The sequence below is a fragment of the Rhinolophus sinicus genome, chromosome 16 (assembly GCF_057876585.1).
Source record: "Rhinolophus sinicus isolate RSI-liver-muscle chromosome 16, RSI-T2T, whole genome shotgun sequence".
In the NCBI taxonomy this organism is placed as follows: domain Eukaryota; kingdom Metazoa; phylum Chordata; class Mammalia; order Chiroptera; family Rhinolophidae; genus Rhinolophus; species Rhinolophus sinicus.
The window spans coordinates 3,378,065-3,659,282 of NC_142516.1; the positions used below are offsets into that span (position 1 = coordinate 3,378,065).

The window sequence follows — 281,218 nt, forward strand, 5'->3', positions numbered from 1 at the left end:
TGTTCCTCTTTGGCCTCAGCATATCCTGTGTTCTTATGTGGGGAGCGGGAGCTGAGACCCTGCATGACAGCCTGCATGACAGAAGGAGACTCAGGACAGGGACCCTGGCCTCCTAACTCTCTTTGAAAGCCCTTCATGGTGGCGGCCATTGTTTTATTGCCTCAATCTGGGTATCTCCTCTGTTTTATAAAACATAAATGCCCAATGGCGATTCACAGAGCAGGGAATGTCTAGTTCTCCAGGGTGGCCTGGTGGAATGGAAGACTCTCTCTGACACTCAGGCCTGGGACAACGCACAGGCTTGACACACCAGTTGCATAATCGGGGCCAGGTCTCCCCTGAGACCCTAACTTCGCATCTGTCAAACAGGGCTAAGGACGTGCTTCCCTTGGGGTCATTGTAGGTAGCCAACGAGGTAACACGTACAAAAACATTTCATAAATGTGAAAACACTTCAATTCATGAGTTACTCTTTCTCAGCAGAAATATTCCATAGCCGAGTAATGAACTCTGCTCTCTCTTTCTTCAGAAGGTCAAGAGCAGCCTTAGTTGCTGAGGAGAAAACAGCTCCCAAACCCAGGGCGGGGTCAGCCTGCTTCTCCTCAGGGGGCTGTGCTCATTTCCATGGCAGGTTGATTATTAATGAAACACCTACATTTGGTTCCTGCTCCATGAACTGCCAGGGACTTCCTCCTTCGTGTTCTCTCTGGACGCTCACAGGAAGCCCACTCGGAGGCTGCACAGACGGAGGAGGAAGGGACGGAAGTTCTGTGAACATGTACCTCGGGCCAGATGGGGGGGTGCTTCCCAGGCCTCTTCTCTTAGTCCGAGGGAGCATTTTGTCACTTGGAATTCCTGACCATGTGATGGGAAACCAAGCACCAACTTCCAGAGGCGGCTGGCAGTGGGCCCAAGTCCCATCCACTAGGCATGGACCCCCCACTTCGCTCCCCAGTCTTTCCCCAGCCCCAGGCCTAGCACATCACAGGACCAGTAAGTGTGCGATGCACGAAGGCAAGTCTGTGTTTTCCCAACAAGCTGTGTACGTGTGCACCGTGTGTGCGTGTGTGTGTACATTAGCCAGCCTTAGGAGTGTAAACATCTCCCAATGGGTCCTCACCTCCCCAGTCAGGCCTCATGGAGTAGCACCCCCAGAGGGGGATGGCCTTGGTACCTGGGTAGTTTCAGCAGACAGGAGTTTGCTGCGGCTGCTGAGCTGGCAGCGGCCCTCCCTTCCCCCACACCTACTTGGGTCAGGGGGCTTCAGGACTAGGGCTTGGCTTCAGACCCCAGGCCCAGGAAGCAGAGCCCGAAATGAATGCATAAACAATGAAGACATTCGGGAGGACGCACACCCCTTCTCGGAGGACTAGAAAGACAAAGCCATCTGGGAAAGAGCCCTCTTTTGGCACCGGGGGCTCTGTCTCGCTGCTGGTGGGCACCAGGAGTGTCCTGCCTGCAGGAGGGCTGGATGGAATCAACACTCCCACCCACCAGGCTCTGCACCCAATTTACATGCGCTTTGCATGTTCCCACGGTCTTCAGAGGTTTTCAGGTCTCCATTTCATCAGAGTCCCCTGAAGAACCAGCATGTTTCTCCTCTGTTGCTTCTTATTAACCCATGAGCCAGCAGGGAGGTCCCCTCTGCCGAACATTAGAAGAAGGCAACCGTGGTGGTGCTGGGGACAGAGGGAGAACCAATGAAAAGTGATCTGTCTGCACTTTTCTGCAGGATGAGTGGTTTGTAGTTTTGAAAAGACACCTGTAATAAGCTCATTTGGAAAGCAGGAAAGGCACCTTTACAAAGCATCCAGCCCAGACCCAGCTATTCCACTTCTGTGGCTGTCCCAGAAAGCATCAGAAAAGGGGACTCAAAGAGGTATCTGTATGTCCGTCTTCACAGCGGCTGTGTTTACCACAGCCACGTGGCGGGAGCCACCCAAATGTCTATAGACAGAAGAATAGGTAAACAAAATATAGTATGGGATATTATTCAGCCTTAGAAGAGGGAAACCCTGACACCTGCTACACCATGGATGAAACCTGAAGGTATTTTTAAGTGAAATAAGCCAGCCACAGAGGGACAAATACTCTGATTCCACTCACCTGAGGGACCTGGAGAGGTCACAATCACAGAGCCAAAGCAGAATGACAGGTGCCAAGGGACTGGGAGGGGAGGGGAAATGAATTATTTGTAGGGACAGAGTTTCAGTTTGGGAAGGTGAAAAAGTTCTGTGAGTGGATGGTGGTGATGGTCGTACAACCGTGTAAATGTCCTTAAAGCCACAGAACTGCACACTTTTTAAGGGTCAGGATGGCCTGTGTATTTGACCACAGTCTCAAACAAGCCATCTCGCCCAGTGTTTCATTTCCACAGGTGGGGAAAGCGGACGTGCAGGAAGGTAAGGCAGCCCTGGAAGCTGAGGGACTCACCACCTCGTGACCAGGATTTAAGCGTTTCCTTCACTGCGGATTCCAGTTATTTTTTGATCTTCAAATACTTTTCCAAGTTTTTATTATAAAAAATGTTTAAACAGGAAAACGAAGGAAACGTCTAATGAACACCCATTTAGCCACTAACCTGTATTCAACAATAGTTACTATTTGCCAAACGTGCTTTAGCTCCCTATGTGCACATACTTGTACATACATGTATACATGTTTTGACAAAACGTTTTGAAAGTATATAGCAGACTTCATGTTACTTCACCCATAAATGCTTGAGCCTATGTCTCCTAAAAATAAGGATATTTCTTACATAATCACCTAACTATGGTGTCATTATCAGACCTAAGAAAATTGTAATTCCCAAATATTCTGGAATATCCAGTTTCTAGTCACATTTTTGCAATTTCGCCAGTTTTCTTCCAGAGGTGCTCTTTTAGAATCAGAACCCTGCCAAGTTCGAGCATTGCATTTGCTTGTTTCTTTAGTCTCCTACGTGACAGAACAGTGCCCTCTACTCTTCATTTGACATTGATTTTCTCACCCCCCACCAAGCGTCCAGACCAGTCTGGTAGAAAGTCCTGCGTTCTGGATTTGTCTAGCTGATGACCTACAAGGTCAGACAATTAAGTTCGCGAACTCATCCTAGAAAAAGTGCTCTATACCTCATTACTGAATATCACTACGGTCACCTTCCAGTGACTCCCCTTGGGAAGCTATGCACCGACGCCAGCGCCTAGTCCACCCTTCAAAGCAATTTTGGAGCTCTTTTTCTGGAATGGCCATCAGAGCTATCGTTGTATTATCCTTAATATCCTGAATTTCTTCAAAATGTCTTCCTTTCAATATTTCCTCTACCATCTCTGTGTCTTTTCCATCTTTTGGCCGGACTTCTTATAGAGCTTGATGTAGCAGGGCAGAGGGCAAGCGTCAGGGCCTTCTCATCCCAGTTTAGTGACCCCAGAGGAAAGACAAACGTCTCTTTTTAGCATTCATATTATACAGACCCAGGGAAGGGCACTAGTTGGCCCAGCTCAAGCCACATATCCAAATGTGGGCAATCAGTGTGGCTGGATGCTGGGGATCTCCGATGGGCCTGTGGCCTGAGGTGGTGGCACTGTGCTTGTCCCCAGGAAGGGGAACAGGAGACGCTAAACGCACCAATGAAATGGATGTACATCCCGTACATCGAGTCAGTACCACCTGCCTACAAGGTGGGGAAGCCCCTGTCACACAGAGGGTCCAGGGTGGTGCGGGGAAGGTACTGGTTTGATTAACATCTATTTAGCAAGTGACAAAAATCAACCCCAGAGAAGCGGAAAATGTCTAAGCAGTCCAGAATGGGCAGTGGCCAGAGATGGTGGCAGGGCTGCCTCTGCCTGTTGTTTCCAGCCGCTTCTCATGAGCCCCTGGTGGTCCATACTGAGAGAACAATTACCATTCTTCTTCCAGACACTGTATAAACAGTAGCAATGTGTGTATAGCCCCCTGAGGGCCAGGAGCTGATGAGCTCCGTGTATCACTGCTCCCTTCCAGGGAGAACAGAATTCCAGCAGGATGAGGTCAGCCAAGGAAAGTTAGGGGTTGAAAGGGGGGTTCCTGTGTCAGAGCTCTGGAGCAGTGCCTGTTCCCCGACTCTACCCCTTAACCTGAGCTCTCCCCGTCCCTGGTGGTCTTAGAAATCCCTGAATGCACTTGAGTTCCTGCCCTGGTGTGAATACAAAGGTGGGGGCTGGTTCTGGACATGGTTTGTGGACTGGAGGAAGTGGGAGAACCCAGACACTCCCCTGTCTCCCCCAACCTTTCCATCTCTGGACCCCAAGCCGACTCTGCTTGGGTGGCTACACAGAAGTTATCTGGTGAACTGGAATTTGGTGAACTGATTCCTGGGAGCGACGGATCCTGCTGTGCGCGTACTTAGCACAGTAACAAAACTAACACTTATTGAACTAAGCTCTACACTAGTTATAGCTTAATAGCTCACTGAATCCACCCCAAATCCCCATTAGGTAAGCATTATTATTACCCCTACGTTGTAGATAAGGCAACTGAGGCTCACCCAGTTAGTAGGATAGCAGAACCCGACATTCTAACTCGGGTCTGTTTGAATCAAGAACTCCTGGCTTCTCCCAACTGCCTCCATGACTCAATGCCCACCACCCCCACAAGCCAGCGTGGGCGTAAAGGTGGCGTGCACTGCTCAAGGGCCCCAGGAGAGTTGCAGGTGAGTAGGGAGTAAAATACGCTTGGGCTCTGTTCACATGGGCTATGGGCCGAGCGAGTGCCTTTTTCTAACTCACTAATACGCCACACCTGCTGGCAGCAGCCCTCTCCCAGACCACGCTGCGCCTCTTGGGATCCTGACAAAACCCACCACGCTGGCCTGGCCGCTCCTATACACCAGGCCCCTTAAATCATGCTCTGTCTCGCATCATGATCCAATTGGTTCCCAAACTTGTTTTTCCCATAACTCACCCAGCCTTTTCCTGCTTCCAGGCTCTTGCCTTGGTTCTCTAGGCCTGGAACGCCTTTCTCTTCCCAACCACCTTTCCCATTTCTATTTCATAAAACCTACCTTTCCTTGAAAACCCAGGCGGATGCCCAGTCCTAAAAGCCTTTCAGACACCAGTTAGACTTCATGCCGCCCTCTGCTGTTTGTCGTAACACTTCTATCCTGCCTCTGATAAGGACCATCGTCTATTAACGTACTCGGTGTGGAACACCGCGCTAAACACTCTCTCCATACTTGATCTTCCTGCATCTTTGTGAATATTATTATGCCCACTTCACAGAGGAAGACACTGAGGCTCAGAGGCCTTCCAGACTTGTCCAGGTTTGCACAGCTAGGAAGTAGCACTGAATTAAGGAACTGAATTAAGAGGTTCTGATTTCAAAGCCCCCTGCTCTGATTAGAGCGGTTTCCAGAGTTGTCGTGACCTGGCCTGAAGCGTTGGCAACCTGAGGGCAGAAGCCAGTGGTTCTTCGCAGTTCCAGATGTGGGCTTTTCACAAATATTCTGCAAAGGAAAGAAGGTCGCCCTGGGCCGCGTTTCTCTCCTTTCCTAGGTGAGCTGCCACTCCTCTAAAGCTGCGAAGGAGCCCCTTCACCCACGCGAGTGCCAGGGGCGCTGTGGGAAACAGGATCGCACCTCTATGGCCAGGTCTGCTAAGCAGAAGCCGAGGGAAAGTAGGAGGCACCCCAACCACACCCAGCCGGTCGAACTTGTTTACGCCTCTTGCACAGCCCCTCCCGCCCGGCCCGGACACGTGACCGCCGCCCCGCCCCTCCCTCTCTCGCGTGGCTCCTCCCTCCACGCCGGCCCTTCTTTTTGCCTCCTTCGGAGTCACAAGATCTCTCAGCAGCCTCCTTTCGGGATCCTTCCGCCCGTCCCCGCCCCCCCCACCTTATAAACTCTCCTTGTTTTGTTTTTTTTCCTCGACCAGTTCGCCTTATCAGTAATGAACGAAATGGCCTCTTCCGTCCAACGGGACTGCCTACCGCTGTCATCTATCATTGGGTTCGAGAGGGAGGCGAGACCCCTCTGGGGACTCTTTTTCGTGGCGGAGGCTGCAGCCGGTCGTGGACGTTTCACGACGGGGGAGGTGCTGTACGTCCAAGATGGCGGCGCCCTGTAGGCTGGAGGAACTGTGAGGTAAACAGCTGAGGGGGAGGAGACGGTGGGTGAGTATGGGGGTGTCGCCCCCTCCTTTTCACGGGGGCTTCTCGGCGCAGCCCTGGCACCATGACCCCAGTCGGGGAGGTCCTGGGGGGCTGGGGCAAGGGGCTCACTTGCTGGGGAGGGGACCCCGGGAAGGGGGGGTTCGGCAAGCTTTCCCCTCCCTCTTATTATGCGCTATCTCCGGCGGGGCCCGGCAGAGCTGGTGCGTCCCTGGGTTGGAGAGGCGGACCGGGCTGTCACTTCGCCCCTTCTCGGCGGCCGAGGGGCGGACGGATGCACGCTCGGGCCGCGGTGTGGAGGGCAGGGGTGAGGTGAGCCCCTCCGCCAGCCCCCCTCTGGGTGGGGTGACAGGTTCCCGTGGGGTGCGGAGGGCAGCGGGGAGACCCTCGGCCGGAGGGCAAGGGTCGGGGGTGGGGCGGGCTAGTCCCAGGGCTCGGGGAGCGGGCTCGGGTGGGGGGAGAATGAATGGAGGCAGCCTGTGGGCATCCAGGTGTCGCCCGGACTCCGTGTCTCGGCTGAAATTTGCATGACGGGAGCGCCTGGCCCCGGCTGTGCTTGTGGGTGTTTAATTGACGGTGAAAGACAGTTACCTGAAGTCAGCAGAGGTGATTCTGAAGAGACAGCTACGCGCAGAGCCACTCCTAGACTCATTCATTCATTTGAGGAACTGGAGTCCGAGGCACCTTTGAGAATTAGAGCCCGTGGTGCTTCCCGGCAGCGTCTGCCTTGGTGTGTTTTGTGTTTTTTGGGGGGGAGGGTTGAGACGGGGTTCAGCCCTCCTAAATACCAACAGCTCATGTCCATGGAGTAGTCAGTGTGGAAGAGCTTTGCCGCCATCCTCTCCTTTAGGTCTCGGGACAGGGAATAAGCAGCTGCCTCCATTTCTCAGATGAAGCAGTTGAGGCCTGGACAGAGAGGGTGATGTGCCCAAGGTGACACCTCCAGCAGTATTTGAGCCAGGACTAGAACTGGGGTCTGGCTCATTCCAAGACTGTGGACCTGTCGTTATTTATACTCACATGACTCTCTTATTTATCTGTTACTTGGTCAAAGTTGGCCTGTCATTCTAATTAAGTGAGTAGGATGGATCCGTGGGCCAAGGTCTGTGCACAGGGCCCTGCGCACGCGCTGGATTTTGAAAAGATGGTAAACTTGCTTATGTGTCTTAGCTTTTGTTTGGATGGTACTGTTGTGCATACAAACATGTTAGTCTACGTTAGGCTGGAAAGTATTTGATGCTTTAGAAAATGACGAGTTTACTGCAAAAAGAAGTTCTGCTGAAACCCTCGCTGGATTTTTTATCGAAATAGCACTCCACTTTACATGGAGTAAGCTGTGAAAGTACTGAAATAGAAGAATACTCTTCTGAGATACTTTGATTTATAATTTTGGGATCAACTTGGAGTCATCTGAATTCAAGAACAGGCCGGCAAAGGGGAGCTGTAAATTTCAAGACGCATTATAGAAGCGGATCTTCTGGGAGCCCTTGATTTACGGGGCAACCACCTGTGATTTTTAAGTTCAACATTCCTGAGTAAACCTGGAGTATGCAAATGTGAAAACTGATTTAGTGCAGGCAAATGAATCGTTCACAGTCATGTATCAGGCAAATGAGGCTCCTCAAAAACACTGAAATAGTCCTTTCTGCTGCCCTTGGGAGCTGCAGAGTCTTCTTTTAAGCACCTGGTATAAACTTAAGAGGTATCTGTAGAAGATGTAAATGGAAAATATTCTCTTACTAAAGTTAATATCCTATCCCAAACACTCTTACCTCACGTGCCTGGAAGGGCGGATGATGAAAGCTTTCTTTGCTTCATGCATTTCCTGGTGTTATACAAACTTGGTATGTTCCTAAATTCCTTGTTAGACAGATTCCGAGGTGGCTACAGGCCTTCTTACTTGTTTTCCTTAAAATTGGAGTATCTCCAATCCTGTGACTCAGTTGTACTCTTCCTCACTGTTCAGCCAAAGACCTCTGAAACTGCTCCTGTTGTGGTGTAATATGATCCCTTCTTCTGTGCATGCCTGGTTTCATTTGTGAGATGAAACTGAACAGTCTTAGTAGGACAAATCAAATACATACCTGTCTATGTGGTGTTTACAGGATAATGAAATTACCGAAAGAAGCGATCTCGGAACCTCCGTCAGACCCCATAGTAGGTAGATGTGCATTTTTGGTCTTTGCAGACACCCTGAGTATATATTTTGGGAGAAGTCAGAGGTGATTTGGATATGCACCAGAGGTTGTGAACCAGTGGCTTAAAGTTTCAATTTGGCTTTTTTCTTCTAATTTATAATTTATTGCAGAAGCATTTCTTAAAATAGCTTCTAACCTCTGATGTGTATAGTGGTGGGTGAATTTTGGACTCTGAAGTACAGCTGACTTGCTCTTATAGCTCTGTCTTCTTTCAGAGTTTGTTAGGATACAGGTATGTTCTTTTCTGGGTTCCAGGACCAGTAGTGGACTAAAATTAGCTTCTCCTGGAATTGATTGGATGTTCTCAGGTGCAGATGAACCAAATACAGCAATATTATCAACCATTGCGAGCTTTTCTAAAAGTCAGATAGCTTTCAACTTTGAAGAAGTCATTTAAGTTCTCTGAGCCTCAGGTTCTTCATGTGGTTGTAAATTAGAGTATTGCTAAGTCTAAATTTCTGTGATTCAAAGTCCTCCTGGGGCTTCAGTTAAATATTCTGGTTAAATTGATGGAATCAAAGTGTTAATGGCTTTATAATAACTTAGCAAATTGGTGACTTTCAGCCTGAAGTGTTGATCTTTTGCTTTATATCACATTATTTTTTAAAAGTAATTTCCTATGAGTTCCTCATTATAAATCTCTTTGAAAGGTTAGTTTTATTTGTATTGGTTTTGTCCGTTATTTAAGGAGCTACAATCATGAAAGAAAGAAAAGTATACTCAGTAGCATTCAAATCTGTAGTGTTTTGCTTAAATATGTGTGTGTGTGTTTGTATGTGTGTATACATACACATACACGTTTTATATATATGCAAACACTGAGTTTTTCCATCGTGTTTAATATAATTTAGTTTGCATGAAATACCCATTTTCTTCTATTTAAATTGGTCTGAAAGAGGTCTACCATCAGTAATTTGAGATTATTCTTTTTCTGATTTACTTTTTAAGCCCATAATTACTAGAAATTAGTAATTTAATGTCTAATGTCTTTTTAGGGGGAGAATAAAAAGTATTGCTGTATTTTATCAATATTGTGTATATCCATTCATTCTCAGGACCGTACTAATTTTTCTTGTCCCTTCTCTTGTGCAGTGCTAACTTTTGTTCTATACAGGGAAGTAGCAAAAGGTAACAGAATACTTTTTCAGGTTGAATGAATTCAGATAGTCATCTAATGAGTAAAGTGCCTTAAAAACCAAGCTTTGATACACAACAAGGCATGATAGTGACTGGCCTAGAACTCACAGGTCGCTTTGTAAGGATAACGGCAGCAGAGGCCACAAAGTATTTGAGTCACGAGGGACAAGTCTGCCCCTCTATTGGTGATGGCAGCCACAGTGAGGAGTGTGATGAACAAGAACACGTGTATCGAGTGACCTTCCTGCCTGCGGTCAAGACCTGTGCTGCTTCAGTAGTTCACACAGCACAGGAACAAACACAAAGTGTATCCATTCTAAGTTATAGAATGTTTTGTCAATGTTTCAAATGCAAGTTGCGGAATGGATAGACTGCTGAGCCGAGGTACCCATTCATATATTTTGTTGAGTAGTAATATTGTTATAATAAAGTTTATATTTATTGAGAACTTAGGAGCCAAATGTGCTAAATATTTTACCCGTGAGCCTATTAACTCTTCCCACAACCTTAAGAGGCAGGGTAAGGAGGTCAGGAAACAACCCCGTTGGTTGACTCCAGAGCCCCCAAATTTAGTATTTCATTGTGTTAAGCTGCCTTGAGTTGCTATCTCATAAACTAACTCATAGATCCATGGTTCTTAACTTTTTTTTTTTGGGGGGGGGCTCGTTTCCCTTCTGAAAATCCATGGGAAACTGGACCAAATATCCCTTCCCATCCCATCACCACCAAAAAAATTCATACAGATACGAAATTTTGGGTATGACTTCAGGAATGTCATGGACCGCTTGAGCCCCACTGATCATTCTAGATAGGTTAATGCTCTTAAAAATGGACTCGGGCTTTATGAAAAACGCTCGTTTTCTTTTTTTAACCAGTAGGTAGGAAAGGCCCAGGTTTTTAAAAGATGAGCCTATGTTTGTATTATAAATCACTTTGTTCAACTTTTACATTGAAAGATTCTTTCCACTTCACTGGGAATTCAACTTTGGGTGCCACGATTTAAAGAAAAAAAAAAAAATCAGAAGTGGAGAACTCAGTATAGAACTTGCTAAATGCTTGTCAGGTTTGGCATTCAGTCTGTGCTGGTACCTTCAGCCCCTGGCAGAATTTCATGGGATTTTCCCCAAGGTTTATGCACTATTTTTTTCCCCTTGGAACCTCAAAGTCTTTATATAATACATGTATTTATTTAATGTTTCTTGGCTTCATCCTTCTTCCTTGACCAGTGGTCTTAACCTTTAGTGGGCATCAGAATTAGCTAGAGGACCCCACTCCCAAAGTTTCTGATTCAGAGGTCCGGGGCAAGGCCCAAAAATTTACATTTCTTTCTTTTTTTTCTTTTATTTATTTATTTATTTATTTATTTTTTAGAATTTACATTTCTAACGAATCCCCGGTAATGCTGAAGTTGCTGGTGTGAGCCCCACATCTGAGAATCCCGGTCCTAGACCATCAAACCCTGTGCCTTCATTCCATGGATATTTCTGTTTTAGTTCTATGAACTTGAAACCTAAAGAAATCTTCCAGTTTGCTCAGATTCCTTTTGAGGGAAGCTTTGTATAGTGACTTTTTGAAACATACGTGGTATCTGTCTCGCCTGTATTTTCTTGGTGCATAATTTTGGTTATGCTAATAGGAAGTCAGAACGTCGGAAACATTATTTATAGAAGTGGTGTACCTTACCAAAATGAAGCTCTCTCTCCTCAGGCAAGTGACTAAAGGATTCACCTTTGAAATGGGATATAAGCTTCAGCAAATTGTCCATCGGGGTCACTAACGGCGGAATTCTGAATGGAGAATCGGGAGCTCTCCTGTCCCGGCTTATGTGACCTTGAGAGGGACCACAACTGCTGAGCCCGTTTCAGTCCCACATGACTACACATTTGGGCAGGTTTTGCCATCAGCTGTTTTACTCACATGCTAAATTGTATTTCCTACCCCTTTCTCTTTCCTTCTACGCATTGGTAGGAAGAATGAATTGGAGCGAGGACGATCTTACCCTTTTTGGATGCATTTGTGCTGAAGGCACCTTTGTTCACTTGATAGACTATTACTCTAGGAAATCACCTCAGAGGCGAACATAATAGTGTAACAGTGTCTTATTAACATAACATTATTACCTGTATTACTAACATATGTTATCTGTTTTATTAACTAGCAGTGTAATAGTTGTGCTTTACAGAATGATATAGTCCATCTATGCCTGAACCTGTGTCTGAATTGTCTTTGAATTGTTTTAGATAAAAACCTGAATATAGAAATCAAGTTATAGTGAAGCGATATCTGCCTTCATTTTACACCCGCCGTTGTGGTTTTCACCGTAGACCAGTGTGTGCACAGTGACCTTAGGCGATATGATTTGCAGTGATGTGTTCTGTGATTTGAAGTTTTGGGGCTCCTAGGACGTGCACAGCCACACACAACACTGGCTTTCCAAAAGTCTGAATAGTCAACTGATATTTTCAGATAAAAGACTTTCTAAAGGCATTTTAGGTACCTGCCCCTCGTGTTCAAAAAGGTGTGCGTAGTTTTTAGCCCTCCCACAGCTCGCAATGCATCTTGCCGAGGGCAGAGAAAGGTGAAAAAATGTGTGCGGGCCCTGCTGATGTCAGCTCTACGTGGCTGTTATGCTGGGGTTCGTGTGTAATCCCAGGTGTATGAGCCTCCGGTCTGTCAACACCTACAGAATGAAATTAAGTAAGGTGAACTGTGACAACAAATTGACCCATGTTCCTTCTGTTTGATCTAAAAATACTAAAGCACAGAGCCCTCATCTTCTCCCTCAAACCTACCTTTTATTTTTATTCAAAAGCACTGCTTGTGGAAGTGCAATTACAATGTTGCATTTAGGTGAGAGCGCAACTTCAAACTCTCACAGAGGAAAAATCTAGATTTGGGAGCATTTGTTTTTTATTTGGCTTTTGAATCTGAGAACATGGATCGACCCTGTTATGCTCTGACCAGCGTTCCCATCCATACCCTTAGGGAGGCACACACATCTTTGAGAAGGGTCTTCTCCATTCGTCACTGCTGCACAGGAAGTCGCAGGTCACGTTTCACTTTGCTGACCAGAATGGTTCCACCCAGTGGTACTTCCATCGGGCAGGATTTAAATATAAATTAATAAGTGAATAAACACTTACAAATCATAAGTGATGGCAGGTAGCCTTTGACATGGCCACATGACAGTGATGCGGGTTTATTAGCATTACCATTTTTCAGTGTCGTGCTAAAGACGCTCACAAGCCTTACTGCGGAGCATTGGACAAAAGCCATTCTGATTTCCCGTGCCAGGGCCTTTATCTAGGACAGTGATCTTGGCTGGGCGGGATGAGATCTCATCTTGGATCTATTCTAATTTTACCCTTGCCTTAGATATTCCTGTTCAGGTAAAAGATCCAACTGGGATTAATTGCCAGAGGAAGTCTACATGACTCATTGGACTAACAGCTGATTGTAAGATTCGGAAGATGAGAGGTTCCCGTGTGTTTTGGTTTTTTTTTTTAATTTTTTAAAGAAATTCTTATTGGGGATTATTGGGGAACAGTGTGTTTCTCCAAGGCCCATCAGCTCCAAGTTGTCCTTCAACCTAGTTGTGGAGGGCGCAGCTCAGCTCCAAGTCCAGTCGCTGTTTTCAATCTTCAGTTGCAGGGGGCACAGCCCACCTTCCCATGCGGGAATTGAACCGGCAACCTTGTTGAGAGCTCACACTCTAACCAACTGAGCCATCCGGCCGCCCCGAAGCTCCCATGTTTTAATTCCAGCTCTGCTTGGCTGAGTGACCGTGGCCCTGTCTGAATGGTTTGGTGGGCCTTCCGAAAGGCCAGCCCGCCTAACGGCACTGCACACACGTTTGCATGTGCCACCGAGGACCGTTGTGGGGGATGCCCTGAGTGTCACCCATGAGGAGAATAATCACCTTGACATCTGGAGCAGGAGGTCGCAATTGTCAGGGAGTGGCTTAACCCACCAGTTGACCTTGACCAGGATGTTCAAGGGCTTGTTTCCAAGCTTTTCTGTGCTCAGTGGGATTTGATGTATGGCTCGTGTTTCCCCGAAAAGAAGGCCTCACTGGACCATCAGCTCTGAGGCGTCTTTGGGAGCAAAAGTTAATGTAAGACTGGGTATTATATTACATTATATTATACCCGGTCTTATATAAGACCCAGTCTATTTTACTATAAGACCGGGTCTTAATATTAATCTTTGCTCCAAAAGACTCATTAGATAGAGCTGATAGTCCGGCTCGGTCTTATTTTCGGGGAAACACGGTATATGAGGCTCAGCTTTCATACTCCGTACTCAACCCTGGAATGGCTACCAGGGAAGCTGATGAAACATTTGCCCATCTAAACAGGGTGTATTTGCCTCTTGGGTGCCAGAGTTGAAATCGGCCCTGGGTGCCCATTGGTGGGCCTGGGCTCTCTGGCCTCGTGGAGCTTACAGTCTCGTGATCAGCCTGTACCCAAATAGATTTTGAAGGGCTCACATTGTAAAAGCAACCCAGAATGTATGTATTTATACATACTCATATTTAACGTAGATATTTCATATGAGAGCATTTGGACAGAAGGAGGAGGAAAGTAGAGAGAGGATAGCTGTTTATGCTTGTCACGTAGAAGTAGAAGAAGGTTGTGCTGTTTGGAAGGCAGAATTTGGCGTTGTACATTTATTTAAGAAATACGGTAACTCCTAGTCATTCAGTCAACAAGTGCAGTAAATCCTCCCTTAACATTGTCAATATCTTCTGTGCCTCCGGCGTCTCATCAACGTTACAATGAAAGGGTGTTGAACTAAACGATATTTTTCGAGGACCTGCTGTACCCGACACTGGTAGCTGCTAGAGACTGAATACGCTCCCTTCCCTCCCTGGCTGTAACTTCTGTTCTGGTGAGGGAGACACGTTCAGTAACTAATTCCACTTGTTTGACTGGGTTGTGGTAAGAGACACAGAAGTGGAGGCTGCTAAGAGGGCGTAACTGAGAGCGTCTGGGACTTGGGGTGGAAGAAGTGAAGGCTTGCTTCTCTGATGAGGGGACGTTTAAGCGGAGAGGTGAAGGTGAAGACTAATCGCGGGAGAGTCGCGGGCACAGGGACAGCAGGGACGTGATCCTGCAGTGGGGCGAGGTGGCTTGGCTGAGAGGCCGGTGGGGGAAGGGGTTGGGGCGGCCATGAGGCCATGCAGGCCACTAGGTGCGTGGGGCTGGCCCTGGTCCTGCTCGTGGGCCCGCCTCACGGGCTCCCGGGTAAGGACTCTGCCACACGCTGTGCCCCAGGCTATGGCACACAGCCTCTCCTGTCACCCCCACACAGCCTTCTGAGGAAGAGGCATGGCTCTCCTCGCTTCACACATGAGGGAACTTACGGGTGGACATTAGGGACTTAAGATCAATAGCCAAAAGTTACCCAGCTAATAAGTGGCAGAGCTTGGATTTCAACTCGGGACCCTCTGGCTCTAGGGCCCGTCCTGACCATTTACTGCCCGTTTGTTTATAGCTCTAATAAACAGGCAGTTAACAAAAGGCAGAGATTCCAAGTTCAGCCCAATGTGAAGAATTTTCCAGCACCCGGCTGTTCAGACACGTAGACAGGGAGAGGCACGTGCGCCCAATGATTGGAAGTGTTCATTCCAGTGGGGCGTAGGTGGCCACCTGTAAGGGACAGAGTAGGAAGGAGGTGGAACCAGACGAACCCTGAGCTCCCTCTCCTGCGTCTGCGTTCACTTCGCTGTAAGACGAATCCATGTTTACACGTGTGTTTTCTTCCCTTCAGTGACCATGAAAGACACCAGGTTGACAGCACTGGAAACTGAATTACCAAGTGTCCCCAGGACAGGTAAGGCATCAGCTCAGTCCACTGGTTGGGGGACGACGGAAGGGAATTGGCCGTCTTGTCCATGGTTGTGCATCCATGTTTCTCTGCATTCAGATTTAACATCGATGATTTTAGCTGCTGGCCAGGAGCTGGACCTTCTGTGGCGTGAAGTAACTGGTCAAACTCCTGATGGTTTACTAATTGCTTATTCAGTGCCAGGCACTGTCAGATGCATTGTATGTGTTATTTTCTTCTTCACAAGCATGCGTTTCGTGTATCCCCATTTTACAGATGCAGACTCGGGCTCTGAGCTGTGTCATACTTTTCCTAAGGTCATGAGGCTGGTACTTGGTGGACCCATGACTCACATAGTTCTGTCTAGCAGCAACGTTTGGTTTTCATCACTAACTTAAGTTGAAGCCTGTGTGTTGGAGCAAGTCATTTAACTAGTGCAGACATTCTCAGCCCAGCCTGTCTTAGAAATGCACTTGGGTCTGTAAACGTAACTTTAGTGTAAAGCAAGTGCACTCTGTGGACCCTGCCCCGTCCCCTGCTCTGCATTGGGGCCTGGGTGTTGGGATTCTGTAAACTGTCCAGGTGACTGAGAACCCCCGAGCTAGTGACTTAGTATTTACATCTTCACATGGCTTTGTCCGTTGATTGTCTTAATTAGTTTTCTGGGCTGAATTATATGCTGTAATCGTTTCTAGGAATTGGAGGATTCTGAGTCCCTGAATTTATCCTTCATAAACGCTGAGGCCCTGGCATTTCCATGGAGATGGGTTTAGTCCTGGTGCTCCGACTGAGCGCTGAGCTGTAATTTTGAGTTTATAGCAGGAATGCCCAGTGCAGCCACGTGGTGTGTCTACGGGAAGGCGGGAGGGAAGGGCTTGGCTCTGCTCTTTATACACAGACAGCTAATGGGCTTTATTTAATGGCTCACTGGTTGCCATTTACTGTATTCTGTCACTGCCTCACCTTACCGCGTAGGAACTGTGAAATGAGGGATTTTTGCCTTAAAGACCAGTGTCTGTTCACAAACAAGGGCTTAATATAGATGGTAGACCGTCTAATAAGGAGGTGGAAACATGGTTCTATCACAAGTAGGGGAGGCTTTCTAAGTTTGACTTTTCATTTTTGAGTTTTTTGTGTGTACTTAACACTGTCCCTTTTGTAGATAGCCACTGAATATGAATTTGAACCCAGTGTCAAATGGTCAGCTGTTCATGTCCTTCAGGCCCAAACTGAGTATCACACAAACCAAAATCTCAAATTTTATGAAACATTTTTTATTACTACAATTGTATCACATTTTAGTAGCCAGATTTTTAAAGTTTGAAACTTTAATGCGGGGCCAATACTTTGCCAGCACTGCCAGCTGATGGGTTGCTCCTGTGGCCACTGTGGTCGTGTGTGTGTCACCGAATAAACAGCCATCTTTAGTTGCCACATGTGGTCCCATCACTGATCTTTCTGGACAAAGCAGGTCCAAAATTCAGGAGAGTTTCTCGTAGGTTGTTTTCTGGAAGGAACTGTACCTGGGATTCATAGCTCGGGCAAGCCTCAAAGATCCTTCATCTTCAGCTACTAGAAATCATTGGCGGTCATTTTGACAAGCTTTTCGTTGAAATTTTTAGCCTTCATAGGTGCAAAACTCCAAGAAATTGTCTCTGTAAAGCGTTTTTATAAAGTGTGAAATTTGATGAGTGAGTACAAAATGTGTTTTTGAGTATTTTATTTTTTTCTTAACATTGTTTTCTTCATAGTCTATTTTTTTTATGTTTGGCTTGAAGACTGGATATTGTTGAGAGTGATTTTGAATTTTTTGTGTGTCTTAAAATTGAGATGGCAGGTAGAATTTTGTTTTTAATTTATCATTACAAGATGTGAATTATTCCCAAATGTGACTTTTCCTTGAAAGACTACAAATTAAATGCAGTTCTTAAGGTTATTTTGTAATAAATGCTACAGAACAATCCTATGGAAGTTAAAATGAAAATATAATTTGATTTATGTCATCTAGCCAGGTATTAAAATTTGGTAAATATTTGGCTCAGAGTAATTACTATTATTTATAAAAGTATCTAGCTAAGCTGCCCTCTTAATATTTATATTATTAGTTAACATATTTAACTATTTGGAAGTTCGTAATTTTTTTTCCCCCTTCTTCCGCCTCCCTCTCTTCCCCGCCCACTCTGGTTCAAGCCGTTGTTTCTCAGTCTGGTTGTGTAGGACACAGCTCCCTGGCCCATGCTGGTGTTATGAGCCTTGAGCTCCCCCGGCTGAGGCAGTCGGTTGTGACTGCTCACAGCAGCCTGCTGCCGCCCTCAGCAGCCCACGGCAGCTTGTGGCAGCTCACGCCAACCTCCGGTTGCTTACCTCCGGTTGCAGCCCAGCTCCAGGGACAGCTGTTGTTCACAGTCTTAGCTGTAGAGGGTGCAGCTCACTGGCCCATGTGGGAATCGAACCGGCAACCTTGGTGTTAGGAGCACGGTGCTCCATCCACCTGAGCCACACGGCCGACCCTGGAAGTTCATAATTGTTTTTAAGTATAAAAATCACATCATGAGCTGAAGCTTCTATTTTTATGAGTAAACATTTATACTTAAACTGACAGAATTTCCACTTATAAAACACAAAACTTGGCTGTTACTTCTAGAATGTTTTGCCCGTATTTGAAAGTGATTATTCAGAGCATTCCAGGGATGGAGGGAACAGTAAGTACAAAGCCATCGAGCAAGAACCTGCTGTCCCGGGTTTGAGAAGGCTGAGACTAGAGCAGGGAGATGAAGAGTGGAGAAGAGACGGAGCGTGGGAGTTCGTAAATGGCCGAGTCAACGTGGAGCCTTAGGGGCCACTTGTGAGTTTAGTTCTTATTAGCTCCCTGTGAAGCCACTGAAGGATTTTACACGGCAGTGATGGATTCTGATTTCCCTATTTCAGCGTCTCTTGTGGTTGTTTGGTGGCACATGAATGGTAGGGAATCAGGAATGCAAGTGAAGGAGGCTGCCGCTGCCTTGTCTCCAAGGGGACACCATGGGGGTTGGACGCGGCCGACAACAGAAGGGGTAGCGAAGTCTGTGTTGCTGACGGATGAGATGTGAGGGGAGGAGTGATTGAAGAGTCAAAGGTGTCGCCTAGATGTTTGCTCTAGACTGGCGGTCGTGCCTTTTGCTGAGACCCAGGAGACTGGCAGAGTGACAGGGTTTGGTGGGTGTTGAAAGTCACGGCTCCTTAGTATAAATAGCATCATCTATAGCACTGTGCTGTGGCATGCGGCCGCTGAAGATAATATTAAAGTAGGTGGAATGTTGCTTTGGCATGTAGATACAGAACTGCATTAACCCAGATACTGACTTTTGGCTGCTTCTGTCTCTTCTGTTTTCTATACTTGGTTGTTTCCAAAATGGAAGAGAGACGTTCACGGCTCTAAGCAGATGTTTCACGTGCCTGTGGTGCTAACCTTTAAGTGACTTCTTCTAGCCAATCTTCTATAGGCTGTAAAGTGTGTCTAACGTGTGCGTCTCACCCACCAAGTCCAGTGTGAGCTGCTTCCTTCCCTCCTTTGTGCGCGCACTGAACCATGGCCATTTCCTACTCGTGCACATATAATCCTTCATTGCACTCGCTAAGTCCGTCTTCTCTGCGTAGCACCCTGCAGTTGGGCCCTCAAGAAACATTTGAATGAGTATAAAAACAGATATTCCAGTCACTGATTCCAAAAGCTTATGATTTAACTCTTGTGAGGGCTTTTCGAATATCAGAAATCTTTGAATTTGGGTCACTTAAACGAAGAATATTACCCAAAGCCCAAGATTTATATGTTTTTCTGGGGATTAGAAAATGTGGTTAAAGGCAGAATTTTAGAATCACAGAGAAGAGCTTGTTGCCAAAAATGTTCTAATGTGTTTTAGATAAAACCTTATTTTTTCTTCTGTAAGGCGTTTGGAAAGAGTAGGCTTCAGAAACCAGACTTTTACACCTAAATTATATGTATAAACTGAAAACAACCTACATAGTCCAAGCTGGTCAGCCCTGACGGTCGCCAAGTTGACTGGATGGGCGCCATCTTTGTTTAGAAATGAGCTCATGTCACTCTGAGCTCTGGGCTGCCTGCATTTGGAGGAACAGTTCTGACACGCTTGTCTTCTGAATACACGAAAGAGAAACGCAGAGTCTCACCAGGCTGATGCTAGGTAAGTAGCAGTGTTTTGGGAACAAAGCCAAACTTGGGGACAAAATGCTTTTACATTTGGGAATCATTTTGAGATTTATCTGGGGTAGAAATGAACATGGGGCTAGGAAAGTAAATGTGCTATTAAAATGTCATCTTGAAAGTGGTATCCCAAAGTTTTTTATTAGAATTCTTTCTGATAGTATACAGGTGCTGCTCAGTGAGTATTTATTTGTGCCAGGTATTGTGCTAAGTGTGTGACATATATTATCTCATTTAATCCTCTCAAAGAAGACTAAACCCTGGCAGATTAGTGTTATCTTCACTTATAAATTTAATTTAATCCAACTCACAACAAGGTGAAATTTGTTTCTCTTTTCAGTTTTGAACTCTTTTCTGATAAAATCTTACCAGTTGAAGCCTCACATTTCTGAGCCCTTTGCCCGTAAGGTTTGTATTTATAGGGGTGACCCAGCAACTTCCTACATCATGGTTTGCTATGAAAAATGCCTTTAGACATTTTAATTGATTTTTCTGGCTAATGAACTTTTGATTCACCAAGAGCCAAAGCAGTGAATATCACCAGGTTATAATTAAGTAAGAGCAGAGATAGTAGTAAGTTAATACTTGCCAGTTTTTGGGGTCATTGCTACGTTAAATTTGGCATCCTTGCAGGAGGAGCTTGACTCTAGCGTAGTGTTTCTCAAACAGGGCTTATATATCACCCGTGTAAGAATTACCGGGGGTGTTCATTAAAAGACCAATTCCTGAGCCCCAAATTCAGTGCTGGAATGGGCCCAGGAAATTGCATTTCTGATGAGCGTCCCACCGGGTTTTGGTAGACACTGTTGCTTGAGAACTGCTAATTTAGCTTACTCAAAGAAAAGCAAATAGAAAGTAAGAATATATTTTAATACGGTTGCAAATGACATGTGCGTTCATTGGCCTGGGAGCTGGGCCGCCTATGTTCTGCTTTATTATGTGACCTTGGCAAAATTATTTATCGTTTTGGAGCATCCATGTTCTCACTTGTAAAACAAGGATAGTATCTACTTACCTCACAGAGTTGTTATGAGGGTCAAAAACCACAAGCTAGCTTAATGTCACATTTAAGGGCTTGGGGCTTTGGACTGAAGCAAATCTGGGCTCAGATTTCAGTTCTCTCCTGGCTTTGCCTCTTGCTAGCTTTGTTTCTATCCCTATAAAATCGGGACCAAAAAACCAGTCCCACGGTACTAATATAAGAAGTATATTTGATGGTTTCGTGAAAGGTGTGCAGTGCCTGTCTAATAAACGGTAGTTGTTACTACTTGTTTTTGAAAATAGAGCTCTCCAGCCCAAAGTGGGGAGAAATGCCTAAGTGTAGGCTTGCGTAGCCACACTGGGAGGAGAAATGCGTAAGTGTAGGTATGCATAGCCACACTGGGGGGTGAGGTGTGCTTTGTATGTGAAGATGAGGCCGCTACTCCACTGCCATAAAGAACTGAGTTTGGAAGGTGAAGGCACTCCCTGGCGCTCCTGCTGCTTTCAGCAACCCACGGCCTAGGATGAGGAGTATACGCTAAAAAAGGAGAAATGCCCCCTGGTTCAAACTGGGTATCAACCTTAGGGACTTGTGATCCCCGCAGCTGTACTAACTTGCAGACACCGACGCGATTGTCAAGAAGAAAATAGGATGCTTTTAGTCCTTTTTCTGAAAATAGTTCATCTACTTTTTAGATCGGTGATTTGAAACATACACATAATCTTAGCCAAAGCCCAAGGTAGAATCAGAAGTAGGAATGAAACTTGGCTTTGGTCCTTGTGTTAAGTTGCTGTGATGATCGGCTCTGACTGGTGGCAGTTTTGCAGGTTTCTCTCTGATGGTTGCATTCCATAGAACGCCTCTTCAGAAATTTGTCAAAGATAGAATTACTCACACACCCTAGCTGCCTTTATCAGCAGAGTTCTAGACAAACTTTTCACGGCACTGAACACATGATCTGGTTTGTCCTGCAGGTAGTTTTTTGTAGGGGAAAATGGGACCGTTTTGTTACACTGTCCTGTTCCTTTTTCTCAGTCTGGTAGTGGCACCAATGAAGAGCCTTCAGAATCTGTAACGAACGTCCTGGACCCGGCACAGCACATCCGTGTAAGATAATGGCCCAACAAGCAAACATCGGGGAGCTGCTCTCCATGCTGGACTCCTCCGTGCTGAGTGTGCGTGATGACGTCACGGCTGTCTTTAAAGAGAATCTCACTTCCGGTGAGCAAGACCATATTGTCTCCAGCTTATCTGCTAATCAGAGGAGATTGGTCTGGAGGGGACTAGGATGCTGCCGATGAATTCTGGTTTTCATCTTCTAAGGCGGGTGTCCACACTTTTTTCAATGTTTTTCACCGAGGGCCATGTGCGGTAAAATACACAAACAGCCGGGCCACTCACTCGAGGTGAAGTACGTATTGCCTCACCTGGTTTATTTAAGTAAACTAAATATATTTTTGGAATTTGCTGCAGCCCAATTAACAATGGATTGTGGACCGCAGTTGGCCCCGCGGGCAGCGGTTTTGACACCCCTGTTCTAAGGAGTCTTTAAAACCACCAGTAAAGACCACACACTGCTGGATTCACTCTATATGTGGTTTCAGCTTTTAATTGTGGAAATATTCAAATACCCAAATATAGACATAAGAATACTAACTCCACAAACCCAGCGCCAACGTTTCTGCCATTCTTTTTTCTTACCTCCCGGACGCTCTCCCACCCAATGTCTTAAAGCAAATCCCAGATATGTCCTTTTACTGTAAATCAAATATGTGATTTTTAATATGAAAAATGCTTAACCTTTCTTTAATTGGAGGAATACAAATTTAAATAGTACCCTTTTTTGCTTACCAGGTTGGTAAAAAAAAATCAGATGTTGATCATAGAAATGGATGGTGTTAGCAGGAGAATGTATTGCTTAACCTTTTGGGAGTATCTATCCTCAGTTCAAAAGCATGTACCATCTGGCTCACTCGTAAGAATCTATTTCATTGTAGCCTTAAATGAAGTACAGTGAAAAATTGGAAAAAGCCAACTGCCCTTCAGTAGATGGATGGTTAAATTATGTGAAAAGAGGTCAAGAAGGTCATAGGTGCTGCCATGGGAAGGTGTCTGCAGCACCTTGTTAAGGGGAAAACACACACACAGGCTATGGGCGTATGGACGTGGGACTGTGTGTGCGCGCATGTGCGTGCGAGATTATGCAGCAGGAAAAGATTTGAAAGGACACGTACCAAACTCAAGGGTGTTTTCTGCAGAGGGGCTTGGGAGGCAGATGGTAAGGGGAGTCTCACTTTTCTTTTATGTGTTTTCTTATAGTCCGAATTGTTAACAATAGGCACAAATTATTTTTGTAAATAAAAAAGGTAGTGTTTCATGTGCTTTTATGGATATTTAGGCAAATCAACTTGGTATTATCCTATTGTTAAACCTAAATTAATGTAAGGAGGCAGAAATATAATGCTTCATAAAACTTTGGGTAGCATCTAAAGAAACACATTCTGGATTTTGTGACAGGCAGCTATTTGCGGGAAGTTTAGAATGTTAAAGGAAATAACTGTTATCGACTGCCCTTTTCTTTATTCAGACCGTGGTCCGATGCTTGTAAACACCTTGGTGGATTATTACCTGGAAACCAATTCTCAACCGGTATTGCAGATCCTGACTACCTTGCAAGAGCCACACGACAAGGTAACTGTTGGCACGTACTAGTCAGGCATTCAACACCGTTTCCACAAGTAGTGCGGCAGCGTCCATGCAAACCCACTGTGCAGTCCGCCCAGGGCTTACTCCTGCCACCTGTGTGTGCCGTAGAGGATGTTGTTATAACCACATGTAAAAACAATTTGCAGGACCTGTGTTTCCTGAAAAGTTTACAAAATAAAACATTTCAGAGGCTTTTGAAGCTCTTGCTGTTTAAAGCAATCCTGTAATCCCAATACTATGACTGCAATGACAATTGGGTCCATAAGGCACCTCTCTTTGAAGCCATAAACTTTTAATCAATATGGGAAAGTGTATAAGTGCAGGTAACTAATGGGGCTCCTTGACAAGCTCCGTTGCCCGGCACAAGGCCCTTGGACGGTTCCTTCTGTTTTGTTTTTGCTCTTATTTCTGTTGGTGGTAAATAGCCAACAAGGCACTGTAGTGGCAGACTGGGGAGGTCTAGAGTTCACGTGCCAGTGACGTGACTCCGATTTGAAGGCCTTGCCATTGGCTGCCTCTTACGGGACATCCTGTTTGATTTTTACTCTGGGCTGAGTTTTAACTTCTGCTCCTACCTGATTTATATTTGGGGCCAATCATGTGGGCAATCAGTCGCTGCTTTCAGCGGGATCCCCTCACAGCTTCCACCCACCACACAGGCTGGAGCCCAGTGGTTATGGTTACCAGTGGCCTGCTGGGACTTCAGAGCGGGTGTCCTTCCACAGGCAGGCCTGTGTAAGGAGATCCTTTCTCAGGAATTGCAAACTGGCTGCCCTCTCAGGCCAAATGCAACACTGCTGTTTTCCCACGTGGTTTATAAAACCTTGACTTTGACCTCTTTACCTGCATGACCTTTAACTTCACATCAGAGGGAAGACTTGTGGGACTGGAGTACCTCACTGCTGGTTATTTGTGTGAACCTCAGACGTTCATAGGAGGATTTCCCTGGGTTCCCTTGACCCCCACCCCCAGCTTTATTGAGACATATTTCCTTGTTCTTTCACATTTTTAGCACCTCTTGGACAAAATGAATGAGTACGTGGGCAAAGCCGCCTCTCGGTTATCCACCCTCTCCCTGCTGGGGCACGTCATAAGGCTGCAGCCATCTTGGAAGCATAAGCTCTCTCAAGCACCTCTTTTGCCTTCTTTACTAAAATGTCTCAAGGTACGGTGTTATAAGGATTTCAACGAAATGACTGTGAATATCGTTTCTGAAATGTCGAGTAGTTTAAAGCAAGCAAGCTAGGTTTTAACTTTACGAGTTGGAAAACTCCTAGGCATTTGGCTTTTCTCACTCAACACCAGAGTTGGGATTTAGCGGGCACATTCTCAGTGCGTCACTGTGACTGTCGGCTATCTTTTGTCCAAGCACAAACGATACCATTGCAGTCAGATCGGTTCAACATTTCATTGTCCCAGCCCTCTCCGATTTCATCATCGTCTAGCTTTCCCTCAGTTAAAAATATGCTGGTTTGTCTTGGGGGAAGCCCCATTTCTAAGTTCCCTCTTAGCTAACAGAAACAGGGCTAACAGGCTCTTAACCATTTAGGAGCATGTCTGGTTGCAGCTCTAATGAAGGTGCCTACTGAGTTGCATTCTACTTTCCTGCACTAACCTTAGCACGTTTTTCTACATCGGGAGGCAAAGCCTAAATAGAACTTTAAAGTTTTCGTTTTGACAGTGGCTTCCTGAAATACTCAGGGCTATTTGCTTAATCTGTTTTAGTTCCTGGACTTGTTTTCTATCTATAAAATGAGAAAATGTGGTTAATATTAACTGCCTGCACCTCACCGAGACATGAAAATGTCCAGTAGTATTTGTTCCCGGATGGCAGTACCTTTGGGTTCATCTGATACAGCACCGTGCAAATTGATTTTTGTCTCTGCCAAAAGCATAACTGTTTTAGTATCCCTAGGAGGTGGGTTCCAAGGAGTCACAGCGGTGGGGGGTCACATAACGTGCACGTAATGTTAAAAAACAGGAACAATTTTAAGAACCTAATTTTTTAAGCGAATGGCTTGATGAGAATGTAATTCAATTTGGAGTCACACCACTTAGTTCAGATTGCAAAACTACTTATCTTTTCCCAAAGGACAAGCCTTGAAAAGCACTTGTGGACTATTACCCAAGCCTTCGGCTAGAATGCTATAAAATTCGGGTTAGTCCTTTTTACTGGAACTTGTGTATTCTTGATTCTCCTACCAATATTTTATGTTCTTACTAGATATCTGCCATAACAAAAGATACGGTGCTTGATGTAAAAACTAAACATATTTAAAACTTGATTTCCAGACGCATAGATTCCTTTTTCAATAGGAATAATGAATGCCTTAGCGTCTGTGGAAGTCTTTTGATTACTATCTTGTTTCTTAAATCTGAATTCCGGTTACTTGGCAAACATTCATGATTTAATTATGCGTCAGGTGAGCTGCTGTAGCTCGTCTAGTTGATTCATTATCCATTGGGTATTAAGTGTCTTTAATTAGCATAAAGTTATAGGACTTGATATTTCAACTGTAGCCATGGTCAGAGGTCACCATACCTTCTTTTACTTGCTGATTTCTAAATACTGCCACAAAGGTGAGCCATGAAGTAGACTTGTTAGTGCTGTACTAATTTCTTCTTAAGTTGCAATCCTTTAAAGAGTAGTGGCATTACTTGTCAGTGTGTAGTGTTTTTTTAAATTGACTTTTAAAAGGTAACTATTTTAGGATTTAGTTGAATGAACAAAAGCAGCAGCATTCCTTTGTTCTGTTAAAAAGTGCCTTCTCGTCCTTCCTCCACGTGCGGTCAATGCGACATCCTCAGGCTTTGGGACTTAGGCGTCACCAAGCCAAGTTTAAGTTCCTCTCCCAGACGACGTTCTCCAGGGGCACGGAGCGGTCCTCGCAGACTCACTGCGGGGCTTGTCCTCAGTAGTTTTTCTGCTGAGCCTGTTTCAGTGTTGTCCCTTCAAATCCCTGAGGGATTTATGGGCAGGGAAGGGCGTCTGGACAGACCTCTCACTGGTGACCCCCTTGGTGTCTAGACCCTCCGTGTGGTGTCACGCTGACCCCAGTGCCGCACCTGACGCGTGTTTCTTCTGCAGACGGACACTGATGTCGTCGTGCTCACTACGGGCGTCTTAGTGCTGATAACTATGCTGCCAATGATCCCACAGTCAGGGAAGCAGCACCTTCACGACTTCTTTGACATTTTTGGCCGTCTTTCGTCATGGTGCCTCAAGAAACCAGGTAAAGCTCTGCTGTGTGCCTGTCGCACTCCACCAGGTGAATGCTTCCATTATTGACGAACAGGTCGTGAGCTGGAAGGGAAGGATGGGTTGGACTTGACAGCTGAGATGGGTGGTTGTCACTAGCCAGGTGAGGAAATGCCTGGGATGCATCCTTCGGAGTCACAAATGGGCAGCATGACTATTGAGATACCTTCGGGTCCTGTGGGCTTAAAGGATTCATTCTCAGGCAGGATGTAGAATTTCCTGATTTTCAGTAAAGCGAAAAACAGCTTCAGTCTATGCTGTAGCAGTCTAAGCGTGAGCTTGCGGACGTTTTTGCCCCCCGCCGGTCTGTTGGGGCAGAACATACACTTCTGGTTCTCAGAAGCCATTCAGTGCACATGGACGAGGAGGAGAAGGGAAAACGCAGGACGTGCTAATTAGCGTTCTCGTTTCCAGGGCAGTGGGATGTTTCTCCGTCTCGGCAGGTAGCACAGGTCTATTGGAACGATTCAGAAGCTAGACGCATGTGACATTCGGGATCTTGTGGTGATCCCAGCATGAAAGGATGACGTGTGTGAGCCCTGTGGCTTCCAATGCAGGATGAAGTACAGCACAGGCTCATGTGACTTATTCAGTGGGCTCTTGTTGCGGCGAAGGGATGGTCTACCCATTGTACGAGGAGCTTTCTGTATACTGTGCACTTGGGGGTCTAGGGAAGGCGAGATTAACTCAGTTTTCTTTCTCCCACTTTTAGCTCTTTAAGCTAATTTCAGGAGAAGAGTTTTTTTCACTCTAATTACAAATCTGCATAGCTAAAACTACATAGTGATTTTCAAAGGTTCTCATGCATTCATTCGTTCCCAAAATATTTGAATGCCTGTTGTGCACCAAGCTCAGTGCCAGGCACGAGGAGTACAGAGGTGGGTGCGACAGTGCCATTTGCAGGAACCAGATGCCCAGAGGGCAATGGGGAAGTGTAATCACCGATGTCAGGGAAAGCGAGCGACCCTCATGATACAGGCAGTGCAGTATTGTGAGACTGTCTGGGGTTCATTTTAAGGGCTGACTGGACAGCAGGGCAGAGGTTTGCTCAGTCAGAGCCTCATGGGTCATTCGGATTAGATTGGAGTTCGTCTGAAGGTAGGAGGGAGCCACTGGTGGGTTTTAGTAGGGGACTGGTGTGTCCGCACCTGCGCTTTAGAAAACCATTCTTGCTATCTTTGGAGCAAGGTGGGAATGTATGTAAGCCCAAAGTCAGGCTGGCTGCCTTGGGTTCATGTCTCTTCTGCACACACCCATCTCGTGTCCAGCCAAGAGTCTCCTCTCAATGGTTTTCTATTTTAGGCCACGTGACAGAAATCTACCTTGTCCATCTCCACGCCAGTGTGTATGCGCTCTTTCATCGCCTCTATGGAATGTACCCTTGCAACTTTGTCTCCTTTCTGCGATCTCACTACAGTATGAAGGAGAACTTGGAGACTTTTGAGGAAGTGGTCAAGGTAAGCGAGAACCACTCATTTATTTGATACTGTGTAGACAGGCTGCATTGATGACTTTTGTATTAAATGGTAGGAATTTTGAAAAGAAGTTCCGCTGCCCCCTTCCCAGGCACCCCCGCCCCCCAGCCCTAGGCAACCACTGATCCACTTTCTGCCTTTGTAGACTTGCCTATTGTGAAGATTTCACATAAATGGAACCGTAATGTATGCTCTTTGTGACTGGCTTCTTTCATTTAACAGTGTTTCAGGGTCCATCCATGTGATAGCTCGTATGAGTACTTCATTCCTTTTTATTGTCAGAGAGTAATTCCGTTGTAGGGAGATACCACAGAAATTCAGCCTTTTATAATTTGTCAACCCAAACTCTTCTAGCCAATGATGGAGCATGTGCGAATTCATCCGGAATTAGTGACTGGATCCAAGGACCATGAACTGGACCCTCGGAGGTATGGAAACTGTAGTGACACAGCATTTTAGAGAATCTCATGGGAGATTGAAAGTGTGGTCCAGCAATTGCCCCTCTGGGGCCTTATTTGGGAATACAGGTTCTTCTGCTCACAGAATCATTCCATTTTGAAGGACTTGTGCAGTGAAAATGTTCCTTTTTTCCATTGTCTCTGGCTTTTTTCTAGAACTCCTAGTTTTCAAATTAGGAGATCTTGGAGTGGTTCTCTGTTTTTCTTTGTTCTCCTGTTTTTTTCTCTCTGGCCTTTTCTATTTCCTGAAGATGTTCTTATCTTTAGTTTTTAATCTTTCATTATAGTTTCATTTCTATCACCATGTTTTCAACACCTAAGAGCTCTTTAGTTCTCTGAATGTTCCTTTTTTTTTATAGTAGCCAGTTTCTGTTTCATGGATACAAGCTCTCATATCTTTAAGAATGTTGTAGTTGGGTTTTTTTAGTGGTTTTGGGAGGTTGTACAATTGGATGTGTATGTTCAGTCTACTCGATTAACTTAGAAGCCTCCTGGGACAACCTCCAGAACTTCCCTCACTTTGATTGGCAGAGGTTATCTGGCTTTTGAAGAAAGCTCTAACACAAAAGATAAGAGACCAATGTAAAGAAGAGAAAAGGGAGCTAGAAACTGATAATACAGAGAGCAGAGGAAAACGTCTGCAGTAGCTACAGAGATGAAGTATTTGTACATATATACGAAGGTCAGGATACCATAGAAGGGGACAGTCAGACTAAAGAAAGAACAATTGAAAAATGAAAAAATCATATACATAAAAAACATTTCAGTAAAAGAATTGGAAGATAAAACCTAGAATGTCTCAGAAAGCATAATCAAAGGCTCAAAATAAGTAATATGGGAAGAAGGATGAGAAATTTCAAATAATCAGTGCAGGAAGCCCAACACGCAATAACAAAGAGTTTTAAAAAGAGAGGAGAAAGCTTTGGTGGGGGAAGAAATTGTGAGAGAAATAATAGAAGAAAATTTCTAATACAAGTACAAATAATACAAGAAAACACATAATGCAATCATTGGAAGATATAACTTTCCAGATTGAAGGGGCTTACTTAGTGAATGAGAAAGAATGCTGCTAAGTCTCAATCCTGTGAAATTTGAGACTTAGGGATAAACCTTTTAGAGAGAGAAAAGACCGAAACAGTAAGGATCAGAAATCAGAATGGTGTTAGTTTCTGAAACACCTTCAAAACTGAGAGAGGGGGATTTTCAACTTACAATTCTATACCCAGCCAAATTGCCTATCAAGTATGAGACATTTTTAGATACGGGACTCAAATTTATCTCATAGACGCTCTCTCAGCTAAGCACTGGAACGTGCGTTTCACTGAAACGAGAGTAAAATCAAGGAAGACTCAGAGTCCAGGAAACAGTGCACCTGACTTAGGATTGTGGTCCAGGGGAGTCTGGGGTAACACTGTGTGGCATTGCTGAGAACAAGTAGTCCAGACTGAAGTGGGGGTGAGAGGGCCCCAGCAGGAGGCTCTTTAGGGAGGGGGTGATTAATCCGGGAGGCTATTTGCGTTTCATTATGTAAAGATTGCATTACGCATTATTTCAGAGCTGTTAGAGTAAGTTTAAGAAGAATTAGAAATGGAGATACAGAAGACTGAGGAAAAGGAGCAGAAAAATTCATACTCCAGGACAAACTAAATCAAGAAAAAAAGGGAATATTGTGGTAGTATGACTTTGGCTCAGTCCTGAATAGTACTTATGTAGTCATAGTAATGGTTGAAAATCAATTTTGAAAAAGAGTAAAACAATGATATGTTTGAGAGCATTGGGAAGGAGGAGGGGAAAGGATATATGAGAGTGACCTACGTCCTCACTTACCAAAATATCGTCTAAGAGAAAGTAAGTTGATAGTGGAGCAGGTAAATGTTATGTTAATTGATAGGACTTTGTAGAACATTTGGCAAATACTGAAGCGTCAGGGAAAAGAAACCATCACCCAAAACTTCAGGTCTTTTCATTTGAATTCTTAGTGTGGTTGTATCTCTATTTATGGACATATCTCTGAGTAGTTTTGTATCCTTTATTCATGTAGGATCATATCCTGAGCATTTTATGTCATTTGATCTTTGAAACCGTGATTTTTAAAACCAACTTCAGTAAGAGGTACTTTAGATACAATAAAATTCATCAATTTTATTAAGTTTTGACCAAAGTCACCATCACGGTAAAAGAATGTTTCATTGCCCAGAAAGTCCTCCTTGCCCTCTGTCGGGCCCCCTCACTATGGCAGCCATTGGTCTGCTGAAAGCATGCTTTTTCATGGTGTGTAATCATTTTTCTTCCGTAGAATATAGCTGTTTGGTTGGACTTTGGGTTTTGTGCTGCTTCTTTTTCTGTTACAAGCTGTGCTGGTCATTGTACATCTTAATGTACATCTGTTTCCATAGGCTAAGTTCTTCGAAGTGGAGCTGTGGATCCCATACCAGGAATTTTTAGACAATTCCTTACATGTCATCGTGGGCTTTCTCACTATATTTGTGGTCTAGGGATGGGTTAGAATCCCAAGGCTTTGGTAGGAAACCTTAAATCAGCCTCAGCTACCTGGCAGTTTCTGGGTCTCCCTGTTCTCTGATTACCTTCATTCCAAAGGGGATTTTCTTCTGGTGATTCACTGTTCTGCATAGTTCGTTTCTGTTTTGAGGCTAGACCTAGTCTCTCGTTGATGAAGTTATCGGATTAGTTTCTGATAACTTGCTATAACCATTTGAAATAGGGATGTTACAGGTTTGTGACATGAATAGCTAATTTCTTTCTTTGGTAGTACTAATTAGTACTAATTAATATATGGGCTGGCGTGGTTCTGCCTTGATCTGTGCTAACCTTAGGTCAGCGCTGGCATCGAATTAGCACTCTTATGTATTTGACTATTTGATTAAATGGATTACAACGTGCATTTCTTGACTTTCATTGCCTTTTCCAGGTGGAAGAAATTAGAAACACATGATGTTGTGATAGAGTGTGCCAAAATCTCTCTGGACCCTACAGAAGCCTCCTATGAAGATGGCTATTCTGTGTCTCACCAAAACTCAGCCCGCTTTCCTCATCGTTCAGCCGATGTCACCACAAGCCCTTATGTTGACACACAGAATAGCTATGGTAAAAACTGACTTTGGTACTTATCTGCTTTATCACTTTGTCTCTGGAAAGCATTGTTTATTTTTGTTGATTTTATTTTCTTTTCCTAGAATAAGACTTAGTTCAGCTCCTAGGAGCTGTTTCCCAAATATTTAAAATTTAAATTTACCTCCATTTGCTTCTGATGAATTCCTCCTTTGAGTTGAATTTAGTCCCATGCCCTTGGTCTCCTCCCTGATCCTATGCCAACACACGTGGATATGCCTTCAGTGCTTAAAAAAGAAAATGGATTAAAAGATTTGACTTGTGGGCTCCCCCAACTGAGGGAACCTTTCTGCTTTTCAGACACGTCCAGTGAGGCCGTGTGGGCTGTAGAACTCACACAGTGTGAGCCAGCGTGGACAGTTTAGAGCTGCATTCAGAGAAATGTCCAGGCTTCCCTGCAGGCAGCACCCACTGAAGTTGTCGTCCAGTGTGTGCCTATTCAAGTGGTCCTGAATCTTAACTGGACAGCAAACCTGACTGAGCTTTGTCTAGAGAACCTTGTGAATGTGACTTTGTCTTCAGGGGTGGCAGGAGTCCCCTTGGGTTTTTTCAGTACAGAGAACTGAATCGAACTGAATCTAACTGACGGGTCTAGAGGCCCATACTGGTGGTGGGAGTCAGCAGACCCCTCACTCAGCCCGTGCGCTCTTTCCCTTTCATTTTAGGGAGTGCTGCCTCCACCCCTTACTGCACGTCCCGGTTGACGTCGTTCAGCTCACCAGGGCAGCTGCCTCCGACTCTGAGCGCCCCGTCGACACGGCCGTTAACTGAACCTCCACAAGTATGGTGTCAAATAGTGCCTGCTTTCTCCTCTGCCTGCTGCTGAAGCTGACCATTGGGTCAGAATTGAGCGTATGGTCTGGGAAAATCTCACACTGCTCATTTCCAAAGGAGTCATTCTTAAGGATATGTGATATTAACAAAGGCCACTTGGGTTTCTCTCGGCATCTAGACTTACCAAAGGGGATTTGTCTCTTTGTAAAGCTTTAGTAAGATACCTTTTTCCAGTTAACAGTGACCACTGGTCATGGTATAAACCGTGGGATGATACGGGATTCACTCCTCATTGCTGATACGCCTTATTGACTTCGCAGGCTACCTTTTGGAGCCCATCTGTGGTTTGTGGTATGACCACTCCTCCAACTTCCCCCGGAAATGTCCCACCTGATTTGTCACACCCTTACAGTAAAGTCTTCGGTACAACTGGTACGTGTGTCTTAGGTTGGGGTTGGTTGGTTAGTTGGGGCCTGCCTTTTGTGACTAGGAACTGTCTCTCAGAGCTAACAGTGAGTTTGGGGGTCACTTGCAGCAGTGAACCCGTTTTTGACACTTCAAACCCTCGGGGGCTTTCAGAACATGTAAAGTGAACCTTAAAAAAAAGGCTGATTTCGATGCCCAGAAAGCAGCATTCCTTGCAGTAGCAGTTAGGCTGAAGATAATTTGGCCATTGTTCTACTAGTTAGGCTCAGTGCCTGTGTGTTCTGTTCTTATCTCTGAGCAGGTGGGAAAGGGACTCCTCTGGGAACCCCGGCGACCTCGCCCCCTCCAGCCCCGCTCTGCCACTCGGATGACTCCGTGCACATTTCACCCCCGCAGGCCACAGCCGCACCCCCCAGGAAGGTATGCTCGGCCCGTCTGTGCCCCTCTGCCAAGCACTGACCCGCTGGCAGACTCACCTGGGGAAGCCTGTTATGCCAGAGAGAATTCTGCCCTAAAATGGGACGGTTGGAAGCAGAACTATTGAAAATAGACTAATCAGTGGCAATCAAAGTGTGATCTGCCGACCCCAGGGGTCCCGAGACCCTTGCAGGGAACCCACTAGGTTGGGACTGCTTTCGTGGTAATGCTAAGCTGTTCTTTGTCCTTGGACTGTGTTGGCATTTGCACTCGTGCTACAGAAACAATGGTGGGTAAATGGCTGGCCCCTTAGCACGAATCGAGGCGTACACCCAACTCCGGTGGTGGGCACTGCATCCTTCTTCCTTGATGTGCTCTTTCAGTTTGAAAGAAGAAAACAAAACCAAAAACCTAACTTAAGAGTGTTCTGTAGAAAAAAGCAGTAAAAGTTACTAATTTTACGAAGTCTTGGCTCTTGAGAACGTGTATGTGTAACATTCTCTGTGATAAAAAAGGAAATATACACAAAGCACTTTATTGCATTCCAAAGTGTGGTGGAAATCTCAAGCACTTGTGCGATTGTCTGAGCTGAGAGGCGACCTGGCTGCTTTCTTTCATGGAGCACCGCACACACTACGGTTCTTCAGGCCGGAGTCAGTAGCAGGCAGTTTCTCAGGACTGTAACCTTTAAGGAATTACCCCTTCTCCAGTTTGAGTATAATATCAAAGACGGTTCTCCACAGTTAGCTGAAAAGTCTGTTAATATACGTTTACTTCTTACAACTACGTATCTGTGGGGCCCAGAATTTTCTTCATATACTTTATCCAAAACAACATACTGCAACAGATGGAATACAGAGGCAGACGTGAGAATCCAGCTTTCTTCCATTAAGCCAGATGTTAAAGAGATTGCAAAAATAGAAAACAGCTCCACTCTTCTCACTAAGTTATTTTTATTTTGGGAAATACAAATATTTTTCAGAAAAATATGTTATTTATATTTACATGTAATGGGTATGTTATTTTTAAGTGAATCAATGAGTATTTTAAAATGTGTTTTAATTCCTAATACAGTAACTACCAAGAGATATAGCTGCATAAATAAAAGCTCTTGGGAGCCTCAATAATTTTTAAGAATATGAAGACATCCTAAGAGCAAACAGCTTGAGAACCACTGGGCTAACCTTTCAACTCCTTTATAACATGCTGAAAATTGAGATATTTAGGATTTTTCTCTGGCATCGAGACCATGTACATGCTTTTTGCCTTGTGAGGGAAACGGTCTCTGTCTTTTCAGGAGGAGAGAACAGACTCTGCGAGGCCGTGTCTGCAGAGACAACACCATCTTCCAAATGACCGGGGACCAGGTAAAGTCTCGGGGTGACCATAGACCTTGTTTGTCTCCTCCTGCTGGGTTATCTGGAAACGGAAATTCTGTAAAACACTGAAGCCTAGAAATAGTGAAACATGTATGTACTTCATTCTAAAAGCAACTTAATAATAACAGCAAACATGGCTTTTAAGCGATTGCAGTGAAGGACCTGTGTTTTGAGCCATTCAAGCTGTGGTTTTATCTGTTCTCTGAGACGTGAAGAACGGAGAATTTTCTTTTCTGTGGGATTATTTCTTGGCACCTTTAATTAGATTATTTATAAGATTTTAGTGTTCTGTAGTAGCCCCAGGAGAAGCACTTTAGCCTTCTCTGCCCGGCAGGAAGCATCATGACAGATGTGTTCTGTTACAGCGGAAGCAGTGTGCAGTGTCTTCCTTTGACTTGAGCGGTTTTTGTCTCTCCTCAGAAGAACTGTCTGGCAGCAAAGGTTCTGTCACACTAAGTGACCTTCAAGTGTTTCTCGGTAACCTGGCCTTTGAAGAAGACAGCATAGAAAAAGACAAAGAAGAAGGTAACAGACGTGGGACCCTGGGCTTATTTATACAACGTGCTGTGAGATGATAGAACCCCCGTCCTGCCCTAAAATTGGGATTTAGTGTCAATGCTCCCAGGCTGACCTGGTTTTTCTTCTCTTGGGAGGAAATGATGGGAGTTTTATTCCGGATCCTATGCCAGGCAAAGAGGTGGTCTTTTGTGTCTGTCCAGGCGGCACACAGCACACGGCAGCACGCAAGCCCACATTGCCTGGCCTTCCCCAGGTGGCCTGTTTACTGTGCTGTGTCTTGTCCCTCCCCCACAGCGGCAATATCTAAAGAACTTTCTGAGATCACGACGGCTGATGCTGAGCCCCTGGTTCCTCGAGGAGGCTTTGACTCTCCCTTCTACCGAGATGGCCTCCCAGGCTGTCCGAGGAAGACCCATTCCGCCGCCTGCGGTGCTCAGGGTGCCAGTGTGAATGCTGAGCCTTTGAACTCCTCCCTGGACAAGCTTGGGCCTGACACACCAAAGCAAGCGTTTACTCCCATCGACCTGCCCTGCGGGGGCGCCGAGGGCGGCCCTGCTGGGAACAGGGAGCCCCAGACTTCTCTGCAGACCAGTATCCTCACTCCCAGCCCTTGTAAACTCCCACCTCAGAAGGGCGCCGGCTTTGGAAGTGGGCATCCTCCCCCGTACGATCATCTGTTTGAGGTGGCATTGCCAAAGACTGCCCATCATTTTGTCAGCAAGAAGACCGAGGAGCTACTACAGAAAGCAAAAGGACACACCGCGGAAGACTACAGGCCCTGCAGCTCCCCGGTGGAGGTGCTGGACAGGCTGATCCAACAGGGGGCAGACGCACACAGCAGGGAGCTGAACAAGTAAGGCTCCCAGCCAGAGGCCAGTTCCCCTTCGTGTGGTCAGGCGGCCCTCCGGGCTGTTGCCTTTTCATAAGTGTGCATGTGTGTGTCCTCTGTATGTGCACATTAAGTTGGCATCATTCCTTAAAAGAGTTCCATTTGAAAAGGAGTCTTCATATGTAGGCTGTTTGTGCTACTATTCTGTGAGGAAGTTCAAATGCTTCCACATTTGCTTTCAGAATTGGAGGATGACGTTATGGTATTTCAAATATAGGAATATCTGTCATGGTATCTCTCTAGCTGCAGATTCCCCCCCCCCTATTTTGGTAACGTAGTTCATAAGGTGCTGCTGGCCACTCACGGTGGCACACGGTAGCCCACGGCCGCCCACGGCAGCTCACACCAACCTCCGGCTGCTCACACAGCCCAGCTCCAGGGAGAGCTGTTGTTCACAAGCTTAGCTGTAGAGGGCGCAGCTCACTGGCCCATGTGGGAATCGAACCGGTGACCTTAGCATTAGGAGCACGGCGCTCCAACCACCTGAGCCACTGGGCCGGCCCCTTGTTGCAATTAAAAGTCCAGAGACTGTGTGTGTGTGTGTGTGTGTGTGTGTGTGTGTGTGTGTGTGTGTGTGTGTAAGATTGATAACTTTATTATTCAAAATCTTTCTTCCTAGGTTGTCTTTACCGAGCAAGTCTGTGGACTGGACCCACTTTGGAGGTAAAGTTGTTAACTTCAGCTCCAAATACAGCCGTTATGGATCCTGCTTGCTTGTCGCCTTTTCTGTCCTTGAGGGAGGCGCCCTACAGGAAACCTCTCCCCTTTACTGCTGCTCCAGCCAGATTCTCCACTAAAGAGTATCTCAAGTGTTGCAAAGTCAGCATTTCCTATTTTCAAAAAGTGGCAAGGACCATGCACTTCCCAGTAGAATTGCAAAAAGTGTGGACCTGACTCATGCCCAGCTTCCCTAGCAAATTTCCGAGTGCAGTAGATGGTACTGGGAGGGGAGTAAGGGGAGAACACAGCAGTGAAGGGAGAAGAGGAGTCTTAAAAATATACACGTGTGGCTCAGGTTTGTGGGGCAACATCAACAAAGCTCTCAAAGAATCATCCCACCACGTGCCCCTTTGCGGCCCTTTCAAAGGGAGGTAGCTGTAGGCAGCCCCTCTCCTCATGAAAGACGATCGCTGGAAACCAAGTGGTCGTTGGCCGCGTGGCGGTGGTTTGGTCCTTAAAGAATTGTGTTTCTTAAGCTAACAAACCATGGGCGGGGGCTCAAGTGAATGATACATAAAAGGCATCTTTGCTACCCTCCCTCTGCTTTAAAATCAGGCTCTCCTCCCTCAGATGAGATCCGCAGCCTCCGTAACCAGCTGCTTTTACTGCACAACCAGTTGCTCTATGAGCGGTTTAAGAGGCAGCAGCATGCTGTCCGGAACAGGCGGCTCCTCAGGAAGGTGATCCGAGCCGCGGCCCTGGAGGAGCACAACGCAGCCATGGTGAGCGGGGCGGGGGCGGCGGGGCGCTGTCAGGTTTCGAGTCAGCATGAGAGCGTGTGACAAGCAGCCCGCGTCGAGGGCAGAGCGCCCCATCCTCAGTCTGCTCACTGGGTGGCCGGAGACAGGCCCCCTGGGCAGTCTGCGAGCTTAGGCGTGAGCCTCAGGCCTCTGAGCTCCCTTGCAGACCGTCGGGACCAGTGAGTCTTTCTGTTGTGATTGGCTGTGATGCTGACAGGGTGAGAAGGTTCCTTTGTTTCTCCAGCAGTGAAACCAGCTCTCCTGAAGCTATTCTGTGGCCCAGAACTTGTGGCTCAGTCGTGAAGGCAGTTAGACCTGGAGATTAGACCTTGGCTCTGCCATGTAGGAAAGGAATTAGCCCCCAGAAGCCTGTCACCTGTCCTGTGAACAGGAAGAATAATAGCAGCGCCTGTTCCTAACTGTGCTGCTTAGAAGAAGTCAGGTCGTAAGCGCTTGCTCAGTGTCTGGCGCAGGGGAGGCGTTCAGGAAATGTTCATCGCTTTTGCGACCGTAAGATTGTCCATAGCAGAGGTCTCATTCCAGTGCTGGCGGTGAGGACTCGTGAAGGTGTCAGGACAGGTTGATCCCTGAGAAACACTCTTTAAGCAGTTCTGATCATTTGCTCATGTGAAGTTGGATAACCCTGAGGTAGACCTTAGCGAGCCATCAGGCTGTGGGCCTGTAGCGACAGTTCCAGGGCAGCGTGTGAGTCCCATGAAATGGTCGCAGCCTGTGTGCTGCTTGCGTGTCACTGCCCATGGCGGGGAGCAACTAAAATGATGGCATGTTTGGTCTCTGCTAGAAAGACCAGTTGAAGTTACAAGAGAAAGACATCCAGATATGGAAGGTCAGCCTGCAGAGAGAACAAGCCAGGTACAGTCAGCTGCAGGAGCAGCGGGACACAGTGGTCACCCAGCTCCACAGTCAGGTCCGACAGCTGCAGCACGACCGAGAAGAATTCTACAACCAGAGCCAGGAGTTACAGGTATGGACCGCAAGCGGGAGAGGGCGTGAAGCGCCTCCTGCCTCTTAGCTACGACGAGCAGACCGCTTTGGCCGAAGCCGCGGCCGGTCCACCTCCTGACACACGCGTTTTATTTAGGGCAGAGGGTCCCCAGCTCTCTCGGTGCCTAGTTCCCTGAGCGTTTCCGTAATCTTTTCCTGGCATTCCGCAGCCAAAACAAACACCTGACAGTTCTGCTTATTAAGTAGATCTAAACAGCTTAGTGGTTGTGTGTCCTGACAACTTAGTAGCTGTTTGAAAATGTACTTATAAGTTTCACACACAAAAAATTCCTTTTTTTAAACAACGGCAATTACTTAACCAACGCTGTGTGTGGCCTCCTGGGCACTGCACAGAGTCTCAGACCCTGGAATCAGATTGGACACGGACACCCTCATTTCCTGTTCCACACTGGCTTTCAAAACGCGTGGTGATTTTTATCACAACCACCCGAAGCCCAGCTTTGCAAAGACACCACGTCACGCACAGGCAGGGAGCGCATCTCAGACAGAAACTGCACGGCCTCCGGTTAGCAGTGCACACGATGACCAACAGATGTCGCTGTGCGCCCCTCAGAAACCAGATACCCCGCAGCGTCCTTGAGTTGGCTGCTTTCTGCTCCATAGCCCCAGGGCTCTTTGGGGCACAGTTTGGGAACTGTGGGCCTAAGGCCTTTTTTCCTTTTGTTGAACAAATCAGGAATTCAGAAATCAACCCTAAACTTACTTTTTCAAACTAAGAAGTTAAATCCTGGGTCCAAGAGTAGCAGAGCAGCTGAGGCCCCGGCCCGGTCGTTCTGTGGCCGGCCTGGCGTGCCCTCACCCCCTGCGCCCGTCTCTGTCGCAGACGAAGCTGGAGGACTGCCGGAACATGGTGGCCGAGCTGCGCCTGCAGCTGAAGAAGGCGAACAGCAAGGTGTGTCACACGGAGCTGCTGCTCAGCCAGGTCTCTCAGAAGGTGAGACACGGGCGGGCGGCGGGCGGGCAGCGGGCTGGGTTGTGTGCACAGCGCAGGCCCACACTCCCTTCAGACGGGCAGAGCTGCTACTCGCGTGTCTGTGCCAGGGGTTCCCAGCATGGAGTGAGTCTGCCCTCTCCCTCCCAGGGGACATTTGGGACACTTTGGGTTGATATTTTTGGTGCTTCTGACATGAAGTGGGCAGGGGCCAGTGTGCTGCTAAGCAGCCTGCATGCACAGGGCGGTGTCCACGACAGGGACCCACCTCCCAGCCTGAGCCCTGCCTTGTGTAGCTGGGAGCTCGCACTTCATGCCTCGTGTAGGTAAGTGTGCAGTTGGCTCGGGCCTTTGAGCCGTGATGCCTCTCTCTGGGATGCATGGTACTTTCTAGAAGTCACTTACTCAGGAATGGTGAGTTTCCCTGGGGCTGAATGCCCCTGGCCCTGCCGTTCCTGGTGTGGTAGGCCTGTGCATCACCACCTTCTCCAGGTGTCCCGGGCGGAGCCAGCTCCGTGGAGCACGTTGGCACTTCCGCCCCTCCGCCTAGCACTGTTTGGAAGTGCATTTCTGTCCATTTTCATTGCTCTTGGACAACTCCCTCCCCAGCAGCCATTGTGGTAGGGAAGTTGAACCCCGGAGCTATTGCTTCTGCCCTCGCACTGACTGGTATACCCAGTTGGTTCCCTGTCTGGGTCCATGTGCCAGATTTGTACTGTCGGCTCTTTTACTTCACTGTGTGTCTTTGGTCAGCTCTCAAACAGCGAGTCGGTCCAGCAGCACATGGAGTTCCTGAACAGGCAGCTGCTGGTTCTCGGGGAGGTCAACGAGCTGTATCTGGAGCAACTGCAGAACAAGCATTCAGACACCACAAAGGTATGCCGCGCACCGGCAGCCACGCCCCAGCTGGGCAGCGCTCAGGACCCAGCAGTGTCTTGCAGGATGGCTCTCCGAGTCATTTCCTGAAAGATGGTGCCCGGTCCTGGGAGCCATCCCCACCTCTCCCCGGCCTGGCCATCCAGGTACTCAGCCATCATGCCACTTCACATGAGCTTGTTTCCCTCGCCGGCTGGCTGGCTTTGACGTGAAGTCAGGTCTCAGTGAAAGTACCTCATGGCAATTGGTACAGAGTAGGTGATAAAAGTATTTCCCATCTCTTACCCACACCAGGTGTGGGTGGGTGGGGGAGGAATGGGGGGGTAACGGGGACGGGTGAGGGGGAAGGAGGGAGAGGGGGATGGGCAGCCACTTTTATTAAACATAACTCAGGACTGGGTACATACTGAGATGCGTATTTTTTCTCCCTTTCATGTTGAGTTTAATTTCAGCAGACGGAGGTTCACTGCTGGCAGCAAGGCCAGTAACAGGACGATCTGACGTTAGTTAGCGCCTCCCCAGGGGTGTGGAAGCGGAAGTTCTGTGTCACTGTATAAACAGCCTCGGGCAACGGTAGTGAAAGAGTCGGGGATGGAACTTGAACAGTAAACGCTCAGATGTTTCCTGTCACTCACTTCTCCATCACACCTGGGCTTTCTTTGTAAAGCATCTTTTTTGGCCAAATGGAGAGAGTAGTCTTAGAACCACAGATGTGATTTTTATAATGGAGTTACTCCTTATTTCTCAGCTCCTCTCAGCTCTCAGATGCAGACGCCCTTTAGAAGGACGTTAAATTTGGAGCTTTCTCTAGAAACCAGGTGTCACTGATTTTGGAAGTATAATAGCTTTGGAGAAAGAAAGGGGAAAAGAGACCTACGGGCCAAGAGGATCTCTGGGACAGTCGCTTAGATGCATCCTGACATCCCCTGAGAGGGGTGGAGACGACCTTGCTTCTGGTGCATCTCGTGGTTGGAACTCGGACACTTGGGGCCTCGGGCAAGCCAGCTGACCTCTGTTTATAAAGCTGGTCACAGGAGGCCTTTCTCGTAAGCAGCAGCAAAACCCACACTAAGCAGGCTTACCAAGAAGTCACTTCATGACTGTACTTAAGAAGAAGCCCCGAGGCAGGCAGTTCAGACTGATCAAGTGAGCAATCTAGGAACAGCCTCAGGAGCCTGCACCGCCTGACCTGTTCTGTCGGCCCTGTCCTGGGGCCGGCGAGCTGTGCTCATGGTGCAGGCCGTGTGCTGAAGGGAGCGCTGTCCCAGGTAGACGCCATGATGTCCTGTGCAAGAGGAGAGCATCGCTCCCTGCAGGCCCGTCAGCTAAGAACCCTTTCCCAGGAACCCTTCACCAGATTCCCACGCTTGTCATTGACCAGGAGTGTCGTGTGCCCATCGGGAGCCAGGCGTTGCCCTGCCCCTGTCAGGATTTGCCCCTGGACTGAGCTGGCTTCCTCTTGTTCAGTCAAGTGTGTGTGTGGGGGGGAGTGGGTATCTAAAAACCAGGTAGGGAATGGCCGGTAGGTGCTGGCGGCAGCGCCGCATGCGGTGGTTGTGAGGGTTGGTGAAAGCACATAGACGTTCCTAGCTCCGTACCTTGTTTGGTTCTCCCTAAGTAGCTGCTGTCATTTATGACAGAGGTCCGAAGTGCTTACCTGTTCTGTGCGGATGTGTGGCGCCATTGGCACAACTGGAATGGCGGCGTTCCCGGGTGCCCAGTGCTGAGTTTCAGTCTGTTGCGTTCTACACTGAGAAAGCACCGGGTTCACTGGTCAGCCTCTGTGGAAGCTCATCTGCTCGCTCCTTACGGCTTCTTATGTTTTTAAAACACAAACGTGTGGTCAGTTTCGTTACGTGTATTTCACCCCAATAAAAACAGACAACACAAATGGAATGAACATGTGCTTGTTATGGACGTCTGCTTTGACTGCTTTTCTGAGCGTTACCGTGTCTTTGCTGTGGGTTTTAAGCTGTTTCGATCCATTAGCAGGCAGGCAGGCCGTTTGCCTGGCGTGGTGGACGAAGCTTGTCAGGCCACCCAGTCTGAGGTGCTGCTTTGCCTGAGCAAAGCCGCTTGTTCTGTTGCGTTCTCGAGCTTTACCTCAGCCGGCATCAGGAGAGGGAGTAGGATAGAAAAGAAAACAAATGGCCCACAATAAATGCACTGTGCCCAAGGTACAGTGGGACATTGGCGTACTGTCACGTGAACGGGTATGTTTACATAGTTGATCATCTAGTCACAGGGTGTTGTAGTCTGCTTTTTTCTCTTTTTACTGATATGTATCATTTTTTAAAAAACTTACAAGGTGTACTTTAGTTTACTTGTTTCCTTGACGTCAGGTCGAACAGTATTTGTAGCTTTTTATTGCTCTTCTAAATACTCTTCTAAATACGCTATGATAAGTTTTTGTGCCAAAGTATCTTTTCAGGTTTCAAATCATTTCCTCAGGGATAGACCTCAGGAAGCATTACTAGGTTAATACTTACCGCCAGCTCACTTTCCAGAAAGTTGTACTGGTTTATATTTCCACTAGCAGTATTCTAAAGTACCTTCTTAGTGCTTATTATCTGGGTTTTTCAGAATGGATATGGCATGTTCATTTTCTGAAAGTACTAACTTCAGTCCCTTTTTTAGGAAGTGGAAATGATGAAAGCTGCGTATCGGAAAGAACTAGAAAAAAACAGAAGCCATGTTCTCCAGCAGAATCAGAGGCTCGACACCTCTCAAAAAAGGATTTTGGAACTGGAATCTCATCTGGCCAAGAAAGACCACCTTCTTTTGGAACAGAAGAAGTATTTAGAGGATGTGAAACTCCAGGCAAGGTAACTGCCATCGGGGAAGCTCTCTGCAGTGAGGTGTTCTTTGTGAGGTGGAATTGCCCACACTCTGGGTGTCTGTATCTTTCAGAGGACAGCTGCAGGCTGCAGAGAGCAGGTATGAGGCTCAGAAAAGGATTACCCAAGTGTTTGAATTGGAGGTCTTAGACTTATACGGCAGGTTGGAGAAAGATGGCCTCCTGAGAAAACTTGAAGAAGAAAAAACAGAAGCAGCTGAAGCGGCAGAAGAAAGGTAGGAACAAAGAGTTGGCATCAAGGGCCTTCTTTCTCATTGAGCTGCCACTCACAGAGCAGGGCCTGCTCAGGAGCTGGGACATGGGAGCAGTGACAGCCGCTCAGACAGGGCCGCAGCTCGCAGCTCCCACCGTTTCAGAGCCACCCCAAGCTCCTCAGAATGCCCCGTGATCGGCCCATGTTCCTTCTTCCTTGGCCCCGAATCACTCGATGTGGTTACAGGGCGCATCCGTATTTCAGATTGCCATGTGCTGTCCCTAGTCGTAGGCTCTCCTGGTGGGAGCTCATGCTCGAGTCTTCTGTGATAACACACAGAGCAGGCTGGCAGAGTCCAGTGTCAGTGTGAGCGAGCGTCCGTGCAACCCCACGCCTCCCAGACCCGGGCGCTGCAATCACCACCTGCTTTTCTCCTCCCTGGATTTCTTACAGGCTCGACTGTTGTAATGACGGCTGCTCGGATTCCGTAACAGGGCACAGTGAAGAGGCATCTGGCCACAACGGGGAGGCCAAGCCCCCCAGGCCTGGCATCACCCGGGGCAGCAGTGGGAGTAGAGGCGGTGGCGGCAGCAGCAGTAGCAGCAGTGAGCTTTCCACCCCCGAGAAGCCCCCCAGTCAGAGGGCGGGCCCGTTCAGCAGTCGGTGGGAGTCGGCCATGGGCGAGCCGTCTTCCAGCATCCCTGCGACTGTCGGCTCACTTCCCAGTTCCAAAAGCTTCCTGGGCATGAAGGCACGAGAGTTATTTCGGAATAAGAGTGAGAGCCAGTGCGATGAGGACGGCGTGACCATCAGTAGCCTTCCTGAGGCCCTTAAGACAGAACTGGGCAAAGACGTGGGCGTGGAAGCCAAGCCTGCCTTGACCGTGGACGGCCCACACCCGTCCCCCCCCACCCCGGACAGTGTTGGACAGCTCCGTATCATGGACTACAACGAGACCCATCATGAACACAGCTAAGGCTGCTGGCCCTTCAGTGTTAACTTGCGTATTGCTGACATAGAACAGGAGGTGTGGACGCACGTTTCAAAGCTTTCCTGTTTCCAGGGTTTGAGTGGCGAGCTCACGCAGTGGAAATGGGATGGAGGTCCTTTTGACAGTTGACTGAATGCGGAACGGTTTTTGGATCTGGCATTGAAATGCCTCTTAACCTTCCCCTCAACCCACCCCCAAACCTCTCTCTCATTTACCTAGCAGTGTGTACTAATCCGAGGGCCAGTTTGCATTCCTCAGTAGTTTTATTTTCTTCCTTTCCCCCCCAAATGGTCGCGTCCTTTGAACCAGTGCAATATGAGGCCAAATTTAATCTCTGAGTCTAACACACCACTCTCTCCTGAAGCTCAGATAACTGGGTTGGCTCCCCGTGAGCCCAGATGATTGGGGGTACTGCAGGTAAGTCTGCTTTTCTCCTTTTCCAGGAGGACGTAGCATGCAAAGCTGCCCCCCTTCACGTGGAAGCTTTTCCATGAGATTTCTTTGCTGCTTTTGGTTCTGAAGTTTAGCATGTAAAGCAGCAGGTCTGGAAAAACAATGGTTTGGTCACCCTTACGTTCTTTTGGCGGTTCTCGTAAGCTTCCTAGAAAGTTCTATGTGAACAGGCGTCCGTTGTTTGGAAAGTCTGGAGCTGGCACTGTGGAGACCACCCTCCCCTTTGGGAATGCTTATCCCCTCCCCACTACCTCTTATTTATTTGGTGTTTGCTCGAACGCTGGTACTGTTCCGACCTCAGGCTGGTGTGTGGGTGGGAAGCCTGCTCCCTGCAGGGTGGAAGGCAGGGTGGATGGCAGGGTGGTGATGGGAGCCATTGGCCGAGGGGCACTGCACTCATGGGTGAGGACCTGGTCCTCCAGGCAGGGGTGCTGGCTAAGTCTGTTCTGTGCCTCGGCGCTCCCACACGCCTCCCGTTGGTGTCAGCTTCTTTGTGACGCTGCAGCAGGATGGCTTGGAAGGTCCAAAGAGTCTCTTCTCAGTTTCTATGACCATTGTTCTCAGGCTGTTAAGAGTCGCCTCACTCTAGTAGGTTCTAGGCCACCAAAAGGTGTCAGCTTTGTCACAACAGTTCTGATTTTCAGGGGCCGACTCCAGGGAGCCTGATTGCTGCTACCCTCCCGCACGTTAGTGATGGCAGAGCATTTTAAGGCAGAGTCCTGGAGAGTGTTGTTGCCACAGGCTGGCTGATGGGGACCCACTGGGCTCAGAGGTGACACCAGTCAGAACATTGGTGGTGGCAGAGAATCGGGACTCAGCACGTGCTCCTTAAATAAGTGCTAGAAGCCGAAGAATTCTTGCCTGGTGTTCCAGCTGAGGCAAGGAGAGACTGGTAGGAAAGAGCCAATGAACTTGGTTGTTCTCTTTCTCTTCTTTCGTTAAAAGTATAGAAGGGTTCAGCCATGAAGAGGGAAAAGAAACTAATGGTACGAAATCTTACTGCATATGGAAGCTTCCAGCAGGTCAGGGTCGAAGTCTCTTTTTTAAAGTGTGGCAATAAATAGTCTGGCATCTTAACCCAAAGGAGCCAGATCACGAGAGACAGTGTCACCGTGGCGTGGGACAGAGGTCCTCCTTGGGACAGGATTGCAGGCCTGGCTGACCTATTCCCAGCCTGAGGGGGTGTGTGCCCACCTGCTCGCAGCCTCGCACTGTGCCGGCAGTGACCGCTGGATGTCCCAGGGAGGGTGTTAGTAACACCACACGTTTAACTCAGCTTTGTCCAAAGGAAAGCTTCAAGTCGGATGTGTTCCAGTTTCCTAGTTCAGGTTTAGAAAACGAAAACAGACAAATTCAGAAAGGAAAGAAAAATGTTACAGGATGACCATTGAAAGCGGTTCTAGAAGCTGAACCCTCCCCACGCCCAGGAGCTCTGCCACAGAACGTGACACCAGGCGATTTAATCGGAGCCTTTTCTCTAACTGACAAGGGCAAGGAGGCCAATGTAAAGAAAGCAAACATTTTTAAAAACAGGCAGATGGTGCAGGTATAGGTCAGAAGGGCGGCGGGGTGAGTGGACTGCGGCCCGGCTGAGCTCGCGGGCCCCCGGCAGGGCTTGGGGCCTGCAGCCGGGGCACCTCCGGCCTGGGCTGTCCACTCGCTCAGCTTTGCCTCCACAGCTGCCCAGAGGCACTGCACTCAGATTCCTTTGGGTTGTAAGAGGCCATGGGCTGCATTCAGCCCAGGCTGGGGGGTCGAGACCTGGAGCCATGTTGAAGTTACCCAGCCTGAAAATGGCGGCTTTTCTGTTGCAAAGGACTCGAATCAATAGTCAGGTTTGTTTGGTTTTGAAATTGATAAACCTGCCAAGAGTCCACGGGTCACCTGATTGTGCTGCAGCAAGCGTTTTTAAGGATGGAGAAGTGACAGTAGAGGAAGGTCCTGAGAGAATTCCGGCCTGGGAACAGGCAGGCCAAAGGCATCAGACAGTTGGGGTCCCGGGCGGTGCGGCGCTGATGTGTTAGGGCTGGGGGACCTCTATCAGTCACTCTGGGCACCCGCCTGCCTCAGTGGGGGGGCAAATCCTGATCCCCACCTGACACTAACAGGGCGGCACAGACCCTGAGAAGACGAGTCTGCTTCTTGGGCAGCATGGAATTTGTTTCTAAGAGGAGCACTACAGTATCATGTGGGGGTGGGGGGAGGGGGGGAGGGAAGGAAGATGGCAGCGTGGTCTCCACAGCAGGTGAGTTCCTGAACCTGCTACAGCTCAGTTAGCACATGGATCTGTAGCAGACAGAACTTTCATGGATTTACAAAAAAGCTTTGACAAGGTTCTGCCCTAACGTCTATCAAAACTGTTACTATGAGATGGAAGAAATACCTGGTCAGAAATCAGAAAACTGGCTGAAATCCAAAGGTAGGAGATAAAGGCCATTTCTTGGGTCAAGAGGTTTTTAAGAGTTCTCCTTGGAGATGAGATGACCAGCCTCAGAAGGCGGCTGGGCAGACGTGACCTCCCTGGGTTTGTCAGCAGTTTTCCAGGAGGGAAAACTGCCTAACCTTGGGGAATAAGCTGCTGAAGGCTCTTATTAGGCTCTGTGAGTGGAGAGAGAAATGCTAGATAAGCTACTTTGTGAGCCAGAATATATGTACTGTCTTTAGGGGGAAATAGTTCAAACTCTTCTTAAAAGGTAAACTGTTAGAATCCAGGACAAGGTCCTGGAAAGCCACTGACAATTGGAAAAAGTAGCCCAGCAGGCCACCGCGGCCAGAGAGGCCAGCACCCTACTGGGCAGATAGGACAACAGGAAACAAAGCTGCAGGCTCTGGGCCGTCCCCACTTGTAGCAGCTCGTGGAGTTTCCGGTGTTTTTGTCGAGTAAGAGCAAACTAGCAGTTGTCTAGAAGAGAATGAATAAAACAGTCGTGGCGATGAGAGGATCTGTGAGCTGGGCCACAGAGCAGTGGGTGTTTCTGTGTAGAGAATGTAACAGTGTGCTGTGATTAGCCAATGTGAATTTCACCAAATACTAGAACATACCACTTGAAGCCAGAAAGAAGTCACTGAAGAACGAATGAAAGAAAGTACCGCGTAGTTTTCCTAAGCGAGAGCACTAAGGTGGTAGGAAGTGTGAACAGGTGTTAAGGATGGTGTGGGCAGAGTGAAGGCTCCGCCCGGAGCTGCACTCAGGGGCTGTGCCCCTGCCTCGTGCAGAGACTCAGAGAAGCCCGGTCGCACCCAGGAGCATGTCTCCCATGGGGGAGAGGGCTGACTTTTGTGGAATGACCCATCAGCACATCTTACTCTGCTGTATTTTCACTCTTTGAGGTACATGCTTTAAAACTGACCAGCAGTGGGTATTGGAAAAGGTTTCGGTCTGAAGATGTTTGTGTATCTGTTTACATCCAGAGTTCTGTGACACACGCCTCTGCCCTCTCTGCCCCGCCCCCTCCCCATGCAAAGGAACTGATTGCACTTGATTAAGCTTTTCTCTAGGATGACAGAACCAGTTGAGGTTGGGGCCTGGCCCTTAGGCTGCTGCTGTGACCCTTGTCCCTGGTGGCTCATTTCCCTGTCCATGACTCTGACACGCCCAGGGAGAGCGGTGTTCCCGTCTTTTCTGCAGTCTGTACATGCCCGTCTGAGAAGGGTGGCTGTGGCTGCATGGGCACCTGAGCCCACGACTGCTTTTGGCCTTGAAACGAGTTAATGAAGGCAGAGGACCTTTCTCCCCCACTTACCTTCCCGGTGCCACAAAATTGTCCTTCCTCTGGGCTCAGTAGGCTATTGGACCATTTTAGAGGAGACCCCTGAGAGTTTGAGACCCTCCCAGACCAACCTCCTCCCCCCCATACAGTGTTTGGACAGAGGGTACGACGCTGCTCGGCACAGCAGACACTCGGGCTTATCAAGGAGGCAGCCAGCGTTTTGCACTAGGAAGAATCAGTGATCACTTCGGAAGACGTCTGTGGACCATGAGGACATTATTATGGAGGAACAGATTTCGCTGACAAATTGAGTTCTTAATCATGGATCAAGTGTAGCTGGCTAACTTGCAGTTTAAAGGGGTCCCATCAGTGAAAAACAGAATTTTTAAACTGACTGCTTTTAGTTCAATTTTAAAAAGTCATCTCTTGTCAGAAAGTTGAAACCTTCCTGCCTCAATCTTGAAAGCATGTCACATGATCCACGTAAGATGCCATAAACATGAACTGCAAGAGAAAATGGTACAATCTTAGTGAGTGGGGATTGGAATCACGAGGGTTTGCTGTCCTTAGAATGTTCTCAAATGTCAAGGCAGTTGCTTGTGTTTAACTGTGAACAAATAAAAATTTATCGTTTTGCACTACTCTGCTGTGTTGCCATGAAGTGACTCCTGTTAGCCTCTGAGGGGCTTTTGGGCAGAGTTGGGACTGGTCCAAGATGGAAAAACCTCAGGGTCTGGGTGGGTTGGTGTGGAACCTGGCTTTAGTCTCTAAGATCCTTTTTGTTCTGCCAAAACATCTGGCAAACAGCCAGATTGATCTGCCGCAAATTCATGCCCTTTCCCCAAAGAGTGTCCTGGTGGTGTGGGAAAGGTGACTTGGCTCCTGCCTTCCAAAAAGCTCTCAAAAGCAGGCGGCTGCCGGGTCTGCACTGCCATCCAGCCTTACTATTCGTGCGCGCTTGTGTTCCTAGGGGTTGGCCAGCGCGATGGGTTTAATACAGCCCAAGTGACACTGAACTTGTTGAGAGCTGACTGACTGTGAGCCTTGCCAGAGGTTTTGTGAGAAGGAACAGGTGCAGCCAGCAGCCAGCACCTCCCAGGTGCTGTCAGGTGTTTGGAAGAAGGCAGGACCCTATCTCTACGTGATTGCTGGACCACCCTAGCCTCCCATCTCTTGCTGGGGATGCACTGGGAAAGAACTCGACACAAAGAGTGCCATTTGCAATGTGGTTTTCAGTTATTCCCCGGAAATTGGTAAACTCAGCTCCTTTGAAGGATGGGAAAAGCTTTGATTCAAAGACTCAGACAGAGGTGGCAGTTAGGAATTGTCTGGAAAATCCAGGCACTCATCTGAGTAGGTCTCACACACGAGGGGTTACTGCGCCCCTTCCTGTGGGTCTTGGCCAGGACTTTCGAAGCGAACTTTCTGGAGCCCGGCATACTCCTGCCCGAAGTGGCTGCTCTGTGCTAGTGGTTTCGCGGTGAGGCGGCTGCCCAGTGGCCTCTGATGTCTTAGGATACATGTGCTTTTCTCTAAGGGATACATCCCAGGAAACCAAGCCAGGCAATGGTGGTAGAATACTTTTATTCTTGACTGTCGCCCCGGAAGAAGCAAGAGTACAGAAGCTAAGGCGCCCCCTGTGGAGGGAAAAACCAAAGGTCAGACAGTACTGGCAAGCTCAGAAGCCAGTGGCACATCTTACAATCCTGGGCCTCACTTAGGCTGTGAAAACCAGGGAATCGTCCTTGTACAGGAGCCACACGACCGGAGTTGTTCTCAGTGTCCCGGTCGCAAGTACAGGACAGGAGAGGCGCCTGGTCCTCTTGGGATGGGGTGCGGAGACCTGCTCGCACTGAGGATCGTGCCGTGCGGAGCCGCAGCGGCCCACGCAGTGGGAGCAGCCGTCTCCTACACACGTGCGCCTTGCCCACCGCTGCCGCTGCGGCCGCCTCCGGCTGGATGGCTCCGCCTGGAAAGCTGGGCCTGCACCGGGCGAGCCTGGCAGAGTGGTGGTGGGAGCTCGAAGGGGACCTGGGCCAGGCAGGCAGTGCCGTAGCTCGTTCCCAGCCTCCCCAACACCCTCTTCATGGGCACAGAGCCTGCTGCTTAGAGGCGAGAAAAGTTATAAGTTGAAGCAGGAGAAGGAGAGAGGTTCTCAGTAATACGCTGGGTGGCCCCTTTGGGGTTGACGAGTGGCAGGGGCTGTGGTGCCAATGAAAATGGATGGACCCGTGGAGACCAAGTTTAGTAAAGGCGCCCCACGGGGTGGCACCGGCCGTGAGCACGTCACTGGTCTTGAGTTACAGTTTCCCACCAGGTGGTCTCCAGGGAGGTTTTGGACAGCCTCTGTCTCTCCCCCCAGGTTGGAGCTTGTCTTTTCTAAGCTGCCTACACTGGTGTTTTCGTGACCTAGGCCGGGTGTCTGCGGTCTGGGAGGGGCCAGCGGTCTGGGAGGGGCCAGCGGTTCCCGCGGTGGCTTCCCGGCGTGCCTCGGGCTCACTCACGTGCAGCACTTTACGGGGCAGCTTCTCCGAGTGGGCCACCCATTCTTTCATTAAGTCCAGGATGAGGGGGATGAGGCTGACCACGCCTCCGTAGTGGTTCCTGGCCTCGTCACAGCTGAGGTGGTTCACCACGTCGTGAGGGTATCTGCAGGGCAGCGAGAGGGGGCCGGGTGAGTCCCCACTGCGGGGACTCGCCACGCTTTGGCATGCGACTTCCAGACGTTGGGCAGGGAGCCCTCCTCCTGACCACACATTGAATCCCGTGGGGAGGTTTCACAACTGTGGCTGCACGTGCCAGCCTCCCTGTTCCGGACACTGTGGGTGGGCAGGTTTAGGGGTCAAGGGCCCCAGGTAACCCTGGTGCAAAAGGTGTGTGGAAACCTGGACGAGGGGCTGTGGAAACCTGCTGTCATTGCTCAAAAACATGCTGTTAGTCCCCTCAACGTTTCTTGCCAGAATAGTAAACAGCTTCCTTGAGAACGTGGCACTTTGTGCTGTGAATTCCCTGGGGCTCCGAAGTAGGGAACCCCACTGGCGCCAGACACCCCGCTGCTTTGTGGGCTTCTGGGAACCACTGCTCTATGAGCCCCTCCCCGCTCCAGGGCCAGGGTCTGTGCCCTCAGGAGCCCTGGTTTTCACTAACGCGTTTTGTGGGGTCAGTCATTCCAACAGACCAGCGGGCCTAGGACCGTCCAGCGGCTTCCCCAGTCCAGTCGCAGAGGAGCCTCCGCCCCCTCCCCGCTGCGCAAATGCCGCAGGTGCCGAGGCCTCACGGGGCAGGGCCAGAGGGACTCACTTGGCTCGCAGGCTGCTCAGGTCGTTGCTCTGGCTCACGAGCGTTTTGCATTTCTCGAGGAGGTTATTAGTGACCGGCGTGCCCGAGTGCAGGGCCTCGAAGCACTGGCAGAGCTTGTTCAGCTCGGCGCACGTGTCCAGAAACATGAGCAGGATGCGCCGGTCTGTGGCGTTGTTGCAGTGGTGATCCGCGTAGCTCTGTACCTGCAGAAACCGTGTGACGTCAGTGTGACGTCAGCTGGGCGGTGCCAGCCGCGGCCTGTCTGCTCCCTGGGGCAAACAAACATTCAGAGCACCCCCCACCCTGCCTGTTCCAGCCTCTCAGAGTCAAGATGCCAGTAACGTTGGTGCATTTCAATGTACAGACCGCTACGTAGACCTAACGCCATCAAGTGTCCCGGGTGCCACGCGAAATGCTTTGCAGGCCTATCTCACTTCATGCTCACCTACACCCCATACGCTGGGTAGCTTTCAAATCCTCCTTTCACAGGTGAATGCGGAGGCTCAGAGAGGTGACGTCACCGCCTTGGGCACCACCGGAAGTGATGCAGCTGGATTGCACACCCAGCAAAGCGGCTCTGAGCCGGTACCTGTCACCAGTCCCCATACACCTAAGTCGATGCCTAAAGCAAGGAGGGCTGGTCCCCGACTTTTCAGGCACCTGTCCTGCTTAGAGGACTGCTCGGTGAGGCCACCCGGGCTGAGGAGCAAGCAGAAGGAACTAGCACTATTGTCCTGTGTGTCCAAGGCAGACAAAGGGGGGCCACGTCAGTCAGTGGAGCGGGGGGAAATGATTATCCATAGGAGGAAGAAAAAGTCTCTACCTCATTCCACAGACAAACATCTCCTCTGGGAGGACGAAGCGCTTAAATGCCAAAACCACAGTAAAGCTCCGACGTGTGCTGTGGCCGGGGAACTAGGGAAACTTGCTTAACGTGCTGATCTACTTCCAACTCCTTTCCCCGGGAAGCAGTGGGGGTCCTTCCCGGGTCAGTGCCGCCCAATGCCTCTGGGTCTGAGGTCGGCCAAGAGCGGGGGTTGACCTTGTGCTGTGGAGGATGTGGCTCGGGTCCAGGCAGGATTCCCGACGCCTCTCCCAGTCACATGGTTCTCTTACCCTCCACCGTCCGCCGGAAGGGGCGTCACTACCCCCCCCCCCCCATCACCCATAAAGTTCTAAGTCTGGACCAGGGTTTCCCTGCTGCCACCGGTTGCCTTTTTGTTGCCAGGGAATGTCTTCCCAAGCAATCCAAAGTGGTTCCTTCCAAAGTACAGTAGCTTTGCAAGGGGGGTGGGAAGGAGAGGGAGCGGCTTCGCACCCACTGCGCATGCCCGCCCTCCATGCACGCGGCCCAGGGGCCTGCACTGTGGTGTAACTACAACAGGGCAGCGTCGCCGGGCTACCCGGTGTGTGTGCGGGTAACGTTGGATGCATCTGGTCCAGGGAGGGCAGGGTGAGGCTTGAGAGTCAACACTTCAGATGGGGAGGCAGAATGTGGGGCCGCTGGCCCGAGAGACTTCGCGGAACCTCAGGGAAGAGGGCCACACCCTTATGCTTGGAGGATCTGGGCTCACTCCGCAGCCAAGTACCAGTATTGTGAGCAGAGGTGGCGGTGCTCCTTCCTGATAGTGAAAGCCTGTCCAGTGCCTTTGGACGTCTGAGCCTTTGGAGGAGGGGCTGAAAAGGCCACAGCCAATTTACTTTCAAATAGTTCAGGGGAAAGAGGGTGTGTGTCTGGAGAGAGCGTGGAGACCTGGCCACTTATTACAAATTGGTGTATCTAGGTGAAGTTTACATGGGTGTTCGTTTTCCATAGGTTTAGAAGTTTTCAAGTTAAAAAACTGGGAAAAATTTTTATAAAAATTAGAAAAACAAATTTTGAAAGGGTGCTGCCAGGAAGGGTTGCTGTTCTCCACGGGTGGGGTGGGGTGGGGCCTGCGTGTGTGCCCGTGACTTCCTGGAAGGCCGGCTGGGTGCTGAGTCCTCTGACTCCTGCAGAACAAACTGACACAGCAGCTAATCCACGAGGAGACACAGGTTACAAGGAAACGTCAGTGTGGTTGGCATGCTGAGTTTCTCGAACCCCAGTGGAATCCACGGCTGGGCCCTATGCGTCTGTCCCTCAATATATCCCCAGTACTCAGCCTGGGGCCTGCCTATACGGCTGGTGGGACACGGGCTGTGCGTGTTCCTCCGTTGACCTCATTTAATCCGCACTCAGCCCCAGGGAGGTGTGTGCTGCCCTTCTCACTTGACAGATGAGGAAACTGAGGTGTAGAGAGGCAAATCACTGGCCCAAGGGCAGAGGTGGCCTGGGGTAGAGCTGGGACTTAAGCCCTGGCGGCTGAGTCTTGAGTCCATGTTTTTCACCACTTTGTTATTCACTCCCACGTGCCTGGCTCTTTCCACCAGGTAAGATCCGAGTCCTGATTCTGGCAGAATCGTGCTTCCCCTCTCTGGGCCTGTTTTGTTTTTTTAATCTTGCAGGCAAGGGACAGGGCCTGGTGCTGCCCAGGCATCTCTGGGTCTGGCAGGTCCGGGAGATCCCGGCCCGCCCCCAACCCCCGCCCCGCCCCCCGCCCCGTCCCCCCGCGCCCCTCCCACCTGCCCGGAGGCTCGACCTGTTCAATGCTGGTGATTGGCCGGATCTTGTCGTGGGCGGTCTCCCTGCAATGCTCCAGTGCCGCGATGAAAGTGAACTGTTGCTGCTGGAAGAGCTTGTACTTCTGTTCGAGGTTTCGAAGAGACTCTTTCACCTCGTTCATTGTCTTGCTCAGTGGTCACTTACAGGAGAAGAGGGGTCTGTGGGGAGGAAGAGCAGAGCGCTGAGGCCCCAGGGCCCGGACCACAGACCCGGCTCTGGAGTCAACAGGACGCCCCCCACGGCCCCTTTTGGTGGAGCGTTGCACTAAGTGGCTCCCTGCAATCCTGGGGTGGGGGGGGGGGTAGAAGGGGTCAGGGACTGTTGTCATCTCTTTTGCAGAGGAGGGAAAGAAGCCCTAGAAGGCCACACACTTGCTCAAGCTCCCCCAGGCTATCCATGACAGAGCTGAGCCTGACCCAAGCCATTTATCCTCCAAGGACACATTCTCTGCCATAAAATAGGACTTACTTCCCTCCACGGTGGCCAATATATTCTCTGTATTTAACACACACACACACACACACACCCTCTCGAGGGCCTCCCTGTGGTGTCAGCAAAAGCTGGGATCAAGAAATGTGCCACGACATGTAAAATTTGATTTTATCAGCTTGGACCAAATTGTTTTAAAACACCTGCCACTCTGCAGTTGGTGGGATTCTTTCTGGTGGGCCAAGCAGGGGATGAGTCTGTTCTGGACCATCCAGTCTGAGAAGACATAGCTGCATTTGGGGAAGGGGCTCTGATTTCAGGTTTGCCCCTTCCTGGGGGGGCTTCGTCGCTGGCCACTCCTCCCTGCCTTCCCCTGTTAATTGCAGGATGACCCTGATTGGAAACAGGGACACCATTGGGAGTACTCTTCTTTGGTGCCTCACAGATTGTCTCAGTATGAGTCCGGCGGTCCACAACTGGTCTAGAATCTCCTCTGGGAGCAGAGAAGCTATGGGTTCTGCCCTCCGTGACACCATAAGTTTGCCAAGCACACGCAAAATACTCCCGGTCACAGATTTATGGAATGTTAGAGCTGGTGGGATCCCAGCAGGTCAATTCCCCTTAACTTCCCGGGGGCTGGGTGTCACAGCAAGCTTGTGCCGGAGCCCCCTAGGTGCAGTCTAAACAGTGTCCTGGAGCTGCCCCAGCTGGCTGCCCCCACACCTCAGGCACCAGCATGCATGGAGTGCAGGCTTGGACACCCCCCCCCCCATAAGGGGGAAGGGCGGTCAGAGGAGGCTGTGCTGAGGGGGGCGAGGTCCAAGCCAGAGGCTGCGAGGGGAAGGGGCCAGAATACTTGGCAAGGACGGGTGGGGAAGGCCACATCCAGGCTTCCTGGCAGGTCCCAGGCGGAGAATGAGAACAGGATGGAACTGGGAGGCATTTCTTTCTGTTGTGTGTCCCTCAGCTCCCTGAGCCCAGAGCAGGGCTGGGGCCAGGGAGGGTGTCTCCGTGACAAGAAGAACTGGCATCAGGGGGATGAAAGGAAACGCAAGGGGAACAGACCAGACGGTGGCCTCCAGGACTTGATGGGAGTGGCAAATCAGAGAACTTGGGGAGGGCTGGGGAGACGGAATACAAGTCCTGGGCTGAGACACAGCCAGGTTGCCATAAAAGAGCTGGGCCAGAAGGGACCCTGACAATTGCGCCCCATAAACCTGAGTGGGTTGACTGTAAATATAATGGAGCTCACTTACTTCAGTGGCAGAGTCCTAAGGCTGCTCCTGGGAGCCATAGCGCCTGTTTGCCAACAGAGCAGGGCAGCTTCCCTGGGGACTGGCCCGGTCCAGGGCCAGGCAGGTGGGCGGCCTCCTTCCAGCTCAACCTCCTCCCTACTCAGCCTCCCTACCCCACCACCCCCATCTGAAGTGGGCAAGCCGGGAAGGGAGCTGGGGTTGTGGGGAGGTGGTAGGAGCCCACTGTTTGTTGAACACCTGCTGTATCCAGCTGAGGTTTCCCCCACCGCCCTCCTGGAAGCAGAAATGGCCCATGGGACACTTAGGGCACCGCGTTTTCTGTTGCACGTACCCTGGTGTCAGGCTCACCCGGGCCTAGACTAGGGTGAGGCAAGTGAGGCACTCACCTCGGTGCAAAATTTAAGACGCGCCAGAAAACTCAGCAATTGAGATAGGTAAGAATATTTAATGCACTACTTAAAAAAAAATAAAAGTTAACCCAAAAAGTCCACAAAGAACAATGTGGCAGAATTTTAAAGAAAGACGGATGGACTGCGTCTTGCCATATTGGAGCCTGAGGCGGAAGGGAAAGTCAGTAATACCCTGTCTTTTTAAAACTTGTGGTATTTTATTCTAAATGGACTTTAGGCATTAATTCTGATTTTTGAAAATACAGCATTAACACATTACATATCTTGATGACTGAGGTTTGGGGCACCCCCTTTGCACTGAGGCAAACTGCCTCATCCCAGTGGGGATCAGGGCTTACAAATGACTCAGGAATTGAAACCTAGAGTGCAGCACATAGGTGGGTGCCTGGGGTCGTGCTCAGAGCTGTGGTTGGTGGTTAAGAACCTGAACTCTGGAGTCACATAGTCCTAGGTTCAGAGCCTTCTCCAACCACTTCTTGCTGGCCTTGGCGAGCTGCTCATCCTCCGAGCCCCAGAGTCCTAACGTGCATTGCGTGAGACAGCAGGTGGAAGGTGTGGAGCTCAGAGCCCAGAACGCGGCAGTGCCTGGTTCTCAGAGCAATCAAAGCCACTGCGATTATTAAACAGTGCACATGTGATGCTGGTGGAATGCCACACGGGTATGGTGTGCACCCCAAAAGAAGCAGAGGCTGCTGAGGGCTTAACCTCCTGGAGGAGGGAAGGTTTGAAAGCAGGCTTTGGAGAGGTAGAGAAGGGGGGGTTGGGGGGGCTGGAGGAACGCTGGGCTACAGATTGGGAGGTGGAGATGTGGGAATATTGTGAGCAAGTGCAGAAAGCAACAGACGGGTGAGACTGAGTGACACCAGGTGTCAGGCAAAGCTCTGAGAGGAAGCCCTGAAGGCGTCTAAGCCAAGGAGGTGAAAGCACTTCATGCATTCATTCACTCGTTCATTCATTCACACTGCAGTGCCTACCACGTGCCAGACCTATTCAGGGTGCTGGGCTACATGACACTGAACAAAACAGACAAGGTTCCATACCCTGGAGGAACTGTCTTTTGAGTGGAAGGCGGACAAGAGGCATAAGTGAATGAAACGCGGTTTAGATAGGGCACAGCGCAAGAGGAAATGCAGCAGGGATGTGGGATGGGACCTCAGGGACAAGGGGCTACAGTCTGCAAGAGGGCCACTGGCAGGAGGTGGGTGGGTGTGGAGCGGAGCGAGCCGTGCTCCTGCCTCAACGAGAACCTGATTAGCTCACCCAATCCTGCCTACAGCAGGTTACTTGATGGGGCTCTGGGAAAACCGTGGACACGCATTACCACCAGCCCTATGAACCCACAATTATCCCCACATGACAGAGGATGAAGCTGAGATCACCCAGCCAGGAAGTGGGCAAGCCAGGGTTTCTCTTTCACCTCTGCCTGACTTTATAAAGTCTGGGCTCTTAAGTTATCTCCTTCCTTCCCTCTGTGATGGTCCGGAGACAAACACGCCAGATAGCTTGACTGCTGGGGGGTTGGGTGACCCAAGGGCCTGCAAAGCTGTGCTCCTCGGGGTCATACTAGCAGGACCCCTGGACCTTGCTTCCACTCCCATGAGACTTTTCTGTCCCCCATCCCAAAACAATGAGGACTAGGATTCAGAGGCTGCCCCGTATGCCTGGCTCCCTGCTACCCTCCTGGGGCTGCCAAGTTCTCCAGGGATACAGCCCTACCTATGCTGGTGGCCCCAAGAGCCCCCGAGAGAAAAACTGACTCGGGCCTTGATCCTAGTGACATGGAATGTCGTGAGAAGAGCTGTAATAAGCTATCCAAAGTGATCGTCCCTTGAACCAGAGTCACTGCAGCCAAATTAGTTGGGATGAAAGGCATAGGGTGGAGCACTCCTCGGTCTGGGGGAGGAGGACAGAAAAAATGATTACCCAATGGGTTTTCGGCTGTAATTGATTTGTAGTTTTCCAGGCTGCTAAAGAACATTCAATCGCGGTATGAAAAGCGCCTGGGGCTTAAAATAAACGAGGAGGAGGCAAGTCATTTCAGAACCGTCCAGGAAGCAAACTGAGCCTCTCCAGTGCAAACTGCAGGCTTGGTGGTTGTGTTCTTTGTTCCGGGGGAGGCAGCTTGCTTTTCTTTCCCCAGCTGTCTTTGCAGTTGGGTTTGACAAGCCTACCAAGGTTTGCGGCTTTGAGGAAGCAGTTCTGAGGGGGAGGCAGAACTCCGCCTTTTACTGTTGGGGGGCGTGTCTCTGGGCTGGTGTCTGGGGGAAAGGCTTTTCCCAGGAGTCAGAACACCTAGTTCCAGTCCTGGCTCTGCCTTGGATGAACAAGTGATCTTGGCCAAGAATTTCCTCCTTTCTGGGCCTCAGTTTATCCATCTATAAAATGAGGGAGTCTGGATTAGAGGCTCTCCAAGGGGCTTTTGGATTCTAACGCTTTGTGATCAACAACTAATGAGGAAAGGGGCCCAGAAAGGGGAAATGACTTGCCCAAAGTCACTCATCCAACTATTTTTCACCATTCTGATCCTCCAAATTTTCATCTGTAAAATGGGAATGAAGGTACGTATTTCTGAGTTGGTGCAAAGATTAAATATGATAATAATAGTAGCCCCTATGTACTGTGCCCTTACTAGATGCCAGTTACTGTCTGATACTTCAGCTATGTTAACTCATGACATCCTTCCATAACCCCACTTCACAGGGGAGGAAAGGAAGGCACACGGCAGGCTCACACAGCTAGTCAGAGTGCAGCCAGGATTCGAACTCTGGGCAATCTGTACTGACGACGCCACATTCCCGCTCCGTAATGGACACAAACACCACAGTTGAATGCACGAGAGCTCAAAAACGGTAGCTCCTGCTAAGAATGGCAGCGAGACCTACGGCTCCCAATTCAGTTGCGTCCGACACCTGGCTGCTCTCGTCCCACTGGGGATGAAAACGACACCCGCCACGTCCCACCCCAATCCCCTCGTCCTCCCGGGGCAGCAGCGGCGGTCCCTTGCACTCTCTGTTCCACCCCCCCACCCCCACCCGGTTTCCGAACGCGGGGCTTTAACCTTGCGTGTCCTAGAGCGGCCTTCACTCACAGAACTCCCTGAAGCTGGTGCGCCTCCGTGGGTGTCTGGGGCCCAAGAGGGGCGGGGAGGCCCTTCGCAGGGCTCGGTGTGGGGAAGTTGGCGTGAGAAGGGGCGGGGTCTGATTGTTACCGCAGGTGCCATAGTAACCGGGTCACGTGGCAGCCCCGCCCCACCCCGGGAGCCAGCAGAGGGGTGTCCAAAGGCCAGAAGCTGCGAATTAGGCCGTGGGTTTCCAGGTGTCGTCGGCCCTCCGGTCGGCCCCATGGACGCCCACTCCCTCATCAAATATATTCTCCTACCTCTATTCTTCATTTAAAGATGGGGAAACTGAGGCCCAGAGAGAGGAGCCGGGGCTGGCCCACGGAACTCCTAACGCCCGGGCCAGGGCGTGTTGGCGGAACCAGAAGCAGGATCCGCCTCCCGCCCTCTCCGGGGGCCGACGTGCCCTCGGGGTGTTGTCGGGTGTCTCAGCACAGAGGGGGGCCCCTACCGGGGCACGTCTGTTCCTAGTAGGCAACAGCTGGAAGTGACCTGTGGCGCCCCGCTGAGAGGCGCAGGAGGGACAGCGAGGGAGGGGTGGGAGACCACTTGTCCCAGGCGGCGCGCCGGCCGAGGAGCCGGGCCCAGGCGGGGAGCCAGCCGCCCCGGAGGGCGGTTGGGCTCGGCACGCGCTGATGACGTAAGGAGTGGCGCCCCTAGCGACCGCGGTCACTAGGGGCGGCGCGCGCTGATGACGTAAAGGAGCGGCGCCCCTAGCGACGGCGGTCACCAGGGAACGGCCGCCCTGCGCAGTGGTAGCATGGACGCCACCACAGCCCCGCACCGCATCCCCTCGGAAATGCCCCAGTACGGGGAGGCGAACCACATCTTCGAGATGATGCAGGTGACCCGGGCAGCCCCGCCCTGTCGCGACACTGGGCGGCGGCCGGGGAACCTCTGTCGCGGTGCCAGGGTGCGCGCCGGTGATCTTGCAGCTGGGGGCCACGTTTGTTAACCCACGAGATTGCCTAACTTGGGGAGTCTGACTCCTCTAGCCCCGTGACCCCGAAACATCCCTCACTCCGAGGGGCAGGCTGTCCTGACCAGGATTTGGTCCTGGCTCCGCACCAGCCGGCTGGATGGCCTGGAGCAAGTTCCTCCCTTTTCTCAGTTCCCCCGTCTGTGAAATGCCGGATGCAATTGGTGCTCTCCAGGGGTCTCAGGCGGCGCGGACAATTCCCCGGAGGTCTGTAGTGTTGGTTTCAGAGCTGGGGAGTGTCCGTGTTCAAGGTGGCGTCCCCATCCTCTGAGATGGCCTCCTCCTGAGACAGCAGCCCTGTGGTCTGGACAGCAGCATTTCTCCCCTGGCTCTTCCTCCTTGGAGCCAGGAGCTCCCAAGCTCTCCTCCTGGGTTCCTGACCTGACTGGCCCCCATTCCCTGTGTGACCTTAGGCAGAGCCCCACCCCAGGTGTTCTGCTGGTGTCCCTTCTGCACCTAGAGGTAAAGGCTTTCAGGAGCTGTCTATCCTCTCAGAGGTTCTGAGGGCCAGGGGGACCCAGGAGCCCAGCTTCCAGAGCATTTGTCTGCTCCTCGGGCTCTGCCCCACTCCCACAGGCATCATCTCTCTAGCAAACATGTTTCTTTTGGAAAGTGTTAACTGATAGAGGAAAAGAGAGAAAAATTTATAAAACTGAGTGGCCAATCAAAGTAGAGAAAATGGGTGGTGAGTGGGATGGGGGAGCTCCTAGGGGCACTGTGGTCTGCTCTAGAGAACCAGGCGGTTCTCATAGTGCTTGCTGGAAGGAGCAGGCCCAGAAAACGTTTAGTCCAGTATTTCCCGTCTGCAGTCATTTGTGTGTTCCCTTCATGGTTTTTGTTTGTTTGGTTGGTTGGTTTACCATTTCTGCTTTTTACACTTTTCATTTTAAAATAATTTCAGACCCACAGAATGCTACAAAAATAGTCTGATGTTCTGGTGTGTCTTTCCCCCAAGTCCCCCCAGTAATAACATCTAACATAATTAGTACATTGTGAAAACCGGGACCCTGACGTTGGTACAAGACTTAACTAAGACTATAGGCTTTCATTGGATTTCAGCCATTTTTACCTGCACTCATTTTTTTGTGTGTGTATATGTTTCTATGAAATTTTATCACCGGTATAGATTCATGTAACTACCACCACGTTGCCATTTTAACCTCATTATTTCTTTAAATCAACTCACTTTTTAAAAATTGAGTAACTTATTCTGCTTCGTCCTAAACGGTATCCTTGAAATCATAGATTTGATGTATTTTTCTAATACACACATTCAATATACAACTATTTAAAAGTGAAATTAAGAATATTCATCTGTGAACCATCTAAAATCATCTCACACCATCTCACCAGTGATATATGACCAACGACCTCATCCAACCGTGCCATTTAACAGGTGGGGAAGCTGAGGCCCAGAGAAGGGAAGGGGCTTGCTGGTGAGATTCACAGAGCGGGGCTAGGACTTCGTACAGTTCAGTGCTCTTTTTACTGCCCCACACTCCCTCTGCCCTCCCAGGGCTAAAGCCCCTCCCTGCTTGTCCCTAGGGTGAAAGGGTGCCCTTTTGTACCAGCCCAGCTCCTCTCAGCTACCTGGTTCACTTCTGTGCCTTTTGTTCTGGAACCATGGAAGCTCTTTCTCTTGGAATGAAATGGCCGGGCTATCCCAGGACTAGTTAGATATTTGGCTGGTAAATATTCTGTCCCACTCTGGAGGGACACTGGTAGCAGTGAGGGCCATGTCCCCCAGCAGACATCTGCACTGGACACCTACTGTGATTGTGCCAGGCACTGGGACAGGGGCAAGGCAGTAGCAGGTACTCACGGGCTGCAGGCGCAAGTGGCAGGATTTACCTAGTGAGTGTGATCAGGAAGGCTTTTTTCCATTGAGACCTGAGGACTGAGGAAACCCAGTCCAAGATGAGGGAGCAGCGTTTGCTAAGGCTCCGGGGTACACGAGAAGGAACCCAGAGAGAGAAGGCTGGTCTGGGAAGCACAAAGGGACGGAGGGGAGCAGGCCCTGGACTGACTGAGTCAGGGGCATGGTCCCTCCAGCGGCCTCCCCAGCAGTTCTACACGGCCCCTCCCTCATGCCTGTGCTCATGGGACGCAAGCAGCTGCCAGCCGGGGCAGGTGCTAGGTCCCAAGTTGAAGGTATATTAGTGAGGTGCAGTGATGAGGCCCCATAGTGACCGGGTCCTGGGCCACCTGAGCTCGGGGTCATGGGTGCCCCTGCAGGTGTTAACCACCTGGGTGTCTGCCCTGTGCCCACAGAACATGCTGGAGCAACTACTGATCCACCGGCCCGAGGAGCCCATCCCGTTCATGATTGATTACTTACAGCGAAACAACGATAATGGTGAGCGCGGGGGGGGGGGGGGGGGGGGGGGGGGGGGGGGCGCCCCCTTCTCCTGGGAACAGCTGTGACCCACTCTGCCCTCCTGTGTCTGAAAGGGTGTAGAACAGGGTGGGCAGGGGTTTTGACAACTTGGGGTGGTGGTTAATTGAAAAATGCCTTAATTTCTTATTAGCACAGCTAATAAAAATTCTCTTGCCAAGTTATGAAAATGGAAACCTCAGAATGGCCCAGGAATCAATTATTAATGCTTTCGCACGTCCCATCTGATGTTGCCTGTTGGGTTTGAGCTCTGTGATCACTCCACTTGTCAGGTGTAAATTTGGTTTCTGGTCTACCTAGACAGGCAGCGTTTGGATTTTCCTGATGGTCTCATTATCAGTGCCCGTTAATGAGTTCCAGAGCTCCCCACATCTTGGCCCGAGTGCAGGTCAGCCGGACCCAAAGCCAGAGCCCAAAACCAGGGAGTGGGGAGAAGTGGCTCCCTTCCACGGGATTTGCCACGTGGCGGAGGGTCATCGCATCCCAGGAGCTGCCAGGAGAACTGGGCTCTCGGAGCTTTGATGTTTCTTTCATTGGAGCACTAACCACTTTGAAGGAGCTACCAGGCACCAGTGAAATGAGCGCTTGGTGCAGCTGAGAGGGATGGAGAGCTGACATGCCAGTGGTGGGGCTCAGAAGCCCGAGATGAGAAAGGACACTAAGTAGTTTAAAAAATCAGTGAGAGAGAGGAGAGCTCCCTCCCCCCCAGGGGAGCCCTGCTGCACCTGGCCTTTTCTGGGAGCTCTGCCTGCAGCCCCCATGCAGGGTCAGGCTTGGTGCAGAGCGTGGAGGAGCCATTTCACAGTTTCACAGACCTCCGCAAGGTGGTCCAAAGAGAGCCCCAGCAGTGCCTTTTTCTGAGCCTCTAGTTGGCCAGAATTGAGAATGGACATTGATTGTGAGCCCGTAAGCCCCAGTGGGCACAGAGCCGTGACCCCAGGGGTCCCAGGAGGACACCTTCTCAAGCCATCACCCTGCCTTTCTGCTTCTTGCTGTGATTCACTTTGCCCCACAAAGGCCCTTTTAAGAGGCCTGCAGTCTCTGGTTCATGCGGGTAGGAGGGTCTCCTGTTCTGCAGGGTGGGTGTTAAGTCACCTTCCTTTCTTCCTGGCGGGCCTGCTGCACACGGCACTACTTACTCCCTACCTCCCACCCCACCCCCCCAGCCTCCCAAACCCCCTGCCCTGGGGCTCTGCTGTGTGAGGGCTGCTGGGAGCATTTCCGCCCATGTTCAACTTGTGAACATGGAAAGAAATGGTGAGAGGGCTCTGCATTCTTGGCCTCGGTTTCCTCATTCATAAAATGGGCATGTTTGGTTACCAGACAGACTGAGATGGAGGTGACGAAGCTCTGGCATGGTCCCTGGTGACTGGTCGGCGACAGCCACGGGAAGGATGCCTCAGACACGAGTGGGCTGTGGAAATGGCAGGGCCCCGACACTCACTCAGAGCTTCAGGTGGGGCGATGTCAGAGCTTCCACCTGGGAAAAGCTTAATGCGATCTTTTGAAATTAAAATTGCACTTGACAAAAATATAACTTTGAACCCCAAGTAGCGTTGTGATGGCACCTCACTGCTGGTTTGAAACATCTTGATTAGGGGTGTATGTGCTTTGTGTTCACCTTGAACCTCGGAGCTTAGCCAGTCTGCCTGGCTGGAAATTCAAGAGCCTAGTATCTGAGACCAGTTCCAGCTTTATGTTTTGATCTTGCTCCTCTGTGTGCAGATATCATTTTCAGTGTCAAACTATCCACTTCACCAGAGTGTTTCAATTCAAACCTCATTTTTCTGCTTTGGACGCAGTGCGGCCGCCTCCACGCGCCCTTCACTACCTCCCGCCACCCTCCTCAGCGCCCCATTCACTCACGGGTCTCATGGCTTTCCAAAGCTGCCCTCCATGGAGCCTTGGCCCCTTTCTCCACGTTACCCCACTCTGCTGCTCTCAAGTTGGCTGAAGCATCTGGACCTGATTGGGTCAGCTCCAGCTGGGGCCGGCCTCCTACTCGTCCTCTTGGATAGAGGAGGCGAGGTGTGGGCCACATGCTCTGTCACGGAGCAGAGTCATTGGGGTGCTGATCTGTCCCCACACTCTCAGGCCTTTGGCTGAGAGCTTTTATGGACGTTGGAGCATCTTGGCCCTTTGGCTCAAGCCCCACTTAAGTGAAAAGAACAGAGGGATATCTGTGGGTTTCTTCCCCGTGCCCCACCCTCCACCTACAAGTGAAGCAAAAACGAGAAGGTGGAGGGGAGGCAGCGGAGAGGACCACACTTTTGTGATTTTTCTAGGAGTGGGGGCAAGCTGGAAACGGTTTAGCCCAACCCCCATGTGTTCTAGAAGTCGGACAGCAAGCACGGAGAGGTCCCCTGTCACTCAGCGAGCATTTCCCCTGCCCTGGGTTAGATTGTCACACCTCTGTCGAGTCACGCAGTGGCCTTTGTTACCTGAAGCCAGCTCTCGACCCTCTGCTTCCTGGGCATGGGTGTTGGGTGGTCCGGGCTTCACAGCGACAGGCCCAGTGGCTGGTGCAGAGGGAGAGGGGTTCCAGACTCCTCCCGGTGAGCGAGCAAGCACACAGGGAACCAGGGGAGCCACCCGCACTTAGGCTGGCAGCCCCTTCACCGCGAGAAAAGCAGATTTAGTACAAAGTGAGCATTTACAGTAGCCCTGGGCAATATTAGAGCAGGCGACGCTGTGTATAATGGTATGTTTCGTTTTTTATCAAACGTTTGTCCAAGAAAGCTGTGTATTAGAACTCCAATACCTAAGGGTTTTCTTGTGAATTTTAAATCATGCTCCTAGTTAAACCTCAAAAGAATCTGTGGATGGAAAGGTTTTTTGATTTCCTTTGAAGTGGTTTGAAGAAGTTGATTACTCTTGGCAGTCAAGCAGCCTTTATGACACTGTTTATAAATAATTACTCATGAGCAGGGCTGGAGTTTCAAGGTGTTAGATTTTAAGAAACTGAAATTAAACACATAAATGTGTGCGAGAAATTGTGGGGGGAGGCCGTGGACGTTCCCCTTTTAAAGCATTTCCACAGCTGTGTACAATTTGGGTGCCACTTACAGGAGCCCGGAAGCGGGAGGGGTTCCCCAGTAGCCTTTGAACCCTGTCACTTGGTCAGGACGAATGTGTGACTTGGGTGTCATTCCCTGACCGCACTCGCAGAGGTGCGTCTCCCTTCTCCTTGGGTTCTGCAGGCCCTCAGCCCTGTTGGGTCCAGCCCAGGTTCTGAGGAACTTCGGTGGAGGCCTGTGTTTAGAGAGGTGGCCGGGAGATGGGCACACGAGCCAGACCCTGTCCCCCATTGCGCCCTCACTCTGGCTTTGGCAAACAGGCCTTCTTCTCATGTCTGAGTAAGCTGTTTGCTTCAGTGCACGAGGCCCTTCCGCCCTCGACCACCCTCCCTGCTGCTCGAACGCTACCCCTCCCCCAAACCTTCCAAGGCACCCCAGCTCCAAGCTTCCCTTATCATCTTAGCCAAACAAGTGTCCCCAAAGCCACCTCATTTCCAGACTCACCCTGTAAGCAGTATTTTCCACCTGCTGTGGCTTCTCTCATCCAGGTTGGGAGCCCGGAAGGCGCTGCCCCAGGTTCAAGGTCCTGCAGAGCATGGCCGGGAGTCGCTGCCCTGGCTCCCGGCCCAGCAGCTGAAATGCCTTCCCTGGACTTGTGTCCTGAGCTTCCCCGGCCAGGTGAGCCCAGACCCTGGACGTGGTCTGGGAGACGCTATCCCTGGCCACCCTGCAGAGCCTGGCTCCTAGTGACAGTGTTGGCATGACTGATGGCAGCCCCTAGCCCACATACGTGAGTGTCATTACAGCACCGGCTGCAGTGTCTGGTACCCAGTGCATCGGTGCTACGCCCCCTGCACCACTCGGTGGCCTTACTTGGGGCATTGTTCCCGGTGCGGTGGCCCCGGGCCTGGTTCCTGCCTGTGCAGGATTCTGTGAGCCACGCTGGCCTTTGAATAAACACCCCCCCCTCCACTCCACTCGGCTGCATCTGGTTCCTGCAAGATGTACCCAAGAATGCCAAGTGGCAGAGGGCATCTTTGTCTGGAGGTAGTAATGGTGGTGACAAAGGTGACAAAACCTCAGTGACCACAGAAAGGGAGGGGACAGCCGAGGAGGCCACTGCAGGTCCTGCTCTGTGCAGGGCTCCTTGCTGTACTGGCGGCTGGAAAGGAGGAGACTTGGTCACTGCCTCCAGGGAGCCTGCCGTCCATTCGGTCGGGCATAGTGCTCCCCCCGCCGCCCAGCTGCGGCACAAACCTTCCCAAGGCGGCCCGTAGGCAGCAGCCAGCCTCTGGGTCACGAGCTGGGAAGGAAGCCAGTGGGGCCGGGTGGGTGAGGCTGGTTTGGGGTGAGGAGGGCATTCTTGACGCGGAGATGACAGGTGCCAAGGTAGGAACATGGAAAACATCCTCAGGAGGGAAGAGGAAGCTCCAGGTCAGGGAGAGGATTGCTCAGGGCTTCCGGGTTGTGTTCGGGGTCCCCAGCGAGGCGAGGCTGTTCGCATGAGCAGGACACATCCCAGCCTGCTATGGAGGTCGTGCCCCTCCGGGTCCAAGAGGACAGAAAGGGACACGGAGCCCTTTGGCCAGAAGAAAACTGGAAGCTGAGGCCGCCACACTGAGGAGGGCAGGATGCAGCGCAGCCGAGCCTTGAGAGGAGAGGAGTGTGTGCAGACGTGTGCCGCGCTGGGGTGTCGCGCGTGTCCCGGCCGTTGGCCAGGTGGCAGGAGGTGCCCCTGGCCCACCCCGTCCTCGGCCTTCCGGCCCCCACGCTCCTGCCCGATTCACATCACCCTCCACAGGCGAGACGCAAGTTACCCACATTTCACACCTTGATGGGGCTGTGAAGCAGACTCACACGTGTTTAGAGATGTAGCAAACGACAGTGTCCTAAAGCAGTTAGTTGGGGACACGTCAAAATCAAGTAAAGCAGAAAGCCATGACCTGTGTCCCACGTCATTCGTGTTCCGGGGAGAGCAGTTCCGTCGTCGGAGGTGGGCACAGGACCACTGCTCCCTGTCGGGGCTCATCTAATGCATCACCTCGCGACGCGACTGTCACCAGGGCCTGTGGCCACCTTACTTTCCTCGGCAGCACGCAGCTCCATGCTGAGCACGGAAGAGGCGCTCAGTGAGTTGTGTGGAGTGAATCACTGAATTATCTTGAACTTTTCCTCCATGTGTTCCCTGAAAACCAGACGGAGCTGTGAATTTAAACGCAAGCAGTCTGGCTGGTCGTTACGTCGTGGCCCAAATGGACACTCTAGTTCCTTCTCAGAGTTCACTGCCAGGTCAGGTCTCTGCATGGATGGGTTCTTTCCCGGTGGCCTGGCAGGAATGGGCTCTGCTTGCAGACATTAGGGGCTCAGGGGGCTGGGCTCAGGGCCCTACATGGCCGTGGCTGTTCTGCACCCCTCCCCACCCCCGTAGTTAGGGGGAAGGGCGACACAATCAAGCTGGCCGTCAGCGCATCCCCTGTGCAGCTGCCACGTTCTGTTTCCTTTATTTTGACCCAAGTGCACACACCTCCCACGCTCTTCTTGAGATGCTGGTCTTTTCCAGCAGCCAGCACCCACTCAGTGGTCCGGTAGCCACTTCAAGAATTCTGCATGGCCAAAAGCCTGCCGGAGCCACGAGTCTCAGGGTGAAGCAAGCAGCCAGTGTTTCTATTTGCATCAAAATGCCCATATTTGAAAACAAAGACTTTCCTAGCTGGGGTTTTATAAATCTGGCCCATACACTGCCGGCTTTCCTCCATTATTTGCCTCCGTAAAATGATGGGGAAATACAATTTGCTAAATAAAAAGGCATAAATATATTTTAAAAAACCAAGCCTCGAAGGTCGATTTACATAAAATACAGCTTTATTTGAGAGCGTGTCCCTGAGACGAAGTCCCTGTTTAAAATGCTTTATGGTGTTTGAAATCTCAATTGTTCTTGATATTTATTAGTTTGGCAAACAAGTTACCATGTCCGTGTCCCCTCAGAGACAGAAAAATAAAGCAGCTCCGTGATCACTTACCTCTCTAAACACAGAGAATATGTTGTATGGCGAGAGCGTCTCTGAAGCACTGGGTTACAAACGACCGTGTCACTTGCAGAAAATGAAATCTGGGGAGGAAAGAAATGATGCACCCAGAGCAGCACAGACGTGGGAGGTTGCTTTGTCACATGGTGCAGTGACATTCAAATCTTTTCATTCCACAGTGCCGAAGATTGTGGTGTTAGGTCCACCTGCCGCGGGGAAAACAACTATCGTAAGTGCGTTGTATGCAGTGTTGTGATGCTGTCATCTGTCACAGGCTGCAGAGCTGGGATGAGACTGCACGTCCCTGAGTTCAGCACTGCTGAGCTTTGCTGATTCTCCTCTGGCTTCTTATTTTCTTATTGCAAGAGGCAGTAGGGTTCACGGTAGAAAACCTAGAAAATACTAAAAAAATAAAACCAAAACCACAAAACCCAGAAACGATAACTCTTCAACCCTCCAGAGATAAGCCTTATTTGAACATTTTGGGATCTACCTTGCGGGGGTTGCTCATGGCGACAGGGCTGTGTCTTTGAACAGCCTTGGTATTAACCTGAGGAGACAGCCCTGGAAGTCGGGGTGCTGGGTCAGACAGCGTACACGTGTCAAAGACCTTTGGTGTGGAATCTCCAGATATTGCTCTTCAAGTTTTAATTATGAACTAGTTCAGCCAATCAGAAAAGCATAGAAACGCCCAGATGTTACAGGAATCTATCATTTCGCCGTACTCGTTTTGGTGATCCGTTTTCCATTTGAAAGCCAACTTTAAAGACACCGTGAGCACGGCATCCCACCTCACCCCTTTTTTGTCTCTCCCTCCTTGGGGGAGACCCCTGTCCCTGAAGCCGGTGTGCTTCATCCCGGGGCGGTTTTAATCTTTAAGCTCCTTTTTCTGAAGTGCCCAAACCTTGTTAACACTTCAGTCATCTGAGATGGGACTCTTTGTGTCTTTTAAGAGCCGGGTACCCCTCCCTGGGTGACTGTCATTGCTGAGCCCTCGTCCCAGGCCTGGAGAATGGAGCAGGCTGTTTCCCTGATTAGCTGGCATTTTGCTTTATTCTGCAAAGGAATTAAGATGGCCGATCCTTGCACAAAATAACCTGCCTCTGCTGTGCGTCAGAGTTAGTGTCCCTCCCTGTTCTGTGCACCTGTCTGTCTGTCTTTCTATCCATCTGTCAGTCTCTCTCTGTAGTTTTTCTACTTTGATCTGCACGACCAGGCTGTCAGCTTTCACTCCTGTCTGCAGTCCTCCTGCCTGAACCACTGTTTTGCTATTAGAGTTGCTCTTTTACTGGGGCTCCCAGACCTGGCCAGCACGAGCGAGCGTTACCAGGGTGCTTTGGAAAACGCAGGTTCCTGACTCCCCACCAGGTTCACCTCATCAGTGTCCCCTGGGGAGGCTCAGGAAGCTGGTTGAACAGCTTCCGAGGGGATTCTGATGAGGGGATTCTGACGCTGGGAAGTAGGGTGGTAGCCTCTGCACCCCGACAGACAGGCTCAGGGAGCTGTGTAAAAGCAGAGTCGGGTTGCTCAGCGTGAGAGCTATCATTTGGTGAAGGACACTCTTGGACCACCTGTCTTCCTTCCTGGCTCTGGCTCTTCTCTGATCACAGGGTTGAATTCATGAAGCACTTGTGAGTCAGAGCAGAGACCGTCTTCTGTCAAGTCCCAACTCGGCCAAGGTCAGGGCCCGACAGCGCTTATCTGGTGTTGCAGCTTGTAGCTTGTCGCCTTTTGGTGAATTCGCTGTCCCTGCCCCTGACTGCTCTATGTGGACACGCAGAACCTAATGTCACAATAAAATGATACATAGTAGAGTCCCAACAAGGACCCTATAGGGCTCTTTCCTGATGGCGTCATCGACATGTCCCAGCTTGAGGAACAGAGAGAAGTAAGGTTTGTACCTGCCCGGGGACCTTCAGGGCCCTCGGAATCATCCTGACACCAAAATGGTCATCAACATAATCTTGGTATTAAGAACATTTTATGCATTGTTATTCCTTCAAGTTCATTATTCCCTTGTGTAAATAATAGTCATGAATTAACTAAATGCACAGTTGGCCAGAATAGGTCACCTCCCAACATTTAAGAGTGTGGTTGTGACCCATATGTAGGTCCTGGCCCTGCATTTCCTGTTAGAAGGCTTTCTTGCGTTAAAAACTCATTGTCCACAGAGCTTGGAACGGTATGCCCAGGACAGCTAAAGCAGCGCCCCTTTGTGGGTTTTCCAGCTCTGTTAGGAGCCAGTGGCTGGTTGAAGGGGAGAGAGCATGCAAGCAGAATTCCTAGGCTGAGGGTTACTTTATGGGTTTGTCTCCCTGGGTGGTCTTCCTCCTGCCAGAAATAATGATGCTTCCCTGTGGCCCGTCTGTTCTAGTAGAATATGGAAAGACCTAAGCATTATAATGGAGTTCGCTTAATTATAGCTTTCACTGAAATTTTCTTTTCCTCTTTTCTTTCTTCAGGCAATGTGGCTTTGCAAACATCTGAAAAGCAATCTTCTCACCATGGAGAACTTGATAGCAAAAAACTTTTCCTCTCTGGCTGCAGATGCCAGGAGGCATTATCAGAAAATGAAGGTAGGACTGGCCCTGGGGAGTGACAAGAGTTCCCAAGGCTCCCCCATCACCTGCCCCTCCCCCCGTTAATTTCCATTTCGTGTTGGATTAAATGAGAGCAAGTGCTGGGGTAACATGAGTTACAGGCAGGATGTGATGGAAGGAAGGAGAGAATTCTTAAGTAGGACGCATATATGCTGGTGGGTAGCGAGGTGTGGAGTTTTTGGTGGGAAAGGATCAGCAGTGGAGTGAGGAGGCCATTTTTGTACTGACCGAGGGGCCCAGGCTTGTTCCTTCTCTTCTTCTGGTCAAATCAGGTGGGCGTGGATGTGTGTGGGGGGTAAGGATGGGGGCGGGCAGGGGCTCCGTCCTACAGCTGATGCACCTGCTGGCCTGTGCCAGGACGTGAGAGCTGGGCTGGCCGGCAGCTGAAAGCGCGGGCATCCAGCGCTCTCCTGGGTGGAAAGATCCCACGCACACATGGCACCTCAGGGCTAGCACGTCAGGGCTGCCTGAGCACAGGGGCCACCTCCTGGGTCAGGCAGCCCCGCCCACGCTGTCCCTCTCACACACATCCCATAAGGACTGTTTCTAAAATCCCACCAACCCTGTATTTGAAAGACATTCTTTTATCAAAAGGGAAATATAGGGCTTCATCATGTTGCTTCTCTTTAATGCAAATAGAAACTTTAAAATGTTTCTTTAAAATCCCCATTGGAGCATAAGCAGGTGTCTTAGTTTTTTCAGGCTGCGTTCACAAAATACCACAGGCTGGGTGTCTTGCAAAGGACAAGTCCTATCTCTCAGTTCTGGAGGCTGGAGTCCCAGATCAGGGCGCCAGCAGATTCAACGTCTGCTGACGGTCGTCTTCTCCTGTGTGCTCACAGGGCAGAAAGCCGAGGGAGCTGTCTGGGGCCTCTTGTACGAGGGCACTGACCCCGTTCGGGGCTCCACCCTCTGACCTCATCACCTCCCGAAGACCCCACCTCCCAATACTGTCACCGTGAGGGTTAAGATTTCAACACATGGTTGGGCTGCAGGGGCCACAGACATTCAGGGCACAGCCACAGGGCTGGACCCTTAGGACATTCTTCACGTGACCCAGGCTGTGTCCTGTTTGTGAGGGGAGACAGGGGAGACAGCTGAGAGCAGTGAGGACCTTGTGTCTGCTGAGCCCTGAGTGTGTGCTGGGCGTTTTCTGGGCCTCCCTGCTCCCCTCCTCATCTCCCTACAAAGCCTGTGGAGGTGAAGGAATTGCCCAGGGCCAGGGCGGGGTTCGGGCCTGGGGACCCCCTAACTCGGCCCCAGCAGCCTCTGCAGGGCTGCGGGCTGCGCTGAGAGCCAGTGGCCCAGCTTCATCTGCGTTTCAATAGGCGAGGTCTTTACCACGTGGCTGTGTGGTCGCTCTTCCCCGTCACTGAACTTGGAAGGCGTTTCCAGGCCCCATGGGCCTCCGGTGAATGGTGGCTGGTGGGACAACTGTTGTGGCCAGCGCTTGGTTGCTCAGGGCAGAAGGGAGGATCAGAAGGGAGATACACTGGCTCCTGGGACCCGGACAGAGGAAGCACCACCTCGTGGGCTGTGGGCCAGGAATCGGGCAGCCGCCCTGGGCCTCTCTCCACCTCTCTGAGGCCACTGCGTCTTTCATCTCCATCCTCTCCATGGTTCCCTCTTCTGTCTTTCTAGGCCACTCATGACCACCATCCTGCTCCTGGGTTCAGACCACCCACAGAGGTAGCTCCAAGGCCCAATTCTCAGGAAAGGGGATCGGCTTTGGCCAGCTGGTCAGGTGTCCCCAGGCCCCGGACAGTTCTGGGAGGGCTGTGGACAGAGGGCTCGGCGAGGCCATGCAGCGCGGACATGGCTGGGAGGGCCCTGTGAGGTGAGCGGTTCTCGTGTTGCGGGTGTGACTGAGGCAGACCCCCAACCCGAGTTTACTGATTGCAGCAACTGGATAGAAGGGAAGGAGACCCCCACTCAGCAATGTCATCCAACCCCACAGGGAACCAATTCTAAAACTGTTTAATCCAGAGCACTTCCTGCCCCCATGTGGCCTGGCGGGGAACCATGGGGTGGGGGGCATGTGATGCCCCCTGCCCTACCCCTCCCAGTCCACAGTCCTGCAGGAGTCGGGGTGTGCGGTTATAGTTTGGGGGGACACCAGCTTTTGGTGGTGGGAATATGGTGTTAGAAAGAAGTGGATTATCTCATTTTGTGCAGAAGAAAAGCTTCTCAGGGTGCAGGAGGGAGGCAGGCTTATTTCTAGGATACAGATGCTTTTATTAGGTTTATGACATTCAACGGAGAGGTGGGAGTTTCAGGACATTCCTCCTGGGTTTCATTATGCTAATTATCAGCGTATTTCAGACCACATCGAAGTGTTTTCAAGGGTGTCTTGTTGGGGTTCTTTGCTGGGAAGCACGGGGGGGGGGGGGGGGGGGGTTGGGAGGGAAGATGAAAGGCCGGATGTCAGGACTGATGAAGGAGTGAAAGGGTCAGAGAACACAAATGGGTGCGAGTGGGGCCGCTGCGCGTGGCCTTGCCGCAGACGGCCGCCCGCCAGGCAGTCTCCTCATTAAGCGTCGTCTTTAAATCATCCACTGATTTGGGCCCCTTACAGTTCTCTGCAAGTAGCAGTAGCACCTTCAGATGCCTGATTTTCTCCTGTTAATCCTGGCTCCGTCCACCTATGCAGAAGCCTCTTAGGTTGCTGCTGTTAACCAACACGCCTCTGCTTCAGGCATTTCCAAACGGTTTCTGAAGTGCTTCCTAGTCACCTGCTGTTCGCCAAGTGCTCTCCAGCAGTGCCAGGGGAGAGCCAAAGACGAGCGCCTTCTCCTTGCCCCTGGGAACTTCTGGCCAGTGGGGAGACTGAGGGCGCCATAAAACTGAGCACAACCCAGGGTATGGGGCCAGGAAGCCTCAGGCCGCCGTGGCTTGACTGGTGATTCGTTTCTCAGGTGTTCCCTAAGCAGCTCCTGGGTCCCAGGCTGGCTCTGGGCTGGGAAGAGTGTACAGGTGACAGGATTTCGGGGCTCCGTGGAGCCATAACCACGGTCACACTAAGGAGAGTAGAAGGTTCCAGAATCAGGCAGAGGGCCACCAAACCCATGTGGGCAGGGACATGCCTGAGCATGCTGGGGGTCCAGGTGACCAGGGATTGGAAAGAGCTTTTTTTTTGTTTTTGACTGTTTACCCTAAACTATTGTAAAGCTATACATGCTCGGTGTTCCCCGTCAGCCACTCAAGGCAGTGGTGTGGGACAGGCCTTTTTGGAAGGTTTGGGGTAGTGGAGGTAATTACAGCCCAGGATGGTGACAGAGAAACCCGAGGATCAGACTCAAGCTCCTTGTAAAGTGGCCGTTCCCACCTTAGGGCCTCCCTTCCAGACCACTGCCCTCTGTGGGCCTGTCAGGGGCCTGGGGTGGGTGGGGGTGGGGGTAGGGGGGTCTGTGCGCTCCCTTCAAAGTCTTGTCTCCTCTCCCTCCTCTGATCTCCTGCCACCCCACCCGCTGCTGCCTCTCGGAACCTGGGAAGTTCCTCCCATGTATACCCTCCCTGACAACCCTGAGAAGCAGCAGAAACTTTGAAGTGAGAGCTGTCTTGAAAGCATTCTCTGATCACTTCTGACCTGAGCTCAAGTCCAAGCGCTGGGCTTCCTTCCCCACCAGGAGCCCCTTTGGGGGAAAGGGGTGGGAGTCGGAGACCAGGAGTCGCAGCGGTTCCCCTCAGACTCTGCTCTGGGTGGAAGCTCATACTGCAGATCACAATGCCTATGGCTCCTGAGCGAATGTCACCCAAAGGTGACCCAGGGAGCTTAGGGGCCCTGACAGTGGGGCCTGGGGATGGGACCACGCTGGCTCGTGTCATCCCGGTGAGGAAGCCAGTCTTGGAGAAGTTAAGTGAGGCGCCCCAGGTGGCAGAGCCAGGGTCTGAACCCGCAGCCCTGGATGCCTCTGCACTGCAGCAGACACCTCCGAGGCTCTGCCCCGGCCCAGACACTGGGGGCTGGCAGGACAAGAAAGGCCCATATTGGAGCCAACACAGCTGATTCTGCCCTTGACAGCAAGGAAGCAGGCTGGGTGTTCCATTGTCACCGAGCCCCTCACCGGGAGATGAGGGGCCAGGGGCCTGGGCTGGGCCTTCTCTGTAACCAGCAGGGGCTTCACTCGGCTCCATCAGTTTGTCCCTGGTTCTCCCCAAGAAACTAGGCTTTGGGGCTGGTGCGGGAGAGCATGGCAGAGCTCGGGAAGGAGGAAGCCAGATTCCTGCAAAGACAGTTTGGCAGGGCTCCGAGAAGCCTGCCCCCCCCTTCCCCCCTCCCAGACATGACACATCAAAGCTGGCATCAGGACAGCACCGTGGCAGGGGGCACCCAGAAGGGGTAGAGCTCAAAGTCACCGACCGGTCCCCCACTGTGCAGACTGCAGGGGGCGCTGTGCCCTATCTACCCAAACCCTTGTTCTCTGACTGGCTTGCACCCCCTACCCGTCTCCCCCCCAACCTGTTTGAATGCTGTCTCTTGAATAGGTCTTGTTAGGGAAGGGAAACAAATCTGGAGAAACTGGCCTCAGGGTGGAAACTGCCTCTGCCTGAAGTCGAGAGGGTCACGAGGGGTCAGGAAAGGCTAGGAGGGGGCGAGGAGGGTGGGGGCAAGGCTGCCCAACCCCTTCCCTTGGCAGCCTGGGAAAGTTTCCTGGGATCACTGGGAGGATATGGGCATGGGCAGAGAGACACCCTCCCTCCAGCAACCTCCCTCCGTGAGGTAGGGCCCTTGAGTGTTTTGAGTTTGCTAAGACAGTGATTCTCCTGGACCTGCAGCCTCACCTGAAAACTTGTTAGAAATGCAGATTCTCAGCTCCACCCCAGACCTGCTGAATCAGAAACTCTGGGATGGGGACAGTGATCTGTGCTCTAACAAGCTCTTTCAGGATGCACGTTCAAGTTGAGAACACCTGGCTTAAGCAAGAAATTAGAAAGGTGGGGGACAGGACAGGTGGAAGGACACAGGTGTCTTAGGAGATGCTGGAACCAGGGACTGTTGCTGGCTAGCCTCCTTGTCTCTCTGGCTTCTTTTCTCTACGTGTCATTCATTCATTCATTCATTCATTCATTCATTCATTCATTCATTCTCTCTTGCTCACTCTTGCTCTTGACTTTTGCTGTGCACTTAGTAGAAGCCATTGTAGCCCCATAACTTTCAAGTGGACACATTACAAGTCTGGTTCCCATCAGAGACTCCCCCTTCCTCATCCTCTCATTGTCTGCTGTCTTCCTCTTCTAATTGCGTATCCCTGGAAAGGCCGTTCTGGGGTTGAGAGACCGGGTTTCTCTCTCTCCCTTTATTCTGCTTCATTCTCTCACACTCCCCTCATGCCTGCACAGGGGCTGCTGCAGCTCCAGCTCTTACATCCTCTCAGCTTCGGATCCGGTGCAAAGCAAGGGTTCCTGTCCCTGGGCCTGCCTCTCACTGGCTGGGATTGGGTCATGGACAGCCTCTGAAGCAATCTCAGTGGCTAGGAGTGAGATATGCTGATCAGCTTGCACCAATCAGAGCCCTCCTCTGGGTCTGAGGGTGGGTTTGAACCTACGGAAATGATATCAGCGGAAGGGCAAGAGGGCAGCTCCTCAAAGGAACTTTGGGTCTGTGTTGCTAGAGGTGGGGGTGTATGGATGCTGGGCAGAAGATAAAAGCAAAAATTACAGCACTGTTGCTCATTTCTTCTGGCAAGTTGTGTGAGGCCTGGAGAGGTCAAGACTAGCCCAAGGTCACCGAACTGGCTAGAGCTGCAACGGTCATTCTGTAGCCACGAGTAAGAAAGGCTGTTCCATGAATCCCCCCCCCCAGCAATGGGACTTAGTGTTTGGAATGTATTCCGACCTCCTACAGCCTTTATCAGAGATGTGAGTGGGAGTTGGGAGAGATTTTTGGCCGCTGGTTGTGTACAAGGGGAGGCGACCCGCACCAGGCGTCCATGGCCCCCTGGCAGAGCTGCTGCTTCGTCCAGAGCCCCACCAAGGAAAGAGCGTGTGGGGTATATTAAGGGTACTCAGGGGCAATAACTGCCACAGCACTGAGCCCTTGCTGGGGACCAGGCGTGTCCCAAGCTCATCACATGTGTCATCTCATTTAATCCTCACGGCAACTCTTGGAAGCTCATTGTCTTCATCATTTACCAGTGAGGAAACCAAGGCTCAGAGCATTGAAGGCACCTGTCCAGGGTCACTCGGAGCATTGAAGGCACCTGTCCCAGGGTCAAACCGTGGTTGTCTGAGTCCCTGGCTGACACAGTGGCCCCCAAGGGTCTCCCTGGGATCTGTCTTTCGCATCCTCCTCCTGAGACCAGAGACCTCCAGCCTTCTGTCCTACCTCGCTCCTGGCCCTCTCCTGGGAGCTGGGTACAGGGATGCCGTGTTCCCCAAGGATGTCCTTCATCCCACCTTCATATGCCAAGCCAGCCTGAGGAGGGGCAGCAGTGCTCGGGGTGGAGGCTCGGAGGGAGCCTGGAGGCCCACGGGTGGGGCAGGGGGAGAGCATTTGGGTGGGGGCACCGGTAAGCAAGAGCGAGAGGGAAGGGGGGGCAGGGGATCTCAGAAGAGGGCGGGGCCACAGGTGGGCCTGGGCTTTGCAGAAGCCATGGGGCATTGGCCAGGCACCTGCAGAAGCTTGGTGTCCACAGGCTGGGTCCTCAGGTCTCCGCCGAGTCCCAGAGCTGCCAGTTGTGTCCTGCCAGCTCAGCAGGCAGGTTCAGGCCGTCACCGCGTGTCCTCTTTCTTGTAGTCCGTGCCCAGCATGCTGCTCGTCAGGCTGATTCAGGAGCGCATTCGTGAGGAGGGCTGTGTCAAGCAGGTAAGCAAGCTGCGTGGAGCCAGCGTGGCTCCCGCGGAGATGGGCTGGGTGACCAGGTGAAGGAGGCTGAGGGGCGTGTGTCCGTGTCCTAGAGTGAAGATGACCAAGGGCCTTCAGAGGAGGGTAAAACAGACAAGTCGGAACTCAGTGAAGGTCAGCCTGTGGCTGTGGATTTCACCTTGGATGGAACCTGGTGGAATCTGGGGTGTCCACTGAGGCACCTGTAGAAGAGCGGCCCGTCCCAAGGGGTCACAGGAGAGCATTTAACAAAAGGACAGCTACGGAATGGGGGGAATTTGTAGATAAGGCAACCAACCAGTGCTGGTGAAGTGACCTGAGACCCATAGTGTGGGGAACTGGACACCCCTGGACCTGGAGGGGCAGAAGGAGAACGGGGTACCCCAAACTCTCCTTCCATCCTCTGATTGGCCAGTGCCCCCTTTGGAGGTTGAATCAATTGCCAATGGCCAACCATGCTGGTGTAGTGAAGCATCCATAAAAACCCAATAGGACTGGGTTCAGAGAGGTTCCAAGTTGGTGAACATGTGGGGGTGCTGGGAGAGTGGCACCCACAGAGGGCATGGAAGCTCCATGCTCTTTCCCACATGCCTTGCCCTATGTATCACTTCCGCCTGGCTGTTCCTGAATTATATCATTTTATAGTAAACCCATGATCTAGTAAGTACACTGTTTCTCTGAGTTCTGTGAGCTGCTCTAGCAAATTAATTGAGCCCGAGAAGGGGGTCCTGGGAACCTCTGGTTTAGAGCCAGTTGGTCAGAAGCACAGGTGACAATCTGGACTTGTGACTGGCGTCTGAAGTAGGACCGAGCCCTCAAACTGTGGAATCTGATGCTATCTCTCGGTAGATAATGTCAGAAATGAGTTGAGTTGCAGGAAAGACACCAGGTGATGTCCTAGAATTGCTTGTTGGTGGTGTAGGAACCACCCACCACACACACACTGGAATTGGTGACTGGAATCCAGAAGAAGAGTGGAGAGGGTGGGAGGATGTGGAGTGGCAAACGAGGGACAGCAGGAACAGTGACTGACTGCTGTGCACCGATGGATGCTGCGTGAGTGCTTTTCCCCCACAGGCTCCTGAGGAACCCTATTTGGTCAACACCATTACTTCCCCATTTTAAAGATGAGAAAACTGAGGCCCAGTCTCCCCCCTCAGTCCGCAGGTGATCTCATCGTTCTCATAGGAGTGTCTTGTACAGAGCAGATGTTTTTAATTTTAATGAAGTCCAATTTATCAGTTATTGGAACTTTTTTTAGTACTCCATTTTAATTTAGCACTTGTTTTTTTGTTATATCTCTTTGTATAGTTTTATTTTTATTTTTTAGTGGATGATCTAGCAATTACAATGTACAGGCTTGCATTTTCACAGTCCTTTTAGATTCCGTGTTTTACCACTTCAAGCAGAATGTGCACTATCAGGTCCCTTTCCTCTGCCCTTCCTGTTGCGATTGTCTTATGTCTACATCTAGATGCATTGAAAACCCCATCAGGCAATGTGAACAGTTCTTGCTTTCAGTCATCACTTATATTGTAAAGAACTCCAGAGGTGAAGAGTCTATTATGTTGACCCGGGTGTTTACCTTTCTATTCCTCTTCCCTTTGTTCCTGATGAGCCAAATGCCTCTTTCTGTCTGAAAAACTTGTTTTAGCTATTGTTTTTTTTTAAAATAAAGCAATCTCTTATTTTATTTTTTTAAAGGTCTTTTTCAATTTTTTTATTGGGGAATATTGGGGAACAGTGTGTTTCTCCAGGGCCCATCAGCTCCAACTCATCGCCCTTCACTCTAGTTGCGGAGGGCGCAGCTCACTGGCCCCTGTGGGAATCGAACCAGCAACCCTGCTGTTCAGAGCTCGCACTCTAACCACCTGAGCCACCTGGCCACCCCCCAGCAATTCTTTTAGAGCAGGGATGCAGGCAATGAATTCTCTTGATTGTCCTTCAGTGGAGAATGTCTTTGTTTTGCCTTCATTCCTGAGGGATATTTTTTGTTGGATTTAGAATTCTAGATTGAAAATGTTTTCTTTTGGCACATTACAAATACTTTTGACCCATATGGTTTCTGATGGAAAATCCAGTCACTCAAACCCTTGTAAGTAATGCGTCATTTTTCTCTTGCTACTTTCAAGATTTTATTTGCTTTCAATTTTCAGCAGTTAAATTATGATACATGTCTTGGCATGAATTTCTTTGGATTTATTCTTTTTGGGGTTTGCTGAGCTCCTAGAATTTACAAGTTAATGGTTTTCTCCAAACTTGGGAAGTTTTCAGCCATTATTTCTTCAAATAATTTTCTGCACCTTTCTTGTTCCCTCTCAGACACCAATGACATGAACATCTGACCTTTTGGTATTTCCCCACGGGTCCCTGAAGTTCTTTTCTTTTTTCCCTGTGTTGATAGGATTTGATAATTTGTTTGAACCCTCTTATTGTCTTATTTAATAAGTCAATAAAGACTTATTGAATCTTTCCTCTCCCATCTTCATTCTACTATTGAGCCCATCCAGTGAGTTTTAAAATTTGATTGTTGCATTTCTCAGTTCTAAAAATTCCATTCAGTTCTTCTTTCTACTATTTCTTTGCTGAGGCTTTCCATTTGTCCATCCATTTACAGCTGACCCTTGAACAACACAGGTTTGAGCTATGCAGCTCCACTTGTATGCGGATATTTTCCAATTGACCCACGCAGTTCAAACCCGTGTTGTTCAAGGGTCAGTTTCACTGCTGGGAATCAGGGTGTGCAGACCCCAACTGTAATTATACATGGATTTCAGCTGTGGGGGAGCTTGGTCCCCCTAACCCTCCTCGTTGTTCAAGGGTCACCTGTACTCGTTGGAGCTTTGTTTTCATTGTTGAATAACAGCTGCTTCAGAGGCTGGTCCCATTATTCCAATACCTGCGTCATGTCGTCGGAGGTGATGTCTCATATCTTCCCCCAGGTGGGCGGAGATTTCCCTGGTTCTCCTTGTGCTGAGTAATTCTGTATCCTGGACATTATTTATTTATTTATTTAGATTTTAATGAAAAGGTAGCGAACATGCAATGTTATACTAGTTTCAGGGGCTCACCATAGTTACTCAACATTTATACACCTAAAGACGTGATCACCGTGAGAAGTCCAGCAGCCACCTGACACCGTCCCACGTTATCACAATATTATTGACTGTATTCCCCACGCTGTACATTACATCCCCATGACTTATTTGTTTTATACCTGGACATTTGGACCTCTTACTCCCCTTCCCCCACCCCCTTTTTAACTGTATCAATTACAGTTGACATTCAATATTGTTTTATATTAATTCCAGGTGTACAGCATAGTGGTTAGACATTTATGTAATTTAAGAAGTGATCCCCCTGACTAATCTAGTACCCACCTGGCACTATACATAGTTATTACCATTTTATTGACTATATTTCTTGTGCTTTACTTTACACCCCATGACTATTTTGTAACTACCAATTTGTATTTTTTAATCCCTTCACCTTTCACCCTGCCCCCCAACATCCTCCCATCTATCACCCCAACAAACCTAGTGCCCATCTGACACCATACATAGTTATTGCAGTATTATTGACTATATTCCTTGTGCTGTATCCTGATTCCTGTGTAACAGCCAGTTTGTACTTCTTAACCCCTTCCTGTTTTTCACTCACCCCCAACCTGCTCCCATCTGGCAACCATCAGTATGTTCTCTGTACCTATGAGTTTGTTTCTGTTTTGTTTATTTTGTTCCTTAGATTCCACATATAAGTTAAATCACATTGCCTGGGGGAACCTGTGCGGCTGAGGTGTCCCAGGTTCTCAACCACGACATGGAGGTTTGGGGCCCGTTCTGCGTCTCCGCCCCTCCTACCAGTCTCTACGTGGCTTCTTCTCTATATTTTTGGTTATAAAGCTTCTGTTCAGCCAGACTTCAGATGGTTCTCCAGGTGTGATGTTCTATAATTTAGTTGTAATTTTAATGTGTTCACGGAAGGCAGCAGGTGCAGCGTTTATTCTGCCATCTTGGATCCCTGTCTGTCTGGGACATTTTAAATGTCGCTGAGGCTCGGTCTTGTCTGAGTCCTGTGTTGCATGTTGATATGTTTGTCTTCGCAGGCAGCTGACTCAGTTGGGCTCAGGTCACAAGTGTCAACCATCTTCTCTGGGTGGTGGTTTCGGTCCCATTTCTGTTTTCAAAGATTTGTGGTGCTGTGCAGTGCTCTCCAGCTCAGTGCTGTGTGTGCCACTCAGGGCCTGGGCAGTGGCCATGCTGTAGTTTATTTCTCAGTGTCGGAAGTCTGCTGAGGGTCAGACCTATGCGTGCAAAGCTTGGAGTGAGCCCTGAGTCCAGAACCAGCTTCGTTTGCTTGCTTTCCTGAGCTCCCCTCCCCGTGGTTACGTCTCGTTCCCTGGTGGTCCTCCTTTTGGTTTCTGGCCAGAAAGCTGGGATGCTATTTATTCTGTTCTGCCACAGGCTTCCTGGGACTACACCTGCAGCCAGGGCCAAGGAACAGGAGGACAGCAGGAGGAAAAATTGACGGGGCTTTGTTTCATTCTGTTGGGACTGGGAAGGAAGCGTCCGTGGTCTCCTCAGAGTTTCAGGGCCCTTTTGTCACTGCCACTGCAGCAGGATTGCGGGGCTGGGGTGTAAGGAAACAGAGAAAAGACACACACACAGATTTCCCCAATCCGTGGTTGTTGGAGCCCCCTTCCCCACTGCCCAAGCCAGACAGAGCCCCCCCTGGCCCCGCCTCTGTCCCTGCCTGTTGCCCATCTCAGGCCGCAGGCTGCCTGAAGTCCAGGCTGTGGGATACTGCGTTGCTGCTGGTTTGATTCTGGTCTTCTTCCCCAAGTCACCTGTACTGCAGACTTTCCTGAGTCTCCAAACAGCTGCCCCGTGCATTCTGTCCTTATAACATAGCTGCTTTCAGTGAAGTGACAGGATAGTGTGTGTGTACTCCTTGCCCAGAGCTGGAACTTGTGTGTGTTTAATCTCTGGTGAACAAGAAGGAGTTCTCCGAGGCTCGCTCTGTGGTGTCCTCAGCCACGGGAGTGGGACTCGCGAGAGACGAGATGAGCTGTCGTGTGCGTTTCAGAATCCGACTTGAGCAGCGTGTTTTCCTCTGACCTCAGATTGTTTACAGTGAGCTGATGGAATCCTGAACTTCCCCTTGGTGGTCTCGCATAGTCTCTCCAACATGCATTTAACTCCTGTAAACCATTCTTGGGCTTGTCTAAAATCTCGGTCCACACAGCCTCTCACCAGTAGTGTGGACAAAGTATGAGACGCGGCATCGCAAGGCCTTGCCAACTGCTACCACCATATCAAAATGGTAATCACATTTCTCATTAGTGTTATCAATTAATTATAAGTGACATTATTCTTTCATTGTACTATATGACCATATTGTGCACTGTAATTAATACTATTGGTTGAATGAATACTATTCATATTGATACTTATAATGCTATCAATTATCATTACTATCACTCTTTTGATGATGGTGCTACCAAACTGATGAGCGACGATGGGGGACCCTGAGTGTGCCTTTTGTCCAGCACACCACAGAGGCCGTGGTCATTACACGGCTGATGGTGAACACTGATTGGGCATTTAGGGCCAGGGGCGGCATCCATGATCTCATTTCACCTGTACAACAGCCGATGGTGGCGGACTGTTGTCACTTCTGTTTCAGGGACGCAGAATCTAAGGCTCGCAGAGTGTCACTCAAAGTCCCACAGTCAGTCCCAGAACCGAGTGGCACACACGGAGCTGTGCTTTTGGCCACTCTTGTCTTACCAGCGCGTCCCTCAGGGCGGGGCAGTGCCTCCCTTCCTGCTGTCTGTAAAACGACGGGGTAGACCTGAGCATTGAAGCACCTTCCGGCCTTCCAGTTCTGATTCTGATCGTGTCCAAGCCCTTGTTACCTGGACAGGAGAGAAATCTCTCCTTTAATTTGTTTTAAAATGTCTCCTGAGCCTCCAGGGGCAGCCAGTACCTTCTCCATTTCTTCCCGGTGGAGACAGGATTTCAGGAGTAGAGGTGAAGCTCCTAATGATGCGCTTTGGTTGTTCAGAAACAAAACAGACCCTCATCCAAAGAAAACAGACGTTCTTGCTTTTAGGGAGAAAAATGACACATCTGCATATTCATTTATATGGTAATTATTATTATTTAGCTACACAGGGACTAGAATTGGTCATTGAGAGCACAGAAAGAATGCAGGGGGTAGTGTTCAGGGAAAAACCACGCAATCGGAACCCGTCGGGAGCCTGTAGTTAATGCTGGGTTTTCTCCTTTCTTTCCTGTTTTGGTGTAACACAGTCTCTTTGAAGAATGTCTTTGAAGTGACCGTCAAATGCATTAGAGGCAGAGAAATCCACACTTTCTGTTGGACGTATGAAAAGGGGGAGGGCTCTGCGTGTTGGGGACCCATTTCCTAGGGGCAGCCAAGTTCTTGAATTCTGAGAGCCCGTTCTTCAGACCACCCCTCTAGGGCAAAGGGAGGCTGAGAAATGAGGCAGCGAGTTCGGGAAATTTGGGGAAGGGCTCAATGCCGAAGGGCTCTAAACCTTACCTTCACGCGTGCTCTCCATGTTCTTGAATTACTGAGAGTCCTTTCCTTTCTGTGGCACCCGCTCCATCTCCCTGCCGCTGCCCTCGCTGCTTCCTGGTCCTTTCTTCTTGTTGCCGCCAGAGGGATCGCTTTTAAAAAACGGAATGAATTTATTTCTCAACTGCAGTACATTCGCATGGCTCAAATTCTAAAGGTACCCAATCCCCCTTGCATCCTATCCCCCAGATACCAGGTTCCCTCCCCTGGAGGCAGCTCATGGTGACACCCCCTGGAAAGAACATTTTGCACGTAGAGAAGCAGGGGGCTTTTTAGAGTTGATCTTACTGTGTCCCTCCACCCTGAGAACCTTCCCGGCTTGCCATCCTTCTTGGCTCCCTGCGCAAAGCCCCCAGGTCTGGGCCGGCCTGCAGCCCAGCTTCAGCCCTCTGCCTCCCTCCTCCGTGCCTCTCGCCCCACTGCCTTGCGGACCTTCTCCAACTTAGCCTGCACCTGCCCCGCTCCGGGCCTTTGTACATTGTGGTGGGCAGACCCCACAGGGCTTCCAGTGGTTCCCCTCTTCCTGGTGTCCAGGCCTTATGAACCCCTCCCCTTCAGTGGGGGCAGGACAAACAGAATAGGGCAAAGGTGGTGAGGCATCACCCCCCTGATGGCATTGCATGATCTGAGACGCCACCTTAGCAGACCAGAGAGCGCTCCCCTGTCCTGGCTTGAGAGGTACGCAGCCGTGTTAGAGACTTCCCTCGTGGGCAGCCCGTGGGCCTTGAGGGCAGCCTGCAGCCTCCAGCCAGCAAGAAGCCAGAGCTGTCAGGCAGGCACCGGCATGGACGTGAATCCTGCCCACAGCCTCATGGGGCTTTGACGCAGTTCTGCCTCAGGCCCCCGGAGGAGGACGCAGCTCAGCTGACCCCGTGAGGCTGCCCTGTGAGACCCTGAGCAAAGGGCCGAGCCGGGCGGGCTCACAGTCCTGCCGCACGGAAACTGAGATCGTAAGTGTGTTGTTTTACGCCCCTGAGATTGTGCTCATCTGTTACGCAGCCATAGAAGACAGACACACGTGCTCGTTTCACTGCCTGAGCTGCCCCCACCCCGCAGCTGGACAGCTGCTTCTCATTCCTCAGTCTTAGGTGAAAGTCACATCTTCAGGGAGGCCCCCTGGCCTGGGTTTCCTGTTAGGTGAGTTCCCAGCACCCTGCTCTCCTCCTCCTGCACGTCCGCACTTGTAATTAGGAATGTGAGTTCTGTGAGGGCAGGGCCCCACCTGTCCCATTCTGCAGACTCTCACATGGTACCTGGCACTGACTCCAGCTCAGGAAATGTTTATGAAATGAGTGATTGAATGCCATCGGATAACTCCCCAGTGCTGCACCAACGTGGCAATGAGATCCTATTCCAACTTGCTCTTGACCCAAGGAAGGGACGGTGTTTAAAATCCAACACAACTATGCAAGGCAGTCTGAACGTCCTCATGGCGGTTTCAGCAGCAGGAACGCGTTTGCCCTAAGGCCTCCCTGGGGAGAAGCTTTTTAAAGGCTGTTGCCCTCCCAGGCTTGCTTTTGTGTGAATTGTGGACATGTGTTTGGTGACCGTTCTCATCACATCTTAAACTTGTTTCCCGTTATTCGTGCTTTCAAGGTTTCCGTTTGGCCTCCCCCGCCTACAGCTTGACCAAGTTCACTGCTACACCCAGAGGGTGGCATTGTACCCCAAAACCCAGGTCCAGGTGTTTGACAGCTGGTCTTCTGATGTGATCTCGGTGCCCTGTGCCCTGACACTTCCTGTGTCCTCCCTCTTCCTTTCTTTCATTGACTAATAAGGCTCCACCACCAGGACGCTGGGTTTTAAAATATGAAGTAAAAGTGCACCATGATAGTGATTGTGTCTGTGGACGACTTCCAAGGTGACTTACCAATGTTTTAAAAAACAGTGTCTTTAGAAATCAGCCTGCCTAAAACCTTTTAGGAAAGGGGAAACCGAGGCCCGGATGGAGGAAGGGCCTCAGCCTCGGTCAGAGGACAGTGGGCGTTTTACCTGCCACCACGCCGAGCTTCTCTGCTCCCTGGCTGCCAGGCCTGGCTTTAGTTGAGGACTCCGTGATCTTGCGCCAGCCCCTTTGACAAAGGTGTTTTTGTGTCACCAGAACCAGATTCACTTGGAATATCGTGGGCAGGAAAATACTGGCTAAGAGAAAGAGAAGAAATGTTTCCATGGGTGGTCACCCCCCTCTACTGTGGAGGAGAGGACAGGTTTGTCAGCCCGATTATGATGGCTCGTCAGACGGTGGGAGTGTTATCACCTGCGCACAGGCAGAGGCCTCCAGGCAGCAGGGACGTGACTTATGGTCTCCGCGGTGGCTGGGGTCCCCTCTGCGGGCCTGAGCCAGCATATCTGTGCCGGTGGCCGCAGCTGGGAAAAGGCGAAAGGACTGGTTTTGAGAGGTGCCGAGGCCTCAATGCATCTCCACATGGAGCCCCCGTAATTGCAGGCAGGCCACGTGGCTCTGGGGACATGCAGTGCCTCGTCTGAAGTAAGGCTGTCTCTCTGTCCCGATTGAAGAAGATCGTACAAGCTGAGTGCTTAGCACTGGGCCCAGCCCCGAGGTCCACGTGGGCAGGGTTAACTTTTCCCATGTCAGATGAGCAGGTGAAGCAATTAGGGTCTCTTAGGAGCTGCGGAGAAACAGCTTCTGCGCACTTCACGGTGGGTGTGACAGCCCTGGGCACTTCTGGGGTCGGCCTGTGACCTGCCTGCGGGCCGCACAGTGTGCGTTTGGAATCATTGCTCTGCGAGCTCTGGGACATCCCCACAGCCCTAAGGAGGAGGATTAGCAGTCTTTTACGCGTAGTGTAACATGACGTTTCACAGCCAGCTGCAGCCTGCCTCCGCTGCCTCTGTCCGTTTCCCTTGGTTTTTCTTTCATTCTGCGAGCTTCCACTTGGGATCCAATGGTAGTGCTGTGGAGGTTAGGACTGGGTTAGAGGGCGGCAGAGGATAAGGCAAGAAGCCCAGGCCCAGAATGCGGCTCCCCCTTTGCAGGCGGAGCTGGGCGGTTGGGCAGGGACCCTTAGTGTGGCCGTGGCAGCAGCAGGAGCTCACCTGGTGGCCACAGCTTCCTGCATCCCTGCTGTGCGTTGCAGCATCTTCTGCTTCCCAAGCCATGATGCTCGGAGCCCCCACATGAATGCAAGCCGCACTTTGACTGAACAACTAGACCTGCTGTGTGTCTGCATCCTCCTCTGGGACCCCGGGCGGAGGCCTGTGGAAGGACGCCACCCCAGTCTGCGTCCAGTACCAGTTCTCACCATCTCCTCTCATCCCAGCACCAGGTCGGGAAGTCTCCCTAATGGCCCCACCAAAGCCAGAGGAGCGGAAGACGGGGCGCATGGTCCACTGGGACACGTGGTCGGTTAGCTGGGATGGAAACAGGCCTCTACTGCAGGTCACAGAGGAGTGGCTTTCCCACAACTCATCGGGGCTGTGACCTTGTTATAGTGAAGCTTGGGAAGGATACAGACCAAGGCCCGAGCGAAGCCCACAGCGGGTGGTGGGGAGCCGAACTGGTCCATGAAGAGAAAGGTACAACCGGACGTTGCTTAGCTGGCGTCTCTCAGCACATCACGTGTGCCAGACGCCGCGGTGGCGCTGAGGCACCTTCTCACCGCATCCTCACAACTGTCCTATGAGGACTTCTGCAGCGAAGACCTGTGGGCACCTCCTGTGCGCCAGGGACTGTTCTAGGCCATGTGAGGGACACGGAAGGAGGAAACAGAGTGCCGGATTCCGTGGGCACGCAGCTGGCGGTGCAGCAGCAGGAAGGTGCTGCATTTCTCCCATAGAAACCCACTGCTGGTCCAAGGGAAGGATACACTCGATGCCTAGAAGAAAAACCCAAGTCAAGACGGCTGGCTCCACACAACCGCCCTCCGTGAGCTGAGGAAAGAATGTGGACCCTGCTGCTGAACTTCGACCCCACCCCTCAGTCCCTCGTCACGCAGGTCTGTGACGCACACTGGAAGCGGGGTCACAGCCACCCCCAGTTAACAGTGGCGGTGGCTGCCTGTATTGCACGTAAAATGCACACTCATGCTTTGCATTCATGGGCTCACTTTTTTTTTATCTCATTGAATGTCCCGGAGACGCTCAGTTACTTCACGACGCAGGAGGAGGTGATGTAGCATCGTTCAGACTATAGAACCAGACTTTAAAATTTGCTCGGCAGCTTTCTAGAGTCTTTGTCTTTTCTTTTCTCCCTGTTTTGGTCTCGGATTTATGGTCCCCTGCCCACCACGCAGACCGGGTTTTATGGGGGAAATGCTCACGGAGTGCAGGAGCCCGACTCCGGCCCATGGAGCCCCCAGCTGTTTGTTTTATTTCTCCTTGCAGTGTCATTGGACTGGCATTAATTACCCAGCTTTCATCCACTGACAGGAGCAAGACAGGATTTTCTTGCCATTCTTTTGACACTCACGGGTTTATAGATGTCGCCTGAATCCTCTGAGGAGTGCGGTTGTATTGATCAACAGCTCTGCTGAGGCCCGTGGCTGTGTGTTCCTCTAATACAAATGCAGTTAGGATTGCAGAGCTTCAGAGGGGAGGTCTGACCCCCACTCAGAAAACCCACGGTTCGCATCACGCTGGAGCGGGGGCCCTGTGGGTGCACCCTCATCACTCCCTCACTTGTGGGTGTTTCTGGGACCCTGCCATCAAGGCCATGGTTGGTGGGTTGGCCAGTTCCGTGATACAGGACTTGTTCATGGCACGTGTGGACCCCTGTCTGCGTGCTGAGTAGCAGCACTCCATGTGCCTGTGGGTGACAGAATCATGTGCTGTGTGTCCTGCGGCCCCTCTTACTCCAGTCGAGGAGGAAAAATCGATGGCCGAAATGCAGGACGGAGTCTGATGTCTGGGCAGCTGTGAGGGGACTTTGGAGCAGCAGAGGGTACCGGAGAGGTGCAGCGATGTGGAAACAGGACTGGACTCAGAACTACCCACCGACCGTGTCACCCTCGGCAGGTTGGGCACTGACTCAGAGGCTGGAGCAGAGGCCTGGCTCCCGAGAGCTGGAAACCCTCCTGGGGGGACGGAGCAGAGGGACCGCAGGCCCTCACCCCCATTCCTGCACTCCAGAGTCGATTTCTCAGTTGGCTGTCAGTTGTGAGAAGCGTGGAGTGTGCCAGAAGGCTGCAAAAGCAGTGAGCAGCTCCCGTCTCTCCCGCACCTGCTCTCCGCCACACATTGTGGGGCCTTCACATCCATCGTCGCATCTCATCCTAAACCCTGTCAAATATGAACAGTATTCCTATTGTCCAGATAAGGAAATGGTCCCACAGCTGATAAGTGGGGGACCAGCGGCCGCCGGCTGGCTCAGTGCCACCGGCCAATAGGATTTGATAGAACTGTGAATAGTAAAGTGGATGATTTTCAGCTCTAACCCATAATATATTAATTACCCCAGTTTTTAATACAAATAACCCAACAACCTATAATACTAATTATAAATAAGAGTATTGGTTAGAATCCAAAAGCAAATGTGTATTTTATTGGGATGGCTTTTATTTATTAAGACATGTGGAATTCACTAGTATTAAGACTAATGAGTTCTCATTCTCTGCAGACATAAGAGACCTCACATTCCCCTTTTCAACAACTGGTCAGGTTGGATTTTTCCTGGAGCTGCGTAAGGGGTCTGGTCCAGAAGTGGAGTTGAGAATGAGTTTAGGGAGACGTAGAAAGTGGTCCCGGCCACCCAGGGAACTGACCTGGAGGGAAAACGCCTTTCTGACTGGGAGGGAATAAGGTGGAAGTGTTTTCCAGTAGAAGGGACCCAGGCACAACAGCTGGGACAGTGGGGCAAGTGAGCAGTGTGTGTCCGCACTGGGGGGGGTGGTGGTGGCAGGAGATGGTCTGAAGGTGTGGCCCAGGTCCGCCCAGGTTATTGCCCACCTCTTGGGGGCCTGAATTGACAGCTTTATACAGTCATCCCTTTGTGGATCAGCCTTTTCTCTTGTGGAAATGCAAATGGCCTTGCCCTCCAGTTGTTTTCAGGACAGAGAAAGGAAGTGATGCCTGAGGAGCAGTTATCATCACACTTGTTATTGAAGAGCTCACGAGAGAGGTTCAGTGCTTTTCTCATAGGTCAGTCTCCCTGACCCCACTTTATAGGGCACTGAAACTTGGGGGTTAGATAATTCAAGGTGACAGGGCTACGGGGTTAGAGCTGAGACTTGGACTCAGCCACAACTATCCACCGCCAGTACTTTCCCCGCCCCAGGGCCTGGATGGACAGGCCTGGGCATCCCAGGACGAAGGGGGCAGAACCCCAGCTCAAGGGGGTGTTGAGGAGTCCAGGGCTGGCAGCCTTGGTTTTGAGCTGTGCCTGGATCAGTGGATTTGGACAGGAGAGCGGGGAGCCAGGTCTGAGGAGGCGTTTGGGGCCTGTGGATTGGGGACATCGCAGCCTTTGAGAATGAGGCTAGCAGTCGGTGCCCACATCAGCACCCCAACTTGAAGCCAGCCCCGAACTTTCAGCGCGTACTTGGGAATTCCCCAGGAGAAGAGTCACTGAAGTTGTTGATCAGACCTGGGTGACTTGTCAGCCCCTCTCCCTGTGTCACCCCATGGGATTTCCCCTTCTTTTCATGATTTCAAGGAGCTGGCACAGTTGTGGTAGGAGAATCAGGCCATGTGACCGAAAGTAAATGGTGATGTTGTAAGACCCAGAGGCAGGGCAGTCACTCGTCCTGGTCCGTGCCTCTTTTCCCTGCGTAATTATTCAGATGTGCCTGTTCACTCTCAGAGTGTCTGTTAGACCATAAATCTTATGGTTCCGCGACTTAGAAGCCACCTGGTCCGACCCTCTCATTTTAAGTGACGTTCACTGCTGTGTGGAGTCAAGCAGCCAGCTGGGGCAAGGGCTGGGTAAGCCAGACTTGGGGTTGGCAGCTGAGTAACCAGTGACTGTTCACCCCCCAGGTGCTCACTGCTGGACAAGCCCCCAAGCTCAGCCCAACGCTTCTGACTTATCCAATATGGAAGGACGGGGCACCGCACAGGGTGGTGGGTGAATGCCCAAAGGAATTAATGAATCGATGAGGGAGTGAATGAGTGAAGGGATCCAGGTCTTCCTACTGAAGTGCTTCCCTCACTGTAACAGCACGATTGTCATTTCCCCATGAGCTGGACCCCGGATGGCTGCCCAGGGGGCTCCTGACGGTGGTTTCCTCTAGGAGGGCCCTGGTCGGTGGTGGCAAATGGATGAGCAGGTCACAGGTGACACCTGGCTGGACCCCATCAGAGCCGCTCAATGGATACGCGTTTTCCCATGTCGTCTTCCATTAGAAAACTCTCCTCTGTTCATATCTGGAATGCCAGTCTCTCTTCTTTCCAAGAGACTGCCTTTTTAAATGAGTTCTTCCTGTCAGTTCTACAAACTTAAGTAGGATTCCTTCTTGAAAACAGGTAGAGGAAAAGAACACTGTTCACCTTTCTCAAATCACACAGTAACACTGGTGAACGTGGGCTGGCCACTTCTTCCTTGCCGGGCACTACACGTGTGCTGCTGTTGTTTCTTTGTTTGCCTGTAGTCCTCATTTCATTATCTCAGCAGTTGTGGGGTAGGTTCTTATTATTGTCCCCACGTCGCAGACAAGGAGGACGTTGCCCAGAGAGATTGAGGTGACAGGTTGAAAGTCATACACCTGACAGAAGAGGCAAAGTCTGTTTTCAAAGTCCCCGCTTTTTACCCCACAATCATCTGACGCCCTAAAGGGCTAGTCTTGTTTCTGAAGAGGTGGGACTACACCACAGGCATGGTCTGAAATGGGTGAGAGGAATGGACCCATTCACTAGACATTGTTGGATTCACGCCTTCACCTTGAACCAGAGTCCATCATGCCTGAAACTGAGAACTGTGAATCCACAAACTGAGTTATCTCTGCAGGGGTCATCTCAGAGTCATCCCAGACTCAGAGCTGGGGTGGCACTGGTCCGTTTGGGGACAGAACAATGTGGTCTTCAAGCTGTCCACCTCCTCAGAGTGGCTTCAGGGGCCACCGCAGACATTGGATGCGGATTTGACTTTAAAATACTTTTTAGCTATCTGGGAATTACTAAAAAGCCCCCTGAATACACTCACATCTGTGCGTTACCCAACTTTCACACCTTGGGGATCACTGGCTTTGAGCCTATAGACCTGGGAGTATAGATTCTCCTGGATCTGCATGTTTGGATAAAAACGTCACACGTGTCACTGATTAGCGAGGGTGGAATGCAACATTGTTTTGTTATTTAGAAGAATCACTCCTGCTCATTTCAGCCTGTCTGGGCACGTACGTCATTGGGCTACGCACACAGAAGGCCGGGTGAGCCAAGGGCCTGCCTGGGTGGGTGGCTGAGCTGGCAGGTAGGAGCCAGGTAAGGAGTAACGGTCCCGCTACACTCGTATACGCAAACCTGGTCAGGAATACCAGCAGGCGTGGCGTATTGTTTGAGGTTGAACTTTGAAATGAAAATTGTTGCCAGTTACCTTTTAGATGCGCTGAACGTGGAGGGCATGCTGAGATGATGTGGCTGGCTGAGATTTTCATGGTTTTGCATGAACCAAAGGAACTGGGGCAATCTGATGTCACCTTTTTGGTGTTCATCAAAATACAACCTGAATAGCACGGGTCCACTTCGCCGAGGACTTTTTCAGTAAATACACAGTCGGCCCTCCATATCCCTGGGTTTCTTTCACATCCGCGGATTCAACCCACTGTGGATCAAAAACACTATTTTCGATCTGTGGTTGGGAATCCGCGGATACGGAGGGCTGACTGTGTGCATTGTCTCCTATAGGGGACTGGAGCATCTGTGGAATGTGGAATCATGGGGGTCCTGAACCGATCCCCCACTGATACCGAGGGTCAGCTGTCGTCTCATTGTTCTCACTGACTGCCTCTAGAACACAGCAGTCTCCCAAACTTTGTCTTATAAGATGCATTTCTTTTCTGGCTGATAAAAATTTCTTCTCTTTTATATGTTGGGAAACCATGTAATATTTCATTAGGAAAGAGGGAGGGCGGTGGCGGGCCTACGATGCCTCTTGTGATGCTCCCCCCACCCCCCTCTCAGACTTTGAGCTGAGTGAATCTGATTTATTGAATCCAAATCTTCAGCCTCAGATGGCCTCCCTGGGACCACGGAGTCAGCTTGGCGCCCCAGGGAATGCCTCCCGAGCCGGCCTTTGGAGCTGGGAGCTGGATCAGGGGCATCCTGTGGGAAAACGGAGCGGAGCGCCCCGCTCTGGTGTTTGGAGGAGAGGGGAGGAGACGAGGGGCAATGCATCAAAAAGGCAGAGGACCCAGAGGGCAGAGTCTTACTGCGTGAAATTGCTAATTGCGCTTTAATAATAGTCAGGAGGGCAGGAAAGGCCAGTGTTCCCAGAGAGCTGCACGGCCCGCTCTGCGTCAGGCCGTGCTCTGCTGGGCCCCGCCAGGTTCCCTAGGCCGGCCGGCTGCTTTCCTTTCCTTTCTTCTCATCTGTGACATCTGCTCAGTGCTTGTCCCTCCTGTGATACCGTACCCCTCGCAGATGTGCAGACCTCCAGCTCCACACTGGTGCACGGGTGCCCTGAGCATACGGCCTTTTTGATGTGTGATAAAACAGAACCGAGCCGCGGGGGTACGGCGAGCCGAGGCTTCAGAATATCAATTAACCTGCTCTGAGCAGAGCTGCCGCTCCAGAGTGGGACAGGCATTTCACTGAAGTGTCAGCAGGATGGATAATGTATTCTAATTAGGGATTGACTGTTTCCTCTGTATCCAGCCACTCCTGAAAGTCAGACCCAGGAACCTCACGGCCCCTAACGAGGGCCCCTCATGGCAGTGGTCGGAAGCTACTTACTGATTTATGACTTCTTGCTTTGCCAGACTTTGCAGCATGAACTTGCTCTCAGCCAAAATTGCTGTTTCCCTTTGAAAGTGCAGTCCATTTGCAACTGGGCAGGTACATAGAACCTCCATAAATGCAGGTGCTCTGGGAAAGACCTTCTCCAAACACTGAGGCGGGGGCTCACATCTTGAGGACGCCCTGAGACCAACACGCCTGGGGCAGAGGCCTGGTCACTGTGCCCCTGCGTTCTAGGTGGACAGGTGGACCCACCTGGGCTTGCGCGGCATGAAGGATCCCATGGCTGCCTTCCCACAGAGCGTGGGGCTGCACCCAGGGGTCCCTCGGACCTGGTTTCCTAGCACCTGGGTGATCGGACCATCCCTCTGAGTCTGAAAGCAGACGGGAAAGCTGGTGGCCTGGGATTCACCTCAGAGCCCTCCACCATCTTCTTCTTTAAATTTCACACCCGCACCAGAATGGTGTGCTGGCAAGGCCGGGCTAATTAGGGAGATGTTCCCCGTTTTGCTGCACTTTCCTGTGTAATTGGAAGGCCTGCTTTCTCCAGTGAGAAGTCGGTGAGAGCTGTTCCCCTGAATAGTTCTAAAAGCTTTGGACCAGCTGCAGATTGATGGGCGAGATGATAATGATTGCTCGGTAATGCAATATTAAAAGCAGAGGTCTTTCTCAGTGCTGACTGAGGACGGAGTTCCAACCTTTTTTCAGCATCAAAAAGTGACTCGAAACTCAGTCACCAGCACTTGTCCTAGAAGAAGCAATCAGTGGGCTCCCAACCCCTCCCCTCCAAATGAAGAAGAAATTCAGGGGTCTGAATGGAGCTCAAGTTCAAATAGGCGCAGCTCGCTTCCAGACCCGGAAGCGCGGAGCGCTCAGCTGGCGGCTCCGGCTCCTGTGGCCGTTTCACATCTCTTCCTCAGAGCTGCAGCCCAGCGCCTGGCTGGTTATAACAAGGACTTGAGGGAGCAAAAGGCTGTTGAAAATCTTTTTTGCACTTTTGCTTCATTAGTTTAGAAGCCAGGGGTTCTGTAGCGGTGCGTTTTCCTGCATAATTTAAGAAATTAATGAAAACATGCCCAATTTTTCCATCCTCTTTTACTCTGTAAATTTGTTTAGCTCTTTTTTTTAACTGTCAGTGGAGGCTGTTGGAACCTAAATATTTTAATGTTGAGGAAATACAGGCTCTTTTCTGTCTGTTTCTTTCGGAAAGACATTTCTTGCCCTCACCCACATGGTGTTCTGTAAATTAGCTGTTATGGGTTGTGAGTGACCTTGGGTCTGAGTTCACCCCATCAGTCCATCCTCTGACCTTAAAGCAGCCAAGTTCTCATAATGACTGAGAGGGAGGGGCCTATGGCCGGAGGGTGGGTCCCCTTCTGAGAGCCAGTGTCAGAACCCCCCTGACTGCAGAATGGAGATCTGAAGCTGTCTGTGGCTTTATTTCACTCTTCCAAAACTCACTTTACCCAACTTATCTGAAAGTATTAAACAGTGTGTGTGTGTGTGTGTGTGTGTGTGTGTGTGTGTGTGGGTGTGTATGTGTGTGTGTGTGGGTGTGTATGTGTGTGTGTGTATGTGTGTAGGTGTGTGTGTGTGTGTGTGTGTGTGTGTGTGTGTGTGTATGTGTGTGTGTGTGGGTGTGTGTAACTTGATTCATGAGACTTGAAAGGACTTTAGAAATTGTTTGATGTGAACATTGCTGAGGGACATACAAAAGCAACGGAAAGGTGATATGTTGACTTGATATTGTAAACAATGTTGATTCTTCATAAATTAATCTCTCCATTTAATGTTATTCCAAAGTCCTAGTAGAATTTCTGTTTTGGAACTTGACAAAATCTTTTTGCTGCTTACCTGGAAAAAACAATTTTCTTTTTTTTGAAAAAATGACAAAGAAGGAGGAGCACGTCCTCTTAGACATAACAATAAATTATAAAACAACAATAATTTAGGCGGGGTGAGGATGATGCAACACTCTACAGGCAGGAAGATGCCAGAGCCAGCATCGTAGCAGCATTTAGACCGTGATAAAAAGTGACATTCAGAAGGGAAAGGGTAAGCTGTTTTGTAGATGAGGTTGGGACAGTCAGTGAGCCACAAGGAAACAAATTAGATCACAGCGTCACATCATTTTCAACATAAAATGTGGTTCTGTTAAATGTTTAAATGTAAAGACTAAAACCTTAAGCAAACACAATTTAAATGCAAGCGAATGTTTATCAGCTTTTGCAGTGGGAAAGGATTTTCTGTGCATCCAGACGATGCCAGAATCCAAAGAGGAAGATGCTGATTGATCTCACCAGAAGCACGTGTGTTAAAAACAACACCATATATAAAATTAAAAGGCCAAAGACAAACTGCAGAAAACACTGGCAACATTCGCCTCAAAGGGTCTGTGATAGTGTTTGCCAAAATGGGTTAATATTTTTAATATGTAAAGAGCTCTTGTAAATAAATAAATAGATAACCCCAAGGGTAAAGTGGAGAGATGGCATGAAGAGACATTTTGGAAGAGAAAAAATTCAAATAACCAACAAACATACGGAAAAAAGATTGAACTTCATTCATGATCAAAGAAATGTAAATTACAGCGGTGACACTCTCCTCTATTTTGCGGGACAGATTTCCCCCTCGATAGGGCCTGATGTTGACCGAGATGCAGGCAGGCAGACAGGCTGTCTGCCACTGGTTTCCTAAACTGGCCAGGCAGTTTTGTAGTGCTCTGGCAAAATGTATCAGAAGTCACAAAAGAAGGTATCAACTTTTAGAAATTTATCTTGAGGGTATTCTTTGTGTGTTGAGATACTTGTACAGCATGTTTTTTATGATGGTGAGAAACTGGAAGGAAATGAAACGACGACAAGTGGGTCTCGTTAACAGTTGGCAGGTTCGTTCCTGGAATGCCCGGCAGCTTTGAAAACTTCCAGAAGAGGAGCATTTTGTGACATAGGAAACATGTTCATGAAATGTTTTTGTTATATGAAAAGAGCAGACCATACAAAGTAGTCTGTATGGTGTGATTCCCCCCGCCCTCGGGGAAAAGGGATGTCTGTACGTGAAGCCTGGAAGGAGAGAAGCAAAATGTTTACAGTGGCTAGTTCAGGTCAGTGGCGCTATCAGTGGACTTGCGTCCTTATTTCAGCTTTTCAGCATTTTCCACATGGTGTGCAATGGTTGTGTATGACTTTCACACTTGGAGTTAAAGACTTAATAAAAGCAAATCTTCCAAACCGGTTCCTGAGCTGTTCCCAGAAGGGGTGATGGTCGAGCGAGGGGTTTCAGCCCTGGGACAAGTTGGCTGCAGAACAGAAACTTGAACTCGGGTCTCTTCATGTTGCATTCGGGGCTTGTTCTTAAGAAAAGTGGGGTTTTGTTTTGACCTTGGTGGTTCCTTGTCCTAGGAATCCCATACCTGCGAAACTGTCTTTCGAAAATAATTCAAAATGTGGAAAGAGCCATATGCACGAAGATGTTCATCACGGCATGATTTATGGTCGTGAAATTGTAATGATTTAGGACCGTGAACAAGCAGCAGAAATGTTCAGTTGTGGGACGTGGTCATGTAACCATGGCACGCTCAGTCGGTGGGGATATTGTATGGTCATTAAAATGGTGGCAAAAGAGAGGCATGCTGATATGAAAAGATGCTGTGGTCGCTATAACGTGTGGTGGGAAAAGTTAGGACATAAACGATCATCTATGATTACGATCATAAACGTAAAATTCGGAAGGGACTATAAACATGAGAGTAATTTTTAGTTTGGGTGGATGTGGCTATCAGAAGCATTCGTTTTCTTTCGTCTTAAAAGTTCCAGTCTTTCTGTAAAGCTATGCTATTCCTTTATTAATTCCAAGAACATTTAAAAGCATTAAAACAGGTGAGCGTCTTTCCAATTCTCTGCCTAGGGCTGGATTCTGGATGGCATCCCTGCAACTCGGGAGCAGGCGCTGATGATTCAGACCCTTGGGATCGTCCCCAGACACGTCAGTGAGTAGGCCCCGCAGGCCCCCCCAGAGCTGCAGCCCCCAGACCCCCGAGGGGGTGCCCTGCTCTGCGCCCGGCTCCCCGGTTCCCACCCTCAGCCCAGCCACGGCCCAAGGGGAAAAAGCCGGGCAGCACAGTTGGACTTTTCAAAGAGCTGAATGCACGTGGGACTCGTTCTTAGAAAAGTGAGGTTTTGTTTTGACACTGGTGGTTCCTTGTTCCAGGAACCCCACCTCTGAGAAACTCTTTCTTGGGAAATAATCTTAAATGTGGCAAAAGTGTTGTGCACAGAGGTGTCCCTCGCGGCAGTGTTTATCGCAGTGAAAACTGTCCGACAGTCACGTGGGTAGGTGTGCGCTGTCCTTGGTCCTGAGCTTGTCCTTTGTGTCTTGGTGCCGTTGTAGTCTCTCAGGCATGGGAAATGGGCGCTGTTTTCATGTCATTATACAGTGAGGGAAACATAAGGCAAGCTGTTGGGCCATGGGATTCATGTCTGGGTCCGCTGCCCAACGTGCCTGCTTCCCCTTCTCTGCACAGTTGCCCTGAGTGCTCCAGACACGGTCCTCATCGAGAGGAACTTGGGGAAGAGAATTGACCCTCAGACTGGAGGTACGGCCATCTTCACCACCACCCCCACCTGTGGCCGTCCGGGACCCCTCATAACAGCCCCTCCCATCACTTGCTCTCCGGCTTTGGTGGCAAGTGGACCTGGCTTTGTGGGTCGGGCTCTGCCAGGTCCAGCTGTGTGATGTGGGCTGGGTTGCCCAGCATCTCTGAGACTCGGTTTTCTCCTCTGTACGTGGGGATGAAAATACCGAGATGTATCTTAGGGTGTGACTGCTGTGTGGGGGATGCAGTGACACTGCAGCTGGGCGCCTGTCACAGTCCTGGTGCAGAAAGTTGCGCTGCCCCTCCCATCGTCCAAGTGTCATCGTCATCTGTGATTGTTATAGTGACGTCACAGCAGGCCCAGAGCCAAATGCAGCCTGCACCGGTGAGGTGGCCAGTGCCCTGGGGTTTGCATGCTCAGGCCTCAGGACCACGGCCCCCCACCACTGGGCAGGTGACCCCAACTGCGTCCCTCTGTCCTTGCAGAGATCTATCACACCACCTTTGACTGGCCCCCTGAATCTGAAATCCAGAACCGACTGGTGGTACCCGCGGGCATCTCGGAGCTGGAGACAGCACAGAAATTGCTGGAACATCATAGGAACATTGTCAGGATCCTCCCCTTGTACCCCAAAATCCTGAAAGTCATCAGTGCTGACCAGCCGTGCGTGGACGTCTTCTACCAGGGTAAGCCCTGTGGGCAGCAGACTCCCCAGGCATTCGACTTCCTCACCCAAGGGGCACCTGATCCGGCAGTGCCAGTGTCCAGGGTGTGCCCAAGAGCCTGGGAGTCAAGTCACAGATGGTCCAGGCTCCCTGCGGGGCCCCTGGGAGTGCCGGGCTGACGGTCTCCACTCTGTGTGGTCAGCAGATTGGACCGGGAGGTGGGTGGGCTGAGCAGACTCAAGGGAAAGGGTGGGACAGACATGGCAGCAAGAAGCGTTGCCCTGAGGGTGAAGGAGAAGGAAGAGAACATTTATAAAAACTGAAAATACAGCAACAAATTGCCACCACCACCACCACATCAAAAAACCACAATGCAACTTAAGTGTCGTGAAGCCACTTAAAAATTGGCTGAAGCAGGCTGGTGTGCGTGTGTGTGTGCGTGTGTGTGTGTGTGTGTGAGTTGAGCCCCAGGACTTTGGAGCCAGGTGACCTGTGTTCAAATCTGGAGCCCACCACACCTGCTGTGCCGCCTTCGGCAACCCTCTTAACCCTTCGGAGCCTCAGTTTTGCCATCCCCATAATGGGAACAAAACTCCTGCCTCCCCGCCAGGCTCGGGTGAGATGATGTGGGATTCTGCAAATCGTGTGTCCGCAGCTGCACACCTAGTGGCCAGTGCCGAGAATCGGCTCAATACACGCCAGACGTTGTTGTTCTCGTCATGATTCTACAGTCTGTCCAAAAGGCCAGGGAAAGTGACAGTAATTCTATCCCAAAGCAGGTGAATTAGAACTTTTCAAAATCTTGCCAAGCTTTCGTTGTCTCCAAGGCCAGTTACCCCTTCTGTGCAATGTCAGGTAAATGACATGATAAAAATATTACCAGGGTCTTACGACGCTTGGCAGTTTCCATGGGCTCTTTTGGGTATATTCTCTCAAATCTCTTTAAGAGAAGCTTTGTTTGGTGGGGAGGTGGTCCTGAGCTCCCCAGGCAGGCCCTCCCACCGGCCCCACCTGCCTGTGCACTTGTGCGAGCAGCTTTGCTCTCCTGAGAGCCCGGAAACGGCACAGAAACTTCTGGAGTATCGCGGGAGCATCGTCAGAGGTCAGCCACCTGACCGGTGGGGTGTCTAGAAACTGATGCTACTTTAAAAAACCGCCAGGATGAATGGGTGGCTTATAATTTTCCAGTGATTTTGCATCTCAGAAGGGTCTTTAGTAGCAAGCACTATACTCTGACGATAAACAACCACAGCATTTATCTTAGGCCATGATTCTGAATTTACACATTAATTACTTCCAAATTATTTAATTAAATTTAAAAGTTCATATGATTGTTCATAAAGAATTCATGCCTGGAATTGTAAATAAAAATGTGCATCTGAATATATTAATTATTATTAATTAATAATGCAGAGAGATAAATTGAGAATTGGAATGCAAAATTCTCTCTGTTTCTTTAATCTGTCTGCAGTGCATCCAGCAACCACATATTTTTAAAAAGAATAATTAGATGTCGAGACTGTCTGGGGGATCATTACTTCTCATTAACTTAGTTATTTACTGTAAGTGAAGCATCATTTGTAAGCAGGCTGCTTCGCCCGTAGTTCCGATGTGCTGATCATGGAAGGTCTGAGAAGAAAGGGAACTTTGCTTGAGTCGCTTCCTCCAGGTCACGCCCATTGGTGCAGATGTTACCGTGGCAGTGGCCTTGGGAAAGTTTCCCCGGCCCTGTGAGTGGGGACGAGACTCATGCAGCCCTCGAGGGACTGTCGACAGATAATGCCTGTCGAGTATTTAGTTTAGCACTTACGATATGCTAGTGATGACAGTGATGATCATGACCTTGAATAGACAGCCTGTGAACTTCTCTGCCTCTAGTTTTAAAAAAGAGGGGAACTATGGTATCCCTAATGATCCTTCCAATTAAAAACCCCTAGGACTTGAGAGGTCAAACCCTGCACAATGAGCATACATCTCCTAGTCGTTCTTGACTTTGCCCCCGTCCCTGCCAGGGGACAGTCGGCAATGTCTGGAGACATTTGTGGTTGTCACGAACTGGGACAGGGCTCCTGGGCCCTGGTGGGTAGAGGCCAGGGGTGCTGCTCAAATCCTGCAATGCACAGGACGGGCCCCACAGCAAGGAACCGTTTGGCTCCAAATGTCAGGAGTGTGAAGTGGGGCCACCCTGCTGCACCTGTCAATAGTTTCAGGGCAGCTGGGTTCCTGACGGCGTGTGTTGGCTCAGCCCCTTGCCCAGGGTGGAATCCATCTGAAGGCAGGAAGGTGCCACAGGGCCACCCATGGCTGACCTTTGGCGTTGGATAGTCTGTGTCCCTGGCAGGAAGTGGGCTGGGGCGGCAGATCCAGTTTTGATGTGGGCAGTGGGGAAACGGGCATGGCCTTGGCTCAGCTGGTGGGCAGCTCCCCTTGGCAGGGGCCGAGTGGCTGTCCTTTAACGGCCTCTGCAGCCACTCTCACACCCCCTCCTCCTCCATGATCAGGTGGGAGGTGACCTGGTTTGATGTTCAGTAGCTCTTGGCATCCAGTGCCCCACTCTGTGGCCGCCTGTGTTGGAGACGCTCCCCCTGTGTGCCCCCTTCTTTGTTCATCAAATGCCAGGGCCACCAGGGGCCAGGCCTGTGCGGCTGCACCTGCCCTTTCCCGGGACCTATTGGATGGCTGCCCCTTTGGAGATTCACAACAAAGTTGGTGTCACAGAGCTCAGCTGCAAATTATTCTCCACCAGTGCCCGAGTCCTTTAGAAGTCCTCGCGTGCTGGGCCCCCGCGTGGCCCAATGGGGTCATCAAAGCCAGTCTCTGCCACTAGGAAGCTGGCCTGGTCCTGGGTGCCAGGCGAGAGGTTCAGCCGGACTCAGTTGGGAAATACCGCAACACAAGATTGCGTGTCCTGTGTCCCGGACCCAGCCCCCCACAACAGGGAGGGAAGCGCAGATTCCCGCACTGTGTTAGAGGCATTCAGGGCAGCACCGAGAGGGTGGCTGCTGTGCATTTCATTGCCCCTCCCGCCTTGGTGCCAGGCCTGAAGCTAAGTAGTTCCCCCGCAGCTTCGCCCTGCTTGGCAGTGGTAAGTTGGGTTTCCATGGAGCTGTGAAGGTGAGGGATGATTCCTGTGTGAGATGAGCCCCAGCGCAGGTGCTGTGGGGCCGGTTTCCCTTTCTCTAGGGTCCAGGTTCATTATCCTCACGTCCTCTCTTTCCAGCTCTGACCTATGTCCAGACCAACCATCAATCAAACGCCCCATTCACCCCGAGAGTGCTGCTTTGCGGGCCCGTGGGCAGTGGGAAAAGTCTGCAGGCTGCCCTCCTGGCCCAGAAATACAGCCTCGTCAACGGTGAGTGCCCAGTAGCCACCCTGCTTCCAGAGGCTGCCCTGCCTTCCCACGCTGTCCTGTTTTATGGGGGTGAGAAGGAGGGCGGCATCGCTTCTCTCTCTTGCTCTCTGCTCTGACAATTTTCAGTTAGTCCATCTTTGCAAGGATAAGGCTTTTTCCTCCTGGAGAATACTGCCATAAAGACATTAGCCAATGAAAACGTGTCGGCAGCCCAAAGAGCCGGAATGATTTCTAGTTATCATCTGCGTATCCTCGGGAAGGGTGGTGTTCTGTGCTCTGCACCAGTCGCGCTTCCCTCCAGTCTCCTGGAAGCCTCCGCTGCTGCATAATGCAGTTCTGCTATGTATTTGTTTTCTCCCGTCTCGTTTGGCGCCCCAACCCAGGTCAGCGTGTTTACAGGCAGACAATTTCTGAACCAGAGGAAGACTTCTTGCTCGGCGCAGTTTCAATAAATATTTTACCAGGAGGAGAATATTGCAATCAGTTCTCCAGGTCTTTCCCAGCGTGGTCCCAGGCGGTCTTAGATGCCAGCCTGTGTTCAGGGGCATAAAGGCCCGGGAAGGAGGAAGGAGCTGTAGCAGACATGTAGCCGGCCGGAGGGAGTTAAAGGCAGTGCCCCCCCGCCGCCCCCCCCCCCCCCGTGCCCCTGCAGGGTTCCATAAGCCTAAGTAACCGCACTTTATTTACTAAGGAACATGAGACCTGCACCCCCAAATATATAAATATGCATATATATACCCCAAATTATACATACACACCATACAAATATACATGTATACACACAGACAAATATATACAGAGGGAGCCAAAAAATGTGCACACATTTTAAGAAAGAAAAACTATTAAAATTGTAATAATATGTACCGATAGCAAAAGAGGAATACAAGTCACATGTGACTTCTGCAATGACAAGAGGTGCTCAAAGTGGTTCCCATCAGCATCCAGACACTTCTGATTACGATGAACTGCTGCTTGAACAATGTTGACCAAAGTTTCTACTTGTAGACATTTTTTTGGCACCCCCGGTATATATCAACCCCGAAGGATCAAATTTGGAATAAAAATGCTTTTCCATTAGGTCCCCTGCAACTTAAAATTCCAAAGCCACTGAGACTAGCCAGGAATTAATGACAAAAATCGTACCCATAAAATGAAGGTAGAGAACTGAGCAGGTGTTCTGATTAGTATGGAAAAATGCTAATAGTAGTAATATTAGTATTTTACTACAAATACTCAATAGTACTCTTCTGATTTGATTAGTATGGGAAAATAGTCTGGATACTTGAGGCTCAAAAATGTTTTGCCTTGCACCAGTTTTTGTTTTTTTAAAAAACAAAACCCCTTATTCAGATCGTTCCTTCTCTTTTTTGACTTTCCCTCTCCTGCTTTGTCAGGAACGAGCCGCAGCCTGCTGTAGCTGCACCCACGTGTGTGTTTAGGTTCCTGTACTTACTGTTATGTGAAGGCATGTGAAGAGTTAGAGCCAGCAGCGCCTGAAAGGCAGAGGGCGGGTCTGAAACAGCAACAGGCCTAACACAGTGCAGGGCTTGGTTGAACACAATGGTCACCGTGTCCTACTTTGTTTATGCAGGCAGCTCATCCAGGAAGGGCACGTCTTCATTGAAATTGTTTTCAGCACACCAATCCCGAAGGGATGAGATGACCAGGCTAGGTTTTTCCAAAAGTGAAAATAGAAAACCTCCTCGTGGTTTTCGTTTTGTGGCCATTTTGGGGGCCCCTTTTGATAACTGAGCATTTGGACACGAACTCTGAAAGTTCATACTACTCAAAGGCATTCTTGATAAATACAAGACATCATGAGATTTCAGTAAACCGACTTAAGGGACCTGCTGTTGACAGGCAGGCGTGTGAGTGTCTGCAGAGGCCTGTCTGCGCCCAGAGCTCTGGGACCTGCCCCATGGCCGGCCCCTGGCTGGGTCCTCATCTCCACATATGAACCTCCCAGTCCCAGGAAAACAGCTCCAAACAAACAAACAACACACCCCGTTCACTCCTACGGCGTTTACTGAAACACTCCGATTTACAATTGGCGGGAATACTCTCATAAACAGGCGCATCTTTTTCGAAGAAAGGCCACTGCTCATTGAAATGCTAACTGTGCAAATCCTTTGGCCCAGGGATCTCACCCCTAGGATTTTATTCTTCTGACACACTCCTCTGTGCAATAAGAGATGTGAAAGGTGCGTAATGAAAAGTAGAGGCAACCCACACTCTGTTCATAAGACGGTTAGTTAAGTGAGTTATGGTCAACCCACACAGTGGAGTACAAGGCAGCTGTTAAAAAGAAACCTGTAGAGCAACTTAATGTCCGTGATGTATTGTTAAATGAGGGAGGGCAGAAAACAAGTCACTCAGCGGTATTCAGGGGATGGTCTCATTTTTGTTCAAAGACTGAAAAAGTATGTTAGTCTTTGCTCAAAAAAATCTGGAGGAACATCCATACACCAAACTGTTCATCGCTGTAGAGCAGTATATTATGCAATTCTGACTTTTTTTTGCAGTGAAGATGAATTTTACTGTGAAGAATTTTATTAAAATATTAATATTACTCATTGAGTGCCCGCCATATGCAATGCACTTCATTGGGTGCACAGATAGGGCAAATGTAAAAAAAGACATAAGAAAGGGACTTAAGGGTCCGTTGGGCCCTGTCAGGGTGGGGGTGGGGAGTGAGCAAAGTGGGGTGGATTGATCCCCACGTAGTTCCCAATCTCATGGTGTCTAAAGCCTTTGCTGTCAAAATACTTTGAATTATTAGAGAGAGGAGACTGTTACTGGGTTTTCTTCATAGACCATTGTAGAGCGAGGTGGTTTTAGGCAGGGGTTTTAAACCATTCTTTTTTTTTTTCAATTGAAGTTTATTGGGGTGACAATGGTTAGTAAAGTTACATAGGTTTCAGGTGTACAATTCTGTAATACATCATCTATATCTCACATTGTGTGTTCACCCCCCAGAGTCAGTTCTCCTTTCATCACCATGTATTTGCCAGTCTTTTCTAATATAAACACTTAACGTTATACATTTTCCTCTAAACACAGCTTTAGCTTCATCTCACATTTTTTATGTGTGTGTGAATATAATATTTATTTTATTTGCAAGAATGACTCTTTGTCAGCAGCAGATAGGACCAGGAACACAGACTTATGACATGAAAACAGCTACAAGCAGGACTACCTGATCATGTCGTAGCATCTTCTAGGTATCTCTGCCCCTTTCCCAAATATGTTGACATTAACTTTCTACTCCACCATCTTGACTGGAACTTATCTCGCACATTTTTAGTATGTTTTATCATTCAGCTCAAAATATTTTATAATCTCCCTTGTAGTTTCTTTTTTCACCCGTATATTATTTAGAAGTGTATTGCTTAATTTCCAAATATTTGGGAATTCTCCAGATTTTTCTTTGTTGTTTCCTGATTTCTAACTTAATTCCATTGTGGTGAAAGAACATACCCTGTATGATTTCAATCCTTTGAAATTTATTGATACTTTTTTTATGGCCCAGCACACGGTCTATTTTGGTGAATTCTACTTGAAAAGAACATGCATTCTAGTGCTGTTTATACTGTTCTAAAATGTTACCGTGTTTCCCTGAAAATAAGACCTAGCTGGACCATCAGCTCTAATGCGTCTTTTGGAGCAAAAATTAATACAAGGTATTTATATTATATTATATTATATTATATTATATTATATTATATGACCCGATCTTATAGTAAAATACGACTGGGTCTTATATTAATTTTTGCTCCAAAAGGCGCATTAGAGCTGATGGTCTGGCTAGGTCTTATTTTCGGGGAAACACGGTAATTAGGATAAGATGTTTGATAGTGTTGTTCAAATCTTCTGTGTCCTTAATGATTTCTCTCTACTTATTATTTCAATTGCTGAGAGAGGTGCATTAAAATCTCCAACTGATTGTGGATTTGTCTATTTCTCTGCCAGTCTTCACTTCGTATAATTTGAAGCTATGTTATTAAGTGCATATACACTGAGGATTGTTATGTCTTCTTGAAATGACCCTTTTATTATTAGGAGACGTTACTCTGCCTCTCTAGCAATACTTGTTTTCTTGCAGTCTACGTTGGTATTAATATAACCACTCTTTCTTATGATCAGTGTCTATATGGTTTAACTTTTAAACATTTTCTTTTAAACTATCTGTGTCTTACATTTTAAATACGTGTCTTGTAGACAACATATAGCTCGTTCTTGCTTTTTTTTTTCCCACAGGACTTTATTGGGGAACAGTGTGTACTTCCAGGACTTTATTCCAAGTCAAGTTGTTGTCCTTTCAATCTTAGTTGTGGAGGGCGCAGCTCAGCTCCAGGTCCAGTTGCCATTTTCTAGTTGCAGGGGCATAGCCTACCATCCTTTGCGGGAGTCAAACCGGCAACCTTGTGGTTGAGAGGACGTGCTCCAACCAACTGAGCCATCAGGGAGCTCAGCAGCAGCTCAGCTCAAGGTGCTGTGTTCAATTTTAGTTGCCGGGGGCGCAGCCCACCATCCCTTGCGGGACTCGAGGAATTGAACTGGCAACCTTGTGGTTGAGAGCCTGCGTTCCAACCAACTGAGCCATCTGGGAGGCAGCTCAGCTCAAGGTGCCATGTTCAATCTTAGTTGCAGGGGGCGGAGCCCACCATCCCTTGTGGGACTCGAGGAGTCGAACTGGCAACCTTATGGTTGAGAGCCCACTGGCCCATGTGGGAATCGAACCGGCAGCCTTTGGAGTTAGGAGCATGGAGCTCCAACTGCCTGAGCCACCGGGCCGGCCCCGGTCTTGGTTTTTTACAAATCCAGTCGGACATTTCCGGCCTTTTGATTGAAGTGTTTAGTCCATTTCTATTTAAAGTAATTTTTCACATGGTGGTTTCAAGTCTACTACCCTGGTTTTTTGTCGTATTATCTGTTCTCTGTTCCTCCTTTTCCACCAACTTTTGGGTTAACCAAATATCTTTTAGTACTGTGTTTCCCTGAAAATAAGATCTAGCCGGACCATCAGCTCTAATGCATCTTTTGGAACAAAAATTAATATAAGACCTGGTCTTATATTATATAAGACCTGGTATTATACTAATATTATATTATATTATATTATATTATATTATATTATATTATATTATATTATACCCAGTCTTATATTAAAATAAGACCAGGTCTCATATTAATTTTTGCTCCAAAAGACGCATTAGAGCTGATGGTCCGGCTAGGTCTTATTTTCAGGGAAACACGGTAATCCATTTTATTTCCTCTGTTGATTTTTTGGCTTTGTCTCTTTGTTTAATTTTGTTAGTGGTTATTCTAGAGAGTAAATATGCATCCTTTACTTACACCAGTGTATCTTGAATTAGTATTGTATCTCTCCATGTAGGACATGAGAACCTTACAGCAGCATGTTTCCATTTACCTTGCTCCTGTCCTCTATGCTTGTGTTGTCATGCATGTTACCTGTACATATGTTATAAACACTACAATACATTGCAATTGTTTTAGCTGTGAATATTGTTCTTTTTTTTAAGTCAAGAAATGCAGGGAGAAAGGCTTTTATATACAACCACATATCAACACTCTTCACTCTTTTGTTTAGATCCAAATTTCCATCTGATGTTTTCTGTCATCCCAAAGAACTTCCTTTAACATTTCTTGTAGTGAAAGTCTGCTGGTGACAAATTCTCTCCGCTTTCATCTGTCTGAAAATGTCTTTATTTCACCTTCAGTCTTGAAGGGTGTTTTTGCTGCATATAAAAATCTATATGACAGGTTTTTTTCTCTCTTAGCACTTTAAAGATGTCATTCCATTGTCTTATGGCTTGCATTGCTTCTGATGAGAACTCAGAGATTATTTTCATCATTGTATCGCTATAGATACAGCAGCTTTCCCCACACTCTGGCTGTTTTTAATATTTTTTCTTTACCTTTAGTTGTCAGAAATTTAACTATGATGTATTAAGGTGTGGTTTGCCTTGTGTTTATTCTGCTTGGGTCTCAGAGATTCTTGGATCTGTGGGTTGATTTTTTCCATCAAATTTTGAAATTCTCCTGCCATTTTTTTCCAATATTTTTTCTGCCTCCTCCCCTCCTGCCCTTCCTGGAACTCCAGTTACATGTGTGTTAGACAGCTTGATATTATCCTCTAGTTCCCTGAAGTTCTATTCTTTTTTCCAGTCCCCACCCCCACCCCCTGGCCTTCAGTTTGGATACTTTCTGTTGCCTGTTTTCCTGTCTTCAAATTCACTGATTGTGGTCCATGCGGTGTCGTGTTCCATTTAATATACCGTATGATCCAGTTCTAGAATTTCCATCTGGTTCTTTTTTAGTTTCCATTTCTCTGCTGAGATCCCTCCATCTGTTCACTCATTTTAACTATCTTTTCCTTAACGTCTTAAGCATATTTATAATAGCTGTTTTAAAGTCCTTGTGTGCTAAGTCTGACATCTGTATTGTCTCTTGATTTGATTTCTATGGCCTGTTTTTTCTCCCTTATCGGGTCACTTATTCGTCTTTTTGTTGCATCTCAAGTCGTTTTTGATTATACACTGGACATTGTGGTTCTCACATTGTTGAGAGTCTGGTTTGTGTTCTTCTGCTTTAAGAACATTGAGTTTCGACAAGCAATTAAAGTACTGGAGGATCCATTTGATCCAGTTGAGGCTTGTTTTCAGTTTTGTTAAGGTGGGACTAGAGTGTGCTTACTCCAGGGTTAGTGTATTCTTACACCTCCCTGCAGTCTCAGCTAAAGTCTGGGGCATCAGCAGGGTCTCCAGCGTCTCCCCACACTGTGTCACTCTCCACTCAGTTCCCAGCTACCCAGGAGCCTTCCTCTACCAGACCCGTGGAGTCTACACATGCACAGCTGTGTATTGGCCGAAGACTCAAGGGAACCCCGTGTAGGTTCCCGGAACCCCTTCTCTGCATGGCTCTGCCCCACTGTCCTGTCCCACAAATGCCAGCTGCCCCAGAGCCACAAACTCCGATCTTTGTTTCCTGCTGCGCTGTTTGGGTTCCACTGCTCCTATGCCGCGTTTTGAAAAGTGGCCATAGGTAGAGATCCAGGATGGACGTGGGACTCTGTCAAGCATCACAGCCCTGGCTGTCGGTCGTCCAGGGCCCGAAAAGAGTTGCTTCCTATATTTTGTTCAGCTGTATGGCTTCTCATGACGGAAGGTAAATATGATACCTGTGACTCCTTCATGTCCAGAACTGGAAGTTAAGGGTTGAATGTCACAGAGACCGGTTTGAATCCCAGCTTTGCTGCTTGCTGGCTCTGACCTGGAACAAACAGGTGACTTCACCTCTTTGAGTCTCAGTTTCCTTATCTAGAAAACAACAGGCTGCCTCGAGGACCGAGTAAGAGCATATTTCACACAGGGTTTGTCCTATCGAACAGTCTTGGGGACCATCAGCCTTTAGTGTTCCTTAGGCTGCCCTTAGCGAGTGAAGCTGCCCACCACTCCGGGTACAGTCACTGCTGTCATTTCCAGTGACAGAAGCATGTCATTATTGAGGAGGAAGTCTTTGGTGATGGCTGTTGTCCTAAACATTCATTTTATTCAGTTAATTTTAGGATTTTTTTCTTTTTTTGGTTTCTTTAATATAGGAATAAAACTCCTCAGGCTTAAAGTTAAGAAAAGAAAGATTGTGCAATTAACAGCTCATGAAAATACAGCTTGAACCTTCCAGCTTTGGCTGTGAAGGGCTTCCGTAGCCAAGGAGAAGTTTGCCTGTGGTTATTCATTCCACGCTTCTTGACTGACACGTGCGTGTGGCCATGGCGGGGTCTAGGGACACAGTGGGGCTCATGATAGGAAGGCTCCTGCTGCAGGGACGGCATCCGAAAGGCTTAGCAGCAGTGCCCAGGGGACCCCAGGGTGCTGCCTTTGTTCCGCGGGAGTCCATGTGTTCTGTAAACTGACCCGTGTGTGGACCCATGGTCCCATGGAAACACTCTGCCAACCAGGCCTCATGGAAACAAGCTTCCCCTCCCTCCCCTGCGTAATAACAGTGTGAACATGAGCTCAGTTGGGGCACGTCACTTGGGCCCTTGCAGTTCTCCACCTGAATGTTAGTCCTCAACCCCGACCAGAGTCCCACTCAGTGATCCCACTCGGTGATTGTGCTCAGTGATCCCACTCAGTGATCCTGTTCGGTGATCCCACTCAGTGATTGTGCTCAGTGATCCTGCTCAGTGATCCCACTCACTGATCCTGGTCAGTGATCCCACTCGGTGATCCCACTCAGTGATTGTGCTCAGCGATCCCACTCAGTGATTCCAGGTATAAGCCTGGTCCTGCAAGAGCTTCTGCGGTGGCAGCTTTGCAGTTTGTCTTCCCCACACCGTCCATTTCTAGCAGGTTCTTTGCCAAATGTATTCTTTTTCATTCTGCATCTTCCTCCTCAGCTTTTTTTATTTCCCAATTCCTTTTTGATATTTACTTTCACTTGGACACACACCCACACACTGAAAAAACTCTTTCATATTTTCTTTCAGTGACCTTTTTTTTTTTCCCCCTCAGCAAGCAGCACTGGGGTTTCTTATTTCTCATTCTTCCTTCGATTTAAAATTTAATGGGTATCTTTCTGTTCCTTTCCCCTCCAGTCTGCTGTGGACAACTGTTGAAAGAGGCTGTGGCAGACAAGTCAAAATATGGCGAGGTCATCCAGCCCTTTTTCGAAAAGGAGATGGCAGGTAGGCCGCACTTTTCCATAACTGCCAAAACCTCACGGGCTCTGGAGAGACATGGCTCCCTGCAAGGCTCGCTAAGCCCCTGGGAATGCAAACTGGGGAAAACAACGGGGAATGGGCACAGGGCTTTCTAGTGAGCAAAGGCTGTGTTGCTGCTCCCTGGTAAGGCCTCTGGCTTCCAAGCCTGTCCCAAGGGAGGGGTTTGTGGATGTGCAGTGTTGTCCCCGATGGTTGGGAATGGTTCTGGTTTTCAAGACGTGTGCTTTCCATAACTGACAGCACTTAAAAGGAGAGCCAGGAGGGGCTACAGACCTGCCCACATCCTTCGTTATTTGGGGTATAAAAATACTATGAGCAAATATTCTGATTTAATCACCAGTCAGAGTCAGAAGGTCCAGACAGCTTTGCAGATGCAATGATTGACCGGCCATTGGTCCTCAGAGGGTCAGATGCTCCTTGTCTGACGGGAAGGCTGGACCACATCCTTCCAGAACTCTGTGTGGTCTACAACCTGGAAGCATTCCTCACCTCCAACCCCCACCCCCAGAAGGGCACCCTTGGGATCATTCGAGTCTAGTTTCCTGAGTCCACCAATGAGCTGTGGCCACACAGCCAGCTCCTGTCTGGGCTCCTTGAGCCCCTGTCTCCTCCTCAGCAGCATGTTTCCCTCCCACATCCTCTCGCGTAAAGTGCCACAGCTCCTCTGTGCAGTCAGTACAAGCTCTGTTATCAAGTCTGACATGAAGACATACTGAGTGTGAAGAAAAGCGACCTCGGGAGAAGCCCCGTTCTAATGGGCCATGCGTGTGATGACCAGGACACACACCCCCGCCGCCCCCTGCCGATGTGCTCACTGCCGTCTCCTACCAGGATCCAGTGAGTGGGTGAGGAGGCAGGAAGGACAGGCCGCTTGCTCAGAGAGCTCTGCGGGGGCGGCGTCCTGGCCTGGCTCTTCCAAGTCCCTCCTTAAGATGTTCCGGTCCCCGAGGTCAAGTTCAAGTGCCCCAGAGTCAGTGACGTACACAGGGAAAGGCCAGTGTGTGAATCTGCTCATCCCTTAGTCTCCCCGTGGCAAGTAGAATGAGGTGGACACAGGAGGGAGCAGGTGAGAGTGTAATGAAGTGCGAGCTTTGGTGCTTTCTGTTGGCTCAGACCCTGGGGCTGCCCCGAGCAGCCCAGGCGGTGAGACGGAGACAGAAACCCCTGGCTTCAGGGTGTCCTGTGGACCGGGTGTGAGGTGTGTGTAAAGTGCCCCGAGGCTGTTAGGAAAGTGTGACAGCAGCCGGAGCGGGAGCAGCAGTAACAGGGACCTGAGGCAGAGCTTCCCTCCAGCTCTGCCGGCTTCCCATTTATGGGGGGGGTGGCCAGCACCCTAAAGAACGTTTGTCGACTGAGTGCGTGAGTGCGGGAGCTAGTCAGCAGATTCATATCATTTCAGTCTTGCTGCGTAGGAAGTGGTCCCTCGCGCGGCGGGCTGATGCCGGGTCTGCTTGTCCACCCACAAGCATTCAGTGGTTCAGAAAGAAAGCCAAGAGCACGCAGCAGTGTCGGCAGTCGGGGCATCTCAGCAGCGGTGCCGGAGCTCTTTGACTCGCTCCTTGCAACTTTTCGGTACTTTTGAGGTGATTGGTTTTTTTCTTTTCAGAATGAAGTTGCAAAAAGTAACTATTTAGGTGGTTTCCAAATTTGCTGTCCTTCAGTGATCTTGTACCTGCACAGGCTTGTGACCCCCTGACTGTCAGGGTCCATGCACGGACCGGTCACCGCTGACCCGTCATTCTGTGTTGAGGTGCACTCCTGCCGCCAGCATGCGTGGACGCCCTGTCCCCCTGGGTGTGGCCAGCTCATTCATTTCCTGTTGCCGCGGAAACAAGCTTAGTGGTTTAAAACAACACAAATGTGTTGTCTTACAGTTCTGGGGGTCAGAGGTCCTCGCCTCAAGGAGCCGTGGGGTTGCGTTCCTTCCCGAGGTCCCCGGGAGAAGCTGCTTCCTTGGCTTTGCCACTTTCTAGAGGTCCCTTCCTCCCTCTTCAAGGTCAGCAGGGTAGCATCTTCCAATCTTTCTCTCTCTGGCCCTTGAACATAAACCCAGCGAGTCTTTCCAGTGGTGGTCGAGAGGCAGAGTTGTTTTCTTGTTTTTGTTTTTTGTTTTGGTGACTACAAAGGAGACTGAGCGTGCAATTTCCTGTAAAGTTAGTGAGACCGGGACCTTCGATCTTCAACGCTTTGTGCTAAATTTTCCCTCTAGAGCCTTTTGTTTACTTAGATTGTGTAGCTCTATATTTCCTACAAAATTAAAGACACAACAACAACCAATATCATATCTAACTAACAGAAGCAATAAGTTCTGTCATTTCACAAATCCCAACCGCGCAGGGACAACAAAGAATGCATTTACATTCGTAACCACGAACAGGGTCTCATTAGTGGGATGTGGAGAAGCTGCAGAGAAACCAACACGGTCCGTGGGCAGAGGAGGAGGCTGGCACCACCCAGGTCGGCAGCGGCCCGCTTCTCCACCAGCCGAAACAGGAGGAAGTGGAAATGATTCTCATAATTTAGTTGGAAGAGAAGGTCAGACTGAACATGGAAAGTCTGCTTCGCCAACCACAGCCGGGCGTATCTCTGAATGACTGCAGCTGGCAGCCCGGCCGAGCCCCACTGCTTCTCGAATGCAGAACGCCGATGTCTGGTACCAGGTGGAGCTGTGCCATGTTTGGGGTTTGGGGCGCTAATCAGCCACATCACCTCCCTACACCCTGAGCTCTGAACCCATTTAGAGACAGGCCCCGAGGTTGTGGGAAGGAGGGTGTGACGCGTCTGAGGCTCAGCTGGGCTTCCCAACAGGCCTCCAAGTCCAGGCCGGGATACAAGCCAGTGGAGATGCGGACGTGGCCCCTTCCCCAGTACACGGCCATGCCCCGAAGGTGGGCACAGGAAGACTGGTCCCAGGCCTCCCCCTGGAAGAACCTGGCTGAGTAGAGACAGAAGTGGGAAGGGAATCCGTCTACACTGGGCGAGGGCCAGCCCGCTGGAGGCTGGGAGCTGGAGGGACAAGGCTAGCCCATGAGTGACTCTCCTGTCTGAGGACAGAGGCAGAGGGCAAGGGGACAGCACAAGTCCCCTTCCCCGCGCTGCCCTGGGATCGTTAGGCGCCTCCTGAATATGCCTGAGCAGCACAGCACAGCCCCTCACGCACCCACTGGCAGGACTTCTGGAGGACGGAGACGATGGTTGCTGCCTTTCTTTTGGGGGCCCATTGAGGCATCTCAGGTTTCCCTCTTCAAAATCCTCCACGTGTTTCAGATATCTGTGCCCTCAGTGCCAGCAATATTCCTGGGAATGCAGGAGAGCACTGGCCATCCCCCTGCACATGTTTTCACACATAAAATCCAGAAGCCTGCACAGTTCAGGGAGCTCAGCTAAAGGGCAGAGGTCCTTAGTAAGGACACAGAGACTTGTCACCCTGGGGCAGAGCCCTGGCACCTCTGAATGGGCAGCTGTCACGGCCAGAGCATCCGACCGTGTGTGGAAACCCACCCTCACCCCCCAGGCCAGCCCGTGCCCTCGTCCCCTGGGGACACTGCCCTGTGCTTCTGGCTGCCAGCAGCCTCCGCCACGTTCCGGCTCTTCCTGGGGTCCCTGCCAGGCAGGCTCTTGCCCTCTCCACTCACCTTGGAGCTGCACGCCCCTGATACGGTTTTGTTATTGCCTCTTGGCTGCCCTCACGCTCGGTGGCATAGATCAGATGTCATCCTCTGCCCCTGTGGAGCCACTTCCTCTTACTCCCCTCATGAGGCCTCAGGATGTTAACGTCCCCGTCGTGACCTCTGCAGACTTCGTTATGTTCTTTTTTGTCCTCACGGGTGCTGCCAACACCTCCTTTCGAATCAGCAGCAAAATTAATAACTGTTATTTTCTCATCTTTCCACGTTTACTGGGCAAAGGACTGCAGGGCCCCACCTAGCTCGTGCTAAATCTCTCGATCCTAGGCTCGTGGCGACAGCACCGTGGACAGAGGCGTGGGACGATGCTTCCTGGGTGCCCTGGACTTTGAAATGCATAGGTCTGACCTCCGAAACTCATTCTAACTCGAGCTACAGTGAGCAGGGCAAATTTATTCCCGGGGTTTCTGCACACGGCATCCTTATGCGACCACCTCCATGACCATAAGGGGCGTTGGGGCTGAGATCATGCTGGCTGAGCTGCTGGGAGGCGCCTGTCACCTGCACATGGATACGAAACAGGTAAAAAAATCTATGCCGGGCTTTTGGAAAAACGACGTCTCAGTTGCTTCTGCAACATGTAAAATTCGATGGTTGGCGCTCATGGCCTCCACTGCCGCTGTCTGTTACGGCGGTGTGTGTAGATGGGCTTTCTTCTCCCCTAAATCAAGTAAAGGAGCGTCTGGATCTCATTCTCTGCTGAAATCATGGGCGACTCACTGTGGCCACCACCTCTCCTTGTGCTCGGCTCCTTCCCCAGGGCTCCGTTCCTACCCCAGGGCCTCGTGGAAGGTAAGAGTTCTCAGCCCTGGAGACCTCAGCTTCCCGAGGAAAGCAGCCATCTGTCAGTGCCCACTGGCGTGTCTGGGTTCCCGGCTTTCACTTCATATAACAACGAGCCCTCCTCATCGGCCTCAGCTCACCCCGAGAGAGAAGTGTGCACCGTTCGTTTCTAGCCCTTCGCCCAGGACTTTCAGCCGTAAGCAGCCCCGTGGCTACTGGCGCTGGGCACAGCCTCATTCCAGACCGCTGGTCCTGATTAGTGGGACAGAAGGGGGGTCTACCCAGCTCTGCTGATTGTTTTCATTCTCGAACGCAGCTTGCGCTTTCTCTGCTGGCCGGCGACCTGGGAAAGACACTGTACCAGCCAAAGGTGTGCCTTGTCGTTGGTTTCAGTCTTTGCTCTGAGTGTGTGAGCTGCTTTCTTGATCTGTCTGCATGACACTCAGACCACCTTGGGGTTGTCAGGTCGGGGACCACCCGTGAGGGCATGTCCCCAGCCCTTCAGGGGTTAGTCTCCCTTCTGTGGGTGGAAGGGAAAAGTGTGCATTCCAACACCTGCCAACCCTCCTTGTTGGCCAAATTACCATGAGCTACTAACTCACTTCACCCCTGCAACCAACCCCACCACTGCCAGCATCCTCCCAACAGCTAAAACTCTTCAATTATAGGAAGGCCCCCATTGCTGGTGCACACGCCAGACAGACTGACTTGCAGGGGAGAAAGCACCTCCCTAGTTAGCATAATAATTTCCCCCTAAAAGCGCAAGTCCTGATATGTAGAGAAGAGAACGTGGAAGATGGATCATTACCGAGTGTTACCTGTGCCCCCTCCTGCACACCCCAATATTTCTGTCTGGAGAGGGTCCCTCATGGCCTAATAGAGCAGTATCTTTCCCAGGTAGCCGGCGAAGAGGCGGGAGATTTGAGGGAGTTTCCACTCTCATTTGCACCCTTTCTGGTAATGAGGCCCCACCACCGTAAACGCAGACCTCGTAGCACAAACAAGCCAAACCAACCCCAAATTGGGATGATTACGAGCGTTTTCCAGAGCCTTCCGTGCATGGGCATCCCAGGAGGCTTGGATCAGAGCACAGCCAAAGTGCTTCCCTTTTTAGGGGGAATTAATATTCTCATCACTAAATGCACACAAAAGATGCGACAATAGACCAGCTTTTCGCTTTTGTTAAAAACTTGCAAAGAGTTGCTGAGTTGAAAGCCAAAGTAAACCTTCCCGTCTGAGGAGGTAAGCGGACTGCGATCTCCTGTTCTCAGCAGCCGCAGCCTCGGCGAGCTGCCAGCCGTCTACCGCGGAGGGGGCCCCTGAGGGACCTCTGCCCGCTCAGCAAGCCTTTGCATGTGGTGTGTTTGTACTAGCTGCAGACAGCGCCTGACGCTCTAAATAATTCACCAGTTGATTAATAGACTCACAGGGGTATAATTAGAAGAGGGAGAGACAGTGGGTACAGTAACCGGTGCAGTGCTTGGGGGAACAGGGGCCTTTATTTTTTTAAAGAAACTTTCTAGGGTGCTGGGCGTTTGAAGATAAGTTGGGAAGAGCTCAGTGCCTCTTCCCTTTTGAAGTGGAAATAGGACAGTTTGAATCCGTCGAGTTTAATTTTTCACAAGCTTTAGGGGCCCCGCAGTGCAACTCCCTTTTTATTATTGAAAAAAACTCCACAGTTTTCTTTCATTTTTCTACACACACACACACACACACACACACACACACACACACTCCAAGCAGTAAGTAATAAACACATTAATTTACTCTTTTATTCAACGTGAATTTTACTCGGTTTACTTCCTGGGATGTGTCCCCACATGTCTCTTGGGTGCCCCACCCAGAGCCCCCACTGTAGGGCTGCCTTTAGGTTGAGTAATGGATAACCCTGTAATTTATGCATTTTAAAGGAACCCTCACCTTGGTCTGACAATGCTTTTGAAGTAGCTCCTTTTTTCAAGTCAAACTTTTGACTTTTCCGCTGGGACTGCTACAAAGATTTCCTTATGGAAACGAGGTACGAGTCTTCAGCGGGAGAGAGAGCCGTGGCCGTGGCCGTGGCTGTGGCCGTGGCCGAGAGAGCCCAACAGAGCAGCAGGTCTCAGAGTGGCTGTTGCATTCTGAGGGTCAGAGGGCCTGTTAATGAGAACAGATAGAGAAAAGGGGTCAGCACCCCCATTTATCAACAGATTCCTGTCCCTAGAGAGGCTAGTCCATCTCCTTGTTTTTCGTAAACTAGACTTTCATCGAAAAAGTGTGCGTTGTCTCTCTACATTATTAAAATGATGCTTCACCTGGGCGTCATCCAAAGGTCTGTCACCAAAAGGTCACAAAGCTTTTGCTCCATGACCTGTCCAGTGGGGAAACTGAGGCAGGGAGGGGCTTTCGATTCATTCGTGCTTCCATTCAATGACATGTCTCTGTCCCCAGCCAGAGTGGGGCTTGCCTAGTGCCGTCCTTACCAGCTGGCTGCGTCACAAAGAGGGGCGGCCGCAGATGTTTTTGCTGGACTAAATGTGCTTGCTGGGTGTCAGGTTCCAGATCACAGAATGAAATGAAACAAAATCCAGACATTTCTGGCCAGTCGGCGGTGAGCCCAGAAGTGCATGGTGTCCTTCTCTCTCTGACCAGAGCTTCTGGAAGCATTTCCCCCTCCATGGGCAGCCCCGGTGGCTTTCAACCCACTCAGCTGTGAAATCATCTGCGACAGGCGGGACCCTGAGGGCCCAGCCTTCTCCTCCAGCTGGGAGGTCTCCCCTGCAGCCGTCTGGGCGGCTCCTCTCACGCCCCAAGGCCCGTGCGGCTTGAAGCCCCTTTCCCGCTGGGAGTGTCCCTGACGGGAGCTGACACCAGCTACTTCCTCATGGGGCTGTGAGTGGAGTCAGTGGATGGGGAGGATGCCCTGGTGACCTTCTGCAGCCCCTATACCTCGGACAGTCACCGTGACCCTGAAACAGATCAGGGACATGAGACTGGCTGGGCTTTGTCAGCTAGAAGGTGGCACTGAGGCTTCTCCATAGGGAACATGCACAGCTGTGATGGATGAGGGGGGAAGTGTGGGGCCCACGCCCGGCAGCTCTCACCGGTCCACACCACTCTGAGTGAGAAGGGGACAGTGGGGGGGCGACAGTGGGCATGGGGCAGACTGTCACCTGTCCACACCGCTCTGAGTGAGAAGGGGAGAGTGGGGGGTGACAGTGGGCATAGGGCAGAGGGGGAGATTGGCAGGGTGGGGGCGGAGGGGACCGGGAGGTGGAGAGGTGTGGGAATAGTACAGAGTATTAAGTGCCCGTTTCCATCTGTTCCCATCCACCCTCCCTGCCACCATCCTGTGGCATCCAGTGGTGGTAGAAGGCCAGCAGGGACACTCCTTTCTTCTCGCCTCTCACCTTAGACCTCGAATGCACACGTCTGATTTATCCCACCTGCGATAGTGACCTCTAGAACTCTGATCTCACCGCCCAGTTTTGGTCATGGTTGGGTTCCAGGGGGGTGAGCTGGACCCCCTCTGGGACACCTCCCTACCTCAGTGTCCACGCCCCCCCACCTCAGTGTCCACGACCCCCCCCCCTGCCCCCCGCACCTCAGGCTCAGTCTGCCTGGCCGCCCGTCTATTCCCCAGTCCCCAGCGCCATAGCAGGAGCTCCGCTCATGTTTGTGAATGAATGAGTGAGCACACGGCATGGTGTGGGGATACCAGGCAGGCCCGCCCTATAGCATCTGGGCCCGGAAGCTGCCCTCCCCTGCCTGCATTCTGTATAGGTGAGACCCCCTTCAAGGTCATGGGGGAACAAAGGCGAGAACAGGCGATAGCAGGCAGCAGGCAGCCTGGCGGGTTTCTGGAGAGGAGACCTGCAGTGCTGACTCCTGGACAGTCAAGGGAGCAGCTGCAGGTCTGCACTTAAAGCCCCAGTTCAGACTGTGCCACCTTCCTCCCAGGCATGTGACTGTGGGCCAGCCACCCGGCCTCTCAGAGCTTCCCCAGTATCAAAGCCATTGGTGTGTGACGTGTACAGGCTGAAACTGTGTCTATACAATGTTTAGCGCAGTGCACGGCCCATGCCAGGCCAACGGATGGATACTCACTAGTGTCCTTCATGGTACCAGTAGCTGTCATCGTTGTAATCGTAGCAGAAGTGATGGTAGTAGCAGTGGTTACATGCTTCATATATGGATTTTTAAAATATTTTATTCTTGTTCTGTGACTGCTGCCTGCTTTGGGTGCCGGGTCCCCTTGGTAAGCGGGAAGTGGCAAAGGCCCATTTTCCCACACCTGTGGTGCTCCAGTCACCCATCGCACCTGCCCTACAATCTAGTGGCATAAAATGGCCACTGTCTTATGCTGATTCCGTGGGTCAGGATCTCAAGAAAGGCATGGCCCTTCCTCTCCAGCCTGACTTGGGCCTAACTCAGCGTGGATCCAATGGCAGGAGATAACCGGGCTAGTTCACCTGGGGCCAACTCTGGTTCTCAGGTCTGGTGGCAGCTTGGCTCCTTGCTTCTTCTCCCTGTTGCCTGTGCGGGAGCTCGTGTGTCCAAGATGGAGTCTTCATTCCCATGCCTGGTGCCTGGAATGAGATGCTTGGAAGTGCCAGGGGCAGAGTTCACGCCACTCCTTTGCCTGAAAGGCAGGGAGTGAGCAGAGACTGGGCAAGTGGCCTCGGAGCCAGGTCTCCTGGCTTTACATCCGGGCCCCACTGCCTATTAGTGTGTGGCCTTGGGCAAGTTACTTCCTCTCCGTGCCTCAGTTTCCTAATCTGCAAAATGGGGTTGTTAGGAAGACTACATGAATTAATACTTGTATTAGAACAAATACGTGCCTAGAACAGAGCCCGGCTTGCAGTCAGCACTTGGCTCACATGCTTGTTAAATGAATGTACCACCGCGTCTTCCATCCCAGGAAGCTGGGCTCGTGGTTGCTTCCCAGCCTCCCAGCGGTTGTGGATTTTCTTCTCACAGATCACGTGGGCAGCGGCATTCTCGCTGCCCTTGAGATGTAGGGGAAATAACTCGTTCCGAGCCCCAAATTCATTCAAGTGGCGGGAAATCATGTTCCTTAAACTCTTGGAGCTTCAGAGTCCAGTCCACGTAAATCCGTTGCACTCTGAAAGCATCCAGCCCACACACACAGACTGGCTGACCTCTTCTCGTTTTCCCACACACTTTCATGGTCCCCTGCAAGATGGAAAAATGTGTTTTAAGAAAAGACTAATTACTAAATCATTATACAGAGTGTGGGTACATGAGCATTTTTATTAAAAGCCTTATTAATTTACTAAGTGAGGCACCCCTTATTTTATGGAAGAATGTCTAGTTTTAAATGGTTTTTTCTTTCCTATCTAAACCTTCATTAGAGAGACAAACAGAAGTGTCCACCATTGGGGGGCTCTGCCATGCAGCTGCAACGTCTCGGTCGTGTGCGGGCCACTCAGTAGTACCTTCGCTCTTTGCCCGAGTACACGTGGCAGAGAGGGGAGCGACGGGAAATGATAGGAAGAGGGTTGGCCGCTCCCCGGGGATGAGCAGCTCAGAATATGCTCTAATTGGTAAGAGCCCCAGGGATAATGTACTTTTCTAGACTAGAAAAAAAATCCAATATCCAAAAAATTGTTATTTCCAGGCACCATTGTCTGCAAAGCAGTTTTAAATGCTATTGTTAAGCAATAGAGATGTTAGAATACAGGTTTTTGGAAACTAAAGAAGTCTTAGAAGACATCTATTCCATCTTGTGCCTGGGAAACCCAGGCCCGCTGAGACGGAGGCCGGTCTGGGGCAAGTGACTAGAGGTTACCAAGGAGTCAGGCAGACGCAGGGCTTGCTCCCCCCTGAAGAACTGCGGGGCGCGGCCAATGAGAAGAATCCCATTTCTCCTCATTATCTCAGAGGGTTTAGAAATGTTTATGATTCAAGCGCTCATTTAGGGCGCAGTATCCATGCTGTACCAGCAGGTGGCAGTAAATAATAAACAAACAGCATCACGAAGGGCCCACGGCCCAGGTCCTGGCCCTGTGGGTGCTGCAGGTCCTTGTAAGACACTCGTGATTTCTGGTTACCTCAGCGAGCATGGCTTGCAGGCTCAGCTGCCAGGAGTCATGGGGGGGGGGGGGTTGACAATCTTCCAGAAATGGTAGGAGTTTAGCTTTCATCGAATTACAGTGACAGTAAGTTGGGATCCCAAAGGGCCCAACTTGTGTCCTGGACTAAGGCCCCAGCATTCTGGGGAATAGATGTGTGGGGGGTGGGGCTGGGAGCCCCGTTTCTTTCAAGAACGAGATGAAAATGAAACAGAAGCGACCCGTCTTCCTCCTCCCCAGTCCTGTTCTTTCTTAGGGTCTCCCACTGGGCCCCCGTCAGGAGTGGTCAGGACCCAGCGCTGTGTTGGGAGGTTGGGAAGGGGGGAGAGAAGCCAATTCTGAGTCTTCACGAACGTGACAGATGGCCAAATGTCACACTGACCTTGATTTCAAGGGGGACTTGAAGAAGGAAAGAAGTACAGGGGCAGTCCCAGGGTGCGTGTGTGTGTGTGTGTGTGTGTGTGTGTGTGTGATACCATGTTTCCCTGAAACTAAGACCTAGCCAGACCATCAGCTCTAATGTGTCTTTTGGAGGAAAAATTAATATAAGACCCGGTCTTATTTTAATATAATACCGAGTCTTATATAATATAATGCCCAGTATAATATAATATAATATAATATAATATAATATAATATAATATAATATAATACCTGGTCTTTTATTATATTATACTATATAAGACCGGGTCTTATATTAATTTTGCTCCAAAAGACGCATTAGAGCTGATGGTCTGGCTAGGTCTTATTTTGGGGGAAACACGGTATGTAGATGGGTGTGGGGTATAGAGTGTGTGTATTGTGTATGTGGTGTAGTGTGTGTAGGTGTGCAGGTGCATGTGTGTGTGCAGAGGAAAGCAGAGGTGTAAGAGTGTGTGTGTAGGTAGATGTGTGTGTAATGGTGTGTAATGTGTGTTTGTAGTGTAGGGGTGTTGTAGGTGAATGCACGGGTGTGAGTGTGCGTAGTGTGTCTACGTAGGTGCCTGTGTATGTATTGGGTGTATGTAGTGGTGTGTATGTAGGGGTGTGTGTGGAGGGAGTGTGCAGGGGTGTGAGATGAGGTGCTCAGCTTTTTCTCATTTGCCCTGGGGTGGTAGGAAGGTAAGTGGCTTGTTTGGAGTCTGTCAATCAACTTTGCATCTTTTTTACCTTTAAGCACCAGCTGAGGGAGCTGTTTCCTTTGCTCCACTTCTGTCCAGGGCTTTGGACCAACTCCAGCAGCCTAGCGCCCCTCGTGCCTGCCCCCCCTCCCCAGCTGAGCCCAGGTCAGGGGCCCTAACTGGTGGGTTGAATGCAGGAACGCAGGTGTGGGCAGCAGGCCACAGCTTGGTGAGCAGGGAGGGCTCAGAGCAGGGCCTGGAGCGAGTCCCTTCTGCCCCTGGGCTCTGCTTCCACTGGAAAATCCGAAGCCGGCCTCGCTGCTCTGTCAGGGCCCTCCCGCCCTGCTCCCCCACATCAGCCCTCTGAGCTGGACAAGACAGGATGAAATCAGACCTGCGCCTGGGAAGAGCAGTCTCATCCGGGCGCCGCAGGGTGGCCTGGCTCGCACTGGCACTTTGTCCTGTAGTGCAGGAGGGATCTTGCCCTGGGCCCTGGTCCTTTAAACAGGGATCTGTGCTGTACATCCAGAGGGTGGACCAGGTGCCCTGGGTGAGGTGGGGGCCTGGTGGGATCGCTGTGGGACCCGGACACCTCTCCTCTGTGACCTGGCTCCCATCAACCCCTGCGCCAAGCACTCCCAGCAGCAGGAAATGAATGGATTGAGATTTTAATAACCTCGAGGTCAATGTGAGGACTGCCCTCTTTTATGGAAGATCTAGAGGGGGGAAAAAAGACCCGAAACCATGTGGTGTGGCCTCATGAAATAATAGGGTGTTCTCATCTTGCACTTTGCTAAGTTTAGGGTTGACAGGACGTTGAGGAGAGGTAGCCCTCGGCAGTTGCCTGTGTGCAGGCTAAGATGTTAACTGTCAAGCCCAGGAATCAAGCCTGAGGCACCTGGCTCGGTGGAGAAAGACTTTAGACCTCACTGAAAATCTCTATCTGAGCGGAGGATAAAGGGTAAATGGACAGCGCTGTCAGGGAGGCTTTAAACTTTGGCAGAACTCGGCAGGCCAGCCGGAGCTGCTCCAAAGTGGCGTTTTGGCTGAGCAGGCTGCTCAGATCACGTGGGGCTGGGCGATGGTCAGTAGCCCACAGGAAAGAAGGCCAGCAGCAAAAGCAGGGCGCAGAGCGGAAAACCTGCGGGAGATTCGGGTGGGCGCGGGAGGTACGCCCAAGGTGGGGACTCGGGCTGCGCCCTTCAGCCCTGGACCCTCTCCCGGGCTCGGAAGGGCCGCTCACTGGCAAGGTCAGTGGCCTTGGAGGTTTCGCCGGTGGTTCCCCAGTCCCCTTCACCTCAACCCTGATGGGGAACACAGAGGAGACCCCTCGTGTTACCACACAGAGTCTTTCGTGCTGGGAGGGGGTCCACTGAGCCTCTGTACCTCGCAGCCTCCCAGGCCCTGTGAATGGTGAGTGACTGACACCCGACAGTGAGGGGCAGAGAGGTGAACGGCCTCATGGGAGAGCCTGTGCAGCTTTCCCAGCGTGACCCCAGAAGGGCAGATCTGGGCAAACAGCCGATGCCAGGCTTCTGGGCAGGGCTTCCTGGGGTGGGTGGAGTCACAAGAGGACGAAGGCTCCACCCAACACCCAGGTGCCCCCAAAGTAGAGCCACTTACGGGTGCAAGTATGGCTGACCTTCTGAGGAGATTTCATCCTTTGTCCCTTTGGACTGGTCTCACACAGTGGCCTTTCAACCTCCGTTAGGCATATAAACAGTCTCTTTCTTAAAGAAACACTTTTTAAATGGAAGGTTTTAAGCATATATACAAAGTAGAGAGAATGGAGTTGTGAACCTGCAGGTACCCCCCCCCCCCCCCGCAAGCCTCCTCCCAACAGGATTATTTTGAAACAAATCCCAGGTGTCAACATGTATCCTCTTGATGCCTGTCAATTCAGGGGTAGGCTGTGGTGTAGATGAAAGGGGTCACCCAGGGAAGGGGCTCCCGTGGTTTTTATCACATGGGAACTGATTTGGTGTCTGGGACAACTGTGTTTCAGTTCTCTGCACACAGGCGCTTAAGGAACCAAAGAACCTTCTGGTTTTGGGAAATGGTACTATTCATTTGTTCACTCATTCAGAAAGTTTATTAAGTGCCTATCCTGTGCTGGCCCAATGCCAGGTGCTGGCATATAGCAATGGGCCTGACTTTATGGGGGTCCCTGCTTTGGGGGCTGGGGTGAGTGTGGGAATACAGGCATTAACTGCACTGATAAGTATTGACTCGCAATTGACTGGTGCTCCTTTGGCAGCCGTGTTTTCTTCACTCCCAAACGGAGGGGCTTGTTTGGTTTTGGCTCCAAGTCCGAATCAGGGTGAGTTTTTACCTTCTACCCCAGTCTTCTGGGAACATGACCTCCCCCGCCCCTCCTCTCCCGCCCCCCCCCAAGATCTCAGCACTTCCTACATCTCCACGTCCCTGTGCCACTCAGGCCAGGATGCTACTGACTGGTGTTCCTGTCTGTCTCGACTCCAGGACCCTGAGCTCCATTACTGATTGGCTCTAATTTTGGGGGCATCATGGGGGCCACTCACCTTTCTCTTCCGTGTGTGTGTGTGTGTGTGTGTGTGTGTGTGTGTGTGTAAATTAGACTACATTATACAATCCATTTACTGGCTTTTCCCATTTGACATTCTGTCATAGACCTCGTTCCAAGTTAACATAAATACGGATGATTTGTTAAGTTGCACAGAGGTCCCACCCTTTGCTTAACCTGCCCTCCACTGGTGACACTTGTGGCTGTTCCCGGTTGTCACCACTATAAACAGCACTAGAATTAACATCTTGTGCCATCCATGCTGTTATCTTAGGTGTCAATTCTTAAAAATAGGATTGGTGGGTACATTTTAGCTTCTGATGCAAATTGGGAAATTGCCTCTAGATATCTTTGCCAACTTAACAGGCAATCCCCCTCCTCAAAAAGCCCCAAAAGTCTCTTTGTGTTTCTATCTGGTCCTCCATTCCTCCTTCGAGTCAGATTTCTTTCCTGTTGAGAGAGACATTTGCTTGGACCCATCACTTAAGCCACAGCCTTTTGAGGCCTTGGTTTGTCCAATGCGGGTCCTGAGATTAACTCCCATGTGCTCATTCAATAAATATGCACTGAGGGCCAACGTATGACCATTGCCAAGATGGCCTCATGTGGGCCCAATCTCCTTCCTTCCTGAAGGCTTGGCTGAGCTCTCCACCCCCACGTCCCCAGACCCCACTGGCTTCAGCCACACGGGCCCTTTGTCCGTCCCTTGAATACGTCAAGACCATCCCAGCCCCGGGCCCTTTGTCCTTGCTGTCCTCTCTGCTAGCACGCTTCTCCCCAGGTTTTCCTGCGGCTCACCATCCAGACCTCAGCCCGAGGGGGAAGGCCGGCTGTGACCCGGTCAGGCCAGCAGCCTCCTGTCATCGGTTTGTTTTCTTCATAGTATTTACGCCTCCTGGAAGCAGTTCCTTATCTGTGCCTGCCAGCTGCCCCCGCTAGAACAGACTTCTGAGGGGGGTGGGGGGTCCTGGGCATCTCGCCTCCTGCGTATCCTGCATCCAGCACAGTGCCTGGTGCAGCTCGGATGTGCAATAACCACCCACTGAGCGACTCCTGGGAAAGGCCTGTTTCTGGATGAGCTGTGTTAGGTGAAAATGTCTGTAAATATTGCGGGGGAGACCTGCAATGAAAAGCTCTATGGCAGATTCTCACCTACGTTGTTTTAAATGCACATTTATTTATCCTGACAGAAAATACAAGGTTTGTGGATCACGGGACAAACTCAGTATTTATTTATTTTTCTCATTTTTTTCTTTTGTTGTGGTTTTTTGGTGTGTTTTTTGAGGACAGACTCCATTATTTATTCATACAGTAATCTCAGCATGGGCTTCCCAGACCCAGTTCCTCACAAGGCGATGTGGGGAGAGCCAGTGTACCCTGTGGGAAGTAGCACGGGAGAGAAGCCCCGAAATTGTAACCCTCGGAGCTTAGAGGGGAGTGGGCAGGGTGGGCTCCCTCCTCCCAACGTCCGCCCGGGTTAGAAACTGCTCCCGAGAGAGGAGGGGAGCTCATCAGGTGCACAACCCCTGGAATGGAAACAGGACAGGGGACACTCTGTCTTTAGTGGCCGAGGAGTGTTTGAAGTGACCGTCCTTTATCCCAGGGGCCAGCAGTCTGTGTGCTCAGAACGCCATAACCGTGGGGGAAACAGGAAAATATTCATGAGCTCTTGTTTCCCAGTGTGCGTCTCCGGCACTGAAAAGCACCAGTCACGCTCGTTGAGTGCTTCCCACCTGCCTGGAATCGTATGTAGTGTCCACCCTGTAGTGACCGGTCCTGTCATTCTCTTTTGGGAGATGAGACTCAGACAGGTTGCGTGACCAACTGGAGTTTCACCGGCCTGTACGGGCAGGGCGTATGTGTTTGTGCCCTCCGCCCGCGGTCTCTCCTCTACCACCGGGCCAGCCGAGTCTGGTCAAGCTGGTTCTAACACATTAGGTTAGTTGAAGTGAAGCTTATGAAAACGGAAACCGCCTGTGTATTTCTTCCTCACCTACTACGTGCCGGGCACTGTGTTCCCCATGGGAAGATAACATGGACGTGGTCCTTTGTCCTCATGGAACGCACCATCCTTTGTAAGAGGCAGACATTACGTGGGAAATTAGCCAAACAGTTAATAACAAGGGTGCCATGATGGTGAAGCAGCACAGGTGGGGGCCGTCCTTGGAGCCGACGTTCTCTGAGGCCTGAAGGCTGAGTGTGAAGCCCTGCCCCAGGTGGGCGTGAGGGAGGACGTTCCAGGTGGAGGGGGGGCGGTCCAGGGGGAGATGAAGGTCTGGGGGAGAGTCACCTAGGAGCGAGCCCTGTTGGCCATGAGGAGGGGAGAGCCCTTTTCCTTAGAGCACTGGGGAGCCATAGCAGGCTTAAGCGCCGAGGAGATGGGCTTACTTTCTGCGCATTCATGTTAGCTAGCCAGCAGTTCTCATTCGAGTGAGTGAAACCCCTTTTCTGTTCTCTCCTGGGGGCTGGGGAAGAAAGACTGAAAGATACGAGAAAGAACAAATTCAGAGAAAGGCAGATGACTTAGAATAAGGTTTTATGATTCTTTGGCGACAAGGGAACACCCGGCATGTCGTGGCCATGGGGGAAGCCAATGTTAGTGATTTTTCTGTACCTCTCCGCCCTGTGTTCACCTGACCGTCAGCCTGGGGGCCTTGGGGAGGTTTCAGATGTGCACGTTAGGGCCACTTGCCTGATCCAAGCGTGCAGGTGGGAGAGGAACCAGGCGTCTCCAGAGAAGCCGCCAAATGCTCCATCATCGCAGCCCTGGGAGGCCAGCTCGTCACAAGGCCCACATTCACAGCAAATAGTGGTAATATTTACCAAGTATTTCTGGAAAAATGAGTGCAAAGTGCAGGAAATGCAGTGCAAATTGCTAGAACGCAGTACATCAGCAACATAGGGCAGTTAATGAATCTGAGGAGAGAGAGATGAATTTCAGGAAAATGTCAATTGTAATGTAAACAAGAGACTTCTCAGTAGCTCATTCTCCATAAGACTTTATTTCAGTCTCCGGTTATAACTGGAGCTGAGATCCTTGGGGGCTTGATTCTATCCAACAGAGCGGGAAGGATGGGAGGAAGGAGGGGACGGGGTTGCTTGTGGATCGCAAATTAGCCAAGAGCAGGGAACCCCAGTGCCGTCCCATCTGAGGAGCATGACATCCTTTGCTGCAAAGACTGGATCCGTGGGGGGAAACGGCCCACGTGTTTACTGGACGGCTGGGAACTACCCTGCTGCCGATGGGCCTGGTTATCTTATCCAGGTCAGGGAAGGTGAAGGTCAAGCAGCCACATTCTTCCTGTGGAAGGGCCCGGGAAAGGGTCTTGTCCACCTAAACCCGACCCTTCACCAATATAATTCACAGTCACATAAAGCCAGGAAGCCCATGGGCCACAGATCCTCCCTCCCTTCTGGTTGGGTCAGGAGAAGTGCCCAGGGCACCAGTCCCATCACTGTCCTCCTCTGTCTGCAGTTCCTGACGGCATCGTCAAGAAGCTGCTCTGCCAGCGCCTGAGCCAGCTCGACTGCATTCAGAGAGGGTGGGTGCTGCACGGTTTCCCGCGAGACGTGGACCAGGCACGCATGCTGACTGGCAGGGACTACACACCCAACAGGTGAGCTGTTCCCTTTGGGCCGGGCCCTAGCCCTGGGGCTCAGCGGACAAGATCCATCGGGCAGCGTCCAGTTTATAAGAGCCTTCGCTTGTGTCCTGTGATCTTGGAGTCAGACTTGGGTTCGAATCTGGCTTTGTCAGCTTGCTGGACCTGAACTCCCTCATGGAGCAAATCATAACATACCAAACAGTCTTCCCGTCCTCATGGGATTATTGTGCAAAGCAGCGGATGTTTTCTTCTACTATTTTGACAGTTTTGTATTTCACATTTAAATCTTTGATGCCTCTGATGTTCATTGTGACCTGGGTATGCAGTACGAGTCTAATTCTATTTCCCCAAGTGGTTCGCCATTTGTTCAAAACAATGTTGAATATTGTTGGATATGCTCTCCTGCCTCCACTAACTTGAACTTGAGGGCACAGCACAATTGTGGCTATTGTGGAAATAAACAAAGACCACCCAAATGAAAATAAGCAAAGGCTATGAAGTCAGAACTTTCTCTGACGTGGGAGTTGGCCAGCGTCACTCCGTTTGGCACAGACTCAGGCAGGCAGAGAAGCAGAAGAGCATTCGAGCGGAAAAGGGAAGCTTTTCAGGGGTGCGCTGATGGAGGCCGTGGGCCTGGGGAAGCTGAGGCGCCGATTAGAAACAGGGCGTCCTATGCTCTTGGTTAGGGAAGCATATTGGAGGTCGTTTTCAGCAAGGTCAAGGTCATGCGTGCTAAACTTCCTAAAGTCTTGAATATTTGAGAATGTCTTTCTGTTATCTTTCTTTGTAAACATCAAGCAAAGTAAAGAATTCTTTGGACACATTCCTCCCCCTGCAGTTTCCTATGTTGTTTGTATACTGTCCTCTGACACCTCGGAGTTGCAATACTGTTGGAGGTTTTTCCCCATTATAGGTAATGAGCTTCCTCTGTCTGGATGCTCATAGGACATTTCTCTCTCTGTCTCTCTCTGTCTCTGTCTCTCTGTCTCTGTTTATTTACATTCAGCAGGCCATGTCTCAGTCTTGGTTTTCTTTATTACTTTTCTCTGGAACATTATGAATCTTTCCCATTTACATTATTTCAGGAGAATTTTCTTCTAGTACATATATTAACATTTTTTGGTTCATTTGCTTGGTGTTCTTACTCAGGAAGACTGATTACGTATGTGTTGGATATTTATCATCTGTTTTCCATAATTAAACCTTTTTTTCTAGTGGATTTTATCTTTTCCTTTTCTGTATTTTCTCAAATCTGTCCTTCGTGATAACTTTGTTTTTTATCATATTTATTTCTTGTTGCTTCTAATTTATTTTTCATTTTTATAGTGGTTTTTTATGTTTCCCTTAGTTTTTTTTCCTTAACTTTGTCAGCTTTCTTTCATCTCCTTTTTCATGTCATCTCATCACTTTTTCTTTGAATTCTTCTAGAGTGTGTTCTCTCTAAATTATTTTGAGCACATTGATAAGGCTTTATCTAAAATATCCTTCTGTTTCTTAACATAAGTAATTCTTCCTCCAAAGGATATTCATTCTCTCTCCCTTTTACTTTTAGGACCCTTTTTTGCTAATGCGGACATAGTTTGCAAATCATTTGTCTTCGAATAGGCAGTATATTAGTATCGTATGGCTTCTGTAATGAATTAGCACAAACTTGGTGGCTTAAGACCCCAGTTTATTGCCTTACAGTTCTGTAAGGCTGAAATCAGTGTGTCAGCAGGGCTGCCTTCCTTTCTGGAAGCTCTGGGACGGCTCCATCTCTTTGCCTCTTCCAGCTTCAAGAGACCGCCCACCGTCCTTGGCTCAGGGCCCCTTCTTCCACCTGCAAAGTTGGCCATGCTCCAGCACGCTGACCCCGGCGTGGTCACACCCCCCTTTGACCAGAGAGGAACAGGGCTCAGATTTGAAGGACCCAGCTAGTCAGACTGGGCCCACCCAGGTAATCTAACCCTACCAGCAGCCTTTCTGTAATCTCGTCTACAAAGCCCCTTTTGCCACGTCAAGTGACGTACTCACAGGTTCTGGGATTAGGAGGTGGGCATCGGTGGGTGGCGTTATTCTGCCCGCCACTGTTGGACTCTCTGAAACTCTGTCTTACTTACCTCCCTAGAGTTGGGGGTGGAGAGCTTCCTACTGGAAGACTGAAAGGTCTGCTGGGTTCTAGGGCTGCAGGGCCCAGCAGGCACCCTGACTCTCCTGTCTACTCCCCACGTTGTTGCCGGTGAATTTCCAGGGACTGCAGTGTCATGAGGCTGTTCCCACTCTCCGCTTTCCGGTGTCAATAGTTAGCTTCTGTGTGAACTCACCATCCAGCAGAAGATGAAAGGTGTCGGGAAAATGCAAAACCATCACTTAAAAGGCTGGGGTCATTGACACGGTTGGGGGCAGGAATCTAGTGCTCATTTCTTCCGAACCCTAGGGAAAAACCGCCTGTTTTATTTATTGCCCCACTGCACGGTGCCAGGACCGCAAGACCGACAAGGGAAGACCACAGTGTGTATTCAAAAGCAGGCAGAGAAGAAGAGTGAAGACCCTCTTTGATTTAGGGCAGGCTTGCAAGCGAATACTTCTCTATTCACCACAGAGTAAAAAATCAGTTTCTAAGGACTTAGTAAATAATGCCAATTTAATTTATTTGACCCTCGGGCAGAGGACAAGCAGGGCGAAAAAAGATGTTTGTTTACAATGTGGAGTTAATCACATGCTGCTGTTTCATCACCCTTTTCTATTTCTCTCGCTTCACTGAGGGTATATTTTCCCTCCTCCTTCCTCATCTCTGACTATTCCATTTCCTCCAGCGTTGTTTTCAATGAAACATTTTAATGATTAATTCAGGAAGTGATTTTTAGCCATAAACCTTCACGTTTAATCCAGGCTAAGGAAGAGAGAAACATCCTAAAATGAACCTACCTGGCTGGCACGGGGCTGAATGAGGGCTGTGATTCCCGTTCAGTTGTGGTGCCAGTTATAAAGCACAGTAGCTGTGGTATTGCTGGTTTTGACACCAGGAAGAAATCTTGACAGAATTATAGCCTACAAATCAATCTGGGAATACGATACAGAAATCTATAATTCAGATATGAAAACAATCTCCAAAGGCTCTTGTTTTAGGCGGATTTGATGAAATGAGATTAAAATAAATTTACATATATATCAATTTTATTATTAAAATATATTCGCACTAGTAAATAGAATTATTGGGGAAGGGTAAGCTACTCTGTGTATTGGACACAGAAATAGACCTCTTTGGCTTATCAGAAAACAAAGTTACTCTCTCCTTGTCAAATATAAATCTCTTCTTAGAGCTAATAAATGGATCGAGTTCGAATGCAATGTTTTGCTCGACTCGTACCTCATAAAGCCATGGCACATAAACTAAATTATATCCCACTGAGCAGTATCAATCTCTTGCTTCCAGCTTCACACAGAGAGGGAAGCAAACCAAGTAATTGATGTGTCGAAAAGAAGAAGAAAAAGTTATTTGAGAACAAATAAAATGGGCTATAAAGTTTGTTAAAATGTAATAATAATGAAAAAAATAAAAAGGAAGAAGAAGAAAGAAACAAAGAAAGAACTATCCAAAGCTACATCCAGAAATCTGCCCTCTCTGCCTGGCTGTAAAATAATTCATTTCATGCTGCAAGTTTGGAGCATGGTATTTTCTTTTAAAATTAATGTCCACTATAGAGAGGGAGTATAGGATTCTGATTGATGTTGGGAGGTTTGCAGTGTATCAGACAGACTGTTTTTTTGTTTTATTTTGTTTTTTGTATTCTCCTTCCCCTCAGTGCTGCAAGGAGGGGGTGGGGCAATCTGTGGCCTTGAACCTCCTCCACTCTGGCTGTGCCTGCTGCAGGGCTGACAGACAAGGTCTGGGGCACTTTCCACTGCCGAGGCCCAGGTCAGAGCCAACACCGCTGCGTCTCTCAGAAATCCCTGGGAAAGAGGGTACAGGGTGGGACCCTGCCTGAGCCAGTAGCAATGGAAGTCAGCAGAGTGGTAGCAGGATTTTATTAGTGTTGCTTTCTGTAATATTTCTCTCTTTCTCTATCCCATTGCACTCAGTTTGGGGACGCTGAAGAAATCACCCAAGGATGATATTTTAGATGAGCTCGTTTGTATCCCAGGTCATTCTGTGCAAATTGGAAACTGTTCTATAGCTTCCTTTGAGACTGTGGTGGGTTTTGAATTTTTACTTATGATGATTTCTTAAACCAGATGGTTGTGTGTCCCACATCCACAGGAGCCCCATGGGCGTTTGGTTGTCCCTGGGAAAGCAGTGACAGATCTCTCACTGCACATGGCTCCCCATTGGTGCTGGGTGTGTTGTTAGCTTTCGCTAAACACACAGCCCTTTCCCTCCAGGGAGCCAGAGAGCAGAGCCAAGGAAAGGACCCTGGCTGGCAATCATGGGTACCATGCCTGAAGGGGATGGGAATCCCAGCCCTAAAGTAGCCCCGCTCCTCCACATCTGTGGGTCTGGAAGCGTTTGAGATTTCCTAGGGCACAGCCCTGGTGGTCCCGCCTGGGCCATCTCCACTCGAGGCTGGTGCAGAATGGTCCCTCCAGGCTGCTTCTGGTGCTGACAGGAATACCTTTCTGGTCTTCTTCCCTGACTGTGCTCTGCCCCAGTCCTGCCTTGCTCCCAGGTGAGGCCCTGAGGCACTCTTCTTCCTGTGCCTCCTGCCCCTCATCTTCCATCGCCATCATCATCACCATCACCACCATCATCATCCTGACAAGAGCCGTGATGCTGAGTGCCGATTAGGTTCCTCATTACCCCTCATTTCATCCGTTCCACAGCCCCATAAAGTAAGTTTGCTCAGTAAAAGGCACCTGGGCTGGGAGAATTTGGGTCCCTTGCTGCGGGGCTAATGGAAGAGACCAGCCCTGAACCCAGCTCTTTGCATCGTCCCTTTGTACCTTTCCCGCAATGCCCTTAGCATTTAGCCCTGCTCCCTCCCAGCTGGCTTGAAAAAGCTACATTTTATCTGTTTCCTTATCTGTCAAATGGGACAGTAGCCTCTACTCTTAACCTAATAGCACTACTGCTGGGGGAAGTAAATGAAATACATGTGGGTGCGACTTAGTTGTCAAGTGCTGTCTGGACGCAGTGGGACGCTCTCAGCTGGTTCTGCGTGTGACCCCTTTCCCCCCCACACACAGCGCCCCCAGGTAGGGCAGACGCTCATTCAAAATGTGGGATGGGGTTTGTCTTCTCTCCTATTCTCTCGCAGTAAATTGCACACTCACATCGCTCAGATACGTCGCCCATTTGTGTACACGTTAAGAAGTGTGAAAACATTTATTACGATCGACACGCATGTGATTCTGAATTCCTGTTGCATAAAGGAGGCTAAAATGGCATCTATACTCTGAAGGGCTGGCCGCATCTAGCCATTATGGGCTGGTACAAGTAACTTACTGCTCTTTAAAAATGTTTTTTCTCTAATAGCAATCTGTTTGCTTTTCTTATTAGGTTGGTGCAAAAGTAATTGCAGTTTAAAAGGTTAAAAATAATTGCGAAAACCGCAATTACTTTTGCACCATCCTAATACCTACCTAAGAAAAACTCCCGGGTTTAGAGTTGGGGAAGGTGGTGCCTTATGCACCTGGCAGCACGTAACGTAGGAGAACGACCATGAAATAGATGAAGACAAACTCGCCCGTTTGTCCAGAAGGACCGCTTGAAACCAGGCAAATGGGAAAGCTGCCTTCCGGGCATTTAACAATGTTGGTAAATGATTCTGCCTAGCGTTGGTTTGATTTCTTGGTTTCAACTGTGGTAAATGTAAACAATGGAAGATTAAGGTAAATCATGCTAGTAAAAACTGAACTGGCATATAGTTTATATGCCAGAGCTCTCGAATTTGATTTCAAGGCTTGTTCCTGTTTAGTTCCTTATGACACTGCTCTGGGGACAGCACAATGAAACCCTTGGGTCATGGCTTTGCCATCTCCCACGTGTCCCAAACTGAGCAGGATGCTGTCATGCCTTAGGAGCCAACAGCAGGACCAAGGAGAAATTAAAATGCAAAGCAGAGAGGATGTCTTCCCTCTCTCTCTCGCCCTCTCTTTTGTGTTATCACTTGGTCCTTCCTGGAAGCGCTCATATTTCTGCAGCTGAGCCTGGTGTGGATTAGGGATAATAAACAGCCCATTAATGGAGGCCTGAACTAGGAAATGGACTTGGAATCAGCAGCAGAATCCAGTGGCTGACTGAGGTTAATAACTCCATTACTCCAGCTCGGTGCCGAGCTGCCGGGCGAGCAGGCTGTTAGCCTTATCTTAGTCCTCATTAATTGAGCTAATAGAACCCGCGTGACCCTGCCTTGCTGCCGTCATCTGACGGTTTACCAGACATGGGCCGGAATACATATCATCAACTGTGTGCTCCCCAGGTGCCTTTTGTTTTTGAAAGAAAGATCTTTCTCGAAGACTGATGAGCCGCTAGAACCCTTCCCAGTGGTGGAGTTACTGGGAGGCTTTCTGCACAGGACCCCAAAATCACTCTGGGCACCTCTAAGCGGATGTATATGTGGGTTTAGGGCGTTAGCTTCAAAATGAACTTTGGAGGAAGCAGCCATTGTCTCAACAACATGTCCGGGACTAAGGGTGAAAAAGAAAGCGTGGCCTATGCTGGGTGGGAGCAGGGGCAGCCCCACGCCTCGTCGCTCCTGGGTCTTCTCTTTCTTTCCACATTGGCAGCCGTCTCTCTTGCACCTGTCCTTCCTGCCCCAAGGTTTCTAGATAGTTCTGTGCTGCTCCCTGGGTAAGTGGTCTGAGGGCGCAACTTACCTTTCTCAGCCTCAGTTTCCTTAACCGTCAAATGGGGTCATAACCCCTCCCTTCCTCCCTCACCCTTTGCTGGATTCATGTGTGTATCTGCTGGGGAAATGTGTACATGCGGGACTTGTGAATCGGAATTGGAAAATGCTCCCTACAACCGAGATGAGGTCAACAGGTTAAAAATCAAAAACTGTTTCCAGCAGCAGGTTACTAGGCTCTCTGTGCCTCCATGTCCTCAACTGAAGACCAGGGACAGTCACATTGAGGACATCAGGTGGGAGGATGAGATGAGGTGAGCCAGGGGAGCCCTCGGCACGGAGCTTGGGGTCCCCAGGGCTCCATATGCGGGAGCCTCGTTTACTCCTAGTGTGCTGGGGACTCCCTGCCTGTCCGTGGTGATCAGAGCTTCTGAAAGGTCAGAGCAAACCACTTTCTTGCCAAAATACCAGTTGCAAGGTTTTGTGGCCCAGGCTGGCCCCTCGCCTGCTCCAGGCAGATCTCTTCCGTCTGGTCAGAGGAGGGTACTTCCTTGTCACCTGGTGACACGTGGGGCAGAAGACTGATTCTGCAAATGGACAAAGACAAAATCACCCTCTTGTCGGAGACGCCACAGAGCCAGACAAGCAGGAGCATCTTCGTGCCGGAGCAGCTGCGCAGGTTGTCTAGGAGCCGTGAAGTCAGCCTTGAAAAGGTGTGGAATTTTCATCTCCTGTTCCTGTTGTTTTATAAGATTTAAGGATTCTTTTGATGATGGGACACAACACACTCAGAGAAGTGAAAGGCAGGGGTCTTTGTTACTTAAGTTCCAAATGAGAGGCGGCTGGCAGTCTAGGCCACGTGGGGGGTGCAGCCTGGGGCCAGGTTATAGCAGCTGAGCTGTGGAAGGCAAGGGTTGGGGCTTAGCTAGGTTTTGCAAGCTCTCTGTGGGTTGGCTAATTTAAATAATTTTGGGGGCTTCCAGGGGTAGGGACTGTCCCCGGACAGAGTGTGGGAGTCCCACGGGAGACGTGGGCTTAGCAAAGTACGTGAGAAGAGGAACCGAGATTTACTAGCCATGCCTTCAGCACGGGCTCAGTTTCCACCACGCTTCTTCCAGCCACGGACGCCCTGTGACAGCACACACTGACTGACTCTGTAGCACAAAGAAATCCTAGCTGGTGATGGGAATTTGGCAGGCTCTCGGGAGGGTGGAGCCGAGGTGTGGTGTGGTTCCCAGAGGCGATGGCGGGGTCACCTGGCTGAGGTTGGGGCCAGTGATGTTGGTAATGGGGCCATCAGCCCACAGCCCCTGGAGCGGTGGCATTTTAATCTTTCAGTAAATAAGAGCTGAAGTGGAAAAAGGATGTTCTCCCGTCCTTTTCCTGCCTGGGGACTGTTGACATTTTACCACCTATTTCCAATGTTTGTGCAAGAAAAAATTCTGGTGAGGATGATTCTGAGCAAATGTGGAAGGTCGGCGCTGCTTTTTTCCTGGGTTAAAACTTAGTTTGTGGCCGTCTGTTGCTCCATTTGCCGTCTTTCTCTGAGAGCACAAGAGCAATTACTTTTGAAGCCACGACATCAAAAGTGTGCATTATCTCTGCACTCTTTGCCTGCAGCCTCAAGGATCTGTCGCGAATAAAAGGACAGTGAATTCCCAGAGAGTGAGCAAGTCCGGGCTACCACAGACTGAGCTCCACTGTCCCGAATGGGACAGCTGAGGACCCTGAACGCACATTGCACAGTGTGCGGGTGGCCAGAAACTTCAAGGGAGCGAGTGAGACGTGGTCTGCGTGTGAGGATCTGCGAGTTCAGTCTTTAGGAAGAAACAGGGCATACGTACAACAAGGGATTTGCATGGTGTTTTCTTGGTGAGAAGTTTTGTTATTATAGTTCAGGACCAATGCTAACAGTCCCACTGTGGTTTGTTGAAACTCCGTTTATTTATTAACCATTTAAAATGTTTTCCTGAAGAATTTTCTGAGAGCACCCAGTCCTGCCTGCAATGGCGGTTGAACTTCCTGCCATCTCGAACAGTCTAGTAAAGATTTCCAGGCTCCGTGTGCCATCCCCTCCTCTTAGCACACCTTCCTGGTAAATGTGATTTTGGGAGAAAGTGCCAGCTTCTCTCGATTTCCTGGTTTAGCATTTGATAACCTTTGCAGTCAGAACATTTCCCCTCATGCGTGACCCTCCCTTCGCCCCACCCCCTCCCCCGCCTTCACTGGCCAACCACATCTCAATTTCCTTTCCCCCTTCAGACTGTAAGCTCTCACTAGGGGTCCAATGGGTTTTATTGAACGGTTACAGTTGGGCCAAAGCCGGTGGTGAACAAGACAGCGGACAGGATGACGAGAGATTCAGCGCCATCTCCGCTCCTTGGGTGGAGACTGACGGGTGACCTTTAACAGAGCAGAGCCCAGGGTAGTTGGCATTTGAGTCCAGCTCTGATGGAGACACCCCCATTTTGGGCAGGTGCGACACTCGACCGTTGACTTAAATTCGTTTCCGTGAGAAAGGCAAGAGGACGGAGATGGCGAAATGACTTGGAGAAATCGTGTTTGTTTTTCTTTCCCCGTAGTGTACTTCAATTTTCCCTCTTCCTTAGAGGCATAAATAAAGTGTTGAACTGTTGAACCTGGCATTGTGCTTTAAAAGCCTGGGCCTCTGCCAGATTCAGGTGGCAGATGTCTAAAAGCTGGAAGCTCTCCTTCCTAAATATCACGGACATTTTTTTTTAATTAAAAAAAACTTTTTAAAAAAAGTCTTCCACAAATAGAAGTTCAGCTTTACTTTTTCTGAGATTGTAAAGCTCTGGGCAGTGCCTCTTTGCAGGCCCTGAGGTTTCTGCAGATGTCAGGCCCCTCTCCCAACACCGGCAGGTGGGTCAGATCATGCCCCTCCATACGGGTCCTGGGCAGACTCCATCTGGGGCTCCAGTATTACCCCTCCTTTCTCTCCTGGCCCTTGGTCTCATGAAGTGTGGGTTCTAAATCCTAGGAAAGTGTGGCATGTGTCGAGAGAAGACCTGCCAGGCCTGGAACCCCACCTCCTCCAGGAAGCCTTCCCTGATGCTTCTCCTTGCTCTGCACCTTCATAGGACCTTCCGCATTGTTCTCGTGATAGGAAGCGGCTTAATAGGACCGTGGTGAAGCAAGAGGCTGTGGAATCCTGGCTTTGCCCCTTACAGGGTGTGTGAGGCTGGGCAGCTGTTATCCTCCCTGCGCCTCAGTATCTTCTTGTGCTTACGTTCTGGGGACACAAAAGGAAACAAAGCCTAAAACCCTTGCCATAACACGGCTTATGTTCCAGCTGGGGTGAGAAAGGCTATAAACAACCAACAGATACGTAGTATGTTGGTTCTGTAGGGAATAGGGAAGATGGGCAGTGGGAAGGCAGTGTTGGGGTGGTGCGCTGTGTAGGAAGTGGTCAGGGAAGGCCTTTCTGATAAGAGGACATTGGTGCAGAGGGGACACATGCTGAGAAGATTTGGGGAAGAGCATTCTAGGCCTGGTAACAGCAAGTGCAAAGGCCCAGACGTGGGTGGCAAGGGCTCAGCCAGTTTAAGGGCATCATGGAGGCTGTTGCCAATGGAGCAGGGAGAGAGTGGGAGGCGAGGTCAGAGGCAAACGGGCCCCCGGCCCTGGAGGACTCAGGCTTTTCCTCTGAGTCAGGGGGAAGCCACTGGAGGCGTTTGAATAGATGAGCAATGGGCTCTAACTTACGTTTGAGGAGGATTACTCAGGCTGCTGGGTGGAAAGTGGACTGTAGGCGGGAGGACAAAGCAGAAGCAGGGAAGCCACTGGCGATAATCCAGGTGAGGGACGCTGGGCCCTGGCCCATGGTGGTGTCTGTGTAGGTGGCGCAAAGCCGTCAGGCTCGGCCTGCATTTTGAAGGTGGAACAGACACAGTTGAAATGCGATCAGATTGGATGCCAGGATTAGGAGGAAGAAGAACTCTAGTTTCTGCTGGCATATTGGGAAGGATGGACTGGCCATCTACCAATCGGGGAGGGGGTACAAGGAGCAGGTCTGGACTGAGGGTCCCACCAGCTCAGTTTAAGATTGAGACGCCAACTCGGAATCTGTGTTAGTCTGCTCGGGCCGCCACAACGAAGTCCCACAGGCTGAGGGGCTTAAACAACTCAAAATTACTTTCTCACAGTTCTGGAGTCTGGAAGCCCAAGATCAAGATGTCAGCAGGGTTGGTTTCTTCTGAGGCCTCTCCTTGGCTTGCAGCTGCTGCCTCTTCACGTGGTCTTTTCTCTGTGCACACACCCCCCTGGTGTCTATGCGTCTAAATTCCCTCTTCTTATAACACACCATTCAGATTGGATCAGGGCCCACCCTAAGGGCCTCATTTTAATTTAATCACCTCTTTAAAGGCTCTATCTCCAAATACATTCACATTCTGAGGTCCTGGGGTTAGTACTTCAACCTGTGGATTTTGGAGAACACATTCAGCCCGTGACAGGCTCTGTGGCACTTTGTTATGGCAACCCGAGCTAACGAATACAGCATCCTAACAGGCCTCTCAACCTGACCCCATGCCTGCCCACAGGGCACATGTCACGGAGCCCAGCTTCTCCCAGCACCCCCTCCCACTCTTTGGCAAGGTTTCCATCGGCCCCCTCCCCACCCGCACGCTGTCAAGGCTCTGAGCTTTCTTTTTTCATTCCCAGATTCCAGTCCTTGAAAGTCAAAGCCACAAGGCCTGTGGAGGCCATCTAGTGCAACCTCTCAGTTGCAGAGAGAACCTGAGGCCTGAGAGACGAAGTCACTTGCCTGAGGTCACCCCATCAGTGAGCAGGGCGGAAAGCGGGCCTCCTGGCCCCAGGCTGACCCTTGTCTTATTTGTTTTGCTTTTAGATGCCTATTCTTTTGCTCCACCCCGTCACCCTGGATAAGTTTGTAGTTGCCCACTCCGCAGTCCCACCCCACGCCTGAGGTCTTCCAGTATCCCCTTTTCCTTCCCCGCCTGTCCCCAGACGAGTGGGGACAGTGGATTGTGACTGTCCTCGTACCTGGCCATGTTCCGTCCCTTTTGCTTTAACCAGATCCCCCTCTTCGTGTGGCGCTCTGGGAGCATCCCCCCTCTCCTCTCAACAATAATTAGCCTTGTAAGACTAATGGATGAAATCGTGTCTAATTACCCTGCTGAAGGCCCAATTATGCGATTAACATTCGTGGGCTATACGCTAATGATGGGAAGCGCCTCTCATTTGCATAGCATTAAGTTAATTGAGCTGCAAGGCCAGTCGGTAGGATGGGGTGGTGATGGCTGGATTCTCTTTCTGTAAGGATCCTAATGACCGGAGAGGATGATTCACCTGACAGCTTTATTAATTAACAACGATCCGATTACCTAGCAGGAGTGGTGAGTGGCAAGTGGCAGTGGGCAGAAAGGCCTGGATTTGTAGGAAATGAGAGATGGGAGCCTGCTCTGCTGATTTTTCTTCCCAGCGCTTGGCAATACCTTGCTCGAGCCCTTCTGCTATGCACTTCTTCGAACACTTACTTTTCTCATGTTGGCATTCATTCCCCCTCTCATCTATTCATTCCACCCACATTTACTGAGCGCGCCAGGCAGGGGGCCCTGCCCGGGGAGTGTTTGTGGAGAGGGTTCCCTTTGTCTGCAGGCCCCCAGCTTCTCCCAGAGGCTTTGATTCAGCACTGAGTCAACCTTCAAGTTGGCGAATGTCAGCAGAGTTTCAGACTTTGAAGAATCCTTAGGGATCATCAGTTCAGGTCTCTTATTTTACCCCCTAAATATTGGGGCATAGAGAGGCCAGACGCCTGGAGGGTGAGGTCACTCAGCAGGGTGGGGCTGGTGGTCCTGGCCCTGCCCTACGCCCCCTGCGCACAGTACTATGCTGCCTTTCGGCTCCTTCGTTAACCTCTGGAGGTTGTATTTGGAGTATTTAGATGTTGTCTCCTGGGGACCTCGGCCGGAAGCCCGTCCCACGTGCTCCCGTGGCCCTCACTTCTCCCCTCACAGCGCTGGCCACTGCGCCTTCCTCCTGGCCTCTTTCTTCTCCGTGAGCAGAGACTGTGTTGTGCTCCCTGTTTAGTAAGTAGGTGATTTGAACCAACTAAGGAACCATGCAAGTGGTGTGGCTGGGACTAAAACCCAGATTGCTTTCCAATGCATTTTAAAACACTGAATTTTTTAACAAAAATAAAATCATGTGTACATCCTTATATAACTTGCTTTTTCACTTAATGAAATATTGTGGACATCTTTATCATTACATAAAGCTGTAACTCATGAAATGTTTGCATAGTGGTATCACACTGCAAACTGTTACATGGCAATGACACAATGACACGGTCCAGGTGTCCTATAGTGTATTTAAATGCCCTCTGTTGGCAGACATTTGTTTCCAGTTTTTTCTTTTAGAAACAATGTAACAACAAGCATATATGCACACACACACACCTTTTATTTTTTAAATTAGTTTCAGGTGTACAAAACAATGTAATAGTTAGACATTTATACACCTCAAATAGTGATAACCCCCCTCCCCCTATCTACTACCCTCTGACATCATATACAGCTGTTACAGTTCCACTGACTCTATTCCTTATGCTGTGCTCCACATCCTGTGTGTGTGGGAAATATATATATATATATATATATATATATATATATATATATATATATATAATATATATATCATATATATAATATATATATGATTATTATTATTATTATTATTCAGCTTCAGCTTCAGGTGTACACTGCAGTGATCAGGCACTTACACCGTCCATGAAGTGGTCTCCCTAATAAGACAAGTGTCCACCGGATACCCTATAAAATCTTTACAACATTATTGATTATAATCCCCAAACTGTCTTTCATATCCCCGTGGCAATCTCGTGGTTATAGATTGTATTTTCTAATCCCCTCACTTTCTCCCTCATCCCCACCCCCCTCCCATCTAGCAACCCTCAGATTTTCCTCTATAGCTCTGACACACACACATCTTTATGCATTTGTTTTGATCATTTGCTTAGGAAAAATTAATAGAAATGAAATTGCTGAGCCAACGGGTATGCACAATTAAAAAGTTACTTTTATTTTTTAATTAAAAGGAGTCAGAGATTGAAGGACTACAAATGCATGAATATTCAGTGACAAATAAATCTCAAAAGAAGAATAACTGAAAATCAATGATCTGAGCCTCAGGCTTAGGTTAAAAAAATAATAAACCCGAAGAATGGCAGGAAAGAGATAAAATGAACAGAAGTCAAGGGGGCAGAAAACAAAATGACAGTATAGTCAAAAGTTGGTCCATTGCTAAAATTAAAAAAAATTAACATGTCTCTAGCAAGACTGATCAATAAAAAAGAAAATGCACAGGTAAACAATATTTGGAATAAAATGGAGACATATCCATAAACAGAGCAGAATTTTAAAGGATAAGAAAAATATTATGAACACTTTTGTGACAATAAATTTGGAAACAGACAAGATGGATAAATTCAGAAAAAAAGTCTTACCAATGTTAACATCAGAAGAAATAGAAAATCTGAATAGTCCTGTAACCGTTAAATATATTATAACCATTAAATACATTGACTCATCAGAGTAAAGTCTTCCCCTCCCCGACAGTCCTGCATACGATCGCTCCTGGCAGCACCGTATGCGATCACGAAACACAAAAACAGACCATTGATGGTGAAGATGCTGGGTGAGTCGCAACAGAGCCACACGGTGGTGTGTCATCCAGCGATGGAAGTGACTGAACTACAGTCACATATGTCAAAGTGGAAAAATCATAGAAAAATAATATTAAGTGGAAAAGCAAGTTGTAAAAGAACATAACCCTAAAAAAGCAAAGCTAAACAATGTATTGTTCAGGTACACATACACATTTCCATAAATTCTTGATGGTGGTTCTCTTCGAATGTAAGTATAGACAGAGGGATGGGATTGGTTAGGACCAGCCAGAGGATTTCAGTATTGACGTGATGCATTTCTTTGGTGGGTTAATTTTATATGATATATATATTAGAAAGCATCCACCAGAATAGAAATTCTTCTAGGAAAAGAATCTCTCTTATTCACCAATACTGTGTTTCCCCAAAAATAAGACCTAGCTGGACAATCATTCCTAATGCATCTTTTGGAGCAAAAATTAATATAAGACCTGGTCTTATTTTACTTTAAGACCAGGTATAATAAGATATAATATAATATAATATAATATAATATAATATAATATAATATAATATAATATAATATAAAACAGCGGGTCTTATATTAATTTTTGTTCCAAAAGACGCTTTAGAGCTGATCGTCCAGCTAGGTCTTATTTTTGGGGAAACAGGGTGTATCTCAAACTCCTAAAATAAAGCCTGGCACATAGTAGGTTCTCAGTAAATATTGGTGGCCTGAATCATTACATCTTACATCACTTATTTTTATATATCAAAATATTTCCTAATAAAAAAAAAGGCAAAATACTAAGTTTTCTTCTAAATTTTCTTAGCAACCACTGTTCATAATTTATTGGGTATTCTTCTAGAAAATTTCTCTTCATCCATAAGGAGAGAGAAATATATGTATTTATTTGCTGTAGCTGGAGACCTACTACACAACTGCAAAGAGTTAAATCGGACGTACATCTTATGTAACTTGCTTTTAGGTTATCTCTTAACGGTGTATCTTGCGATGCGTCCACAGAGCACCGAGAGCTCTGCCGCTGTTCCTGTTCGTGACCATGTAGTCTCCCAGCCTGTAACTGTACAGTAATGAGTGTAACCAGGTCCCTGTTGAGGAGCATTTAGACCGCTCCCTTTCTTTCTCTTTGCAAACAGTGCTATAGTAAGTGCCCTGGACACATAGCTCCGCTTAGTCACAAGATTGTCTCTACAGGTTAGAACCCTAGGAGTGGAACTGCTGAATTCTAGTTGCATTTTTATTTCCAATGGGTGCTACCAAAGTGCCCCAGAGATCCAATTCTACTGGTGGGAGTCAAGCAGTGTATGACGGAAGGGGGAGCAGCCTTTGGAAACAGCTGGAACACCCAAGGAACAAAGGCTTCCTTTAAGTTTAGGGGCACCATGCTGCAGGACTGCAGAGGGCACCTGGCCAGCAGTGGGAGTGCCGGCCCCTGCAGCCACCTGGTTTGTGGCACAGTTCAGCCAAATCACCATGCACATGCTCAAGTCATGGAAATGTTTGACATCATGAAACTTTTTTTTTCCTATTTTTAAATTAAATTTATTAGGATGACAAAGGTTAGTAAAGTTACATAGGTTTCAAGCATACAATTCTGTAATATGTCATCTATATAGCACATTGTGTGCTCACGACCCAGAGTCAGTTCTCCTTCCATCACCATGTATTTGACCCCCTTCACCCTCTTCTACCTCTCCCTCCACGTCCCGTTATCCTCTGGTCACCACTAACCTGTTGTCTGTGCCTATGAGTTGTGTTTGTCTTGTTTCTTTGTTATTTTCAGTTTTATATCCCACATATAAGTGAAGTCACATGGTTCTTGACGTTTTCTGTCTGACTTATGTTGCTTAGCATAATAATCTCAAGATCCATACATGTTGTCGCAAATGGCAATAGTTCATCTTTTCTTATGGCAGAATAGTATTCCATTTTGTATATATACCACAATTTCTTTATCCAATCATGTATCAAAGGATACTTTGATTGTTTCCATGTCTTGGCCTCTGTGAATAATGCTGCAACAAACATCAGGGTACATATTTTTTCAGATAAATGTTTTCAGATTTTTGGGGTAGATACCCAGGAGAGGGATTGCTGGGTCGCACGGTAATTCTATTCTTCATTTTTTGAGGAACCTCCACACTGCCTTCCATAGCGGCTGCACCAGTCTGCATTCCCACCAACAGTGTATGAGGGTTCCTTTTTCTCCACAGCCTCTCCAACACTTGTTACTATTTGTCTTTTTGATGATGGGTGTGAGGTGACATCTCATTGTGGTTTGATTTGCATTTCTCTAATAGCTAGTGAAGTTAAGTATCTTTTCATGTATCTGTTGGCCGTTTGTATGTCTTCTTGGGAGAAGTGTCTGTTCAGGTCCTCTGCCCATTTTTCAATTGGATTGTTCATTTTGTTGTTGTTGAGTTGTACAAGTTCTTTATATATTTTGGATATTAGCCTCTTATTGGATGTGTTGTTTGCAAATATCTTCTCCCATGAAACTTAAGTTTTAGGGAGCATATTTTTTTTCCCTTAGGATCAATGATGGATTTAAAATATGCCTAAATGTTTTCTTTCAAGAATGGTTGTAACTGCCCACAGCAGTTACTTCTTGATTCACATGTAGCATAGTTAAGTAATGACAATTACTTCAATTTTTAGTGCTTTGAGCTTCTAGCCACAACTGAAACATGACAGGCTTATGAACATAAAGGCCAACCATGAAAGAAAGTTGTTCTCCTGAGGCACACGCTGCCTCCTTGAGAATGGAACGCAGAGTGCGGGAGCTGACTGGCGGCTGGGGGGCGGGAGGGCTCCCCAACGTGTAGCCTTTAGCAAGGCCCGTCCCTGGACTCTCTGGGCTCCGACTTAGCTCCGGCTGCTCATCCTGGCGCCTGGTGGTAGAAACACCCCAGGACCGTCCATCTGTCCTTTGTGAGAACAGGTGCCCCAGGAAAGCATGGCATAGAGCTCCACCTGGGATCAGGCCCGCTCGGTTCCCCTGGGGACAGACTACTGGCTGGCACTGCCATGACATTTTCTAGGAGTGGTAGGTTTAGTGTTAAAAACACGAGGCTTGGAGTCAAAGAGACCTGAGTTTAAATCAGCATCAGTTGGCAAATATTGAGTGAGCATGTGCTATGTGCTGGGACAATGGACAGGACGGACAGGCCAGCTCCCGTCTGAGTAGGAGCCCCACTCAGAGGGGGAGAAGAGCAGTAAATGACTCACTGTACCACACACGTCTCTTGTTAGCTCTGAGGCCCTGAGAGAGGTCAAGGGGAAGTGCATTCCAAGCAGAAAGAACAGTCAGGCGAGGGCCCAGAGACAGGAAGTCACTCCCCTTCCATCTCATTACTTCCCCTCTTGGAGCCTCATTTCTTCATTTGAAAGTGGAACTATTAATAGCGCACATGGTGCCAAGTTGCTGTCAGGTTCCAATGTATAGGTAAATGTATAATAATGTATAGGTAAATATACATACTGAATAAGAAGCAGTAGCAGTCACCAGTTTTGCTCCAGCTTGGTGAACTGCTCCTCCTGGATTTCACAGAGAGGACTGGGGGTAACCCATGGGCCCCGGGCACAGCCTGGTCGTTCTGTGAGAGTTGTTACTGTCATCAGAGGAAAGTACAGTCCTTCTTTTTGTCTTATCTGTCCTTTCCATTTGCTGCGGGATAGCGGGCCCTCCTTGCCCAGAGCTGGGTGGGTCGAGAGGCCGGGAGGGAGCCCTCCTGAGCTGGGCCCTTTGCTCCCGGCCCCTCCAGCCATGCCAGCGAGCAGCGGGAACTCCCCTACTTTTCCCTGTGGCTGCTTCTGGATTGAAATGTCAGTCACCTTGGCTGCCCCTGGACAAACGCGTTGAGTTGTCACTCGCCGGGCGCCCACGGCAACTGCTGCGGCATACTAGAGACAAACATAGCACCAAACTGGCATTTGATGGATCCAAAATTATGTATTTAATTCACAGTTGGTGTAGAGTGCTCACAACATCTTGATTATGACAGAGAGGCTAATAAACATTTGAGAACGTAAATATTTGGGGAAGAAATGGCTTTGTGAAACATTCAGTTGTGGAGTAGTTAGGGGAGCAGAAAAAATCAGCCAGGCAGAACTCTCTAGATACCAGTCTGGTGAGTTATGTATGTAGGGTCGGTAATGATTGTGAGTGAGCCGTTCTGTGGGCGTTCACACCTTAATTTGACGAGCACACACAGGGAGAGCTGCACTGCTCTCCGTGGCTGCCTCACTCCAAGCCTCGAGCTGTTTGCCCTTCAGGTATCTGATCTAAGGGGCAGAGGTGCAGCGGCTGGGGAATGGATCCGACTGGCCTGTGGGGTGCCTACTGGATGCCCTCGGGTACACAGCACCGAGTGAGCCCGAAGTCAGCCCGGCGTCCATGGGGAAGCTGTCCGGGGGGGAGAACCCCTGAGCTGCTGTGGTCCCCAAGGCTGGGCAGAGCGGCTGTGTGGGTGGGGCCGAGACCCTGCCCCACATACTAGGTGTGGCAGCTTAGGGCCCAGACCACCAAGGTTCAAATCCTCTCTGCCACTTACTGGCCACATGACCTTGGGAGGTCACTTACATATTCTCTAAAGTGGATGTGATGATACGGTGCTGGTCCCCAGGGATTGGTGAGAAATAAATCAGGTGGTATGTGTCTGGTGCCCACAAAAACACATTTTGAGCTCCAGACTGGGATAATCCAGCCCCCTCTCGCCTGGCCAGAAAGAGGTCTGCCAGCAGGGTGCCGGCGATTCTGGAGAGAAGTTGGTTCGGGTTCAGTTTGTTTTGGAGTGTGGCCCCCGGCAGCTGAGCCCCACCCACCCCGCCTTCTGTGGCAAGACTTGGATTTGCGGTTGGTGGAGAGGAGGCTAAAGGAGTTTGTTACCAAGAACAGCGAGTTTCAAAGTATATGAATGGTTTACTTAACAAATGTTTTTGTGGGTTTCAGTCCTCTCCCCCCGCCCCCCGCCCTGATTTCCGGGGCAGAGCTCCACACCCAGGACCCTCTAGGAGAGGGCTCTGCACCAAACATCATCCTTTCTGTAAATGCGGAGGAAGGCGAGGGGTTCCCAGTGCTGGCCTTGAAGTGTCCTCTTTAGCATCTGGGAGGTTCTTTGTGGCAGAATAATTCTTCTCCATACAGGAGTGAGCTGCTGTTTGGGTATTTTCTATGAAAAGGAAACAGAATTTAAATGGATCAGTCAGAGTCTGGCCACAAAGTACTTTTGTAGTGTCTATAAAAATGGCCATAACAGAAAAAAAAACAAAAAAAAACCCAAAGGAGCCTGATGATTAACCGTCTTTCCTTGGAAATCTTTGAGAACCAATCAACCGTTAGTCCGAGGCAATCTGCCTGCAGAGTGGGAAGGTTGTTGGGGTCCTCTTCACCCCGGGGTGCTGTACCGCAACTGCTAGTGGGATTGCTGCTTCCACAGCTGGTGGTTTGTGGATGTCATTCCACAAAGGTCATTCATCCATTCAGCAAACTCTGGTTGAGCCTGTGGTGAGTGTTATTTGCACACAGTACAGGCTCTGGATATGCCCAGATGAGTGAGCCACGGTCCTGCCCTCCATGGTCCCCTCCCCTTGGAGGTCTGCCTTTCAGAGGGGCTGGAGGCTGCTGACCGACAGCTGTCTCTCCTAGTTCTTGGGGTATGGGCAGGGCACGTGACCACGGGAAGATACCCTGGAAGAGATAAGGACCGCGGTGCCAAGGAGGCCGTGGCGCCCCAGTTCCCTGACACGTGGAAAATATGAAAACCTGTTAAATATTTTAGATAACCAAGTTGTAATCCAAACATCTACGGCAGCGAGTGCTCGCTCCTGTCAGCTGGAAGAAGGGAAGATGCTGATAAAAATATCAGCAACGCACGGCTAATCAGGCCAGCGGGAATGTTTTGGCCGTAAGGCCTTTTTCTTTAAGTAGTTGGAGAAAAACGGAATCAAGTTGGAAAATGTTGGACTGTTACGTGAGACAAGCATGGCTGGGGGAAGGGAGAGGAGGAAATGCTGCATTTTGTGAACGTGTCCATTGTGGAGCAGCCACAGGAGCGAGCCAGCCGAGGACCCAGCGGCAGCAGTAACGAGCGGTGATTGAAAGTTTGACCTTTGGTGATGGAAACAGGACATGAAAGGGGGCGGGGCTTCTGGTCAGTGGGCATCCAATCAGGTGAGCGTGGGGGCTAGATGCTGTTTCCTCATTTGCATGGCTCCCGATCTAGGAAAACTTCATCCAGAATCATTGGTGAGTCAGGGAAAATGTAACAAGCTGTCTCGTCTCAAAGGCCCCTGTGTCACGTTGGGCTTGCACTGCAGTACGCGGACTTTGCTCCATCACCGGTCCCCATTTGTGCCTGCAGTCCTGTGCTAAGATGCAAGTAGCCATTTCTGTCCTGGACCGAAACACGTCATTGTGCCTGCTGTGGCTCAGGTACTTCAGAAACACCAAAAAGACGTCATCTGCATGGCGTTTTCCATTTCCCGCTGTCGCGCTCCCCCATCTGCGGTTGCTGCAGGGATTCCGGGTGGGCGTCAGTATGCTTGCTTCTTCCTTCCCAGAATTAGTGCTGAGCAGAATGTATTCTCAGAGCGCCCTGAACTGAGTTGGCCTGCAGTGGGGCCTTTAGAAAAGGTGGCGTAAGGTCTGGGACCTGACCTGGCCGCTCCTTGTGAGCCGCGTGAACAGAGGCCAGTTATTTCACTTCCTGGCCCCTTTTCTGCACCATAAAATGCAGCTGATAATAGTACTTGACTCAGAGCTGACAAAGAGGACTTCTGTGTATGCTGCCTACTGTCCTTACTGGCACCTTAGAGCCACTCTGGGAGGCTGCAGGAATGAGCACTGAGAGTAAAGGGGGGGCGGGGAGGTGGGTCCCACCACAGCGAAGGTGCGCTTTCCACCTCAGCAGGCAGGGAGGCCACACCATCCAGGGCCCCGTAAGGGAGGATGACCGCCGGTCCTCCAGCATGGAAACTGGCTAGTCCCAGAGCCACCAGTGGGAGCCCATGCCCGGGGGCCCTTCCCTACCAAGGATGTCCATGCCTGGGTGGGGTCCAGGATGGCTTCAGCCTCTCCCCTCCACGAGCCCCAACCCCCCAACTAAGCAAAATGTGGGACTCTGTGAACAAGTCCATGAGCACGTCTAACCAGGCCACTGCCCCAAGCCCTTCTAGGTAGAAATTCTGGGGCCCTTCCATTGGGGTCAGGCAGAGGGCCAGTGCCTGCTGCCTGCCAAGCCCCAGGCCTGCAGGGCCAGGCTCACCCACCGGTGGACATCTCGGCAATGGAAGGCAGGACGAAGAGGGCCCACGACCAGCGGGACTGAACACTCACTGGGAGGTGACTGGCAGGTGACTGAACGTCAGACTCCTCATCACTAGAAGCTGCAAAGAATAATGCCGCTCCCTCCTCATGGGGACGCCATGAGACTCCCGGATGTGCAGTGCTCAGCCCGGAGCCCAGCTGGGCAGCGGCTATGTCTAGTAATGGGGGCAGGCCTCATGCGTGGATTGTTCATCCCACAAGTATCTGTGGCGGGCTGCCCTTTGCCAGGCACTGTCCCAGATCCTGGGGTTACAGCAGGGAACAGAAGAGTCCCACGGAGGAGACAGACAGTAACCAAGCGAGCAAAGGAGAAACACGCACGAAGATCACGTGCTCCGTGGGGGATGTCAGGGCGTGTGGGCAGGTCCAATGGCTGGGGAAGGCTCCGGAGGAGGAGGAGGGGTCGTTTAAGCTGAGACATGAATGAAAGGAAGGGGGCAGGCGTGGGAAGAGGAGGTGAGGAACCCTCTGGACTTGGGGCGGGAGGAAGCCGGGCCTGACCCAAAGCAGCTGGTCTGGAGAGCAGGGGTGGTGGGCGGAGGGGCAGTGGGGAGGTACTATGGGCTCAGGATGAGACTGAAGAGCCAGGCCCGACCCACCCAGCCCCGTCATACCCCAGGGCTAGGCCGTGGGAAGGCCCCGGAGGAGCTGGTCAGAGAGCCGGGGGTAGGGGTGGGGTTTTTGTCCATGTAGCTTTCAAACATTTCCTTACACAGGGCATCCACTTATTGTCGAAAAGTTAGAAAATGTAGCTAAGTGTATATTTCTGGTATTCAGAGATAGCCCATGTCAACATTTTGATATACGTGTGCTGACACTGCTTGGAGATACTCTACAAAAAGGTGGTCTTAACTACACGCACCGTCCACCTCATACATTGTCCATGTTTGCAGACACTGCCCCGGCCCCGTGGGGTGACTGCACAGCGCGCTGGGAGCAGGTGTGCTGCCAGCCCCGCACACAGGCACAGGGACATCGGGGAGGGGCCCTGGGGTAGATTCCAGCAGAACTGGTAGGCTTTTGGCTTCGAATAATAGATTTAACTCATAGACAATGATTGAAACCCAGAAGTTTTAAATTGCAGCCCTGTGCCCCCAGCCAAGGATGTGGAAAAGCTTTATCTAGAAGCTCAGGTTTCACTCCTGGGTAGGTCCACTTCCGAAGTTTAACCCGGGAGCAGCACCAGATAAACAGTTTAACCCTGGGTTTCTTTGCAGTGGGCAATTAGGGGAGTCTTCTCTTGGCACCACCAGGCCACCGCACTGGGCTTTGGGCAGTTGTCCTTTATCGCTCCCAATCGAAGTTTCCTCCAGTTGCAGCCGAGTCCAGGGTGCAGTTTGTACCTAACTTCCATTAGCAACGTGTCTCTGAATGCATTGTGAAGTTAGGTGCAGGGTCAGGAGGGGCCGGGTCTCAGGGAGCCTCTTGGAGACAGCTCGCGTGGGGTAGGGCTGTGTCATGACGGCATCTACCAGGGGCAGACTATTTGACGTGGCAGAATCCGAAATTATGTCTCTGCTAGTCCACAAGTAAGAGCGTCTTCTCATATTTAGAAATGTGGGAGGAAATTTGAGAGTGGCCTTCCTGGAGTGGAGCTCAGAGGGGATTTCCCTTAGCTGGAATGTTCTGGAAAGTCATTTGAATTGCACTGGGAAGCCCACAGAGGTGTCTCCCATCCGGCCTCTATAGCCTCCATGCTGGAGATAAAGACGCATGAAGGGAATGAAGACAGTGGCGGCCTGACAAGGCCGTGGGAGGAGGCGGAGGGGAGGCTAGCCTGGGGGTGGGGGCACATACGGGCCCAGGAGCCCCATAAGGGCCTTCCCGGCAGAGCCTGGGCCACCCCAGAAGCCTGCACATGGCAGAAACAATAAAAATGTGCCAAGTGTCAATACTGCAAGCAAAGGAAGTGGAGGAAGTAGGTCGTGGAGGAAATAAAAAGATGGCAAATGCGTGGGCCGACGCTGGCCCACCCTGTGTGACCACCTTCTACACCAAGCGCATGTCCTTTACGACAATTCGTGTGTGGCTTGTGGCTGCGGTCATCCCCACTCACCCTCCTACTGCCCTCAGCTCCAGCCAACCCTTCAAAATTCTCCCTCCATTCTGAGGACAGGTTCTTGAGAACAACATCATTCAGTCAACAAACATTTATTGAGCACCTACTGTGTGCCGGGCACCATTCTAGGAGCTGACAACAGGGCAGAGAGCAGTACAGACATATCATGTGCCCTCAGAGACAGACAGTCAACAACAACAACAAAAATTGATTGTGATCAGGCTGGCCCGGTGGCTCAGGCGGTTGGAGCTCCATGCTCCTAACTCCGAAGGCTGCTGGTTCGATTCCCACATGGGCCAGTGGGCTCTCAACCACAAGGTTGCCAGTTCAATTCCTCAACTCCCGCAAGGGATGGTGGGCAGCACCCCCTGCAACTAAGATTGAACATGGCACCTTGAGCTGAGCTGCCGCTGAGCTCGTGGATGGCTCAGTTGGTTGGAGCGTGTCCTCTCAACCACAAGGTTGCCAGTTCAATTCTTCGACTCCCGCATGGGATGGTGGGCTGTGCCCCCTGCAACTAGCAACGGCAACTGGACCTGGAGCTGAGCTGCGCCCTCCACAACTAAGATTGAAAAGACACTTGACTTGGAAAAAAAGTCCTGGAAGTACACACTGTTCCCCAATAAAGTCCTGTTCCCCTTCCCCACCAAAAAAAAAAAAAAAAATTCATTGTAATCGACTCCCAGGGAGGAGGGACAAAGCAACAGTGGGGGAGGACAGGGGGCTGACATCTCAGCAGCCTCCTGAACCAAGTGGCCACCCAGAGATGAACATTTGAGGCCAAGGGGCCCGCTGTGCAGAGGGTGTGGCTTAAGGACGCAGGAGCCGGAAGCAGTGAAGGGAAGTGGTTTGCGGTCTGAGTGCTGCTGATGCCGGGACCTGAGCCAGTGTCTCTCATTCTAGTCTAAAAAAAAATCATCTTAGGAAAACTGAAAGTGTCAGACATGATGCCGGTGGAATGATGGGCTCTTGAATCAGACGGGCCTGGCTGGAATCTGGTTCTGCCCTTGACTTCCTCGTGACCTTGGGCAAGTCCCTTCCTCCCGCTGATGCTCCATTTTCTCATCTGTAAAAGGGGGCTGGTTATGGAACTGCTTCAGAAGTTTGCTCATGAGGAGTAAGTATGACCTCAAACACATTACACTAAGTGAGAGACGGTAGTCACACAACGTCAGGGTTGTATAATATCCACAGATGCAGAGAGCAGACTACGGGCTGCCCAGGGCTAAGGGAGAAGGGGCTCAGGGGTCACTAGGTAGTGAATACCAGTCTCCTTCTGGGGTGATAAAAATGTTCTGCAGCTAGACAGGGGCGATGGTCATATAACATGGTGACTGTGCTAAATTGTCACCGCACTGTGTTTATTCAAATGGCTAATTTTATGTTTGTGAATTTCTCCTCAATGGAAAAACTAAACGCCAGACATACCTGCCTCAAGAAGAAGAGTAAGTATGACAATACAGGTGGAGTGCCCTGAAAAGCCCTGCATTTGGTAAACACCCAGCAGGTTGCTGGTTACCACCCTGGATGCTGGAGTCCGGTGGCTGTGGGTCTCACATCCATCTGGGTCATTCAGTGGCTGGTAACAGAGCAGGGTGACGGTAACCCGTCTGCCCCGGGCTGGCTGTGAAGACTCGTCCAGTGGCGTCCGCACGTCCTCAGCGTCGTGTGAGGCATGAGGTATCTGAAGAGCCAGAGTTGTTTGCGAGGTATTCTAAGCAAGACCATCCGGGAGGCAGTGTGGCCCGGTGGTCACCGCTCAGGCTGGGGTACCCCACTAACCTGAGCTCACGAAGTCTGCTATAACTAGGGATGATGTGACCTTGGGCTTCACTAACTGCTTTGAGCCCCAGTTCCTGTACCTATCAAACGGGGCATAAGAGTTGTACCTACTTCATACAGAAAGAAGAGTCCATGAGATAACACTGTCTGCGTAACGTGCTTAGCCCACAGCAAACACTGTAAATATTAGCTGATTGATGACAGCCATTCGTCAGAAAATGATTCACCCAAAGTGGTAGGGTGCGTCTCATCTGCCTTGCCCAGTCACACTTACCACATAAGGCATGTATCTCATCTCTTTGCTGGTCGCAAGCTGGTCTTTCCATACGATGTTGAATCTCTTAATGGCGGGATGAACCCGAGGGACCAAGGACAGGTAGTCCTTAGCCGTATGTGTCTAAGCCTGCGTAGTTCGCTAAGTGAGGGCAGGAATGTGTCCGCCCATTCACCACTAGATCCATGGTACCTGGGACAGTTGGTAACCAGGACCTAGGAGGCACTGCGTAAACATCTGTGGAATAAATGAATGAACAAACATAAGCTGATATCCTAACTCAGAGGCGTTGGTTTGCACTGAGCTAGTCCCACATTCCCACCTGACCCTTCTTGAACCTGGGCACCTGGGAGGCGGCAGGCCTGGTGAGAGGTGCTGTCTACACACAGGAACTTGTCCTTTGCCCTTCTCGGTGGCCACTGTTGTGTCCTTGTCTCTGGTCTGCCCTCTCTTGTGAAATGAAGTGCTGACTCCACGATGCTGTCGGGGTCAGGCTCATTACAATTAAACTTCTGCACATTGTGTGAGCTGCATGAGAAACTGGTCCAGTCGTGTGTTATCACCGCTATCCTGTCCTTTAGCTTAAAATCCACAATTTTCCTTTTTGAAAATAATCTTTTTCTTGTGATTTTATCATTAGTGTTTTTCTTAATTATAGAAATAATACATTCTCATTGTAACAAAAATAAGCAGACATGTATAAATTAAAAAGGCCTTTTATTTCCCCTGATCCCTGCCCCCATATAGTCGTTACGGCCAGTTTGGTGAGCATCTTTACAGCTTTATTTCTCGTGTTAAACATGAACAGGCTGCTGTGATACATGTTGTTAGGTAACTTCTTTTTTAAGCTCAAGCTTGTATCTTAGATGCCTGTCCATTGTCAGCACCCTAGAGCTGCCTGATTTCTTTTAAAAGCTGCAGAAAATGCCACAATTTGGTAAGCCTTCCTCTGTTTGTGGACATTTATGTTGTGTCTAGATTTTTGCTACAGTAAGTCACTCAACCGTGGGAAACTTCCCCATGTGTCTTTGCACGTGGACAGGTGTCTGCTCAGGAAATTCCTGAACCAAGGTGCTCACTCCTCTAGGTCTCAGTTTCCCCATTTGGGCACTGAAAATACTGAAGTTTACCTCACAAGATGATATAAAGTCACGTTTGTAAAATATTTAGAACAGTCGGTCTCACACAGTAAGCACTTGATAAATGATACTTTAGTTTCATTTTAAACCAGGGTGCATTAAATCCAGCCGGACTACCCATTGCTCGTCAGCATTTCAGCTCCGGTCCTGTGGAGCTATTTTAGGCTGAATCGACCCTCTTTCTGTGCATCTGCAATTGGCCCTTCTCCCATCCTTGAAGCGATGACCATTTGGGTGTCCTTCTCACCTGAGGTTCTTGGACTCTTACAACCTTTTCCTCCTGAATCTAGTCAGAGACGCCCTGTACTTGTCACAAGAGGCTCTGCTGACTCCGTGGCCTTCTTGTAGATTTCACTAGTGGCTTCACTTGACATCCAATGTGCAGTTGGCGGCGGAAAGCCGACCTTGACCTCGTGTGCATTTGTGGAGTAGATAAGTGGTGACTTTAGCCTCCTTAATGGCACAAGTTGAAATCGCTAGTATCACATGGTAATGGTGTTAGCTGAAATAATTTGGGCAGTCATTACATGCCAGACCAAGTACTAGGCACATGGATTAGCTCTTTTAATCTTCACCACCTACGGCCATCCTCATCTTAGAGATGGAGAACCTGTGGCTTCTGCTCAGGGTCACAGCTCTGGGTGCAAATGTGAGAGCAAAAGATTTTCTTGGGGGTCCACTGGGAGATTGAAAGTGTTAGCCACAGGGCTTTAATTATAGTTACTGAGTGTGTGAGTGTGTGTGTGTGTGTGTGTGTGTGTGTGTGTAACAGAGTGTGTGTGTTTAGCTGGTATGGAATCCAGATTTAGAAGACAGAGGAGCAAGTTTGAGGTCGGCAGCTCATTGACGCAGGGCTCAGATGATCTGGGATGAGCTGGGGGACACTCGGCCGCCTCCTTGCAGTGTGAAGTGGGGCTGTTGGTATGAAGGTGGCATCTCTGAACCAACCACCCCTGTCCTCCAGCTGGGACTGGGCCGCATCTGCTGCCTGTGTCCTGCACACAGCATCGCGGATGCACGCTCTGTTTCCCAGCTCCCGGCCGATCTTACTCCTTCTTGGGGTGGGTTAGTTTGCTCTTCTCTGCGATTTGCTTCCAAGCACGCGCCAACGTGCTGATGACAGAGCTTCCAGTTTGGGTCCAAGTTTGCCACTAACCACGTTTAATGAAGCCCCCAGTGGCCGCATTGTGCTGCCGGACAAAGTCAGGCCTGGAGGAAACCCTTAGCTGGAGAAGCATCCCAGGTAAACTGCCCTTGGGGGAACCTGGGCCTTCTGGGTGACCCGAGGGACCCCTGCACCTTGGACGCGGCACGGTAGGCAATACCGGAGGCTTCAGAGTTTCTCTCCCACCTCCCCCACACGAAAGGGGGTCAGGTCCCCGGTGTGGACACTGTCATGTAGCCAGCATCCAGAATTGTTGGTAAAACAAAAGCCGATCACATGCTGAGCCCTTTTAATCACCTAATGGCAGGGGACACCCGACGCCCCAGCTCGGGTTTCCAAGCCGGCCGGCCGTGGCCGGGCCGCTGTAACTACAGCCAAGTTTGGCCCGGCTTCTCCGTATTACAGCCTCAACACGGACGCACACAATTGAAGTATTTGAGAACAATGAAATATGCATGGCTATCAGTGACAGCCCCATAAAGTGCAGCAATTAGCCGCGGTAATCCGAGAGAGGGCGCCGGCCCTCGCAGCCCTGGCTCCCCATTAGTTAAATGCATTTTGTACGTCCTCATCCCATCAAATCAACTAACACTTCCTTTAATTGGTTCATGAATTATACAGCCACCCCGCATTATAATTTAATCGCCTGTAAACATTCATAGGGCCCCACTGTAAAGTGTATCGCGCTCATTAATTCGTTAATTTCAGCAGATGGAAGGGGAGATCGGGTGAACGGTGGCAGAACAGAGCGCCTTGGGCAATGGAAGAAGGAAAAAAAGGTGGGGGGCCGTTTAGGTTTTTTAAGGGCTGTCAGAAACTCAATCTGTGAGCTGTCAGCAGCCCGGACCCATCCGCACCCCCTCTGCTCCACCGACTGCGGGGGAAGTGACTGGCGGATGCATACGGAGGCTTGTCAACCGTCTTTAAACATCAAGCCAGCGGGTAAACCGAGCCCAATGTAAATTAATTCTTGTCTTACGGGGCCCCCCTTTCTCTGTCCCCATGAATATTTCATGGCGGGCAGCATAAATATTAATTCTAATAGCTCTGCACAGTGGTTATTATTTCTGTTTTATGACAAATATTCATAAAATATTCAGGACCCTTTTTTAGAACATTTACACACTTGATTGTGAATTTTCCCAGTTTCCCGGGGACACTGTAAACATATTGGGGTTCTCTTGATGGACTTTTCCCCCTTAATTAATACCCCTGGTTATTAATATTTAAACAGATTTAGGCTTTTCGAGAAGTAAAACCTATTAGATTGGAGAGCTGAAGGGCATTTTTTCCCCTTCAGTCTGTAGAATGGGAGGGACTGTTTGTCTTTGACACCTGGGTGATCTGACAAAGGATAACCTTGCCTTTTTATTTTGAAAACAATATCTATCCTTTTTGCATGTGTCTGTTCTCCTCTTCCTTTTTAACCGGGAGTCTGGCAGCAGCCCAACTTCGAGTAATGAAATTCTTTGCAAGAGGCCACTGCAATGTTTATGCAAGGATTTGACGTAATTTGGGCATAATTAAAGTGTGGGTTTAACAAACATGGTGGCAGATTCCGTAGGCAAGGCCGCCGCCGTTGGGGATGAAGGCTCTTTTGGAATCCAGCTTATTTATCTTTAACCCTGAGGGGCAGCTTGCGCGGCGTCCCTGGGGAGACAAACTGAGGAGGGGTCCCAATGGGGGGAAAGCCAGGTGTCCCTTAGGTGACAGAGGACACAGATGAGGTGGTGGCTTTGGCCTGAAGGGGCCTGAGGTGGGGTCCAGCGAGCCCTGAGGACCGCGGTGCCTCGTGGTGTTACCCACCCTCCGCACTTGTTCTCCTAAATCGCTTCAGGGTTCACTTTCCATTCCCTGATTCTCACCAGAGGCTTCAGGAATGCTCTGACAACTGCAGGGAATGGAGTAAAATTACTTTTCGTACAGGAAGGTAGCAGGGCAGCCAGAGAGCGTCCTAGAGTCAGGCGGACCTGGCGCCCAGCCTGGAGGTGTCACTAAACCTCATGGGGGCCTGAGTGTTTCCATCCTTGAAATGGGCATGACCACACGACCTGGGTTGTGTGCTTCTGGCAAGGGTTAAATGGGACAACACCCGTATGTAATATGCTTAGAACAAGTGCCTGGCGTGTAGTATGTAAAGGTTTGCAGTGGTGGTGATGAAGGTGGTGGTGGTGGTTAATGAGAGGCAAAGAATTAAAATTGAAGCCAAGAAGTAAAACACTTTTAGAGAGTCATGGAGGAAAATTCCGGCTGTGGAAAGGGTTAAACAGAAGTTGCTCCGCAGCAGCTTAAAGAAATAGTTTCCGAGTGTTGATTCTGACAGTGGGGAGAGAAGGTGCATGGCTGAGGACACTGGGACATCCTACATAACTCCTCGCCAGGGCCAGACTTTTGTCCCTGATGGAGACTGCCTCTGAGAAAGGAAACCTTGCAAGGAATTCACCTACCCCGCCCTCTGCTCCCCACTTCGGGGACTGGTGACAAGGAGATGCACCTGTGTCCTAGGTGGCCCGAGGGTCCAGACCTTGCACACCCTCCTCTCTGGTCCTTGAAGGAAATGCCTGCCTCTCGAGCAGTACTGAGGGGCAGGCGGGGCTGGGAGCAGCCGCTCGTGTGTCACCTCCTTGGCATCTGCCCCATTTCCTGCCTTGGATCCCTTTCTGCTGATGCGTCTCAAGTGGAGAAAGATGACGTTGACTCCTGCTGGCTCTGAACCCGGGACGCCGAGCAGCACAGGCCCAGAGAGCTACAGCTGGACCACATGTCTGGGGCTTGTGGTGTGTGCTCAGCATGGGGCCGCCAAGGCCGCTGTCCTGCCTTCTACCCGATTCACAGTGCAGCGCTGCGGCTCACTGCGCAGACACTGGCGCCAGCTGCCTGGGTTCGAATCCCAGCTCTGCCACTGTATGCGGCAGGGTTCTCCAGAGAAACACGACCAGTAGGATGTACGCTGTATATACAGAAATAGACAAGGAATCGGCTCATGTGATTGTGGCGACCGACAAGTCCCCAAACCTGCAGGGTGACTTGGCAAGCTGGAGATCCAGGAGAGCGGATGGTGTGGTGTGGTTTTCGTCCAAAGGCTGACAGGCTGGAGGCCAGGAAGAGCCAGAAGACCTTCAAGTCTGAAGGCAGGACAAAGCCAGCGTCCCAGTTCAAAGCAGCCAGGAGGCCATCTCCCGCAGTCTTGTTGTTCTATTCGGGCCTTCGACTGATTGCCTGAGGCCCACCCACACTCGGGGGAGCGACGGCTTCTTTCAGGCGCCCGATTTAAATGTCATCTCATCCCATCCCAAAACTCTCACAGACACACCCAGAGTAATGTTGAAGCAAACCCCTGGCAGGGCTGCGCTGGGCAGGAATTCCAGGCCCTGGCACTGTCTTTCCCCAGAGGACTGTGACCTTGCTCCAAAGCAAGGTCAAATGTCCATCAGCTGGTGGATGGATCAATAACATGCGGTTTATCCACACAATGGAGCCCCGTTTGGCCATAGAGGGAGTGAAGCTGTGACCCGCGTGACAATGCGGATGAGCCTTGAACACGTCAGGCTGAGTGATGCCCGGACGGAGGCCCACGCGATTGTCCGTGTTATTAGGCATTAAGTGCTTTATAGGGATTAGCATGTTTAATTCTTAAGATACGCTTGTAAGGCACTGCTTTTCTCCCCTTTCTCCTCCTAAATGGAGACTTGGGGGGCCACATAGTGTATGATTCCATTTCTATGAAATGTCCAGAATAGGAAGAACCAATGCAAACAGGAAGTAGCGTGGTGGTTGCCGTGGGCTGGTGGGAGGGGGTGGGAGGGGCTGCTCGTGGGGGCAGGGTTTCCTTTGGGTGTCATGAAAACCGAGACCAGGTTGACGGCTGCGCCGCTCTGTAAATACACTAAAAACCATTGCCTGTTCCCCTTTAAGGGGTGAATTCTATCTCAGTAAGTATAACGTCGACGACATAGGGTTCAAGCCCCTGAAGATGCTCAGTGCTGGAGGCTGTCAGCTGCCACACTCCTTACGGCTGAGCCACACAGGCTTGACGGAGGGTCCCATGGCGGCTCTCGGTGTCCCCACACCAGGGGACAGTGACAAAATGTTCACCAGCCCGGGTGTTCTCCTGGGCCTGTTGTAGACCGTGGGTCTGAACTGGTGTCCACACAGGCGGCTCTACTGTTGATCCGCGTCGATTGGTGTTCCCAGTCAGAGGGCACCTGTGTCCGCGGGTGGTGTCTGTAGCTACAACACTGAGGACGAGGTGGGAGGTGTAGTGTGGCCTCTGGCCAGGGCCCAGAAAGACACTGGGCTTCCGAGGATGTGCAGGAACTTTGTGTTGTGAGCTGGGGAGGGAGCCAGGCCCCTCAAACACAGACATGGAGCGAAGGGCAACCAAGGGAGTGCGGGTGCGTGGGGGCCCCTCAGAGCCATTGTGGTTCTGCAAGGTGAGTGGCCGGTACTGATGGCTGACGTGCTGAGTGTACGTGACGTGGCTCGAGAGATGTCGGGGAGAGGACATTTGGGGAGAGTTTGACACAGCGCCTTCCTAGAGCCAGGAGAAGACCCTGGCCAGAGTTTTTAAAGAGTGCCCTGTGTCCCCACACCTCCGGGCTGAGAGCCACTGGCACAGATGACGCCATGACTTGGCCCAAACTGGCCCGTCTTGTAGTGTAGCTCCGGCTAGCTTTCTACTGTCTACTGCCATTTTTGCTTTAAATTCATTTGCCTTCTCTTTGGGAAAAGTTTGTAGAACTTTCTGGCTTCCAACCTTTTGTTTCATGATTGTCTGGGCAGCGTCTGGGTGGCTGCGTGCAGTGGAATTATTCTCTTTCTTCCCGGTGGTGAAGGAGGCAGAAATTTTAAGATGACTTTAAAATGAAGACTGATTATGCAAGAGTTTGATTCCTGGGTCATTCTCCTTAAGCCATGGGCGGGGAGTGCTTGCTAATTTAGCAGTTAGTGCTAGTCAGAGAGTGTTCTTGCCCCTGAGGAGATTTTAGACCCAGCCAGGGTTGACTGCCACTGTCAGTTATGTGCAGTTTTAAACAATTGGCCAGTGGGAGCCCCCTTTTTTTTAAGGAGTGGAGTGGGGGGCGGGACGTGATGGAACTTGGCAGCTGCTACTTGCGGGCAGGAGGTGCGGTGCAGGGGGGTTGCTAAAATGAGGTTGAGATGTTTGGCCTTTAGTTTGCAAATTAGACTCTTGTCAGAGTAAAAAGTATACATTGTAAAGATTTTAAAGTTCTGGTCAGGGCCTTGTCCCCACCTCAGGGCCGGCTTGCGTCCAGACTCGGCCACACCGGGCTCTCCTGTGCTGTCTTCACCACAGCTGTCACGGGAGTCTGCAGCCTGCATCTGTGGCCTGGGGACCTGCCAGAAGGCCTGGGGACTTGTGGGTGCTTCTCTCGGAGGTGGAGTTAGGCCTCCTCCGTGCCAACGTGCCGCCGTTCACTGCATGTTTATTTAGCACTGAGCACATGCCCGGCCCGAAAGCCGAAGGAAGCAAGGCTCCCTGTCCTCAGACAGCTCACCCCTAGTGTGTGCAGAGGTGTGTGTCCTTCTGCAGGTGACCTGATTTTCATTCGTTAGTTTTGAAAGTCTGTGTCATTCGCCTGCACCTTCTCTCCCGTGTCTCCAAAGTGCCCTTTCTTCTGCCCTTCTGATCAGTGTCCTCTGACAGCGTGCCCGTCCCTCACCACCATCCCCAAACGTGGTTGTCTCAGACTCAGAGGCCACGCTCTCTGCCTTCAGACTCGTCAGAGGTCTTGTCCTGACAAGTCTGTGAAGGGTGCTTCTCTTTGAGCTGTAGGAGTGCCCCACCGACAGCTACGTCATGTCACCTCTCTGCTGTGTTGTGGGCGCATGTTTTCATTAAACACGGGCAGACATTCTAAGTGTTCCTGTATGGCGTCCTTTTGCATTTGTCTTGGTGATTCTTGGTGCTCTTTGGTTCCTTGCTTCATTGGTAGTCATTGCCAATTTCCCCTTGAGAGAAAATGCCTGCAGTGTACGGAAGCCTGCCTGGAAGAGTGTGCTCTGAGGGTACGTTCCGGCCCCCAAAGGGGCTCCCAGTGACAGGGCCAAGTCTTCTGTAAAGCCCGGTGCACCACTGCCTTCCAGCAGGTGCAGTGCAGCCCTCCAGGCTCTGAAGCGGGAAGCAGGAGGCAGTTTGAACCTTTTTTAGGAAACTGTGTTCCTAGATCCGACCTTCCCAATTTGAATATCAAATTTGGAAGTACTAAGGTAGTAAGGGATCTATTTATGCTTCCCTGTGCATGTCGCTTCTCATTCATACAGTTCACATTTCTACATATTCTGGATACAAATCCTGTATCAGATATGTGTTTTGCAAATATTTTCTCCCGGCCTGTGGCACATCTTTCATTTTCTTACTGTCTTTTGAAGAACAAGTTTTTAATTGACTTTTAATGAAATATAATATGTCAATTTGTTCTTTCATGGATCATGATTATGAGGTCATAGCTAGGAAAACTTTAACTCAAGGTGACACAGATTTTCTTCTAGAAGTTCGATAGCTTTAAGTTTTTTATTTGCATCTATATCCATTTTGATTTAAATTTTGTATACGGTGTGAGGTCTGGGTCAGGATTAATAACATCTCTCATTATCATCATTAGTTGCATTATTTCACTGTTGGGTGAAAAAAACACATTCTTTCTCCATTGAATTGCATTGGCACCTTTGTTGAAAAGTAAATGGCCATATTGCTATGAGTCTATTTCTGGACTCTATTCGTTCCTTTAATCTATGTGTCTGTCCTTTCACTAAAAACGATGTCTTGATTACTGTAGCTCTGTAGTAAAACTTGATATCAACTTGTTCTTCTTTTTCAACATTGTTTTCACAATTCCACTTCGCTTCCAGAAACACCCTCCATAGCATTTTAGAATTAACTTGTGTGGAATCTTCAAAAAACCTTTTCGGAATTTTGGTTGGGATTGCATTGAATTTATCGGTCTATTAGGAGGAGTGACATTTTAATAATATTGAGTCTCTGAGTCCATGAACATGGTATAGCTCTCCATTTATTTAAGTCTTTGATTTCTTATATCAGTGTTTTATAGTTTTTCAACATATAGATCTTGCACAAATTTTGTTAGCTTGACACCTAAGTATTTCACATTTGTACTGTTGTAAATGGTACTTTTAAATTTCAATTGCCGGGCAGCCGGATGGCTCAGTTGATTAGAGCGTGAGCTCTGAACAGCAGGGTTACCGGTTTGACTCCCACATGGGCCAGTGAGCTGCACCCTCCACAACTAGATTGAAGACAGTGAGCTGCCGCTGAGCTTTCAGAGAGGCAGCCGGATGGTTCAGTTGGTTAGAGCGCAAGCTTTCAACAGCAAGGTTGCTGGTTCAATTCCTGCATGGGATGGTGGACTGCGCCCCCAGCAACTAAAGATTGAAAACGGTGACTGGAGTTGGAGCTGAGCTGCACCCTCAATAACTAGATTGAAGGACAATGACTTGGAGCTGATGGGCCCTGGAGAAACACACTGTTCCCCCATATTCCCCAATAAAAATTTATTTAAAAAAAAAGTCTTTGTTGTGTTAAACAATTGAAATTTTGAACTTAGAAAAAAAATTTCAATTGCCAGGTGTTTATTGCTAGTATATACAAAGTCAATTTATTTTTTTTGTATATTGATTTTGTACCCTGTGAATTCACTAAATTTACTTATTCTAGTAGCTTTTTTGAAGATTCTTTGGGACTTCTATTTAGATGATCATGTTATCTGCAAACAGAGATATTTTTTTTCCTTTTTAATTTGTATGCATTTTATTTCCTTATCGTATGGCACTACGCAGGACTTCGGGTATGATGTTGAATAGGAAAGATGAAAGTGGGCGTCCTTGCCTTGTTTCCGATCTTAGGGGGAAAGCATGCAGTCTCTCACCATTAAATATGATGTTAGCTGTAGTTTTTTGATAAATACCCTTTATTGTATCAAGGAAGTTACTTTCTATTTTAGTTTGCTGAGACTATTTACCAGGAATCGATGTAAGATTTTTGTCAAATGCTTTTCCCACATCTATTGAGATGATTTTATAGGTTTTCTTCTTTAGATATGGTAAAGTACATTGATTGGTTTTTGAGTGGTGAACCAGCTTTTCATTCCCAGACTGAACCCCATTTAGTTGTAATGTGCTGTTTTTATGTATTGCTAGATTCAAATTGCTAATATCTTACTGAGTACTGTTGCGTCTGTATTCATTTCAGATGGGGTACTGGTCTATAGTTTCCTTGTAAAGTCTTCGTCTGTTTTGTGGTACCAGGGAAAGACTGCCTAATAAAATTAGTTCTATTCTCTCCTCTTCTGGAAGAGTTTACGTGGCAATGACATTACAGTTACTATAGATTTTATTAGTACACCATGTAGTTCATAGTTGTTCCAACTATTTATTTATATACATGTATATATTTTGAATTTTAATAAATTATAAGTTTTTTCAAGGCCTGAGAACCACCCTTTTCCCCCCAACCTTCACCATAATGTGTAGTAACTACACTATAGTGCTTTTTTTAAAAAAATTATGGTAAAATACACATAACATGAAATTTACTATTTTAACCATTTTTAACTGTACTATTCTATGGCATTAGTTGTTGCTGTGCAGATATCATCACCACCATCTCCAGAACTTTCTCGTCTTCCTAAACGGAAACTCTGTCCCCATTAAACACTCGCTCCTCATTCTCCTTTCCCCTAGACCCTGGCACCCACCGTTCTCCTGCCTGTCTCTATGAATTTGTCTCCTCCAGGGACCTCATGTAAGTGGAATCATACTTGTCCTTTTGTGTCTGGCTTATTTCACTTGACATAATGTCTTCAAGTTTCGTTCATGTTGTAGTACGTGTCAGGACTGCTCCGTTTTTCAGGCTAAATAACATTTCATTGTATATATACACTTTTTTTTCTTTTTTTCATTCAGCCTGCCCGTCGATGGACATTTGGGTCATTTCCACCTTTTGGCAACTGTGAATAATGCTCCTATGAATGTTGGTGTGTAAATATCTGTTCAGGTCCCTGCCTTCGGTTCTTTTGGGTTTATACCCAAAGGTGGAATTGCTGGATCCTGTGATAATTGCATGCGTAATTTTTGGAGGACTGCCACACCATGTTCCACAGCAGTTGTACCAGTTATATCCCCAAGGGTTTCACTTTCTCCATACCCTTGCCAACGCTTGTTATTTGCTGATGTTTTGATAATAGCCATCCCAATGGGTGTGAAGTGGAGTGTCATTGTGGTGACACCACAGTGCTTTGTATTGAGTTTTGCACATAGTGGAGGCTCAGTGTTGAGACCAAGAGGCTAACAAGGGCCGGCCCCTGCCTCTGGGCTGGACTGGATGCCATAATTAGTCAGTTATTGTATGTCATCTCTCTCAGCCTGTCACATCTATCCATGGGTCCAGGAAATATGCCACCCTTCAATGTCCAGTGAATTTAGCTCTGGATCAGGGCGAACTTCAGGGCCTTTGAGGAGGAAGGCTTCCTTTGTTTGCCAAACAGCACCCCGGGATGAGAGTGAGTGAAGAGATCCCAGCTGTCACTGGGTATCTGACAGCCCTGCCCCCGCTGACAGAGGCTGAGTCCTGGCCTGTCTGGGACTCAGTTTCCCCATCCTGTACCCTCAGCAGATTGGTTCAGAGCACTCTCAACCTTGGCTACATACTAAACTGCTTGGTAAGCTTTTCAGAATCTCCATTCCCAGGCCTCACCTTGGGCAGTTGTATCAGCATCTGTCAGGGCGGGGCCCCAGCCTCAGTATTCGCAGGGCGCCCGATGGTTGGAGGATGAGCCATGCTTCCCACACCTGCTTGTGCACCTTGGTTTACAAGTGCAGGTTTTAGCAGCCCCTCCCCTGGGGTTGCTGGTTGAGTGGGAAGGGTGCCGGGGAAGCTGTATTCTAGACGCGCCTTCCAGATGATTCTCAATATCAGACACACCTGGGGGGGGGGGGGGTCAGCGTGGCACTTCTCCACCCCCACATGCGTACAAATCGCTGTGGGTCTTGTTGAAAACACAGACTGGTTCAGCGGGTCGGGTGGGCAGTGGAGCTAAGCTCCCAGGCGGTGCAGTGCTGCTGGTCCGATACCCCGCTTTGAGTCGAGGGAGCCACGAGCCTGAAGTCCTGCAGTCCCAATGGCAGGTGAGTTGTGCCCCCACCCCAGGTGAGTCCAGGCCCCCGCTCGACTCACACACTGGCGGTGTCTGCCCAGCACGCCAGGCTTTCAGTAGCCTTTGCTTTCACCATCCTCCCTTTCCTGGGATGTGTTATTGTAAATGAGGAGCATAAACGAGAAACCTGGGTGGGAGGGGCGGGCCTGGGGCACTGTGTCTCCACAGAGCTCCGTGGGTTCTGCACTTCACCCGCTCCCCGGCTCTCCCACGAACCATGATGCCATGAGCCTAGCTAATCAGAAGCTTCCAGCATGGACGCACAGCTCCTCTCCAGCGAGGCTTTTCCCAGCGATGTGTTTCAAGTACCAACTTGGTGTCTTTGGGCTTCTGATCTTGCCCGCCTTTCACAAGCCATTTGCTTGAATGACGACAAGTGGTCTTGCTCTGCTTGGTTAAAAATCTTTCAATTGGGGCTTGTTTGTTTGTGAAGCAGCATCAATTACCAGGGATCCCAAACTGACTCCCTTTCTACTGGCGTCCGCAGTGCCAGCGTCAGCCGCCAGCCGTGGTGACAGCGTGTTTTGGTGTCGCTGTTGGGCCTTGCAAGTTCCGGGGGTGCAATGGGGGGCCCAGCATGTTCGGAGTGTAAAGGATAAAAGCTCGTTGGAACACCTGCGCTCACGGTGTTGACGCTCCCCTACCCCGCATGTTTTATTTCGTGGCTGTTGCTTTGCAGCACGTTGCGAATGGAAGTCATTATTGAGAACGTGTGGGGAAGTACTGGGGTCTCATGGCTACCGGCGCCCAGGCTGCTGGGGGAACTATTGTGCCTGCTCTGTGGAGGGGCGGCTACAGCTTCCAGGGGGTCCCAGTGAGGGTCTTCCTGGCGACTGGGCAGATGTGAACCTCAACAAACAGCGTGGGCAAAATGAGAGACAGAGGAGAAAGGTAGTGGCCTTGAAAAGAGCATGTGGCTTAGGGACTCACATTCTTTTAAAGTTCACACAGTTTCCAAGACTAGTAGTACTGGAGAAACTAGACATATTAGGTGTCCGTTGGGTAACAATTGCAGGAAACCCAGCTCAAACCAGTGTAAGCAAAGGAAGGAAGAGATTTACGTGTTCATGTCAAGTGGGTTGGCTTCAGGCATAGCTTGCTCCAGGGTCCGGTATCTCTCAGCATCTCTCTGCTCTCTCGGATGGGTTTCATTCTCAGGTAGGCTCCCGTACCACCAGCTTGGCAGCCCCAGCAAAACAGATGCCCCTTTCCCACTGGTAAACCATGGGGCAAGCTCTCCAGGCCTGGCTTGGATCAGCCTGCATCCAGACCCAATTCCTGTGGCCAGGAGGAGCTTGCACTCAGATTGGCCACATCCCAGCCTCCCTCAGGCCCAGCCCTATAGCCCTGGGGTGAATTAACTCCAAATGAGTCACAGGGAGGACGGGCATTGGGTGCCTGTAAATCCGTGGGCACATGTAAGCGGAAGGCAGCAGCAGGTGTGAGGACAGTGTGTGGTACCTGGGCAGCCCCGCGCTGCCGCCCGCTCACGGTCTGCCGTGGCCGCGTCCTTCATCTCTCTGGAGAACACGAGGCTTTGACTCAGACCAATGGCTATAAGCACTTGTAAGAACTGGCACCCTTTGAGAATCTGATGAGAGGCATGGACCCCACCCCCATCCCCACCCCAGGAAACATGTAGTCCACAGTCTGTGTCTAATTTCCAGGGTCACAGGAGGCCGCTGGTGCAGAGTCGCAGGCCCAGGTGTTTTCCGATGCCAGCCGGTCCAGTCCCTGGGGAAATACTGGACTCCCTCCAGAACCTGCAGAAGGACCATTTCTGGGCCGGGGGAGTCGGCATCCCGCAGTCACAGGCTCCGCAGGGGCCTATGATACCAGTGGTCCCTGGGAATGAGGGAACATGTGTGAGGTCCCTTCCCACCCTGGGCTTTTAGCAGCGTTGTCAGCTCTAGCAGTTAGCTCAGTTTTTGGCTGGAGTGGAAAACTCAGGCAGCAGGCAGAGAGTTGAAACAGACCTCGGAACCAAACATTCATTTACTCGTTCTATCACAAGTCTTTCCCAGGTGGTGCTGGGTGTCAGGATACTGGCTGAGGGTCAGCCATTGCTCTGGCCCCGGCAGGTGGCACCTGGGCCACAGAGGCTGGTCCACGACCCATGGGGACCAGTGTCCCACTGGATCTACCAAAGCTTGGCCTCTCAGCAGCCCACTCGACACTCCTGGTGAACTCCTGGGACGACAGTGAGGGGCTTCTTTGTTCACTGAGTTGGAGGAGGCAGCATATCCATCCCAAAAAGGCTCCCACCCTAAGAGTGAGGTGGGAAATCTCATTCGTGTACATTTTTCTTACACTTAGATGTGCCTCTCGCGTGAGTTTACTCCCTTGAAAGTGAACTGAACAAAGCTTTGGGTGCACAGGGAGTGTTTGCTGTCACTGATGTCATCCCCAGTGGGTTGCACACATCTGTCACCCAACCCTGATGTCACTGCTGATGGCTCTATTCAGTGTCACATCTCAGTTCCGTACGAGGGGCTGGTAACACGGGCGCTTACCGCTGGCCTGGCACAGCGTGGACACTCAGTAAATGTGCGTATGGATTAAATAAAAGATGAATGAGTAAGCAGTAAGTGAGCAATGGAATATTCCAGAAGTTATTTGTGAAAACAAGCCAGGATGTTTTAATGCTGGGTTAGTCTGTGGGCAGGAGCCATGCACACCTGGGCCTTCGTTCCCCACCCCCCCGCCCCGCTCACCATCCAGAGGGAGCGACAGCACACTCACCTGACCCAGCACTGTTAACATTAGTCACTGTCAAGGGCCAGCAAACTCTTTGTGGCGGGGCTGTCCTGGTCATTGTAGGGTGTTCAGCACTGTTCTTGGCCTGTACCCAAGAGAAGCCAGTGGCACCCCTCCCCCAGTTGTGACAACCAAAAATGTCCCCATATTGTGCTAAATGTCTTCTGGGGGCAAAATCGCACCCGACTGAACACCTCTCCTCAGGTTTTATATAAAGACAGGGTGCCATTGCCCAAAGAGAAGGGATTGAACCATTTGAACCAGGGTGTCGGAGATTATTCCCATTCGGAGAGCCGCGGCACAGTGAGCACTGTCTGTTCCGCTGGGCTCGTGACTTTTAAGGTCCTGTCCCTTGGGTCCGGGCTCCTTTCTGAAAGGCAGCTGGGAACAACCCACCCCACCTCTCCAAGGAGGGTTCGGGCAGCCAGGGCACCTGAACTCTCGCGGCAGGTACCCAGTCGACATCATAGTCCAAGAATGACCAAAGCCCACTACGCTCGGCACAAACTTCATCGCGGGAGACCTTCGACACCAGTCAGCTACTGTTAGCCCCATTGCACGGTGAGGAAACGGAGTCTGCGAGGTTGTGTTAGTGGCCCAGGTCACCCAGCAAGTCCAGGGTGGAGGTGAGATTCTAACCCGTCTGTGGACTCCACAGGACACACTGTCCTCCCCAAGGGACAGGTCATCTGCTCCCCTGCGGCTCACCTGCACGGTGCCCCCGGAAGTCCCACCCCCAGGAGTGATGGGGGCTGGCAGCTGTCCTGAATCCGGTGCAGAGAGCTTCTGAGGCAGGAAGCCCCTGCCTGCGTCCTTCCCAGGTGACCTCTGAGAGCGCTGGGTACTGGGAGCCCCCGATGGATGGTTCTGAGGCTCCAGCTGCTTTCAGGTCTTGATGGTGACTCTGGTCTCAGGTGACAAGAGTCTAGCTCAGCCTGGGGTTCTCTCCTGTTAATTATGGTACTTGTTCTTTTCCCGCAGGGTGTTTTTCCTGAATGTGCCGTTAGATTCTATCATCGAGAGGCTGACCCTGAGGAGGACAGATCCTGTCACCGGAGAAAGGTTTGTTGGTGACTCCGGGCAGTTGGCCATCAGAGAGCTTCTGGGGCCAGGACCCACGGGGGAGCCTCCTCTCTGCCTGGCAGACCTATGCCACGCAGGACTGCGCCCGGATCAACACTGGTGACTACTGACAGAAGATTCTAGAAAAGGGGGTTCATCCAACTAGCGCCTCTGGGCAGCATCTGTCAACCCTCTTTGCCTGGAATAGTGACCAGGAAATGAATGTCCGAGGCTCTACAATTGTTGAAATGTTCGCCCACTCTATCCTGGGCAGCAGCTGTGACCCCAGCGTGTGAGATGGCTGCACTGGGCAGGTGTCACCTGTACATTTGACGGGGCCTTGCTCTCACCACGAGGCTGGGCACAGCTCCACGGGGACCAGTGCACTTTGAGCCTTCCCGTAGTTACAGGGAGTACACCCTGAGCTGTATTCTGAAGTCTGACCAAGTGCTCTCGCTGTGTTCATGGCGAAATGCAATCAGAGTCCCTGCGATCACAAAGGGGTAGGAGCTTCCATCCCCCCCAGGACCCAGGCCACGTTTCGTGGTGACCAGGCCACTCCAGGTGGAGTGAGAAGGGGCAGGAAGGAAATACCAGGGTTTTTCTAAACTATAGGCCTGAGGTCTTCCCTCTCCCTTGCTGCCAGGGGACAGTCTTTTGCGGACCTGTGTCAAGCACAATGGCCTTCCCCTGCCCCTGGGGGCTCCCAGCAGTGACCGTCTATGGCACTGTCATCTCCGCTCACAATGTTCTTATAGTGTCCCTTCCCCCATTTCACTCAGCTCCATAAACATCGCGTCAACATCTGGCAGGCTTGCCATTGTGTCGTCATAGCAGATATAATGCCAGGCCTATAGCAGATGCCTAATAACATTGTTTGGAAGGACGAAGAAAGAAAGAGAGGAATGTGGCACTTCCTATATTATTCTGTTCTGTCCTAGTATTATCGCATCCTTCCCCCCCGGGTGGCAGTGGTGACCTGCTGGTCAACAGTAGGACAGAGGGCCCTCTTCTCCCCTGCTCCCTGGGCAGGCCCTCGGGCCACCTGCTTCCCCCTTCTCCTGTAGGTACCACCTCATGTACAAGCCGCCGCCGACCATGGAGATCCAGGCCCGTCTCCTCCAGAACCCAAAGGATTCGGAAGAACAAGTCAAGCTCCGGACGGATCAGTTCTACAGGAGGTGCGCCGAGCTGGAGCAGTTCTACGAGCAGGCCGTCACGCTCAACGGGGACCAGGACCCCTACACGGTCTTTGAATACCTGGAGAGTGGGATCATTAATCCCCTGCCCAGTAAAGTCCCCTGAAGGGGACATAGTTACTCCCCACCCCCACCCCAGCGTCTGGAACCTCAGCTGAGCCAATAAAGAGTGCCGGGTGCAGTGCCGTGTGTCCTGTAGGTGAGGTGGCTGCAGGTGGCCTTGTTTGGGGCTCTGGGAACACAGGACAGGCGAAGCCCAGGGGGGCAGCAGGGCAGAGACCGTCGGGCGGGGGATGAGCTGAGACCTGGGATGAGCTGCGCCCGGCACTGGATGGCACAGCTCTCGGAGCCTCTTTCCTCACAGCCGACGTGGGGTGCTAACAGTACCTGCCTCACGGGTTGCTGTGGGTCCAGTGAGCTGAGGCAGAGAAAGCACTTAGCTCAGTGCAGGGCACACGATGAGTGCTCAAGAAACGCTTTCACAAAACACCATCTATAGCAGTGCCACAGGTAGAACTCTCTGGAATGAGGGCACGCTCTGCACTGGCCAGAGCGGCAACCACAGCGGCAAGTGACTTGTTGAGCCCTGGGATGTGGCTAGTGCCACCGAGATGGCTTTAATTTTACTTAATTTTCATTAATTGAAATGTACATAGCTACATGTGGCTGGTGGCTACCCTTGGAGTTCTAGACACACTCAGCCATTTCTTAAGACTTGCGAGAACCCCTTAGAAGGCCCCCTTCAGGTCCTATGGATAATATCCCCTCTGGGGCCTGCAGAGTCCAAAGCGCCAAGGAGTGGATGGCGGAGGGATGATGGGACAGTGACCCCTTAGGCTGACAGGGCGCGTGGTCTTCTTCCATAAGCTCCCCCCCCACCCCGCCCTCATTTCCTTCTGCCTCATTAGAAAGGTACTTGGCTGATCCCTTCATCAACAGAAGAGGACACTGAAGCCGCAGAGGGTAAGGGACTGGCCCACGTCACTCAGATCCATGGCTAGACCTGAAGCTGGTGTCCTGCTGCTCTAGGATGACTAAATCGCCTGCTGGCCTGGGGTGGCCCCGAGTCCCGCCAGCAGATCTGCCCCTGGCACCGGCCAGCAGGGTGTGCAGGGAGCCCAGCCTCCTGGGCTTGCTGTCCTGCTTCCGCCCCTGCCACAGGCAGGTGGAGCCCCAGGCCGGCTGCAGCCAGTTCTCACGGGGCTGGGCATTCTCTCCAGAGGGTGTGTCCGAGCCTCTGCACTTTCCTCTCTGCTAGACAGGGCCACGCAGCCCCCGGCCCTCTCTCCTTGCCCTTCTCAGGCCCTGGGTACTACCCCTGAAACTCCATCAGGAGCCTCCCTTGCCCAGGCCCCATTTCTTCCCAGCCCCCCACAGGGAAGAGGGCATCTGCCCTGCAAGTCCCCGGACCATGCGTGCCTGCCCAGTAAGCGTCCTCGGGCCCCAGGAGGCCCCAGGAGGAGCCCCAGCCACAGACCAGGCTGCAAACGCCCATGCTGTGCACCCAGCATGTACTCTGGCCGCCTGTACCCAGGGCCCCCCAACCAGAGGAGACCGTGAATCAGGAAGGGGGCCAGCGGCCTGGCTAGAGGTCACCTCTCTCACGTCCCCCGCCTCCTCTGCTTGTCACTTCAGACACCAGGAACGTGGCCTCACTTAACTGGAACGCTCAGTGAAACACCATTTGGACGTGAATCCTTAGCCAAAGACATCATAACACATTATTTAGTTAACATATTAATGCTGACCTTGTGGACCATGGGCTGCGGGGCTGCTCACACCACCAGCCCTCCTCTTCCCCCGCCTGCCGCCTTGCCCGAGGGCAGCGTGTACGCTCTGCACCCTCTGTGAGGCAGGTGGTCTCCAACAAGGGCCTGGGCTGTGGAACCGAGCAGCTCAGGTCCCCATGCTGCTGTGTGACCTTGGGCAAGTTACTTAACCTCTCGGGATCCTTGTGAAATGAGAACAAAATAGTCATTGCCTCCTAGACGGTACTAAGCAAGTACCGTGGGATGAAATGAGTTACCACAAAGAAAGGCTGACATCGGGCACAGTGTGCGCTCGGGGACCGCAGTGGTCCTCCGTCACGTCATTCCCACACTCCCTGTCAGGTCAGTGCTGTTTTTAATCCCTGAGTAAGGAAAGGGGCTCAGTGTTGAATAACTTGCCCAAAGCTGCAAGTGGTAAGCGAGGGTGGGGGGGGGTGCTCATGGAAGAAGATCAGCTCTGTCCACCTAAGGTGTCACTGTCCTGTCCCTCCACGTCCACTCCTGGGTGCTGTGGGCTCTGCAGGCCCAGAGGCGCTAATACCCACCCTGAAGGTGGGCCTCCTAAGGGGTTCTAACAAGTCTTAACGGCTGAGTGTGTCTAGAACTGCCCTGTCCAACACAGCAGAGGGGTCAGGACCCAAATCTGCTGGACCCAGAACTCCGCATGATGACCCACAAGGCACCCTCTTTCCCCACTGTCACTGTCGGGGTTGCGGAGGTCATTCGGCTTGCGGGGACCCCTGCCTTCCGGGGAGCCCTGCCACGGCCAGCTGCAGGACGCCGGCACCCCAGGAGCTCGGCCCCACCGCCCCCCTCGGCCCCTGGCATGCCGGATTCCTGGGATCTGGCTGGTTGGGCTCTGGCGCTGCCCTGACGCGGGGACAGCGCGGCTTCATTGAGATGCGCTGGGCGCGCGGTCCGGGGCGCCCCTCAGTGTGCGGCGGCCCCGGCGCCCCGCTGGGGTTGGTCCGACACGCTCCTGCTCGTGTAGCTCGCTGCCTAGGACACGACGTGAACAAATGGCATTCATCTCCTCCCGAGCCCGGCCGCCCCTCCCGCTGCTTTGCATACGCCTGGCTGGGGCGGAGGGACCACGAGGCTTTTCTAATTGGAGCCCTGGCTCCAACTCCGGCCCAAGTGGACCGCGGACTGGAGTCGATTAGCATCCAGATGCAAACGCCGCCACGGAGGTCGCGCTCCCCGGCCCGGAGAGGCCCAGCCCTGTGGCCCGAGGACCCAGGTCTGGCTAATTTCCGTGTCAGCGCCTGTGCGGGAAGTTCACTGAGGTCTGATTAACCTGCTAGGGAACAAATCGTCCCACGGTGTTGTAATTAAAGCAGCTCTTTGATTCATTTTCAGCTTCTTTTATCCTAAGTTGTCACCACCAGCTCTCCCTGCCCTGGCTGCCAGCAAGTCACCCTGGGGTATATCTGCGCCTGTACCATGCCCGCCCTTTTCCATCCCCCTGGCAGTGAGAACCCAGATGGTGCAGAGGCCCCTTTGGGGTGTCTCCCCCACGCCCTCCCCCCACCGCAGAGCCTCCACGGGTGTTTCTGCTGCAGGACCCCGCCCCGTGGCTGCCGCTGGTGAGACCAGGGTTACGCCTGGAGGTGGCGCCAAGCTGACCCAACCAGCTTCTCTCCCCCAGGAATTTGGAAAGAGAACTGGGGGCACCTTCTGGTGGCTTGCAGGAGGGAGAGGGCATTGGGGGTCTGTGGCCTGTGCACAGCACAGAAGTTAACCTGGAGAGACCAGAACTGGAGGCAGGGATGTGCCCACCTCATCCACTCAACAAGTAGTCATGGGTGCCTATGACGTGCCTGGCATTGGGGACAGTAGAGGAAAACAGGGCAAAATCGCTGCCCGTATGAGGCCCACATTTTACCAAGATGACAGAAATGACAGAGAAAATGAGAGACGGTCTGATTTCCGATGGTTCCTGAGACCCTTCTCTGCCCTTGGGTCCCATGAAACTTCCCTATACTTCCCAGCATGCTCCACTCTGGCCTCGGGCAGCAGACAAGGCTCGTGGGCACAGTGGTGTGGTTAGGACTAGTCTAGAGGTGCGTCCAGGGAGGGGCCCTAGGAGTGGGGGTGGGGGGGCTTAAATGAGGCCAGGACTCCTGGGCAACCCACTAGCGGAGGTGACGGTGACTTGGGAACTGAGTCTTGAGGTTCATCGGGAGGTTCAGAGACATGACAAAGAGTGTCCTGTCAGCTGATCACGGAGCATGCTTCCATTAAAAAAACAGAAATATAATTGTATTATAAATATTTTTATTATTAAAATACATGTTGTCACAGATGGCAAGTAGCCATTCCCTTCCATGGCCGCGCAATATTCCATTGTATGTGTGTACCCCCTCTTTATCGACTCATCCACTGTGGACACCCAGGCTGCCTCCACATCCTGGCCATTGTAAGCAATGCTGCAGTGAACATATGGATGCACAGGTCCCCTTGAAGCAGCGTTTTGGGTTTCTTCAGGTAAATACCCAGAAGTGGGATTACTGGGTCCTTCACTGTCTCTTCTTATAGCCTTTGTTTTAAAATCTATTTTGTCTGGTATAAGTATTGCTACCCCAGCTTTTTTTTTTTTAATTTCCATTTTCATGAAATATCTTTTTCCATCCCTTTTCTTTGTGTCTTTCAATCTGAAGTGAGTCTCTTGTAGGCAGTATACATAAGCATTGTGTTTTCTTATCCAGTCAGCCACCCTGTCTCTTTTGATTGGAGCATTTAATTCATTTACATTGAAATTGTTGATAGATATGTAGCTATTGCCATTTTATTATAATTTTGATTTTTTTTCTGTCTTAAGTCCCTCTGGTTTGGTGATGATAAACTCCTTTAGCTTTTTCTTGTCTGGGAAGCTCTTTATCTGCCCTTCAATTCTAAATGATGGCCTTGCTGGGTAGAGCAGTCTTGGTTGTAGGTCCTTGTTTTTCATCACGTTGAATATTTTGTGCCAGTCCCTTCTGACCTGCAAAGTTTTTGTTGAGCAATCAGCTGACAATCTTATGGGAGCTCCCTTATAAGTTACTAGTTGCCTTTTTCTTGCTTCTTTTAGGATTCTCTGTTTGTCTTTAACCTTTACCATTTTAATTACAATGTGTCTTGGTGTGGGCCTGTTTGGGTTCATCTTGTTTGGGACTCACTGTGCTTCCTGGGCTTGTATGTCTATTTCCTTTGCCAGGTTAGGAAAGTTTTATTTCTTCAAATAAGTTCTCAATTCCGTGCTTTCTCTCTTCTCTTTCTGGTACCCCTCTGATGAGAATGTTGTTATGCTTGATGTGGTCCCAGAGGTCTCTTAAACTATCCCCATTTTTAAAATTGTTTTTGCTGCTCCAATTGGGTGTTTCTGCTACCTTGTCTTCCAAATTGCTGACTTGATTCTCTGCTCCATCTAGTCTGCTGGTGGTTCGTCTAGTGCATGCTTCATTTCAGTTATTGTTTTCTTCACTTCTGATTGGTTCTTTTTTATGGGTTCTGTGTCCTTTTTTATGCTTCCTACCTCTTTTTGAAGTTCTCACTGAGTTCCCTGAGCATCCTTATAAGCATGGTTTTGACCTCTGTGTCTGGTAGGTTGCTTGCTCCATTTCATTTAGTTCTTTTTCTGGATTTCTCTCCTGTTCTTTCATTTGGGACGCACTTCTTTGTTTCCTCATTTTGGCTGCCTCTCTGTGTTTGTTTCTATGTGTTAGGTAGATCTGCTATGTGTCCCAGTCTTGGCCAGGTGGCCTTATATAATAGGTGTCCTGTGGGGCTCAGTGGTACAGTCTCCCTGGTCACCTGAGCCAGGTGTTCCAGGAGTGTCCTTTGTGTGGGTTTGTGCGTACCTTCCTGATGTAGTTGAGCCTTGATTGCTATTGGCATGTCAGTGGGTGGGATTGACCTTCAGGCTGACTGGCTGACTGTCCACAGCTTATGGACTGCTGTGGGGCGGGGGGCTTACCACATGGAGTGGGATTTCCCCCCAGAAGGTCTGTTGAGACTGCCCTTTGTGTGTGTGCCACCTGTGGGGCTAACTGGGTGATGCTCTGCTGTGATCTGAAGTCATCCTCCAAGTATGTTGGTTCTGGGGCCTCTTGGGAGGGGCTCTGGTGCAGGCCCAGGTCACCCACTGCCTGTGACTGGCCAGCGCTACCTGGTAGGAGCTACAAAGTGATCTGCTGTTGTTTGCGCTAACCCTAGAAGCTCGTAGGAGAGGCTGTGCTGCAAACCAAGGACAGCTGCCACCAGTACCAGGCCTGGGGTAGCTCCACAAAAAGCCAGGACACCCAGAGGCCTGTTGCCATCTGCCAGCTCCCTTAAGGTTCAGCCCCTGATAAAGCCTCGTGTAGTATGTGAGTTGGGTGAGGCAGCATCTCAGGGAGTCACTAGAGTGGGAAGAGTTGTGGTCACCAGGCTAATGTAGACTGTGGTTTGGTGCCAGTGCTGAGCCTGGAGCTACTCAGCAAAAGTCTCAGAGCACACCAAGGCCAGTCACTGCCCCCCTGGGACCCATGGATTCTGGTAGTTTTCTAAGAAAGAGTGCAGTGTGGGAGGGGCTGGCTGCTCCAGGAGAAAGTGCCTCCAGCTGTGCTCAAGTTGGGTGGGGCGGGGTCCCAGCTGCGTCAGCAGAGCAGAGCTGTGGAGCTCACCCGGCCAATCAGATTCAGATTTGCTCGTAAGCATAGGGGGCGGGCTCAACACAGGAAAGATGGCGCCCGCCTGCCGGCTGCTCGGGAGGAGGACTCCTCACAGGGAAAATGCTGAGTGTCCTCCAGTCCTTCCCCTGTAGCCACCGACCTCCATCTGCCCCCGTATGTCTCTGAAGCCCCACAAGTCACTGTCCCTGTGCTGGAGCCCAAGGTGAGTGCTTGCGAGCGAGAGAGTCTATGAGCAGGCCGCTTAAGAGGACGCCTGGGTTTCTCACCGCCTTCCGTCCCTCCTGGATGGTTGGAATCCCCACTGTTTTTCACAGCCAGATGTTGCAGGGGCTCCTTTTCCCAGCACCAGTGCTCTGGGATAGGAGACTGGGGTGGGAGGCTGGGGTTCCCTGCTCCTCTGGGGGGAACCTCTGTGGCCAAGGTGTCCCTCCTGGTTTGTCAAACACCCCAGGGAGGTTTGGGGCCCATTCCGCGTCTCCACCCCTCCTACCAGTCTCAACGTGGCTTCTTCTTTATATTTTTGGTTATAAAGCTTCTGTTCAGCCAGATTTCAGATGGTTCTCCAGGTTGATTTTTCCATAATTTAGTTGTAATTTTAATGTGTTCATGGAAGGACGCAGGCACAGGGTTTATTCTGCCATCTTGGATCTCTCCACAATCATTGTACTATTTCCCTCCTGGCAACACACATGCCCCACATTGAAGCAGTTGTCACCTCCAGCGTAACATACTCACCAGGATGTTGTTATGTGTATAACAGACTGGCATGTTTGTGGAATGACAAGCCCAAGGTCTGCACCCAAACAGTCATGGGGATATAAAGTACAGCAGGGGACTATAGTTGATAATATTGTGATAGCATAGTATGGTGTCAGATGGTTGCTGGACTTACAGTGGTCACTTCTTGTGGTATATAATACTGTATGTTAGCTATATTTTAGTAAAAATCTTTTAAAATGCATTGTACAGCCCAGTGATTATAATTAATAATACTATGTTATATACTTCCAAGTTGTTAAGAGTCGATCTTAAATGTTCTCAGCACAAAAAAGAAATGGTGATCATGTGACGTGATGCAGGTGTTAGCTAACAATGGTGGCAATCATTCCTCCACCTGTAATTGCATCAAATCAATACATAGTACACATTAAACTTACATGATGTGGTATTCGCATATCCATTATATCTCAATAGAGCTGAAAAAAATCTAAAAAGAATAAGTATTTGACCTTGAGCCAGTTAAATAAAAAAAGAAAATCAAGCATTTGCCTCATCAATACACCACCAATTTCCAGAAGCTGTCCCTGTCTCTTCTAGTAGACATTCCGTCTGACACCAAACTGCAATTGAGCTACGACTTGATTACATTTAGAGCAGCCCACTGTCCTCTGTGGTGACCATCAGGCTTTGCCAGGCCAGCCTGGTGCTTTAGACAGAGACGTGATGGAAACCAGCACTGCCACAATCTGTCTTTGAGGGCGGCGTTAATCTTTATAATTCACCTGAGTTACAGCTGCTCCTGACTTACTACCGGGGCAGCCGTTTCAGGGGCTTCTACTTGGCCCTTTCTCCACAGGTCAGAGAACCATCCCAAATATGAACTCGCACTGGGGAAATGCCTACAGGGTGGGTTCTCAAGGCCACTGGCCCCCATTTTTGGTTAAAATCCAACAGTACCCTCATTGTCTACCCAGCTCTCCCCACAAGAACCCTTGGTCTATTAACCAGGGCCACAGAGCCCTGTAGGAGAACCCCCATGGCTATTCCCACTTGCCTGTGGTGTAGCTGTATTTCTGTAGCAGTTCACTGCCACCACTGGGTCTCTGCTATTCTGGAATCCTAGCATCCTCGACACGTGCAAGTCCAATTCCTTGCCGTCAGTCCTGGCCTGGGGACAGCCACCACCAAGCTCTCGTTGACTTAGGACCCACCCCTTTGCTTTAGCCAAAGGGCGTCCTCACTAGAGGATTAGCGCCCTTATAAGAAGAGACCCCAGGGACCTTGCTCTCCCCACTCGTGCACCAAGAGGTCATGTGAGCACACAGAGAGATGGCGGCCACCTACAAGCCAAGAGAAGAGGCCTCAGAACAAAACCCACCCTGCTGGCGCCATATTCATCTTGGACTTTCCAGGCCCCAGAACTGTGAGAAAGAAATTCCTGTTGTTTAAGCCACCTATGGTATTTTGTTACGGTCGCCTGAACTAAGACAAGTGACTGCTTAAAATAACTATATATGTTGGGTTTATCATGTATATAAAAGGAAAACATACAACACTGATATAGCATGAAGGGTGGGGGACATAAATGGAGTATCAACTACCTTTTGGTTAGTATGTCTTTCCATCCTCTTTTTAACTCTTTCTGCATCCTTCTATTTTATATTTATCACTTCTAAGCAACGTGGGGTGTTTTTTTAAACCAGTCTGGCAATCTGTGCTTGAATCATTTTATTTGCATTCAATGAGTTATATTTTAGTGTAAAGCTATTGTCTTACTATTTGCTTTTCATTTTCCCATCTCCTTCTATGTTCCTCTTTTCTTCCCTTTTGGATTCTTTTCTAAATGTTCAGTTTTCCCCCCTTAGCTTGTAGGCTTTTGCTATTCTTCAGGTGGTTACTCTAGAGAAAACTTGACTTATCCAAATCTCATTTGGAGTGGTAGTTTTACGTGTTCTAAACAAGCCGAGGATTTACAGAACACCTGACTTGGAGTCAGGCTTTATCTCACAAAGTGTCCCTCCGAACACTGTTTCCGTGTCACAGCTTTTTCCACCACTTTTGTCTTTGCAGTTCTCTTCACGAATTCTGCTGCCTCTGAACTTCCTTCCACCTGAGAACACCCTTCAGAATGTCAGTTAGTGCTGGTCTGTTGGTGACGCCTTATTTTTCATTTTTATTGGTTTGGAAATGTCTCTCCTCTCAATCTGAAAAGCTATTTTTGCTGAGTTCAGAATTCTAGCTTGCTATTCTTGTCTTTCAACACTTACTTTGAAGGAGCTGTCCATCGCCTTCTCACGTTCAGGGTTACCACCAAAAAGGCAGCTGAGTATCTGTTACTCCTTTGAAGCTAACTGGGTTTTTTCTTTGCTTAAAACTTTTTCTGTCTTTGATTTTCAGCAGTTTTACTATGGCATGTTTAGGGGTGCTTTTCATTTTCTTTATCCCGTTTGGTGTTTGTCGAGCTTTTCTGGTTCTCAGCAGGAGTACTGGTCTGAGTTACAGGTGTATCGTTATGAAATTCCTACAGTCAGTACTTGGTTTAAGTACTCACCAGGTATATTTAACCGACGTTAACAGTCGTCGTCTAACATACTAGGGAAATGATTATTCCCCTCACATTCTTCAAATGTTTTCTGGAATAAACAACCAAAGGCATACTGACTTGATTCCGAAGTAGCTGCTTATGGCCGTTTCTCACACACACAGCGCCTGCCGTCCCTGCTCAGGCCTGGGCATTACTTACCGTCGCTGGTGCTGGTCAGGCCGAAAGAAGTTTCTAAGCTTTGCCACAGTCCATGTAGACCCGATAAAATATGCACACGATATACAAATAATTGTTATTTATTTATTTTGAATAAAAAAGTGGCCAAGATAACAATACTAGTGGCTCTGCATACAAAACACAAGATAGTCAAGGTTATTTCACATTTACAAAACTGCCATTATATACAGCACTGGATATTCACAGCAACTTTGTTAAACTCTAAGGACTAGAATCATATGAGCAACTGAGGGGCATCCAAAATGGGAAAAAGCTAAAAACCAATGGTCTTTCATGAACTGGATAGTTGGCCAACCAGCTAGCTGGTAAAGAAACAGAGGATCTGTTAACATTTTTTTTACTAATAACTAAAATAAAATTGCCCCACAGGGCTGTACACTGACAAACACCCTCAAAATTTCCATTTCATGTTCTCTGTAATCTTCCCCACTTCAAACGTTCCCAGAAACCTCTGCCCTAATATGAGATAAAAGCTCAGGATACTGGTCTGTTATCATCAGGAAAAGAAGGCTAGATAGTCTAAGGAAGGATATGGCATAGTCAGGTTCAACCCAAGCTCAGTTCCAACTCAAGAAAGAAATCGACCCTCCCCTGGTCATTAGTTCTTTGCAGTTAGAACGCAATGGAAAAAGTGAACCATGCTTCATCTTCAAGGTGGCAGGAAGCTACTCCCTCATCCTACACGTTACGAGCACCTACTCTGTGCAAGGCACTTGACATTAGGTGCCGCAGGAACTACCGAGAAGAAGCACAGTCCCTGCCCTTGAGGAGCTTACAATCTAATACTGAACACTATGTACATATATACAGAGGAGAAAGGCCGCTGGCTTTTCTGGACGGGGTACTCCACGCAAATGTGTTATTATTCTTGGTTATTTCATTTAAACACTAAAAGTCTGTAACATGCCACTTAAACCAATGGCAAAAATTAAAAAACCACCTCCTTTTTATAACCTTAAGTTTTTAGATGGCTGTTCTTTTCATTTCAAAAAAATGTCACATGTAAACATACGTAAATTCAAAGCCAAGCACAAAGAGTAGCCCAGGCGTTGGGTAAACAAATATGTATCACGATACACAACACAGACTTACTTTTCTATACAGTCCAATTTCTGTATAAAAAGTGTGATGTTCATTTTCCTTTCATACATTAAAGTACACATTGGAATCAACGTCTCGAAAAAGACATAATTCATTTTTGCATTTAATTCTGCATTAGTACCAAAACAAAATACCGTACACCCTACCAGCCTGTTAGCCAAATGTAAAACTCATAAAGTATGCAATGCCTCAAAGCCATCACAGCTTCTTATGTTGTCCAATACGACCACTTTACAGGATCTTTTTAAGAAAGTAACAGGATTTCATGATGGAGAGGTAGGCAAATTTTACTTTAGAAATCAACATAACATTTCAAGTTCTGAAATTTAATTTTACCCGACCCATTTACAATATTGTCAGTCTGAGAGTTTCAGCCTTCCCTTTTTCAACTCCTCCCAAGCCTACAATGAATGAAAACACCACATATAATATTGCTCTAAATAAACTCACTGACTTGGATCGTGGTTCGTATACTAAGCCCCTAGAGTACAGTTATAACTCAAAGAAAAGGCAAGATAAGGAAAAGCTAATTTGGTAAAGAGGTTGGGGGAGAAATATTCATATACCAAAAGGATTAACGTCTTTACAGGACGTCTTTATAAATAGTCGTTCCCTGTTAAACTTGTGGATTCCCACACCAAGTTTTCAGATATGGCCCCGTCTTAAACCAAACTCCACCTATGCTCGCGAGAGGCTGCTGCCATCCTCCAGACTCAGCCCAGCTGGTGGGCCTGGTCCTGGTTTACCTCTGTGCCCTGGACACGAGTCGCTGTCACCTCTGCAAAGCTGCCGTTCCATCAGGACTGCAATGCTACAGGACTTCAGGTCACTAGAAGCAACTCTGTATCCTGCCAATTTGACTTCATTGCATGCGAGACAGTCAAATGTCACATGCTCTGTAATCAGTCTGAATAGCAGATGCCATGCTAGCAGATGTGAAGACCTTAACTCCAGAAGCCTCTTTCAGCTTCAAGAAAGAACAGTTCAAGTTTAACAGCTGGGACTTGAGACACAGTCTAAACTGCTTGAAGCTGCAGCTGCCACTCCCACCAGTAACTGAAGGGAAAGCAGTTCATGTCGATTAGACCTGTCAGAGGCGTGTTTAAAGTTTGACGACCTTGAGGACAAAGGGTCGATTCCTGAGACAATGCAGGCTCCCTGCAGCTACACGCCACCAGCCCCTGAAGGGTGGTCTCAGAGCACAGAGATGTATTCTGAATGAATTACGAAGCCATGCAGCCTGCAAGCAGTCCCTGGTGGGCTAATAGGAAAGACGTTCATTTACGTGTCTTGCTGTTTGTGCTGCCCAATCTCTAGAAAGAAAAAAGGGCAGAATACACCTTTCCCTTAAAAATTTAGGTCTGCTGACTTTGAATATAACATAACCCATTCAGCATAGTCATAACCAGAATTTTTCCTTGTCAAGAATAATATTCGTTGGGGGGTGGCAAGGAACTAAAATCTAGCATACTCTCGCCCAAAGTCCAGCCAAAAGTTACTGAACACTCTGACAGAGAAATTACAAAGAGCGGTGAAGGAAGCCAAATACAGTTCACCAAGTTAACAAGGAACTACAAGAAAGAAAAACTACTTCTAGGAAGGGAAACCCAGTATGTGATTTAGCTTTTAGGAATTTTACCACTAATCAATTTTTCTTTCAGACATGAAACCTGTTAGTTCTGAATGTGTCCTAAAGATGGGAGAACTAAAGGACTGGAAATCAAGAGGACCTACCTGTCTGGCAAGGAAAAGCGAGAGAGAGATAGGGAGGCAGGTAGAGAGGTAGGTAGGAAGGCAGGGAGGGAAGGAGGGAGGGAGGGAGCAAACGGGATGAAAGGACCCTGGGGAAATCAACCAGTGATGCGAATTCCTGGTTTCATTCCAAGAACTGCAGGAATTCACCCAACTCCACAGCAGGGGGACTGCTGCTGGGGGAGCAGGTGCTCCATAAAACCAGTACCGATTCCTCTTAACAAGCCCCGATAAGCATCGATTTCTTCCGCACCTTATCTGCTACCATGATGATTACAACAAAATATATTTTAATGTTTAATTATTTCCTTTAACATTCTTTTAACCTGTGAAACTCTCATATCGTGTTTCCCCAAAAATAAGACCTAGCCAGGTAATCAGCTCTAATGTGTCTTTTGGACCAAAGAGTAATATAAGACCCGGTCTTATCTAATATATGACCGGGCCTTATATTGATTTTTGTTCCAAAAGACCCATTAGAGTTGATTGTCCGGCTAGATCTTATTTTCAGGGAAACATGGTAGGTCTAACCTACACAGTAACATTCAACAGTAACATTCTCAAAAACTTCTTAGAGGGAGAAGCAGAAAAATGTCACACTCAACTACGAGCTGTGCCAGTGGTTCTAATAACTTCTGACATTGAAAAATAATTGGAAGTTTTGGCAGATATAATAGTAGGTAGAGATTGCTTGAAATCTGGGTGGTGGACACAGGAGGATTTCAGAATAAATATCAAGTATAATAAGCTATCAATTTCTGATCTAGAATAATAGGAACAAATTAACCCCAGGCAGAGAAAATGTGACACAGGTGTGGATATCAGACTCCCAAAATGCAACCGTGTTGTAGCTTAAAAGGTCTCATTGTATAGACTGTGCCCCTGGGCTTCAATGCAGTGCAGACACATCACTTCCATCGGCCCTTCCTGAAACAGTTATTACAGTGACAGCTGAAATATACTTGAAATCCACTAGATCAGGCAAATGTCAGGAAGGCAGCGAGGATTTCATGTTTAAACTCGGAGAGGCAATTAGTCTGAAGATGCCTGGTCTTACCCACTTTTGCAAGGTTTCACTGGTCACCACTGTCGTCAGGAATGCTGAGCCCTAGTGAAAGCGTGCACTGCCCTCACTGTCTGTGGTGCTGCCATTAACACAGAACCTTCCATTCTCACGGGTCAGTGGGTGAACCTCCATGGGTGGGGGCGGGGCAGGAAAAGGGGGAAGGCCTCCCAAATGGGTGTGCAGGACTTTGGGCTGGTGGGCTTTCAGTCTCTAGAATGCCACCGGGGGCCAGCCCCCTGCAGAGAGAAGCCATGTTCTAGCAAAACAGTTGCCATGCTGGGGTGGCCGGTTAGCTCCGTGGGTGGGAGCGTGGTGCTGATGGCACCGAGGCTGAACGCACAACTGCTTTAAATAAAAACAGTGTAAGTTTTAGATGGCAGCAGCACAATATTCCCCAAAGAGAACAAATCAACTGCTGACTGTGCTGATTAGGAACAAAAAACTAAGCGAAACTAAGTTTTCCATGATTATTAAAACTGCAATAATTCCCGGACACGATCCCAAACTTACTGTCATATTTATTGTAAAGTGAAACAGTGACCAGCACAAACAACTGCAACTACACAACCTTCTGACTTGCGTTATTCATGATTTCAGTGCCCACTGGTTCTCCTTCTTGAAAATCAATTTAACAGGCCAGACCCTAAAGTCTGGATGAATGCTACTGAAATTACCGCCAACGTGAGAGAGAGAGGCAGAGGACTCCAGCAAACACGTAAAGATTAGAGACCAACAACATTTTGAACAGGAAAAGAAGACATTTCCATGCGGACTGTTTGGAAGTGCCTGCTGGGGCTCTGTCCCCACTCACCACACAGAAGAAAGGCGAACACAAGTGTGTAGTACGTTTCTGTTACAGTGTTACCCAAATAGCAAGTGTTTCCAAAGGGAGGACAAAATGTCACTAAGGATACAAAATAAAAGCAGGAAACTGTGTTAGAATAAAGGCAAAATAGACAGCGTGTAGCTGAGTTAGAATCTCACATTTTGTACTTCTCATCCAACTTCCCAGAAATACGCACCATTTAAAATGTGTACATTGCAGCACCAATCCCTAGGGTACTTATTTAAAAATCCCCAAACACTGTAACTCCAGAATGTCTATTTTTTACTTTAGGGTTTAAGAGCAATGAACATCTAACATCTCCTAACAGCCTCCAGAACATACCTGTATGATAAACATCAAGAACCTTTGCAGAGAGGAGTCCCAGGCTCTGCCCACTGAGTTGCACACACTTGGAGCACCAGAGCGCAAGTGTCTGCCCCTCTGAGTGGCCGTCTCTTTCTGGAAGCTTCTAGGTAGACTCTGTGCACTCCTATACCGGATATAAATGAAATGTCTGGAAATGTCAGCATTAAAAATACTGAAAGTTTTAATACTAAAAGGAGAAAATATTCTTTTTCTTCTATGTACAATAACTCATCGAGGGAATCACAGTTAAATCTGAAGCGAGGACGAGACAGGCGACCGGAGTACTTGACATCCTTATAAATACTGAGGAGTTGGGGCAGGAAATCGGGTGACATGGGAAAGGATTAAAACTGTCACAATTATTAACTTACAAGAGTCACCTGACCTTTGACACATTAAAACCAATTTTAGTCTTGGCTTCAGCTTCTTAAAAATATAGTTTTAGGAAAATGTTTTCAATATGCAGGAAAAACAAGAATTGGGGGATACAGATCTGCAGCTGTTTACTGAGAACAAAATATCCCACGCGTTCAGACACTTAATATCTGCTGCTGGTACACTGACTGCCACGGACCAGGTAATTTAAGCTCTTTGGAGCCAAAAGGCAATTCCAGACCAAGGTTAGGACTAAAGCCTAACTCCGCCCAGCAAGGCCCTTGTCTCAACTCTCTAGAAGAGGTCCTTCTGTTCCTAGAAACGACAGGGCTTCAGTGAAGACACTTGAAAAATGAGCATTCGTCATTGGGTGAGGAGTGGGCTACCATCCACCTCTAAACGACTTCAATCTCTGCGTTCCGTCACTTAGTCCTGGATACACAGTGCACTTCCGAAATGAGTTCCCAGGGCTCTGTTTACAATCGTGGAGAGGCTCTGCACGAGTGAGGGCCCTGCTTCCAGCACATCCCACCTCTTCGGGCTGGAGCGGTTTTCTGCAGTGGAGCACACGCCCTTTCGCATCTTCCCACTGCGGATCTCAGAACACAGGAGAATCGCAGAAAGGGCAGGGGCTCTGCAGTAATCTCTTAATCCAGTCGGGATCTGCAAAAGGAACACAAGTGTGTCAAGCGTTAGCTTCAGAAAAGGCAGCCAACGGGATGAGCTGAGGCTGGACTGCAGTGGCAAGAGATGGGCACTGGGGTCCTGTTCGGCATCCTGGACAAAGCATCTCATGCCAACGTTACAAGCGGCCGGACTAACTCAACCTGGGGCTCCCAGAGCTAAGTGTGCCATGGGATCTCCATCCTTCAGTAACGAAACAGGAAGATAAGGGACTGAATGAGTGTTTCATAAAGCTCGATTTACTCAAATTAAAGGTCTGTGTTTTTCTGAGTGTAACCTTCATACACTATTAATGCTAAAATACTCATAAAATCACAGTACTGGGGCTGGCCCTGTGGCTCAGGTGGTTGGAGTGCCATGCTCCTAACGCTGAGGTCACTGGTTCGATTCCCACATGGGCCAGTGGGCTGCACCCTCTACAGCTAAGATTGTGAACAACGGCTCTCCCTGGAGCTGGGCTGCCGTGAGGAGCCGGAGCTTGGCGTGAGCTGCCAGGGGCTGCCATGGGCTGCTGTGTGCTGCCATGGGCTACTGTGTGCCACCATGAGCGGCCGGTGGCCAGCGTGAGTAGCCGGCAGCCAGCATGAGTGGCCGGCAGTCGGTGACAGCTGCCATGAGCTGCTGTGAGTGGCCGACCGAGGATTGGCAACCAATTGCCTCAGACGGAGGGGGGGGGGGGGAGGGCGGGGGGGGAGCACAAGGCTCGTAACACCAGCATGGGCCAGGGAGCTGTGTCCTACACAACCAGACTGAGAAACAACGGCTTGAACCGGAGTAGGGGTGGGGGGGAGGTGGAAAAAGGGGGGGGGAAAAAATCAAAGTACTAGTAATTTTTTAAAATGCATTACATGGAGAAAGAAAAATGTGGCAACATTGGGGCAACACCTTCTCCCCCTTTAAAACCCTCCCTGTCTGTGAAATGCTCTTCTCACTACTCTCCAGACTCCACAGATTCTTGTTCTTCCCAAGAACTATATGCGGCTCAACTCAAAGTCACCAGGCAGGTGTGTGCGTGCGTTTTTAATTTGTTTCAATCTTTTCCTCATTTTCTGCCTAAAAAGTATAGTACTTTTCAGTTGCAGTGGCTGTTTATAAATTCCCTCAAATTCGTTTCAAAGTAATCCAGTAAGAGGAGGGGCGTGGGTGGGTGACGAGGGACGGAACATAAAAGGCTGTGAGCTGGCAACATTTGCAGTTGAATGATGGGTACCTAAGGGCTTACTCCACTCCTGTCTCTACTTTTGTGTATGATTGCGTTTTCTGTAATAGAAAGTTAGGACGGAACACAAGCTGCCAACACACCAACTTCTCAGAATTAGAGCACGTCAGCCAATTAAGATCAAAAATCAAGAAGGGTGTAGTTGTATGTAGAATGGTTTTTCTGTTTTACTTCCTTGAGACCAGATTCCCCCAAACGTGTATATAATTGTACACGCCTGGGTCTAGGCAGCTCGTTTGGTTAGAGTGTGACATTCATGACCCTCAGGCCCTAAGTCTGACACTGATGTCTCCTCACATCACTGAGCCCTTGCCTACACCAATGACCTGGTTTCCAACTAGTTCTCGCAGAAAAGTGGGCTTTGTTCTCAGGGCATCAGAAAAGAATACAGACCAACCAGAAACAATCCCCCATCATGGCTCCTGGAAGAATGCCTCCCATTACCAGCTTAGCACTGCGGTTTTTGTATACTTATAATTTGCAGCGTTTTCATTCAAATATAATCATACACGCCAAGTGCAGCAAGCGCTGCCATTTTTTTTGAATGACTGATTTGTTTGCAGTGATAGAACAGCCAACGTACTCATACTAAAATGCAATATACACTGGAACGTGACAGCTTCCAGTTACCATTTTCAGTTAGTGTGGCTTCATGATGCTACTGTGAAGAGCAGGACGAGCCGGCCGCAGTCACGTCTAGGGCACCGGCACACGCCATCTGACCCGCCAGGCCGGGGGCAGCACTCACCTTCAGGGGCGGGGTGGCGGGCAATGCTGTCATGCAGCAGACACCTCCTGTATATCAGACTCTGGCAGGACTGGTAGGTTAAGAAGCACCTGAAAGAAGCCAGATGGTATCATCAGCTCCACCCACAGCTGGAAAGCAGCAGTGTGGACGGTAACTCACCACAGACGGTTATTCCCAAACCACACAGTAAGGAAGTAAAGGGCAACAACTGTCCCCAAATCCACGGCAACAATGTATTCCTCTCTCAGCCAAGCTGCCCAGACCGACACCACCCACAGAGCAAGGGAAGCCAAGAGGCGCGGTTTCTAATCCAGTTGCTGCAGCTTCTTGCCTGCTGTGCTTGCTGCACTTGGAAAGGTCTAGTCTGTCCATACCTGACTGTACTTTGTTTGGTGTGTTAAAAAAAAACCTGACATACTATAGTGAAAATGACTCATTAGTGATTTATACGATCAGGTATAAGAACCTGATAGTACAGTGAGGAAAACCTGAAGATGCTGATATAGAAGACACAATCAATGGTGCAAAAAGAAGGGACAAGAACAAGCATCCACAGGTTCAATTCCATCCAAGACCCTTCACTGAGCATCTGCTGGGCAAGTCAGGGACGGCGGAAATGCGATGAGATGGGAGAGGGCCCCTGGGCTCTGCGGGGAAGGTTGGCCCCAGAGATAACAGCGCTAAGGCTGAGCATCCAAGGAGCAGAGAAACACAGGAGGAAGGGATGTCGGAGGAAGAGATTCCAAGCAGGTTCGCTCTGAGTGAAGACTTGGGCATTCGGAAGGAAGACGACCCCCGAGGCAGAGCAAGCACCCCCTCTCACAGGGAGCAGGATATGGGGTATTCTGGCACTAACTTCAATCAGTAAAACCGAAACTCATTTTGGTGAAAGAATCCATGTGAGACAATAATGCATGGTGGTTACACACATGGACTCTGGAGCCAGAATGCCAGGTCTGCCTCTGTCACCAGCCACCTGTGACTTGGAGCAAATTAGTGAACCTCCCCAGGTGCCCGTTTCTATCTGTAAAAACGGAATAATCGCAGTGCCACCATCATGGCTGTGGTAAGGCTGCAGGAACTCGGGACCCGGGACCCCCAGAACAGAGCCTGCCACACGGACGGCTCTCCACACCCCCCCCCCCTGCTATTACTACTGCCAGCTCGTTTCCCACTCTCCCCTAGAAAAAGCCCGAACAGATTAGAAAAGGTATAGACACAGTAAAAAGTGGAACAAATCCAGATACCCATCCACAGGGCAGTTCACGGCACATCCACACAGGGCACAAGTCCACAGCTGCTAAGGCGGGGATCTACGGGCTGATGTGGACAAGTGTCCACAGTGTATTTCGATAAGAGAAGTGGCCAGTTGTTCAGGGAGTATGTGCAGCACAGCCCTGTCTGTTAAAAACGAATTTTAAATATTAAGTGGGTGCCTATCCGTTCCATGCACTGCTTTAGAAACAGCCATGAACAAAGTAACAAGACTCCCTGTGCCCATGGAGCTTTCTATTCCAGAGGAGAGAAGGGGAAAAAGCCCAAACTATAACGTGTTAAATGGTGTAAATCGCTAGGGAGGAAATGAGCAGGGGAAGGGCGGCAGAAAACTGGGAGAAGGGTGTCGGCAGGCAGTGCGGCCACGAGGCCTGACGGACAAAGGGACCCTGAGCGAGCCCCGTGGCCACCCACTGAAAGAGCATTCCCGGCGGCAGACAGAACGGCCCCTGCAGACGTCCACAAGTGGCAGGGGTGCCTCTGTCCCTGAGCACAATGGGACCAGTGCATCTGGGGAGACGTGAGAGGACCGAGAAACGCAGGAGATGCGCATGGACAGAGACGGGATGAGGGCCGGGCTGTGCATCTTCATCACAGAAAGGATTTGAGCTTTTCCTCATCAGAAACGGGGAGCCATGGAAAGGGCTGAGCAGCGGGGGGACATGGCCTGACAGAGCCGTTCTAGGATCACAACCATGGCTGCACTGAGAGCAGACTGGAGGGAACCAGGATGGAAGCAGGAAGCCCAGGTAACTGTCATAATCCAGGCAAGAGATGATGGTGTCTCGGACCCGCATGGGAGGGAGCGAGAAAGGCTGGATTCAAACCTGAAATGCCTAGAAAACTTACAAACAGATACGCTGAGCAGAGGGTTAGGTATGTATTATAAGTATGAATTGAGGGGGAGAAATTCAGGCTAAAGCTACATGTTTAAGTCACCGTGTACAGATCATATATAACCGCTAAGGGAGCGCCGACAGAAGAAAAACAGGTCCAAAGATGGACGGCAAGGAGAAGCAGACAACGAAGAACGAGGCAGAAAGAAAAGCAGTAGGACTGTGCCCAGGAAGTCGAGGGGATGAAAGTGTTTTGGGGAGGAGGGAGGAAGCTGAGGGGAGAGGAGGGAGACTTTTATTATAAAGTTAAACAAAAAAAGTACATAAGCACTTTTACATGTCACTAACTGTGATAGGTATTACTTTTGTAGTAATTTTTTAAAATTTAAGGTTACTTAAAGAAACTCCTATGTATCAAGCAGTAAAAAACTGTCATTTAAAGGGCATCTTGCTTTAGACAGGCTGAAGAAAAAAGGCCATACCAGGTTGAATAATGGCAGCTTTTGTCCAACCTAACGGCACGGCGACATCCATTTTGGATAAACACTTGCTCTGTAGTGCTGGCTGCCAGACACAACTGAACACTGAGCAAAAGCGGGTCTGACTTCCGAGGGCTTACCGGAGCCAAATGTGGCCATTGGAACACACCGCCTGTTTGCGATCCGTGAACGGCAAGATCTCTTTACACAAACTACAGTGCTCGGGGAAAGTCTGTTTGTTCATCTTCTTCGAGATGTGTCCAATGAGCACCTGGTAAGACAAAGCAGCGGCCATGTATGTTAGGGAAGCATGAAGGGCTTCGTGCGGAAAAGCCTGCAGACTCAGAGGAGAAGGAAATGCCACAGCGCTTCCATCGCGCTGTCTGCCAAGTGAAAAGGGCTTCAATGTGTGCCAACTGCCTGAGTAAAACACTCATTCAGGGACCCTGTGACAGAGGGTGACCTATAACCGCTAAAGGCAAAACCGCTCTGAAAACCAAGATCTTGTTACTTGCCTTGTTTTAGTTGCTTCTGAAACAAGGACTTCAGAGTTCTGTTAGAAGACAAAGCATTTAGCTATTACTTCCAATGTTTTCACTTTAAGAAGGAAAAGCCTCATCTCTATGGGCAAAATACTACGTGAAATACTAACTCTGCAGAATTGTACGAATGTCTAGTCTTCAAGAAAGGCGTACAAAGGAAAAAGCTAATCAGGATTAAAAACTAGTGATCTTCCCTCTGACGGCCCAGAGACCCACGACCGGCCTAGTCTAGTGACCTGCGCCGCAGACCCACGGACCCAAGCAGAGGCTCAGCAGGCCCCCCGTGGGGGTGGGGAGCGGGAGGGAAGAGGTCCACAGGGCGGGCTGGCAAAGGCCTTGCCCACTTTCAGCTTCACTTTGTTCGGCTTCGTTTATTAGGATTATACGACTTTAAAAATGAAAGGCTAGAACACACTGATGGACGTCATCATTCTGCTGAAGAGCCTTCACGGGCGACATCCCTGGGATGGCGCACGGACCGCTTGCCTTGCCAGCAGGTAATGGCCTCTGAAGCCGTCCATCCACTTACACGCCGGCTCCTGCGGAAACCCTCTAAGCCTGCCTCACTGAGATCACTGCCCTGGAGTTCGGACGGCTGTCCTCACAGCCCACGGCGGTAGCCTACCTGTTCTGTATCCAACTACAGATTGAAAGCCCAGTACCTGTTGGCCTTCCGACCTCTCTTTATGGTCCCGTACAGCAGGGTCGACCACCCTGCCTTTTCTAGACAGGCCGAGCAGCCCGATGGGGACAAACTCTGCTCAAAAGGCCCCCTGCCGTGGCCACACACGCAGACGTCACACCAGGAAGGACGCTTCTCTTGCTCCCAGGAGCCTGGGGCATGCAAGCCCAACTGCGTTACTTTAACTCATGCCTCCTCAACGGGGCTGACATTCCTTCCAAGGGGGCAAACAGTGGTTCTTGGGGGACAAAAAATGCTTTTAATGTATAAAGCACAGATATACATATCATACATAAACAGATACACAATACACCTATGGGCAAGAACAATCAGAACAAATGTCTTAAAATGCTGCGTGGGCTGCGGAGAGATGGTGAGAACCGCGGGTCTGACTTTACGTAACAGCTCTCCAGGGTGCGAGTGTCAGGAAGAATTTGTAATTACTAGTAAACCAACGCACTAGGTTCAAAGAGGTTCATTTTATGCATAGAGTGGGATTATTAAGACATGAAATGCGTTGTTTTCAATCAAAATTCAGTTGCTATAGATGGGCAGAGGTCCAAGCTTCTCTCGTTTAAACGGGCTGTTAGAACCACATCACTCGGTCCAATGTAGCTCCACCTCCCGTAGCATCCCGGCAATTACTCTAAACCATTACCAACCAAACTCCATTACATAGTTTCTAAAATGGTTCTGTTACATTTCGCTGGCTTATAACATCCCTGCTAGGTCCTATGAGACACTGATAACCAGAACACACCTCCACACAAGCAGACCACAATGAAACAATGTTTAAAGGTTGACTTTCAAAAATGAAAAGTCAGTTTCATGGACAGTACATCTCAACTAGTCTTGAGATCACTGCAAACATCGCATGAGCAGTAATTTCAGGGGTGCACATACATTCTCCCTGTCAGTCTCTCCAACAAGAAAGTGCCACAAGTGGCTATGAATGGTCTAAATGAGGGATAACAATATTTGACCTTCAATCAATATTTTAAGTAAGGTTTTAGGCAGTGGAAGAAGCATCGATCTTTGAGGTGTAAAGGAACATAGGCTTTTGTGGTTTTGAATATTTTAGTATACAGTACGTTCCTTGTAACACAAGTTCCTCAAGCAGAGGTTAGCTCAAAGACAGGCTCCCTGATTAATAAGTCTGGGTAACATGACCTCCCCAAAGGTAAGAAGGATTCCCTTATGCAGGAGTTCTCAGCACCTTAGAAGGCTCACGTGCACGGGGAACCTTTAAGACGAGTGTGGAGTATGCAGTATTGCCCGGGGCTTGGACGCCTAACGTTCTGTCAGGGAACTTGAATTCTGTGGCACATATTTTAGACAACACAGTATAATATGTCTAATCCGGAAATATAGATCATACCCAATTTTTATAAAAGCAACACGAGTAATTCCTGTTTACTTTATATGCCCTTCTTGGCTAAATCAGAACTTCTCAAGTCCTTCCAAATGGAAACAGCCTCCCCCAACCTTCCCCTTCCTGCCCTCCCCCCGCCCCCAAAGAAAACCTTTTGCAAACAGCAAGGGACTGGAGTGCGGGGGCCACACGTCCACGCCTGTGACTGCCCGGTCACATCCTACGCTCCTCGAGGCAGCCTCTTGAGCTGGTCATCAGCCTGGAAATTTCATCTCACAAACCTTGCATATCATTCACGGCCACAGTGAAAGGACGAACTGAAATATCTGGTGGGATAGGAACGTGTCCTCTGCACGGGCCCGTGTCTCCTATTTATTCTCCAGCACTTTGTGCCAACCAACTACCGAAACAAATGTCAAAGCAAAAGCTGAGCTTTAGAAATTCAGTTTAGGTCATTTCTGTCTCACCCAGAAAGCAGGCTTTCCGGTCCCAGTATTTTTGTGAACACCTACCCGTGCCGTTCGGTCATCGTACTCTTCATCAGACATTAGGAAGTTACAGAGGCCCCTGGTGGGGATGCTCGTGTTTTCTGTGATCCAGGTGTGCAGGTACACTTCTCCCAAGACTCGCTTCATGTGCTCCCTGGTCAAGTGCATTTCCACAGCTTCGATTTTCCCTTGGATTTCAAGGAGCTTCTCTTCCATTGGCTCCCGGCCTCCAGTGTCTCCAGACTGGGTCAGCGTGTCATCTGTGGGGTCCTCTGGGTCCCCTTCTCTGCTCCTCTCCTGAAGGCCTGGCTTACTCACCTGTCTGGAGGATGTGCCTTCGTCTTGCTGTTCATCCTCGGCAATGCCGGTTCCAGGCGAGTCACTGAGTAAGATTTTTGAGTCCTCATGGGTGGGTTTCCATAAGGCTTCTGAAGGGGTTTTCTGCATTGACTGATACAAAATCCTCAGGAGGAAAAGTTTGAAGCGCCAAAAATAGGTGGCCCCACTGCTTCCGATCTTTTTTTCCAAAGCTTCTTGTAAAAATTGAGGGATATGTTTATCTTTTAAAATCTTCCAGCGAACTAGGTCTATTAAATCTACCTGCTTAAAGAGATTTTGAACTGAAGATTCCAGGAGCTGAGCAGCTGCCTCTTCAAAGGTTTTGAGAGTGACAAACTGGACCTGGTAGTTCTTGTTAACGGGATGGAGGCCGTTGACCATGCCCTCGGTGGTGATGACGGCCAGGTACGCGCCGCAGGGGCTCACCGCGATCCCGTGCGTCCTCACGGAGCCAAACACGTCTGCAAGTTTAATCAGCTGGTGTTCAAACTTTAACGCGACATCTGTGAAAATGGGAATCAGCTGCCTCACCTTCCCGTCACTGGAGCACGTGTACACAGTTCCATTCTGCTTGTCAGCGGTCATGGAGACAATCGGCAGCGAGTGTAGGCCCGTGACGTGGGAGTTGTGCACGTTCAGACCCGCTTTGGAGATGAGCAGCAGACACCAGAACACATAGGGCCCTCTGGCAGCCACCACTAAGCTGCAGCTGCATTTCTGGTACGGGTGGTAAAGCGGGACGCACTTGATGCTGTGCACGGGCAACTGGTCCATTTCTTTCCACAAGACCACAGGCTGCCTTAAAGTGAAATAGCCTTTCACTGCTTTGAGGTTGACAGGGAGGATTTTCACAGGTCCAAACGCACTGCCCACAATGAGGCCGCTCATCTTCCGGTTATTGTGCTCATATTCCCACCAAAACAAGACACTAGGGGAGTTGATTCCTGACTCAATTGTGTTGCATGAGGAGATGGACTCCTTGCCGACAAACGGCAGCTGAAACTGCCACACGGCAATGTCACCGTTTTCAAAGAGCACCGCCAGGAGCACGCTGCCCACGTCGCGGCACTCGTTGTTGTGCTTGACCTGCTGGGTGGTACAGATGCCCGACCACTCCATGCGGACTGCGGTCTGCATGCTGTGTCGCCTCTGGAACTCGGCAAAGTCCCCCAGGTCCCCCTCCGGGGCCTCGTTTCTAGAGAGCCTGTAACTGGTCTCATAAAGACGCTCTCCATAAAGCTCAGTCAGGTCGACCAGCTGGACCCACTGCAGTCTGTTGAGGTTGGCCTGGATGGTCAGGCGATTGTCCATGGTGAGCGCGGCCAAGAGGCACCTGCCGTTGGCATCACAGCCCATAGGGGACCAGCTCGTGTATTTGAATCCTCTCATTGGGGGCAAAGCCTTCCCCTCAGGGTTAAACACCCTATCCAACATGAAAGTCTGACTGATGGTGGGGTCTTTAGAGGTGGCAAATTTCTCCTTACACTCAGCGACTTCTGCTTTTGAGCCAACCTGAAAATAAGAGGTATAAAAACTATCAGACAAATATTTCTCTCTAGAAATAGATTTATATTACTTAGAGTATATTCACTGGTTCACATTAACATAAACAGTAATTCTGCATTGGTTCTGTGAATTTTGGTATGACATGCATTTAAAAGATGAAGTACCTGTCCAAAACTAAATGAGCATTTACTCAGAAATGGCGATTTTTTTTAAAGGATCAGAATAAATGTTCTCATTATTCATAACCTGGTTCCCACCTTCTTCTTAGAATTGACATAAGCATAAGGACGATAGAGGTGCACTTAATTCTTAAGAGTCAACAGAGCATTTAGCAGAATTAGTCACAAAACAATAAAGGTGTAAAAATTCACAAAATTATACGTCTTTGATACAATTTTGTATACATTTTGTACAAGATACAAAAATAATCTGAAATTTCATTTACAAATTATGCTGAAAGCCAAGTCCAACTGCTTTGCCCACTGTTTCTATACTGTCCACTCCAATCAGAATATCTGCCGTTCCCCGAACTTTCCCGCCCCTGCCTTCCCTGTCTCTCTTGCCTAGAAGGCTCTTTTCTTCTATCCAGTCCCACCTGTCCTACCAGGTCTCCTGAGGTCCGTAAAGCTTTCATTCATTGCTCCCTCCTCCAAGTCTGTTACATACATCAGCAGTGCTATTTACTTAGTGCCTACCCTTACAAGCTCTTTTTAAAGATGGCAAGCCCTTTAAAAAGATTTTAAAGGAACATTAAAGATGGAGGAAGAGCTAAATGACCAAAAGAAAGTGGGCCAGAGCCATAAGAAAATAGCCAGGGAGCCCAAAGCTGAGAAAAAAACAGAGGTCAACTAAAATATGGTTTCTGTCACATCTGAAGCAAGAAGAAAGGACTTGACCCACTGTGGTAGAGAAATGGATACCAGAGAAAGAAAGCAGAAACTTTTCATTCCTTTTTAGTGTCAATCTCCTTTTAAATAGAAGCTGATCTTCAAACTGGGAAGGGTAGAAAAACATGATTAAAAAGGAATTCAGGGGCCGGCCCGGAGGCTCAGGTGGTTAGAGCTCCATGCTCCTAACTCCAAAGGCTGCCGGTTCGATTCCCACATGGGCCAGTTGTCTCTCAACCACAAGGTTGCCAGCTGGATTCCTCGTCCCGCAAGGGATGGTGGGCTCCGCCCCCTGCAACTAAGATTGAACACAGCACCTTGAGCTGAGCTGCCGCTGAGCTCCCAGATGGCTCAGTTGGTTGGAGCGCATGCTCTCAACCACAAGGTTGCCGGTTCGACTCCCACAAGGGATGGTGGGCTGTGCCCCCTGCAACTAGCAACAGCAGCTGGACCTAGAGCTGAGCTGCGCCCTCCACAACTAAGACTGAAAGGACAACAACTTGACTGGAAAAAAGTCCTGGAAGTACACACTGTTCCCCAATAAAGTCCTGTTCCCCTTCCCCAATAAAATCTTTAAAAAAAAAAAAAAAAGGAATTCAAGCCTAAGACATATACAGATATAATAAAAGTCACTTTAAATGAGTTTGAGTCCCAAGCCCAGAGGAATTACACTCCAGGACACGGAAGAACTTGGAGGAAGATGCTGAAATCAGAACCACTAACTACATACCTTGGTAAAGCTTGGGCAACTGGGAATGGGTTAGAAAGCCAGAGTGCAATAAACAGTTCGAAAAATATCCCCCAAATGCTGACTAGATTACAAAAACTACAGACCATTAAGCCTGATAGGAAATAAAATTCTTTAATGTATTAACCAATGAATGGTTTGTGTAGACAGCTGTGACCATTAGAAACTAGCGTAGGACAACTGGAAAATTTTGAATTTATTCTTTTTTCTGAAACTGCTCAACAGCAGAGTAAATAAGCATATGGAACAAAAGGCAGACATACAGCTGTCCAACAGATGAATCAGATGACTAACTCTTCTTAAAGTGTGTTACGCAGAACGCTGCGCCCCTGCATCGCCCCTGAACGAGAGTTCTATGGCTGTACATCACTCCCCCGAGAGGCACAGGAGCATATTAAATGCCTCCATCAGGGAGCTATCGTAGAGTCGTATGAACCACATTATCCATGCTTTAAAAAAACAATACAACCTTTTTTTGGGGGGTGTCATCCAAAAGAATATTCTGGAAATGGTGTCTTAGGCATATATCTTGATTTTAGAAAGGCATTTAAGGTAGTCTCTCGGATACACTTACGGACATGCTGGAGACACAGACTGGAATTCTACTTACAGGTGTGGCTGGCTAGCCTGTTGATAAAATAATGCTGATCAAAGCCCAGAGCTTTGCATGGCTAGATATAGTTTAAAATATGACATAATGAAGCCCAGCAAAATGACTGAAAATCTGTGCTGAGGCCAGACTGCTTAGGTTCACACGCTGGCTCTATCACACACTAGCTCTGTGACCCTGAACAAAACCTCTGCTCCTAATTTTCTCACTTGCAAAGAAAAAATAATAGTACGTGTGTCATAGAATCAGGAAGGTTATATAAGTCAATATATGTCAAGCATACATTAATAAGTGCTCAATAAATATTAGCTATGACGATTACTAATACTCTCTGAAGATTAAGTAAATGTTAATGAGACCTAATAAAAGTATATAAAATGCAGGGTAAATATAAAATTGTTCACCAAATCCTATAATATTGTAAATTAGAATAGGCAAATTTACTACAAATAAAAACTACTATAGAATTAAAAGTAAACTTACAGAATTTGTAACCCAAAGCAGCAGCACAGGATGAAATGAATGTGTCTCTAGCAACTCTTGGTCGCACTGACTGTAGGAAGGCTTCCTGATAGGATGAAAAGCAGCATGGATCTGGGCCAGTAGGAAAATTCCTCATGGTTTTGGGCAGTAATTTGTAATATATTTAGTTTGAATGAGCCTACTACACCTCCCTCCAATTCTCCGTATCACAAAACTAGTTAACAAAGTAAGACAAGTACTCAGATGCCCAAAGAACAGACCACTTAGGAGCCCAGCGCCCAGAGGCCAGCCCCCAGCCAAATGTTTAATTACATACTATCCTGCTTCCAGTAGGCCACTATTACTACTAATTGCTATGTCCTTTATAAGCACCTAACAAACAAAAGCTCATTTGAAGCTATTAGACAGTAAGCTTCCTGAGGGCAGGAATATGATTCCAAAGACAGGTAATAGTTATTAACTCGATGTCATTGATGGTATTAATATTAATGTTCCTAACAATTGACACAATAAAAATAGTTATACATATAATTTGGAACTGCATACAACTAGATGACTCACTAAATCAGCAGTCCAATGGGAAGAAAAATTGCAATTTATTATTTTAATAATGGTTGTATTTTTCAACAGTTGATATACCATATTAGTTTCAGGTGTACAACATAGTGATTAGACATTTATATAATTTACGAGGTGATCACCCTGATAAATCTAGTACCTATCTGACACCATACATAGCTCTTAAAATACTATTGACTATTTTCCTTATGCTGTAACTTTACATCCCCATGACTCTTTTGTAATTACCAATATGTACTTCTTAATCCCTTCCCCTTCCTAGCTGGCAACCATCAAAATGTTCTCTGTATCTATGAGTTTGTTTCTGCTTTGTTTACTTTGTTCTTTAGATTCCAGATATAAGTGAAATCATATGGCATTTGTCTTTCTGTCTGACTTACTCCACTCAGCACAATACCTTCTAGGTCCATCCAGGTTGTTGCAGAGGGCAAGATTTCTTTTTTTTATATGGCTGAGTAATACTCCACTATATGTATGTACCACTTCTTCTTTATCCGTTTATCCAGTGCTGGACCCCTGGGATGCCTCCACACCTTGGTTATTGTACATAATGCTTCAGTGAACATACGGATGAACATGTCCCTTCAAAGTAGTGTTTGGGTCTCTTCAGATAAATACCCTGAAGTGGGATTACTGGGTCTTTCACTGTCTCTTCGTAATACAAAACAGTCTTTGTTTTAAAGTCTATTTTGTTTGGTATAAGTGTTGCTACTCCAGCTTTTGTTTGTTTGTTTTCATTTTCATGAAATATCTTTTTCCATCCCTTTACTGTATCAGTCTGTGTGTGTCTTTCGATCTGAAGTGAGTCCCTTGTAGGCAGCATATGCAATGGTCTTGCTTTCTTATCCATTCCAGCCACCCTATCTTTTGAGTGGAGCTTTAATCCATTTGCATTTAAAGTAATGTTGACCTGTGTGGCCCAGGATGGAGTCTCTGGAATCTACTACACTCTGGGGCATCGGAGGGCACGGGGCTCCCACCATTGGCACATACATGAGGTCTGACAATTAAGTTCCCAAACTCATCTTAGAAAAAGTGCTACATACCTCATCGCTGAATATCACCAGTCACCTTTGAAGTACTCCCCTTGGGAAGCTATGCACCGATCCCAGTGCCTAGCCCACCCTTCAAAGCAATTCTGGAATTCTTTTTCTGGAATGGCCATAAGAGCTGTTGTCGTATTACCCTTGATGTCCTGAATGCCATCAAATTGTCTTCCTTTCAGTATTTCCTTTATCTTCGGGTAAAGAAAGAAGTCATTGGGGGCCAGATCAGGTGAGTAGGGAGGGTGTTCCAATACAGGTATTTGTTTACTGGCTAAAAACTCCTTCACACACAGTGCCGTGTGAGCTGGTGCATTGTCGTGATGCAAGAGCTCCTTCGAGACCATTTTTGCACACACCTTTCTCATGCCAAGATTTCCAGTTAAGATTTTCCTAACTGTTTCTCTATCAATGTTTACTTGGTCTGCTATGGTTCTCAGTCAACCAACGATTTTGACACACAATTCAATGAATTTTTGCAATGTTTTCATCAGTTCTGCTTGTCACTGGCCGCCCTGACCTCTCTTCATCAGTGACGGGTTCTCTCCCCTCAGAAAAATGTTTAATCCATTTGTACACTGCCGTTTTCCTCATGGCATTATCCCCATAAACTTGGACTAACATGTCCCTGATTTCACTTCCACTCTTGCCAAGTTTAACAAGAAATTTAATGTTTGTTCGTTGCTCTAATTCAAGCCCAGACATTCTCGCGACGGCAAACAAAACATGTAATAATGAATGCCACTCAGCAAGACACCGCCACACGTTGACACGAACACAGCTGAGACAGATATACCAAGGTTATGAAACCTTCCCGAGCTGTTTGTACTGTGCTGCCAAGGTAAGCACATGGTAGCAAGTCTGCAAACTTTACTGTCAGATCTCATAGCTATTGTATTTTATTATTCATATTTTTTCTTTCTTCTTTTTCTTGATGAAGTCCCTCTAACATTCCTTTTAATACTGGTTTGGTGTTGCTGAACTCCTTTAGCTTTTTCTTGTCTGGGAAGCTCTTTGTCCTTAGATTCTAAATGACAGTTTTGCTGGGTAATCTTGGTTGTAGGTCCGTGTTTTTCCTCACTTTAAATATTTTGTGCTAATCTCTTCCGGCCTGCAAAGATTCTGTTGAGAAATCCACTGATAGTCTTCTGGAAGCTTCCTTGTAGGTAACTGCTTTTCTCTTGCTGCTTTTAAGATTTTCTCTTTGTCTTTAACCTTTGTCATTTTAATTTGATGTATCTTGGTGTGGGCCTCTTTGAATTCATCTTGTTTGGGACTCTCTGCATTTCCTGGGCCTGTATGTCTGTTTCCTTCACCAGGTTAGGGAAGTTTTCTGTTATTATTTCTTCAAATAGGTTTTCAGTTCCTTGCTGTCTCTATTCTCCTTCTGGTACCCCAATGATGCAAATGTTGGTACACTTGATGGTGTCCCAGAGACCCATTAAACTCTCCTCAGTTTTTTGGATTCTTTTTTATTTTTGCTGTTCTGATTGGGTGTTTTATGCTACCTTAACTTCTAAATCACTGATTCAATTATCTGCTTCATCTAATCTACTGTTGATTCCCTCTAATGTATTCTTTATTTCAGTTATTGTCTTCTTCATTTCTAACTGGCTTTTTTATATTTTTTTAATCGCCATTTTTATGTTTCCTATCTCTTTGTTAAAGTTCTCACTGAGTTCATCTACTCTTCCCTAAGTTCATTGAGCATCCTTATAACAGTGTTCAGAGCTCTGTGTCTGGTAGCTTCCTTATCTCCATTTTGTTCAGTTCTTTTTCTGGAGCTTTGTTCTGTTCTTTTATTTGGGACATGCTTTTTTATCTCCCCATTTTGACTGCTGCTCTGTGTTTGTTTCTATGTATTAGGTAGGGCTGATATATCTCTCGGTCTTAGTAGAGTGGCCTTATATACTAGGTGTCCTGTGGGGCCCAATGGCACAGTATCCCTGGTCACCTAAGCCAGGTGTCCCTTGTGTGGGTTGTGTGTGCCCTTCTGCTGTAGTTGAGCTTTGGTTGCTGTTTGCACGTCAGTAAGAGGGACTGACCCTCAGGCTGACTGGTTGTTAGGACTGACTGTGACTACAGTGGAGGAGCTGCTGTGCAGGGCTGATCCTATGAAGCAGGATTCTCTTTAGCAGGGCTCTGGTGCCTGCCCAGTCTGTCCTTTGGGTGAGTTGCCTGAGGAGACAGCTAGGTGATGCTCTGGCTTGGTCTGAAGCCAACCACCAGGCGTGCTGGTCTCAGGGCCTCCTGTGAGGGGCTCTGCCACAGGCAAGTTCAGCTGCAGCCTTTGCCCTGCCTGGGGCCACCTGCCATGAGCCACAAAACAATCTGCAGGTGGCAGCCCTCCTTATTGGGCTTGGAGGTCCCTGGAAGAGGCTAAGTTGTGAACCAAGGCCAGCTGCTGCTAGTGCTGCGCTTGGGGCTGTTCAGCAAGAGGTCTGGGGCTTGCCGAGGCCAGATGCTGCTTGTTTGATTTTTTGAACCTTGACAATTTCAGGAAAGTCTGTAGCATGGGCCAAGATGGGCCATTTGCATGGAAAAGCCACTGGAAGAGACTTGAGTGGGCCTGCAAGTTGGATGGGGTAGGGTCTCAGGGAATCACCAGGGCAGGGCGATGGAGTCTCAGATATGGCGGGAGCCTGTGTCTGCAAGCTGGGAATAGGGAGAGCTCAACAAAGAAATAATGGATTCTGCCAGCACTTCTGTCAAGGAGACAGTCGCCCCTCCAGCCCTCACCCTAAGGCCAGACAATTCAGTTCCTCCCCGTATGTCCCTGGTGCCTTTCGAGCTGCTACCCCAGAGCTGGACCTCAGAATGCGTGAATCCGTTAGTAAGTCAGTGTGTAGGCCCTTTAAGAGGAGCACCTGGCACTGTAGCCGCCTTCCGTCTCACTCAGCCTTAATCTCTGCTGGTTTTCACAGTGAGAAGTTGTAAGGACTTCTCTTCCTGGAACTGGAACCCTGGGTTGGGGAGCCTGGTGTAGGGCTGGGATCCCTCACTCCTCCAGGGGGACCTCTGCAACGAAGATATCTCTCCTGATTTTTAACTGCCCCACGCAGGTGTAGGACCAGCTCGTTCAACATCTCCGCCTCTCCTACGAATCTTGAGGTGACTTTTTCTGTATGTCTTAGTTGTAGGACTTCTGTTCAACTAGACTTCAGGGGATTCTGAATGACAGCTGTTTTGTAGTTTAGTTGTAATTTTGATGTGGCCATTGAAAGGAGGCAAGCACAGTATTTACCTACTCTGCCACCTTGACTGGAAATCCTCGCAACTTACCCTTAAATTACTATTTTATTGCTTTTCAGATTTCTATCACTTATCTTTATATCACATAACTTCAGTGCCCAGGACAGCAACTTGAAAACAGTGGATATGTGAACTATTATATAACTGCATATTTTCCTGAAAGAAAACTCATAATCTAAATAACAGAGTCATAGAGCAAAAACTTCAAAGAGGTTTAGCAGCTAGATTTCTAGCAGTGTTACACACTAAAACTGTGGTCCAGATTGCAGAAATGTCCATCCTTTTTGTTAGAGCAAAGGCAAGCTGGACAGCACTGAGTAGATTCCAATCTCCACGGACTGTCAATGGATAGAGTCATCAAAGTACTGATACAGACTTTTTTACATTCCTGCCATTATCCCAGGGGTGTCTTTTAGAATTGCAGGGACAACTCAGCATTCATTCACCAGCAGCCCCAGTCTACTAAGACTGCTAACTGATAGTTTGCATGATGCACATACCAAAAAACAGACTAGAAGGGGAAGATGCCATTATTTCAGGCAAACTATCTACTATTAGAGAGAGAAAGAAATCCTAACACTTCTTAGACAGTTGTAGAACCAACGATGGAGTCACATTTTTATCAGAATACTATGGATATCTTCATATTCGTAGCCATAGCATTAATCCAGGCTCCTATTCCTTTATACTTGTATGACTGTATGTTTTTACCTGGAGCATTTACAGTGTTCCAGGAACTGTGCTAAGTAATTAATGTGTGTGTTTATGTGTGTACACATATACATATCGACATATGTATTTAATCTTCCAGAAAGTCTAAACCAGGTAGGTTTTATTATCCCCTTTTATAGATAGGCCTATCTTGCTATCTTGTGCTAAAGCCCAGTCTCCTAACCTCTATTTTATACTGACCCCAATAGCCATTTTCTTGCGTGTAGTCCAACCAGATTCCTATTCCTGAACCATACCAGGTCAATCCATGCTTATGAAACGTTAACATCACCTCAGGGCTTTCTAGAGTGAAGCCAGCTTCCTCAGACTGATCTTTAGTTTGACTTCACCTTACTTTCTCTGACTTTAGAACAGCCACTCGATTCATCATTACTTTTACACCCAAAATAGTAAGTTATGTTCATGACTTAAATATGTATGTGCATGACATACACACCTCATTCTTGCCACCTGGATGACACTTTCCTTCCTTCCTCTTATAACCCAACACGACCTGTTTCAGGACTGCTGCAGATTCGCCACCAAATGAGCTTCCCTGATGAAGTGCCTCCCTCACTAGTCCCTCCTTTCTTTCAATTCTCTCTGCAACAGTATTAAATCTCTACTGTACTGACACACATACTTAACATTTCTCTAATCCATGTACATATGACCATCCTTAGAAATAGTAAGTTCCTTTTCAGCAGAGGATGCATCTTTTAAAGCCCCCTTCTTCTGCTTCCCTCCTTCAGTGTTTCTCAATTTCATAGCATCAACTGCATCTGTCCCCAGTTTATTTATATTTGAACCAATTTGTTCGCATCTTCTCCAAGATCTTAGAGGGCTTTAGTCATACAAGTTTACCAATGATCTAATTCAACACCAAGTTGTATGTTTAAAATTTGATTCGCATTTAAAAATAGCTGTGCTGAGTAATCATTTTTATTTTTTAAACTTCACTTTCATGTAAATATGTTCTCTGAAAATAGGTATGTAACTTTATAGGGCTTGTCACTACCCGATAGAACACTGTAATTTATTCATGTAGCTAAAAAGAATGTAAGCTCCATGAGGGCAGGGACTTTGTTTTGTGCACTGCTAGGTACCAGACCCAAGTCAAAGCCTAGCTGACACATAGTGGTATTTAAGTATTTACTGAATGAGCGAATATACACTTTGATAGATCATATATATGCATACAGGCCTTTAAATGAAATACCGAAAGTTTTTATACTGTACTTCTAAACCACTAAAATAAACGTTATGGCTTACTACTTTTAAAAAATTAACTTGAAAATGATACTAAAACAGCAAAACTTTAGGAGCCCTAAAGTTCTGAGGGCCAACTTAGTTTATCTGAAGCTGAAAGCACTACATCCACACAGAGACCTTGGACTTGAAGTTTAACAACTGCATTTATTTCCCGAAGCTTTACTTTTTCTTCTACATCCTGAAGATTTTTAGCTATAAAACTGGAGTACAAACTGCAAGATCCAGTATTTGCCCATCTAAAGTGAGACCCATTCATAATAAAGTCGCTGGAATGTCACGACAATGGAAAGGACCAAGTGTTCTTCCCCAAAGCAAAACAAGAGCAGGAGAGGAAGGCACATCGCAGTAAACAAAGCCGGCCCAGGGCCTCGGGGAGTCGGTCCCAGACAATAGGAGCAGAGGCACAGGCAGGTCTGGGGCAGGGTCCACGGGGGGTGGAGTCTCAACGCCCACTATGCAAAGTAATCAGTGCCAGCAGCCGGCCAGATGCAAGGGCGACGGAGAACTGGCTCCGAGGGGACCTACCAGAACATGTGTGTCGGGAGGGGTGCGTGACCCGGGACATTGGGCACAATAGCTGCAAGGTTTCGTGTTTGTTTTCTCAGCTACGGCGACCCTAGCCGCTTAACCCCTAAGTGCTGGGGGCGAAGAGGGGACTCCCCGGACTAGGCGCGGGCCGGGATTCTCCAGGGACCCGCGCAGGAGGGGCGGCAGGAGAGCCCCGGGCTGGGGCCCGGGATGGCTTACTTTGAGAAGGCAGCTGTTGAGAGGGGCGGGCACTGAGGTGCGGTGGATAACTAGGTCCTGGCCCGGGTTGTGCACGTCGCAGATGAGTTCCAGCACAGCGATGCTGCGGGCCGTGGACACGGATACGCGGTGGTCTTCGGACCAGGCCAGCGGCTCCAGGCCGCTCACTGCATACTGCAGCTTCACGGCCGGCTCCCGCCGAGTCACCAGGAGGCGGAACGCGGCGCTGGGCCCGGGGGTCGCGTCCGCCGCCGGCCCCTTCCCGCCCGCCTCGCCCTCCTCCTCCTCGGGCGGCGCAGGCCCGTCGGCCGCGGGCCCCACCCGGGCCTTGTCGGCCGCGTTCATCTCCAGGCAGATGCAGAGGCCGGATCCCCAGGCGCGCCAATCCCGCGTCGCCGTCCCGTTAGCGCCGCCCGCGCCGCCGCCACCGGCCCCCAGCGCCCTCCGCGGCCGTTTTCTCCCCCTCAGGCCCGGAGCGCCGCGGAGCCTGGAAGGACCCCGCCGTTGCTAGGCGACCCAGCCCTACCAGGTGGCCACGGCGCTGCCTGTCTAGAAAGCGCGCCGCCCCTGCGGGCAGGACCTGAGCGCCGGGCTCGGCCAAGGGTGGCTGGGGGGCAAGGAGCCTGGAGGACCTCCCTCTCCGGGTGACAAGCTGTAGGCCCCTTTGAGTGACCTCCCCGGGCCACTAAAGTGCTGAGGAAACAGCATCCCGGCGGCAACCGAAGGAAACGTTGGTTAGGTGGCCAACGGCCCCTTTTTCCTCAGGGGAATCCCAAGAACTTCACAAGCATGAACTCTGGGGTGGAGTGTCACTTGGCATCCCCTGCCACACGCCGAGCCACGAGGGACGCCAAGCGGGGCGGCCACCCCACGCCGGCCGGCGTCCCTCGCCCACCCTGCAGACCCGTCGGCGCATCGGCTCCGGTCCCCAGTGGGGCGGGCCGTGTCTTCGCGGGCCCTGCGGGACCCGAAAATGCAGCGGGCGCAGGACCCTGCCGGGCAGCTACGTGGGGTCCTCGCGCGCGTCCTACGTGGGCCCGAGCGGAGGCGCGGGACCGGGTCGCGGGGTCCAGACGCGCCTGGCTCGCCCGCGTGTGGCAGCGCCTGCCCGCCGGCCATGGCGGTCGCCGGTGGAGTCCTTCTCCGCCTTTCCCAGCCCCCGGCCGCCGCCTCCGGGACGTTCCCCGGACCCCGCAGGACTCCGGCGAGGCAGGTGAGTTCTGACCCGGCCTCGGATCCGTCTGCACCGGGCCCGGCCCGCGCCGCGCCTTTCCTGTGTCAGGTTTGGAATTATTTACGGAGTTGAGGTGGGCAAGTCAGTCATTAGGCAGCTTGTGGGGGGCCCGCCGGGACGTTCCTGGACGGAGCGGAGCGCGTGGTGCACGGGCGAGGGCTTCCTGGGGCTGCTCGAAAGGGAGGGATGGGAGGCTGCCGCCCGTAGAGTCAGGCGCCCCAGCCCCGTCATTTACCAGCCACATCTCTTCTCGCAGCCGCCGTTTCCTTGACTTTAAGGGTTGCTTGTTTCAGGAATGAGGACTAGAGACTAGAAATTTATTTTAGGAGCTTTCAAAAATGGCATACATTTCATCCATGGGCTGTGGAGGGGGAAAAGAAAATACAGCTCATCAATGTGATCCCCTCACTAGGGAGGGGAAAGACGCCTTGAACTTAACCCAAGCCAGAGCTGAAAACTGGTTTCTAGGACGATTGACTTACGTCCTAGAAAAGAGGAGGGCTACAGGGCAGAAAATCTGTTGTAAAATCACGTTACCTAAAAGACCAGGAAGGATGCAATCTCTTGGCAAGAAAGTTTTGTGTGTGTGTGTGTTTTCTTGAAAAGGCAACAGATAATTCCATTGAAAAGTTCACTGACAAAGTTCAGTTCAGCCAGTGTGTTGAAGCTGAAATTCCTTGAGTTCATATAAGCTGATACCCAGTGTCTGGATTCTCTTTGGTGATTTTTTTTTTTTTTTCAGTGACAAGTTTTAGGATTTAGAGGAGTTTTTTAGCTAGCCAATGGCGGAGACCCATCTCTGCAGGAGGGGGGAGGGGAAGTACAGACGAGCCACTGGGCTTTGGAGTAGGACAGACCTGGGATTAGATGCCAGCCTTGCAACACACTATCTCTGTGACTTAGAGGAAGTTAGGTAGTTCACCTCTCTGAGTCTCACTTTTCCTAGCCATAAGATGAGAAAAATCATTCCGGCTTCGTGTAAGGCTATTATGAGCATTAAATGAGATAATGTACATAAAGACTATAGAGGCATAGAGGTTAATACATGCCAATGATAAAAAATCAATAAATTCATATGGGCTCCATTTTGTGTAGTAGAAGTGCTCCATCGGGAGGTCAGTGGGGTACTTGTGCCATGTACTTGCCTAGTAACTAACACATAGGAAGCACTTAGTAAAACTGTTGAGTGAGTTGGATGAATAAACATAGGGCATCTGGTGTTACGATTACTTGAACTACTGTGTCAAAGGGGGGTAGTCATTAATGAGGTGATGACCGTGCCTGCACTGGCCTTGTTTGCATCTACATTTTCGTTTATGTCTTGAATGAGAATTGTGGAAATGCTAATCAAATTTGCCAGTACCTGAGCTTGGGATGAGTGGCTAATATATTGGATTTGGAAAGACTTTGATAGCTTAAATTATGCTGCTTCTAACACGGTGCAGAATGTTTTCTTTATGAAAATGTTGTCTGATTATTAAATTAATACACATTTATTGTAGGCAATTTGGGAAGTAGATTTTAAAAAAAACACAACACCCATCATTCTGGTTAACATTTTGATGTATATCTTCCTAGGAAACAAAACAAAATAGGGATCGAACTATTCATGATGTTTTCTAACCAAACAGGATGCAATTAATAAATGGTATGATAACGTTGTCGTCAGGATCCCGGGCTGTGGAACCAGCTGAGTGATCCTGAGACAGGTTACCTCACAGCTCTCAATATCAGAGTCATAGGATCTAGACCTTTAGGGCTAGATGGGCCGCAAAGGTCATCTGTCATAATCGCCTCATTTTACAGGCGCAGGAGCAGAGACCTCGAGAACAGTGACTTGCTTAATGTGCAGCTAATTTTGAGGCGATCCAGATATGTCCTGTTCCTCTCTGCTCAAATGCCACTCGGGAAGCCTTCCTGTCTGTCTCCCTGTCTTCCTTCCCCTTGCTGTGGGCCGTGGTCATCTCTTATTTTGTGCTCTCATAACCCTTTGTCCATACCCCTTGTGTAGTAGAGAGAGAGGTTTGGGTTTGTGGTTTTACACTTTTTTGTTTTGCGCTAGTCTGTGACTCCCTAAAGGGCTTGACTGGTCTTCTAGCTTTGTATCTTCAGGACCAAGCTACTTGACAGCTGCTAAGTGGTCAGTTTTTTGAATTAATGTGTTGTGGATGCTGGGATGGGGAGGGGTGGGGAGGCTAGCAAGTAGAAGATTGTGGAAAGGGATAATTCCATTGTGTGGCGTTTGTTCATCTTACTAGTATTTATTGAGCACTTACGTTGTGCTAGACGTGAGCCGATGCAGGGGATGACGGGGTGGAGAGAGGAGGTCAGGAAAGGCTCTTCTGAGGACTCGGAGGCCTAGACCTGGAGGGTGAGTATGAGTTTGCCAGCCAGAGGGAGAGTTGGAGACATGGGTGTGGGAATAGCATGTGCAAAGGCCCTGAGGAGGGACAGAGCATGGTACCTTGTAGGAATTAAGGAAGACAGGATGGCTGAGGGTGCAGCTGGACTGGTGAGATGGGCGGAGGCCAGATTCGAGAAGGCTCTGTAGATCCCATTACAGGTTTTCGATAAGAGCAATGGAAATCCTGTCTACTATTGTGCTTTACTCTGAATACTTGTTTTTAGAGAGAAGTTGGCATGGAAGTAAAGGGTGACCAGGATGGTAGGAGAGGTCTAAAGTTGGTGTCCTATTTGGCATATTTAGTCCAAAGAGGAAGGGAAAAAGGAGTCATAGGATGTATGAAGGAAAGTTATGTGCAGAGGAAGTGAGTTTGTCCTATGAGGCTGCAGAAAGCAGACCTCAGGCTCGCAAGTAGGTGCTCAAGGTGGCACATCTTGCCTGAATGTCAGAAACAGCTTCGAACTCCCTAGGATTTGGTCTGCCTTAAGGGACGGAGAATGGTAAGCGAGGTGTGCAGGCAGAAACGGCAAGGCCATCTGTCAGGCAGCCTGTGGTAGGACGTCTGTGCCTGGTGGGAGTGGCCTTTTGGCCTTTTATGCTCCGAGAGTCTGATTCTATGAATCAGGTAAAATCTGCACATTTCATTCCGCCTGGCAAATGATTCAACAGACCTGAAATTTGACTTCACCTCTTTCTTTAATCTGAAAGTTCATGAACTTGGGACTTTGTAAAATGAAATTTGTAAAGTGAAGCAAGCCAGTACTTATTACTTATATTATTTGAAGTTGTATTTATTGAATTAATTAGCTATAGGAGTCCTGTGGTTGCCAGGAACAAAGAGCTATTATTGTTGTTAGGTTAGTCTGAAACTGACAATCCAGGCTAAAACAAGCTGATGTATAAATTAAAGTCATCTTTTCAAGCTCAGAGGAAAATAACATATTCCCAGAGAATCCAAAACTCCAGAATAACAAGCACTGGCTACTCACAGCATGTTTTGATATTCATGTGTAAATTGGAAGAGAAGGCCAAAGAAAATAGAGGAATTGAATGTTTCTTCTCCTAGGGGGAGTTTGGACATCGTACACTTAACTACATTCATGTTATGGAAATAAAAAGCAACAGGCAAGAAAATATGTAGTGTTGTAGCCTGTAATCGGCGATCAGACGGGGAATTGAAAGGCGAGGAGAATTGGAAATAATTGTGATAGAAGTGATGGATGGAGCAGAATTCTCATTTGGAATGGAAACAGCGAGTAGGAATTGTCTCCAAGCCACCCGAATCTGGGGGAGCAGCTTGAGGGGCGAGAATGACAGCGATCCAAGCACTCTAGGGTGGAACAGTAATGAAGGTTTCCGCTGCCTGGGCATGAGCTGGGACACGGCATCCATGTGTCGTCCGTCACCCACGGGCTTTGTTGGTAGAGAGAAATGATCCCCACCCCCCATTCTTCTGGTGTAAATGGATTCCTAGGGCTATGGACCGACTTAGCAGGCACACTTCACAAGGTGGGTTCTCTCTTCTCACAAAACACTCCATTGTTAAATGCAGCCCAAAAAATGTGTCTCCCTTCTTGATCCTCACCCTCATCTTGGTTGAGTTGACAGTTAAGATGGATGGTGAGGTCTGGTAGATGAGTGAGCTGGAATTTTGTGGATTCTTTTTTTCCTTTTGGAGAAAAAAAGGCTGAGTCAAAGAATGTGATTGCAGACCCTAAACTGTTGCTTGACATATGGGGCATAATGATCTCTGCAGGGCGCAATGCAATTCTCTGGGCAGTCAGGCTTCACTCTGAGGTCTGTCTTCATGGACTAATGCATCTCTGCTTGCTCTTTCCTTTGGGGAACGACGCAGCAAGCACAGGCCACCAAAAGAAAATGCCAGGCGTCCAGTGAGGTTCCCCCAGCAAAACGGAGGAATAACACATCCTCTCTCCCAGCCAAGAAAACCGCTGCTAAAGAAATACAGAGGACGTTTAAGAGGAAGAAGGCACAGAGGGTGTTTTCTCCGAAGAAGTCTTCGGCTAGCGCGACTGGTAGAAACCCAGAGCAGAAACCGAGCATTAAGACTTCATCGTTGTTTAAGAACAATCCTGAAATTCCCGAGCTCCACAGGTATGCCCAGGTGCAGGCGCCCCTCCGGAATAAAAGCAGCTAAGTGTGCTCTGCCTTTTTCTTTGTTTATTGGAACTGATGCCTGGGTTTTGTTCATCATTTGCAGACCTGTAGTACAGCAGGTGCAAGAAAAAGTGTTTTCTTCAGATGCCTTTCAGGACCTGGACCTCCACCCACATTTAGTAAGTATCTCTCAGTGCTTTGTGTGGTCGACGTTGTTGATGTGTTTGTTCATTCAGCATGTCTGTGAAATGAGAGTTCGAGGAAGGAAAACCAGAGAATGGGTATTTGTGCGCCAAGCTACCCGAAGGAGCTCAGGTTGCTAAGCTACTCCTCTAGGACAGTGCAGGTGAGCTTACATTATTGTTCACCGTGTCCTGACCCCCACAGCCACCCCCTTGCTAAAAGAACTCCGGACTTCCCTCACCTGGTTCGGGGTAGGACAGGCATCCACTTACTGGGGCTAGAAGACAACCACATCCCTGGGTGAGGTATGACATTGAGACTCTTCTGGGTGGCAGGCGTCTCAGCGACCAAAGAAGAGGGAGCTGAGCTGGCGCCGTGCCGTGAAGGGCTCTCTGTGGTTACAAAGACTCGAAGGAAGAAGAGGCTATTTTCACATGCATTTTCTACAAACAAATGAACACTTTATTATTTGTTTATTATTTATGTGTTTATTTTTAACCATGAGTGAGTTTTCCAGGCTTACTTATGGGTAAGGAGAGAAAAATACTTGCACCTTTAGGGAGACTGGATTTCCTTTGCTCGAATGGTCGTGGCTTACCTCCTCCTTCAGGGTGGGTTACCTAAGCTTGTTTTCTCACCTACAGGTCCAAGCAGGGTTTCTCAGGCTTAGGATGGAAAACTGTGTGTTATGGGGGCTGTCCTCTGATTGTAGGGTGTTTAACAGCACCCTGCGCCCCTGCTCACTTGATGCCAGTAGCATCCCCTCCCACAGTTGTAACAATCAGAAATGTCTCCCGACATTGCCACGTGGCTGGCGGGGGCAGAACCACCCGCAGCTGAGAACCATTGTGTTAGAGGAACTTACCGTGATCAGGGTAATCAATTTTATCCCAGTACTTTCTCCTTTTTTGTATCCTTATTTACGTTAAATATATTTGTACCAAAAGTTGACAGTTAAAGAAAAATATTTATTTTGTCTTCTCTTTCAGATTTCCACAATAAATACAGTCTTAAACATGTCTAGTATGACCAGGTAAGAGTTCCGGGTCAGTCTTGATTTTCTTAGGACTTAACCTGGGTATAATTGTATAAAGCCTGAATTGCCTGGGGAGGACAGAGCCAGTTTGTGTCTTGGTGTTAGAGAACAAGGCCAGGTTAGTGACCATCGAGGACTCGACAGATCCCTCAGCCACCTGGTAATTGGGGAGACTGGGTCCCTGTCCAGTTCTGCTCTCAACTCTCAACTGTAAGAGATCGCTGATCCAGAAGATGGTCTGTGTAAGCTCCCGCTGTTCCGTGCTTCCCTGAAAATACTGTGTCCAAAATGTGGACTTGATCGTGTTATTTCCTAGTGGTAAGAATTAGAGTCACCCTAAAAGATGAGGGTAAATATTTGGTTGGATATAATGGGATACTGAAAAAAACTTAAATGTTTGTTGAGAATGATGATTCCTGGGAAGTAGAAATAGAGCAGTACAAGGTGTGGAGCAGAGGTGGCCCTCTCTTTGAGTATGTCTGCTTCTGTGCATTTTCATAATCCATTTTACTCATAAGGAAAGTTAAGAATGTTGAAGAATGAAATAAGAAGCCCCCCCACCATTTTTTTTGGCTCAGTTTTGTCAACCAAATTTAAATGATTTCTGTACCCATTTTGTCATTAGTTGTTACATGCACACGTGGACATGCATCTGAGTGTGTCCATAATAGTTCTCGTGGTTTTCGGGAGTGTGAACAGCAGCAGTTCCTTGCTGTCTGGAGGGCTCACAGCTTCGTCGTACTCGTCTGCATGGGAACCTTTTCATAATGTTTTACTACGTTTCATATTCTCTGGTACAGAAGGCGAGAGAGTGTGTGATGTACTTTCACGGTAGCTCCAGGCTGTCATCGTGCCTGTCCCATTTTTGGGTTTAATTAGTATGATAGAATGGCCAATCTCTGGCTTGCTTCCACATTTTCAGCTGCGTTCCAGAAATGTGACTGAGGTTTTATTCTTCTAATCATCAAGTTTCCAGCACATTCACTTGCATATTTGGGTGGCAGCTGACAGACAAATCAAAGCATGGGGCCATCGCATTTTGTGTTTCTTGCGCCTCTGCCTGTGACCATGAGTGGGTAATGCGTTATGGATAACCACGTGTTCTTTCCGCCCAAGTGTTCAGAAGCAAAGCATTCCTGTGTTGCTAGAAGGCAGAGATGCTCTCGTGAGATCCCAGACGGGCTCAGGTCAGTCGTCATTTCATTTCTGCCCTTCTTCCCATGGTACCCAGGCCATGGTCATGTTGTAGATCATGTGTCTGTTTGTGGCAGTGGCTGCCTTGGGGGAGGGGAGGCCACTCGTGCTTTTGATCAGAGCCCTGAATTAGTTCACGCAGTGAAAGGAGGGGGTCGCCTGTCGGAGGCGTGAGCAGGAATGATCAGGAAGCAGTCAAGTTCAGCTGTCGTTCCTCAGAGCCTGCCTCATAGCTTTGCCCAGTCTCGGCCTCCAGAGCCAGAGCTGCCTGCCCTCCCTCCAGTGGGGGGTGAAGACTTTCTCCTGGTGTTAAAATAGCTCTGACATGCGCACACACTGATTGGATGCCAGTCGTTAGCTCAGACATGGAACACTTCTTGTGTCCACATCAGCCTGCGTTTTCTCTGGTGACCCTCTTGTACCCTTCATGGCTGGTCAGCTTTTCTCCCCTTAGCTGCCACTCAGGTGGGGGGAACCCCAAAGTCTTTGTCCTCCCTGTGATCCTCCTTGGTCTTTAGAGGCTGGGACTGAGGCGCAGACAGGCCCCTAATCACATCCCCACAGAGGACATTTACTTGACCTCCGAGCTCAGTTCAGAGGTCAGGATGACTTCGGAGGAGGAGTTGTCACCTTCTGGAGACAGTCATCAGGTTGAGCTCTTGTGTAATCTGGGAAATGTATCATGGTCTCCCTTGTTAAATGGATAAACGAGCCGAAGCCGCAGGGTTTTTAGAAGAAATACTGAATTTACAAAGCAAAACTAAGATTGTGGCAAGCAGGTGACTTCTGTTCCCACCTCTCCTGATGTGTCACATGCACTTTTCCTTTCCCAAGATTGAGTACTGCCCCAAGGTAAAGAACTCGGGTCCTTTACTGTCATTGCTTTTCTCACATCGACAGGGTCTCTGATTTTAATTGCTTTTGTATTTGTTTAAAAGGTAAAACTCTTGCCTATTGCATCCCTGTGGTCCAGTCCCTTCAAGCAATGAAAACAAAAATACAAGTGAGTGTAAAATATGTTTTTCTGTTATTGTTCACAGTGCATAAGAAACCATCAATCTGAATTACAGCAGTAATACTGGGACCGAGAGACTGTTTTCACTTAGCGGTGTTTCCTTATGTCTTTTTAATTCCTTTAAAAATGTTGCCTCTAAAGACTGTCCAGTACAGTAGAATAAATATATTTCACAATCATCGTCGTCAGCCTCATCGGGAACCTCATGTCTGATGTTGTGCTGAGTACTTGTCTGTGATCTTGACAAGCCTCACCGAGCTGTAGGTATTACTGTTACTAAAGTTCACCAAAAAAAAAAAAGGAGACTTGGGGACATTAAATAACTGACTAAGGCCATGTGGCGTGGACTTCCACCTCAGTTCTCTGTGGCTCCAGAGATCAAGCTCTTCTGACTAAGAAGGGTGAACATTATATGTAAAACAGTGGTTTGCGATGAATAGTAGATGTGAAAATAAGCACCCAAATAGTGAGTCTGACCATTGGGCCTCCTTGTATTTAGCATTTTTTAGAACTTATCTTTAGTTGTGAAACACATTCAGTTAGTGCCTGGGCCAGAGGGGCCACAGTTGGGTTTCTGGGTTTCCCTGGGAGGCCAGTGAACTTGCTGCATCCCATAGGCGTCGGTGTCATCTCAAAACACAGCCCAGAGTCCCACAGATACAGCCCTGGTTAGTCTCAGTTGAGAGGAAATGGCCAGATCAGAAATAGGAAGTGAGGTGGGTTCCCCGACTGGCAGATGAGAAGAGCTGCCCTGTTTCCCCGAACATAAGCCCTAGCCGGACAGTCAGCTCTAATGCGTCTTTGGGAGCAAAAATTAATACAAGCCCTGGTCTTTTATTATATTTTATTATATTATATAAGACCCGGTCTTATAGTAAAATAAGACCCGGTCTTTTATTTTATTATATTATAAGACCCGGTCTTATTTTACCATAATATTAATTTTTGCTCCGAAAGACACATTAGAGCTGATTGTCTGGCTAGGTCTTATTTTCAGGGAAACACGGTTAATTGGTTACTTTTTTTTCTCAGTTTGGGCCTGCAGAATTAGACGTGTGTTGAGCCTACTTGATGTTGAGTGACAAAGTAAATAATGATAATATTGGATTATAGCTCATAGTCAAAAACAAATATCCATGAGTCCAAACTAAAATTATTGAATAAATAAATAAATGGGAGAAGGTAAAGCCCTTCCTTACAGTAGAATTCCAAAGAATAAATGTAGAAGTGATGGAAATCGAACATCAACGTTGGCAGATGCCACAGTGATACTGTTTAAGGCCAGAAGCATCCCAGATGCTCAAATGAGTGGATGAAAATGTGATGAAAACGAGCAATTTACACAGTCTCAAAGTATCTCCCCACAGATACTTTTTAATCACAAAGGGGAAAACAGTAACTTTACAAAGGGGAAAGCTGGCTGTTTCCCCCTTGACCAACGGATCAGAGCTGGGGTGCGGAGGTGTGGAAGCCTCAGGTGCCTCCTGTAAGTTTCACAGAGGACGCAGCATCACTTCTGTGGTTTTCTTGCCCAAAATTCACAACCCTACTTTAATCATAAACAAACATCAGACTAACTCAAATGGAAGGTCATTCTGCAAAAGCAACTGGCCAGTACTCCTCAAAAGTATTAAGATCACAAAAGAGACCAAAGAACTACCCCAGATTAAAAGAGACAAAGGAGAATGATGGCTAAGTGCCACATGCGGTCCTGAATCGCGTCCTGATCTGGGAAAAGGATGTAATAGGTCAATGAATGAAATTGGAATAAGGCCTGTGGGTTAATTAGTAGTGTTGAATCAGTGCTGACTTCCTGGTTCTGATCGCTCACTGTGATTTTGAGAACTCATAAGGAAGCGGGAGAAAGGTTAAGGGAGTCCTTTGTACCGTTTGTGCAGTTTTTTTGAAAGTCTGAAAGTCTCTCAAAATGAATGAGTTTAAATCTTATTTAAACTTTATTTAAATAATTTTAAACCGATAAAACAGAAATCCTGCACAATCATCCAAATGATAGAACCTGATATAGCCATTAACAGTGATATGTTTTTCAGTTATTATTTGTGAACTTAAGTGTTCTTGCCGTGTTAATTGAGAAGAGGCACGTTACAAACCAGCACGTGTAATGTGACTCCAGTTTCATAAATGATAATAATCTGTGTATATGAATAAAAAGATGAGAAAGATACTTTTCAAACTTACTAATACTGGTTTTCTCTGAAGTGGGTGAGACTTTTATTTCTAAAGATGACTGAGTTTTCTCCCGTTGGGTCCTTTCCAGTGGGGGAGTTCGCACAAAGGGCTTGCTTATTGTACTTGGCATGTATGGAAGAAATGCAAATTACAGCGACAGTGTAGTGACGTCTCATCCTTTCTATACTCCAGAAGCACTTCTTGCCAGGAGAGAGGTTTTTTATTTCATGCAAAGTTGTAGAGTTTGAGAAGACGTGAGCTGGAATGGTCCACCAGTACGAACCCAACTGTCTCGTGTCAGAGATCCATGAGCTGGGGACAGGAGCGATTAGATTACATACCTAGGGGAGACGGTGTAGTGGGCAGCTCTGCTCCAATCCTGGGTCTGAGTGTGATGTTAGGCAACGCATTGCCCACCCCCGTGCCTCAGTGACCTCACCTGGCAGTGCCTGTCTCCTAGGGTGAGGATTAAACGAGGTTAGTGCCTGTGAAGGTTGAGAACTGGTTTCTAGCATCCGGTAATAGAACCTGCTTATTAAGTGTTAGCTGCCATCCTCATCAACACGGTGGTGTAGCCAGTTTAAAGGGCAGTGATTTGATTTGCTTATATTCAGAACCATTAACGAGCCGTATCGTTTCTTGATTGGCTCATATTTTTTAATATCAGTAACAGCTCATTTTACTCAGGACTGAAAAATATTCTGTAGAAAGAGTTTTCCAAGCCCAAATTTCATCCACTTATCTCAAGTAATGTTCAGTATAGAGCCTTGGAGTTCATTGTAAAATGATTTGACCTGTAAAAAACCTTATCTGGAGGGAGCAGCAGATTCGAGGCCCCCAACAGAGTCTTAAATTACTTTGGTGATGAGATGAGCGTGGGCTGTTTTTCCGTGTTTTCACTCTTTCAGTTATTTCGGCTCTGATTTTTCTAACATCACATCCATCCTCCTTCTCTCGCTTCTGCCCTGTGAGGAATTGATTTTTCTTTCTTCTTCTTTGTGTAGTAACACCTTTTGAAATGTCAGAATCTCCTAGCGTCACACCGTGGCACGTTGATACCGTGTACTAACATGTTTACCGTTCCTTGCCTGGGCTTCAGCCGTCTCCCAAAGTTGGGATTGAGCACAGATGACTCGAGTTTGAATTCCAAATCCTTTTCTCCTTGTGGGTAAATGTTTCCCATGCAAAACATGAAAGCTACGCTTGTGATGGAATTTGCTGCTAAATCTGCACTTAGTTTCTGTACCAGCGTGTTCTCGTTCATTCGTTGTCTGTGACCACTTTCGAGGTGCAAGACGCCATTGATTTGGGGGTCGGCAGCAGATTAGCAGATTACTTTTCCTTGTTCGTGTCTGTTATTCTTATCATTATTACTACCACTACTGCTACTGCTACTACTATTTTTAGAGATAATATACATGCTTAAAAAAAGCTTAAAGAGTAGCAAAAAATATCCAGTGAAAAGCAAGTCCCTCTCCTCCCCCCCCTCCAGGGGTAGGGGTCTCCTGTCAGGCGCGGTAGTCCTGTCACCAGTCTCGGGAGCCCCCCCAAGGACCCGCTCGGCGTACAAAGCAAATATGAATATGCATAGCTCCTCTTGCCCCTGTCATTGAAGTTTTTGTTGATTTGGTTCTTTACACAAATGGTTGCTTGTCATGCGTGATATTCCGTGCCTTGCTTTTGTTCACTTCATATGTTTGAGGGAGAGTTTCTTATCAGTAAGTACCGTGTCTGTCTGCCTCGTTTTATAATGGCTGCCTAGTATTCCACTGTGTGTAGGAACCATAAGTTATTGAATCGGTCTCCCATTGGTGGAATTTACATTTTGATCAGTATTTTGCTACAAGCAAGGCTATATAAATATCCTACATTCCGGAAAACGCGGTGCAACTTCTTTACGTGCATGTGTGAGCGCATCTTTTAGAGAAATTCCCGTAAGTGGAATTTTCATTTTTATTTGATAGATACTGTCAAAATTGCTCTTTAAAGGAGTTTTACCATTTTGCACTCTCACCAAGAGTGTATGAGTTCCCTTTGCCCGTGCCCATGTCAGCACTATCAGCTATTTAATTTTGCTCATTTGACACGGGGAAAATACTAGATTATAATTTCAACTTGAATTTTTTTTAGGAGTAAAGTTTAAAATCTTTTCATATGTGTAAAAGCCATATTTTGAATTTTTATTTACATAAATTAGCTGCTTATAACCTCCATTTTTCTATTTGAGTTGTTGGTCTTTTATTTTTATATTTAATTGAATTATAGACCTTCTCTGTAAGCTAGGGAAATTGGCCCTTTTTTCTTTTTTTGGGGCCCTTTTTCTTATTTGTGGCATATTTTTCCCCATGTTGTCATTTGACTCTTGATTAAGTTACAAAATATAGGTATTGTTTTTTCATTCTGAAATTTTAAATTTTTATGTAATAAAATTTATCGGTGTTTTATACTTCTGAGTTTTATGTCATCTATAAAAAGGCCAACTTCATTCCAACTTCATTTTTCTAACAAGTTTTTCTAAAAGGACTTTTGAATAATACTTCTTTTCCCTACTGATACAAAATGCCTCTTATTTCCTAAATTTCTGTATATATTTGATTCTATTCTAGACTCATTTGCTATTGTAATCTCTATGTGCCAGTATCAGTTTTTAAAAAAACTGCAGTGGATTTAAATTGTTTTAACATCGGATGTTTTTCAGAACTGTCTTGGTTGTGCTTGTATTTATTTTTCCATATCAACTTTGAAATCAGCTTGTCTGTTTATAGTATATATTATTCCTTAGATGCATATAAACATATATGCATTTTTGTGACATTTTTGTTAAAATTACATTACGTTTATGGATTGATTTATGGAGAATTAGCTTATGTAATATTGAATTTTCTTATCCAAGAACAAGACACAATTTTCCATTCATTCAAATTTTATTGTGTACCCCCTCAGAGGTATTTTAAAATTCTCATTATATAGATTTTGTACTTTTTAAAATATTTTCTACATTTTTTTTGTTAAGCTTATTCTTTTGAGTTGCTATTATAAGTGTGATTTTCTTCCCCTTTGTATTTTCTTACTTTCTATGTTGCGAGGCAATTAATTTTTATATATTAATTTTGCATTCAGCTAGTTGACTGAATTATCTTTTTTGTAATAGATTTTCAAAATTTTTTTTTTAGCATAAAATATCTGCTGTTATTGATTGTTTTACCTCCTCCTTTCCAGATGTGTACATATTTCTTTCTCTTATCTGATTGCGTGGGCCAGAACCTCTAGAACAATGTTCGATAATAATGAGGGCAAGGGGCACTCTTGTCCCTGCTACTTTACAAGTGGCCACCCTTCAGTTCTGTTCGTCTGGACTCCTGTGACCTTTAAGCCTCATGGCATTTTTTTCCTTCTGTGTCCACAGCGTAGTGACGGCCCCTATGCTCTGGTACTAGTGCCGACGAGAGAGGTAAGCAGTTTCATGTTCGGAGTGAGTCTTGAGCAAGTATTTTCAGGGACAGCCTGTTGAGTTTATAAGTGGGTTTACCATTTTTCTCTCTATTGTACAAGCCTTGTACCCTTTGTTTTGCCCGGGAACCATTCTTCTGGTTTCTGGCAAGAAAAATTCAAGTGCTCTTTGAAAATCGTAAGTATGGAAAAGCATTTCCCTGTTATCTAAAGACTAATAACAGTAGACATTTCTGTCCTCTGAAAAGAAATTTAGTCACATTCTTATACTTTTTTTCCCCAACTTAATTCAAAAACAAAATCAATCAGCCCTAAAAATGAATTTGTTTTTTTTAAAGAAGCTACTGAGCCAAACATTTTACTTGTTCCTGAAAGTTAAGCTTCTTGGTATTTTTATTCTTTCTTGGTGGAAATCTCTTATCTGATCTATTTTATTTGTCTACAGAGGCAATTTCAGATTTAGGTACCTGTTTGCTGTATCAAAATCACTTCCTTATAGAGAATTGATCATAGAGATAGAGGGTTCAGCTCAGCTTTTTTTTTTGTACAGCCTGCCGTGCCCTCTCTCAGCTCAATCCAATGAAGGAATAGGCACAAAGCGATTGAAATCTTTATAGCAGCAAACATGCTACTTCCCTAGGATGCTTTGTGAATACTAAACCTGTGGAAACTATGTATCTTCGGATAAAGGGATTACACAGAGCCTTTTGATGACTGTTAATGATTATAATCTACATTAATTTTCACTTTCTCTGATTTCCACTGGGCTTGTTGGTTTTTGTTTCCTTTAATAAACTTGGGGAATGGCCATCTCTCAGTCTTCAGCTACTGCTCTACCCTGGCGTATTCGTAGGATACAGTCACATCACTTTTAAAGCTCCCAAAGGTTAGCCTGTTGCATCGCTGTTCTCATTTACTGCTTCATACATATGACGTTCTTTTGCAAGAGAGCCGAATTCAGGGCGACTCTCTTTCATTTTCTTTCATCTTTGTGCACGGTAGACTGGGAGTGCTCCGTGTGGCACTCTGGGAATTTGAGCCAGCAGAGGGAGCACAAAACACTATTTTTGTACATGTCCAAGAAATAGATGTGATGTTTGTACCCATGTTCCGCAAACTGGCAGGTTTCAGAATCAGTCTAAGAACACGGTCGATTCTGTGATAGGATTTTTTTTTTTTTCCTTAAATTTTAACTTGCGGTCTAAGTTGGGATCTTAATCACTTTACATTGTCTAAATTAAAAAAAAAAAGAATGGATCTTGTTCATTATCTATAACTTTTTAATATTTACAGCTGGCTCTACAAAGCTTTGATACTGTCCAGAAGCTCCTGAAGGTACGGCAAGTTTATCTCCTCTCCTGACCTTTTGAGGAAGGAGAAATATACCACAGTCTTTTCCTTATTTTCAAAGAGCTAGGAATTATTCTAATTTCTCTCTTTTCCCTGGATGTCTCCGCTCTCCCCGGGTGCAGTCTTGATTTTTACTAATCTAAACCTTACTAAGTGCCCAGTTCCAATTTAAAGAGATTACTAGTGTTTCCTGGTGTTTACAGCTTTATAATCGATTCACTATAGTCCCTGGCAAGTGCCAGACAGACATTGACAGGTACAGCAACCTGAAGGTGGCCGGCTGGAAAGCAACCCAAAATGCTGCAAGTAGGGCTTGTTTAAGCAAGGAGAGAGCGAAGGCTTCAGAGCCAAAGCCAGCCAACCTCCCACATTAGGTGGAGAATTGATCTATCCTTTCTTTCATCAGGGGTGAGAGTGGGGAGGGTTGTGCTTGGGTTTTATTTTAACCAAAAAGAACAAAAGAAAGGCAGGAGACCTACTGAAATGTGTGTTTAATTGAGGCTCCAAAGGGAAAGGCAGAAAAGCTACCTGAATCGTTCATAAGGCTCCCCTTGCTCTCTTGCTGTGTTGGAAGCTCGTTATTTAGCTCTAATTGAAGCTACTGCTGATAGTGTCCATGGGTGTGGCGACGCCTAGCAATCGTGTCTGCACAGTAACACCTCACACCGGAAGAAGCCTGAGTCCTCCCGCCCGACTTAGAGTCAGTCTCTGTGTTTGCAGTGTAAGGGGCTTTGCATTGACTTTTGCTCTGATGTCTTCCTGTAGCCATTTACCTGGATTGTGCCTGGAGTGTTAATGGGAGGAGAGAAGAGAAAATCAGAAAAAGCCAGGTAGGGGGAGGTTTATTTGTGGTTAATTCCTTTTTGAATTGTCTCTCCAGTAGGACTCAGTCCTTCTAAACCTGGAGAGAGCCTGTCTCGGACAGATTGCATCAGAGGGGAGCGGTCCCCTCTAGACATAGCTATTTTTAAAAATACTGATGAACCTACAAAGGGTTGCTTTCTGATGTCATTACTTTCTGAACTGCATCACCCCAGAACCCACTGTCCCCCTTGTTTAGTGTCCATCCTCCTTGGTGGCTCCCTTTTGGGTACATTGGGTTTTGAGATTTTGTTGTTTTTTATAAAAACAAGGTCATAAGCTAGCATAATGCTTTGCACTTTGCTTTTTACACCAAAAACATTGATTCCTCGTTCTATATTAGAACTGGTAATGGGTGTCAGTAGAAAATTGTGGCAACAAGTAAATCCCAAATTGTCTGCATTCTTTTAAAACCATTTTTATATTGTAGCTTAATGTACAGTAGTAACACCCAGCTATGTGTGTAGTCTGTGATTAACAAGTAAATATTACACTTGAACGCTGAACGTATCGGTTAGCATTAGCTGCAGCCGTAAATAACAATGGCCGCAAACAGCAGTGGCTCAAACAATACGGAAGTTTCCTTTTTCTTTCACATTTAAGCAGCCTGACAGCCGCCCATCCAGGACGGGCATCGTGCTCTCGTGTCAGGACCCGGGCTCCTTCCGTCGTTTTGTGCCCCTCAATGAGGCTTCCATTTTCAGAGTTACCTCAGAGTGTTAGACAGTGGATGGAGATCCAGCCATTGCATCTAGTTTCCTGCAGCAGGAACAGAAATAATCGTACCTCCTCCCTCTAAAGGGACTTGTGGGATTTGCATGTTCTCATTGTCCTATCGCTACAACGTAGGCCCGTGATCACACTTAACTGCAGGGGAGGCTGGAAAATAGACTCAGCTGAAAACTGGAGGCTTTTATTACTTGGAGTAATGGGATAAAGGCTGTTTGGGGAGTCAGAAATTAGATTTATTCTACCTAGTCTGGGGGCAAAGCTAGGCCTGTTAGATGGCAGTTACAACAAGGCCTCGGTATCAGAAAAAACATTCTGGGATAACTCATTCAGGTAAGAGGTTCCCTGGCATAGAAGCCTTCAAGAACAGGATCGATGACCATGTATCTAGAATGTTCTAGGAAGGCTCTATGGTCAAATAAAAGACATCATATAAAGATTCCTTTCAAAGTTAAGGTTTTATGATTTAAGTATGATTTCAGATCTTAATTATATTCTATAGGAGAGGCAAACTTCTGAGAAAAATTGAAACTCAGATATATCTTTGTATCCACTCATCGTTGTGTCATAATTTCAGGCTGTGGGATATTGGCGCTAGACGTAAATCTGTCTCCTTTGGCTTCTTCCTGTGTTTTCTATCAATACAGCCCCGTTTGATTTACTTTCTTTCATGGCATGTGATTTTAAACAGACTCCGCAAAGGAATAAATATCCTTATCTCAACTCCTGGACGTCTGGTGGATCATATAAAATCCACAAAGAACATTCGTTTCAGTCGGATACAGTGGCTGGTTCTGGATGAAGCTGACAGGTGAGCCTCTCCTAGAAGAAGAAAGGCAGAAGGACGGGGCTGTTTCATGGCACCTCTGGAGCCTCTTAGCGTTACACTCATTCTTCGTGGAGATTAAAACTCCTTCTCTTGAAACCACAGAATCTTGGATTTGGGTTTTGAAAAGGATATCACAGTGATACTTAATGCGGTCAATGCTGAGTGCCAGAAACGACAGAACGTCTTGCTGTCGGCGACTCTCACGGAAGGTGAGTTGAAAAGGTACCCTTTGTCCTGAATGAAGAGGGAGGACCCCGCTGTCACGTGCCACGTGTGCCGGCAGCAGTTCTCAGCCTTGGCGACGGGGAGGAGGAAAGTGTCAGAGGACCGCTGTGGCACCCAGGCCATGGGAGAGGGCAGGTGCCAGAGCCACAGTTCCTGCAGGAGGGGCAGTGCTGCGGGTGGTCAGTCAGGGCGGAGAGGAAGAGGCTCACCGTCCCCACCTCGTGGTTTCACGAGGCTCTTCACGGCCACAGGGACCCAGTGAGCAGGGCTCTTGTCTGACGGTGAGGACCTCTTCCCCAAGTGCATTTCTTAGTGTAATCACCCTACCTTTCCCCTAAAGAGATAGTGAACCTAAGAAATACATGTTCTGTAAGCTCATTTCTGTTTTGCATCTTCATGCCATGGAAATTCTTAGCTCTTCTTTCATGGACGGGAACACCAGGGCTTGGAAAAGTTGTAGCCCTCTCCAGCAGAATCAGCCATGCAGTGGGCCATTGTCTGACCGACAGTACAGCTTTCGTGTTCTTACGTCTGGCTTACTTGTTCTGCCAGTCACACGAGGTGCACACATACCAGACGCCATTCATGTGACTGATCGACAGCTCTGAGTGGATTCTAAGTAACACTAATGTTAAGGGAAAGAGGACTCTGTGCTCAGGAAGTGTGGGGATGCCACACATTACTTATTCTTGGAGAGTCAAGGTGCACCTTCACACAATATAGGTCCTGAGAAGGCCTGTCAGACCCTATGAAAGAATCCCATGAAACCTATGTATCCCGGTTTTCCTAACTTACTTGACCATAGAGCCCTTTCTGGGATGGAAAGATGTCTGTTAGTGTCCCTTTCAATGGCCTTCCACAGGCTCAAGTTTAGAAACGCTGGTGTGGATGGGTTGGTGGGCTGTGCGAAGAAACTGGTGGGTCTGTGCCACCAGATTGACAGGCAGGCACATCAGTGCTGGGACTTGATGGCACCCATGGGGGCTTCATACAACTGAATGTGGGGGGTGGGTGTGCACACATGCCCAGTTCCATGGAGTGTGCGTGTCACATTTTGCCGTTTTCACTTTCTATCCAAGGCGTAGCTTGGCTCGCTGATATCAGTTTACACGACCCAGTCAGTATTTCTGTCGTGGATGAAAGCCATGGTCAGTCTAACCCAATGGACAAAGCGGTTCTTGAAGTCTCTGCTCCACAAGCTGGCGACGAGCTGGACAGCTTTGCAATCCCAGAGGGTCTCGACCAGCACGTGACACTGATTCCCAGCAAATTGCGGCTGGTCTCCCTGGCGGCCTTTATCCTGCAGAAGTGCAAGGTAGGAAGGATGGAGGAGACAAAGACCTGCTCTGTTTGTGGCAGGTGTTGGTAGCAGTGAGTTGAGGCGTGCGCCCACACAAGTTTTCCAGCCTCACTGTTTGTGACTGCAGACCATCGGGCAGCACTGTCTGTGGCGAACCCTGAATGAATGAAAGAACAGAGCGAATGTAGAGTTTCGCACTGAAGAGTGTTTCTCAGGTGTGGACAGCCCTTTCGAGAGGATAACTCTGTCATTCTGCTTTCCTGCATTCTTTGTAGCACGGAGTACCGGTGTTTTGTGTTGTTTTGTGTTTTTTAATTCAAAGCTGTCCCTTGTGTTTCCAACTGGGGCCAGCATAGCATGACTGTATTTTAGAGAAATCCTTGTTTTAGTCTCACCTAATCTTAAAATCCTGTGGTTGTTTTCCCCCTTTGTATCGATGTAGTTTGAAACAGACCAGAAGATGATTGTCTTTTTCTCGACTTGTGAGCTGGTGGAGTTCCACTACAAGCTTTTCCTCCAGACCCTGCTGAGCAGCCCGGGGGCCCCGGCAGCAGGGCACTTACCATCTGGCTCCGCACGATTAAAATTCCTACGGCTGCACGGTAACATGGAACAGGAGGTGAGCGCTGCCCGCTAGCAGGCCCAAGTCCCATTGAACTTGAACTCGTCCTCCAGGGTCACAGTGCTGGGCTGAGGGAAGGGTGAGCCAGGAGCGGACGACCCACTGGAACTGGACGCGGGTGACACCAGCCGCCGTGCCTACATGGGCGGGGGAGCCTATTGTTCCCGCCCGCGCCGCGCCCGCTCCCGGAGCTGGTCCCTTCCACCTGAGAGAGCGCACAGTCCGCTTGGCCTGCGTCTACCTCAACCAGCTGTTAAGGCAACAGAGTACCACTAAGTAGCTGGCACCGGGGAAGGGTTTTGCCTTTTTAGTACCCAGTGTGTAATTAGGGCTTGATGTCTTCAAATTAAGAGCATTAATGGAGCTAAATTGTGGATCCCATATGGTACTGCTGAGCATGGCTGCTGTCATTGTCAACAAGATGCAGCGCTCCCTCTCCTGTACTTGGTTGCGAGAGGGCATTGCGGATCCGGGGGCTCTGGGCTCTCTCCCGTCTCGGCTGAGGACTGCTTTTGTTCAGGAAGAAGAGTGTAACGTTTTCCTAATTTTAGGTGCTTAGCACATCACTCTCATTCCACCATCCGTCAGTAGAGCATCCATTTCAGGAGCCAGGCGGAGTGGACAGTGAGCTGAACTCACTGGAATTGTGAAGGAAGGACGAACAGGGCTTAGAGAGCGGAGCCATCTTGCCCTAGAAGAGCAGTTACCAGGCACCTTAGGAAATGAGGTTACCAGGCACCTTAGGAAAGCTAGAAATCGGAGAAGATTTGATGAGAACCAGCTTAAAAAAATCATGACATTTTTCAAACTAAAAGGGGCATTAAAGGTAATCAAGTTCAGTCCCCCTTTTTGGTTTTGCTTTTCTATTTTAATAATTCAGGAAATGAAGGCTCAGAAAAGGGAATTTGCTGAAGGTCACTCAAGGACACAGCTTATCTGCCACAAGGTTATACAGAATTTCCTGAATATTCCAGCTTTTGTGAATTTTATAAACACTTGATTTTTACCATATTTTGCTGTGTATAATGTGCACTTTTTTGCCCAAATTTGTGAGGGGAAAAATAATGATGCACGTTGTATATGGGTAGTACTAATTCCGTATCTATATAAATGTTTTTAATTCTTTTATTTATGCTTATGAATTAAAAGTATAACTCTAGAAATCAATGACAATATCCGTATGCAAAATAATATTCTGGAATACGATAATCGGTTTTGTTGAACTTACCATGAACTTGCAACCACGAAGAGTTCTTGGCCTTCTATGAGGAGTAAATATTGTAAATTTGTTACTGGTACATAAAATTTCTTGTACCTTGTATCTGTTCTTGTGTTTTGTAATGATTTGTTACATAAAATTTCTTGTGCCGTAATATGTTTAAAAATAAATGCTAAAATTCCTTTATGATATAAAAAGCAAGTACTAAATGTAAACAATTTAAAAATTAAAACGAAAGATTTCTTTTCCCTGAAAGTTTGGGCCAAAGACGTGTGTGCATTATACACGACAAAAATACGGTACCTTCCCACCCCCTGATTCAATCAAATTTGTTGATTTCATAATGTAATACCATTTATGGGTTTGTTTGTTTGTTCTAACTTAGTTTACTAATTCTCTGGGTCTGTTTTCATCGGAGGCATTCAGCAAGATAGGTCTCAGGGTGATGGAGGAGCTGAATATGGACTCAGAAGGATCTGGGAATTCCAGTAGATCACACAGAAGATTCTGTAGTTAAATTATTTCAAACTCACCTTGTAATAGGATGCTGGTCTAGCAGGGTGTTTATAGCTGAGGGCAGACTGTGTTCTAGTCCTGGCTCTGCCGTTTATTGGCTGTGTGACCTCAGGAAAGCTTTTTAACCTCTCTGTGCCTCAGTTTCCACGTCTCTAAACTGGAGCTCATAGTAGTCCTTATTTCCTGGGTGGTTGTGACGATTCATTGAGTTGATGCAGATAAAGTGCTTAGCACAGGGCCTGGCACGCAGTAAGTGCCCAGTGAATGTTAGGTGCCACTATTATTGCTAGTTCTCTTTCGGAAATAGTTCAGTTTTTTCAGTTTAATAACTTAGTATTTTATTTCTGTTGTTTTGTTTATTAAATAGTCTTCATAATCTCCCCCAAGAAATGGGTAGAAGATGGGAGGGAGTATGTCTGTTTCATTTTGTAAATGCTGGTGTTAAGTATCTTGTCCCAGTCTAAGCTAAAACAGTCCCGATCACATATTCCTGGCTTCTCGTGCTCGCCACTGTTCCACATAGCCTGTGGTCTCCCTACATGATTGCTATGACCCCAACCAAGTTCACGGGCATTAGAGAGAAGTTGCTGTTTGAAAAAGTTGCTGCATCATAGTTGTGATGAAAGCTCAAGACTTTGTTCATTTTTTTTTCCTCACCCCAAATTCGAATGGCCAATCTTGAAGGTGTTTCACAGGCCTTCATGAACTTTTCTGATTTTTGACTCTCTAATGCAACCATTAAAAAAATGTCCCTGTAAGACCATACAGCAAACTGGACAGATGTAGGCAGGCATCCTTGTGAGGATTTCAGCACCGACTTTGGGTTCAGATAGCAGTCCCACCCTTTCCTGCATGTGCATATCCCTTGGGCAAGTCACTCAATCTCTCTGTGCCTCAGTTTCTTCACCTGGAAAGGGGTTGGTGATAGTTCCCGCTCGTAGGGTGGTTACGAGGATTTGGTAAGTTCAGACCTGTAAAGCGTTGGCCGGTGTCTGGTACATGGCAGTGCTCCGTACATGTGGCTGTCACTGTCCACTGTACTGAGGGAGGTGTGCCCTGTAACTGACACGGTGGCTGTGCCAGAGTGGAAGGAGAGACTGCACTTTTTTCTTCTTTCCCAACTTGTAGTAATTCAGTTACATTTCCTTTTTTGCTGTTGTTGCTGACAGATGGGCAAGGCCAGGTCTCAACTGCTTGTGTGCCCTTTGCAAGGTCGTGCTGAAAGCCTTCGAAGTGGGCTGCCTTTTGGTCCAGTGTGTCTGCCTTTAGGAATTTACCCAAAGGGAATAATTAGGCCTGTCCACCACGACTATGTACAGAGGTGTTGATCACAGCATTGTCTATAGTGGTGAACAACTGAAGGCAGCCTCGATGGCCAGTATGGGGCACTGGTCGGGAAATGGTAGCACTCCCGTTCAGCTGAATACTGTTTAGTCGCGAGAGACGATGTGGGTTTTAGATATTTGTCATCATGAAAGGATGTTCACGTTCTAGTGATACATGATAAGCGCACGTCACTAGCGCAAGTAGTATGGTGCCATTTGTAAAAAGCCCCATACGTGGTTATGTTTTGCACAGATAGGGACCTGGGAAACATCCAGGGGTTACCAGTGGTGGTATTTTGCTTTGAGTGGTGGGATGGTGGCATTTTCTTCCTTCGACTTAAATATAATTTTTCTACAGTTAAAATACATGGGCTTTGTAATTTTTAACCTTTTTAAAAATTAGTTTCCTGTGGGAAATGTCGGTGGTTCTTCATTCCTCTGGCCCACCTGTAGGAAAGTGTGTTTAGAATACGTTCAGTCTCTTGGGGGTTTTGATCTCGCCTGCTCTTGGGGTTGCCAGGTTCAGAGGTGTGCCCAGCCTGGCATTGTCTTAACTGACACGTGCTGCCCTCAGGCCCTGCTGCTTTGCCATAGTCTGAGAAGTCCAGTCCTGTAAGTCCAAGGTCTTTTAAATGTAAAGAGTCCACTTCTGCCTCTTGGCAAAGCCCATCTGGGCCTTCCTAGCGTTATAGCAGGAGGAAGCTGGGAACGTTATGGGGAGCGAAGCCGCCCTCACTGGAACTGATCTCAGAATTGTAAGGCTTTTTTCCCTTATTTTTGTAGGAAAGAACAGCAGTGTTTCAAGAATTCTCCCATTCCAAAACGGGTGTCCTTCTTTGCACGGTACGTATCATTCTGTATTCGAGCGTGAAGCTCAAATATTTCTGTCAGTGGTGGTTGCAGTGTTTTGTCTCTTGATAGTTTGCCTTGTGGCCAGCCCCACAGAGAGTGGGAATACCCGGGGCCTGTTGGTGTGGCTGGTCCCTTTGCTCTTCTGATTTGTCACCCAACTTTGTCACAGATAGCCGGCTGCCACCGGGCAGAAGACTTAGCGATTTGCTCACTAATAGTGACAGCTGTTGGTCTGAAAACGTGTGAATCTTGGTGATTTCTAGCCACCAAAAACTTGTAAATTACAGCTATCGGGAGTAATTAGAGCTGAGAAAGTCTTTCCACAGCAAAATCACTCTACTCGTCTCCGCTCACCTTTTCTTAAAGGAAAACAGACGCGCTCGGGCAGATTTCATCTGCTATTGTCTAAAACCATCATTTGCCCTGCAATTTTCAGGGCCAGCTCACTCAGCCTCGGTCTTTGCCATCTTGGAGGGCTCCCTTGGCCAGCACAGTGCTGACCTTTGACTGCACATGTCTCGTGCTCTTTCAAGATGGAAAACTCACACCTCCGATAGCCCCTTCTCTGGGGACTCACTCACTCCGCCATGGTTGTCGCTCACGCCCAAGATTAAAATACCTTCCCTGTTTGTGCCATCTTGGATGGCGTAACTTAATCTCCAACTGATGCTTTGCGAAATCGCTGTATAGATAGAAATGAAATTGCTAGCTATAAATTGGGCAGTCCAGCGAACGATGGCTGGGTGGAAACAGACGTTTAGCAAGTTGAATACCCAGGTAGGCCTCATTTATTGCAATTACTTTTTGAGGAACTCCTGCTCTACATTCAGGTTTAACGGTCCTAGAGATTGTTTTCTTCTTCCCGTTAGTGTATGGATGAGTGCTGCTGTGTTTCTTGTGTCTGGTCATATCCAAGACAGCCCGCCCGGTCTCCTGCTTGTCGTCGTGGCCGATTCTCACGTGTGTGGCAAACACTGGCTCTGCCGACGCCGGTCGTTCAGAGCTAAGAACAGTTGCACCAGGAGTGCTTGCCTCCTGAGGAGGTCTCGTCTGGCCAAGCAGCCCTTCCCTTTCTGAAGTCCATCCACAGGGCCCACGCTTGTGTTTGCTCTACACTTGATCTTAGCCAAAGGCCGAGAAGCGATATTGTGTTTGCTCTAAAACCGTCTTTCAATCCTGCTCTAAAGTGAAGACGAGCCAAATAATTGACTTGATCAAGAAATTTGTCAAGAATCCTTATGTCCAATCGTACTTTCTGGAACCTGACCCCTTCCTGTCTCCTCTGTTCCTCTGTCGGATTTGCCCCCTTACTCCTTACCCTTCAGCCCAGCAGTCCCCTCTTTCAGCTCCTTGAATGTGTCATTCTTGCTGTTTTGGGCCTGGAGGCCTTGGTACGTGCATTCCCTCTGCCTGGGACACCTCACTCTGACCGACTAAGCCCTACTTAGGTCTCAGCTTCGGGTTCATTTCTTCAGGAAATGGAACCCCGGAGCGCCAGCTCTTCCCCCTGGGGCACTCCCAGTTATGGCACTCATTCTTTATGGCACTCATCACACCAGGTCCAGGTGTCTTCCCAGCAGCTCACAGCTCACGAAGATAGGTCCTGGGCTTTATTTGCAGTTCTGTCCCAGGGTCCGGCGCAACAAGCGTGCAGAGGACGCATTGTTTGTGGACAATGTGGATAATCAGGGCCTGAGAAACTCTGGTGAGAACCACCAATGTAGGCCTTTTTCTAAAGACTGAGTGAGGCTGAGATGATTACACTCGCTCGTTGGAAATAAATGCACTTCTTCATAGAAACGGTGTTTCCTGAAGAGTGAATGTTAACACAGAAAGCGGTAGGAACCTAGGTGTTGAAGTTTGGATTAGGATCAAAGCAATGTTTTATCTTTGACCCTTCAGATGCTGGATTTGTCCCTGGGGAGAAATTGTCCAGTCCCTTAGTGTACAAATGCGACGATGTTTTACAGACACAGGTGAGCTCTAAGTGTCCAAGAAAACTCCAGGTACTTGAAGTTCAGTTTGTTTGGTTTGTTCTGGTTTAGTTTTTGGTGTTTTAGTTGTTCTTCCTGGAAGAAAAGATCATTCTTTCTGAAACGTAATTTTCAGTGGGGTCAAAACTTACGATGACTTTCCTTGTTTTGTCTGGCTGTCACCGGCAAGTGATGTCAGCTAGACAAAGAGCACCGTTGACCTAGCAAAGTACACCCCACCTTCCGTGCCCTGCCAGTCCTGGGTGCCGCTGGAAGGCAAACTCCCACTTGCCCACGGTCTGATTTTTCGGAAATCTCTTGGCGCGTGTTCACTTGCTCGTTCAGGTCGCTTCCAGCACCCTGGCCCCTCCTCATATCATGTCCTTCCTCTGCGGTGAAGGTTACTGGAGAAGAGCTGGGTGGGGCTCACTCCCCTTTATTTCTAAGCCAGGACATGAGCCCAGGTTCCCCGGCGAGGAGAAGGTCTGCATTCTCTCTCTCGTGTTCCTTCTGCTGCTGCCATATTTGTTTGCTTTAGCCTGACGCTTCTGGCATCTGAGGGCCGGGGGGCGCCTGAGACACACTGCAATAGATCGTCCCTGGGTTGTGGGAGGTACTGTCACCCGGCGTCCTTTGAAGCAGCCTGTTGCCAGGTTCTGTGAACGCTCTCCAGGAGCCTCCATAGTGTTAATGAGGAATGTGGGCCACGGCAGGGCACGAGGGTTGAGAGCTGGCTTCTTCTGAGAAGCAGGAATCGCGTTGGTGACTGTCGCGTGGGGATGTTTCCCCTGTGTACCGTGCCTTTCACCATTTGATTTGTCATTCCCAGACCCTTTCAACAAGGCCAGAGGATGGAATGTCTGTGTGAACATTTGGGAGTGAGGGTGGAAGCACACGAAAGCTCGCAGCTCACTATTTCCTTTACTGCTAGAAAATCCCTCCCTGCACCCCCTTTTCCTCCCTGCTAGCTCCTCTGTCATTGGAACAGTTAAGGGTGTGCATGAGTGTGTGTGTTTCTTTCAACTTAACTATAAACATCGAAAAGCAAGGGCCTTTTTAATTTCATGCACTGAAATCTTTCGGGACCCAATACCTGGCTCTGTATACCGTGGCTCTTAACAAACATGTGACCTTGGTGACATGGAGTCGAGGAGAAGGGCAGGAGAGCCCAGTTTGTGAAAGAGGAGTCTTTCCACATTTGCAGCGTAATCCAGAAAACTAGATCTCCAAAGAAGCCAAGCTAAGAAGGGAGTAGGGATTAGCAGGAAGGAGTCCTTTGAAAGTTCAAAGCCCGCTTTCCCAAATGGAATTAAGAAATCAAAGGTGTCAGATATAAGAAACTGAATTATCTACAAAATGTTCCCTCCTGTTTACGATGAAGAACTCCCCCTAAGCCAGGGCACGGGAACATGGGTTTAATACCATTGCTACGTCGATGAGTTGATAGAAATGCCCCTGAGTGACTGGAAATGCTATTCCGTGTTAAGGTGACGTCTGGCGTCCGTTGGTGTGTGGTGCTCCCTGGTTGTCCCTGGATAACCAGAGCACCAGAACCTTTTCCCCAATAAGAGGACCCGTTGCAACTCCGCCGGGGTCTGCGGCTGATTATCCGCTGGCATATAGCGAGGCCGTCCCGCACACGCGTTCTTATTCAGAAGGCACCCTGCGTCAGCTCTGCTGCTTTCCTCCACCTTCTCAATTTTGTTTTTGCTTGAAGTACACTGTTATGTCTGTGCGGTTCTTAATTTCCTCTCCTCCTGGGGAATTTCCACCGTGCCAGGAGGTTAGGAGACAAAGGAGTGCAGCTGTAAGTGTCACAAGAGTGTCAGTTCACAACCCAAAATAAATGTAGACTCTTGTTTTTCTCTGGGGCATGTTTTTTAGGTAAAGTTTATCCTTTCCACTCTATTTCATCACGTTAATGGCAAGATCATTTGGAGATTGTAGGCTGTTTACTCAGTTATGCTAACTCATGTTGCCAGTTTTTTGGCGGCTCCAGCCAAGATCTCTCGCCTCTGACAGCTTCTGCACTCTCCCCTTCCTCCTCTGATTACGCAGCCCAATCTGTCACCCGGACAACGGGGGCCTGTACCCCGCTGATGGCTTTCCACACACGGCAATAATGACTTTTGGCAGGCCAGGAAGGCAGCAGAGGCGGATTTGCTGCGTCCCTTGCTCAGAGAGCCGGCAGGCCCTCTCTCTGTTAGTAAAAGCACTTTGTGAGGTGCTTGGGCAAATAAATGAGTCATTTTAATCCAACTGACAGGCTGGCACCTGAGCACGCTGCCTTCCATCTGTACTCCGTGGTCTCAGGGAGGCAGCCAATTGTCGAGCCCGGGGCTTCAAGGCCGCACCATTGAGCCTCTTTCAGAACTGACTTTAGCAATTCTTTTGCCCTAATTAGGTTAAAGGAATACAGTGGGGCTGGGTGTGAGTTCTAAGAGTGGGCAGAGAACCGAAGCCCTTGCTGAGTCTTCAGCAGGTCAGTTTCCTGTGGATCCAGGAAGAGGGAGCAGCCTCCTGCCTCTCTGTGGTCCTCTGCCCCATGGGGTGAGTGGGGAAGAGAGGGAAGAGGCCTTTCACCACTGCCTGTCGCCTCCATACCAGTTCTTAACTTCATCATGAAGTGAAATACGTAGATTTGTATTCTCAAAACACTGTTGACATACACTGTCTCATTTGATCTTCACAATAACCTCATGAGATGAATAGAGTAGATCTTACAGCCGCCATTTTACAGGTGGGTAAACTGAGGCTCAGAACTGAGTTGACTTGCCCAGATTGTATGGCTGCTACAGTGATAACGAAGTCCAGTTCTCTCTGTGTCTAGACCAGGAAGATTATTTCTTTCTCCCGTTCTGTGTGGTAGCCTAGACCCAGAAAGGGCAGGATTCAGTCTGAGCAGTGTTGGCTGTCCCCCCAACACAAGAAGCAAGAAGCAGTGGGAGAGGGAGAAGACGGTGTCGTAGCCGGCCGTCCTGAGCTAGATCACCCAAGTGGGAAACGGAACCTCGAACAGTCGCGATGAGAGCTGCTGGCATTCTTCCAACTCACTGTTTCAGCGTGTTTGTACTCAGTGAGTTTCATGAACATCATACGCTGTTTTTGAGTTTTATCTGTGTTTCTTGCTTGAATTTACTAAACCGACGAGCATTAAATTTTTTACAAAGCCTGTCTGTAAAGCTCAGGCAGCCCCTTGTCTACAAGTATCTCCCACTGCAGAGCACTTAAATAAAATAAATCATCTCTTAACAAGAGCTTAGCAGATTTAAGAACCCATCAGTTTTTCTGAAGACGTCAGCTGTGGTTGGTGCAGAGAGCCATTCCTGCCCCCTTTTGGTAGAGCCCGCTCTGGAACGGCAGCCTTCAGCTTTCAGGGCATGTGGAAGCTGTCTGCAAACACCTCATGGGTGGTTGACACACGTTTAGTATATTAATCTTCTGCTTCACACTTAATAAATGCAGCCTAGCTACCATTCAGAGGGAAGCAGCCAGTCCCAGGTGTAATCAGAGTGAAGACTGACAGATGCTGCTGTGCCCTCGGTGGTCCTTCTGGGTGAGCGAGGTGTGGATAGGGAGGGTCTTTCTCGGGTCCGCCTCTGACCCTGGGGAATACAGGGGTGGTGGTGTTTAACGTGCTTCTTGCAGAAACTTTGCATAGGATTATTTTCAAAAAAAGCGAATGATACGTAAAATCCCTCAGTGGTACTTAAAACTGAGGGGAGAGGGAGGAGGCCTGTTCTTTATAGAAGAATGCCAGCTCGCAGATGGAAGGAAGGAATGATAGACAGGAAGCCGTCATTCTGCAGCCATCGAGGTCACAGTTGAGACAGACCAGCAGGATCAACAGATGCCAAAACCATTGGGCAAGAGATTTTGGGAAACAGTCTCAAAGTTTCACTCCCGGTTACTTGTTAATTACAAAGGCACCTTCACAGTGGAGAGAGCTGGCGGCCACCCCTGACTGAGGTGGCTGGACATGGCGTCCCCTGTCCAGGGCAGACTGCCCTTGCGGGTCTCCCCGGGTCACGTGCTGGGAAGTACACAGCACCCGACATTGTCCTGCCAAAGTGCTTTCCCCGAATCTTACCACAAGGAAACAGACAAATCCAGATTCTGGAATTTTCCTCAAGACACCTGGAGTCTTCAAAATTGATAGTTACAAAAAGAAAACTAAGTGAGTAAAGGGCAGGAGTACCATTGTAATTAAGGAAATCTAGAGGGATGTAATAATAATAGAATGCATGCTCTGAGATTCAGTCCTGGATTGGGAAAGAAAAACAGCTCTCAGAGTCATCTTCAGTGCAATTGGAGAAATCTGAATGTGGACTGAATATCAGAAAGTAATGTTGGTCGGCGTTACATTTCTTAGGTGTGATATGGTGTTGTGGTTATGTAGAAGATGCCCTCTTACTTAGGGGGCATTCTTACGTGCTAACGTGTCATGCTATTTCCAACGTACTTTCAGGTGGTTCAGAGACACAGATGCGTGTATGGCGAGCAAAAGAGAGGGCAGACGTGCCAAAGCTTAGCAATCAATGAATCTAAATGAAGATACAGGTGCTCGTTGTATTATTCTTCCAACTTTTCTGGAGGTTTAAATTTTTCTAAATAAAAAATTGGGGGAAAATGCATATTCATTGTTAAAAAATTAAAAAAGCAAACAACACAGAAAAATGCAAAGAGAAACGTGAAAATCACCCCAAATCTCTCTGCCTAGAGATAACCACAGTTGACAGTTTTGGTGAACCTCCTTCCAGGCATTGGTTCTTAGTTTATCTATTGATTCATCTGTCCATTTGTCCATTGTTCAATGTGGTTTTTTGCCCTCTTTTTTTTTTCCTTGTGTTTTTTGGTAGAAGGAACCAGACCATTTGTCCTCTAGAACACCCCACGTTCCAGATTTGCCTAATTGTGTCCTCGTGGTGGTGTTTCACTTGTTCCTCTGTCCCCGTATTTCCTCTAAACTAGTAGTTAGGTCCAGAGCCTTGATTAGATTCAGGCTCTAGGGTTTTGTTTTTGTTTGGGCAGGAATAGGTGGTGCTCTGTTCTTCCTGTTGCACGGTGGCTGATGGTCTGACTTTTAATTGTCAAAACACTTACATGGTCTCAGGGTCAAAATGATAAAGGTCCATTAAAGGAAGTCTAGCTCCCATTCTTTTCCCCTCCCCTCATGTTCTCTTCCTTCCTCTCTAGGTAACTATTTTTGTCAACTCTGGGGAGGGGGGGGCGGTTCTCCATTATTTCTTTTTGAAATGTGAGCAAATATATTTAGCCCATTTTTTTACACAAAAGTGTGAGCTATACACACGGGAAATATATCCTAGAGCTTCTCCATATCAGTACATCGGAATCTTCCCTCCTTCTGTGGCTGTGTGTTACTCTGTTATATGGAGTGGGTGTTGCCATATTTTATTCCACATGCATCCTGCTAGACATCGGGGTTTTTACTGGACCTACAGTTATAACTGGTGGTGAAATGAATAGCCCTGTACACATACCATTTTGTGTTTTTGCCAATGTATCTTTGCGATGGATTTCTAGAAGTGACATTGCTCTCGGTCAAAAGACAAGTGCATATGTAATTTTGCTGGATATTAATCAAATTCCTCGCTAGAAGCGTTCATACTATTTTGCATTCCCAACACAGGGCAGGAAAGGTACAGCATCTTTTCTGATGTTGGAACAATATAATATGGCCTTGGAATAATAGTTGTTTTGAAGATCAGTCAGATAATGCAGATAACACGCCCCACACAGTGTCTGGTGTGTATAGTGAGTGCCCGTGAAATGTTGACGGGATGCTGTTGTTATGACTGTTAGCTAGAAGAGGAATGCCAAGTGTACATTTATTTCTAAAGACGGGAAGATTCCCACTTTCTAGCCTTTCCGCCAGAATGGCCAGAAACCAGAGAGCAGAGAGTCTTTGTTCTTCAGGTGACGACCAGCTAAAAAGTGAAATCTCCATCGCCTTTGTAGTTTTTGTCTGTCTGGTGACGTCTGTGGCCTGCATTCCTATCTGGCTGTCAGAAGAGGCAGGCATTGCCCGATCCTTCTGCTCTCTGGTGCTAATAAGCAAAGTCCTCAGTAAACACTCTGCAACTCACCTCCACGAGGGGATGGCGTGATCGTCGGAAGGAAGCCACAGAGGCGGGTTGTTGTTAGTGTGGCATTGCCAGTAGGGATGGGATGGGGATCATAACCCAGGAATGCATTCATCACAGAGTGGTTTCGCAGATAAAATGTAAAAGTCATAAAACATGCTACAAGTTTTCAGAATCCAACAAGGCACAGCCGGCAATGACTTGTTCAAGTTCTGGGCTAACCGGGTGGTGTTCTTTCAGTGAAGGGGTTGGGTCTGCCTCCCAGTGGGTTCCATACAACTTACCCCTCCATCGGAATTTTTAACCACAGGTGGCTTCTGAGGTCGTATGCAGATGTCTGTGTGTGGGTGGGAGTGAGCCGTCACAGTTTGCACTGGATTACCAACGGCTCTATGACCCCACGATGGTTCAGAAACTCAGTCCTAAGCCATATTCTTTTCTGTTTTGAAGGATGTTGCAGCTCGGGGCTTAGATCTCCCTCAAGTCACGTGGATTGTTCAGGTAATTTTTTTAGTTGTGAAGGTGTGAGCTCGAGGCAGGAATATATGATCACGAGTAGATGCGTTAGCTTTAAGTAGAATGATTATTGTTACCCTCTTGGGTGTTGCCCTGGTAACAAGGCAGCAACCAGCCTTATCTGCACAATTCTCCCAACACCTTCCCTTACCCAGCGCACCTAACTGCTGCGGCAGACAGCCAGACTGCAGTCACGGGAGGGCGGGGCGGGCTCCCTGCGCCCAGACCAATGCCTGTCACACACACAGTTCCAGCAGTCACGGGAATTGCCCAGGCCCCTGGGAGGCCTCGTGTCCAGGAGGAGGTGGCTCAGCTGTCCTGAGAGCCGTGTCCTGGACATTGACCTGCAGGGCTCAATTAGGTCCCTGACAGCAGCTTAGACATACCTCTAGCCATAGACGCTTTGCCAGAGGGTACAGGTGTTAGCCCGAGAGTCTAGTGGTTTCAGTTTTGTTTTTTCTTGTCGTAAGTCTGCAGAGTGGTATTTTTCAGCCCTTCTGTGTGGGGGCCGGGGACACGTGCCCTGTTGACGTGAGTCATGGTTTATTCACATTGTAGTGGAATCGCATGCCTGTCAGTGGCTAGGAAATCTGCTCTGCTCACCACAGATCACTTTGCCACAGGAGGTATTGCTGCTTCTCTCCTGCTGGCCACAAAGAGAACTAAAGATAAAATGACATGGATAATCTGAATGTGTGAAAGGCTAGGCACAGAAAATCGATTGTCTAGAGCCTTCTGATACTGTGACTATTGATTAGGTTAATGTGCCTGGCCTCCCGTGTATTCATTTGGGCCCTCTGATCTGTGGTTCACGTAGCAGCCGAGGGAAAAAAAAGGAAGAATGAATATATGGTCAATTAGTTTCGATGATGACAGAGTTACTGCCATAGAGAACAGCAAATGCTGTGCATAATTCATTCTGCTGAGCTCTGGAGTCTGCGGTTTCCCCTGAGTTAGGAACGCTGTCCCTGGAGCAGAAGCACGTCCCTGTGAAGGAGACCACCCTGCGACTCTGCCCTACTGGGACCAGTTCCCGGTGGCCTGGCGGCACAGCTGAACTCTGGTGGCCGCAGTAACAGCCCCTTCCTCCTTACCCTGTCCAGCGTCTTCTGTGGCCTCAGCCCACTGCTTTGTCTACCAAGGACGTAGGCCAAGGTCACGTGGTCATCTGCAGACGGTTGCCCCCACCTGCCCACGTTTTCACCTTGCACAGTCACCTCGGTGAAAAGATGCAAATAGGAAAATGAAGAGACCTGTGGAGAAGTAAAATTAAAAAGGAGATACTAGAACGAGAAGACATCTCGTTTATCTGAAACTTGGCCACTGTTCACGTTTGCATGTCAGAGCCTTGTTATCTCCAGTGAAGCCAGGAATTTCAGGGTTGAGTGACTTCTGCTTGTGATTGTGTTAGGGTAACCATAGCACCAGGATTTAATTCTTGGGATACCTGGAGGCAGGTGAGGGGTATTGCACTTCCAATTAATGGCAGCCCCTTGATCTATGAACGCCTTTATTTCGTTACCCTTCTTAGTACAGCGCTCCGTCTTCACCGGCTGAATACATCCACCGGATTGGCAGAACCGCCCGCATTGGCTGCCGTGGGAGCAGTCTGCTCATTTTGGCTCCTTCGGAGGCAGAATATGTCAACTCGTTGGCTTCTCACAAAATCAAGTGAGTCAGAAACCTGAACGGGGCTTCGGCTGATCTCACCTAATTAACTTTCTGTCGCCTTTTATAGTGGATGGGCCTTGTAAGCTGACGAAGAGCCATTAACCCTTGTGATCCCTAAATGAGTCCCAGAATAGCCAGTGGCAAAAACTACAACCCTTAGTACCATCAGCACATGACAATTTTCATTGGCGTTGCCAGCCTAAGTCATGGAATGATCTGTTGCACTTCGTTTCTCTTGTAGATAGAGGTCTGTGTTTCGTGTCTCTTCCCGTAAAATAAGTGTGCACGACCCTCACAGCCAGCTTCTTGTAGTCACAATTTTCATTTCTCGCACTTAACACTTTATACCTTTACATTTGATTTGTCCTTAAGAAAAATACTTTTTACTCGTCACACAACTCCCCTTCCCACAGGAAAATAAACCTACGGGGGAATCATTGTAAGGCCATTGAAAGGTGCCCCACACACTCACAGGTGGGACTGGCTGGCCGCCATCTTGGACGTGCCCGCCGGGCACCCCATGTTCCCTTGTGGCTCTGGGTCACGGGCTCAACAGCACAGAAGCCTCATCAGGGGGCTTCCATCAAACCCTGACCTCCCTCAGAAAGAGAGAGAGCAACGCCTCGACCTGGCCGGGAGTGATTATAACGAGAGCAGACAGAAATCACAGGGCCACAGATGTGACTTTCTTTTGTCATGTCTTCCATAAAATCTCTGGCACCTGAAGTAACAAGCTCTAATAAGGGGCTTCTAAAGGCAGGCCATTTTTCACACCGCTTTCAAGAATTTCTTCTGCTCAGACATAGTACAGCGATGCATACAGTGTTTTTGGAGGCACAGGAATTGCCATGTGTCTGCCCAAGATGGAGGGACACGATGCACACCACGCACAGAAGCAGCAGTGGCTGCTCGAGTGCCACTTAGACTCGACCTTGTGAGGCCGGTGCACATGTGACGGTCTCGTTCCTTGGTGCTTCTCTTGGTCTATGCTTTTGTAAAGCATCCAATGATACTACAAGACCCTAAAGTACAGAGCTGGGGAAATCATTGCATTCTGCATCTGCACCTGGTCTGGGGGACCACAGGACCACGTGCAGGGCGCCCCCTTGGAGAGATGTATGTGGCCGTCCCCACTGGGGACAGAGCTCTCTCTGTCACCTGCTCCACACTCTCTCAGGGTCGCTGGTGTGAACTTTCAGGGACTGGCGTATTCAGAAAGTGTGCCTGACCTCCTCAGTGTCAGGGAGGCCGGGAGCCCCTCCTCATGCATCCGGTAATAGTTCCAGGTGAGCTCACATGGGGGTGGTTGGCACTTTCCTCTTAGTATATCTCATCTTAACGCGGCTTTTCAGTTGGAAGGGTGGTTTTTATCTGTCTCAGGAAGATGTGCATATTTTATCTCACTTATGAGAAATCTCATGTGGATCAATCCATCGCTTTTCACCAAGAGCTTCACCTCCAGCTGGATGCGGTGCCCTGGGGCTGGAGGCCAGCTGGTCCTCCTCTTTGCGACCCTGACAGTGTCTAGGCTGCCACTCGGCACCCGACCAGGCAGTTCTCCAGAAATACCCGGGGGTTGAAACGAAAACCCACGGACAAAACCCGTTCCCCTGTGTTCCCCCACCCCATTCTCATAGGGTAGGGCCCCGTCACTACGCTGTAGCCCTTTTTCTCTGACACAGGAATTTGTAGAGCTGTGGAGAGTTTTCAGAATCGTGTGTTCTCATCCCGCACTAGACCGGGCAGTCACTACACCTTAGCAGCCCCTCATGCACGGCTGCTCCTCCCGTTCTACACCTGCAGGTGCACATTCTCATGTTCCTTCCCATCAGCAGCTCTCCGAATACTCTCCCATGCTCCTTCACTCTGACATGAGCTCAGGAAAATGAGTGCTGACAGTTAAGACGTCGAATGAGAAGCATCCGGCACCAAGCCGTCAGCATAGGTGCCGCTGTCCCTCTCTGCTTCCTGTTTCTTGAACGCACTCAAGTTGATTGCTATGACAGGTTCAAATGTCACCACAATCGAAAAGGGAAAATAGTAATTAGCAACAACACGAATTATCATTGAGCCACGTATATTTTAAAGATGTGAAACGTGTGGTCATCCTCTCTGATGATCTCATCTGGAAAAAGAGTGTGCCAGCAGCATTTGTGGAAAATCCACCATAACGCACACATTCAGGAGATGGCCGATGCCAGAGACTTGGACTTAGAGAGGAAGTTCAGAAGGATGAAGACGGATCCCGAGAGGGAAGGGGCTTGGCTTTTGGTGGAGAGCACGTCCAAGGTGGTATAAACATTCAAGGGGGACAGAGTCGGTAGGAGTTGAGACTTGCTGGTTTCTGCCCTGAAAACCCACCTATTGAAGTGCCTGTGCCTGAACCACACACTGCTTTCTGGGCTGGATGTAATCAGCCTAAATAAATCCAGATCTAAGCTATGGTATAGCCGGGCGATACTTCCTGATTTCTGTTTGAGCACGGGCCGCATGTTGGATATCCACGTATAGACTGTTCTTTGACTCAATACCAAATAAAGTGAAACCTAGTAAGAACTAATGTCAGAGTGTTCTGTGGAAAGAAGCAGTTCTGGAATCTGAAAGGTACTAAATATTTTTTTAAAAAAGAGGAAGAAATGTATGTTTTGTGCCTAAGAACCAGAGAGCCAGGCAGCGGGATGCTGGGATGGCTGATGAATTACAGAGAAGATTCAGGAAGGCAGGCTGGCACTCTCGGCAGGAAGGGCTGTTGCAACAGATTGCCACTTGCCTTCACACTCTGCACTGTGGAACTCGCCCTGACGATTTACCTTAGCGGACAGGGCAAGCGGCAGGTGCCCTGGGCCTTGCTGCCTGTCCATCCCTAAACGCTCAGAACTCCATCCCTACTGCCTTTTGACGGCTTTGTATCTGCTGACTTCTTAACTTTCCCCACTTCTCCTTTGAATGTATTTCCAATGAAAGTCATCATTGGGTTATTAAAATGTAAATGCTTCATCAAAACCTATGTTTCTTAGATCAAGCATAAGACAGGTCCCTGGATTTCTTTCTTTATCTAGCTCTTTCCATAGTAAGGAGGGCTGATTCAGATCTGTTGATAGAACCATAAATAAGCAGAGTGGGTTTGCTTTGTTCCTCAGAAGCAATAGGAGGAAGGCCCTTTTAAACTGTAAATCACCCAGTTCCCCCTCAGCTCCTGTTCACTTAGGGTGAGTGGCCTCCGGGCACTGTCGAATGGACACACAGCGCACACCCCACCAGCCGGGCTCTGGCTGCACTGTCCACGTGCCCACACGTTGGAGAAAACCTGCCTGTCGGTGGCGTGCGTAGTTCTTTGTGTCTCCGACGGGGAATGGCATCATTCCTTTTCCCTTTCTCCCTGCTTCAAGATTTGACCCCAAGTTGTTACGTTTCTTTGACTTTTGTATTGCTCCTTTATTTTTCCTCAGGAAAATAAGTGACGAACAGTGGCAAGTCAGATAGACAAAGAAAAGGCTAGGCTTGAGCTGTGTTTTCACCTTCCCTCAGATATCCAGGCATAAATAAGAGGCAAACTCAATAGCCATAACATTTCTCTCTCATAGTGAAAAACAGATTTGCCGTGAAATATGATCATTATCCCCCAACTCCCACCCTCTCGGTACATACTCTTGCTTCCCCGGTTGACTCTTCCTGCTGTAAAAAGATTTCACGCATCCGTAGGGCTGCAAGCTGCAGCAGCGGAAAAATGTTGAGGGGTGGGGGCTGGGGGTGTTGAGGGAAGTGGTGACACATTTCAGGTAAATAGCTGTCAGAGACATGACATTTTCATTCATAGCTTTGTCAGAGTAACCTTTAGGGGAAAGGGGGAGAATCGTCTTCTTCCACAGAAGAGGTTGCCATTCATGTTTTAATTTGCTGTTACATTTTGAAAGAAACAACAACATACAGGGAAATCATTTATCTTTTGATGATCTGCTTTTCTCCCCCCAGGACTCCTCCTTCCCTTTTCCTTTCTCCCTGGAAGTATGTTTTCCGCCACTCCTATTTCCTTGGTCTCTGATGCGTGGTTCTGCGTGCACTGCCCGCCTTCGAGTGCGGTGGCCTCAGAAGAGTGGGGAAGTGTATGCTTCGCAGACTCCACTGCTGGGCAGTTCGGGCAGTTCTGTTCTGGCCCCAATGGCTCCTGGTTATGACAGAAGCCTGAATTCTACGTTCAGCCGTTTGCACGTAGCTCCAGACTCATCAGAGAGCATTTGGTCCTTACCCTTTAATAATTAAGAGACAAGAGTTATGAAGGTCTATCAGGGTAGATTGGAGGAGAGTTTTGGTGCTGTGGTCAGCCCGTGTTGGTCATGTGTTCACCATCCCTGCGCGTTTACCCCAGCAGTTAAGGATCCTTAGCCACCTTTCTATTTTTAGTATAAAATGAAAGGGACTATCTGAAATGGTTTTTATTTCGTCATCATCTGCTCTGGTCAAGGTAATGTACCAGTAAGCAGGCCTACTTACTTAGTATTCAAGATTTATTAAGAAATAATGACATCCCTATAAAGGAAATTCCAAATGGAGCCCATTTAAAATGCATAAGGGAGCAAGGAAAATGTTGGGAATATTACCCCATCTGTCCCTGTAATACTACAGAGGTCCCCTTCCTTCCAAATTCCTAGCGGTTTAGGAAAATATTCTCTTTCCTATGTAAGTGTAGCTTCTACTTTATATCCAGTTTGAGAATAGGTCAGTTTTATGCTTCAAGAGTCTGGATGTTTTTGAAAGAATGAAAAGTTTACTTTGTTCTGCCCTTCCTTTTACAGCGTTTCTGAGATTAAGATGGAAGATATTTTGTCTGTTCTGACAAGGGCTGATTGTTTTAAAGGGAGACGATGGGGACACCAGGTGAGTTTTAATATTTATCGTACTTGCTGCTAGCAGACGAGGCTTCCTGCTTGATTGGGGGTCGTGGAGATTTTGTTAGGATAGTTAGTTCAAGTGAAACGTGTCGGAGGACCACGAACATTGGATGAGGCCAAATCAGACTGTGTGTTTTCTCGCCTCTGCTTCTGTGTGTGTTTGCTGGTCTCATCCAGTGACTAGGCTGTGGCCCACCCTGGCAGTCGACCAGGCAGCAGCAGGCTTCCCAGAGCGGAGGGCTGACTCACCTAGGCCAGAGTGCATCAGAGGCCGTGTCCTGGGCTCCACCCTGGTCGTCCCTCTCCACATTGTCACCAAGGACAACCGACTAGTCCTGCCACCCAAGGCAGCATGGAAAAAGCAGTGTCTCTGCATCCCTCTTCAGGCACACTCAATCCATCCATTGGTGAACGTGTACACAGAGGGAGGGGAAAGCCGAGGTCATTAAGAAGAAGAATTTTCATGACCCATGCGGTTTCCCATGGAGAGCCCGAGCAGACAGCACTGAATGCCCTTTGCTGCTGCTTTTCTGGGCCATTCTTTCTACTAGGCAGTCGTCTCCCCACCCCACTCGAACACACTACTCCGTGTGTCACAAGCACATGTGTGCGAGATGTTGCTGTATGTAATTTTGTCTATGAAATATTAATTATTTGAATATTTTACATTTGTTTTGTCTGCCTGAGGATAGACTGGAAAATCAGAGCCAAATAGATCAAGCTTAAGAGTTTCTTTTACCCGTTAGGATGTGTCTTTATTTGGATCGATATTCTCCCCAAGGCGGGGACTCGATTTGGCTGATCCTAACTTAGGTTCTCTTGTTCCAGAGAGCACATAAGGAAGTTGATCTAAGAAAAGGCGAGGAAATAATCACAGCGTTTATCGCTTCCGTGTGTGTTCCGTCCCCGGGACTGTGCTGAGCTCTTCACGTGCTCGGTCCTATGGGATCCTTCCAGCCACCCCATAAGCTAGACATTATTGTCCCACTTTATAGGTAAGGACACTGAGGCTGCAGAGCTGCAGGAACCTGCACAAGGCCCACCAGTAATCGGCACTCCTCCTGGGATGTGAACGCAGGCCATCTGCCTTCCAACACACATGCTTCACTGTGTGCCAGCATTCCTCCGTTAGTGGTACCTAAGCCAAGAAAATAATGAAATTGCTTTTTAAATTGGGTAACGTTAGCCCTTTTCATAGTGGAGAAGGTTGGTCAATAAGTGGTACCACACAAAGTTCCCCGAGTAAGAGTGATCGAAGACTCAATTGATCAACAAGTTATTTGAAGCGATATCTCATGTAAAACAGCCCAGCCGCGTTAGGCTTTGGGCCCTCCCTTGTTAACAGTTTGTTGTCAAGGGAACTGACCCATAGCCAAACAGACACTCACTGGTCCTGGCCCACCTCTGTTCTTCTGAAATCATTGCAAATTCTAGTGAGAGTTGTTTTTCTAATGTTCCCACAGATACTTCATTTTGGCCCCAGGTCAGCTGTGTGGCATAAGCAGAGGCATCTGGGGACCTGTCCGAGGGGCCTGTGGAACAGGAGGGTTACGAGCATGGCCTCAGGGTCAGACTCCTGCCCTCACTTCCTAGCTGTGTGGCCTTGGGCCAGTCCTAGACCTTCCTAAGCCTCAGTTTCTTCATGTGGAAAATTGAGATACTAATCGTATTCTCCTAAGGACACTGGAAGAGTGAGTAAGAAATAACCTGAAAGCCCCAACACGGGTCCCAAGAGGCATGTTATTGCTATTATTATTCATCCTTATTATTGTCACATCAGTTAATAGTAGGTGTGGAATTAAAGGCCAGACTCAGTGACACAAAGCCCAGTGCCTCTTGCTGTGTCACCGTGAGTGGAACATTAGCGTCTGCCTGCTCTCCAGAAATAAGAGCAAACGGTAAAATTGCCACATGAGACAGTAAAGGTTTGATCAAATCTAGCCTTTACTTACACTGCTTCTGGGCCCAGCTTAGGTGCTGGGTTTATCCCGTGAGCCCAAATCAGTCTGTCCTGGGAGTGGGGCTTCTTGGGCGTCTGCACTTCTCGGGGAAGACGGGGGCTAGGCCTGGACGCCCTCCTGAGGGGCAGGCTCCAGAGAAGGAGCAGAGCTGCCACAGTCCCCTCTGCTCCTTCAGAAGCAAGCCACGGCTGTTTTTGTAACACCCGCCCACTGTGGTCTTGCAGCCTCTGTCCTTAAGCCTGCACCTGGGCTCAAGGCCAGCCCGGAAGACTTGCTGAGCCGAGGAGCCAGGCCCTGGGTCAGACAGACGTGGGTGGGAGTCCTTGCTTCACAGCCAGTGGTTCTGCACTGGGGCAGGTTATCTCCTCCCAGCGGCCATAGCTTTCCCACCTGTGAAACGTGGAGGGCAAGAGTCTCCCATCTTGTAGGGCGACCGTGGGATTTAAGTAAAACAAGGCAGAAAGTACTCTGCACACTTCTGGGCCGCGTAACTTCCCCTCAGCCCGGAGCTCCCGCCTTGATGGGGAGGAATGAATGGAATGTTTTGATATTGTTAAGGTGTGATTATCTTTGTTTTTAAAAAGAAGAAATGCTAAGCCAGGGTGGGCATTCACTGACACCAAAGCATCTGGTTAACTTAGAAAACCATTCATCATACTAGGTTCTAGATGTCATGTTGATGAAAACCTGACTTGTTTCGACCAAATTGAACTTGAATGCAAAGGACACAGAGCAACTAAACAAAATTGAGAATATGACTAATAATCATAGATAGAATCAGCCCGAGAGTATTTTATGTGTGGTGCATGTGATACTGGAGGGAATAAGTGGGTGCTGGGTGCAGCTTTTGGTTCCGTTTCCCCTCAGAAGTGCAGTGCGTCTTATTTGCTGTTCCCAGCTCGGGCAGCTGTCCAGTGCAGGCGGGTAAGTGGGGGGCTCAGAAGCTGGGGCTCCTGCACTTGAGAGGCTCCTTATAATGCCCCTCCTCACCCAGCTGGCCTGAATCCATTGTAAATGTCTCTTTGGCTCAGACACTTTGGGGCTTCTGTGAACAGAAAGCAAGCTAGTGAAGCATCTGTAAAATGTATATTTCATATTTAGGTATATAAAATATATATAGCTACGCCTGGGTGTGTGAGTGTTCACCCACCTACAAAGAGAATACATTTGATCTTTCAACTTTACTGGAAAGCACTCAGAAGGTTCTAGGGACTGTGGGGGGAAGACTCAGCAAGAAAGTGATTAAAACAAAATCCTCCCATTTAGTCTTAAAATACCTTAAAAGACACATTTCCCCCCCAAAAAAAGCCACTCTCCCACCGCTGCTACCACTTAAAACTTTTTACAACAAAAATAATCTGTGGTAGTTATCTTAAACTCATCTGTTGCTTCTTGATAGGTGTGAAATTTTTATCTTCAGAGCGCACATGCACATCCAAATGTGTTTTTCCTGTAAGTTCTTTTGTGCTATAAAATGTACCTGTAAAGGTATCCTAAACGAAAAGCCACCACGGGCTTTGTGAACTATTCAAATTAAAATAAGACCACTAGCCCCTTGCTTAGTTCTCTTTGATCGTCTGTTCTCTCCAAGATCTGGAGGGTCTCATGGACACAGGGTCTCGAGTGCGTACAGACCGTTGGAAATGTCTTTTCCTAAACTGCCCGTGGTCCACTAGTTGCGAGTTGGCTTCATTAACCAGTCCTGGGTCTGAGTGTCTTTGAGGGTGGGGGAGCCAGTCCTGTGGGGGCTCACATGCCCTCCGGGGCCTGACCCGAGCTCATTACGGGAGCAGATCACCTGTCTGGGGCTGAGCTGGTGCTGCCTCCCTCTGCCCCCTCTGTCTTCAGTTTAAATTTAGACTGTCCTCCCTAGAAGACAACTGAAAAAGACCTCATTCGTTCTCCAGAGGGGCAATTTTAAAATAAAGTATTTCTGGAAACGGGGGTGGGGGGAATCAGACATGCTTTTTCCTAAGTATATTATGTTTTCTGCCATTAACTTTTCTCCATAGTTTACTAAAACAGACCTCATCATTTCAAACGTGTGGACTTAGTTTTAACGCCTTTTCCTACATATTTCACTTGCATACACACTCACATTATATATATGTGTATGTGTGTATATGTAATTTTTTTTTTTTTTGGTGGGGAAGAAAAGATGCCTCATTTTGAAACCTAAAGGGGGGAATAAGAAAAGCCCTTTGTAATATATTGCCATATTATCACTAAATCCCCTGACAGTTGTGACACAGAAGCAAGTCACCTGTCACTTAAGCTTGAGGTCTCTTTAATTTTCTCCTGGAATTCGCACCAGGCTGTCTTTAATTTGAGGCCTTTATTGGAATTCTGAAACCTCTCTGCCTCCCTGGCTCTCAGATCTATTCTGAGAGCTGTTACAGAATGTATACAATAACCAACAGAGGGATTCGAGAGGGCTGGAGCGCTGTTTATTTAACACTCTAGAGGGATTTTTGTGCTTATTCGGTCCTGGCTGCCCGGCTTTCAATATCGCTTTGACAACCATTCTGCCCTTCTCATTAATTTTAAACAGTTAAAACACAGGAAAAAGAGGAAAAAGTTTTCATTATTAAAGTGCTTTACTTTTTAATAACAGAGGATTCTGTCCGCCAGGGGAAAGGGCATTCTCGCTAATTTCACATTCATATTAAAAAAAAAAAAAAAAAAAACCGCAAGGAAGGTGACAGTTGTGCTGCTGAGGTGGCTTAACGAAAGGAGGGCAGCAAAAAAAAGTTTGCATTTCACATCAGTTAAGAGGGTAAAAAAAAAAAATCCTTGTTAATGACAATAGCAAATGTCCACTTTCGTAACACAGCTCCTGAGTGACGTTTCTCTTGACATTTGAGTGGATAAAACCCTTAGGGGAACCATGTACTGTGAAATCAGCTAGGCTGTCGTCAGCCAAACAGGTAGCAGGAATGATTTGACTAAACTCAAAACATTTTCAGGTTGTTAAGTCTCTGTTAATATAGAGATGAATGTCGATCTGAAGATTGAAGCTTTTTCTTCTCTCCCCTTTGTTCTTCCTCTGGCAGCTTTAAAAGTGCAAGAGACCGTCTAGGTCAGGGACAGCCAGCCACACGGTGTGTGCACCCCATTCTCTGCAGGGGTTAAAAGAAGCATGAACTGGGCCCCACTGGTGTTTTTCCTGGTGACTTACATTGGGGGTGGGGGACAGAGGCTTAATAGCACCATTCAAAGAGCCACCATATTAGCCAAATTGGGTTGGAGAATCTGTGTTCTTTTGCATCTAAGGTTCACATTCAATAGAAAGCATTCATGTTTATTTTAAGATACAGGAAACAAAAACCACTCGTTTTTAGGGGGATATAAAGAAAGAAGTCTTTCCTCTGGGATTGTTCAAGAAAGAAAAGAAAATAATTTTTCCTTCTATTAGCATTTCCCATCTGTAGGGTCTTTCAGTGCGTATGGATGTTACCGCTTAGGGGCGGTTTGGCGCACAGACCCAGGCAGTCGTCTTTGAATGTGGTTTGCGGGAACAGCCAACTTCTCATTCGGTTCCTGGGAGCTCAGCACAGTGGTTCTGGGCCAAAAGAAGGAACCTGAAACACTTAGAAGTCTGAACCTCCCTAGGAAGCAGGAAGCATGCTCTGAAATTCAAGGGTAGGCTGGATTTTCGGCAGGTCACTGTGGGAGGCTCTTAAAGCGCAACTGCCAGCCTTCCATTGACGAGTGTACAGGAAGGGAGAAGATTTAAGGCCTAAGTGGAGATACAAGAGTCATTTGAAAACAGCTTAGGTTCAGTGATGTTTTAAATGCCTGAATTGGACTTAGAAAATTCCAAAGTGTCTCCAGTGAACTTGAATTTTGAACGTGAGTGGTAAGAGGCAAGAAGAAAAGTAAGTAAATAAGTAAATAAATAAACAGACCTGATCAGCTCCCTCGCAAAGCCATCCTCATCTTTGCTTGACTTCCACATCTTTACAGCTCCCTTTTTTCCCCGAGTAATATTGAGAGGATTACCCTGTTGGCCCCTAGGTGGTTACTGTGTGATTTTACTGTTATTAAATCTATTATAAACTGCTTCATTATTCCTGACTCTGACTCTGTCTGTCCTTTAATCCTTCCATCACCCTCCCAGAAGTCCTGTGCCGTTGGCCCCCAGGAAATCCGAGAGCGAGCCACGGTCTTGCAGACGGTGTTTGAAGATTACGTGCACTCCAGTGACAGCAGGGTCTCCTGGGCGAAGAAAGGTCGGTCCGTTTCTTAGGTGACTGGACGGATAGCCCAGCACAGAGCGCCACACGCCTCCACCCACACGGGTTGAGAGGCCAACCAGGGGTCTCTGCTCACCAGCAGCAGCCTTCAGTCTCACTAATTCTGCGGGCTTTGGAAGCAGGCACAGGAGGCTGTCAAGTGATATTAAATGTTAATTTCATTCTTCCGCGTGTGTTGCACAAATGAGGCTTTATCTTGGCTTATGTCAGACTAGAGCTTTGACCCAGCGCTCGGATCTTGGGGATCTGCTTTCCTCTTTCTTTGAACACTGGATAGAAGAGCTATGGCGTGTCAGGAGAAATAGTTGTAGAGATGAAGATTAGAGATGAAGGTAAGGGCTGGCGATATTAGACCTCAGCAGTTCCTGTTGGAAATTACAAAGGAAAAGGAGAACAGTGCTGAGGAAGGGCCACAGGCCGAGAACCCAATTCCTAGGGCGTTTACAAAAGAGTTAGGTTCTCGTTTAATATTCAGCCCCTTTATAGAATAAAGTGTCTCCTGGGATCACCAAGCATTAGCTGTGGACTCAGCCGTTCACTGCAAGCGCGGAGCAGCGCGTGGAGGGCGGGGCTTCGGACCGCTGGGTGTCTTTTATAGTGGACCGTGGTGTGTGGCGGCTCGTGACTCTGTCGTGTATGCTAATGAGGCTTCCTCCATGTGGGGACAGCCACCGTTCTTGTGATCGGTACCTGCCATTTTGAGACGAATGCGTGGCTGGGTTCCCAGTGCGCCCGGTCCTCGAAGAACACCATTTTGTTCATTATAACGTCATTTCATGTCATGGACGAGATGCCGTGGGAACTTCACTCTTGGTGACACCCATGAGCCTGTGGTGAAACTGTTTCTGTTACATGTTTCACTTAAAGTCACAGCACCTTTCCACAGCATTAAATGAGGGCTTACTGTGTCTGAACACCGTAACATCCTTTGTTTCTTTTTATGAATCAAAATTTTAAAAAAGAAATTATTTAACAAACATGTGTTGAGTTGGGCACTGTTCTAGGTGCTTGGGATACATCAGGGATCAAAACAGCTAAAAATCCTCACCTTCCTAACATTCTAGTGGCAGGGCAGACCATGAGCATAATAAACATCATAAATAAATTATACATAAACTGACCTGTTAAAAGGTCAGAAATGTGAAAAAATAGAGCAGCATACGGAGATGGAGTGGGTGACGGGCAGCGTGCATCTGAAAGGCGGGGTCAGTGCGCCCAGTTGTGGAGGTGACACCTGAGCAAGAACCCAAAGGGATCAGGCACTTGGCTCTGCCAGAGGGCATTCCAGGTGAGGGAACAGAGGTGCAGAGGAGCTCAGGGAGGCAACGCTGCCGGAAGGGGGCGGTCGGCAGAGGCAGATCACGTCAGGTCACGTTGGGTTTGGAGGCGGTTGCGACGCCTTGGGGTTACCCTGAGTGAAATGGGGGCCGCGGGAGGGCTTGGAGCAAGATGTATGTGGTCTGACGGAGGCTTACAGAGATCACCTGGCTGCTGTGTGAGAACAGACTCGGGGGCAGGGTGACAGCTGGGGGGCTGGTTATGCGGCGCTTGTGGTTATCAGAATATAGATGGTAAACACAGGTCAGTGAGCCGGTGCTTCTGAGTGCCTGTTGTCTACTTTAGCACTCGACGGCAGCAGTCCTTGGTTGTTGCCGTAACCCCGGAACCTGTCAGAACTGCACAGGTGAAAGATGAAGTCCCAGTATTTGCCCATGACCGCTAATACATAATGCGTGTGGGTCCTTCTAGACTGGGATCTGATAATAGTCTAAATAATATCCTAGCGTCTCCCTAAAGTGAATTCAGCAGTTCTTAACGGTTTCCCTAAGGCCCTGTCTTTAGAGAAGTACTGGAACACGTCTCATGAGCAATAGAATATTTGTCACAGTGTCACTTTGCAGAGTCTGGTCATTTACTGAAAGTTGGGCAGACTCAGATTGCAGTGGGTACATAACTAGTTGTTGTGCTGCAGATTTCAGGGTAATAACAAAGTTGCATTGAAAGCAAATAAACTCACACCATCCTCTTTTGGTGCCAGAGGTATTTCCCATGTTGTATTTACTACTAAGTTACAGTAACTAATCCTTAGAGAACGTGGTTTTTTGTTTTCTTTGATCATTACCATTGAACTTGTTAATACCAAGGAAGGAGCAGAGGTACTTGTCTTCTTGTTAAAGGATATTGGAGTGGTGCCACTCCCCAACGATTTCACACCAAGAAGGAAATAAATGTATCATTGTTCTTATCTGCTAATTGATTTCCACACCAGAGTGGTGATGGCCTGGGACAAACTGTCTGCAGTAGACCTCAGTCACCCGCTTCAGACATAAAGCCCTTTGCTATTCATTTCTCTCCTATTACTTAGGATTATGGGTTCTGGGGGTTTGCGGGGAGTATGCACATAATTGCCACTGTAAATGTGTTGGATTTACAACTTGGGGACACCTAGTACACCCCATAAGTTGATAGTATCTTTTGCGTTTCAGTCTTTTGCATATGCAAATTTCCCACTACTGACTTGCCTCCTTTTCATGGCAGTTCAGAACCCACCTCATGAATAATTAACAAAGCAGCTGGGTTTTGCCTTTATGGCAGAAAACTGGTTGGAAACTGGGCCAAGTATGCATTTGTTTTCCTTTTGCATCTTCTGCCCCAGTCATTGTTAATAACCAGCACTTAATTGTTGTCAGTTTCCAGGAGCAGTTATCCCCCTTTTTCTCTCATTTCTCGCATCTTTTTAGTGAGATATTTAAGTGGTAAGAATTGTGGTAGCATAAGTTTGAACTCCAAACTCCTGAACAGAAATTTCAGAAGGCAGAATCCTTTACCTGCAAATTACCTCTTCTCTTGTGGCTTGCGCCTGTCCATAGGCAGGCCTTCCCGGAGAGCAGGGGCTACACGCGTAGAAGTTACGCCTGGTTTGGAAGGGATGCTTGTCAGAGTCAAGAAAACCCAAACCACCGATGACAAGTTCGCCCTCGCCCCTCTGGGTGATCAGAGGCAGCTGGGTCCTGGGCCCAACACTTGGTCTCCAAGAGGATGCTAACGAGCCACCTCCTCTCCCACTTCCTTTGGGTAGTTGTCACTGTCGCTGTGTCAGGTCCGAAGATGCATGTGTCTTTACTGTGGACAGATGTGTGCTCTCTGGGGTGGGCGGGGCCGGGAGGAGCGAGGGTGCCCACTCCTTCCAGGCTGGAGCGCTGCTCTTTCCCACCTCCTTGATCCTAAGCACCGTCCATGAGATACCGCTCGTCCTGATCAGATGCCCAAGAATAAATTCGATTTTAATTTTAAACCTAATTAAAAATAGATTTCCCTTAATTCATCTGCCTTCTGGCTCTGAAATAGGAATCAGAACTGTGGAGTGCTGCCTCTGACTGGCTGCGGCTTCGTCCGTCATCCCGAATAAGCGTCTGCTTTCATTACTTCTCTACTTTCCGCTTGTCTTGGCCCCACAGCCCCTATTCCTTCTACACACTCTTGACGCTGCCAACACGAGCCACTTCCTGCCCCTTGGAAGGGCCTACAAACAGCTGTTGCCGCCTCTGAAATTCCTGCTTCTCTGAATTATCCAAACATGGGAGTCCAGGCGAGGATATGAAGATGACCAACTGTCGCTGTCCCCAATGAGACAGGAGCCTTGAGGACAGGGAGGTTTAGTAAAAATATGCAGTGCGAAGTGCCGCCTGACCAGTTGTCAAGGGAGAAAACACTTCTGCCATTTCTTGGCAAACTCATTATCCCTGTAAAGCTGTGAGTTGGGCACATACGTCTCCTGGGACAGAGGCTCTCCAGCCGCGCCTCTCAGGGTTGGTGTGGAGCCGGGGAGGAAGGCGCACATCAGGCAGAAGGTGGGGGCTGAGCTGTTCAGAGGACGGGGGACGGGGGCCTGGCCGGCACTCGGGTAACACGTTTTCAAAGCTCAGATTCCTTAGTTTGGTTGGCTTGGCTTGGCATGGTTTCTTAGATGAGTAAATGTTGGGGGCTGGGGAAGTAAAAGTGGGGAGAGGGGAAGAGGCCTAGGTTTCCTGGGCCATGGTGGTTGTGTAGCTTTCCCCTCTGAGGACTTGGATGAATAGTTCTCCATCTAGAAGCCTGGTGTCAGAACCCTCCAAACAGCACAGACCATTTGAAGCGTTAAAGATACTCGTTGCAAACGCAGCTAGTCCCCAGTTATTAAAAAGGGGAGTAAGCACAGATTTAAGAGGGGTGCCGAGGAGTTGCCTGGGTTATTATTTCTCATCGATTGGGAAAAGGAGTTCACTTTGCTCAGTAAATAGAGCTTTGATGGATTCCCACGACCCTTCCAGGAGCTGATCTGCTAAAATGACACTTTTTATTACTGTTCATAAACGCCAATCTCCAGGTGCTGCTGAGTATTACCTTTAAGCTGTGGGCAAACTTGGCAGTCCAGTGGCTCAACAGGCGAGGGGGGAGGCTGGTACTCAGCGCCTGCTCCCATCAGACGCTGCCGCGCTGGGCTCCGGCTGCCTGCTGGAAGAGCTGGGCGTGGCTGTAGAGTAAGCAGTGGTGGGGATGGGGGGCACCTTGCAGAGCGACCCCCTCCTACCCTGTCGGGTGGGAACAGGGCAGACACTTGATTTTCATTGTTATTGCAAGATATTCAAGGGCAACCGGCTGTAGGAAAATCCTCAAAGGAGCGCCCAGTGAAGGTGTGCCAGAGTGCCACCCTTCTGGGAACCGAGTCTGCTTCTCTCTGGCCAGCACCCTGGTCTAGAACAGGGACGTTTTCCTTAACTTTAAAATAGGACTGAAACTCATGACAGAATGTCTGACGAACGTCTCTAAACTGTTAGCTGTCCTCAGGATGAACTGCGTTGTGAACTAACTTTAGACATTTAATCATTTTCTTTTTCCTTTTAAAAATTCTGTTTCATTCCCTCTTTTCTGCATTCTTTGAAAGGGTCAGAAGCACAGTATCGGTCAATCCCGCATGCTGTAGGATGAATTTGGTTTTAAACTCCCCCGAGTACAGGAAGAACTGGTATCAGTGATTTGCTGGATCAGGGAGCTGGAGGTGGGGCTTGTGGTGGACGTAACATTGATAATAACGTCACTCATTCATAATAAATATAAGGCCAACCACAAGCCTTCGGAATTGGGTAACATTTGCATGTATTAACTATTCATAAGTAAATAAACTTCAGGAAAATTTTTTCCTAATAGAAAGGAAAAATAAATTTTTCCTAACGATTTCATTTTTCATAAGAAAATGGTAGCCTGCATCGATCACGTCTTAGTTTCTTCTCTCATTCTCTCTTTCATTCAGTTGCACAACGAGCGTTTATCAAATGCCTGCCCTATGCCAGGTACTGCACTCGTCCCCGAGACTAATGAAAAAATCAGAGCCCCTGCCCGTAGGATTATTACAAACTCCCATAAAGTCTGAAATCATAGTGGGTTTAGTCAAGTGACAGTTGGGGCCTATAGGGGTGTTTTTGAGGAATTAAAAAAAACCAACAGGTGTAGATTTAGGTCGTTGCTGTGTGTTGTAGTATCCTGGGTGTGTGCCATCGTTGCCTGGCAAGGTGGCCCGTGCAGGACAGCCATCAGGCCGGGGCGCGTTGGCACTCCACTCCGGGGGCCCATCCTGACAGCTCCCTCCCCTCCTTTCTCTTCCAGCCCTGCAGTCCTTCATCCGCGCCTACGCCACCTACCCGCGGGAGCTGAAGCACATCTTCCACGTCCGATCGCTCCACCTTGGCCATGTGGCCAAGAGCTTCGGGCTAAGAGACGCCCCCAAAAACCTTAGTGTCTCGGCTGTAAAAAAGAGGAAAACAAACCTGAAAAGGTAAGATGGGCTGAATTTGTCCTGTGACAAATGGCTTAAGTCAGGTGGGTGTGGCGTGCTCGGCTCAGGTTAGCGGCAGGGAGAAGATACGCCCAGCTGCTGTGTGCTCAGTGTAAACGCCTCCATCCTTGATTTCCGTCGTAAGTGATCACAGTGTCTGTCCTTCTCCCCATATCCTAAGTGCTTGGAACAGGAGGAAAAAGATACCTCATCGCGATGTGTCTGAGGGGATCAGCAGAAATTCGGTGGTGTCGCTTATCGGGTCCAGATGCGTTAGGGATCATTGGAGCAGCAGGACCAGGACCAGTGTGTTGAGTTGTCATCACTGCCCACCATAGCGTAACTCGGGACTTGCCACAGTAGGAGCTTCACCCTGGAAAGCCTGTGGGACTTGTACAAAGACTTAGGGGTATATTCCCTGGTGGCACACGCCCTCCTTCCGCGTGAGATGGGAGGGGCGGCCTGCAGAAGCCGCTGTCCTTGGTGCTGACAAGCGCAGGAGGCTCTTCCCCTCCCTCTAAAAACATGTTCAGAACCATCCTGAGGGCCTAGTGAGACGAGTCAGAGTGAGGAGGGTTGCACCGTGGGTTGGACGCTGGGCTCTGCGTCCATCTTGACCATTTCAGAAGGTCCCTCGTTTACATTTGTGAAAGATTTCTTTCTCGCCTCAAAGATAGTGTTCTTTTAGTACTAGGCCCAGCCCCTCTCAGGAACTGGAGTATTTTAGATTCCCAGAGGGGCTTTATAGGGAGTTTTGGGGTGGGTGCCATTATTGCTTTTGCAACTTGTGTATAAGAAGGATGCATTGAACAAATGTTTGGGCACTAAGAACCCTGCGTGTCTACAGTCACTTGGCATCATATATCCTTTTTGCATATTAATTACAGATGCCAAAACACACGCATCCATTACGGCTGTAGAGCGAGTCTATAGGCAGGACACCCTTCTCATGTCTCACACGAGGATCCCTGCTTTGCTCAGGCACCAACAGATGTGGGTTGCATCATCAGTGTTGTCAGGGCGCAGGCCCCTGGCGTGAAGTGCCCACGGCAGAAGGGCTGCCAGCGTTGGGAAGTGATCGTAGGTCATGGAATGGTGGGACTTGGACTTCACTTCCAGCCCCAGTCTGGTGTGAGTGTGGGCGCTCTGGACCTACTTTTGCTTAACTTCTCAGATCCTCAGTTTCCTCAACTACAAAAGGAGAAGGAGATCTATGTTTTTAGCAACATACAAGATGGTTTTGAGAATCAGAATTAGGTATGACATGTAAATATGCCTTTTGAACCCGAGACAACCATACAGGTGAAGCACCTCAGGACACAGAGCTAGAAACAGATGAGTTAAGATTCTGGAACGTCCAACCTGATCTATTCAGGGCCTTGACATCTACAAGGCCCTTTATCACGGGTAAAATTTTGCCTAATTCTAGTTCCAGTTTTGGAGTTTTTAGATGCTTGATCGTTTTCTCTTATCAGTAGCTCTCACAGAGGAGAGAGGACTCCAGTGCTTCTGTGAGGCAGGTGTCTCTCCACGTGCTGCTCTTTTGCAGCGTCCAGAAGAGCCTGACACACAGTCGGCTCTAGTTTGTTCCAGGCAGTTTAGGGTGCTGAGCGCTGCCTGCTCCCATACCCCACCTGTCCCAGGCACCGACTTCTCTGCCCACCGTCTGCTAGAGCCTCAGATCTGTGCCGGGCAAGACGGCTGTGCCGGGAGTGGGGCCTGCAGGGCAGCAGAGTTGGGGTCCTGTTCTTGCATTTGAGGTAGCTGACACCTGTGCACATTAACGTGGATTCTGAGTATGTGACAGCACCACGAGGCTCGCAGGCATGGCTGAGAGTGATGTAGTGATCTGGAAGCCTGCCCATCCTGCCACCATCTCTTTGGTGACACCTTGAGAAGGTAGGCGTATACCTGTCGGGTGATTACTGGCAAAGTAACACATTTTGTTTATCACTCTCCCCACAAATAAATACAATGCCAATGTTGTATTGTTAGCAGACCATCTACCTTTTTGTGACTGGGATTTTCATTAGCGAGTGTGCGTCCACATACCAGTCTTTCAGACTGGGGTGTCCCCAACTCTTACCCAGATCCTGGAAAGCAGAACAGGAGGCAGTTGGGAGGGGGACTCGGAGCCAGCATTGTCCTTACCTTGAGAAGCCACTAGGGAGAGAGCGAGCCACCACCTCCTGCTTCTGCTGCCCCTCCTAGCAGATGGGTACCAGGACGACCGTGCCCCTGTGAGCCGGGATTTAACAGGGCTTTATTTAGGGAAGAATGGGCTGATTAGCCGGTAAAGAGCATGTAAGATGGTATGGGGCAGCCTTTGATGTCTGGCTGGCACAGCAGGGAGCCGGCAGTGAGTGACAGCACTGTGTCACAGGATTACTCTGCCATGACAATGCCGCTCTCTGTTCTTGCCATGTCACCACTCTGTTACAGCTACTTTTTCCGTTGTGATGCCCTTCTTTTGAAGGCATTTCTCCCCACACTCCTTACATCCTCCCACCCCACCCCTGCCTTGCTCGCGCAGACGGGCACTCAAGGATCCAGTAGGTACCTTCTTTTATTTGGGGAAATCTTGTCACTCCTGGAGGAAGAATGACTTTGCAGCTAATCTGCACGTGGACCGTATAATTGTGGTCAGGGGCAGCGGCAGAGAAAACGTGACAGATTTTCCGCACCTCAGTCAGGGCTCGAGCAAGTGCCAGTTGCTGCTTTTTGAGGCCTGGAAAGAAAAGTCCATTAAACTCCACAAAGTGCAGGGCTTGTGCTCTGGCCACAGTGACGGCTCTGAGCTGAGGCGTCTCCGCTGCAATCCATCTGCCAGAAAGAGCATGGGTTCCTTCTGTTTTGTCTGGGGGATAAAATAATAGTGCTGTGTTCTCTAAATTATTCCGCGTTCCGTTTTGTGGTGTTTGCTGCCTAGAATAATTATGTGTTACTTGCAAACCTCTGATATGTGCAAACCAAACCCATTGCCTGTTGCTGAAGTCTTGCCTCACCTGTCCGACAGCAGACAGGGCCTGTGGCTGGGAGGTCAAGTGAAGAAAGGGTGGGTGAGGTGAGGGGACTCGCAGGCATTTCCATGCGATGACAAAGGGAATTTTTATCTCGTCTCTTTGCCTTTCCTTGACCACTTTTCAGAAAAAGAAAATAAAGTGTCCCCAAATGAGGTCTTACTCACCAGGTCTCTGTGCCCTCCCCCACTCCTCCGTTCAGAAAGGGAACACTAAATGTCTTCCCCTGCACGCAGAAATACACTCATCATCACAGGAACTCGTCTGACACCTACACACACACCTGTCAGAACAGCCCCTCACCCCAAACACCTACACACACACGTACACAGCGAGCTGGTGCTGTTGGTAAAATATTGAATGGCCCTTCAGCAGCATCCGTCACGCACACTCGTTTCCCTCCCGTGAAATGAAGTTCTGGTTTTGAAGCTGTAGACGGAGCAGATCCTGAGAAGCAAAAGTAACATTCCTTGCAGAATGTCTGTCTGCCCTGGAGAAGCTGAGACACAGCACTGTCTGCCACGAGAGGACAGAGCTGTCCTGTTTGCCAGGGTGTGTCTGTCTGTCCATCTGTCTGTCTCGGCCGTCACACACGTGAGCAGAACGGCCTAGGGACAGCGAGCATGTGTCCTCATGTGTCTGACCCCCTGGAGAATGGTTCAGGAACATAGAAGTGAACGGGCCTTACGGTCTGGGTGTTACTGTGATAATATGCAGGAGCGAGTCTGCTGTTTGCACCCTGTCGCCTGTGAGTGCTATGCTGTCATGAGGAAAAGCAGCATTTCCCCCAGATGATTCAGTGTGTAGCTACCTAAGGCTGGTATGTCCCTGGTTCCCACCGTATGTCCTTCTGAGGGTCTTAGCACCTAGAAGCTGCTTCTTTGTCAGGAATTCAGGAATTCTGCTCTCCTGTTCTCAGATCCCTTCTTTTAAAATTAGTAGAAGACAAATATTGTAATTGTCGGCTATTCTTAAGTACAGTTTTATTTGTATAAATTTTCTCAAACCAGCCTAGCGAAAGTGCTTCCCTGGTAGTTCCTGATTTTGTCACCTAAAATGAGCGATCTCTTATCCCTTAATACTTCCCAGGTCCTGGTGTGCTCGGTCAGTGCTCAGCCGGTTGTGGTGAGTAATGAAGGGGTGCGTGGGGCTGGCTCCCCGGAGCTCTGGCCACGTCAGAACCACCACCCAGCCAACACCACAGAGCCAGCATTTCCGGAGGCTCCGTTACTTCCAAAGTTCTAGATACAGCGTCTTCTCTACAGTAACCATCCTCATGGGGCTCGTACTCACCAGGCTTCTCATCTGAATTATCACAAGTGCTTAATCGCTGAAGTTCAAATTTGAGATTTTGCAAAGCTCCCTTTTGAGCCTTTTTCATCTTTGAAGGCCTTTGCCCTGTCGGTCTCTATGATGCTCACGCTCGCTTGTTGGAGAATTGTGAAATAACTAGTAAGTTACTATGTTGCATACCATTCTAGTTTGAGAGGTGGTTCCCCATGAGCCGAGGTCTCCCTCACCCCTCCGTTTGTTTCTAAATGCCGACTGTGGGAGTCTGGCGTTGATTCACACAGGAGTCGTGTGAATCACTGACCACCTGTGTGTCCTTGCACAGGTGTCAGCCTCTGTGCCCCCGTCCCCTCACCTCGCCGACGGGCGCGCTGGGGCTGCACAGTGTTGTCCTGGGGCTCAATCCATAGGGTGAGTATGAAGCATCGTTAGTGTTGGGGCCTGAATCCATGGGCGCACTTGTTGGTAATGACAACTGTGACAGTAATACTGGTTCTTTCCTCTGGCCTGCTCATACTCGGAACTGTCCCTGGAATAGAAAAGGGAGTTAACTGTCCGTCTCTTCGCACCCGTGAACTTTTCTTACCAGGAACAACCTTGACACACAGAACCATTCGCTCCAAGCCCAGCACGCAGGAGCTGCAGCTGCACCTTCGCGTAAGGCGACATTCTCATCATTAGGAGCAGCTCGCCTGCCAGTTTTTATGTGGCATTTACACCCTCCCTAATATCACTTAATTAGCTGAGGGCAAACTTGGAATCTTGCCCACTGTGAAAATTCTCTCAATTTCGTTGAGCCAGTTATCGTTCTGTAAAAAGACAGATCGACCGAACGTGAGCTCAGAGGTGGACAAACCCATATTGGGGAGCACGGGGTTCCTCCATGAAGGCCCCCTGCACGTGGGTCAGTTCTCTCCTCACCGGACCCTGGCGCGGCGCTCAGCACTGTGGAGCCCTCGGGCCTCTTTCAGTCTCTTTCCTTCGCGTCCCAAACCCTGCCGTTGTGAGTGGCAGCTCGCTGCCCCTCCGTGTCACTGGGCCTCTAGAATGGCCCGCCTCTGATCCCCTGCGGCCGTCTGTACACAGGCAGTGGAGCCCCACACACACACCCGCTCTGCCCTTTCAGTGACGTCTCACTACTCTAATGACCCACGGCCCCATGTGGCCGGGCCATGCTGACCTCATCCGTTCTCTCCTCAGGGCCTTCCTTCTCCCAAGCCGGCCGTGGGCCTGGGCCTCCCCCTGCTCCTCTTTGTCTTTGGACCCCCGTCCGTCACTTCCACGGGGACATCTCTGAGCAGGTGGCCGCCCCACGCCTCTGCCCCTGCACCACCGCCACAGCAGTGCTACATCTGGTGGTGAAGGCAGTGTCCTCTCGAGTGTAGCCCAGGGTGGGAACTCTGCCTGGTTTTGCTCAGCACATCCCCTGCCCTCCCATAGTACCCGCAAACGCGAGGTGCTCAGGAAGTGTTCCGGAGTAGATGAACGGAAACTGAAAGCATTCTGAAATTCTGAGAGGAAGAGCACAAAAGGACAGAGAAAAGAAACTGTTCTGACACGAAAAGGAGGTAACTAACTGCCTGTGAAGGGTTTGTGAACCCAGCAAACGACAAGTCCTGCCAGGTGGGCGCTTGCCCTGCAGAGCCCCCCGTTCCATTCGTCAGCCAGTTTGCCCTGAGAGAGCACGCATGAGCAGAGTCCCCAGGAGGGACTGGGCCTCTTTTGTGTCCCCTGACGTCACAGGAGGAGGAGGCCCGGGGATGAGAACGTGGAGATGGCCTGGCTCAGGTCGGGGTCCCCACCCTGCCTGGGCTGGACCAGAGCAGATGTCAGGAGCAGGGTTGGGTCACTCGGCCTCAGCCTGACGACCAGAGGGAAACAGCTGGGACCCCGCTGGTAGCTCTGAGGACAGCTGTGTATGTGCTGTGAGTGGGGGAGTAAAATCTCTCAGAGGCTACCGGGGGGCTCTATAAAATACACTTGCCCGTGCCCCAAGCCAGGAGGCCTTGTTTTAGTAAAGTGAAATCATGAAGCGTGAGATGGACGTGATCGTGAACTTGACTATCAAATCTCAAAAGTCTAGACCCAGACTTAACCCCTGGGAACCTGAACGACTGTGGTCCTGAAAGAGTGGCCTCCTTGGCACAGGAGGCCAGTGAGGTGCTGGCTAAGTGTCCCCAGGCTTGTAGTGGGTTGGGATCAATAACACGTGGGCGTGGAGCCTGGGTGAGCTGCACAGGCTGTAGCCAAGCAGAGTCTCCTGGCCTCTGTCAGGGAAGGCAAGCTGGGAGCCCAGGAGGCCACACTGCATTATTTCTGGGACATCTGTAGGGACAGGAAGGGTTCTCTGGAGGGTGGCTGGGTCTGTCTGCTTGGAGAGCACACGGTACAGAGCAGTCACTCGGGAACTTAGTGAGTTCCTCATTGACGACTGAGTTCACCCGTTGCGTTGGGTTCCCTGGCAGCTCCACAGGGGGTGGCCGTGGGCACGGGCTGCGTAGCGGGCTCGCCCTTCCCTCTCCACCCACTCCTCCCCACGGTCAGGTGCTGTGAGCCCTGCCTTCCAGAGCCCTGCTTCCCTTACAGCTGCGCATGCAGCTTTTTGCACTTGGCCTTTTCCTTCTTCCACTATTTTCTTCCTATTTTTATCGCTCTGACACCATGCAATTACCAGCTTTCTGCCTCCTTGTGGAACAAACACACCCGCGTCCCCACCCAGCTAATGAGGCGATTAGAGGGGTCTCACAGTGACCCTGTGTTTCCTCCACACCTGGGTCACCTGCAGACGGTGGGAACCGTGGGGTGCGCTTTCAGTCAAGCAGTCGGGGCTAACAACAAAGAACGGGAACCCAGCCAGCCTCTCCTGGGAGGATGCTGGAGATGCCCACGCTCGCTGCTGGAGCCTTCCGAGCACAGGAGTCGGAAGACAGGGCTGGCCTGGACCGATGGCAGCACCAGATGAGGCTGTGCGACAGCAGCGTGCCCGGCTCTTTATTAGCCGGTCCCCGCGCGGGGCCCTTCCGGTCACCACCGTGCTACACAGTGTAGCTTTAGTCCGAAACCCCTCTTGTCTCAGAGCCCGCTGCTCATTGTCCTCGAGCGTCATCACGTTCCTTGGGCTCCTTTCTGAGTAGGATGTCCCCAGCCCTCCACACGCGACTTGAGTGATGCCAGAGCCTGTGCATCTGGCCGTGAACTGTACGAAATGATTCCAGGTATTCACATGTCATCTTCATTCCGAGGCCCTGATGTCTGAAAGGGAGAGTAATGTCTTAACTACTTAATAGTCCAGAAGGCTGCGTCCTGGAGTGATAGTGTGTGGCTCTCTGCGTGTTAGTGGTGGTGGTGGCAGCAGCGTCTCTCCTGGGGGCTTGTGTGAGCCCTCAGCTGTGCTGAGTCCGTATGCATTATCTCATTGAGACTTCCTCAGGTCCCTGTGACCAAGGAGGGTCTTGCAGTAACCAGTGAGGAAGTGGGCATTGCCCGGTCATGTGGCCCTGAGTCTGGGAGACCCCGGAGCCCACTCTCCTAACTCTCGTCTGCCTCCTGGCATACCGCTTTTGGGAGCTTCCGGTTTCTCGAATCAGTATCAGCCAAAGCAACCGTATATGAACCCTGTTAAAGATGTTTTTCTATGTGGAGAGAGTTCTTCGTAACTGAAAAAGTGGGCTTAAAGCAGGACGTAGCCTGGGTGGAAGAATTTGATTTGAAACCATCAGTACGTTGTAGAACTTCATGTTCCTGGGGCACGATCTCGGAAGAGCTTCGAGAAGAGACGACTGCACGCAAGATCTGGATGCGACTCCTCTCGTTTTCTTCCAAGTCTAGAGGTAGCGGGGGGCGGTGGGGGTGGAGGAAGCATGGGCCTGGGCCTGGAGTAGGGCGTTCCCCAGCTCGATGCCAGCCCTGGCACTCAGCAGCAGCTCAGCTGTGAAGGCGGGTAGGGGAGGGTCATGTCAGGAAAGACAGTGAACACGTAGCACTGGGCACGGTGGTCGTTAGAAATGCTGTTTCTTCCACCCCGTCCCACTTCCTCTCTGAGTCTGTAGGTAACAAGTGAAGGCTTCATACACTGTCCCCTGAATGCTTCTGCCCCGGCTGACTTCGTGGGTCGTCTGTACAGCCTCTGCTTCAGGCCTCCCAGCAGTGGGGGTGAGGGGGGCTCCCCACTTCCAGAGCAGACCCCAATGGCTAGAGCTCCTGAAAATGAGCCCAGAGGGACTACTTTCATTTTTCACCCTTTGGTCATATTTCCACTCTTTGGTCTCTGTGAGCTTCAGATGCTGAATGTGCATGGTTTGCTGAATGTGCATGGTTTGCGAACATAAACATACAAAGCGATGTTGTCATTGATCAGAGCAGTCCCTGGTCCACGTGACCACACGTCTGCTTCCTGGTGGTGCTGTCTGGTGGTGCGCCTTCCCCTCCGCCTTTCCCCTCGTCCGTAGTGTTGATAAGAGTTAACATTTAATGCGTGCCTTCGCCACAGGCACCGTGAAAAGCGCTTTGATTCATTAGCTCATCTAATCCTTTTGTGGTGAGCCGGCTGGCACTGGGAGAAGCAGGCACCTTGGCCAGACGGGAGGAGTTGCAGGGCTTACGGGACGGCGCCAGGCTCCTCCCCGCCCCCAGGGGCCAGCTTTGCCCAGGGTGCCTGTGCCTCCCAAGCTGTCCACCCAGCACCTCCAGCTGTGCCTGGGCACAGTCCACTGTCTGGATGGCTTGTCTCAGCCCAGCTTCTCCTCAAAACCTGGTTCGTAAAACTAACCAGACTTACAGAAGGGACTGAGCAGCGCAGAACGGGCGGTGAGCTCGTGAGCACAGCTCGTGGTGCTGGCAGGGCTCACGGCCGCCAGGCTCTCGGCTGCCCCACGCGTCGCCTCCCCGGTCGTCCCCGTCATCACTACGCCATCCCTCCTCACCCAGGCCTCCCGGATCCACAGCCGCTTCTTGCATGGTTGGCGGCGGAGTCACCCTGCGGCTCGGCTTGTTCTCGTCATCTCAGCCCCTGCCTGTTTGCCCGCCTGCTCATCAAACCCCCCTCCTCCCACCAGCCAGCATGACCTTGCAGGTGCCCCCGTGCACTTTCCACTGAGGACTGTCCTCTTGGCCTGTTAGGGTGCTGTGGGGGTTCTGTCACCCGGTGTGTCAGCTGTCCCGGCAGACTTCTTTTCTTCTGCAAGTGTGATAAATATGCCTCGTAAAATCACCCTGGTTGTCAAAAAATCGTGTCCAACAGGACAGGCCCAGGGGCTGAGCTCGGGTTCAGTGCTGGGATTCTGCCCCGAGCTTGTCCATCTCAGTCCGGTGTCTGAGGATGTGATCAGACCAGTTAGATACACTTGTCTCCATGTCCACCTTGTGTCTGGCCAGCTTAGCAGTGATGGCTAATGTCTGCACAGAGCATCAGAATTTATAAAGCTCTCCCACCTGCTCCAGGCACTTTACCCTCAAACTGTCCCAGTACCTGTGTGGAGGCCCTTTGACACGTGAGGAAGTGAAGGTCATTGGGACTCCAGCCATGCTCATCAGAATTCGGGTACCCCACCCCGCCCAGCACTGCCACCCTGCTGGGGACACCCAGGCCGAAGTCGCGACAGAACTGCCGCCCAAGTTTCTGGCACTTGGGCTAAGGACTCTCAAAGTCCCCACCCCGTCCGGGATTTAGCGTCAGCTCTTCAGTTGCAGACTTCGGCCGTCTCTAAACACTTTCTCTGTCCTCCCTTCTGTTGTACGTGCCTTTCCAGGCAGCAAATCATGGCGTCCGTGTTGATCGCCTATGACCTGTGCAGCCTGGCAGCGTGCCCGCCTCGGCCCGAGGCTCAGAGCTCGTTTCTGCTCTTCCCTGGGTCTGGTTCTTGCGTGTGAGGCGGACACCCACTTTGTATCAGTCTCTCAGGAATCGTGCCTTAGCATCCACTGCCACAGCAGGGCTCACCTGGGATGGGGTGTGTCCTGGGGCCCGGGGCTTTACAGAAGCTACAGTTGGTTTGCTCCTCAGAACGCACAGCAGGCAGCCCTGAAGCGGCCAGCCCGCCAGCTGCACATCTGCACTAACAGAATGCAGAGGGTAAGAGTCTTGGAACAGTTGCTTTTCCTTCAGTGACTGGAAAAGGCTTGGTGGCCGTTCTCCTTCGGTAGCTAAATGACCGTCCCACACCAGCTGACTCTTTACCTGAACTAGTTTGTGGTTTCAGAGAGACTGCATGTCAGAGTCTCCCTGAAGTTGTTTGTTACTCTTACTGTCACCTGAGAGCCACCAAAACCCCACTCAGACATTGCTGCCTTTTCCTCATCCATAGGAGCACGAGGCAGGAGTGAGGCAGCCTCCAGCCATCCGACCTCGGCATTGTCTCCTGCCGACCACTCAGAACCCAGGCTCTCCTTCTAGTCTGGGGGCTGCCTTTCCCTGCAGAGTCCTTCGGGGCCTCCCTGTGGCCCTGGGTCATTTGCTTACAAGCAGAATCTTTCAGACTAGAGAAGTAAATACCCTTTATCAGTCCTCTGTCTGTCTTGTTTTAATGATACCACAAGAAAAAAAAGTCCTTCACAACTGAAAGCTAAAGGCAAGATGTTTTTGATAGGTAAAACGTAAAATATTAGGGCAAAATTCTACCTTTTAATTTTTTTTTCCTAAAATGAATATACTGTTTCTGATTATAGAAATAATAGCATGTTCATTGTAAAAATTCAGGAAATAGACAAGTGCTTAAAAATCACCCGTAAGCCCACAATGCAAGTTAACCTTGATTCACATTTTTTATATCCTTCAGTCTTTTCTGCAGGTATCCATATATGGATTTTGTGTGTGTGTATAATGAGCTTGAACAAGTCATCATCATTTAAACGGTTTTCTCACTTATCTACTATTACTTTTAAGATGTACTTTATCAGGGGTTCCAGAAGTCTTCAGAATTTGAGGTAATGTGAACATTGTTCTTGTACTAAAAATACTTCATGCACGGAACTTGCTCCTTGTTTTGGTAAAAACTTACAGCACAGTGGTTAAATCAATTCCTGGGCTCACATTCCAGCTCTTCCGTTTTCAGTGTGTGACTTTAAACATGCCACCTAAGCTCTCTGTGCCTTGGTTTCTTCACCAGTAAAGTGGGGATACTGGTGGTACCTGTTTCCCAGAGTTGTTGGAGAAGTAAATGAGTTAAAGAAGTAAATCAGGTGCTTCAAACAGTACCCGACATACATTAAGTGATGTGTGTTAGTAATGTAATCATTAAAGTCGCATAGCCAGTTTGAATGGCTCTGATGTGACCTGTTTTATATCTGAATCCCTTAACAACCCCTGTAATTAGTATTTGCTTAAATATTGTTTGACTATATTATCCTGGTAGAACCCACTAATGTTTGGTGCCAATATCATCATCACCAACTCTTTAAACATAGCCTGCAGGAAGTGTTCTAAAAGTCTGCCGGGATGTTCGGAGGTGCGTTTCAAGTCCTTGGGGAAAAGATTTACTGTTCAGTGACTGTCTTGGATAAGTGGATAACTCTTAGGAAGAAATAATTAAATTCTCTGCGTCCTGCCAGAAACCAAAATAAAATCTGGGTGGAATTAAAGCAATAGCAGACCCAGAAAACATAGTTGGATATTTTTTAAATGCTCGGATGCAGAAGGCTTTTCTAAGCATGACCCTAAAGCCATAAAACAAAATAAAATGTTGATAGACTGGACAATACAGAAATAAAATAAGACAAAATAAAATAATGCTGTGCTGAAAAAGAATGCCATTGACACAGCCGGTGTTAGAAGGCGTTTGCCTGGGACACTCTGTGAACTCATGGATGGAGTTGGGAGAAGGCCCTGAGGTGCTCTTCTCCAGTGGTCATCCCAGCAGGTATATTGATTTCCTAATTAGGCTGTGATTTCTCCTTATTGGCAGTGAAAGTGGCACCTGCCAGTCCTGCTGGGTAATCCAGCCTGGTAACTGAGGGGGATTACTCTGCCTTCACTACAAGGGAGTTCCCTGTGGTTAGATAAACTGATCTGTTGCCTGGTAACTCCGGCCTGGGTCTGGTGGATGCTCAGGAAGCCCATCCGAGAGGGGTTTGGGTATTTGGAGGGCAAGGAGGGTAAGGAAGTTGGCACGTCCCTAGGAGAACTGCAGCTTGGCAGGAGAAGGAATCGAGCCCACATGTGCCCATTGCGTGCTTGGGTTTAGAACGTTTCATCTTCCATCTGTACTTGGCCTTTCCAGCACTGGGCCTCAGAACAAAGGAAAACAGACAGTGAGCTGGCCAAGGGAGAGGTGGGTCCCACTGGGGTGGCTGCTGTGACAGCAGGGAAACCCCTGCAGGGTTCGCCCAAGGCTCCCTGGTAGGTGGTCTCTGGACCACCAAGAGCCTCGGAGTTTGGGTTTGGGTCCCACGTTGAAAGTACTGTTGACCCTGGGACAACTCAGGCTTGAACTGCGGGGGTCCACTGATAGGGGGTTCCTTGTATAAGGAGACCCTCGTAGTTCACACCTGTGGTGTTCAGGGCACAGCTGTGTTGCCATCCGTGGTTGGGACACATAATGCCAAGCGAGGGCTAAGTTCAACTGCTTGGCTGGTCGGCGCCCCTCACCGCCCGTTGTTGAAGGGTCAACTGTACGTTGACTAGACTAAAACAGGCGGGACATTTTGAGATCATAACCTCAGGGTAGGCCAGACCCTCTCCAAGATCTGCTTTCTGACACATCCGCTCCCCCAGGGTGACTTGAAGATCCTTAGGCCACATCCTGTGCAGGCGACACACCCACAAGTCACCTTCCCCACCCAGACCCAGCTGTGCTTGTCTGGGGAGGGACCGGTTCTGTGTCACTGGGAAGGGGACCCACTCGGAAGGGGACCGAGTGGTGTGTGTCTGAGTGCATGCCTGCACGTCACACACGTTGGTAGGGTCTGTGACACCGTCTCTTCCACTGTGTCCTGTGGACCCAGTCTGCGGACACTGGCACTCTGCCTGCCGGCGCCTTCGGCTGGAAGTGCCACCGCACAGCCCATGCTAACTCTGTCGGCCCTGAGTGTACTGATGACCCAAATAAGATTCTGGGTACTTATTTTGCTTTCGCTGTGACAGGAGCAATCATTGGAGCGGTGGCACTTATGCTGGGGAGGCTATTATGACTGAGATTTTGCATATTTTGAAACTCTGGTTGTTGCATTTAAAATGATACACATTGTGAGTCCCTGGCTTCAAACAGGGGAAAGAAAAAGCATTGTTTCCTGTCAGAACCTTTCCACTCTGCCTGTCATGTCACCCAACTAAAAATAAACTGCAAGCACAGGACTGGCAGCCTTCAGCTTGTAGCAAGTTCAGTGCTCCCAGCTGCAGGCCTGTCTCCTGCCGCCTCACGCCACACCCTGCCCCTCAAGGCGGGACCTCCACCAGGCACATGGTGCACACGGTCCACATGGGGCAGGGCCTGGGGACTTGGGATCACTGCCCCTGGGAAAGGGGGATGGATCAGGGGAGCCCTGGCCCAGCTGTCAAGGGCCTCAGAGCCAGTGTCCTGGCTCCTGGGTGCCGGCTCTGGACCTCAGTTTCCTCATTTTTAACCAGGATTGACTGCAATCCACATGCCAGTCACCAGCTAACTTTCTGAATCCTTACACAACCCGGTGAGCTTTGTTGTGTCGTCCCCATCTTTCAGTGGGGACACTACAAAGACTGAGGCACCCGTTTTGTGTCATTCAGCTAATGAGTGACAGAGCCACGTTCCCGCCCAGGCATTTCCTCCACCCGTCAGCTCTCCCTTCTCCCCCTCGCTCCTTACTCCTCTGTCATCTGGCTTCTGCCCCCATCGTCCCACTGAAGCATTCCTGTGAGACCACAAAGGATTCCTCCATGTTAAATCGGGTCATTTGTCACCCTTGGTCCTGCTGGGCCTTCCCGTCACGCCTGATTGTCCCATCCTGGTAGGAAGAGCATCGGACCTGAGTCCATCTGACCTGTTTGCATCCTGCCTTCTGCACTGATGAGCTGCGTGGTCTTGGGCAAGTCACCTCCCCTCTGTTTCTTTGTCTGTAAAATGAATACGATCACCTTACCCGCCTCATCGAGCAGAGATTGTGAGAGATGACATCGAACCCCCCAAAAGTGCTTCCCTGTGTATTTCTAATGTTCTCAGTCAGTCGTGTCCCTGACACACAGACACCCTCATTATAAACTCCTAGCCCTTCCCTTTTAGGTCCTAATTATCCCCTTACCACAAGTCTTCCGTTTTCCCAGCAGAGGTTGACTTTGCGTTTGTCCCTGTGTCGCAGGGGGAACCACTGTCTGTAACACAGGTTTAGCTGCACGATGGCTCGAACCCGGCTCTCTGGAGTGTGATCATAAGTAGGTGTGGTTGCACTGCTTCCAGCGGATTCTACAACCCCAGCTTAATTCTGTTTTTAATTTGGGGTTTTAAAGGAGTTCTGTGATATTTACTTTGACCACAAGTTTAGTCCCATTTTCCTCTGAGTGGTACAGCAGAGAATGTCGTCGGTGCAAGCAGCCAAGGGCAGTATCTGCCTTCTGTAAGAAGCCGGAGAACTGTTACTGGACACACCGCCCTTCGGTGCTGAGGACTTGCCAGCACAGCAGTATGGTTTAGTGTTAAAGGCGCTCTTGTTGTTTTGATTCAAGTCCTGTCTATGAAACATTATTTTACTCTTCATTTCGTAATCATTTCTCCTGGGTATGGGAAACTTCTGCACCTCTCCCCCCACTGATCTTCTGATCAAATGGTAAGGTCTTTCAAGATCAGGCGTACCTCGTTTCATTGTGCCTCGCTTTAGGGTGCTTTACTGGCGTGTGTTTTGCATACTGAAGGCAAGCCCCTCCACCAGCAAAAAGGTCACGACCCACTTCGTCACGGTGGCCTGGAACCCAACCCTCTGTGTCTCTGGGGTCTGCCGGCCCTAGGACTCAACACCTGAAATTGCTCCTCAGCCTTTGGCGTGTTCCGTGGGATCGGGTGGGGGGCGCCCTCTGAGGCCCCGGAGAGCTGCAGTCTGGCCCTGGCTGTCTGCACACCCCCCAGGCTTGGCGTCTCGTGGGGTCAGGAATATTTACCAGTCTCTTCAGTCAGTAAACGGGTGTCTGCGACCGACACCCCGGCCCTCAGAGTGTGGCCCCTGGCAGCCAGGCACTGCCCAGTCCCCAGGAGGTGGCCCAGGCTTGGAACTGTGCGGGCTACAAACTGCTGAGGCTTTGGCTCTGAGTGCGCTTGAGTCCCAAGGCGGGTTTTTCCCCATCCTTCGGGAAACGGCTGCATCATACACCTCATTTGCCGTCAGAGTGTGTGTGTGTATCATTCTTTCTTTTCCATGAAAACAACACAGAACAAAGCCTCACTTTTAAAAATGCCGTGATATTTTGTCACCATTATGAAAATCTGTCAGTGCCCTACCTAATCTTCTGGTGCATAGACTATCAAAACAAGCACTATTGAACGGGTTGTACTTCTGTTAATACAAAAATGTCAGTTCCACAGGCTCGGAACCAGCTGCTCTCAGCCTCTTTCCAAGTGGAGAGAAAAAAATAATAAAGTTTCTTTTCCCCCTCTGCTGTTACTGTTCTTCAGGCCTGACCTTCATAAGAAGACCCAGAGTAAACACCGCCTTGCTGAAATCTTGCGTTCGGAATACTCAAGTGGGATGGAGGCCAGCGTCGCCAAGGTCAAAAAGCAAAACAAACATGCCGAGCCGGGAGCCGGGCAGCCAGCCGCGCGCCCAGCCTGGGCCGTGGGAAAAAAATGAAAACGCTCTCCGTGAAAGAGAAAAACCCAGAAAGGCTTCCCGAAGGACAAACCTTCCCAGAAAGTTTTTTTTTTTAACTCTGCCTCCGCAGTCCTGGGCCTCAAACTGGGCCTGGAGGCCCTGGTGGCACTGGGCTGGTGTCCTGTACTTGCCAGAGGAGCTGTGTAAGACGTACCTGTGCCGCCTTTGCCTGAAGACTGTCCCAGAGACCAAGCAGCCACAGCCCTTCTCTCTCGTGGGGAGGGAACGGGGCTGGGGGGCAGCAAGTATTGATTAGCCAGTTACCCTGCCTCTTACCACAAGATACCGGATATCTTGTGTTTATTCCATCAGTGCCCACACTTACCCCTAGATCAGACGGGGCCCCACGACTTCATGTGGAAGCCTTGTCCTGGCGTCAGCCGGGAAGGTTTGGACCCTGCCTCAGAACACTGGCCTGAAGAAGTGCCACCACTTCTAGTTCAGCCTGCCCCATCAGCACCTGTGTTGTTGGCATGAATTTTGTAAAATGAGATGTTAAAATCTGGATCTGAATTGGTAAAAGAAGCGAAAAAAGAATTTCTCAGCTCACTTTCTCGATGTCTAGGAGCTTTGTGAGAGGGCCCAGAGGAGGGGTTCAGGGCGAGCCCAGGGTGCCCGCAGGTCAGCCCTTTCTAGTTTGTCCCAGGCTCCCTGACTTCTGTCACATTCACATGCGTTGCGCACTCCCTCCTGTCCATGGAAAACTTACTCTCTCAGGGCTAATTGATTTATTGTTGCCTCTTTATTATTTGCTTTTGAAGTCAAAAGGCACCAGTGTCCTGAGCTTTTCCTCCCATCGAATCCCATCTTGTCTCCAAGAAAGGTCTGGGGTCTTTATACTGTGGCCCAGGCTACAGCTGCCCCTCCCCCATTGTGTTTTCTGGGAGGTTTGAAAGGGGACCCCCAGGGTGTATTGATTTCCCAATAAATGTAAGATTTGGACACGGGTAACAGCAGAGGGGTCCGGAGGGGAGAGGGGGAGAGCTGCAGTACCTCTGTTCTCTTTCTCTCCCACTCTCAGTTTCCCCCCTCCTTCTAATTCCTGGAATGTGTGTGCAGAGGATCCTGAGAGCTGCAAGGTGGGCCATTCTGTGGGGACCGTGGAGGGTCAGCATCCTTACCTCTGTCCCTCTCTGTTGGGCTTCAGGCAAGCGTCCATGGGACGCCTGCACCCAGAAGGGAGGGCCGGGCCCCTGTGTGAGTCCGGTAGGCATGAGCCTCCGCAGGAGGGAAACTGTGACCTTCCCCAGCTGGCTGTCACACATACGAATTAATAGGGATGGTTGGTGAAATTTGTAATAATAATAAAATCCGCAGCACATGTCATACTGACTTGGGGCAAATCTGCCACCTTTCTTCTGTTTTGATGTATGATGGTTCACATGATTTGGATGGGAAAAGGACGGATCAAACTGTAGAGACAAAACCCAGCTGTGTGAGAAACAGGATTAACGCCAGTGACTGGGGATGATCAAAGAGAAACCCTACTTTTTTTCCATTAAAGGGTGAGTCTGAAGACTTGTGCATTCCTGGGGGGAGAAGTGCTAGAACCGTGCGAAGTGTGTAAGTGACTCCAATTCCGAGATCAAAACTTACACTTAATTTGCCAGCACTTACGTGAGGGTTTCTTGTCGTAGTAAAACCAATATATTACCCCAGTTAATAAAGAAACACGGATTTAGCAGATTTAGGGTTAATATTATCTAAATTTAAATAACTTTAAAATAAATCTCTTCCTCTCTGATTATGGCTCTTGACAGATTATACATTTGAGGCATCAATTAGGCAAAGATTTAGCCTAATTCCACTGTCCATATTCTAATTTGGTGTGTATTTTCAATCGTGCCTTTTTTTTTCTCCTAATTTCCCAAACTTGCCTCTTTTCTGTGTCATAAACCTGATCTCCACCTGTAAAGTCACCGAGAATTTGGCCATCTCGTGGACTCTTGCAGCCTACAGCTTTTTTCGCTCGTGGGCCTGTAGAATGCTTTTTTGAACGCCAGCCGTCTTCCTGTCTGTAACCCTTAGTGGTCGCACGTCTTCACAGGGGCCCCCATTCTCACGCACCGAAGGGCACAGAGCCCTGGGCGACTGATTAAGTCAGTGCTGATGCAATGCGACCGGCATGTTCCTCTCAGCGCCGAGAGCCCAGCAAATCTCAGCGAAGGGCGGTTCGACAAAGCCCACTCCATTTCTTTGATTTTTTACCCCCCTGTAGTGAAGGGAGGAGAAATTTGGGGGGTAAACGAGGACCCCTTAAGGCAGGTATATTCCAAACTGCTAGTGGCCTTGCTATTAGCACTTCAGCCCCTCAACATAAAGTCAGTGGAAGCCATTAAAATCCAGCTGCCGCTTCCAGGAGACAGAAATTTAAGGCTTTTTCCATGGGAGAAGTTACCTGGCTTGAAAACGGGTGCTTAACGGGGCTTGTTCAATTGTCTGCGTGACCATTACACCTTATCTCTTAATCTCCTCCACTGTCGGAGGAATTCAGAGCAAAGCCTGTCGGTGTGGGGGCGGTGGGGCGCCCTTAAAATCAGCTCGGCTTCTCAGCAATGTCCAGCAGCTTTGCAGCAAGGCTCCAAGGGGAGTCTAAACTTTTCAACTCGGTTGTCCCTAGTCTGTCGCGTCTGAGTTTGGGGCGGGGGAGAAGCTGTAGGACGCCCTCTCTGCGCGCCTCCTATTGTTCTGCCCGCTGGGGTCGCGCATTCTTTTTCCCTATTTTAAATGAGAGTTCGCCCAGCCCCGGGGGTGGGGAACCGGGAAGCCAGTTTAGCCTTCTAAGTAGATGAAAGCAGAAGCCCACCTTCCTGCAAAGGTTGTCAAGTTATTGCAGATGGGAGGTGCAGGACAGTTTAAAATACTGTCATTAGAAACTTGTCGGGACGCCGTGTTCTTCATTAACGTGCGATATGAAATCGCCTCTGCAGTACAAGCACAATTAGAGTCGAGAAGGCGTCTGACTCACGCTGCTGCTGTGTAAATGTGAGGGTGCTTGCTGCGGTCTGCCTCCCTCACGCTCACAAAATGAAAAGCACATCAGTGCAAGTTGTCCTTTGATAGATTTTTAATATGATTTTAAAGACTTTTGTTTGGCCTCATTCTTATTCAATGAGATTAATTTAAAGCACTTATCCCCTGGGTTTAAATCAATCCATGTAGGATTTGGGCAGGGTTTGTTGCATGGGGGTTTTGTTTGCAGGAGGCTCTGAGAGAGTCCTTTCCCACTTCATTAACCCTGAGGTGGGGACAGTCCCCCCTCACCCCCACCACAGCCAGACCTGGGGATTTACCAGCCCCCATTCACATGCAAAGAGAACTGGAAAGCCGAGGGGCTTCCTGACTTAATTAGCTGCTGTGCGTTTTGCAAAGTTAGAATAATAACCCTCCGCATCCCAGGAAAGAAAAGGTGTGGTATGAGGGTGTTGGGGGTGGGGGCATTGTTTAAACGTGGCCCCCACCTTTCCTCCCCCAGAGCAATCCTGCCACAAAGCGAGGGGCCTCGGCTTGTTGAGCTCCCCAAATTTGCCAGCTCTGGGAGTGTCTTCTGTCCTGGGAATCTGAGCTGCAGGTGGTGTGTGGGAGGGGAGCACCTGCGCCACCTCCCCAGAGGGCCTACGGCCTCAGGAGGTGACCTTGGCACTTTGAACGTGAACTGGAGGCCTCCGGTCGAGCTCCAGAGTTAAACCCCTCCCCTGAGATCCTGGCGCCACAGGCTGGGTCTGAGGTAGACGCTGGGGTTTGGCTCTTTCTGCGTCTCACTCCAACGCACTCCCGGGGTCAAGGGGAAGGGAGAAACTGCGGGAGTGCGGGTACCCGCTGTGGCGTCAGGTTCCCAGAGAAGGCTCATCGGGTCCTACCTGGCGTGGGGCGGGGAGCCGCTTCGGCGCCCGAGAGCGTCCGGAGCCGGAGCGCGGCCGGGGCGCAGGGCGGAGGGGCTGACGGGCTGACGGGGGGAGCAGTCTCGGAGCCCATCTGTCGGCCCGCGCCCGACGGGCC

General features: G+C 49.1%; 5 protein-coding genes across 24 annotated transcripts; 3 read left to right on the forward strand and 2 right to left on the reverse strand.

Moving 5' to 3' along the window:
• The first annotated feature begins 6,009 nt into the window (after positions 1 to 6,009).
• On the forward strand, positions 6,010 to 49,039 carry TSC1 (TSC complex subunit 1). Of its 8 annotated transcripts, none has more exons than XM_019728923.3 (23): positions 6,010 to 6,097; positions 15,231 to 15,293; positions 21,506 to 21,691; positions 23,058 to 23,161; positions 24,189 to 24,341; positions 26,265 to 26,409; positions 27,738 to 27,892; positions 28,265 to 28,338; positions 31,298 to 31,473; positions 32,163 to 32,278; positions 32,592 to 32,703; positions 32,999 to 33,117; positions 34,412 to 34,481; positions 34,914 to 35,018; positions 35,307 to 35,865; positions 36,521 to 36,564; positions 37,177 to 37,343; positions 38,164 to 38,346; positions 39,211 to 39,321; positions 40,072 to 40,194; positions 42,832 to 43,019; positions 43,105 to 43,266; positions 43,698 to 49,039. In XM_019728923.3, the coding sequence occupies exons 3-23, from the start codon at positions 21,586 to 21,588 to the stop codon at positions 44,218 to 44,220; spliced, it is 3,495 nt and encodes a 1,164-aa protein (XP_019584482.2). In that variant the 5' UTR covers positions 6,010 to 6,097; positions 15,231 to 15,293; positions 21,506 to 21,585; the 3' UTR covers positions 44,221 to 49,039. The 8 variants fall into 8 exon arrangements, with proteins under 8 accessions (XP_019584482.2, XP_074187344.1, XP_019584481.2 ...); XM_074331243.2 differs by having other exon boundaries at positions 37,192 to 37,343; XM_019728922.3 differs by having other exon boundaries at positions 6,041 to 6,126.
• Positions 49,040 to 49,965: 926 nt separating this feature from the next.
• On the reverse strand, positions 49,966 to 60,159 carry SPACA9 (sperm acrosome associated 9). Of its 5 annotated transcripts, XM_019728920.3 has the most exons (5): positions 59,496 to 59,748; positions 54,320 to 54,500; positions 51,699 to 51,901; positions 50,903 to 51,047; positions 49,966 to 50,035 (listed from the first exon to the last, which is right to left on the reverse strand). In XM_019728920.3, exons 2-5 carry the CDS (start codon positions 54,461 to 54,463, stop codon positions 50,024 to 50,026), a joined length of 504 nt encoding a protein of 167 aa, XP_019584479.1. In that variant the 5' UTR covers positions 54,464 to 54,500; positions 59,496 to 59,748; the 3' UTR covers positions 49,966 to 50,023. The 5 variants fall into 5 exon arrangements, with proteins under 5 accessions (XP_019584479.1, XP_088649726.1, XP_019584478.3 ...); XM_088793600.1 differs by lacking the exon at positions 59,496 to 59,748 and adding an exon at positions 60,007 to 60,159 and having other exon boundaries at positions 49,966 to 51,047; XM_019728919.3 differs by lacking the exon at positions 59,496 to 59,748 and adding an exon at positions 59,816 to 60,000 and having other exon boundaries at positions 49,966 to 51,047.
• Positions 60,160 to 60,226: 67 nt separating this feature from the next.
• On the forward strand, positions 60,227 to 173,582 carry AK8 (adenylate kinase 8). 5 transcript variants are annotated; one of them, XM_088793595.1, is made up of 13 exons: positions 60,230 to 60,399; positions 62,806 to 62,890; positions 69,152 to 69,201; positions 71,435 to 71,548; positions 78,309 to 78,377; positions 98,751 to 98,832; positions 99,367 to 99,438; positions 99,925 to 100,125; positions 103,325 to 103,456; positions 112,077 to 112,166; positions 129,863 to 130,004; positions 172,122 to 172,202; positions 173,235 to 173,582. In XM_088793595.1, the coding sequence occupies exons 1-13, from the start codon at positions 60,316 to 60,318 to the stop codon at positions 173,557 to 173,559; spliced, it is 1,527 nt and encodes a 508-aa protein (XP_088649721.1). In that variant the 5' UTR covers positions 60,230 to 60,315; the 3' UTR covers positions 173,560 to 173,582. The 5 variants fall into 5 exon arrangements, with proteins under 5 accessions (XP_088649723.1, XP_088649722.1, XP_088649721.1 ...); XM_019728912.3 differs by having other exon boundaries at positions 60,232 to 60,399; positions 173,270 to 173,582; XM_088793598.1 differs by lacking the exon at positions 60,230 to 60,399 and adding an exon at positions 60,423 to 60,741.
• A 9,791-nt stretch (positions 173,583 to 183,373) lies between these two features.
• On the reverse strand, positions 183,374 to 209,791 carry GTF3C4 (general transcription factor IIIC subunit 4). Of its 2 annotated transcripts, XM_019728906.3 has the most exons (5): positions 209,313 to 209,790; positions 197,160 to 198,986; positions 194,192 to 194,322; positions 191,462 to 191,550; positions 183,374 to 189,473 (listed from the first exon to the last, which is right to left on the reverse strand). In XM_019728906.3, exons 1-5 carry the CDS (start codon positions 209,655 to 209,657, stop codon positions 189,409 to 189,411), a joined length of 2,457 nt encoding a protein of 818 aa, XP_019584465.2. In that variant the 5' UTR covers positions 209,658 to 209,790; the 3' UTR covers positions 183,374 to 189,408. The 2 variants fall into 2 exon arrangements, with proteins under 2 accessions (XP_019584465.2, XP_074187341.2); XM_074331240.2 differs by lacking the exon at positions 194,192 to 194,322 and having other exon boundaries at positions 189,335 to 189,473; positions 209,313 to 209,791.
• A 189-nt stretch (positions 209,792 to 209,980) lies between these two features.
• Positions 209,981 to 278,551, forward strand: DDX31 (DEAD-box helicase 31). Of its 4 annotated transcripts, XM_019728909.3 has the most exons (21): positions 210,384 to 210,525; positions 214,017 to 214,459; positions 214,806 to 215,065; positions 215,172 to 215,247; positions 216,241 to 216,284; positions 217,404 to 217,474; positions 218,420 to 218,484; positions 224,093 to 224,137; positions 225,430 to 225,471; positions 226,252 to 226,316; positions 227,768 to 227,887; positions 228,008 to 228,114; positions 229,210 to 229,445; positions 229,873 to 230,049; positions 233,896 to 233,955; positions 242,492 to 242,542; positions 244,089 to 244,228; positions 249,022 to 249,103; positions 255,199 to 255,310; positions 260,978 to 261,146; positions 277,024 to 277,768. In XM_019728909.3, the coding sequence occupies exons 2-21, from the start codon at positions 214,382 to 214,384 to the stop codon at positions 277,196 to 277,198; spliced, it is 2,175 nt and encodes a 724-aa protein (XP_019584468.3). In that variant the 5' UTR covers positions 210,384 to 210,525; positions 214,017 to 214,381; the 3' UTR covers positions 277,199 to 277,768. The 4 variants fall into 4 exon arrangements, with proteins under 4 accessions (XP_088649161.1, XP_019584466.3, XP_019584467.3 ...); XM_019728907.3 differs by lacking the exon at positions 214,017 to 214,459 and having other exon boundaries at positions 209,988 to 210,525; positions 214,891 to 215,065; XM_019728908.3 differs by lacking the exon at positions 214,017 to 214,459 and having other exon boundaries at positions 210,153 to 210,525; positions 277,024 to 278,551.
• Positions 278,552 to 281,218: the final 2,667 nt, after the last annotated feature.

Bases quoted from the DNA above. Each gene is read 5' to 3' on its own strand.
- TSC1 (XM_019728923.3), top strand. From the start codon at position 21,586: ATGGCCCAACAAGCAAACATCGGGGAGCTGCTCTCCATGCTGGACTCC. The intron at 39,322-40,071 runs GTGAGACACGGG...GTCTTTGGTCAG, and splicing joins TCAGCCAGGTCTCTCAGAAG to CTCTCAAACAGCGAGTCGGT. The intron at 43,267-43,697 runs GTAGGAACAAAG...GATTTCTTACAG, and splicing joins GCTGAAGCGGCAGAAGAAAG to GCTCGACTGTTGTAATGACG.
- SPACA9 (XM_088793600.1), bottom strand. From the start codon at position 54,463: ATGAACGAGGTGAAAGAGTCTCTTCGAAACCTCGAACAGAAGTACAAG. The intron at 51,902-54,319 runs GTCGAGCCTCCG...CGGTTTCTGCAG, and splicing joins CAATCACCAGCATTGAACAG to GTACAGAGCTACGCGGATCA. The intron at 51,048-51,698 runs GTGAGTCCCTCT...GCTGCCCTGCAG, and splicing joins CTGAGCAGCCTGCGAGCCAA to ATACCCTCACGACGTGGTGA.
- AK8 (XM_088793595.1), top strand. From the start codon at position 60,316: ATGGACGCCACCACAGCCCCGCACCGCATCCCCTCGGAAATGCCCCAG. The intron at 103,457-112,076 runs GTGAGTGCCCAG...TTTCCCCTCCAG, and splicing joins GAAATACAGCCTCGTCAACG to TCTGCTGTGGACAACTGTTG. The intron at 112,167-129,862 runs GTAGGCCGCACT...CTCTGTCTGCAG, and splicing joins TTTCGAAAAGGAGATGGCAG to TTCCTGACGGCATCGTCAAG.
- GTF3C4 (XM_019728906.3), bottom strand. From the start codon at position 209,657: ATGAACGCGGCCGACAAGGCCCGGGTGGGGCCCGCGGCCGACGGGCCT. The intron at 198,987-209,312 runs GTAAGCCATCCC...TCTTATTTTCAG, and splicing joins TCAACAGCTGCCTTCTCAAA to GTTGGCTCAAAAGCAGAAGT. The intron at 189,474-191,461 runs GTGAGTGCTGCC...TTCCTTTTGCAG, and splicing joins CCGCCACCCCGCCCCTGAAG to ATCCCGACTGGATTAAGAGA.
- DDX31 (XM_019728907.3), top strand. From the start codon at position 210,102: ATGAACTCTGGGGTGGAGTGTCACTTGGCATCCCCTGCCACACGCCGA. The intron at 225,472-226,251 runs GTACGGCAAGTT...GTCTTCCTGTAG, and splicing joins CTGTCCAGAAGCTCCTGAAG to CCATTTACCTGGATTGTGCC. The intron at 242,543-244,088 runs GTAATTTTTTTA...TACCCTTCTTAG, and splicing joins AAGTCACGTGGATTGTTCAG to TACAGCGCTCCGTCTTCACC.